The following is a 288358-nucleotide window of genomic DNA, read 5'->3' as shown; positions in this document are numbered from 1 at the left end:
TACAGTAGAAGATTCACTCAGGCATTGTTTTCTGCCACACAGGTGGTAGTTCCAAAATCTTATTGGTTTTGAAGTTTGCTATTGTATTCTGTCTGCCTGATATTCTCTATGTATTTCTGCTTAGATGAAATAATAATTTGGTTCTTGTTTTAACATTAACAACATTTGTTGCAGTTCAACAATTGTTCTGCTTCAAAGTGAATAATCTAATTCTTGAATATAAGACTCTAAAGTACACTCTATGCTCCACATTGGGAAGTATTTTGCAGGTAAACAGATCAGACTAATAAATACAAATATTCCTCTGCATAGGAATTTCAGTTAGACAAGAGGGATCCTTGTTTGTAAATGACAAAAAAATTCTGTATAAATATCAGCTATTAGAAAGTCAGTGGTCCCTAAAGAGGTAGTTAAAAGTGATATCAGTAATCAGTACTAGTTTTTATTTACTGGTGTATATTGCAAGATTGTAAAAAGACTTGTGAATTAAAACGTTTCATCATACAATACACAAATAAGATGACCTGTACCAAAAGTGTGATTACAGCCTAAAGCAAGAAAGAGCAGGTGAACAGAGCAGTCAGCTGGGAGGAAGCACCAGACAATACTGAGATACTCGTCATTAGTCTAATAAGCAATTGCTTTAACACAACAGCTACCCAACTATTGCCGAGAATTTTCATATGAAATGAGAAAAATGCCAAAGACATTTTCAACGAAGACTGTGAGGAAACCAATTGCGCAGCTGAACTCTGTAGAACAATGCAAAAAATAAGAGTATACTTCTTCTATCATTATCCATTTTATTTTTATAAGCATCATGGGAAACCAATTATGATGACAGCTGTGAAAAGTCTTCGTTAAAAATTGTACTGATTATCACTTGTTTCAGATTACCCATACGAGGAATATCTAGAAAGAAAAATAAACCTGATTCTACATGCACAGTACAGCCTAGTGTCTTGTTAATTCAAACAGATCTTTACAAAAAATAGAATTCCGTGAATAATCAAATGAAAACTATACTGATAAGAAACTAATAAACTACTTATAAAAAAATAATTTCTCTCCATAGAAGGATCTGGATTATTTTATGTTGTTTATTATATACATTGTTCTTCCCACCTAGTTAACTTTCAAAATACCTTCAGGACTTCATTGTTTAGTGCATGAACTTCTGTTTCTTCCCTGGTGGGGGTGGAGATTTCAATGGATGTCAGTGTATATATGTGAACATTTAGCACATTGCCCACAATCAGAATTCAGCATTGGAGTGCAATAACAGATGACTGAAAGAGGAAAGACATCTGTATATATTTGAAACCACAGCGATTATTTATCTTGGCATTTGTTCATAACTATTAGATTAAAAGTACCTCTTCCATAAAAAGCCAACTAATTTTTTTAAATAAATTGAAGGATTATTTATTAGATCCTTATCAAACTTTTAAAATGTATTATAAAGACAGCCAAAGTGCCTCTAACATTTAATTAAAAAACATGTATGTTTTTCTTAATCTTCTTTTATGAATGGTCTTTCATTTAGTGGGCTCATTTAAATATTACAAGAAATGACAGAGTTCTTTGTAGGGAAAGAATAATCAACTGAAAAATCACTTCTTAAACCACTTGGATTTCCCCTAGAAATCTTCTTAGTATGTCTTATTTTGACCACTTTGGGGTTTAGAGTTATCACATCTTGACAGAATTAACAGAGCTGAATTTTTATTATTTATAAGCAATCATAGCAAAATTTTCAGGCATATAATCAGAATGTGACTTGCTCTATAAAGACACTTAGATACCCTATATTGTCGTGTCATCATTAACAGATTTCTTTCTTCTTCATGACACATGTAGGAAACAGTGCTCTCACTGCTCTACATCTGAAAACTCAGGCCAAGGATAAACAGAGTGGCTGGGTAACATTACCTGAATGCCTCAATCAGAAAATGAACCCCGCTTTTCCAAGTTCGAAACCACAAGACTGTCCATCGTTCCTAAATAAATGGGCTTGCAATATGTATTTCCACATGCTTTGAGTTTGTACCACCCCAGATTCATTCACAGAGTATATGACATCTACAAAATAAACCAAAATCCTTACCACAATTTCTGTCTGATATGAAACTAACCTCTTTTTTTTTTTGGTATATAATATAGACCCTCAATCTTTCTTTCATATACTCACTCATTTTAAAACGTATCTTGTTCCACAGCAGAGATTATATGTAGTATGAGTTCAAGCCAGCTCTGTTTAAACTACACAGTATCTTTCAAACATATGAAATATATTTGATCAACTATCTGGGAAAAATGATTTTTCCATATGGATTAGTTTTCACATAAGGGAGTTTAGTGTTTCTATAGAGAACATAATATACTCAGACAAATATAATAGGTAAAGAGTTGCAAACCACAGAGTGGGACAAGCAGGTGTCCAGCTGGATTTTCGCATAGGAAGGTCTTGAAGGTCACTGATGGTGATGAGGTCTCAGAGATTCCCAAATCCTCATAAAGCTATTCCTTCTTTTCCCAGTACATTAATCTCCTACTGCTCTTGATAATCCAGTGACTCAGGAAGTAAGGCCTGTTTTTTCCCTTTTGTTTGTCAGAAGCAGACTAAATGACAACAATTTTCTGAATTACCATTTATTAGGGCAGAACAAGAGTATTCACAAAGGTCATCACCCAGAAGAATATTCATTCACTGATGTATCAATATTTGTCTTCCTGCTGTCAGACTAGAATCTCCAGAGAATAAAAAACATAATGCTAGTAAAATTTACAGCCAGGTATACTTTCCCCACTGTCCCTAAAAATGGGAGCACAGGCAATTTGATATCCTTGTCCAGCAGAGAACTGAGTGATGTCAGCCCGTTATAAAGGGAATACTTGATGGTCACTTCCTTCTGCTTTACATTTCCCACAAAGTGATGGCTTCCATCCAGATGAGTTGGTTATATTTCTCAGTTGTGTTTTATTCTCTCTTACCTTTCTTTCTGTTTATATGATTCAGTTTTGTTTATGACTCACAAGAATGATTTGCTTGTTTTTGTCCACCTGGAGTTCTCTTTGTAAATTATCCTTCACCTCCTGATGTCCTTAGCACCCTTCAGTTAAGGGTCATTTCCAGAAAAGAGAATGCAATCACTGCAGGGAATTGTCTGAGTGAGAAGATCCTGGAAATGCATAAAATAACCTTGTTTGATCTTTTTCTACTGTTATTTCTCATTCTTAATGCAGCAGATTTGGGACAGCTTGTGAAGATTAATGAACACTAAAGTTATTATGTTAATTGAGCATTGTAAATATTACTACTTTTTGAGTTCATAGAAGTAATATATTAAGAACACTCTACAGATCCACAGTGGTTTTCAGATAGCCCCCTCATTTAGCAACATAGCCAATTGGCAGGCTTTGATGTTTTCAGATTTAGCTTTTGGTAAATCTGCATCTGGTTTTTCACAGTAAAAATTGGCTGAGAGAAGGAACAGTGAATATATTTTCTCACATATAAGCAGATAATCCACATCCCTCCAGAAGTATTGCTCTTTGAAAGTAAGATGAGCAGATAGCCTATATCTCAAATCAACTGGGATGTGAGAAATCACAGGCAGGGACACTGTTGGGGAAGAGGGAGCAGGTCCAGGATATAAGAAACAGAAAGATACTGTGGTAAATATCTCATGCATTAGCTGAATATTCATGTAATTCACACTGTGTCTGTTAAGAAGTTCTGCTGTTAAGCAGCCCTAAATAGCTATGAATGAAAGTACAGCATCAGGTTAAAAAATACTTTCAACCTCAAACCAGAAAAGAGCTGAAGTGGAACAGATTGGCAACCAGATCCCTGTAAGTGAGGAAGTTTAACTGATGAGGGCCTTTACTTTGTGTTGGCAGGGCTCAAGAAAGATGTGCAAGAAGGTATTTTCTGTTTCAGAATAGTTATTCACTTCCATATTTTTTTACAAGGTAAGTATAGTAACTGCCTTCCACTTATGATAAAAATGAATTACAGATAGATTAGTTCACTTAGTTAAACAGTGGAAAAAATAATAAATTCTGTAACATATAGATTGGAGGTACATGCCTTTGCCCAAAACAATGGCATATAAATGACATCTTATGTCCTTGACTCTGGTTTTCTTAAGTTTGTGTGTTTATGAGGAAGAATCAGGGAAAAATCAAAGAAATAAAGGAACAGAAAAAGTAAAATAAGAAAAAAAATGTTTAAATATTCAGAATGTGGCTTTAAAATGTTATGAGAAACACTAACTGTCTGGAAATAAGTTGAATATTCAAGAAAAATTGTGATTGTGTTGTTCTTTCTAGTTATTTGACTCCTGTTCTGTTGAGGAAAACAAATCTTTAAACATTATTTGTGAATAATAATTACTTTGAAGGAGAAAAAGGAAAAAGAAAAAGAAAAAGAAAAAGAAAAAGAAAAAGAAAAAGAAAAAGAAAAAGAAAAAGAAAAAGAAAAAGAAAAAGAAAAAGAAAAAGAAAAAGAAAAAGAAAAAGAAAAAGAAAAAGAAAAAGAAAAAGAAAAAGAAAAAGAAAAAGAAAAAGAAAAAGAAAAAGAAAAAGAAAAAGAAAAAGAAAAAGAAAAAGAAAAAGAAAAAGAAAAAGAAAAAGAAAAAGAAAAGAAAAAGAAAAAGAAAAAGAAAAAGAAAAAGAAAAAGAAAAAGAAAAAGAAAAAGAAAAAGAAAAAGAAAAAGAAAAAGAAAAAGAAAAAGAAAAAGAAAAAGAAAAAGAAAAAGAAAAAGAAAAAGAAAAAGAAAAAGAAAAAGAAAAAGAAAAAGAAAAAGAAAAAGAAAAAGAAAAAGAAAAAGAAAAAGAAAAAGAAAAAGAAAAAGAAAAAAAAAAGAAAAAGAAAAAGAAAAAGAAAGAAAAAGAAAAAGAAAAAGAAAAAGAAAAAGAAAAAGAAAAAGAAAAAGAAAAAGAAAAAGAAAAAGAAAAAGAAAAAGAAAAAGAAAAAGAAAAAGAAAAAGAAAAAGAAAAAGAAAGGAAAAGAGAGTGTCTTTCTTCCTCCTTAAAATTTTTCTCCAAACAGAAAACATCCACAGAATCATGAGTTTGGTTAAATACTTGAAACAGGAAGGATAACAAAGTAGTGATTTTTGTTGTGTTGGTCATTATGGTCACTGTTGCTACTTGTACAGAACAGATAAAACATGCTGGTTGTATTACTGCTGGGTGACCTTGGGAGCATGCAGCACAACATGATACCTTTCACACAACAGAGCTCTCTCCTCCACCTAAGCGGGGCACAACCAGATTGCCTACTGAGAACAGCATCTTCTATCCCCCAGCCCATTCCTGTAAGTATGGAGAGCCCTAGCTGACATGAACCAAAATTGTAAGAGAGTGTGCATTAACAATTAGACATTGTGGAGAACTGTGAGCCAGAGTCTGAACCCAAACGCTGGGTCTCGTTCGCTTACTAGCACTGACTAGCAAAACCTCATGAGCAACTAAGACACTGCAACCCTCATTTTAGAGTGGATAGTTGACCCCATTCAAGAGAGTTGAAGGCTTTGAGGTCTGCTCTTGAAATGGTGACCACTCCAGTAGCCCAGATTGAGAGGACCGTCCTATGTCAAAAAAATTAAACTAAAGCCTGAACCTTGATGCAAGTGGTTTGTCTCCTTCAGAGGTCCTAGGCACTACAGAGCTGGCTTAAAAACTTGAGTAAGTAGCTCTTCCTGAAATGGAAATTTTAATATTCTACTGAATAAGCATTGTAAACACATTTTATTATGCAAGTAAGAAACAAGACCAAAGGTCATAACTAGTACTAATAAAATCTATCATATAAATATTTATTTACTTAGTTATATGTCCTTTATAGTCATCATTATTGCCCTGAACAAGTAGGGTATTTGCTGATGTAATATGAATTAAAGAGCATTGTATATACTTTTGTATCTATTTTGAAAAAATGTCACCCCTTATCACTGCCAAATCTTGCTCTCTTCTCTGGCTTGACCCGGCTGATGTTTATAGTAGTCTAGGTTATTAAAGGTGGAAAGAGTTTTGCTGTTATTTCCTTAAGAGTTGATCACTTATTTATAAATGGAAGGTTTTCTATAAGGCAATGGCACATAAGATCTGTTGAGATATTTTTAGCCTTAGGCAGGCTGCAGGGTGGATGATAGATTTGCCTCTTCAGATACGGTGTTGATGAAGTCTATCAACAAAGTCTCTAAGAATATGGACATCTTTCATCAGACATGATAGGCATGAGCCTAAAACAGTGACAGTGACTCAGACTTTCTTTAGCACTTCTTATACACCTTATTTTCTGGTATGCTGAATACTTGGAAAGAAGTTGGTATGTGTTTTGGCCATGTCTCAGTGGATGGTTGTTGCTGTCTGGGGATGTATTTCAGATGTGGTAACTGCTCTTTAAGAAGTGTATTTTTGTACTTCACTAATGTAGAGTTAGGCTCCAGGGTGGCTTGTGTTCAGATTGCATTGATAAAGCAAGAGAGGATTGTTTGCTCAGTCTCAGCTGAGCAGAAGTGTTATAGTAACTTGTGGAGGATTTTATCTTTATCTGATTGTGTTTTCTATTGAGGGTCCCTCTGGAGCAACAGAGGTGATGGCTGCATATTCTACAAGCAAATACAAAGCTCTCGAGAGGCAGCCACCTGGTAGGGCTTGAGTTTTGAACATGTTACATCTGCAGTACAGTAAAATACTTTACCACGTGCAAAACAAATGTACAGGAACAAGAAAATAAGTATCACAGAAATATGCAGTATGATTTGGAGAGAAACATTCAGATCTCGACATCTTAATAAAATATGTGAAAAGGGAAATATTCTTCACACCATGGCCTTAGACATCTAATTTAGGTGACTAAACGATACCCTAGGTGCTCTTCTCCACTCAGCAGAGCTCCCAGTCACCAGTTCACCACTTCAAGCACCTCATCTGCATAGTTCAGCTGAAATGGTGTGAATTCTTTACATTGTCTCAGGCCTTCACTCTGTATGAGAACTATGAGATATGGGATGAGGAATATGCTTTTAAAATTGTAGTGTCTCTTTCTCAGTGATAAACGTTTTGTTTTACAGACCTAAGTGAGAGAGGAACATGCTTGTGTCATGCACACACACTATTCTGTGAAAGCATTATTTTGCTAAGAACTACGCTTCTGTGGCAGGGGGTTGCTGTAAACTGGAACAGGTATGCATGCAGTAATTTCTTACTTAGACTGAGGCTTGGATACCTGAATGCCAGTTCATTCTTCGATGCAGATTCTCCTTTATTTGAAACAGCAGAGAACGATGCTTTTGGAGAAAGAATTTTTCAGAGGTTCATAAACAAACAGTGAAAGTTTTGCTTGGGATTTTTCATGAGATTGCCTTTCTAAGTGGTGTGTACTGGCCTTGTTATGTGGTTATCAGCTCTGGAATTACCACTGGTACCAAAACATCTAATGAATTCCCTTAACATGCCACATGCAAACAAAGATGGGTCAAGAGCTCATTCACAAGCACTCACTTGTTCCTTCAATGGGAGATGGCTGGGGAGACAGGGCAGCAGTCTCCTTATTAATCCTCACTGATTAAGCAGGATCCTTGCTCTTTTTAAAAAGTTCTTCTGTTAAGCTCTAAATAGCAATGTCAGGCCACACAGTGACAAGCAGAAATCTTTACTGACCATGGATTTGCTCTAGTATTTCACAGAGATTAGAAGGTTTTGGAATAGCTCTACTTCCTTGAGGCTGAAATGCCAAGCAACAAAAGGTCAGCAAACAGCAGCGTGATAAATCACAAACAGTGGTAATATTGCTACTTACAGGGTGACAGACACAACAGGGAAACCCTCTGTGCCAGCTGGCAGGAGCAGGTCACAGAGGAGGGAAAGCAACTAGGGAGTGGTAACTGAATCTGCCACATGTCCAAGGCAATAGAGATGAGATTTCTTCAGCTATAATCTTACTGACATGTTGAGGGCTGTACCAAGATCACATTTAGTACTGATCCTACAGAAGATTTGTATTTGCAGTGTGTTAATCTACCTACTCTGACCTACCCTTTGCCTTCATTTATCTACCTGGAGAAAAAGTCTCACAGAAGCATGAACAAACCTGACTATTGTAGAAGCAGAAGATTATTATTGTTTCAAAACACATTTGTCAGGAAAAAAAGATTCAAGCCCAAACTTACTAAGGTAAAATTCCACATTGATGTCAGCAGGTTTAGGGGCAGGACTGCAATAGGGTACAGGGCATCTTGGAAAAGCTTCCCAGTTGTTTTAAGGAGAAAGTAGAATTGTACAGGGAACTTTTGGTCAGCTTTTCCCAAGAAGTCTGGAGAACTTATTCCCACCTGGGGGAACTTGGTCCTACCAACTAATTCGGAGAACAGGAAAAAGGAAATTGCACACTGGCGCGGTTTATGCTAGACAATGGAGCAATCTCCTTATTGCTTAAACATGCAAGCTGCATACTTTTTACTCTACCTCTCTTTTGTTGTGGCACCTCCTCCCTCCCCAAAAAAGCTGAATAAACATGAAAGATAGCGGACATATTACACTTTACACAACAGAGAGCAGCTTTATAGGGCTTTGTTACATCTTGAAAAGATTAAGTGCACCTGCATGTGAAGAATCCCTATCCCTCTGAATAATCAAGCAAAAGCACCTCCGTTACTAGGGCACAGGCAAAAGACACGGTTGGGCTGCAGGTTCATAACAAAGCTTGTTTAACCAAGACTGGATTCTCTAATTTGTAAGGAGCAAGGCTGCCATCCAGCGGCTTTTCTCCAGTACAAAATTGAATATAACAGCAACATGGTTAGAGAAAACGTTCATGTTCTCTTGATTTAAATAGGGATCTGTTAATTTGCTAATTTCTTCTTTTAGTTTTTGTTTTATCCTTTAACCTAGATAACACACTAGCTGCAAACTACACTGAGAATATAAAGGTTACTAGCTTATTTTAAATAATCTCTACCTTTTGTTCTTGTTGGCTTGGATTTTATACATATGATTGATAATCATTCTGCCTACAAGAAACTGTAGATAAGCATAAAATATTTTTTTAAAATGCTTCATAGATGAAATAATAATGTTCCAATAATGTGTGCATCACATTTTAAAATAGAGCACATATTTATAAGCTTAATTCAAAGCTTGTGAGAATCAGTTCATCCTTCAGCAGGCTTGGAATCAGGCCCTGTTTGAATAAAAAGGAAATTTGAAGTTATGCAATCTGAAGGAAAATTATCATGCATATTACGTATACTCATCTCTAGGGACTAAAAGATCAACAGGTAGCATTAGAAGGAAATTTCCTGATCTTTATCCCCTTGCAGATCCCACTCAAACATAAATGTTTTTATCTACTAAAAAACTGGAGCTCAGGCTGGCAAATAAGGCAGAGGGGTAATCTTCTCCTGAGGCAAATCATATAAATTCCCTTTGCCTCCATTTCCCTCTGTCTAACACATGGATAATGCTCATCTAGCTTGAAGGCAAGATGTGAGATTCAATACACTGTGTATTACAAAGGATTTCAAGCTACTCAGAAACAAGAGAGTATTTGTGTACTTCTTGATACTGTTTACACAAGACATAAATCTATCAAAGGCTTGAAGAAGGCTGCATTGCTCAACTTCTTCCACTCTGCCTCTCTCCAGCTAATACTTCTTAGCAACCCTCCTGGCTCCAAGGGCACCGATGAAGATGGGGAACTGTCCTTTCTAAGTGTTGTTATTAAGTTCAAGCCCTCTTGTTTCAATAAACTCTCTAACAAGGATGAATCAATCTGTTTAGTTTAACCAAAAGAAAGAAAAGTCATACTTTCACCACAGTTCAGTGGCTCTTCACTGGGAGACAGAACTCAGTTAATGAAGAACTCTAGACTGCAGACGGAAAAATTTTAGTAAGAATCAGTTCTTAAGACGAAATGGGATGAATTCAGATGCAAACGAGGGCATGAATGCCAACAGCAAGAATACTTAAACAGCAAGTTAGCTGAAGTTGCGGTAGATTCAGAATCAGGGCAGATGTTTAAAGCAAATTTAGAAATTTTTCTGGAAATCATTAATTTGGAACATGAATTTACTGGTAGAAATCAGATAGCCTGTTTTACTCCACAGATCAAACTAGATTATCACAAGGTTTTCTCTGACCTTAGGATGCATTAATATATTAAGTGGTTTGCAAAAATTGTTTAATTGTTAGAAATACTTGTTAGGAACAGTAGAAATTGTTACAGTTGGTGAAAGGGAAGAAGAAAAACATTTGAAGTAAGTTTAAAAATGGGAACTATCTAGGGAACATCTGCTCACTTTTATTGGAAAATACTAGAATGTTCACGTTCAAAATGTCTCATATGTGAAATGTCAAAATATTTCAATCAATCAGTAATATATTTAGTAACACAATTAGGAATGGGGTTTTTTTGGGGGAAAAAAGTCCTAAAAATAGTTTTGACTTTTTCCTTTTATATTTCTTCTAGAGACCACAGAGTGTTTTGCCTTATTCTTTTTCTTCATACAAAGTTGCAATATTAAAACCCCCAGTATTTTCTGTTTATTGTGAGCGACATTTGTCTCCCATTTTCTCCACCTTCTGTACCAGCTGTTCAGATGGAAGAATCTGTTTAGAGAGTTAACACTAACTGAAATGAATGCAAGTTTGGATTTCAGGATATTGGGAGGATAGGCACTTTTTCTGGGTTTGGGTCATTCTCAGTGAATTAACCTTGCTTCACTTCGGACATCTAAAACTCAGACCCTTAAATACGAGGCGGTTACCCTCTAAGGTTGTTCAACTCATTTATCTTAGACGCTTATGCTAAAATGAGCTGAATCGCCCTCTGGAGGTGCTTATTTCTCTTATTTGACTATGTGAAGAGCCTAGTGTAATTAGCTCAGTTTTAGGTGTTTAAGTATTAGATGCCTAAGTTTTAGATGCCTAAGTCTGACAAATGAATTTTGCCTTCTGTTTCCAGCATAATCTAAACTAGGACCACCTACAAAGACCAAAAGTTTCTTTCTTTACTCAAGAGAAGACTCATGATTATTTTTAAATATTATAGTCTATTCTTATTCAGATCCATTCACAACGCTTACTAATGCTGTTTAAAAATACATTACAATTATTGAACATAAAAGCAAAGAAAGAAAAGCATTTTATGTCATCAGTTATTAATATCAGACTCCAGTCTATTTTACTTGAGATGGTAATCCTACTAATGAACTTGTTTGAGGTCATTCAAATAAAGGGCTTCCCAAAGGCCCTCATTTTTAGGAAAATTTAAGCCAGAAGAATGAAGCAGCTGTATTTTACACATACTCTCACATATCTGAAGTTTACTACTAAAGTCTTACCTAACAATTGCTGTAAAATCAGAAATGAATACCCTTGTTTATAGATCAGTAGTATCTATATAAGTTATGAAATACCAGCACTGCTCTTATTGTGAAACATAACTTACATCTTTAAATACAAAAACCTGTATAATAATGCATATTTTGCATCTATCCATATTTTAATTCATCACGCTACATTCATGTTACAGTTCCCTAACATTAACGAGTTATTTGAAACGTCACTTGAAAGATTATAAGGTTTATTCAGCGAATAACTCCACAGACACTTGCTCTCTATACTGATAACAAAAATAAAAAGAAAAAGCAGAAGATTAAAAAAAAAAAAAAAACCAAACTACAATCAATCCTGATCTCTGCACTGTAAGGAAGGTGCAAATGGCCTTCCTTACAAGAAAGCCACGATTACAATAATGATCTCATTTTCCTTCTAATATTTCATGAAGTGTCAAGCATTGTTAGATCTGTTTATTCTAGCTGGGCTCTGGAAACAGGAATATGCACCTGCGTAAGGACAGCTGCCCTAAAACAGACCCTGGTTTGGTAATATGCAGTGTTTCCTCATGGAAGCTTTTCGGTTCTGTGCAATGAGCAAAACTGATAACAGATACAGTCACACTTAGATAATATTTTTTTCAATTATTTTTTCCTTATTGTCCCATGACTTCTGTGCCTGATATGAGATAGTCTCAGCTGGAAATTATTGTAGTGAGCAAGAATACCCTCTAGTGGCAATCTGTAGCCCCAGATAGACCTATGCTTGTTTTTCATAGTCTTTTTTTCATTAAGCTTTATTTCTCAAATTGCAGACAGGGAACCTTTGGCTCTTTACAGGTATAGAGCTGTCGTAACTTACCTGTACATCCAAACTCATACAACAGCCTCTGCCTCTGTTCGGTGGCACTGCACAGCTAGGACTGTATCTCGTGCCTGTAGCACAATACCATGGCACCCATCGCCAATCATCTTCTCTGGGTATGTCTACTAACTGGGGTGATGAAACAAAGGATGCCCTGTGATATATCCTCCTATAGCTGGGAAGTACACTATCTAGTAGCTCTCTATGTTCAAGAGAACAGAGGCAATCTGGCTGCCAGCCAGGTTTACACCACGACACCCACTAAACAGTGCCTGTCCCTTTTGCAGCCTAGAACTATGCCTTCCCATCCACTATATGTCCTAATATTGCAGTTTCTTGCTGCATGACTTGACTCACTGCATGAAAGTTTGTACATTAGACAATTATATTTAAAGCATCTTATACCATTGCTGGTCACAGACTCCAAAGAATTACAGGTGTTGAACCTGAACAGACCTGCAGGGTTAGCCCAGTGAAGACATCAAATACTAAATCTGAAAGCCCATTAAATCTGTTGTAAATCTCAATATATAGCTGACATTTCCCTCAGAGTCTAGCTGGCAGAATCCTTCCTAGAAGAGACCTATGACCTATCAGGGAAAGAGCAGAGAGTCCTGAGAGGATGCTCCTCTCCTATTGGATTTCCAAGGGTTTGGGTACCTAACAGATTGCTGGTTCTATAGTGATCAGATGCCATGTCTCTCCCAGTCTGTAAGTACTCATACAGCGCTTGACACTGCAATGATCAAAATCTCCAGGTGTCTTAGAAGGAAATTCCATACATAAAAATAAGTTCATAGAAGAAACCACGTGGGGTAGCACATGTGAAACAATCTAAATGTGTTTGAAATGTAAAGCTATTCCAATACATGTAAGTGACAATAAAAGAACTATTTATCTTTGAGTAAAAAGAGCAGCTGTGAAAACATTGGCTTTTCTCAACAGGGGCTTCTTCCAGGTGAGCTCAAATATTATCCATAAGTGTATCAGAACCGAACATTTATTTTTTTGAGATTTACCAAGTAATTCCTGTGGTTATTATTTATTATTTTTAGACCTACTTGATTTTTTAGATTTTTTTTTTTTAAGGCTGAGAAATTTAAACTTCTGTTAATTTAAAAAGGAAAGCTCATGTTTGGGGTTTGCCTGTTTTTGTAAAAGGTTATGCAAAATATCTTAAGAAGAAATGCTATAAAAACATCATTGAAATATTTCTTTGAGCTTTTTACAAAAATCATTTTAAGTGCAATCAAATTGTAAATGTATGAAAAAGACAAGCTTTGTAAAGATGACATTCCATCCAGGTACTTTTCATTTAATACAAACTCATTTTCATGGAACAGGAGGTTTGAACAATTTTGCTCAATTTTGATATGTTCTTTTACAGTATTGTTTAGAAAGCCCAGCTGAAAACTGAACTGTACAAAGGGATATATCAGTTTACAGTAAATTATCATCCTTTTAAAACAAACCCACACACAATAATCCAACACACACAAAAAAAAAAATCCCTGGCAATCTGAATAGACATGTTATACAAAAGAGAAGAAGAAATGGCACAATCATTTACAAACAAGGCTTAAAAACAGTCCAGTTTGATTTTTCAGAACCTTTGAGCACACATAATTCCTACAGACATGAAATAGAAAAACGAATGCTCACACTTTTTGAAAATTAGCACTTAGGAGATTTGCCAAGTCCTTCACAAAATGTATGACTGAGTTGAAACTTGTCAGTATTCTGTATTTAGTCAAGTGTCCTAAAAAAATAGTATTACTCTATATAAAATAATTATTTACCTTACAGTTTGGCCTGATCCTGCTTTGTACACTGAGTAGTTGTTACTCCTTTGGCTTATATACTTGAGTTTATCCTTTTTTATTACCATGTGGTACCACATTATCTTTCCCTAATACTGTAGGCTACCTGTTCTGTTCCTTTCAAAAATTTTGTCTCAGTGGCCTGAAGAGTTTTACTTTTCTTTGTCCCTGTTTTCCAACCATACTGTGAAGAAGAGATGGAAAGTAACTGAATGCCACCTGTCTTTTGAATGTCTCCAAAGCTTTTATCTGTTCATCCAGATGGCTCAATTTGCATTGACAGTTTTTGTGGCCACTTCAATTAGCTTAAGCTGCTTCATGGTGCATCTAATTATTCTAGTATGCATTTAAAAAGAACCTTAAATTCAAGAGCAGATTTTAAATAAAAAAGCTGAAAGAAAAAAAAAAAAAAGCACAAAGAAATCCCATGCACAAAAAAACCAAAAAACCCCCATTCTCCCAAAAATGTTTAAATATGTGGTGATGAATTTCCAATCCTGTAGCTTAGTTAGAAGACTGTAATTTTTATATACATATATTAATCTTGCTGTGATATGGAAAGGATCATTCATCATTTTATTGTTTTTCTAACAGTTGTTTTTTCTTCTTTCTGTTAAATTGTAGCACATTCTGAAAATTAATATTACATATGGGCTATTATTATGTAAATATTCATATGGAGCAAATTTTGGTTTTGTGAATGTTAATGTAAATAGGTTAATTCTAGACCAGTTTTTGCTAATATAGGGGAGACTATTATTTAACTACAGTTATATATATTTGTTTCTTGAAGTCCAAGAAAAACAAACTATAAATTTTTAATCACATTTTGAGGATCAGTCTAATCCCAAATATTTCTATTAGATAAATTTTCCATGGAGGGGAAAACAGTCTTTTTGTTTCTTCTTATCTTAGAAAATAAATTAAGAAAAAAATTGGTATAGATCAGATTTATCTGGAAGACAATATTTCATTTTTAACATGATCCAAAATATATTTTTGGTGTGTCCTACATAATGAATTTGTTGTCAGCCTGACTATGTCCCATTTACACTTGCCAACATTGACTAATATGGCAATTGTTAAACTTTGTCAAACCGTGTCAAATCTACTGCATATGTGCAACTGATCTGTACCATGAGTCCATCACATCCTGGACACTTCAGATTTGCCACACATGCCAATTAACAAATTTTGTGAGGTATTTAGAGGTTTCTTCTGGAGATCTGATCTACCACCTGCAAGACATTCCTGCTCAGAATTTTAGCTTACCATGCAAATTGCTAGAGTTGGTATGTTGCCTCCCTGGTAATGTAACTTCAGTTTAACATTCCACAATCTATCCACTTTATTGCCCTATTTCAACTACAGCTCTCTACCTTTCTAGATTAAGTATATCTTAATTGTGGAAGTGCTACTTGAAGTTCTAATGAAGATATACAACTGGCTTTTGTATTCATAAGCAGTTGGAAAAAGAGAATGGAGAAATGTAGGTGGAGCAGAAATAAGAGATAATATAGTCAAGTTATTTCAACTTTATTCTGGTTTAAGCATTAAATTAAAAAAAAAAAAAAAAAAAAAAAAAGGCAGTTCAATAGTCTGACTTGTTATTTGATTTAGCCAAAATTTTTTTCCACTGCCTTAATCTACTTGTTCATGTTTGGTTTTTATCAGCCATGACTGTGCCTGGTTTTCACCCACATGAAATGAAAGAAGTTATAATAATGAACAGAAATTGTTTTAAAAAAACCCAGGGTGGGCAAAAATAATACCTTATATTTATAAAAGTAAGGAGTAAATAGCATGACTGGTATTCTCCCCCTCCATGATTCCAAAGCACATTTTACATGCTTTCAGTAAGACTGAGTCATGTTTTAGTTCGTGATGAATTTGATGGAGCTCCCTGACGTCTGATTTCCACTAGAAGGTGTCCTCTCCTTAGTGATGTCTATGTGACTATTGATGTATATGTCAATACTACTTATTTTATTTCTCCAGCTTCCAGTACAGAAATCAGATAAACACAGTGAATAAACTACCATTTTTCAGGAAGACACTAATGTGACTGTAATTAGATTAAGTAATACAGTTGTGCAATTTTACCAGAAGTCTGTTTTAAAGATCACATCTCCTTTTAGGTCTCAGTTTTAAAAGACTTGCCTTACTCTTTACAGAGTCCATCATAATTTTTTCCTTTCTTTTTCAGTTTATACATTTTTCTCTCTTCCAATCTGTTGAGTCTTTCAGTGTCAGACACACTTTGTATTATCAGTTTATTAATATGTAACAAAACAAGAATTAAGCACATGGCATCCTCAGAAAGAAGATTGGTCTGCACTGAACTTCAGGTTTTGGGTTCATTGACAAGCCATGCATAGCATCACTGTGTAAATGTGAACAAATCAGAAGATCTTACCTTCTTTTTCTGTTTGGAAATGGGGATTATAATATCATTTTCTACCAGCATAGAGTCACCATGACATTCACATGCAGAAATCCAGTGATTGTTAGGACAGCACAAATGACCATCTTGCCACTCACTGTCAGGTTTTATAATGTCTGTGCAGTGCCACTTCAGATTCATATGCAGCCAGTGGATGTTTGGAATAAATAAATAAAATAAATAAATGTTAAAGCAGTATACTACAGTTAATAAAAACAAGTCCCTACTTAACATATCAGAAAACAAAATATGTTCCCATAGGTTGACAGGCAAAAGAGTGACAGTTTTAATCTTTTTTTAATGTGCAAGCCTTTAGCACACAACAAAAGCAAAATAATGCAATTTGATTGAACTTGCAGTGAAAACAGGTTAAGCAAAGTTTCTAGATGTTTTGTTGCCATAGGCTAAGAACACAGAAAATTACACTGGTTCAATGCATGCTCAGAAACTTGTTGAGCAGTGGTAATGTGAACATGTGTCTGAGCCTTCTGTGCAATTATTTTATATCTCCTGTTGCTGATTGATTCTGACTAAGCAATTTTCCTTCCTGTTGTTTTGTCATGTGCAGCAGTAGATGTTAATTTTTCTGTTTTCTATGTTACATTTCTTATTCCTCAGACTTCTTCAAGGTTCACACTGGCCTTTTTCAAAATTTCTGTGTTTTTTAACAGTGTAATAGCCACAGCAACAGACTAAAGAAGGCCACCTCTTACATAGTTAAATTGGAAAAGATCCCAGAATAAAGAATATATTAAATAGAGCAGAAAAAAAGTCAGCATATGGATGCTATCAATGCAGAAGGAAAATAGGCAACTGCACTGTAGAAATTCCCACTCGGAAGAGGAACAAGGAAGCAGTGTTGTTTAGCTCACACTGCTGCCAATGCAAAGGGCCATCATGACCCATAAAGTAAACCCAAGAGGTGGAACATCGTCTCATAAAGGGAAACACAAATGTAAATTCAGTCTTCATTGTGATCAAATGTACATGAAGAATGTATTAAAAATTTAGAGAAGACCTCTCAGTGCTACCGTATGGAAGAGCACACAATCAGCATAAGATCCAGCTACTTCTCAAGGTTATTAGGCACCTTTAGTGACAGACATTCTCAATCTAGAAAGAATTTCTGGAGTCAACAGCTGGTAGGAAGGCAAAATTGTATTAATTTGGACTGGAAGAGAGACCTGTACACTTAAAAAACAATTAACCATCATTAACTAACATCTGACTAGCCATCATTAATCATATTTTAATAATACTAGTGCACTTTCATCTCTGTGGGGATCACACTGAGTTCATATAGGCTCCATATTGAATTTACTAGTGAAATATGTAACAATATCTGAAAAATCAGAGTAAATTGCATCTTTGAGATATAGCATTATGTCTTTAAGACTTGCATGGAGGAATGAATTAGGCATGAGCCCATAAAGATGGCAGACTCTACTCCAGTGAGCAAAGAGCCTGAATTTTCTATTAAAAAAACTGGGAAAGAAAATTGTCCAGAGAAAATAAATCAGAACAGCCTGTGAAGCTGATAGTTGAAGGAGGAAGACTTAATCTTTGATTATAGTTTACCTGGGTAGGTTAATTTGCAGCAGATTTAACTCATTATCATGTTACTCAAAAAACCCTACCCTTTGAACAAAATATTCTATTGAGCAAGAATGCAGAATGCCAAAAGATTATACAGGAGCTAATTCATGACTAACATCAAACCCTGAAAATTGTGTATTTTCTCCTAGACACTGGATTTTATAACTCAATGGCTTGTGTGTTCTTCATTCCATTCCTTTGCTTTCTGAAACACAGCCAGGGTGAGGACGTTTTGATAAAGATGAAGAAGGGAAGAAGCATGGTAATCGATGTCTAGTGAATCACAGTCCATTGCATAGATCCCCTCTCCTCTACTGAGTGTAAGTTCTTGACATGTCAGAGGGTTGGTGGAAGATAAAATTTTTGTCCTTTCCATATGCATTATAGCTTTTAGCCCAAATACTGAATTTAAGAGTGTGTGCTTCTGTTGCAGTATTCTTGTTTTACAACATAGGATTTCTTGTACCTTTGCTGAGAAAAAGAAGGGCATTAAAGGAATGTTTTGAAGTTGACTACATGTGTTAGATTAATAGACAGGGAATATACATATACGAGCCAGCATCTTTTTTTCACAACTTCATAACTAGCTTCTGATGTTAAGTAACACCTCAAAGTCTGCTGCTGATCAAATACTTCAGCAGCATCTTCAAAAAATGTGTCACACCATTTTCTTGAGGAAGATGAAATAAAAATCTCACTTTCTTAGTCACCAAAGAAGTAGAAGTGGTTTGTGTAAGTACAGAAATACTGCAGATCATAAAATAGTGGCAAAAAAAAAAAAGTTTTTAATGAACAAAACTAAATGCAATCTAGTAAGAATTCATCATATGGATTCTTACCTTGATGACTGCATTCTGTCTTTTCATTAATTGTTAGACTACAAAGGTCATCAGTTGCACTTCCCTGCAGTGAAAAACAACCATGGAGAGATATTAAGTCCAAAATGATTCATAAGCATATGCACACTGCCCCATCCTGCCTCATGGTATCCTATAATCCACAAATCATTCCTCTTGAGCAAGGACAAATCTGAAACAACTTATATGTTGTGCCAAAGATCAGGCATTAAATAAAAACTGAATACTTTCAAATTCAGTTTGATCAAATTATATAGACAATATACTTCAGTATTTAGTACTAAAAGACTTTAGTGTTAAGGAATGATTTTATTAAAATTTGAGCCGACATCATTTGCATTCTTATAATTTTCAGAAGCGTCATTGTACACAACACCTGCAAGTAAACAAACCAGCAAATCCCAACAGCATGTGGAATGGCTGAGTATTGAGTTATCTTGCTTGTTGGGAATAGAATATAAGTAGTATATGCATAGACTTAAAATAACACAACAATTTATATTATATTAATTCTGTCTATCAAATGCAGAGCAGTTTTAAACCTATTTTATTGTTAGCTAATTTTTCTTTGTTACAACACAAGTTAGCAGTTAGGACATGTCTGTACTAGTCTCTGTGCCTAAGAGAGATAATAATAATAATCCAAGTAGTCAAAGGTTCAGGTAAATAATTAAATTAGGACATTTTAATAGGTTACACAAATAGTGACTACTATACATCCTTTCTTCAACTGTTGTTAATGAACTGTGTGAAACTGTAATTTAACTCTTTTCCTGAACTTCATGCTACTCCATTTAACTTCATTGTTGCCACAGTTTCAAATAAATCAAGTATAGCAATATCAATTCCATACCAACTATGTAAAAATTCAGTTTCTGAGAACTTTTTTTAAACTTTAAAATTGATTTCTCTTATTCTAGAAATAACAACTTATTTTCCTGGAGATGTGTTTAAGTCCCTAGTTGAGTATTTCTTACTCTTTCTGGAATTGTGTAGGGAAATTCACTGTGGCTGCTTTGGCAATCTGATTTAAATAAACGCCAATCACTATTTGAGGAAGTTTATTTTGCCCACTTCCTTTCTGTCAGCTGGAAGTCAAGAAAGCCAACAGTTCTTTGAAAGATGAGATTTAGAAGCTGTTAAAGTTTAAATTGTTCTGGGTTCATAGTCTTTTATTATTTTGGACAAGAATGTTAATGATTTAAACATTCATATTAAAGCTGTAATAATGGTGCTCTCTGAAACATGGTGAAATTTTCAACTGAACATGTTATTCCGTTGTATAATGTAAAATGTACTAATGGAAAAAATATTTTCTTTTTATTTCATATATTTGTAAACATGTCTATAATTATAACATAGAGCATACTGCCCCAAATCTATTTTTATCAGACTAGTCAGTTAACAGGCTTAATTTGTTTGCTATAACTGGAGTTCTGACAACTGTTTCCCATTTTGATTCAAATAATTTCTTCCAAAATAACTCCTTAGGGAAAAACATGAAAAAATTGAAACAAGAATATTTTTAATAAAATCCTTCAAGATTTTGGAACCATTACTGGCTTTCTGAAAATCTCTTTTTTCTGTTTAATGACAAAGTGGTGGTATTAAATTTCTCTCTAATGTGACTTAAATATACATTCAGACACATTAAGATAAAATTTGGTATCTGTAATTGAAACTCCATGCATATGGATCACTGATCAAAGCATTACAAGGGTTTATTTGTCTTAATTCCTGTCCATGGACCACCTTTCTTCTATACACTGCATAGTTAACCTCTTTACAATACCAAAGTAAAAGATCTATTATGTTTTATTTTAATTTGATAAAATTTTACATTAGCATAAATTTATGGAGATGGTAGTATAGAAGTGGTCTCTATGTACAATATTCTTAACTGAATAATGTTTTCCCAAAGGTATTTGTCAATGAGGAAGTTTCATGTGGGTTTCAAATTTCCTAGGACGTGGCTCCAAAAGCTTTGGGATACAACCCTAATCCAACTGCTGAGATGAGAGGTTCTTTTTTCCCTACTTGCGGTACTGTAATATTCTGTGATGTAAAATATTTCCTCCCTTGTTTACTGTTAGACATCAGCCTGTTCTTTGCAGAGGCAGAAAAATAGAGTTTGGGTTTTTTTGTTTGGTTTGGTTTGGGTTTTTTAAGATTCTTAGTACAAATAGAGAATTGGCTTAGGTCACTGATTGGCCTTTTAGAGTAGGTCTCTTGTAGCTTACCACTAAGAGAGCAACATCTTTATTACCTTGTGGTTCATAAATATGATATCAGAGAAATCTTAGTACTAATAGAAGTGAGACAAACTTCAGACCAGAAGAGCCCATGACCATCAGCAGCTCTGGCTAGAAGCTATTAAATGTATGTCTGACCTTTATTGTCAAGCGAGTCTTTCAAATTAACTGTCAGCATTGGTCAGAGAGAAGTTCCTTCCATCAGGTGCTATTTCTCCTATAAAAGACTCTTCAGAGCAATAATAAAACCATTGAAGCTACAGACAGGCTTTCTGTTTGTTTGTGTGTTTTGGGTTTTTTTAACATCTTGAAGCTGTAATTGTAGAAGCCAACTAGTAAAACAGAGGAGGATTTTTTGCTTCTCAATGCCAGGGTTAAACATGATGTGGCTGATCTGTGAATTCAAACTTGAAGCCAGAGCATGGGCTGTAGCTCCTGCTAGCAGGGCTATGCAAAAAATCTAATGCTCGCAGTCACTCATCCTCTAGCCACAGTAATCATGGACAATGACAGCTTTTCAGAGGAGGTACTGACTGGGAAAGACCCTCTGTACCTCAGCAAGAAAGGGAAAAGGACCATCCTACTTTTTGTCTTTATCACCAAGGAAGCCTTTTAACTGGACTCAGAGATCTCAGCATCAGGTATGTCTCAGGAAGATGAACATACTTAAATTGTACAACCAATATCCAAATCAGATCTTGGCTTTCTGAGGGATGTTTTGGCCTTTTCTGCTAACACTTCCACAACCCCTCACATAGAATATTTAGTATAGATCATTTACCTTGCAAAAAATATCGAGGATAACAAAATTGATGAAAGACCAAAGCAGGCTATAGTGGGTAAAACTGTCAGAGACGTTTGGATATAAAGAAGTAACATGATACTTAACTGTACTTTAGCTCACAGAGAAACATCAAACAACATATGACTGAAGCAAAGACTCCTGAGCAGAACTAGGGAGGTGATATTAGTTTTAATATTCTTAAGGCTGAAGTTCAGTGAATGAAAAATTCAATGCAGTGTACAATGTGTTGATGTTATTGCTTGGAATCATGCAATAGTCTCACAGAAACACAGAAAACACTGATGGGGAACGAGGTTCACAGTTTCATATCAAGTGATACAACTGAGCAACTAGCCAAGAAAACTCATATTAAATTGGCTGATATCACTTGAATCCAGGGCTCTGAGGAGACAAAGAAAAAATATTTTAGGAACCATGAAAAACACTGATATAGCTCAAAGAATCCTCCAATGTGCTGAAGAAATGGAGGTAAGGGCAGTGTAAAGGCTTTATTCATTTTCAGAAATCATAATATTTCTGTTATTATCAAAATTAGTTATTTGAAAAATTATGTGCCATTAATAAATTTGATATAAGCAATATATACAGTGGCCATCCATCTTCTAGTTTATAGTGTTAAGAATTCTGGGAATGCTAGTGGAATCTCCTGAGGATGTCAGAAGGGAAAATCCAGTTACCATGAGGTTTCTTTCAGTAAGAAATCTTACACTCTTGTCCTTTATTTCTGCTTAACCTCAATAAATATACAGACAAAAAGGTTTTCCTGGAATTTTGCAAAACACTAAAAATGAACGTGTGCTTCTAAGCAGCTGGATTATTTAGAAGCCATATCTATGGCTATGTTTATGCCTTTTCAATGTCCCAGAGTTGCCAGTCTGTAGCCCACAGTCCAGCAGACTGTGACCCACCAGTGCAGCCTAACAAATATCTGCTTAGGAAGACTACTAACAGGATAGTTAATCATTGTAAGGATTTCTCTAGTGTTTTGAAGGATTAAGAAAAAAAAATTGGGAGTTTGTTTGGTGGTTTGTTTTGCTGTTGTTTTTTCCTTCTTCTCTCCTTCTCTCTTTAAATGTGATGTTCTAGTTTAAATAAAAATATCCTATGGTCTGTGTTAGGAAGAAGGATACACTATTACAATAAATCCTTCTGGTTTGATAATCTGTGTTTGTAGAAATAAAGTACAGCATTTAATGACGCAAACATTCACCTCTTTCTCTTGACATTTACAAACCTTTGATCAATTAGGTGATCCATTAATGCAGCCAAAAGGTGTTAATTTCTAAACATGTGCAGTTTAACTTCCTCTCTTATTATTCATCAAAATTCCATTTTGTTTCCTCCCAGTCAGCCCCTTTCCTTAATTCTGATTGAATCCTGCAGTGCTGTAAAAATGTTAACACAGAAAATACGTCATTGTGTGAGTAATATTTTGTAATCCATTGAAAGCATTTTATATGATCTATGTTTTTTTACACTTTATCTACAGCTTCATATGAAATGAAACTTACACACTAGAAGCATTAAACAGAAGAATGATAGACCATCTTCCTTCAAAAATTCTGTATTTAAAATTCTGGCTTAGGTGGTTGTTCCTAGGTTGTATTTATCTGTTACTGAAAAAGAAGGAGGAGGAGCAAGTTTGAATCTACCTGTTAACCAAAGTCTTTGAGATCTCTTTGTCCTGAACAGTAATAATCAGAGACACATGTAGGATAAAGGGCAATTTGTGACCAAGTGTTCAATAAAAAAAAGTAACTCAAAAAGATCAGCTTTCATGCTTCACCTCACTGAATGTGCAGACGTACCTTAAGCAGCCCTCAGTATAGTATATCCTGAAAATACCTTTTTTATGAGAGAAACAATAATCCCATATTTATTCTTTCCTGTCTTTCTTTTTGATCAGTTTTAGACAGGCTAAAATCACATTTCCTATGTTACAGTAAGCAAATCACTTAAGGGGTAAATAGTAGGCAATATTACCTAAAATTTTTTGACAGTGAGTGCAAGGTAAGTACCTCCTGCCTGAAACTTTACAAATCACTCCTTACATCTCTCCATACCTCTCTTAACTGTCAATAATATGGAGCACCAGCATGTTGCAAATACCTTGCACCAATCAATGAGTATTGCATGTGAACTAAAAAGAGAATTGTTTTTTCATTGTAACCATACTGTTTCTTTCAGTTCCCTGCCTGTAATAAAATTTTGTGACATAGTGGAATTTGCTGGCAATCCCCAAACGGTCTGGTCATCCTCTGATCTCCTGCAGTAGTTGGTTCCCTCACTCCCCTATAGTGCCAAGCAGCACAGCAGCAGGCATTGAGTTATTTCTTTGTGTTCATGCTTGCCAGGAATTTTTCCTAGGATACAATGTACTTTAAGAAAGCTTTTGATTTTTTCAGACAGTCTCTAAACATTCAGTTATAACTGTCTTGGGATGGTAACCAGATAGAAATGCAAATCCTATCTCCTATGATGATGGAGAGTCCATAGTAAGCAAAGGTTTAGATCAGCCAGAGTCCGGTTGATGAAGCAGAAACAGGAGGTCACTGAAACAGCCTCGCAGGCCACTTTGCCAAGAGGGGATTTGCTCAAACTACATTCATTGCTGGTGAGAGTCAGGGTTGTGAGTCACCATAGGAACAGATGACAAGTAGGGTGAATCAGTGAAGGTGCAAAAAGGTTCAAGCTCCCACAAGGTTCTACAGAAATGACTTCTTGAATAAAAAATGTGCAATGTCAGTAGTCATTTGAAATCCTCAGGTGAACAGGATCTTACCGCCTGGAGATACTGCCCTGAGCTAAAGAACTTGCTATTATGGAGAGACAGTATTTAACCACAGCACAGATGAAGATCCAATATTACTGGAGGCAGACTTGTTGTCCAGATAGTTTTTCTTTGTAGGTCTGTAAGGGCTCTTTTTCCTTGCCAGTCTTAGCCTGTAAGTAATAACTCTTCCTACTGAGTGTCTGTGTTTGAATATGCACAAAGCATGAGTATGTCACATTTGCTGGGGTGGTGGAGTGCTTTATTGTGCTTTGTCATGGAGATATATGTGACATGGCTGAATAGCACAACGTGTACTGAAGTTATTGCTGGTTCAACAAGATACTGCTTTAGAGCATTAGGCAACTATACAACATAAGCTGTGCACTGAAAACTCACTACAAAAAGGACATTGAACTACTCGAGCATGTCCAGAGAAGGGCAACGAAGCTGGTTAAGGGTCTGGAGCACATGTCGTAGGATGAGCGGCTGAGGGAACTGGGGGTGTTTAGTCTGGAGAAGAGGAGGCTGAGGGGAGACCTCATCGCCCTCTACAACTACCTGAAAGGAGATTGCAGAGAACCAAGTAATAAGTGATAGGACAAGAGGTAATGGCCTCAAGTTGCACCAGGGATGGTTTAGACTGGATATTAGGAAGTATTTCTTTCCAGAACGGGTTGTTAGGCGTTGGAATGGGCTGCCCAGGGAGGTGGTGGAGTCCCCATCCCTGGAGGTGTTTAGGAGTCGGGTTGACATAGTGCTTAGGGATATGGTGTAGTTGAGAACTGTCAATGTTAGGCTAATGGTTGGACTAGATGATCTTCAAGGTCTTTTCCAACCTAGATGATTCTGTGATTCTGTGATTCTGTGAATAGTCTAAGTGATTGGTCCATTGCGAAAGTGATCTTTTTCTGTCCTTTGACAGACACATGTCTTTTATCTAGCCCAGAAAGAAAGAGAAATAGTCACATTTACCTGGTACTGTCTGCCACGTCACTGTAAGAAGCAATCACAGGATTATCTTAATTATGGCAACGATATTTTTTTTTCTGCTATCATTACACCTGTCTGCTTTTTGTCTCTCAAGAATCATTGAAGGGCTTTTCTTTGTATGGTTGGGTTTTTTGTTGCTGTTTGTTGGGTTTTTTTTCTGTAGTTTGATCTAGCAGGAAATTTTTTTTTTCAAGATTGTTTCTAAGCAACTGGGTATTAAACTCCTCAGAGAAACAAGTTTGCATCACCAAGTCAAAATGCATAATGAAATCCTGCTTTCTCTTGAAACTACAGTGCAAAACAAACCAGCCTTGATACACTAATATTTTAGTTCAGACCCTGTTTGTCTTGAAGAGACAACCCTGATCTTCTTGCCTGTTAAAAATAGGGTAACAGCAAATGACATCAAAATAAACAGGCAGAAATGTCAAAAAAAAGACTTAGTCTGAGTGAGTCATGGAAATATGGTCACACTGTCCTGGCAGTCATCACCTTGCTTTTCTTATGGACCATCTAGAAACAGAGAAATCAGAACCATGATGGATTACCAGAGCAGCAGGGCACATAGCTAGCAACAACATCTTTGCAGATGTTCTTAACAAGACTACCAGTACATAACATGCAAGTATAAAGTGTACAGCTACAATTTCATTCAAATGTAATATATAGTCCATACATAACATTTATTATACATCACCAGGGTACATTAAAATGGATTAACTAAAATTTGTGCAAGTGGTTGTGACAGGGTCAACACAGTTTATAATAGAACCCACAAGCTATAATAGAACCCATAAGTTTAGAATAAGAGCATTTAAGAGTGCTTTTGATGCAGTTAATATTCCCTTTCATTACCATTCTTTCCTGTTTCCTGATACTGATTTACATCTTTAGTGACCTTCATTTGGTACAAGTCAGCTATTTCTTGCTGCAGCTGTCACTCTACAGGGGCTGTGTGTTGCACATCACAGATGTTGGATCACTTTTCCAAGTTATCTATACACAGCAACTTAATGTCATATCAGGCAGAGGAGGATACATGGAAATAGACTTCAGACTCAAAAAAGTCTGGATTTCTGTCACTCCACATAGCTGTCATGTTGATTTATCTGACTCTTTATTTCAGATACAGTGATTTTTCTGCTTGCAAAACCTTTCTTCATAAGGTAGCTCAGCTTGATAGCTCAGAAAACTGTTTGCACTGAAAAGGGCATAAGATGTTCTAACAAATCTTACAGTCACAGCAGGAAACAGTGAACTTCAAACTTTTAGCATTTGGCTTTGATTGAGGTGAGAATCAAAAAGCTTGGACAGATAACTGAACCAGTCTGACATCTTGAGCTAGTGATGTGAGGCTGAAGTCTCCATTTTCAAGCTTTCTGAAAATATTTTTGTCTCTTTCCTGTGTTCCTGGCAGAAAATTGCAAAAGAACAAGCTCTATTCATGCAAATGACAAGGGATCTGTGATTTCTTTGTTACAAAATATTGAGGCCAAAATATTACATGATTTAAAATAAGACTGGACATTTATAAACAAAGCAGATAAATTCAGACTGATCCCTCTAAAAATTAACCCTAGTGTTATTGTACATACCAAAGATTTATAAGAAAGGTAGATCTTCATCATAAATGATATAAACTATCCCTTTACAAAAAATGATTAGCTAGTGTTGGCAAAAGAGCCACTAGATAGTACCACTAGGTTATACTGGAAATCCTCTACTGCAATATTTCTTTGTTTTTTTCTCCAAAGTTGTTTATAAAGGTGATTGAGACAGTTTCCCACTACCTTTTTTATGTAAATTACACTAATTAATGGAGAGGGGGGTGGGAAGAAAAGTAAAGAGTTGAATAGAAAAGGATACATCAAATTCCCAAGGCCATGGAATATATGTCATATATTGATCTGAATGAGCATATGACAACAGAAACAAGATTTCAGAAAAGTACATAAAATTTAAATTCTAAATTTTATCATTTATGTGCCTCCTACTTTGTGATAATGAAGTCCCAAACAGTTGGATTAGAAATTGAATTTTTAAAATTCACAGGTGACACAGAAAGGGCAGGGGTAAACAAGGGAGCTCAGAATAATCAGTTTTGTCTTTCTCTAACCAGAGTCAGCAAAGAAACCAACTTTGTTGCCGTAAGATTAGAATCTCTCTGTGGGTTTGATGATAATTCAGGCGTAGACCATCATTTAGATTCTGTCCTCTGTTGAGATAGAGTTCACCGTGAGACTGTTTCTTACACCGTTTTCCACCTGAAGCTGCCGGGAGCACAGGGCTCTTTGTTCCACAGACAAGCCCCTGTGTGTAGCACCTCCGTGGAAAGCTGCAAACAGAAAACTGGCCACTGAGCCTCGTTTCTCTTTACTCATCTAGAGGCATCACCAAAGTATGTGTGTCTGTCCCTCATAGTGGCATGCAGACACTTTACATTGTTTACTTGGAAGAAAGCCAGTGATTATGATAAATGAAATATTCTTTTTCCAGAAAAATAGTCTTGAACTGGAAAGTATTCATAGATGCTGTAGAAATGAAGGTTGTAGACATACCTGGATGGAGAAACAACAGAGAAAAGTAGCCATACACAGTAGTCATTTCCTGCTAGATATTTTCTTTCCATTTTCTTTCTTCTTCTTTTTTGATTGTCAGCTCTATAATAAAAGTTCTGGTTGATTTAAAGAAGTAATTGGATTAATTTAAGGATATGAAGATCTGGGATGAATATCCAGAAAAGCTCCTGAGAGCAAACCGAATAATCTGCAAAGTCTCCCAAGGGAAGCTGTAGAAACTCTGTTACTTGGGACTCTTAAATTAAAAGGTACTCTAGGGAACAGTTTTGGGAGATGGGCTTGATAACTCACTAGGACTTTCCTATCATTAAGCCTGGAAAGGCAGTCATTATCACCAAGAGTAGGAACACGGTTCATTAAAGTTTATAATGAAAGCTGAAATACCTACCTATGTGACATGAATGCTGATGAAACCGAAAATAATATAAACACCACCAGACACTGAGGGAGTCTCAACTCTCCTTTAAAGAGTGGGGGAAGAATGGTGCAATATTAAGTTTTTTTCTTTTCACTGGCCCGTGTGGTTCTCGTACACCTCACGTACAGATTGACCTGAAGGTTTAAGCAGTTACATTCCATTCACCTTAGTAAGCACATGAGGCTGTATGTCCATATCATTACATTTCCATGCTCCTTAAAAAGATAAACATATTTTATATCAGGGATTTATAGCCAGCTCAGCATGTAGTAAGACACATTGCAAAATTATGCGAAGGAAAATAGAAAAAAAAAAAAGAGCAGTTATGACAGCAACTCAGTAAGTGAAAGTTGCAGAGTGGTCACTTATATCTTTAAATTTACAGGCCACACTTGTCTGCTCTGCCTTACCATTCCCTCTTCAGATTTAGGCTTTTTTATCCAGGACAACTGAAACTGGGGAGATTAACATCTGATGTCAGCTGACAAACAGTGGCAGGGTCCACTTCCAAGACAGAAGTCCTTTGTTTTGTCTACTCCAAAGCACTCTACAGTATTTCTGGACTAAAAAGGGTGGATAGGTCATTGATTTAGCATTCAGAAGAATACACCCAGTCAGGGCTTTTGTAAGACACCCCATAAATCATTTAAACATTGGTCCATAAAGACATTTAACAGTGTCATTTCTATATTTCAGACAGAAGTAACTGGCTAACACTCTGAAGAATCAAATACTAGTTTCCTTATGCCTAATTCTATACACAGAATGGGGATAGTAGTATTTCCCACCTCACGGTCTTAATCAAGATTAAGATATTTCAGCACTGTGTCCAGATCCATGAAGTCACTAAACTAGTTAGGATGTGTAGCACACACTGATACTAACACACCAGAGACTCTGACCCAGTGCCTTTAATTCTGCATTGAAAATTGTGATACCAGCCTCATTTAACTCAAGGAGAATTTTCCTTAGACACTGTCATGTACTTAACATACTACAGAAATATTAAGTAAGACTTAAAGAAGATTTAAAGCAAAAAATATTTCTTTTTGTATCAACAATTTAAAATTAAAAAATTATTAAAATGTCTTGTAATGAGTTAGTGAACCCTGAATCCTACACTAATTATAGCTACCTGCTGCTACAAATTCTTCAGTGTCCAGGTAATGTTTATAAAGTACCTAAAATCTACTTTTGATTTTAATAAAATTTCATTTTCCAACTTAATTGCATCAGGCAGGGTTAATCTGACAGTTAGAAAGACCTATGTGCTGTAATTTTATGTAGGGGATTTAATTAATCCTAGGGGATGGTGTTTTAATTAGCTATATAAGATTTACTTGAGTTGGAAATTCTTAAATTGACTGGTGCCAGAATCTGTATGACATTTGTGTTGTTATCAGCAAAGAAGGGCATGGTACATTTGAAGCAAATCCTCACTGAGATCTAAAGTAACCTGAAAATCTGTGCAATGCTGGTTCAATACCTGCCCCTTAAAAGGTCCGGTTACAAAAGGCTTTCCTAACTGGTGGGACTCACTTTAGTGAGGAGGCAAGAGAACAAGAGAAGGGAGATTTAGCACGTGAGTGCTTAACTGTTACCATGCCAGGTGGCACTCTCCAAGACAATCTCCAGACACAATTTAGGGTATAACTTGCACCAGGGACTATTTATAATATGGAAATAGTATTTATAATATAGAATGTAGTATGGAAAATGATGCTGCACTGGTTTTGGCTGAAGGGAACTCATCCATGGCCACAGACATGCACGGATGTGATCTGAGCCACACCACTTGCTCACAGAGCCAGGGAACAGAGCCTATTCTCCTTACTTACCACGATTGTAACCTCTAGCTGTGCTATCTGCCTCCTGTCTCCCCTTCACTGAGCCTGGGGAAAGGGCTGATGACAGTAAGAGCATGTTGCTGAGTGAACCTGGCTCTTGCAAGATCATGGCAAGAGAGGAGAGAAAACTGGCAGCAGCTGCAGCCCTGACTTCATTGCCTTCATCCTTTACTGGCAGACCAAGAGCGTAACTCCTCTCCGACAGTGTAAGGAACTGAAGGAGGTAATGCCTCAAACATTCATTGACACTGAAAACCTCAAGCACAAGTTGTGGCCTTTGTGATTAGTCTAAGGAATGTCACCCAAGGAAGTGGGAGCCTATTGAAGGATGCATCCCCCACTCCCTTGCAGTTGTATTGACAAACTCCTTAGATAAACCTCAAAGGGGGTAAACGTGGACTGAGTGAAACCAAATGTTTACCATCAAGCACAAGGACAGCTAATCACTGGCTCCATTGTGTAAGCCCTATACTATGTGGCTCCACTGTGTACACCAGACAGCATGTAGGCCTCACTAACGACTTCACAACTTCACCATTGAAGAGGTGATAAGAACTGGTAAGAGGCGATCATTTCAGCCCCAGAAGTCAGATGATTGCTCAAAAAGTGTCAAATCAGCAAAAATCTGTGGGAACAGAGGCAAAACCAAAGGTGGACGGAGTGAGTACGACTACCGATTCAATTGGAGGAGGGGTGGTGCACCCCATTTCTCCCTCAATGCATGTGCAGAACCCATGCTCCACCTTTTTCCTCATCTCCCATGGAAATGCGTTTGTGGAATACTTGCCTCTCCTTGTCCAGTATGCTAGTCAGATGATAAGATGAACCTAAAATGTGACAGAAAACTTCGCTCTGTGTGCACCCACCACCCAAGATTACCGGACCCGAGACAATGCTAGATCCAGGGGTGGTGATCCAGATTTCTTTGACCCTTTCCTTTCCTTTCCTTTCCTTTCCTTTCCTTTCCTTTCCTTTCCTTTCCTTTCCTTTCCTTTCCTTTCCTTTCCTTTCCTTTCCTTTCCTTTCCTTTCCTTTCCTTTCCTTTCCTTTCCTTTCCTTTCCTTTCCTTTCCTTTCCTTTCCTTTCCTTTCCTTTCCTTTCCTTTCCTTTCCTTTCCTTTCCTTTCCTTTCCTTTCCTTTCCTTTCCTTTCCTTTCCTTCTGATAGATTTGTAAGAGATCACATTCCTTATTATCCTTTTCCAAGTTTAAATTGTTTTCTACCGCAAGTAGTAAGTAACTGGTCATTTGGTGTTGTTTCACTTTAATTTAACCCAAAGGGATCACAGAACTGTTGTGACTCTCTGGGCTTCCGATCCGGGTCGTGACAGACAGCAGCACACTGCAGACTCGCAGACATCCCTCCCTGCCATAGCTCCTCCAAATGTGCCTGCAGGACCTTTCTATACCACCTTGGTTAGTCACTCCTTGTTTTCCTAATATCTCTCCAGTGTTGCAGCCATTGTTCCCTGAGCTCCCAGGAGCCTAACCCAAGTGCAGTCATCCCACATTACTCTTGGGAACTACTGACACCTAACCCATTACACAGCTCTTCAGCAAGGAACAAGGCACCTGGAAGTTATTAGTCAGTCATTTTTACTACCTTTCTGTCCAGATTGCTGGAAGGACTAGTAGTTCAGGTTTATTTGGATACAGTAAGGGGATTCTTGCACAGGTTTGCTAAAAGTTGGGTTTTTTAAAAAAATAAAGTTATTTAACAGTTCTGCCTCAAGCTAAATGAAATACTGTAAGCTATTAAACTTATCAGTGCACTTCTCTGCTGTTACCAGGTGTGTTTTGCAAGAGAAGCTTAACAACAAAACGTTTGGAGAATATTCATTAGACTCACAGCGACAGCCTTGACAACAAAAGCAACGTTTCTGCTCCAGACATTGAATTTTAAATCCAGCAATGCAAAAGGACATTTTTTTTAACTTATTATCCAAGTATTCCCCTGCTTAGTAAACATCCTTCTGTGGATTGTAAAGTCCTCTTTGAAAATGCTTTGTGCAATTGTAGAAATGAAATATATACAGAAGAACTTCAGAAACTCTGGACTGACAAAGAGACAAACTTTGCAGCTACATTAATTTCAGCTGCCATGATGGTAGATTTCATAGTCTAAGACTTGTATTTGATGGAGAGATTTTTAAGATCCAAGTATGTAGGAAGGATATTTGAGGTATAATACTTTTCTGCAGTAGATGCTAAGAAAGCACTGTGTTTCTTGTATGTCCTCTTTCAGAAAAAGTAGATCTTGACTGAAATATCAGAAAAGAACTCATGGGAAATGTTTGCAGACCCTTTTCCTTGATGACCTAGCTAATTTGTCTTTGAGTGATCACATTCTTCCTATGCAAAATTGCCCTGTAATTTAATTGGATTACATTACTGTTAATTTCCTTTCCTAAACATGGTATGTAATGCTGATGGCAGAGAGGAGATGTCACATTCACTATCCTTATATATACGGAAAGATACATAAACAACCTTCAAAGCAATGTGTGGTTCTATGGAGTGAAACGTATGTAATAAAAGACAGTGTTATGTCTTAATGTGATTCTCAGAAAATGTAACTTCCAGGAAATATGTCACTTTTTTAGCTGGAAGATCTTGGCTGACCTGGTAATGCCATTTCTGGAAATCCTGAAGTAAGTAAAACATGCAAGACTACAAATAATTCAGCGGCATTTGATGGTTTTGTGACAAAGTAGATAGGGCATGCATAATTCGCCTACTTCCTGCCAAATGTTAAGTCATACTGATGTTAGGTAAGATACAACAGTGGATTTTTTACTCATTGCTTCATAGGATTATTTCTGTACTTTATCTTTGTACAAGTTCCATGTGTATCTTTGTGGTAGACTTAGTTCTCGTGAAACACGTTGCAATGATCACAACAGACATTATTAGCAAATCCTGCTGCATCCAAACAGTTCTTGAGTTTTCTCATCTACAAACAAGCAAAGAGGTTTAGGAACATAGTTCTGTGATAAGTTCTCGTGTTTATACTGTATTTAGGATCTACACTCCCGAGCAGGACTCTTAAGTGTGCACGCAGTACATATAAATAATAATATGTATGTATTGTATGTTGGAACAGTATAATATGCACAATTGTGTGTTGGAACAGCCAAGGTGTCTCCATTACTGTCACTGATAGTAACCACTGCTAGATGCTTTTGTTGATACTATGAGAAAAGCTCCACAGTGAATAACATTTAATACTCTGGCTATGAAAAACTTTTCTTCCTGGTTTCCATTAGTTTTCTGAAGCTTTAAAGATGGTACACCACTTCTTCATTTACTTGTCTTTCATATTATCTCTTCTAAATAAATATTTGTATAATATGTTTTGACTTTATGAGTTGGATTTGTTCCACCATAACTTAGAAAGAATAATGCAAATGTTAAGATTTTGGAGAGGTATCTGAGAGGTATTCTGCTGTAGCTTGAGGCCTTATTTTTATTATTTAAAGGTTTTATTTCTTCCTATTTGCTTTGGAAGTTTCATATTGTTCTGTTATACAGAAAGGATAATGGTTTTTCTTATTATTATTGTTATTAAAAATAAATTTATGAGAAATTCTCAGCGTGAGGACAATCTTATTTACACTGCAATAAGGTTGCTACTGGTCTGGAATCCTAAGCTTCTGCTCTTGTAAAAAGCCTCTTTCTCCTAAGAGGAATCTTCCTTGTGGAAATACCGTCTGATCCATATCAAGCAAACAACCCTGAAGTAATCTTTCATTTATCAATACTTACCATCATACAGCCAACTGTAAGAATAGGTTAAAAAAAAAAAAAAAAAAAAAAAAAAGGTTATTTGTCTGAAAATCAGACCTCTGGGAGCTGTAAGAAAACCCTTTTTGTCGCAGAGCTGGAGTAACAGGTCAGGGTTATCAAAGAACCCTTCCCAAAAGCAGTGTCCTTCTCCCATACAGTAAGCAGCACAGCTGGCTGTGTGGCTATACCACTGGGTGTAGATGCACTTAAACTATTTACACTGATACTCCATGATGACAAGGCTGAAGCTGTTTCTCTCCAGATATTATTTAATATTATTATTACAATAAAAGATATGTGCTATTAAAAGCCTAGCTGAGGAGGCAGAGTGACCTGTAGCAACATGCTGGTGAAGATAATCAGCTTCTGTCTCCAGAGCCATAGTGGGTGGGGTAAGAGGCAGTAACTCTCAGTGCCATTTTGAATGGGACAGGGCAATACAGAGAACACGCTGCTCCTAGATCAGCATGGTCTTCATAGTCACCAAGCTGTGGTCACAGAGGAGGGGAAGCAGTAAAGGTAAAATACAATATCACAAGTCAACCAGGAAAGTGTTACTGTCTACCTGTTTGGTGTTTGACTCATGGCAGGAGCTAAAGTTGACCTCTTTCTGTGGAATATGAAAAACAAGAGAAAAACTGTCTGTAAAACAGTTGCATCATTGTGTTAGAGCAATAAATTATTTTCTGAGAGTAGGGTCTTTCAATAAGGCCAAATGCCAGGTGCTGCACTTGGGCCACAACAACCCCCAGCAGCGCTACAGGCTTGGGGAGGAATGGCTGGAGAGCTGCCAGTCAGAGAGGGACCTGCAGGTGTTGATTGACAGCCAGCTGAACATGAGCCAGCAGTGTGCCCAGGTGGCCAACAAGGCCAATGGTATCCTGGCTTGCATCAGAAATAGCGTGGCCAGCAGGGACAGGGAAGTGATCTTACCCCTGTACTCGGCACTGGTGAGGCCACACCTCGATGACTGTGTTCAGTTTTGGGCCCCTCACTACAAGAAGGACATTGAATTACTCGAGCGTGTCCAGAGAAGGGCAATGAAGCTGGTGCAGGGTCTGGAGCACATGTCATAGGAGGAGCAGCTGAGGGAACTGGGGTTGTTTAGTCTGGAGAAGAGGAGGCTGAGGGGACATCTCATCGCCCTCTACAACTACCTGAAAGGAGGTTGCAGAGAACTGGGGATGAGCCTCTTTAACCAAGTAATAAGTGATAGAACAAGAGGTAATGGCCCCAAGTTGCGCCATGGAAGGTTTAGACTGGATATTAGGAAGCATTTCTTTCCGGAATGGATTGTTAGGCGTTGGAATGGGCTGCCCAGGGCAGTGGTGGAGTCCCCGTCCCTGGAGGTGTTTAAGAGTAGAGTCAACATAGCGCTTAGGGATCTGGTGTAGTTGGGATCTGTCAGTGCTAGGTTAACAGTTGGACTAGATGATCTTCAAGGTCCTTTCCAACCTAGATGATTCTGTGATTCTGAAACAGCACTGGGTGTGGTACTGGTGCCTTCCTGAGTGAGTGTTCTTCCACCCAGCAGAGCCAGAGCAAGCAAGAATCACTGCACATTTAGGGAGGACACACAGGAGGTGGATTGCAAGAGGGGAGGGGAATTAGTTTTTTCTATGCAGAGGACTGATTTATACATGACAATGACAGAAACATCTTGATAATATCTGAACTCCAATCATAAACAAATGGAAAAGCCTGATCACGTATTTGTTCCTTTGAATATTTCATATACTTCAATGACCTGAATAGTTAGTGTTTACATAGTAAAACTCAGCCCCTTAAACATGTTTATGCTTCTGAAACATTTGAAGATTTCGGCGGAAGTGACCATGTCTGTTTTCAATAGGAGTCAAGACAGCATATGTGTATAACAAAATACCTTCAGGGGAAGCAGTCATGTGCTTTAATCTCACTGAATTGCTGCTGCTTAGACTTCCCTTTCTTATAATGGCCAGAAAGGTCCAGGAATTTAACATTAAAATGTCCCCACCTTGGTCAAGTTATTGGAGGCCTCTTCTCATTTTCCCTTCAATCTTCCTTTGCATAAGTGGGTTAGTCTCCCATGACTTTCTCTGTCCTGTCCTTGTCTTAACCATATAAGTAACATGGCTTGCCCAGCCTTTCAGAAGATCCTACCTAGGTGTCCAGCAGCTGAAGGGCTCTATGTTAGGGACCAGATATTTCAGGATATGGGGGCAGTGGCAGCTGTGGGTTTTGCTGAGCTACTCTCATCTGCGTCGTCAACATCAGCATCCTAAAATCAGATGGCATCTCTGCAGAAATCTCATGTTACTGGATTGTACTGACTTTTTGGGTGAACACGTGATGTAACCCACATCCTCTGAGAAGTTCACTCGGCTAACAAATACATCTTGTGAACTGGATGTGGTTCTTGTACCATCAGTTGGACCCTTTCAGCTTATGTTATTACTTGTGTTACTAGGCCTAATATTTCCAGTGATTTTGGTAGCATTAATATTATGAGTTATGTTTTCAGAAAGTGCTGAAAACTAGACCTCACAGTGAAAACTGCCCAAAAATTTAAAATAACTTTTAAAAATCTTTGATACAAAGAACAGGAAGGAAGGAACTGCTTCCAAAAGTTGGGTTATCACAGAGGCTAAAAATGAAACTAAATTAAGTTATTGCCTTTGTCAGGCCAACAAAAAGAAGGTTGCAGCAGACCTCCCAAGAGATTAACTGATGTTAGTGGAGGCAACCTCTCTTCTGTGGATATAATTAGTCAAATGGGGAGTCTTCTCATTGGAAAGGCCCAACACAGACAGATCTACATTGCTTGTATGGTAGAGTGGTAACTACATATGGATTTAATCTTACCGCCAAACTTAATGTGCATCTGTATCAGATGTTAATGTAATTTACCATATCAATTCAGAGTTCAGAGAAACAAGTTCCCCATGAAAACTTAATCTTCATCTCCATTCCCTTTATGTTTTATTTTCCCCCTTCCCCTTCAACGATTTTTATCTGCCTCAGATTTCAACACCTCTGTCAAGCAGTCTGAAATGTTTCAGGTTTAATATCATTTTACCTTTCAAATATAACTACAGAGGAGTGATGTATTTGGATTAGCTCACTAGGCTTGTCTGATCTATGTGATTGTAGCTTTGCAAGTATCCAGTTAGCCAACAACAATGCTAAATGAGGGAGGTAGTGAGTTTTTTATTGATCCAGACAGTTCTGCCTTTAAAAAAGATGTACACTCTTGCATGCAAACTTGTTCTGACACAGTCTTCTATCATCTTCTAAACTACACAAATGGGGGTACAGGCAGTCGGGAAAAATAAATTTATTTATTTATTTATTCAACTTGAGGACATTGACTCATTTGGTTGAAGGAAAGAACATGACTTGAAGATTTCCATAGAAAAGAACCAAATCCAAAAGCCTTTTATTAAAAAAAGATTTGAAAGTCTTCAGTTAATTTTTATTGAATGAGTTATATTTATACTTTGCTATATGCAGGAACTCAAGTTTCAGACTGCCAAGAACACAGGATGGGATCATGTGGTTATTGGCTGGTCTACCCTTCAGCATAACAAAGTAGTCATTGAAGCATTTACTTTTGAAATGGTTCAGTGTATCCACATTGACCAACACTGGTTAGTGTAAATGGCCTAGCCTGCCCACACACGCCACTCACAAAATTCCAGACACAGTTCCTCCCTTTCTATACTGTGCTTGATATTTTTCAGGATATTACATTTTTTTATAGCTTTTTAAGGAATGAAATACAAAAGAGGAGTGGTGTTCTATTTCTCTTAAGTGTTTGTAAAGAAATTCTGAAGATTCTATGCAAAAGCCTAAATAGTTTCTAAAGGCATCCAATACAGAAGAATATATTCTTACTTTTTTTTTCCCTGAGTTTGACAAGTGCTCAGACATTTGCTTTTGCTTTGAGAGATGGAGGTGCAGTTCTCTGCTTTGCTGCATGACCTTAGGCAAATCATTTAGCTGTGGTGAAAAATAAAAACACAACTATAAATATAAAACTAAAAGAATACAATGGCAATAAAATGAAGTGAGAATAATTATATCAAAGATTGTGATATAGCTATCACAGAAATATTATGGTAGTTACCAATATCTGTCATGTCGTATTTAAGACTATGTTATAAGCAAAAATAAACATTAGCACTGGGAAGCTATTTCAGTACTAATCTCTAAAAAATTACTGGTAATCAAATAAGTTGCATCTTTCAAGATTAAGTGCATCCAAAACAATTGAGTTCTTATGAAAGCTGCGTTGTACTTGATAGTTTGAATTACTATCTTTGTTACCTGTTGAAACAGCTGTTGAAAGGTAGTCACTGTGAGATCGCACAGTGAAAACTGGTTGATCTAATGTTGATATTTCTGTTTAATGCTGCTTTTCAAATGATTGAAAAGCTCTGCTGAGGCAGGCTTAAGACACTATAAGGCTCTTTCATTGAAATAATAATGCCTAGACTACTTAACACTGACAGAGAGCTTGAATGCATGTGAAGCGTTGGCATGTTCTGTAGCTGGACTCCAAGGATAGGATTCATCTCTCCAGATGTAGACATCTTCTTTTGAGTTAGTCCTGCTAAGCCACCTCCTGGTTAATCTCATGCTATAATAGTTTTCCACATCTTCTAGGCTTTTTCCCTCAGCACTTTTTGAGGAATAATTCCAGACTCAGACAAAAAGCCTACATTTTAGATACCTCAAGTGAAATTAATTAAATCCCATGCCCTACTTGTTTACAGATCAGGAAAGGACAATGGGAGCCTACCACCAATAAGTTTGTAACTGTCCTGCACAGAGCTGACAAAAATCACAGAGTTTATGTACTTGTGTTAGTAAAGTCTCACGTAAAAGACTTTGAGATGCTTTAACTAATGCTCTTGGGATACTCTAAGTGGCAGAAAAGTTACTAGAGAACAGCAGCAAAAAGTGGCTCTAAAAATGATTCTTGCTGCCTCTTGTGTATCTCATTTCAACATTGTGTGATAAGTCAGTGTTGCGACTCTAGTAGCACCTGTTTTATCTCAAGCTATCATAATACTTTGTGACAATGGATTCAGTTCATCGGGACTGAGAATATGCTTTCCTATTTTATCTGAAGCATCATGTATTTTAAATCACTGTTGTACTAGAGAAAAACCTACTAGGCAGCTGGAGCGGTCTCATGTAGCCTCTCCAGCTAAAGGACTGCCAAGTTAAGCAAGCAAACCAAGTCCATCCAATCTTACAACCATCAAGAGAGGCGCAGGGACTTCCTCTAACATGCCAGGAGGCTTCCTTCCAAGCTTTATCCAGATCTCTGGCCAACTGTAGCTATGTCAGCTGAGATATAAAGTGAAATTTCATTTCATCACCCTGACCAATTTTTGACCAAAATAGGTTCAACACTTTAAATAGTAGATCTTTGCTAGCCTTAAGGGTCCTTATTTTGTCTGAAATGAGTTAGTTCGGTTGGAAGTTCTGTGGAATGGATAAAAGGCTGAAGAGATAAGTGAGTGGGAACAGGCTGACAGGAGTATCTTTTCAGGCAGTGTGGGTGAAATTGAAAGAGAAAATAGGAGTAAGTTTTTATTGACTACTAGCTTCAGCAAACTCTCTGCAACTCTTTTCCACTAATTTTCAGCTAGATAGGGAAATCAGCAGTAGTTCTGGCAACATAAACTCTCAGGAGAATCCTTCAGGGAAAAAATGTATTGCAGCGTAATTCTGTTCTCACTGGGATCAGTGTCAGACTGCTACAGGACTGCAGGGATGTGTTAGGACGGGTTCGTTATGCAGATAGCTATTCCATTAACATGTTTAAAACATAACTCTCCTTGTAAAGGGAAACCCTGCTGAAGAAAATGTGGCAGTCTTCTGTACTTTCCAAATAATAAAGGATTTTCTCCATCTGTCCTGTGACTCCTTTCTACGTGCATTTTCAGTCCTTTCTAGAAATATGAAGAGAATAATTTTGGCTCATCTTAAAGTTAGCTAAGATCATCCCTTAAGGCTTTGAATGACCTTTGAAAATCTGTACCAAAGTACAAAGACAAGAAGAGTTCTGATTCTTGAAATAAGCGCAAACAAGGAAATCTTGATTTCTAATACAAACCTGTTCAGCAGCATATCCTTGGCAAGGAACTGTTTTGGGCATTTCCACTGAATTTCAGTTGAATTCCTTTTGACTGCATTTAGTGAGTTTTGGGACTGTGTTTGGTTTTAAATGAGTTGAATGCCACTTGGTTAATTCTGTAGGTGTTAAAAGAATACAAATAATGAAGAAAAATGATAATTACCTACCATCCTCTGGAAAGTTTCATGAATCTCATTTTGTTGAAAAAAAGCTGTAAATAAGTCTCTAAGAATATCAGCCATCATCCAGAATATGCCTGGGGACTGTGTTGTATGAGTAATATTTTCTACAAGCTTCAGTGTTTTAATAGCTGTTTTCTGTTTAACAGAACGCTGCTCCTCTGTCTTCAAAATTAATTCAGCTTTGACTAAGCCTGAGATTTTGCTCTTTGTGTATTGTCAGACTGAAACTGTACTTTATTTCCTACAATATTGACATTTAGACATTGTCATTTAGAATCAGAACTAGACTGTCATTTTCTTACTCCACTCATCTCTAAAATTAATCCCAGTCATAAAGTTCTGTGCATGCATAGAACTGTAACATTATTTCTTGATCCCATGGGTAAAAAGCTATACACAGACCCTCAGCATGTAACTCAGAATCAGCTTCTGAAAGACAAAAATATTGTCTGTAGCTACTTAAATAATTTTATTCTGGCTAGTAAGCCTATCAAGCACCTCTAGGTTGGTCTTGATCTGAATACCATTCTCAACCACAGCTCACTTCAATGTGGTTGAAAGGATAGATGGTATGCTTCAGTGCATAGTATTTCTTTCTCCCCACATCTGAATTTTAGAAACATTTGGTCTCCCACAAAGTGGCCATTCACCGGTCTGAAAGCTGATTCTGTTCTTACATTGCTATAATAACTCCTAAGCTATACGAGGGACCTGCAAAAGAAAATTATCCAGCTGGTCACGTTTCACTTGGAAATGTAGTCTCAACATTTTGTAGAGGATGCTGCATGTTTTGGAGGAAAATGTCTTGTTATTCTGGAAATTAAACTATTTTAAACTACTCTAGGCAATGTCAGTCTCCAAAAATGTTACTGTCAACATATGAAAACCAAGGCAATTTGTTCTGTACATAAATTCATGGCAGAGCTTCAGAGCAATTTATAAGGGAAGTAAACATCCTCCTCCCATACACTCTATCCTTCAACAGTCTTTTTAATTCACAAAGAGTTCTTTCAAGTTTTTTGCCACATAACCTTCTGTAAAGTGTCTCTGAAAATGTCTCCCTTCTCTTATCTCATAAGTCTATGGGTAAATTTAATGGATGGAAGAGCAGTTTTGTGTAATTTGGTTTTAGATATTTGTTTTGAGTCCCAACAGGTGTACACTTCTTTTTCATGTACTAATTAGGGGTTTTTTTTCAATTATTGGTACTGAATTTAATCTATTCCTCCAAAGCAATATAAGCAGTATGTTTCCTATCAGTTCTGGCTGCTACTTTGTGTGTCAATTCAAGAGACGTTTCATGGGGATGTCTATACAGAAAACCCTGACAAAAACTTGTGACATAAAAATATGTAAAATCAGATCTAATTTCTACCAAAATCTTCAGGCTACTGTGTTAACAGCTTCAATAATCACTTAACATTTATGCTTCGTTCTTACTAACACTAGTTAAGCTTCCATCATATAACCTCAATGAAAAGTCATCTAAGATTGATATAACTGTTACTCAGAAACACCTTTGGTGATTGAATCAATGCTTCTGTCAGGAGTTGGGTTCAGAACCTTCTTTGAGCAGGGGGTTGGACTAGATGATCTCTGGAGGAGTCTTACAACCTCTTCCAAGTTTCTGGAACAGTGAAAAGACTCATCAAATTGTATTGATTGTTAGAGCTAGAAATATAAAGGGAAAATTCACAATCAGTTGGATGTTTAATGGAGAATAAAATAAAAAATTAGCATCCTACTTTAACAAATATCATCATGTTGAAATATATACATGAAATTTCCTAACATTTTTCTACTGAGTTTTTTGCATATTTTAATTTAATTAAAAAAAAAAAAAAAAAAAAAGTAGTAATGGAGAAAACCAAACCCATGGCTATGACTTTTCATAATATAGGACTATTTTTAGTGCAGCATTATTCCTTTCTAGCAAAAAATCATTGTATTTATTGCTCTTAAAATCTTGACTTATGAAGAATAACATTTTAAATTGCTGATGTCAATTTTGAGTTCTTTTTTGCAACGTTGTTCTTCTGCAGCAAGATAACAATTAGAACAAATGACAAGAGAATTTAAAATATGTATAATTTTTTTTTTTAATTCTTTTTTTTGTGTATCTTAAGATGCCATTTCAACATACCTAATGTAGAAAGTAAGCCACAGACACATTAAATGAAAGCTGGACACTGTGTTCAGTCTCATAATCTGCTTCTCCCTTACAGATGAAGACAAAAGTGAGTGGAACCAGAAGTGTAAGAAACATTTAAGATTTAGGTGAGCTGAAACTGATGTGTAAATGTTTTTACCATTATTCTACTTACTGTCCCTTTGGTGAACATACTTTATTTCTGAAACGGTTTCTTTCAGTCACTTACTGAGCTAATGTGTTTAAGGGATAAAGAAACTTGTATTAACTCAAGTGGGTAATAAGGGCTGCTATGCTGGGATCCACTCCAAGAGCAGGTTGCAAAATTGCAAAGGTGTAGTCATGCGCTGAGAGAAGTGAAAGAAACCTGTCATGTCGGGGGGGCGTTTGAACAATTAAATGGGATCTTCAGAAAAATTATTGAATGATTCACTTCTTGATTCATCAGGTTCAAACTCAGAAAGGAAAATACATCAGTTTGAGTTGGGTCCTGACAAAGATATTTTCCTACATTTTTTAATCAAAATGGAAAATAAAATTAATTTCAGGTTCAGAAAACAAGTTAGAGAAATTCCCCACCATCCTGGGGAATTAACTTTATTTCCTTCTTTTCTAAAGATGTATTTCACTATTGAAGAGTTTGCCTTGTTATCACGTTATATTATCAGGGGTCTGTGTGGCCCTGCCTGAGCATGGGGTTTGGAGCAGGTGACCTCCAGAAGTCTCTTCCAACCTCAACCACTTCGTGATTCAGTGTTATGATACAGACCATTCTGCAGTGAACTGTTCTCCATCTCCCCTCTTCTCCTTTATGTGAATACTTATCTACTAATTTGTGGAAAACCTGAAAACTCTGAGTAGAATTAAGCCACCTAAACAGAAACCTCTAATTTAGTTATTCTAGGCTTCTACCTGCTTTTCCAGAAGGATGTGTTTCTTCTCTAAACTCTGTATCCAAATAATGGCTTCAACAGATGTCTTCGATGTGCTGTGAGATCACAAGTAGCCCTCAAAAGCTTAGTTACCCATCCTGGGTATCACTTCCATTGAGTCTGTCACCTCACTTTTTGTTTCCCCCAGTTCAGTCTGGATCTAAATAACTATTCAAGACAAACAAGTACAACAGGAGAGATTGAGGGCAACCTGTCATTAAATAGTTGACAGAATCAGAATCAGTTACTTGAATGTATCTGTTATTACTTTTTCTCTGGTCAAAAGTTAAAAATCAGTCATGAATGCAGTAGTTTTTTGATGACAGAGACAAGAGTGGAAGGATGGTTTAAAGCTCCAGGTGGTCTTCCTCTCTACTCTGTGTAAAAGCAACTGGTTTATATCCAGAATTCAACACCTACCTACATTAATTTTTGCTCTCCAGCAATGCTATTGCCTACCTTTCCAAATCTTACTCCAAACTGGAAGCACTCAAAGGTACTGAAAAATCATGTAATTTGCTTTTCTTACTTTAGAGCAAAAGGATGGGTAACATTTAACCGAAGTCTTCTGACAAGTGAAAATTTCTCTAGCATTTGATATGTTTTTGAAAAAAAAATATCTTTTTTTCTGGAAAAGGGTACTTAATAGCCTACAAGGGGATTCTCCACCTGGTATTATTTCTCATTTGCTGAGCATACTGTACAGCACATTGAAATCAGAAGAAGATTCATAATGACATCCCAGGATTAAGTCTCACTAATGTGTAACTTCAGTTATTTTAAATGTAAGTGTACCAACTAGCAACCTTATCACAAAAGATATTACATCGTGCCACACATTTGGCAGTGTCTGAAAACATTAAATATGCAATTTCATTGCAAAGAATCTGGACCTGTAATTTCTGTATTTAATTATTTTGCATTTTGTCAATTCCATAATTTAATTTTATACAAAATAAATAATCACAGTTTATATTGAGGAGAGTTGAGTCAGACCAGGCTACCATTAAAAAATGAACACACTGCTAGAACAAGTCTCTTATGTTATTTTTTTTTTGCCACATCATTCTGAGAGAATCCCTAGCTTTCAGCTTTCTTCTGCTTTTAACCTATCAGGACCGATTTCAGAGATGTACACAAGTGTAATCTGAAGAGCTATTGTTATTACACTACAAAATTAGTCTCCCCACATTATCAATGTAAAGCGAGACTGAAAATTACTCATATCATGTATATTTGTTCAAATGTACAAATACTTCATATTTCTACGATTCAAATTAATAGATCCACAGTAATTATAAACTAGTTTTGTGAAGTGGCATAGCTCTTTCAGGTTAATCATGTGAAGCTCTGTTTCACTTTCAAAGCACACTTATCCATGCCACATCCTACTCAGATACTGAAAAAAACCCTATACTCACAACAACATCTGATGTCAGTCAGGTGGCATTTGATGTATTAGTTCAGACTGTAATCATACTTACTCCTTAAAGCATAGTCTACTTTAAGAAGTCTGCTGAATAATTGCTGAATAACACAAATGTGAGGATATATAATAGACTGTATAGTGTAGGGATCCTGTTAGAGCTCCTGTGTTAAATGATGAAGACAATTCTATGGTTAGACCTCAATGAATAATAAGGGTACATCAAATATTCTATAAATTCAGTAGAGAGAAGTACCTAACTTTTTTTTTAAGGTAAATTAGTTTTCAACTTCCAATCATACCCCTATAAATCCTTACCATTTGAAAACTGACTTTCTTTTTCTCTTATATTGCTGAATTTTAGTTCACTTGTCACTCATTCCTTGAAAAAACGAATTAAAAATGAATTCTTTATTTCCTTTCCCTTCCTTTTCCTCAACACACTAAAAGATGTGTACTTTCATAAAAGAAATGACTTAGGCGAGTAGTCTGGGGAAAAGAAGGAAATCTCATTAACTAATGCATTAAAAAAAAAAAAAAAAAAAAAAAACCTCAACAAAAAAATACCCCAGACTTCTAAAAAGCTACTGCCAGAAGTGGAAGAAATTGCTTTTGCCTAAGGGTGGATTTACTGCTTAAGGCTTTTCTTCCTTCATCATTTCCTCTGCAAAGTGAAGATTATTTCACCATCAAAAGCAACACATAGTGTGTGATTTTCCTCTTGGCATTCTAGAATATAAATTTTACTACCTTCCTGAAAATGTTTATGTTTTTACTTGGCTGCTTCTTTTTTCTTAAAGTTCTGAAAAGTTTCTCAGTGGCATGGAGCTTCTTTCCTTGAGTTTTTATGCTATATAGGTAGCATAATAATAATATAAAATGTGTGAGCTTTCGTTATTTATGAAGAAGTTTTGATAATTAGTATTTTCTGGAGGTGCTCTGGAGTAAAATTATGGTCAAAGTACTCATGAAATTTAACTTTATTGTTCAACAAATAAAGTATGCTTTCTCTTTTCTATATTTGAAATAATGTCATTTTGAAATTATACATAAAATGAACTGTTTGGATTCATAATACTCCAGTGACTTGGTACGTAAACTAACTGGAACCATCAGACGTTATGGCATTAAGTCAGGCTGGGAAAGACTTAAGGACTAGATCCAAAACCAGGCTGGAGGCACAGGTATACTGCACACTAGCAGAGTTTTATGCATAGACCACCCCCTAACTCTGGAAGTGGTAATAAAACACCTTACTATGGTGTTACACTCACATAGATGCAACCATGTTGCTTTTGGGGTATGACCTAGGTGAAGTCCTTAGATTAGTTTCCATTGCAAAGCAATTTTAGGCTGCAGTGTGAAGTAATGAGAGGATGACTGTGATCCTTATTATTAAATAGGACACAGAAGTAGCATAAGAAGGAATAAATACATTTCACAGCTGGGTGCAACTAAAACTTTGAGATACCCAGTTAAACAACATTTAGAATGTACTCCTAATAATATAGTTTTTAATGTTTCTTGGGTTTTACTTACTGATACAGCTCCTCTGCTCCAATAAAACTTCCATGAACAGTTTGGTCAATGTAAAGGTCTATAAGGCCTGCAGATTTGGCCAAATTTGGCCAAATTTGGCCTAACCTGTCACAGAGTGGGATTTATCCTCCACCATAGAATTCCACACATGGATATTATTACCAAGACTGACCACGATCTCTTCTTAGTTAAAGGAGAGGAGTGGGGATCTCCAGGAAGGATTCAACTTTTATCCTAAAATAGACATGTAAAATTAGCCAGATATATTGCACTCTGGAGCTGTCTCTTTCTCTCTCTACCACCCTCTGGTCCTAAATTAAATTCTTGTCTACACAGATTCAGATTGGAAGCATGTTCTGGCACTTCTAGGTTGCATTTTATCTGATCTGTCTTGGATGTCTTCTTCAGAGTGAGATGAAGCATGCCCTACAAGTACCTACTTCACCCCATTGACTATAAACAAGATCTAAATGGCTCCTTCTGTAGGCAGCTACATTTGGCCAGATGATTCCCATACACTGTCTAACATAGACCACATAGCTGGAGGCAGAGTTAGATCATTTCAGAATAATGAATATCCCCAGTGCTTTATATATGCCCTGTGGGGCTATATATAACTAAGCATTTGTTGAAGCTGTTCTGATATATGTTAGCAGCCAAGTTGGCACTAAGTTCAAGGGAGAGAAGAGATATTCTAAATTACATTTCATATTTCTACTTCTGGCCAGTCCTGAGAACAGGTCACATTCATTGAATCCATACTTCATTATATATACATCTGAACTCAGGGTAAAGCTTTATCCAAACCCACATATTGTCACAGGATAAATTCAATGTTTTATGCCAGACCTAAATTTGATGACATTCCAGTCTGCAGAACACAAGGATGATTTTGTGCAAGTTTGGTCAAGTTAGATATGAAAGCCTAGACAGTATAGGCATAATATATGTTTGAGGTGCTTTGTGAGGTGAAGAGAAATTTTAGGGGAAATCAGACTCTTTTCACAAAATTGCCTGTAAAGACTACCAAAGACCATCTAGTCATTTGCTGCTTATTTTCATAATTTGGTAACACTAAACTGTTATAAGGAAGCTTGAGAGGATAATGTAATGACTCTCATTGGTTGTTTTGGGGGTTTTTTTGACTTCTCATCCCTTATTAACTTCATACATAGATCTCAAAGCAGCATAAAAGAGAGCAGTATCATCTTCATATTAGGCAGATAGAAAACAGAAGGCATTAGACTGTTTCCTAAGGATAACCAACAGGCCACTGGAAAATTCATAATTACAGAATCTGTTTTTTTAAGCTCTAGGCCAGGCTTCTTTACATGAAACAGCACCCCTTACATTGGAACTAATATAAAGTGTGTGCACATGCATTCAAGCATGTCTAAATCATCAGGATGTTGACATGACAGCATTTAATTTTCCAGACTAAATTATATTCCTTTTCCACTGCATGGTGTCTTAAGTGCTGGTAAAGAATATGTTCTCAGGCAATGAATTTGCTTTCAGTGATGTGGAGACTGAATATACTCCTGAAAAGTTGTATTAGTCACAAGGGCAAGCAGATCCCAATGTTGCTAGCTGGCCTGAGTTGTTGCTGAATTGTTCTGATCAGTGCTCAATACATTGCATGGCAGCATTCCATGCTGTAGGCTACATCCTGATTAATTTTTCCTTGATAATACATGTGTAGGCACAGATACAAAATAATATAGTGATGTGACTTGACTCCTCATTTTAGTTGGCACTGTTCAAAAGCACATAGAGAATGAAAACCCAGTTAAAATTAAGTGCTTAGAAATGAGTAGTTAATGAAGAAATAAATAGGATGCCAGCTGAGACCATACTCTGTTACAAACAGGTAGAAAGATGATTACTCTCTGAAGAATTAAATGATTCAGGTAAGAAATATAACATATGAATCCTGTGGTATGGTGGTAATAAACTCAGAAGATTACTTTGTAAAGGAACAGAACTTAAATAAATGTTCTGTATTTATTGGGCCCCAAAGCTTTGGACTTAACAGCTCAAGAGCTTTGTAGAGACTGCTGAACTAGTTAAAGAGAAGTTTGGAAAAGCATATTTAAAGAGCATTTAAAAAATGAGAGCTTTCGTATGCCAAGCATTACTCCAAGGAGACTTGGAAAGGTCAAGAAAAAGGCTCTGCAGAGAGGCCACCTTGCACTGTGGCTATTACACACTGCCCCCAGGTTCTGCCCCCAGTCCAGACACTGTCAAAGACAGCTCCACCAATTCTGGCGTAAGAACAAGGTGAACTGCTTTTGGATGGGGCTGTAATACTTCATTACTTCCATGACTTTCTCTTGTTTGAGATTCATTAAAGCAATCAGGAGATGGTAACTGTATGTCACTTGTCTGTACGTCCTGAAGGAGTCAAAAGAGAATGAACAGAGGATCCCTCTGTTCTCATATGCATTCCATGTTACAAGGCTGTCATTAAAAAGTCATTCTGTCTAAAGCAACTTAAGATACGGCTACACTGTCTTTAAAGTAGGCTTGCTTGCACTCAAGGTTTGATTTGAGATTTTAGAACTCAGTGGCTTGAATATCTTTAACCATACAGTCTAGACAACTAAGGCTTGACAGGAGACATGTTTGGCTTTCCCACAGTTAACATATAAACCCATAGATGGGCAATGGAGTAATGAGGAATTTGTACTTGAATGTGAGCTGTAAACTAACATGTAAATTTATATGCTAATACAGATATATTCTTACCTCTTCTTTATCACTTTTAAATTTATACATAATATCATTATGGAATAAAATTTTCAAAATCATAACTATTATACAGAAGTTCTAGATAGCAGAGTTAAAATGTGTTTATTCTATAGAAACCAAAATGTATTAAAAAATATATATTTTATGTCTTTGTATTGTAGAAACAATCTCTTCTGTCTAAACCAGAGAGCTTCCATCTGTCAGCTTTAGACAGACCTAAAATAGACACATGAATGTGTGGCATCTCGTTTTCTCCCTTATCAATGCCATCCTTAAGAGCCCATTTATCTGCATCTCTACTTTCTTTAACACTGTCTCCCATATACCGTGCTCTGCAAACCCATCCACAAAAGCGTCACCCTTTCTCCACTAAAGTTACTCAGCCATTTCTGCTGTCAAGCCTAATGTCTCCAATCGCTTCCCTTACTCAGCTATGCCACACACAAGTACCTGTGGAAAGGGTACATAATAGTATCAGTGTTTCTCCTGCCCGGTTCTCCACCCTCTTCTTAGTATTTCCTACTCTTCTTGATTTATGTTAGTCTTCTACATTCTAGGTTAAAGATTGTGTCATTTACAGTATTGCTGACCTCAGACACTCAAAAGGAATGTGTTAGTCCCTGAATAGTAATGAGCTTGGTTTTAAAAATATACATTTGCATGATCATGTTTATACATTTTATGTGCCCTCTGCAATTTTACATCAGACCTTACAGTTAACATTTTAACCATGAGGCCTAAGGTGTTTGTTTTTTTATATGAAAGCTGAGATTCCTATATACAAATATTACTCTAGCAGTTGACGGTTAGAGAAAATATCAGATATCCCAAAAGCTGTGATTAAATTGAAATACAGTATTTATTTGTGTTGGGGAGACATCTGTTTGAATACTGAAGTTTTACGGCACTGTTATTTATCCTCCAAGATACTAGAGCTCAAAGCTCTCCTTTTGGCTGAATTCTTTGTCTACTGATCAAGAGATGATAGATCCATAAAATATGAACCTCTGGTGAAGTTCTCTACCCTTTGAGGAAGAGGAACGAATCCCAAGACTATCACCCTTTCAAAGTTATTCTGTGCTTTGGCAATTATATATCAAAGTTCATGAAAGTGTTCACAGCAGTTTAGCAATCTTTCAACCCGTTTTTCTTTTCTTACCACATTCGGAACAAGAACTTGAAACTGGGTGTACAGAGAGTGAGAAAGGGGATTCCTAGCTAAGACTGAAAATTTTGTGATGCATGAAAATCCTGTGATGTAGATCTCTGAGGGAAGACTGAGAGGTGGACCTGGACCTTAGACATGGTATGAAAATACTTTTGTATCTGTCGAGAATGAGAGTAAATGGGAAAACAAATAGCTCACATGCCTAGTTCCCAATTAACATAATACTAACTAGTGGCAGGTGAGTTCTATTTTTTGTGATGTACCACCATTATATAGAGAAGATGTAGTACTGGAAATCTGGTACTCTGGTACTACCAAGAAGTTCATATCTGTTTTCCTGTCTTTCCTTTTTAATGCATGTGGGGGGAGGCAGGGAATCTAACACACTGTGTACCTGAAGCTGTCTAACTAAAAAGGGCAGCCTGGTAGATGTCATTGTAAGCAAATATATTTTATTAATTGCCCCCACCCATCCAAATGATATACATAAATGATTAAAATTTAAATTAAGATTTTTTCTTTCAAGTTTGTTAAACTAATCCCAAGTCTTTCAAATACTTATACCTATGATTAATATATGTACTAATACTGTCATTAATTTTAGTGCCAGTATGCTATGCAGAACATTAATACCTGCATGATTATGTAATTAACAGGTTATTATTTTATTAGGTACAAACAAATAAATATGAGAGGTCAAACCAAATGGGTAGATCTCAATTCTTGGTCAGAAAACTTACAGGAGAATCAGGTTTAATGTGATTGAAAATGTTCCAAATTTCATAAAATACATTTAGGACCTTGTGTTTAGGACCTTGTTGCATTTACTGCATTATGCAGCAAAGGACAGTGGGGGACATCTACATGGTGCAAAGTCTAAATATTTCCAAATAAAGATCAAAATGTACAATTGGTCAAAGTCCTCAAATTAACCCAAACTATCAAGTTGTGCAAAAACATTTGTTTGAGCACTCTAGATGCAGCTCTGGTATGAGAACGTACACACTGTCCTGCATCATGAACAGTGAAGAGATTCACAGTAGTAGAAAGAACATCTTTATGTATTTTTCAGAGAAGAATGGCTAGCTGATGTTTTCAATGATGATATGACAAAATGATTAGATTTAGTGGAGTAAAGTTACTTCCAGTATCTGGCAGTGGAATGCGATTTCAATTCAACAGCAGCAGTGCTCTTGTGAAATTTGACCAAAGGGTAGTACCTGAAAAAGATAAAGATCAAAGGATGGTGGGCTAGCCTGTGGGAAACATGTAGATAAAATTCCAAATCTGGATGAGCAGCATCCATTGCTCTCAGCTTTTTGGCCTCCTTTCATTCCATCCAAAATACAGCTGAAAAAATTTTCTATCTTGCTCTTTCCTTAGATATTAAGTTCAAGCTTCTCTTCCTCACTTTCAAAACACTTCACAGGTCCACTCCTGGTTGCACCACTGCCCTCCTCACCTCTTCCTGCTCTCTGCAGCCTGCCAGCTCTCCTTCTCTGACTGCTCTCTTTGTCTTCCAAATCCACTGAACATTTTGCACCTTTTTTACTATGCCACCCTGTAGCTCTGGAACAGCCTTCTGATTATTCCAGGCCAAACGCAGTTCCTCTGCTGCCCTCAAACCCTTTTTTAAAAATCCCTCACATTGATGTTTTGGTACATCAGGGAACAGACTTTCTTCCCTTGATTTGATGTATGGAGGGATAATTTCCACATGTAATTTCTGGCAGCCCACATCCACATGAGAAAGAAGAGGAGATAATAAACCAGATTTCATGAATGAAGGTATAAGGGGTTTCAGTACTTAGGAAGCCACTGCAACTCAGAAATGAAGGCAGCTACATGATTTTAAATATGTGGAGTTAAAACAAGCTGAAATGGTGTATGGACACTCTTACTCTGGTTCAGTTTTGATTTTATTTAATTCAAACCATAGCTTACTTTGAAGCCAGCATAAACCACTCTGATCAATATGAAGGTGACATATAACAGATTGTACAAATTAATAAATTACTCTTCAATAGCACTTTTCATCAGTGCATGTGAGAACACTACAGGGAAGACAGTAGGACTGATTCCACTTTGAAGAAGGGGAGACTGAAGTACAGAGGCTTGAGATCCACTTCCAAAGACACAACAATCAGTAGCAGAGAGGTAGAAATAAATCCAGGTCCTCTGAATTCCAGCTTTGAGGTCTATCCACTTACAGCATGTGACCAGCTGCCTGTTGTATCGTAGTTCCTAGCAAAGCTTTATAACTGTAGGAGGTAATGAGAGAACAAAATTCACTGGACAGACCACGAGGTCAGTTTTTCTATCTTTAGAAGATGTTTATGAACAGAGCCATAACATTCAGAACAGTTTTTTAAAGTAAAACACACAAAAGTTTTTGTCTTTTTTGTGTTTTTTTTTTTCACAACTAATAGAATTCACATTTTTGTTACATCTGGGTAAGTAAATCCCCTAAATGGGTTCCTTCCTCTAAGAATGAAAGAGAAGTCAGAAACATTTCCTCATAAAACATTAAAAATCAAATATCCTCATCTTCAAGGATGAAGAATCATTACGCCTGGTTAGTGGATCATGCCTATTGCTTTCTAGTTTTTCTGGCTGAGTTCAGTAGGAAAATAGAGTTGATTTGAACACTTTTGGAGTCATTAGGAAAAAAATCTGTTTGGAAAATGAGAAAATCAGGTAAAGCTTCACTCACTTGCATTCATTTATGAATTCCAGTAACACGGGCAGAAGACTGAAATAAAAGCATCCATTTTAGACAGCTATAAATAAATTGGAAATGCAGTCCTGCCAACAGAAAGAGCTCATGGGGCTCTTTATTTTTGCTTTGCCACTGAAGAGAAGCTCTTGCCTTTCACATATGCTTTACAAAGAAACTGTGTTCAGGCTATAATGTCAATATATATATTTGGAAAAGAAAACTTGCGGAAGACATATGAACAATTTCCTTTGTTTAATACAGAGGGTTGTGTTGGGATCTCCTAAGAGAATGTATTGGTGATTTGATTCAGAAAATGAATAAAAACATGACCTTTTGAGATCCAAAGGTTAATCTAACAAAACAGCATGCAGAGGAGATGTTATAACCACTCAGAAGCCCCACAGAATAACCTGAGGCAATAACTCCAAAACAGTGAAGAGAGTGGCCCAAGTAGGATAAAAACTTTTTATTTTTGATAAAATATACATTACTAGCTCGAATATAGACTTTAAATCAAGGTTACATATACTGTAAGCAAGTTGCATATAGATTCTGTGCTTAGGTCCCCCAGGTTCTCAGACACTCTGGGTGCAAAAACTAGCCATTCTGTAACTTTCAGGTTTTTTTACTGAATTTAAAAGGAAGATAAGTAATTCAGGCTACCTTGTGGTTTTTATTTTGATCTCAAAGACACAGTTATTAACTTTTTGCTGTTGAATGTTAGTTTGTAGCATATGAAATTTGTATCATAATTCACACAGAGCAGTGTGAAAAGTTCATGTAAAAAATACGCAAATCAGAGTGCAAGTACAACAGGTAAATACAGTGGATTTTAGCAAATCAGAGTGCAAGTACAACAGGTAAATACAGTGGATTTTTTTTAAACAAGTGTTAGTTAATTATCTTTTAATTAATATTTAACAATATTAAGAGTATGTGATTATGAAACATAGTAACACTGGTTTTGGTAGTGTGGTGATACCAGCTAGCAATCTTGTCCTCCTACACTATCAAGCAGAGATTATGAATGAGGATAGTATGCAGTTTCCTCACTTCTTAAAACTGTGATGGCATTTACTTATAGATGATTTATTTTTAGGGTGCTCAGAACATTTTCTTTGTGGCCATAGGTGAGTTTTTTGCACAGGTTTTCTACAGAGGTACATTCTGTTATTGTAGAATCCTTAAGTATTGATGGATCTGATTTATGCAGACAGAACAGAAATGATACATCATATTGGACTAAATAGGTGGTTTTAAAATTACTATAATATGATTTTGTGTTCTGAAATTTTCTGGATAAAAACTTAAAAACCTAGAGATTTGATGTGCAATCGAGGTTAAAAAAAAATCAAACCCTACAATTTTCTTCGTGTAGCACAAAAAATTATATAGATCCCATCCAGCAATCCCTTGCAACCTATTTTATTACCAAGAAAGACAGTAGTTTCCAGTCAATATTTTTTTGATAATGGTGCATTTTTTAGCCAGACTGCTTCCATCCCTGCATGAGTTACCTCCAGCTGGAAGAGTGCCACCTGCACTCCTCACTCTTCTTGCCCTTCTTCAGCCCTTGACTGGATACTTTTAAAAAGTGCCATTATAGACTGATGTCTATTAAAAAGAAAAACATTGGCAAAATTTTTAAATCTAAGTAGAGGAACAGATGTTTGCTCTCTGGAAAAGTTTAATCATTTGGGATTAGGTAAACCAATTATTTTGATTTTCAGTTTTGGCTTGACTGCAGTTCTTCATGAAACTCTGATTAGTTTTTCTATGTTATACTTCCATCACTAAAAGCTTTAGTTTGTGACAGGTGTTGACAGGAGTGTAAACATGAATATAGCCTGAAAGTGTCTCCTGTTATTTCTAGTAAATCTGTATTAGAGACCTGATTTCCTGACTTTTCCCTTTTTTTCTATTTTTCTTTTTTCTTTTTCTTTTTTCCTTTTTCTTTCTTTTTGTTTTTCTTTTTCTTTTTCTTTTTTTCTTTTTGTTCTTGTTCTTGATCTTGTTTTTTTTCTTGTCCTTTTTCTTCTTATTTTTTCTTTTTTTGTTCTTTTTCTTTCTTTTTTTTTCCTTTCTCTTTCTTTCTCTTTTGGTTCCTGGGTGGTTTGGTTTTTTTTTTACTTTTTATTTTTCTTTTTTCTGTTTCTTACTGAAAGTACAGAAAACATCACTGGCTGCTTTAAATCAGTCTCTTTAGATCAGTTTCTTTAAGAACAGTTTAAGACAGTACTAGTGAATGTAGATATAGAAATTTTATTAAGTACCTGAAATATGCAGTTTGACTTTCAGAATTCTCCATAGTAATTACTTATTTTTGAATGTCCAAGAATAGTAATGGAAATTATTTCTAGTAGCTTTCCCTGTCTGCAACATCATAGTGCATATCTAGACATACATAGACAAACTCGAATGAATGCTGAAGCTGAGAACTAAAGAGTCTTGAGAAAAAAAAGTACATCATTTTCTAGTTTAACTTAAATAAAAATATATACTAACCAGCATATAATAAGGGAATTTGACATAGGGTTTGAAAATACAAAAATAACGGTCTCTTTTTGTGTGCCCCGTATTACTTCTTCCTCAGCTGTGAGTGTCATGTAGTGCATTTGGGAGTAAGGCCACCTAAAAAGCTTGGACTTATTAAGAGCACATTTACTTCACAGAAATATTCCTGAAGAACTTGAGAAAATGGGATATGTTTTGCATTTGGAAGTGAAAAATAGCACCTAGTATGTAAAGTGGTTGCATGTTTATTGTTGACAAATCAAGGTAGACAGAGCACAGCTTTCCTGCCCCTTTGGAAACAGCTCATTTGCTGTGGTGTTGGACTTATAAAATGCACTCTGTTTCTCTCTCCACTCCTTCCTGGAGAGACACAAATCATGCTGGAGTGCAGTTCTTATGTCTAAGCAACGTTTAGGGTCATTAGCCTCCTCACTATATTTAACTGTCTCATCAACAGGAAAGGGGGAAAATGCATATGGCTGTTCCTTTTTTAATTAATTACCCAAGTGATTTAGTGCTTGTGGAAGAAAACCAGGCAGACAGAAGAGTGAATACCTCTGTTTACAAGCAAAAAAAAGGCTCCATGCAGCTCCAGGACCAATGCTGTGGAATGGTGTAGCTGGTCTTTCAACAATACAGATAACAGGGTTAAAAAGAGCTGGTGGAAACAGTAATTTCATCTATAACTTTACTATATCACTGAAAACCTGAACCCTTTTTCTGAGTTTAATTATAAAGTCTGTAGGTCTCTACTAGACTATCATTCTGTATGAAGCCCATAGCACATCTTTAAAACATTTATCAGTCTATCAGATTCAACTGAAATTGGTCAATGTATTCCAGAGTTATTTACAGGGCATATAGGCAGACAGATACACAGAGATATCTTTGCTACTTCCTTAGAAATCAGCCTAAAAACAGGAGCTGGAGTTCCTTATTTTCTCTTTTGTTGCAAGATAAGTTACCTATCTATCAAAAATATTTGAGTACATAGCAACCTTCATTATATCAGAAATGTGATGCTTGTGTTATCCTGAACAAGATGCCTTGTTTAAAGTTGTTTAAACTGTATGTGCTTGCTACCCATAGGAAAGAATGTGTTGCTTACCAGGAATGGTAGGCCACAAAACTGTTTCTCATTTCACATTGCAGGACCTGCAAATGCTTCTCATCACACCCAAGGCCACTTAGTAGGTATTGTTATCCATACAAGTGTTTCTCATCAAATACAAGGACAAATTGGATGCACCAGATAGGTCAGCCTGTTCTTCAAACCATCAACAGTAATTAGTAAGGAACTTCTAATCAGGAACTACTATCCTTGAAGAAGAGAAACATTGTGGGACATGGAACCTTGTAAAAACTGCTTTATGTAAATAAGCTTAAGACCCCTGCCTGAATACAGACCCTTTGAGCTTGTGCAGAAAGTTAACATGTTACTAATCAATCAGGGATAGAAGTGATAAACAACTAACCAGTAATCATTATAGAAAATATGTAATCACATAGTTTGGAGTGTATAAATACTTCGAAGTTCTTTGGTGTGGTGTGCTTGATTTGCGGATGCTTTCCATGTAGCAGCCTGCGCAGAATAAAGCAACATCTCCTCTCTAAACTAATTTCTGGTTTTGAGAGTCTTTATTTCAGGTAACACTTGGGGGAAAAGAGTAAAATATTTCTGAAGCTGTTGAGCATCTAATTTAAAATAAAGTCCCTGTTTAGCATCCACAGTGAAAGAAGAACTTAACCTACCAGTACTATCAAGATAATTGCCTGGGATTTAAAGTACAGTTATTGCTTTTAATTGTATAGATATTCCTATCTGCCATGTCTCTTTTGTCTTCTTATCCTGGGACTCCTGGGATAATATTTATTTCAGCTTTCAATAGGCTGTATAGCTTTGAAACAGATTACTATGCTTTTTCTGAAGTTATAGCAATAAATCATTTACACTAGCATTACACAAAAAACCTCAGCAAAAAGCTTTATGCTTTGGCAAATCAAACATCAGAGTGAGGGTCAAGAAATAAAGACATGTTAGAATGAAATCACTTGCTGTGTAACCTTAAGCAAGCTACTGACATTTGTTCCTCTCTAAAATGGGGATAATGACAAAGGATTTCTCTGTAAAGTGCATTGGGATGTACAGAATAAGTGCAATTTTTTTAAAAAAAAAAAGTAATGTATGATTATGAACTTATTTATTCAAGTAAATATAGTTTAATGTTCATAGAAAGTCATATAAGACATTATGAATAGAAGTTGGTCCCTTCTGAAACACTATTGCTATAGGCATATCCAGACTCAGCAAGATGGTTGAAAAAATAAAGTATCAAATACATGAAAGGTGTTACACTGAACAGTTTTGTGAAGGTTAAAAAGTTTTGGTCCTTCCAGTAAGTAAGAGAGGAGTTTAATAATCTGATATTATTACTTTTTAAACATGCGTTCCCTTGAAACTGTAAAGAATAACAGAAGTAGCCTGACTGGAGTAAGCTTTGATTATTCATACTGATAAATTGGAATAGATCTGAACTCTGTCTGAATGTGAGATGGAAGGCTAATCCTTTGCCATATGGTTTGGAAAAACTATTACCTTTACAGTCTCAGATGTTGGTCTCAAGCGATCATTATGGTTGTGCAATATCAAGTATCCCCTGTGGCTCGTTAATTAGTTTAGAGGTTAGAGAGATAACTGAACTGTTATTAAAACAAAAGACTTGAGAATTGCCCAAGTAACAGCAAAAAGAGAGATCTGGAAGGAATAAGAAATGCCTTCTGAAAGAATTGGTAATGAATCTAACAACTTGAGAACCATTAGAATCATGTCCTCTGCTAGGAAAACAAGTGGGAACAATTTTCCACAATTTGGCAAACAGTCATTAATTATACTGAAGAGACAGGAAATATAGAATAGACTTTTAACTTTATGTGGCTTATACTGTGGTAACTTAAGGATAAATTGTTTAAATAACTTTAAGAATTGGAACTTAATGAAATAGGGGAAAAATGGTTTGTGCTGGGGTCTCTGCTGACTTTTCAAGTAGACTTGCAGAAGAGAATATTAAAAGATTTTTTGACGTGTTAATTTCTTGACAGGTGACTATTAGAGGATTTTATATCTATATTATTAAGCACTCTCCATTTACTAATCTTTCTATTATATACAAATATAAAAGTGATTCCTGTGCATCATAAGCTACTAGACTGTCTTCAACAATGAACTGTGAGTAGTTATTATTCAGTGGAGTATCAAATACCAGAGATATTGCTTATAGGCTAAAATTTATTTTAACTTGATTCTATTTTAGGAGTAGAACTGAACTTCCACTCCAGGATGAAACTTTCCTCGCACTTGACTTCAAAGATTTTAGTTAGCAAAAAAATATTTTCCACTAATAAAGAGTAATAATTAATTATAGGAACAGTAATCTTTGCAACTGCCCTGGAAAGTAGCATTTAGTTTTAATGACACTTTAACATGTTTTGAAAGATGAAGAAGAGAAGGAAGCCTGAGGTGCAGGATAAATGCTTTCTTAGTGAGTTATTCCAAATAGGCTTCCTTGCAAGCCTGAAAACTAAGGTATTCACTAACCATTTTTCTTATCTATGAAGGTAAACATTATCCTAAATACTTGTAGCATTACGACTTTATACGATAACTGCAAAAAGTCTTCCAAACACCCCTAGAAAAACAAACCATAGAGCAGAAGACAATTTGAGGTAGGAATTCTTAAAACACACTCACAAAACATTCCATACATTTCAAGGATTATACGTGGAATTTATCTAGTACACATACAGAAAATTCTACAGCTGAGTCACAACAATACATGGTTTTCCCACTCAATGCCACACTGGTACATTTATTGATAATGTTTCCTTTAAATCATCAATCAGTAATTCAAATCTTTCTTTTAATTTTTATGTCCAGTGATTGTATCTTTACGATTATTTCATAGTAGTATCGATAATGATGCCAGTTTTATACTATCTTGATACAATGATCCAGGAAATAATTATTCTAGTGGCTAACATCCAGTATGTGCCATGAATATTACCATCTTATTACATTTTAACGAGGATTATTTCTAACATTTTATTTCTTCTCAGATATCTTTGAGAAAGGCAAAAGGATATGAAGGCCCTTGTAATCTTCCCATTATCATGACAGATAGCAGTGTGATCAGATTTGATTGTCAGACATGGGAGAGCATTTGAGGTTGCCTATCTTCTTTTCCTAATCAGATTAAGGACATCCTTGTCTCCATTTTTGTGAGTGTTGAAATAGGAGAGGTGTCCATAGAGGAAGCTTTGTACTTTCTAAGCATCACATCCACCTGCAACTCAGTTCTCATTGAATTAACCACCATTATGCCACCATTAGTGGCAAATAACTTGAACAGATTTTTCTTTAGAAAATGTCAAGCCAGATTTTTAAAAGTGTCTTGATAGCCAACTTCATTTTTAGATATTTAGAAATGATGGACTGTCCCATTTGGTGTCCATTTATTTTATTATTTATGTAAATAGTTTTTTCTACTTCCTAGTGCAGAGAAGCAAATCAGGAAGGCAGAACGAGGAGAAACAGTTAAAAAGAGATGATGTGACTCTCAGAAGTGTCAGTGAATGAATGAATCAGGAACTGCACAAAAATGTTTTTCTCTCGAACAAACTTCCTTGTGATTTGTTGCATCATCTTATTGCTAATGCAGCCCTCTCAGAAATGCCCAGTAAATTTGTAGGGCTACATGTTTACCCCAATTTGTAGCTGTAAACTCTATACTGGAATAGCAATAAGGCTGTGAACTGTGTACCAGGAGTAGGTCAACAAATTACATCCCACTCAATGTTAGTAGCTCTATAGTTGTTTGTTCCAAATAAGTGTAGGCACCTGAGACATTTAAATGCCAAGATTCCCAAATCTGTTTCTATAATCAGTGGAGAGATGCAAACACTTTCCATGGCAATTTAGACTGAATCTCTGGCAGGTCATTAAATCCACCTATTAGCTGTACTGCCTCTTTGAGGTGCCTGTTTCTTTTCCCTAAGCATGGATGAACCTAGGGTGGGTAAGCTGTTAAATGAGCACCAGCAGCTGGAGGAATTAATCCTGCCCTCAGTGTCCACAGAAGCTGTGTTCTGGGACTCTGAAGGTGGGACATGGTGAGGATGGGTAGCTGAAGTGTCCTATAGTATTCGGGTGGAGGACCTTCTTCCCATGTTTTTCCCACAACATGATAGCTCACTGAGGTAACTCTAGCCAAAATGACAACAGTGTGTAATATGGACATGATATATCTTCATCCAGGGAAGAAAATTCTTCCTATTTCATTGATGTCCGGATTTTCCTATTTTACTGATTTCCAGAGTTCCTGAAGACATTTGTCTTCAATGCTCTTGGCATTGGAGTTGTGCCTTCCATTGGAGTTGTGCCTTCCTATTCACCCAAGAAATTATTAGGACAATAAAATAATTACCAGATTGTATTTTCTTTTAATACTGTATATGTATTTTAATACTGTATATGTATTGTATATGGTAGATTCAAGGACATGTTGTTCTTAAAGGAAAATATGCCTACTGCTTGTTAGATCCCTAGTCTGCTGCAGCAGGGTATTTAAGCATGTGTGATTAGACAACCCAGTGGCAAGTGCATCAAGTATCAAGAAGCTGGGAGTAAATTTTTGACAAATTATTTTTATTTGATAAGAACAAAAGTAAATTTTAGAAGGTTTTGCAAACTGATTTTTCATTCTATGCATATTTGAATAATATAACAGGAAAATTCTGTCTGGATTGACCAGCTTCCAGTCTGTAAAATTTTGATAAATTTCAGGCTTTGAATGTCATCAATTTGTAATGGCAATTAATACAACTATTTGAAAGATGGAGAAAAATGATGAAATAACAGAAAAGACTAAGTTTATTTTGAAAGAAGAACTAATAATAGAGTCAGCTATTTCTGACACTTTATTCTACAAAGAATGGACTCACTGTTCTGATTCTCTGAACACAGGAAGATTTAAACAGAGTCATTCCTGTGTTCATGTTTCTATGCCTCCTTTTGAAGGCTCACTGCCTCTCTTTGATTAGAAAGTGGTACCTAAACAATGGGTTTTCTGTCAGACTCGTGATCCCAGTTTAGGCTTTGGAACTTCACCTGAAGTCAGGAACCTAGTAAGAACTTTAAAATATTCATGGCAATATTTGGTGTAATGAGCTTAATTTGCCACTGGAAATGTTTGGGAACTGTTGATCACTTCCTTAACTGTCACAGTCTGACCTGTGACATTTTTATACCATATTTGAAGATATGATTTTGATTGAAGCTGAGGTAAGAGACTATTTGGTACAGAATGAATTACATTTCAGGGAATTGTATAATACAAGCTTCAGTAAATGTGAGTTTACAATTAAACAATAAACTTGATTTTAAATCTCTTAGCTGTTAATAACTGTAAGGAGACATCTAACTCATGTAGCTAAATTTACCAGTAAAATGAAGTGTCACCAAGGTCTTTTTAAATCTTTGAACTATATTAACCATTACTTTGAACTATGTTAACCATTATTTGTATAAACTAAATGATGTGGCTTGTAGCACCACGCAAGAGAATTTCTGCTATCTTTATATAGAATGGAACAAGTTGAATGTAACCATGTAATTATTAGCTATGCAAATATGTGTGAACTTGATCCAAGGAGCAAACATTTCCAATGTTTGCACAACAAATAAACATCTGGTCTCCAAACTGGCTGAAGCCAGTTGAGAAAACATCCCCCTTTAACATTTTATTATTTTCTCCAAAATCCCCTGTAAATTTGGTTCATTACCTTCACAAAACACTCAGCTGAACCAACAGCTGCCACAAGCTGGAGTGTGCATGCACTTTAGAGGCAATTCACTGCTGGTGGCACTAAACAACAGTGTTTCTCCAGTGGCAAAAGGGAATAGGGAAGATTGCAGCACTAGTGGGCAGAGAAGACCAAAGGCCTTCAATTAGCAGAAGCGTATACATCCTCGGCTCTTTGAAGGCTGTAACAAATTGTATAAACTCAGCATTGAGGACTTGGCATTGCAGACTTGGCATTAGATGTATGCTGTCAAGTATGAAAGGTACAGGCATATGGTAAGCACTCAAATATCTGATGCTTGAGGGTATGGGAAGCAACTATGCAGAATTGGTAGCAGATGTTCCTTCAGGATGCATGTGTATTTAGGTCCTATGGAAAGGCCCACAGCCTTAATGACAACTACTAACATTTAAGATATGCAAGTTTCCATAAATTCTACCTCACCTGTAGAGCTTTCTGTGTAATCCAGCCATTTCCTCAACAACACAAGATAGTCTTGTCCGTTCTGTATAATGACAGCTACAGAAAAGGTCGCAAAGCTGATCTAATTCTCTAACCACTTAAAATCACGTTTCTTAATAAAAGAGTTGGCTGATGCAATTAAAATTGTCCATTTATATTTTTTTCTCTAAAACCTCAAATTAGTGACAAGGATCTTATGTCCATAATCTATTATATGTATAATGGTAAGCAATACATACAGAGCCGGGGAAATCCAAAAAACCAAAAGAGTTGATTGATACATATTTAAAATTATAGATAAGTAAAAGAATGATGGTAATTTCTAGTGATATAAAGGAAACTATTACACTGTTACTGGATAATGCAAAATTCATTAAAATAATTGGAAAGATCCCCAATTTACAATAAAATATTATTTATAAGATCAATATGAAAAAAAATCTGTAAAGTTTTAAAGAACAAGAATTATCTCTAATAACTGAATCATTTTATAATACAATAGTTATATTGAATATATTTTATATGAATTGTTTGATTTTTTACTTTCCATGAATATCCAAAACTTGTTATTGAGACTAAAATGAAAGCCTGCTATAATACCACTTTGTCCATTTAAAGATTAATGGACTTGAGTATAAATGACTGGTTACTGATCATGACCATAAATCATCCTGTCCAGCCTTTACAGTTGTTATAAAGCTGCCAGTATTTAGTAAAAAAAATATGACCTCTTTTAAAAATAGAAATACAATGTGTGAAATGAGAGGTTGCAAAGATTTGCAGCTGGAGGGAGAAAAAAATCAAAGTTCTTAGCATTGCAGTGTGCCATTTTTGTTACACTTTGACCAGAAAACTGTAGAAAAGGATCAGATGTGAAGGCTCTTATTTGGCAAAAATACATGCATTAATTTGCTTTTCCCTGGTATTAATTGCGAGCCAAATCCTACTCTGTCCAGCACATGAATGTTTATTCTTTGTCTGAACATGATAACCATGACATTTTATAATACTGAAGAAAGAGAGTGAAAGGAACCCAGTTCCCAGTGTTTCCTGATAAAAATGTCCATAATTGAGCTTGCAGGTGATAACATGCATTCTGTAACATGTAGTGTGTTTAGATAGCAGGTGTCTTGCTATTTCTTTACTTGCTGCATTTCCCCTTGCCTGATGAGAATTCACACACTTTGTACCTGAAAATGATCCTGTTCCTCCATGCAGTAGACCTTCCTGTCTAAATTCAGAGACTCTAATAAAAAAATCAAACAAAACAACCACCAAACCCCAGGATTTGGTATGTAGTTGTTGAGGTTTTCTTCTGTAAACACACAGCAGGATTGAATCCCTGCACTTCAGAGATTATTAAGAAACTAATATTTCTCCATGGACCTAATTGGCAACCATAAGAAAGAAAAACTACACAAGAAAGGGAATAATTTCTTCACCAAGATAAAAAATGTTATTCTGTAGTTCCTCTAAGAGAAAAACATTTAAAAAGGTTTGAGAACCTATAGCATTTTTGCTACATTCATTATTTTTTGAGATCTTTTCTTACATGTTAGTATGATGCACTCAGATCAGCAATTTCAGTCTTTGCAGAATCTGCCTATGACATAATGAAGAAGCAACACTATGAAAGTTTTAGTTTGGCACAAATAAGATGGTATTTTAACATATCTATTTAATGCCTAAGTAATACAGCCTTCATCTTTAAAATCATGAGTGGCAAGAAGAAGGTGAATACTGACTGTTGTTCACCTTCTCTTCCACTAAGAAAACTAGGGAACATCAAACATACTGAAAGAAAAAGGGAACAAACAAATAAACACAGGTGTTGCCTCTTTGTGCTGGGTTTGTGTGGTGGGATTTTTGGTAGCAGGGGAGAGGGCTACAGCAGTGGTCCCCTGTGAAAAGCTTATTGAAGCTCCCCTGGCTCCATGTCAGACCCACCGCTGGCCAAGGCTGAGCTAATTAACATTGGTGGCTGTGCCTCTGTCATAACGTATTTAAGAAGGGGAACCTGAGAGGGGGTTGGGATGTTGAGGAGGAGTTATGAGAAGGACACCTCTGTGAACACCAAGGAAAGAAGGAGGAGGAAGGGGGGAGGTGTGCTGGAGCAGAGACACTCCCCTGTATCCCGTAGTGAGACAGCAGAGCTGGCCCCTCTGCCACCATGGAGGTCACCGGGGGAGCAGAGGTTCACCTGCAGCCTGTGGAGGACCCCACACTGGAGCAGGCAGCTGTGCTACGCCGGAAAGAAGCAGCCCCCGCAGCTGTAATTCGGTACTGGAAGGACTGCAACACGTGGAGGTGACCCACGCCAGAGCATCTCGAGAGGAATGCAATGTGGGGAGGACTCACGGCAGAGAAATTTTGTGGAGGACTGTCTCTGGTGAGAGGAATGCCAGTGGAGTGGGAAGAATAATGCAGAAGAGTGCTTCCCCCCGACCTTGGAGGAAGAAGCAGCAGACTGACTGCAACCCCCATCCCCTGCCCCTGCACTGCTAGGGAAGATAGAAATATCAGGAACAAAAGCTGGGTCTGGGAAGAAGGGAGGAGTGGGGGGAGGTGTTTTAAGATATGGTAATTCTTCTCACTGTCCCATTCTGCCTGATAAGTGTTGGTTCTGTTAGTATTTGAATTAAAGTGATGTTCTTTTTTTTTCTTCCCCTAACAAGTCTATCTTTTGACTGTGGCCATTAAATTGATGAGAGACCCCTCTCTGTCCTTATCTCCATTCCTGAGCCTTTTGATTCATTTTTTGCCTTCCCAGCACTGGGGGGAAGGAGTGAGCAAACAGCTGCAACAGCTGTGTGGTGATCAGTTTCTCCCTGGGCTCAAACCATGACACTCAAATAGAAGTATGAAGGACCTAAGTTATGGATCTTCTTGCTTGTTGGTGGTAAATTCTGCATGAATACAGAGCAAGACTGAGAAAGTTCCTGGAAATGAAAACCATCAGGGACATAATTTTAATCTCTGGAAGACCAAGAATCAAACTGCTGAAAGTATTATAGGGTCGTATAATATTATTTTCACTCTCTTCTTATGTTTTCCTTAGACATTCACATCTAGACTCTATTGGAAACAATTTATTGGGCTAAATAGACTTTTGATCAGATGTAACACATCTGTTACATGCTTTAACAAGTTTCTCACTGAGTAGAAAATGCCTTAGTAAAACTTCTTTGAAATGATACATTTAAATATTATTAATCAAAATATTTAGCAAATATTTTCCAATAAAATTTAGACATTGAACCTGGCTTCAGTCTACAAAAGGTAAAAAAATCTTAAAAAGATGTCATAATGAAAAACTAGAAAACTGATTGTCCTACTGTGGTAAATTTGCAAAATCTGTAATTTCAACTGAGACCATAACAAGACCTTGAAAATATAAGAATAAAACCTAAAGTATAATGGAGAGATTGTTTTAGGAGAAAACTCTGTTCAATATTTCATAGATGTTTATCTGTTTGGGTATTTTACGCCTTCTGTACTGTATCCTCCCATATTAGTTTCTCCTTTGAAGTTCTGAGTTAAACAAACAAATGCAGAGGTCAGAGCAATGCATTTCCATTTCAGTCACACCTTTGGCTTTCAACAGTCGTCATTTCAATTTGTCCACAATTCATTGTCACGATCTGAATGAGATTCCTTTGGTCTTGCTCTGTGAGGCTAACTTTATTGTTGCAGTGTCAACAGCTATGAAGTCTAAGAAGTGTGATAAAAAAACCCAACAAGCAATTTTAAAAATAGTTATAGTCTATGACTAAGGGATTCACAGTAATTTGCATTGTTTTTCAGAGAAGCTTTTCAATACCCCCAGGAGAAGTTAATATTTGTAGGTTTTTACTTTAAAAAATTTTCAATGTTCATGGAAATATATTAACAGAATGAAACCTGGAACTACAATGATGCATTTTCATTATACCTCACAACTACATTTCTTGCTTTTTCCACTCCTAAATCTTTTCAGTAATTTAGCAATAGGCTGTGTTAGATATCTGAAGTGAACTATTGTTTCTTATTTGTATTGTTGATTTTTGGTTTGTATTTTGTCTCAGTGGTTATGGAAATCCATGGTTTCTTCCATTCAAACAGCCTACTACAAGCTCCTCTCTGTGTTAGTGACACAGCACCTTGCAGCCAGAGGGCCCTCTGTACATAAGTTAGGCAACAAGGATTTCTCTAATTCACCTTCTCTCTTCATCCCCCAGCTGCATGATGTGTTTCTGTGATTCCCCTCCATGGAAACAGAGCATATTATCTGCACTAAACCTAGCACACAATTTCCATAAGAATTAAATGTGAACTTTCAGCTGTAGAAACACAAATTGACTTAAAAATATATAATAACTAGGACTTTTCATCCCTGACTTTTTGGCAAGGATGTAAGTATAAAAATCACTATGTCACTTGTGTGTATTGGGTAGGAGACTTGGCCTGTTAGTCTGTGCACAGAGGAATTCAAATGACGTATTTGCTACCCTGTGCCTCACCCAGGTCTTTGTAGCAACAGTAGGTTTTTATCCTGGGGTGGACCACACAGGATTCACAACAAAATTTCCCTGTTTCATAACTGTTTCATCTTTCAGTACGAAGCCAAAGACTAAATGAAACTCCGTTTTAAATTAAATACTTCTTAATAAACTACACCTTTGTGAACGATTTGCTCGTGAGCCAGAACTCTGTACTTCTACAGTTTAGAATTAGTCCGGAAGGAGACGGAAAGGAGTGCAGTGTTGTGATTTATATAACAAGCAGTAGGAAAAGAAAGGAAGTTCAATAATTAGTCTGGTATAAACTCTATACAGTATAAGTAATGAACTAACATTTCTAACATTTTTCAGCTAGTTACTTTCCTGACTATTTTGGTCTTTGTATGTATAATTAATTCCCTTGGGATCAGTTAGGTATCTCTGGCACCCTACAAACATTAATGAATATATCCTTAAAACTGACCTTGAAGTTTAGAGGTGGGTGCTAAGGTGCAAAACAAAGGCAGTTGATACAGACTCAGGAAATCTGTGGCAGAGCTGAAAACTAAAGGGGGATCTTACACTTTTTTCATTTTTCTCTATTTTGTAGCCACATGGGATCAATTTTAATGATAGGAGAATTAAGAAAAGCTGTTTAAACAGCTTATAAATCATTAATATTTCCATCAAAAGGTTTCATAAGGTCATGCTGAATGAAGATTTAATTTACTGTAGCCACCCATTATACACCACATACTCTAACAGGGCATTATATCCTGTATGTACCACACCCTGTCACAGGCCACCATTACAGGTGTGGGCAGCACCCTTAAGTGTCAGAGCTGGTCCAAGCAATGATATGAGCCAGAGCTTCACCTGCATGAACTTGTCTGTTCCACTCTGTGAAGCAAAGAAGGATGAAAACGTGTCTTCATGAGAACATTGGGGATTTCTTCTGTGCAGCACAAAGTCAGCATAGACAGATCTGTATTTCTCCTTTCCCAAATAAAGGGAAATGTCCAATGGAAGGAATAAGAAGAGGTGACTGAGCAGATTTTAGTGATCTCCAGGTTTCTCAGATGAGACACTGGCAGACAGACCCTTTCTCTTCCACCTCAGTCTCTCCACTGAGGAGTATAACTTCCATGTCTTCACTTATCATACAATGGCTTCTGAGTGTTGTAGTTACAGTAACTTGCAATGATCAGTAAAAGAAGCTGAGCCTCAAAACATAATTATCTCAAAAGCTGTGCCATGTTCTTGAAGAGTGTTGTCTTAATATTAGGTAAAGGGACAATGTAATTCTAAATTTCTTATAGGAAAGATTTTGCTGCCTGGAAATTGAAATGGTTTAGCAAGTACAAACTCAGCAAATATATTGCTGACTTACTGAGTTAATCATCACACTTCAGATATACAATTCTCATGTTATGAATAACATCTTCATCAGTATGTCTTTTGTATCTACATTTTCTTAAAGGGACTGTGACTGACGTTCTTAGTTGATACATCTCTGGAAATAAGTTTTACTTTTTCTTTGATTCAAATAAAGAACACATCTAGTTAGATTACAGGTACTTTTACATCTTGAACATTGTTTGATAAGGTTGTTTGATTTTAAAAAAGGAAAAGAATACAAACTTACTCTGATTTGATATTGTAAATCTTCAATGTAAACATAGAAGACAAAAAAAAAAAAAAAAGGGGGGGTGGAATTTCCAATGTGCTGTGAGGCTAATGAAAGCTGATCTCTTATGGATTTGTGTTATTTAGTACCCAAACCTTCCTGCAGCAGTAACCATGGCAGGACACAGGCAACAATTGGGAAAGATTTAACATGTGCTGCTGATAATCCAGAAGTACACACACTCTTTGTTGCCATGTTGGCAGACCAGACATCTGTCTGACTGCAATATATAGTTCTGTGTGTCTGATCTATGAGTCTTATCAGTCTGAATTTGATCTGTCTTTCCCACAGCAGGATCGTTAATTCAAATTTCTTCCCAATAAGCAGATGGCTATTTTCACAAAACCTGTAGGAATGTAATGTTTTTTAGACTTTCTCCTTCTTTCGAATTTATTTGAAACATTCAAAGGTGATTAGGAAGAGAATTTGGATAGAGAGATTAAGAGATGGATAGGGAGGCAGCTAATGCAAATGTACATACCTTGTTTCCTGGGGAAATAGCAGCAGCTCAACAATGACAACAGAATTGTCAGTCATTAGTAAGATCAGAAAAATACCCAAACTTGTCCACTTCAGATCATATGGATGTATGGCATGTCACAGTAGGCAATTAGCAAGACAAACACCTAAAGACACTTGGGAAATAAGTGCAGTATACAGAATATAGAGTCAAAACATTCATACAATTAAATTGTCTTGCACTGCATAAATAAGAGTTCAAAATTCCTAAATGTTAGGAGTTTAATAGTAACATCAACACTGTGCCATCTTTGCCATGTAGATGGGTGGTGAGGGGGAAGGAAATCAGCCCCTCTAGGGAAGTAACTTCCAAGGATCAAGATAACAGTACTGGTTTGGTCTGTGCTGGATGTGTCTGGGTAATGAAGTTTTGATCTGTACAGATTCCTTAGAAAGAAAAATCAGTTAAAGGCAGTATTCTTCATCGTGCAGAGTCCCTAATGTAGAAAACTATGTAAAGGAAGGTGGGACACATTGCTGGTATACAAGCAGTTAACTTCCATACATTTTCTTCTTTCTGAGAAGCCCTAGGAAATCTCTGAAGTTGGAATAATTTGGAGAGATAATGTTTTTCCCATAGAAGGTAGTTTACTGATCTTGCATACTAAAACCAAGCTCTGTATAGTCACTGTAACCTGAGGCAACTAACCAGGAGTTCCTCAGCTTGCACTGTATGCATAAACTATTAGGTGGCCATGGGACAGAGGCTCCTAAGTCACACTAGTGAATTACCCATCTTATCATTAAGGTGACTACTGCCTTTAGGCCATTAAAATAACTTATACATTTTAAAAAATATGTCCTACTGCTATTCATTTAATTAAAAGTTTACTATATGTACCTTGATCTTTGTAGCTGATTCACATAGCACATTGCCCATGAACCTAGTCGTAAAAAGCTACTCTGTCCTTTCTACTCCTCTTTTTTTCTTTTGTTTTTACTTACACTTTAATGACTAATAAAAGATCTAGAATGAAGTTAGAATGTAAAGTCTAGCATATAATTCTCCCAACAGATCCTCTTTCTTCTATATTTGTTGGTCCTTTGCTTGCTGTCAGTCATTTCTTATTGTCTTGGTGGTTTCTGTATCTTATTAACTAAACACTGTAACTTATTATTGAAATCAGTTTTCGTATTTCGTTTGGTGAAATAAAATAGTTGGCAGGCATAATAAGTTTCATCTTGTCTTATGTTGAAAACTTCTGTCCATTTAAAATACTAGGTGTATTCAGTTAGCTAAAACCTGTGCTGCAGTAATATATTATCTTTCTAATAAAACACAGACTGGAATGTATGTATCTGTTTGTTGTGTTCACAGTTTCACAGTTGTCAAGAAACAGCATTTCTTCTTTAGTTTCCAGTCATAGACTTCTGGAGAATATTTCCAAAACTATAGATTCAATTGTTTTCTGCTGTTATTGCAATGAATGAAAATAGCTGATTTTGATTATACCACTTCTCTTTTGATCGAAAGATTCAAACCAGAAAATATTTTCAGATTCAAGGGTGTGGGAGGGTACATTCATCCTCATTATTCATTTTATAGCTCAGGCTAGTTGGTGAAATCAATTGGCCCTTTTTAAAAATAGCTTGGTAAAGTTCTATGCCTGTGAAAACCATGGATTAAACAGCAGCAAAAGATCTAACATAGTAAGCTATGAGCTTCTTGATGTGAAAAATAGCTTTGACAGAAGCTTTTTAATTCAAAATCAAAATGCCTGAAGTTTGGTAAGTCATACGATTTGATGTAAATAATCACATTTCTTCTTCAGAGGGATGGAACCCCTCTCCTATGAGGACAGGCTGAGAAACTTGGGGTTGTTCAACCTGGAGAAGAGAAGGCTCCAGGCAGATCTTATGGGCACAGACTTTTTAGTAGGGCCTGTAGCAATATGACAAGGCGTAATGGCTTTAAACTACAAAGGGGTAAATTCAAACTGGATATAAGGAAGAAATTCTTTATGATGAGGGTGGTGAGACACTGGAACAAGTTGCCCAGAGAGGCTGTAGATGCCCCATCATTGGAAGTGTTAAGGTCAGGTTGGATGAGGATCTGAGCAACCTGATCAAGTTGAAGATGTCCTGCTGTTGTGGTTTGAGCTGAGAGGGCAACTGAGCACCACCAGCCTTCCACTCTTTTCCCCCAGTGCTGGGAGGAAAAAATGCTCAGGAATGGAGATAAGGAGAGAGAGGAGTAGTTCACCCATTATGGTCACAGGCAAAAGATAGGCTCATTAGGGGAAGAAAAAAACCCCCATTTTTTCAATTCAAAACACTAATGACAACAACATTTAACAGAGAGAATAGGACAGTGAGAAGCGTTACCATATCTTAAAAACACGTCCCCCACCCTTCCCTTCTTCCCAGACTCAGCTTTTCTCCTGATTTCTCTACCTCCTCCCCACCAGCAGTGCAAGGGGGAAGGAGATGGGGGTGGGGTTATGGTCAGTCCCACCACTTCTTCCCCCTTGGGGGGAGGACTCCTTGCACTCTTCCCCTGATCCAGCATGGAGTCCCTCACACAGCAGACAGTCCTCCATGAACTTTCTCCAATGTGAGTCCTTCACATGGGCAGCAGCTCTTCCCAAGCTGCTCCGGCATCGGTCCCTCTTGCATGTTGTGGACCTCTCAATGCTGGGCTACAACAGCAGGGACTTCCCACAGGGTCTGGACTTCTTCGAGTGCAGCCACCTGCTCCAGTGTGGGGTTCTCCATGGGCTGCAGGTGGGCATCTGCTCCACCGTGGACGTCCATGGGTAGCAGAGAGGGTGGCTCTTCTGTTTCTCCACAGGTTACAGGGGAGTCTCTGCTCCAGTGCACCACCCCACCTCCTCCTCCTTTCTTCCACTGACGTCAGTGTTTGTGCAGTTGTCCTCCTCACAACTCCTCCCAACTCCAACTCTTGCTCACAGAATCCCCTTAAATACGTTATCGCAGAGGCACAGCCACAGTCACTAATTGGCCTGGCCTTGGTGCTTGGAGCTAGGGGAGCTTCGGGAAGCTTCTCACAGGGGCCACCGCTGTAGCCCCCTCCCCTGCTACCAAAAACCCCACCATGCAAACCCAGCAGAGGTACCCTAAAGACAAATCCATGCTGAAAAGGGCAGAAATTCTGATGTGAGCAGATTTCACCTTAAAGCATACTGGAAAGATGGTTGCTCAGATGAAGATCTTGAGAAATTTATTGTATGGGAATAAATCTGTTTTCCATGGCCTCATTTTCCCTGTGGTATTCTGTATTACATGGGATTGCTGAAATACAACAGAAGTATACAGGAGATCAGAATTAGTTGCCATTTATAATAATTTGAAAAACTGACCAGGTTTTAGCATCCTATTAGTTACTATAAATATTTGTACACTATGAGAGGAAAGAGCTCTGCTGGAGTGATGGATTAGAAAAGTTCCTGGTTTGTATTTCTTACCAAAGAGATTAATAATAGACTGCTGCTCAGCTGCATTTTTTAATTCAAAATTATCACAATTAAACATTATTAATTAGGAAATTCTTTCAAAATTCCTGACAAGTAGGGACCCAAGGAACACACAGTGTCTGTGCATGGTCAGTACTGGTAGCTGGCATTATATCTTTAAGGAATTCACCCAATGTAATACAGAGCAAGTTCTAGAATTTCCTGGATTTTCTGTCCTACAATTTCCCAAATGCTGGACTTTCAGCCCAACAGATGGTATCATATTTGACACCCAAACACAAAGACACATAAAAAAATTTTGGCTTAAATAAATACCCATTTTTAATAATTTCAAACATCCTGTGTCCTCATCATACAAAACATGTTTTTCCAGCTGAATTTCAGTCTTCATGACACATGCCAATGGTGTTCTACTTTCAAATCATTCACTGGATGTGATAATCAATGAGAATAAGCTCAACTTCCTTTGACTGTATTATATATGTGTTTTTTATTTGTATTTGACTTCTTAAAGCATCTCTATCAGCAGTTTTGTAGTGCCCTTGTATTTTAATGTAACTGAATTGACATGAATCCTACCAGCTGTGGGGAAGCAAAGGCTAACAGGGTAATAATAAATATCCTCTACATAAGCCATTATACGCAGTAATTAATATTTTCTGTTACATGCAAGGGGAAAAAATGTCCTAAGGGACAACTTAGGGTCCATTTTTTAGGGCCTTGCTCATCATTACAAATCAACTGCTGTGGATTCAGGTGCTGATGCCTTTTATATATCTGAATCCAGAATCTCACTCATAGACTTCGTGGGGAATGCTATGTTAAATCTTGATGTCTTTTTCTTTAATTAAAAGCTTTCATAATTGGCCATTCCAAGTTCTAGAGCTACCATTTACCAGATATGTCTTTAAGATATTTAAGATATCCTTCTAAACACTCTGCTTACTAAGATTGCAGAGTGGTGTTTCAAAATACAATTTCAGATAAATTTTTTGTGAGAAATAACATATATCTCATTATCAGTGTGGTTATCAGTTCAAATGTGTTCCTCTAAATTTGTTGGCTTTTTCCCGGTAGTTTTTTTTTTAGTAGATTGGAGGAACACATAGGAATTATTCCTTATGGTTGCTTGGAACGAAATACAGATTTGAGGGAAAGAAGCAAGCCCAGTAACAATTATTTTGTTATTTTTAATCTCAGAAAATATTTTCTCCTGTACTTTTTCTACTTTATGGAAATAATTTCCATCTATCATTAGTCTCTCACAAAAAGATGAATGAATCTACAACTGTTAAACCCTTTTAAAGAGATCAGCTCTCATCAGAGGTCAATCAGAGGTCAAACCAGACATTTTTTAAGCAACTGAATAGGAGAATATTCCATTATAGATGTCAAGATGAGATGTGAATAATGTCACAAAAGTTAAAGGTTAGGGGCTAATCCACTGAGAAGTCATTCATGGATCATATTTAAATTGCTTCAGACACTTTTAAAAAGTGTGTTCCCTCTTAAGATCTCTGTTGTCTCACAGGAGTTGCAGCTATATGTTTAAGGAGACTTCCCTTACTATCCATGTTAGCATTCAAAATGCTGAACTAGGCTTTTCCTAAAAATACAAGAAAGACCTTGTTAATTAATTAAAAACAATCTATCCAAAAGACGTTAGTTTAGTAAGACCAAAATTTTTTAAAAATCCATTTATTCTTTCTAGAAGATCTTCTAAATTAAAAAACAACCTCATTAAAACATGTACCTGAGGGAGCAGAATTCTGAGTGTTAATGTGGTGAAAAAATTCTAGTATAAGAAAGACTATTTGCTTATTCATAAACAGGTACTTTTAAAAAAACTGCTTTGAAGAATATATTTCAAGGGAAGATGTTGAGTCATATGTAATCTTTTTTTTCAAATGGAAGTTGCCAGAAGATCATATCAAACACTTGACAAAAATTTAATGAATTTAAGCTGTTCTTGGTTTAAGGGGAAAAAAATAGCAGTGCTTGTTTATGTGTAAGATACTGATGAAAAATAGCAGCATAGCAGACATTTCAGGACCAAGCCATGCCCTTAGATGTCTTTGCACTACTTACATGGAAGTTTTAGTGGGAAGAATGTAATTGTCCAAACTGGATTATGACCAAAATGCAATGAAACCACCTCAATATAATGTTATAGTTATTTCAAGAAAAAATATTAAGATTCAATGAATAAATGTAGATGTCTGTTGTAGATATATGATCTAGTCACCATTGTTCTGTTTATAGACAGTAGACCTATACAGACATACAATTTTCATCATAATATATGAAATTATATTAATTAAATCCAAGGTATCTACCCAAAGTAATGATAACCAGTTTGGGTAGAGATGATGGATTGTTTCAGTTGCCTTTCTACAGTCAAATCAAGCAGAGAAAGAAAGATTTCCTTTCTTCCTATAAACTTTGTACATGTGCCTTATTAAAAGATACTCAGAAGAAAGACTTAATGGAGAAAAGGAGGATTTAAATCCTAGTGAGTATCCTGTGTATCATAAAGACATTGGAAATTGTTGGGTTTGATCTGAACAAAAAAGAATATATCATTCTTAATTATTAATCATGTCCAGTCAGACAGATGTATGCTGATAGCTCGTATTTGAAATACATTTTTAGGAATACCTCCAATATTTGCATTTGGAAAAATAAAGAAAACACTTTGCTTATACTTTGTGTATTACCCTAATCTTTTAGGACTTAAAAAAGTTCTGTGAATCTATCCGCAGAGACAAGCTTTGAGGTTAAGTGCTAGAAAGACAAATAAATTGAACAAAATGCTTATGCAATAACAGCTCTGTGTATTTGATTTGGAAGGGAGGGTGAAGTGTCTATTTTCCCTTTGGGGAATTTTTGAACAGCTAACTTTCTAGTTATACTAATATTTGTGGCTGTCTAAAACCATACAGCTGGGTTTTTTGTTGCCTTTGAACTGTATTGTCAAACATAAGCTAAAAACTTTGTGATCCCTCATCTATTTTCATCTTCAGTCCCAAAATGTGTCATAGCAGTGTTAGTAATTGCTCTGATCTTCACAGTATCATGATACTTTATATTAATTGGGTAAAATACTTTTTGAAGAATCATCATTTATGACAGTTTTCAGCCCTTGTTCCTACAATGATAATCAAAGGTTGGAAAAGGCCTTTGGAGGTCATCAGGTCAGCCCCAATGCTCAAAGCAGGGCTAATTTTAAACTACACAGCTCAAGGTAACAATAAGATGTCCTCTCTGCCTTCTCTTTCTAAAAATGAACAAGTGCTATTCTCAGAGTTTCTACTCATCACATTCTCCAGCCCCCTAATCATCTTGGTGGCTTTCCCCTAGACTCACTCAAGTGAAATCAAGAAGAAAATAAACAAAATATTAACTTTTTCACTGTTTCTTAGATGTAAACTGATCGGGGAAGATTTCTTCATTACATAGATTTTAATTTCAATTAATTTCAATTTCATACTTTCTCCCTTGTTGGACATTTCAGTGCCACCATGAGATGGGAAGCAAAACGAACAAGCTGGTTCAGGTGAGATTCCTGCCCGCTACTGTGAACAAAAACACATTTCCTCACATGTTCCTTTGTGATTCCATGTATTTCTTGTAGTTTTTCACTTGGACTGCAACTCTTTGGGGTCAGGACTGTTTCATTCCCAGGACTGTTTCATTCTGCCTCAGCAGCATCTAGTATAATGAAGCCATGCTCTTGCAATACTGTTCCTGATGCTGTGGCACTGCTTTCCCTCCCGCTCATCCCTTGTTGCAGAGGTAGTATAATGCCTCAAAAATGTGTCCTCTCAGTCACAGTGTCTCCTCAAGCTCTCCTGGATTCCATGCTACACACTCCAAGTGCATTAACACACTCCCCAGCCTCAGCATACAATTAATAAAAGTCTACAATTCCTGCTATGAGCAATTACTGTATCTCTCTGCTAAAAATACGCTCTGTTCAGCTGGAGTACCCCACTCAGAGTTTATTAAGACTTGGCTCTGTTATCATATGTTTCCCAGCCAGGAACTATGAGAGTTATGACACAGGAGGAAAACTAAAAAAGCAGAACTGACATTGATTTCCATGTGTGCATGATCTTGCTCCAAAGACTAGTAACATAGCAACAAGGGTTGGATTTTTTTTTCTCTTTTTTCCCCCTATTTATATAGCGTTATTCATATTTTTTAAGACTATGGTTTAAGATGTATGCTTCCTTCAGGGCATCGTGCTTATATACAAAACAGAGGATGAGTTCACAATACCTTGTTCACAGTATTCACTTTCAAATGTATTATGCTTATGATAGTTAAACCCTGACGTAGCATCTGGTTTTGATGGAGTTTCTGCTTTTATTCACAAATGTCGTTGGTCTGACCAGGTCATCACGTGTGACTTCATCTGATATCAAACAGCATGGTTTAATTGGTTTATTTTACATCTGAACCTGAACATCTCCATTTCACTTTTTACAACACTCTTGTGTTGACTTTCTTCAGTAACATCAACCAAGAGTAAGCTGATTTTTAGAGATGCATTTTATTTCCACTCTCCACTCAGGTTCCCTTTTCATGTCAATACATTATTATCCTCTCTTAACCTTAGCAGTGGAGCAGAGCTACCAAGTTATGTATGAGCATTAAGACATGTAACATCATAATAGCAAAGTCTCAGCCAAATTTCTGGGTATGCCACTCCCTGGACACTTATGTACTCAGGATCTCATTACTGTGCTTATATACTCAGGTCTCATTAGCTGGTGCATGAGACTACTGTGCACTACAGAGGAGAATTTCCAGGTAGCTCCATACTCAAGAAGCTGAACAGTCAGAAATTATAAAGAAGCATATGGTGGTTTAACATTTACCCTTCTGACAGTTTGGCAGGTACCTGTCTCAGCTCACAATTCAAAGCTATGAAACCTCTCAAAGCTTTCTTTTTCCAAGAGGAAAAAGTAAAGATCAAATCCTTGAAAAGATATGATTTTCTTCTTATACTGTTTAGAGAACCTTCTGATAGTGAAGTTGAGGCTGAAATCCTCTATTAAAGGGAAAATGCTCCCATGTATGTCACCCAACTTCACTAACATCCCTAAACAGCTTCTACTGTGAAAAAGAGACAGGATGAAACAGAGCAAGAACCTAGTTACATATTGACCTAGTTATTTGTAGCAATTTTGGAAACTGCTTACAAGAAAAAGCTCCTGAAAGAAAAAAAACCACTAACTGTAAGTGCTCTATCAAACCATACTCAGTGATAATACTTCCTAGTATAAAATTTTAGTCTTTTTCCCTCAGACACAAAGTTTGACTCTTTCAGAATGAAGTAATTCAACAGAAGCTCAAGATATCAATCATACTCTTCCTGTCAATCTAAACTCTCTTGCTAGAGCAAGACTGCCTACTCACCCCTCCCTCTCAACCAAGCTTTTGGCAGGTTTTTATGAGGACCAGGTGATCTTCAAGCTATTATTTCATCCCCCGTCTCACATGTACAATTGGGAGGCAGCTGATTAGTTGCAGATGGAGCTGGTTTAAATTTTAAGAACTTTAAGAACTACCACCGTTTATAGTACCTAAAGCCAGATTTCAACAAAGTGCCAGGGCTCTGATCATTTGTTTGATCTCCAGATGTGCACATATTCAGAAATTGTTAATTTCATAGTTTTTAACTATCTCATAAAGCTTTCCTGAACTTGGACAGGGGCCAAACACCCATATAGCTTTCAGTTAGCTTAATTATGCCATGGTGACAAGAATCAGGAGGAAAAAAGATATAACAGACACTAGATTTGACTGTTACAGAACTTCAGGAATTTAAGTTGTCAAACAAGACTCTCAGCAGTAGGAATTGTTCTCATAATTCTCTCACTGCATCTTAGCAGAAATAAGAGGACATTTTGTGTTGCTATTATCAGTGAACCACTTTTAAAAGGAAAATTGAACCTATTAGAATTTGCAAGTATCAAATTTCTGTCTGTCCCCAGTGAGAAGGACTATATTAGGACTGCTTCAGACCTGTATATTTGACAGGTGGCATCTGTTATTTTGAAGAAACAAGCAAGTAGCAAAACTGATGAAACTTGAATACCTTGTTTCTTTTGAAACTTTTTGGGGTTTTTTTTTTGGCTAGAAATTGTGTTAATGCAGCCAGAGATTGTGCCATTTGCTATAAATTAACAATTATATTAATAGGATTCTCATATCTTTTTGATTTCTGGGAAACTACAACAGAAATACCTATGAACAAGAATATACTGATAAATTCAAACAGACATTTTAGTGTTCTAAATTATTTATTGATACCTAGGAAAGAACAGATAAATACACAGGTGGGTAATTTTTAATGTGAGCCTCTCAATGATTTACTAAGAACATCTGCCAGTGGTTTATAGTGTTCTGTTCAGTACTCAGGCCCTCATAAAGAAGTTGTCCTGAAGGAATGAGAGAACTGCTACAGAGCAGGCATGATGCATACAGTGCAATTCACATGCCAGTGCTGATAGAGAGATTAAGTTTCTCTCAATTACTGTCAAATACAAATGGACTTTTTTTTTTTTTCTTTTGGTCATGCCAAAGTTTAGTCAGAGGGTGAAAAATTCAGAGAAAGGATTCAGTGGAGATTTTGAGCTGCCATAAATTGTATATATCTTCATGAACACATGGATGAAAAGATTTTTATGAGCTAGTAAAACTTTCTTCAAGGATCTGTTGCTATTTCAGCAAGGTAACTTTAGTATAAGGTTTAGTTTGACTGTGTACGTGGTTCCACTTTGGCTGAACTTAAACTAAACTCATGAATGAATTTAGTCTAAGATGGAAATCAAGTAAGATTGCAATGCTAAGTATATGTGACGGAGGACAGTTCTTATCATAATAACTTGTGCGTACTAATGTGAATATACTAGAGGAGAAACGAGCCTTTGGTACATTCATGTGTCACCAAAGTCAGTCTTCATCCTGAAACACATGATCTTGCAGTGGATAATAGCTGTCACTTACCAGTATCTCCAAACAGGCCAAGTTATTAAAGCTAACTATGGGGGCAATGCTCCCTGAAATGCAGTTCCTTGATGGAGGAACTCAGGAATACAAGCTCTACCCAGTATGATGGCAGGCACTACAACAAAGCACTTAAATACCTCTGTAATTTAAAGCAAACAGCGAAGTCCCCCTGACTTCCAAGAGAGTTCTCCCACACCTTAAAGAAAGCCCATGTTTCACCACTTTGCTGTCCTGGGAAAGAATATACAAGTGTTACGTTCTGAATCTTTAAAAGAGAATTAAGCTTTTTTTTTTTTTTTTTTTCTTCCCTTCACTGTTATTCCTCTTTGGATGATTATTTGGACTGGGCAGCCCATTACAAATCCAAGTTGTTTGACTAATTTATTTGATATCTTGGTGCAACTAATATTCCTGTGCTGAAATCCTCAAAGGATGCTTCAGCAAATAATGTAGTTAGAATAACTGAAAGATCCCAAATCACTGCCATGAGTTTATTACTACTTAATGATTTCAATATCTTCCATTATTTTAGTCTGAGCAAAAGAACTTCTCTTGTCATCACTTGGCCTGGATACAAAATGAGGATTTTTATTCTATTACAGCAAATCTACTAATGCATCACTATTCTTTATTAAAACTACACACTAAGCAAAAGAATGCTTTTCTTGATGACTTATAAGACAGGACTGAATTCATCTCACTCTTCTGTGAAGTGAAATTGCCACACTAACATGAGTTAAAAACAGATAGATCTATTTTTATCATTACGTCAAGTAAATTTTGCTTGTTACAGACTGGGAATCTGAAATCTTCAAAACTGAAGATAAAGAATTTAAACAATTCTGGAAACCAGACCACTGAGATCGTCTGTGTAACTCTCTTTTGTGTGTTGCTTTAAAAGGTTGAGCTACCCCTGAACACCTTGAAAACATCAGGGAAACAAAGTAAAGAATAAATTATTCCACCCACCCACAAGATTCTTCTTCCCTCCTCCCTCAAAAACTCCTGCCCAAATCTCCCAAACAATAAAAAGGATCTGTGGAGGTGGAAGGTGGAAAATAAACTCCCAAATGGAAGCTGTTTGTTTAGTATATCTTTTGTCAGTTAAGCTTACAGCTATTTATTTGACTAAGAGGGAGCAAAGCTACAATGCTTATCTTCTCATAAGTGTTCTTCAGGAAGATATTCGAAGCAAAATCATTCACAGCTAACTGGGGATGAAAGGATGATATAAATAGGACATAGTGACTATGTTTTTGCTCTGTAAGATTCTGTGTATTCTAATTTGGTTTTGCTTAGTATCCACATGGCCTAATGTCTTCGGTTCTTCCACATTTTTTGACCACATTTGATGTCATCCTGAAAAAAAGAAAGGAATCTCAGGTATTATAGTCAGGATTGTGGAACAAAGGGAAAAATACAGTTTCAGTATGTATATGAACACTGACTAAAAATATTGCTACCTTGTACAAACAAACCAAAGCGAATAAAGTTTAAGCTCTGTATCAGCCCTGGACAGATATTTTTCTCTGCAGCAGGTGTAACATCTTAAAATTTTCTTTAACATTCTTGATAAGAAAGCCTTCAATAAGACAGGCCTCTCCAGCTCTAAAGCTGAAGTTAAATAAATAAAAAGCCATTTAGTGGTAGCTCTTAATGCATGTTGACATAGTAGGTAATGGCTTATTCCACATTAAGAAGCTAGTGAAAATCAATGTAACTATGATACATGATCTGGAAAATACACCTTTGACTTTCTACTGTATAACTTTGTATCATGAAATCCTGAGAAGCTCTTATCTGCCAATAAGTTAACAAAAAATTAACGAGATTGTTTTGACTTTAACACTTTGTCATCTATCTTTATTCTCTAGTTAGACTTTGAATCATCAAAGCACTTAATTAAAGCCCTAACTTTAAGCATAACAGTATTAAGTAGATATTTCAAAGTAAGCCAGCTTGTCATTGTGTTTTGTTCGGTTGGAGATGGATTATCAGGTAGCATGATGTGATATATCATGACCCTTCAGTTAAGGCACACAGTATGAGGCACCTGTACGTTTGCTGTAGTGGTGGTAAAAGCTGCCCAACACATTCTTTGCACCAGCTGCATCACCTGGCAGAAGTGCCCATAGATGGGGAGACAACTAACACTTTCTGCTTCAGCCAAGGTCTTCCTTCCACCCCTCCGTAGTTCCATCTAACTGATCTCTACCAGTATAACCACCAGGTTGAGACAACTCTCAACACCTTCCTTTTGGCCTGCCTACCCTGCAGTCAAAGGTGTCATTTCATGACATGTAGGCATATTGGGACTGGTATAAACCAGATACCCCATGAACTAATAGCCATGACCCTGTAAGCAGCACAAAATGGCAAAAGCATTGCATGGCTGAACAAATACTGCAGGTCTAAGGGCACAAGATTCCATGCCCTAGGTGTATGAAAAAATCAATTAGAGGTAGTTTTACATGTGTTTCAGTACACATCCAAGCCACAGAACAGACGTACCATAAGCAGACAGTATTGAAAAGAATTAGGGAGCAAACTACTCCCTAGAAATGACAAACATGAGCTGCAGTAATGAAAATCATGCTTAAATAAAACCAAGCTGTTGTGGGCCCAACCCAGCATCCTTTCTCTACAAATGGCCTGTGCCAAAGTCAGTGGGAGAGCTTGCCTTTACAAATATGGAAAGATCATGTCAATTCCTTCCAATAATAGTCATTATTCTTTAAAAATATGTAAGAAGTAATAAAAAAGCAAACAGTGTTTGAAAGCTAGTGTTACTTTTACCCCCACTGTAGGAAATTTGAATGTTGTCTATTTCTTCAAATAATAAAATTCATCATTTTTTCACTCTATAAAATAATTAAATCACTTGGTAAACGTTGATATTTGTTTTCTTTATTCTTGTTTCTGACCTGAAAATCTACAAGTCCATTGTTTAAAAAGCTCCACAACATTCTTTCACATATTATTCCATTACTGTGAATCCAGGCACAACAACTTTGTGTTATTTCAACAGTCAGTAAGACAGATACATGTATATGTCTGCCAGCATGTCAGGATACAGGTCCTGACCAGACTATCACAGATGAAGATGGAAGCATAACAAGTAGAGTGATCCCATTTCTCCAGGCCTTGAATATCACCCCTTATTTTCCATCCTTTAAAGAAGAATGGTTTCTGCTCCCTCATGCTTTTAATGGTCTCAATTATCTTTTGTTAATATATACCCAAAGTCTACTGAGTAGTTCAGACCTCTAAAGGTTTTCTAAAAGGGTCATTTTATTTAACTTTCCAATCCTTTCACATTCCTGTTCATGAAATGGTTAGGTCTAAATCCTGGACTGTTTCAAGTCATTGCCAAAATTTGCAATGAGTCACAGCTGGAGCTTCAACCTGTTTTTATATTTGATAAATATTTCATGAAAGACACTGTATTTAGCAAAATCTGAGATATTCTGACATGTTGGTACATACTTCTGGTCATCTATTTTGTTTTTCAATTTCTTTGTCTTCCAGAGGTGCAAAGCTGCTATTTTAAGCATGTGTTACAGCAGTTGAACCATATGCTGTACAAAATTTCTAGCACTAGCAAGTGTGTGTCAGCTTTGTCTCACCTGGATCCTTTCAGTCATGTTATATTTAGCAGTATAACTTCAAAGTATGACTGGAAACAAAAGATGTATACTACTGAAGTCTCATTCAGATTTGATTTTCTGTGAAATGCTGGCTGTGAAAATAGCTGGTTTCATTATCTGTCAATATACATGGACTGTGCATCATAATGTGTGTCCCATGCTAAAAGTCTTGAAACATAATTTATGCATAGATGACTATCAGAATGGTGTCTCCAGGAATGCTGAACAGGTATCTCTCAGATTGCATTTACCATTTTTTGCAGTCACAGACAAGACAAGGGAGCCAAATTTTACTGTTCACTTTTCCAGATTTCAAGAATAAGGAGAGAAATGAATGTAAATGTCATAATTTCATTTAAAAAACCCAGGTGAAGGCACAAAATATTGATAAAATGAATTTTTTAACCTGAACATTATACATTTGGAACATTATTTCCATAAAAAGCTATAAAAGAAGCAGAAAATATTTATACCCCAAAATTGCAGGACCCCTGCATCTTCCAATTTTTTTCTAAGCTGGTAATAGTTTATCCTTGAAATCTGTCAAGTTTGCCCCAGGTGTCTTCTGGATTTTGTTTGATCCTGAGGATCTGAGCTGAAGCACTTAGTTTGGGAACCAGAAACACGAGTGTCATATGAACTCAATATTTTCTGCTTCCTTTTTTTGTTATCTGGACCAAACAATCTAAAGGAGTGAAACACCTCAGGACTAAGTTTTACCCTAGAAAGGTTCTGCCTAGCTCACATAGTTACTATACTATACTAGCTCACTCCTAGTGCTTTATTTTCAGAAGAGCCAGTACGTATGGCTGTCATTACATTTATGCTTTCACTTATGCTGTTTTCCAGGTTTACAAATTCAGCTGTTATTGTCTGAGAAGTTTTAATAAAGTATTTTGGCCTGGTATATTTACAGCTATAAATGTTCTGATTTAGTATTATACTTAATAACAATATCTTAGGTGTTGTTATTGAACACAGTGAGAACAGAGAGGTTGATGTGGAGTACTGCATAAATTTAAACAGAATATGAAGGAAAATAAAGCTTCACTATTGGTTGACACCTTAATAATGGAATTTTCCTTTTTTTTTTTTTTTTTTTGTTTGTGAATCTGTTCCTCAATTAGTTTCTGCTTGCAGTCAATCTTCAACTGTTACTATAAGAATTTAAAAATATCTTTACACATGGACTATACATAATTCTTTGCCAATGAAGAATTACTGTAGTGTGTTTTCATGTAGATTATTGGGTGTTTTTGGCAGTTTTTCCCTTTTTGACATTTTTCCACTGCTTGTTGAATGTATCTGCTTTTTGACAACTACCATAACTTAGGTCCAAAGTGAAAAGATGCTCCAGCTATGAAACTTAGAAGAGAAAAAAAAAGACCTGGATTTTGTTATAATTCATTAACTTGTTCCAAACACCTCAAGTGTTGGTGGTTGGTAAATAAGCTCGGGTTCAGATTTGCTGTTGTATTAAATTAATCTTTCTCCTATTTTCTACATCCCCTTTTTGATGTTAATATATATTTTTAAACTACATAAACTCAAATATCACTCATAAAATATGATGCATATGTTCTTGTTGATCAAGGAGACATCATTGCTTAAAAGAGTTATGTTCAAAGATCTTTTGGAGAGTTCTTTAAGATTGTGTGGCTTTAATTAAGAAATGGATCATTGGCAGTGTATTTTCCAGTAACTTTCAAGAAATCTGAAAATGTTCAAGAAGATATACCAAATTCATGATAGAATCTGTATTTACACATTTCTCTTTCCAGAGCCTTAGATCTGGGGGGTCACTCCTATATCAATTATCTTCAGCACCATAAGCTTCAGTCTGATTGATAAACCTGATCACCTTCTATGACAAAGTAATCTCTCTGGTTGATGTGGAGTGAGTTGTGGACATTGGCTACCTGGGTTTCTCCAAGGCTTTTGGTACAGTTCCCCACAGACTCCTCCTAGAGAAATTGATATGTTACGGTCTAGACAAGTGGTCTGTGCAGTGGGTGGGGAACTGGCTGACAGGCCGCACCCAGAGGGTGGTGGTAAATAGCTCTTTTTCAAACTGTCAACCTGTCACAAGTGGGGTCCTGCAGGGATCGATATTGGGCCCAACATTGTTAAATATCTTCATAAGTGATCTGGATGATGGAATCAAGTGTGCCCTGGTGAAGTTTACTGACGATACCAAACTGAGTGGGCAACTGGACACTTTGGAAGGGAGAGCCAGCCTGCAGGAAGACCTGGATAGGCTGGAAGAGTGGGCTAACAAGAACCTTCTGAAGTTCAACAAGGACAAGTGTAAGGTCTTGCACCTGGGAAAACATAATCCAGGAGTGCAGCACAGGCTGGGATCTATCTGTCTGGGGAGCAGCTCTGTGGAAAGGGAACTGGGGTTCCTGGTGGACAACAAGCTCAATATGAGTGAACAGTGCGTTGCTGCAGCAAAGAAAACCAGAAGGATGCTGGGTTTTGTCAAAAAGGGCATCAACAGCAGAGTCATTGTCCCACTCTACTCAGCACTTTTCAGGCCTCACCTGGAATACTGTTTTCAGTTTTGGTGCCCACTACAAAAAAAAAGATGTGGATAGGCTGGAGAGTGTCCAGAGAAGGGTCACAAAGATGATCAAGGGACTGAGAAACCTGCCATATGAGGAAAGGCTGAGAGAACTGGGTTTGTTCAGCCTTGAGAAGGGGAGGCTTAGGGGAGACCTTATCACCATGTTCCAGTATTTAAAGGGTGGCTATGAAGAAGATGGAGACTACTTTTTTAAAAGTAGTCACATGGAGAAGATAAGGTAGAAGTTACTCCTGAGGAAATTCCAATTGGACACAAGAGGAAAATTTTTCACAATGAGAACAATCAGCCATTGCAATAATCTCCCCAGGGATGTGGTGGATTCCCCAACATTGGACACTTAAGATTCATCTGGACAGGGTGCTGGGCCATCCTGTCTAGACTGTGCTTTTGCCAAGAAAGTTTGGACCAATTGATTCTTGAGGTCTCTTCCAACCTGGTATTCTATGATTCTATGATAACTCCTTATTCTCAGACATAAACAGAGTAGGGTATTTGGCTGACACATATGCTTGACTCTTTTCATTAGTGATAGTATTTTGCTAGTTGGTTGATTATCGAGTATCAAGTATATGAAAGGAGATTTTGGTCTGCAATATTTAACCATATCACGAAGCTCTAGCAACAAAATCATAGCTTTTGCATTGCCTAAGGAGCTGAAGAATGCTTTGTCTTGGCAAATCCATGGACAGAAAAAGCTGGTAGACTCATCCCTCTCCAGGCTATGTGGTGAGGTATGGGTCAGCATCTTCTGGCAGTTCCTAGCTGTTGAGTGTTTCAGGGAACTTTTGTGGATAACTGGATATTTGCTTTGCCTGGATGTGGGGCTGAACACAGTTCAACAGAAATGTAAGAAAGGAGGCCATAGTTTGGATGCAGCTAGCACTATATCAGTCCTAATTTGGTAAGAAACTGGAGTTGTCTAGTTGTCTAATGTCTGTGATCAGGGATTTTCCCACTTCTCTGCTGCCATAAGACAGTAAATGTGTCATCATCTTCAGGTGAAACTTTGCATTCCTTATTTAAGTCTCATGAATTTGATAAAAATAAGAAATCAGAGTTCTTCAGTGCTTACAAAGGAACGTTTTCTGAGGGAACCAAGGGCATGAGCAAAGTAAAACATCAGATAATTTGTATCAGTTTGGTAGGAATGGCCAACAGTCAACAATCACAGCAACATAACAGAAAAGAAGAAGTAAAAGAAATGTTGAAGTGTTTTTTCTTGTCTCACATTTTGCATTTTGCAGCACCCTTTCTCCTTTTAACAATGTTTGTGGATCACTGTCAACACAACGGGCTTTTGGCTTTCTCATGGTAGAAGCATTGACTTCTGATCCCTCTCTAAAGTTTCTATTCTAATGTTACAGCATACCAGCTTTACATCCTTTTAGGACAACTGTGCAAGACAAAATTATCTTGTTCTGATAGCGGATGTGTCATATTATTGCTGAGAGGATTTCCAAGGATTTTGTCTCATTCAATACAATTAGCAGCATAGTTTTCAGCAGTTCTGAAAGAAGCATCAGATCCTAGATGCAGACACTCAAAGAATAATTCATGTTTGAAGGGACATTGGGAGCTCATCTAGTTCAAGTGTCTCCTCAAGGTGAGCACCAAATTCAGACCATGCTGCCTAGAGCTTGTTCAGTCATGTTCTGGAGACCTCTGAGAACAGAGATCCTGCAACTTCTTGGGTTGCCTGGTCCCTTGTGTAATTATTCTCATTGTGAATGTTTGTGGTTTGTTTTTTTTTTTTTTAAATCTCCATAATGATGTGGGTGGAGAGGGAGAGTGGGGCTTGTTAGAATAAAATGGGGCACATTATTCTGAATGTGGGTGTCTGCTACAGAAATACTGTGCTAGTGGGTCATTGTTTCAAGCTGTAAAGATTTAGGAATACTTTATTTTAAAATGTTAGAGGCTGCTGAATCCACTGGTTCAATGAAGATGAGGCTGATGTGACTCCATGTTCCAACATTCAACAAGACTGAGCATGAATGACTGTCCTTGGTTCTCGATGGGCTTCTCACCAGGGACAAAGGTCTCACCATTCTCCTTGGATATCCCCAAGGAAGTGGTTTTGGGTGCCCCATTCACATTATTTTACTGGGGTTTCTCAGCCTGACATTGCTCCCCTGCATGATGCTGGGCTTCTGTGTTTATGATGATTAGCTTTCAATAATATAATCTAACATGCATTTTGCAAGCATTTTTTTCCTCATATCATAGTTAATTGAATTTACAACATAATAATTACCCTTCATGGTCAACAGCAGAATATAAATGCACATTTTATCACAGACATTATGAAGGCTTGCTTTGCAGGGGTTTAAGAGCTGTTCCAAGCATATGTGACTATAGCCTTTATATTCAACAGTACATTGTTCTAGACTATTCTATTCTTTTAATTCCTATACTCTGCTTATGAATAGTAAGGTTTATTTAATCTTATTTACATGTAGTCATGCTGCAATATCTTCATGTTAAAGATCATTTTTTTCTTTGGACTTGACAGAAGACATAATGAGAATGATGGTGACTTTTGTTCTGTAAGATTTGCTCCATAATTTCTGGTTTATCCTTTGATAAACTCTAATGTTCTAAGGGGAAAATACTTACTTTTGTGCTTGAGTAATGGAATTTTTACCAACATATTAATCATCTGCCACTACAAGATCTTTTAGACTCATTTGACTGACAGTGTTGAATGACATAAAAATGACAGGGCCCAAGAATATTATTTGATAGTCTGCTAGGATGCCAGATTAAAAAATGAACAAACTTAATATGCTCCTGATAGTCAGTTACTCAGGAACTATGCTTCAACTTTTAAAACTATTTTGAACCTTGTGTACACTGAAGGTTTCATGTCCTGCTGATTTTCTGCTGTATCACTGTTACATGATGGCATCTGTTTCTGACCTTTGGGGTGATTAATTATATCATGTTAGGACACTCATCTTAAATAACTTTGTTAGGAGATTCATATCCATTGAAGGTCAGAGTGAGATTTATTTTATATTGACCATAGTTCAGAAAGTTAATATCAGAAACTGAACACAGAGTTAAGCTTTTTACATTTTTAGTTAATGCAGACTTTTTTAAAAAAAAAAAAAAAAAAAAAAAAAAAAAAAAAACAAAAAACCTAATTCTGAATCTTGAGGTTTTTTTAAAAAAATGCAAGGTTTGGTCTCATTTGAATACTGCAAAATAGTTATCTGAATTGTTTTTTGAAGAAGTCTCCCTCTGCTCCAAGATAAGATGGAATTTGGTAGCAAGGTAAATGGGCCACACAGGGGACTTAGTGACCCTAGAGTCTTCTTTCCAACTGCAGCTAAATCTTCAAATCATAAACCATACCATCTGCAGTAATGAGTTAATTTCCCACAGAGAAATCCTTCTTTCATTCCATAAAATTCAGTTTTATAAAATGCTATGAAGCCACTATGATTAAAATATGAGAGGGCTTGATTTTACTTCGTGTAAGAATGAAGGATATAATTTAATCTTTAGGCGATGAGATAGCTTCTAATTTTTTTATAGTTTTTTTTTTTTTTCCATATGAAATTGACATTTTCTTGTGATGGAGATGTTTCATGAGAACATATTGGTCTTAATAAAATCTGGAAAGGAGAAAAAATTGATTAGGTAGGTAATATGGGACTCTCCCTCAAGCCTGAAAGTAGGTTCACTGTCCTGTGATGTAGGTACAATGGTAGGGCCATCAGCCTGTACAGTGCAATCCACTAACATCAGCTCATTAGCTTTCTCTTTGTATTTCAGCATCTACTACAGATTTAATAAGCAGTAGACTTTCCAACATAGGTCATTTTGACATGGACTATAACATTAACATTTTCATTACACAGTGGTGTATAGAAACAGTGCATCACTATATGTTATTTTAAATATTTTATGAAGAATTTGTGCTTTGGAAACTTACTTTATTTTTCATTGTGTAGCAGTCAGTCTATGTATATCATACATGTTTTTCATTTACAATGTATATAGTTTCAGTGCACTTTTTGCCAGACCAAGAATTATAAACCAAGTAGCACCTCATAAATTTGAGAAACAGAAGATGTTGCAGAAGTCAGATGTTTTCTAGGGAGTATGTAGGAACTTCATTACATAATTCTCTTCTGTTCTTGAAAATATTTAAGAGGACACAATGGTTCTCATTTGTAATTGTGTCCCTTTTTTCTTGCAATAAACAGGTCAAAGTGACAAAATCTGGTAAGGTCTGCTAAAATGAGAATTTCCCTACTCAAGGGGATTCTATATTGATGTAGTGGCTGCAGTGTGCTCTAATAAAAACCTGCAACAGAGGCAGAGGAGAAGCTAAAAAAACGTTAGCACCTATAAACTGTTGGTCTAAAATATGAGCTGAAGCATATCAGTAAATAATTTCTGAGGAAGAGTGGATAATTAAGAATATAAAGAGAATAGGAATGTCCTCAGAGCAAAATAGGAATCAACAATTTTTGTCATGTTATGAAAAATTAAGGGATTCCCGAAGCAAAGAAATGGGTGAAAAAAATAAATACTAAAGCAACTGCCAATGGAAAAGCCTTGGAAAGCTATAGATAATTTAGAAGAGCAGGTGAATGTAGAAAAGAAAATTAATTAAATGCAGAATTGAAATTATACCTAGACACAGTATCAAAGAACAACATTTTCCCCATGTTTTAAGATTCAGCTGGGCAGGATGCTGGGCTATCTTGTCTAGACTGTGTTTTTGCCAAGAAAGGTTGGACCAGGTGATCCTTGAGGTCCCTTCCAACCTGGTATTCTATGATTCTGTGAAAGAACAAGTTAAGAGATAAGCAAGAAATAACCTTGGAGAGAGAGTGATTAAGCAGATAAAATTTGAGTCCACATGATTTTCCAATATACAACAGTATATGGACAGATTTGGAATGAACCAAGATGCTTCTTCTGAGTTTAAAGTAGTTCTCGCTTTTGAGAAGACTGAGATTAGTTTTTATCTGAGCAGTGCAGAAATGCCCTTGCCTCCAGTTGACACTGACTTGAATCCAATGATCTGAAATTTGGAAAAAGATGAATTATTGTGCAGGTCCCTTTTGTGGAATTTTTTCAGCTAGAGAAAATATTTACCATTCTATTCTTGCTTATCTTCCTTAATATTTCCCCTGGAGAGCTGGCAATAGCAACATTCCTAATTACCTTTGTTGGCCAAACAGTTGAAAGAGACAGGCTTGCCCAGGCTTAGAGAGCTGCAGAGAGGTGTGCAGAAACAGAATAAATTAAAAATACTGTTTTTCAAAGAGTTACAGCAAAAGTTGTGAAAATTGAATCAGCATTCAAAATTAGGCAGGGTTTGAAAGAAAAAAGGGTTGGGACCGACACTATAGTGAGATTAGTTAAAAAGTTTTATTTTCTATTTTCTCTGTAGAAAAGAACAGAGTTTTGGAGATGAAAGGTTTTTAATATTTCTATGTGTTTTCTCCCATCCTTAGTAATGAAGAATTCTCATCTGGTAAATTATGTATCAAAATTGCACATTCAAATAAAAGTATTAACCATCCCTGTGGTGATATTTCATAGTCAACATTTCCTCATGAAAAGGAGATAGCAAAGAACAAATGGGAAAACACAGATATGAGAACTACTATTATAGAGAATGGTTGAATGAGAATTTTAACCCAATAAAAATTTTCAAAAGTACATAATTTCTGTTTTAAGAAGATTTATAAGCCTTTAGCACTTTGACTACAGCTATGTAGCAGACTCTGAATGACACCTAAGCTCAGTCGAATGTTAAATTTTAATGAATTAGTGTCTATCACAAACTCGAGTTACTGACCCTTCACATGCTGTAGGCTCATGATGAACATGATGCTAGGTATGTTAAAAATATTTAAGTTAAAATGCCTCACCTCATATTTCTGAAAGTATTTGCATTGTTTTTCATCAGCACTGTTTGAGCCCTGTATCTGTAAAGCAGTGTAACACAGGACTTATCTTCTCTAAGGCACAGGACTTATCTTCTCTAAGGTTAGGCACTTCATCAGGGTCTGTCATTGAGCCATTCCAGGGCTGATTCATCCCCTTCTGAAACAGAAGTCTAAGATGAGTGAATTGAACCACCCGTTTTAATCTAGTGGTACCTTCTCCCTCACCTCCCAGTGCTTGGGGACCCTGGCCAATGATGATGAAAGTTCAGTGAGATTTATCTTACTCTGAAATGTTTACTGAATTCTTTGAATTATGTTTAACTGGGGGTTCTGGGAAAAATTAAAAAGATAACTTGTGGTTTCAGCACTCTGCCAGGTGTAAGTATAGGATAGTTCACCACCAGAGCTAGTGGCAGCAGACAGGACAGCTTGCTAGGCTCAGTGTGAAGCATCATCTGAAAAAGCACAGCAACTGCTTTGCACTTGTGGGGAGATCACACAGCCACTCTTTTCTAACTGGCTTTCCAGACCTTCTACCAGGCAGTGTCATCTAATGAGAACCAGTAAATGCAAGTAAATTCAAAGCAGTTCAAGGGACTAAGATAATGGTAATTTCTGTATTGTATGTTTGCTGAATGTATAAGTCTATGTTAAAATAAGATTATTAAAACAGTCTCTGACAATTAAGGAATTATTAAGGTTAAATTTACTTGTGCAAAGATAAATAACCATCTTGTGCACATATATGTGATACGCCCTTTGGCAGAAGAAAAATTAGTCATATATTTAAAGACCACAGCAGATATAAAATTAAAAAGAATGTTTCTTGTTTCCTAATTTTGAGAGTTCATAATTTACAGAAATTTTTGGATATGTAATAGTAACATTTCAAAACCCAGGCTGATTAATATAACAACATTACCACTCTCGTGGCCATTAACAAGTTTGAACTGTAGATTCATTGTTCAGACATGTCTACCAGCACAGGTAACCACCTATTAACTGTCTATAGTCACAGGTTGTTATTATGTGGGTGAGATAAATGAATACTCATACATTTTGCCACTGGGTTTCACTGCAGAAGATGATGAAGCACAAGTACAGAGCTCAAACCATGCATCTCATTTCTTCTGCAACCTTCTTATCTCTTCTAAGCTTGAAGTGGCACATTTCAGGTCCTGCTAATCCACTTTATCTTCTCCCAATTTTTATCCTCACCAGGGAGCTCCTTGCCTCTTTCTGTTACAGTCAGACTTCCCCTGTATGTAGGTGTGGTGGTTTTATTCCCACAGCTGGCTCTGCACCAAAGACAAAGGTCATGTTCCAAAATTTTTCCTACCATTTTGAATGCTTAAGGCAAGACCTTCTCAAAGAAAGGGACGATAAAAAATTAACATAGTCACATAGTGTTATTTTCAGACTTATTCTCATCCTGTTACAGATTTTCTTTTTGTTTCATTAATTTAGATATTTTGGTATGACTGAAACCTTCAGAGAAAAAGTACAACCTATGGCAGACTTGTGGAAGCTTACTCTAAAATACTAGTTTTGTCAAAACTGTAAACAGCTAAGTGCAAGGTTTCATGATGGGAATTACTGGGTGCTCTTAATAACAAGAAGTGATATACCACCCCTCAATGTTAAAGTATGTGAACTGCATTTATGCTTTGCAAGTAAACTTCCTGAAGTAGCTGTGAAACAAATCTGTTCTCATGCCAACCAGCCCATCTCTGCTTTCTTCAGTGCTGAAATTGCTCTGACAGGTTTCCAGTATCCATGTTTCCCTTTCACCTGACTTCCCAAAACACACTAATCTTGCAGCCAGGACTCTCTGGCCACACACGAGTTGAGATTTACTGCTGTGAGATTTTGATGCCAAGGCCAGGAATGTATTTTTTCACCAAGAATAACACATGGTATGTGGCAAGCTTCCTGTCTGGTCTCACTGCTTTTGCCATTTTGGACTGGCATAAGAGGATGCTGCAGAAAGGTTCTGTTCATGAGCTGTCTTTTGTCCTGCTGCCATTTTCCTTTGACTGACTTCAATCTGAAAAACTTGCTCTATTCTGAATGGTTTATTACCAACTGGAGCTTACAAAAATAGAGACTATTTTATGCAAGGAAAATACACTTATGCTTCCAATGTGCTCTTGATATACTTCATAAGTCAATAAGCAAGTCATGAAACTTTTAATTTGTTATTGTAAATTGCAAAATTGTTATGTATTTTAAAACTATTTTTAGAACAAGTAGATTCCTGTCACAAAAATTGCTACAGCTCTTTGTTTGCACATACCTAACATATAACAGGACAGCAGAGAACTGGGCTGAAAAATCCACCTGGTTGCTACTCTACCTTCTGGTTCCTAGATAACTTTAGGGAAGAAAAGATAATTTATCTTCAGGGTCACCCTGAATAAGTTAGAGCTTTAAACAAAATTTGATAATGTTGAATGGTCAAGCTGTGAGATTCGAGTGCTGCAGATGGTGTATCCCATGTTCAGTGTGTGATTTATCACATGATAATATTTGCAAATAGAAACATCTTTAGCTGGCAACAGTCCTTTATTTTTATCTCTGTGAGTGAGCCAAGAAAAGTAGGTATTATTTATTGAACTTCCTTTCTTCATATAGGAGAAGTAGTTTTAACAAAAAAGTCACTTATTATGAGACCCCCTTAGGCCTGATGAATTTACAATCATCTAAGATGAAAAAGAAAGAGGAAGAAACACTGTTATCTTATTTCAAGTGGTAGAGAGTTATGGGCTTAGACACATGGACAAGTTCCCACGGAGATAACAAGTTACTGAAGAGAAATCAACGTGTTGTAACTGTCCTTTTGTCTTCTCTTGGTTTGTGGCAAATGTGAAGTAATTCAAATAATCCTTATCCTCTTTCATCACATATTTTGTTGAGGACCAAAGAAATGTAAATCAATTCACACTTGTCACAGGCTAAGAGATTGAAGATAAACGCTGCTGCAGATCAGCTATACTGGGTAACTCATGGCACCGTGACTTTCCATGTGTCTGTGACTTGAGACCTAGATTGACTTTCTGTGCCAAACACTGAATCTACACTTCTTGAGCCTTACTCCCCTGTCTAACCTAAAGACAAAATCAATACCACTTTTATATTTTTTTCAATGCCAGCCATGACAAGAGTAACTCAAGAAAGCCTAGACCTAAGGTATGGCTGGCCTGACAGGGGAAAAGAAAAGATATCAAATGTATTGAAAGAACTAGATTTCTAGCCATCATTCAAAGCTTGGAAATTCAGATAAGCATCTAACATTTATTCAGTGAAAGTAAAATTAAAACTTTTGGAGGCTATCCATTTCTCCATCACTACTCATTATTATTATCAAGGTGTTATTCCGAACCACAATCCCTTAGTTGATGAGATTATGATTGTACCCAATATTGTATCTTGAGGACAAGAGAAAAATTCTAGCAATACGTCTTCATCAGTTGTTCAGTTTTAGTATGGTCATTGTGATTTTTAAATTGTTACTCCCACATCCCTTGTGTTTCTTTTTTGATTTGTGGAGAATAAGGCTTTGAGTTTATGGGGTTTTTTTCCTAAAATATCAGAATAGAGTTTGACACTGTGAAGAGAAACTGAGATCATTAATGCTCAGTCAGAACACCAGCATAATCAATTACAATTTTTCTTCTTTCAACACCTTACCAATTGTTTGGGCTCAGGAGAAAGAGGTCATCAGCTGTTAATTTCTGTAACATTTTGCCAGTGGTATATATATAGCCTTTGTGTTTCAGAAAAAAAAGGTGTTTTTTTAAAAAATGTAATAAGACAACTTTGATGAAAGGAAGTTCATAATTTATTCTTTCCTTACAAATGGCTCAGTGCCACTCAGTGAAAATCTTGCAGTCTGGTCCTTCTGGTTGCTTAAAAAATACAGGAGTGTTAAAATCCGAAATGTCCATGACTCCCGGACCAATCTGTGGTCCATTTCCTGCTGAAGTAGGCTCTGGAAGTATATGTAACAGCAGTAACTGTTCCTCATGAGGACTAAAAAGGAGCCAAAACAGACAGATCACTGACTACAAAAGGTTTATTGTGTAGTCTATTCACCACATTATCTGATTCAAGCTAAACTCAATGCCTGGAAATATCTCCATGAACTCTTTAAAAAAAAAAAATGTCTGGAAGAAAATTTGATAGTGTCTAAGAGAGAATATCATCTTCTTTGGGTGGATACAATGATTTATTTCAGCACTTGCTTGGTTGCTCTTCAGAACTTTCTTGACTTATTTAAGGCCCTTTCCTCTCTTCCCCAAACTCTCGTCCTCCAAACCACAGTCTTTTATGCATTTTAGTCTTTATGGTGGGTGAGATTTGTGTCATATTTGTTCTTGGTCACATATTTTCCCCTTTCAAGAAGATTAGGTGAGATGGAATCACCTGGGGGCAAAGAGAGAAAGTATCATAGACTTGAGGGAGTGACAGGCAAAACCTTGTAAATATGGGACTAGGGAAATGTGGCTCAGACATGATGAAGGTTCTGTAAAAAACAAGGACTGATCAGCCAAAGTTTAGATGAAACAAAACTTGAAACTCCATAAGGATTAGAGTGTGCACAAAGTTTATTACTTTTCAAAGATCATTGAGTTAATTACAACATCATATGAAACCAAAGTTCCAGCTGCAAGGATCCAGGGGAAAAGGGGAAGCTGGTGCATAAATATTTCTTATTTATTTTCTGTACTCCTTGGATAAAAAGAGTTCTAAAATATTCCTCTGTATAAAATGTACTCACAAATTCTGGTTTTCTTTCTCATAAAAATGTAATTTCATTGATTTTAAAAGCCTTGTGGTCTTCTTCAGGGAGCTCATTGTAAGGGAAAAGTCTAGATAGGTCTACTTCAAAGTAACTGTTAACTTTGAATCCTATCAATTCTTTTCAAAGAACAGTCATCTGAAGTCTGTGCACTATCACTTTTCTCTTTCTCTGTCTTTCTGTGTATATGTGTCTGTATGCATACATATATATCTCCTAGAATTACAACTATATGTTTGCATACATCTATATACACATGCTTATATACATGTAAACATATATGAAGAGATACGCTTAAGTTCTTATTAAGAGATATGCTTAAGAAATATACACTTAAGTACATCTATTACCTTATTCAACAGAAAATTATTTAAAGAAGTCTCATTTTAATTAACTTGTTATTTGTAAAACATTATTGAAAAATGTATTTCACATGTAAATACATATCATACTGATTTGGCAAGAACAAGTTAATTGATCCCAGTTGCAATGAATAGAATTGTTCTCCCACCATTTCACTCTTGCTTTTGGAGGTACCTTCTGGAGTTAAAATCGCACATGTGGCATAGACCTGTATTTCAGCAAATGAATTCTGTTAGCATAGTCATTAGGGTTAAATTTATGTGAACAGGAGACCAGGAGCAGTCTACTAGTCCCAGTGGATTCCTTCAGTTTGGATTCACAATTTGTGTAAGTTATGATAACAGTTTAATTAGTGCTTTAGACGTATAGTTTTCCACTTGGCAGATAGACTACAATAGCTCTTTCAGAAATTCTACTCATTATGTCTTATTAGTATCAGGCAAGACAATATAAATCTTATTTCACAAGAGATTTATCAGAACTCCTACTGAGAAGTGGTCCTTTTTCAAATGACCCTTATTTTCTTTTTATGTGTGTCAGACGGATATTTCTAGAATACAGTCTTCAATATAAAGTATAGTACATAACAGTATCTAAAAATGTCAATGTCTGAGAAAGTAGACATTATTTCTTTAAGCTAAAACTGCTTTGGGGAAAAACATAATGCTAATATCAGTATTTCACCAAATGACTGTATTAGAATTAAAATATTTTTAGTATGTATTTCCTAATCAAACTCTGAAAAATTCCAAATGGTTTAACTGTAATTCATTTTCATTCACATGTGAAGATGAACGTCTTGATTCTGGATAGGAATTTTTTTTTTCGGTCAAAAGAGTGTTTTTTGTTCCATTCAAAAGAGTTCTCAAAATTTTTTTTTAAACTCAAAATTCATTAATCACCAAAGCTTTACATGTCTGATCTCTTTTTAGAGAAGTGGCTTTTGATATTTTAATTGTCCTTGAATTAATATGTATTCATTTTGATTGGCTTTTATACAAATGCAGCATGTCTAATTAAATGTTGAGAAAGTATTAAAATTCTTAAGATATCTCTACCTTGTATAGTGAAAAAAGAAATTAGAAAATGCTATTAATTCTGATTCTGGTAGAGTTTGGGTATGAATAGTTGTCCTATAAGCACAAGTTTCCCATCCTGCAAAATTAGTTGGCTCCTTCCAAGCCACAGCCAGAGGGCAACCCAGCATGTAGCTGATGTTCAGTGTCGGGAATTTGAGCCTGAACTCAGAGCCATGACCTGGTAGAAATCCCACAGCTAGATCTGGAGTACAACCAGTTGGATCTGGAATAAACTGTACAAAGAATAATTTCAGTATAAGGTATGGTAATGGTTCATTTATCATAACTTTCTACACTGTTACTGTGTTTTTTGCTGCTGTAGATGACTGAATCTGAACAGCATTAACTATAGTGTGTATGCTGTCATGCCATTTGAATGGGTCTGTGTGAATAAGAAGCAAGTAACGGACCTCTGTGTTTCACATTGCATGGGCAGGAAAGTGCACGTGATTTTCCAAGTTCAGTCTGATACTTATTTTTAGGAACAAACATGGTTCCTATTGCACTGTAAGAGATTATGTATGTCTTAATTGTAGTTCACATTTTTAGTGTCAGAAAAACAATATATTTCTCTGTATGAAAACAAGAGAGGTAAGATGCCTTTGCTTACATCCACATGGGCCAATGACTCATGCTGTATTTTAGGAACAGGCCAATTTTCAGTCTTTGATCACTGTCAGCTAAATAATGATTTGCAAAGCCAAAAAAGAAAGAAAAGTGTGATTTTTTCATCTGTTAAAACAAAGTACAATTTACTTAGTAACAATGAAAAATAAATGCATGAAGAAAAATTCTGGTTACATACAACAAATTTAATTTGTAATAAAGCCTTTGAATGTATTTATGGTAAAGTACATGTAAGCCGATGCATTTCCCAGTTGCTCTGAACAGGGGATGAAAGCAAAATATGTGAAGTCCATGGACTGTTCATTTTACCTAAACACAGGTGATTTAAAACAAAGGTCTCAATGGCCTTATGTCTTGTATATCTTTTACTGTCAATTTGTTGTTAGCTTCTTCTTTGTTTAATTTGGTAGCCTTTTACTTTCCTGTTGCATATCTGCAGATCAATCTGAGTAAGTTCAAATACATTGCTCTCTGCAGCTTTTTCTAGATAGTCTTCAGTTACAAAACCTATCTTTCATATTTCTGTAATATGCTATGACAAAAGTAATAAAATATACAGGTAAAACAATTAAGTAATTCACCAAGCTTGGGTATTAATTTAATTTAGGTATTTTTATTTCCTACTTTTTTTTATTCTTGCAACCTGCAACCCAATGAATCATTTTGACTCTAATACAGCTTTATGTGAAAAATGCTTGTAATATATTTAAGTTTTTAGGCTTTATGAGGGAGATTTTTCTTTCTTTCAATTAAAAAAAAAAAAACAACAAAAAAAAACAAAACTGGAAGTTGCCTATTTTTAGTTTTTTCTTTGTTTTTTCTTTTTTCTAGATATGTTTTAGAACAAAGAAATTCAATGTGACTTCTGTTTAATTTTCTGTGTCAAAATTTGACCTAGATATTTTGGGTTACAGATGAGATGTCCTAGTCAAAGTGAAAACTGTTGCTTATTGGGATTTCATCAGGCACAATTTGGAAAGTCATAGATCATAGAATTATAGAATGGCTTGGGTTGGAAGGGACCTTAAAGGTCATCTAGTTCCAACCTCCCTGCTGTGGGCAGGGACACCTTCCACTAGAGCAGGTTGCTCAAAGCCCTGTCCAACCTGGCCTTGAACACTGTCAGGGAGGGGTCGTCCACAACCTCTCTGGGCAACCTGTTCCAGTGCCTCACTACCTTGATAGTGAAGAATTTATTCCTTCTGCCCAACCTAAATCTACTCTCTTGCAGTTTAAAACCATTGCCCCTTGTCCTGTCCGTGCAGGCCTTTGTAAAGGCCTCTCTGTCAGCCCTCTGACCAACAGTTGATACCCCAAGACCTGGCTAAATTCAATGCATGCACTTACAAGACACACATAGGTATTTTCCTTATTTAACAGAAAATGGACTTCCTTACCAACATCTAGAGGGCCAGAGGAGACCTGATTTATGATAAAACAGATCTGGTAACATTTGTGGGGTCGTACTTTCCAGTTTCAAAGCAAAACTCAGCTAAAAGCATGTCTTTGAAAAATGTCTCTTCAACTAAAAAATGGGTTACATTTGGAATTTATCCCAACATAATTGCACTGATTCTCTGCAGAAACCATCACTGTTCCACACCTTGGAGTTTTTCCTAGCCAGTCAGGTGAGATATGAATCATAAGTACTATCAACAGTAGTAGTAGAAAGTACAATAAAACACTCATCAGCTTGTAGAATGCATTGAACAGACTTTGGCATGTCTGTCTCCACAGTGACAGTTGCTCTGCAGGAAGAGAAATTAAGTGAATACTACTACCACCAGCAGTCTCTGTCTGAGCCTACATTAAAAGGCAGGAGCACTCCAGTCTTTGCTCCAGGTCTCATCCTGAGTGCCCTTAGGTTGTTACCTGGCTTTATACCCCTGCATTTCTGGATTTCTTTTCAAATGAAAGGAAGGGAAGAATCCAACACTTATTACAACACATACACTAATGGACACAACTTGGTGGCCCACTGCACAGTATAGCTGCCCCACAGATGGTTTGTTACACATATTGTTCAACGTGGCCTGAGGTTACTTGCGAGCAGTACTGGAGGTAGAAAGAAAATGGGCAATGTTTCCGCAGTGAGGTTTTTATGACTGTACAGAGCTCTGTTGACATTGGGGTTGGACTTGGGTGCAGAAATCTGGCTTATATGGGATCAAAGTTATATAGAGTTATAAAGAAAAGGTAAAATAACTTTTCCCTTGTTTTACTAGCTGCCTGCAACACCTGCTGATTCCATGAAAACTGAACTCAGAATGTCACCTTCTTTTAAATTACAAAGCCAAGAAGCAAACCATGCTTAGCAAAATATAAAAATAGAAATCTCTGCAGACAAGATACCATTACCCAATGTCTTGTTAGTAATTCATTTGTTTTAAAAGGAATTGCCAAGAACAAGTCACTGTTAATTGTATAGCAGGTTATATTTACTTTTCACAAGAATGTCAGATGGAACTGCATTTTCAAAACCCTTTTTATGAGTAAATCTCAAACTTTCCAGTCTTGTCTGAAAAGGGAAGTTAGTGTTCAGTAGGGTAGGATATGATTTAATGGAACACTAGTTATCCCACATTAACTCCCAATGTGAACAGTCCAGCTTTAGAAGTAGGTAGTGTGACAGATATTTCTATATTAGTTTTACACACAAAAACCTTCCTGTGAAGGCAAGGCCTCAGGAACCTTTTATTCAACAAACTCCTTCCATTTTTTTCAGCAAAACCTTATCTTCCTGTAACATTTTTATGTCTGTGTGACAGACTCAATTTGCTGGACCAGTTGCAAAGAAAGCCTTAACAAATAGGGCAGCATCTTAACTTTACATCTTGAAGGACAGGTATAGGGAATACAACACTCCCACGCCCCAGTAGATCCCAGCACGTGACTCTCAAAATTGTACATAGATGGGGGGAGCAAAGAAAACCATGCTCAAGGAATTACATATGCCACTGGAAGATCTTACCTATACCAACTATGGCAGCCTAGTTAATCCTCGGAGAGTTCCTACCCTTCCAGGAATAATCAGCTACTTTAATCGAGGAACTAAAGCAGTTATGGTTGCAGCATGGATGAGATGATAATGCCAGGAAGAAATGTTGCACTTATGTAATCTCTTTTATGTTTCAAATAAACAAATTCTTGCTTTTGCTCAGGAAATTCATTACAGTTGTGAATATCCCTCATCCTCTTTATCCTTTGTGTATCCTTAGGCATTATAAACATGCATTCATACGCCACTCATAGCAATTCTTTATTCCTTGAAGGAAACACTAGTGAAAGGCAGGTGTTGGGTTGCATACAATCATTGTACATGTACTAAGCAAGAAAATCAGCATGTAAATGTGTCTAAAAAAGTACCCTAAGTCCTTTGAATTTGAAGGTTATATTCACATATGAATATAGTTAGTATTACAGATGCAATGAAACCTCCCAAAACTAAAAAAACAATAAGAGTTTGACATTAATCTACAAAGTTTATGGTGACAAACTAGTCTTTTATATACAGATTTGCATAAATAGATCTCAAAGACCTTTTTGATTTTATCAGTGTCATTATGTCCTCTTGTCAGGGAAAATGGGACTCAATATTGATTCTTTTTCTCCAAAAATTGTCCCTCAGCAGAAGTGAAAACTGCATTAGCCTATGTGATAAGCTAGCAAACCATACCTATATCAGAAATTGAGAGTTTTGTGGTTGTAAACCGCCTATTCAATCACATCAAATCGTGGTTAAACTTTGTGGCCCCACATAGTCCTCTCCAGTAGCAACTTCATCTTTTCAGAGCATTCAACATTCACTTCTAATTTCTTTTCATCTTGCAGACCAGACTATTTTTTTTTTTTTTTTTTTTTTTTTTACAGGAGGAAGAAAGTGGGGCAAAGAAATCAGGACTTTTCTCCAAGCTAAAATAAAATTTTCAGGGAGAGACAGGATTACCTTTGAAGAGTCCTGGTTTCCTGGACTGTGCTCAGGACACTTTCTCACTTCCATTCCTTCAAATAATACAAATATAAGTGCTCATCTGTCTGCTCAGTATGTATTTTCTAGGTTTAAAGTCTATGGTGTCAACATCAGAGCATTGCTAATCTTTTTTCATTTTTTTATTTCAGCATTAAACTACAAGTCTTTGCAGTAATGCTTCAGGACAGAAGGAGTCCATGTAGTCCACTGCAGGCCTTCCCAGTAACATATCGCTAATGTTTTCATTGCTTCAAAGTCTAACACTTTTTGGATGATCACAGCTCTGGTTTCTGGTGCCATCTGAGATGACCCATTCTCCATGCTAATTACCCCTTTGCATTCTGCTGATTGTCATAGTGCCTGATCTTCTCTTGTTTGACCTTGTGACTGTCAGCATTAAAACTTCCAAATTTCTATGTAACTTTATCATATTTCTTAATTGTCTCTTTTCTCTTGAATGTTTACAGTGCACAGAAAAGCATGAAAAGGGGTTATACCCCTGAACCCTGTGCATTAAAGCCTGACACCCTGCACATAAACTTAAGATGGATGGAGATGAGAATCCAAGTTTCAGATTCTATACCTTGAGTTACTTGACAATGCCTAGTAAGAATTGCTATTCTACATTCCTCTGCTTAGGCAAGGAAATGTGCTTATCTTTTCCTCGGGTACAAGAAGCCACATACTAAAATTCAGAGTCCAACTTCATACTATATCTCTCATAGATTTTGAAGCAAATTTCTTTTGAGTGTGACAGGCTGATTGATAGAGCATTTCTTCCTAGGCAGTTGCACCTCAGCAGTGACCCTTTCAATTACAATAATACTCTAAGTTTAAGGCTCACACCTACATTTCACATTTCACTTCTAGTTCAGTGAAAGATAGTCATTACAATCAACCCAATATATGTTGTGATTTGAGACCCTCTAGTGTAACACCCTAGCAGGGCAGAACTGAAGCAATCAGGACAGCAACATTTAACAATTCATGGAAATTTCTCACTGAAGTCTGGTGTACCAGAGACCCCAAGAACAAAAGAGATCACAGAGATGATTTTAAGGATGGGGGGGCAACCTGTGATCTAGCTGCAGCTGTAGTGTGCAGATGCAACAAGGTGATTTGCACTCATGTTTTTAGCATTTTTCTTTCACACTGGTAGTTTGGGAGAACCTGTCTAAATTTAGAAACTTCAAGAACTCAGCAGAGCCCCATGTGAAAGTAAGTATCAGCCAACTACCTGCCCCTCATGAGGCATCTGCTCTTCTTCCCGTTGTGTTCCTACAAATACTATTGAAAAGGCTAGCATTGTCTCTCACATAGGCAAACACCAGGGACAATGTATTCTGCTACATCTTGCTTCTTTGTGAGGCCATGGCTTCTAGTCTGAATCAGGAGTTTACATCTCTTGTAGAGGCAGTGTCTCTGTGAGTGGCAGCAGACACAAATCACAAAAGTTTATATCCTAAAAAGTATTTTCTGCATTCACTTCCTGTTCATTTTTCCTAAACATTTAATATTTACTGTTCACTAAATATTAATAGCATAACTATTACTCAAACTTCTGTTTTGTTTTGGTATGTATTTTTAGAAGAAATAATTTATGCTGTGCCTACATACTGTCCCAAAATTATTATTTTTTCAAGACTTCTTGAATCCTTTCTCCCTAATTTTCAGTATCTTGCTTATCTGTTTTTTTATTTTAGAATATAAATACTACATAAGAGGCTCCCCTTTGTTTCAGTAGCCTTTCCTATCTTTTTCCTTACTTGTATCTCTAGAATTTTTGTGTGGTTCAGAAATTAACTTCAAGCACTATAGACTATCTTTTACTTTGGATACTTGGTAAACCTTCAGCACCAAGAAAATTAATGAAGCTCAAGGAAAAATAATATTCACTCAAATATGTATTTCTTGCGTCCATCCTGACTATCCTCATTCAACTCTTTCTCCTTCTAAATATGATCTGAAAAGAAAACCTGTGAGCTGAAAAAGAAGCACAGAACAGTTAGTCTAGTATTATGTCTCTGGTTTATAACTTTCAGTATTACCTTGCTGAGTTTTGTAACTGTTTTCTTGTTCCCTTGTTTGTAATCTGCAAATTGCAGAATTCTCTCCCAGTTGTGATCTTATCACTGAATAGTAGTGAGATGATTTTTCCAGCTTCTGTTTCTTTTTCCTGATTAACAGGTTCTTCATGTCCCAGAGGTTTGCGTGGTTTGTGGGTGCTGTGGAACAGTTTTCAGTTGATCATGCAGTTTTAAAAAATGTTCTCCTTTCATGGTTGGATTCAGCTTGGCTTCTAACATATCTTGCCAGTGCCTTCAAAGGCCACAATGAGCATGTTTAGATGGTATTTGTCATACATGTCTAGATGGCATTTACCTCTAAATGGCACAGATAGGCAAGCTCTGCCAGTGGACCTGTCCCTCCCTGTGCTCCAAGCCAGCACACAGCCATGCAAAATCCAGCAGGCCAAAAGGCAGGACGCATGAGCTCAAGATTGGGATAATTTAACTACACTCCTATGGCTCCCCTTTGACTGTGTGTATGGGCAGGACTCTCTTTGCCAGATTACAAAAGACTATATTAACAGAGTCTTTATGAACCTCGTCCTTGTTCTGCCTCCCTGCTCAAGACAGTAGTGAGTCTGTGATGCGATATGCAAACATTACTGATAGCTAACTTGTCCATGCATGACAGTGATTCCCATTAAAAATGTGGTGGTCCCTTCAATCTCTCAGGAAATTAGCTCTTAATATTGCCCTCTATAACATATTGACATTTCCCTTTCTTTGGAGACTTTGACTCCAATGCATTTGAATATCCCTTACATGCTGGTTAGCTTCCAGGCAATGTCCAGTCATTCTCCAGAGGTTAGACTGCACATGTATCTATTATTTCTTGACAAACAGTAAGTCTTTTAGCCACCTCTGACAAAACAGTAAATTGTGGATTCCTGACTTAAGGCTGCAAGTGTGTCCAGAGACTACTTTCCTGGTTTGTATCACATTCAGACAACCACAGTTTTAGTAGTAGTTAACTACGTGTCAGCTTTGAGGAGTCTGATTTGTGTCTTTCCTATAACATCTATTACATTTCTTACATTTTATTCAATGTGGTTGTGGCTATTGATCTTTCTTCTAACTGTGATGAGGTGTTAAAAATTAGTGGCTCCATATATCTCCACATTCTGTGCTCTACAGCAGTCATTTACCAGTAGGTGAGCCTGAGTGTTACTCATTTCAGTGAAAATGAAAAAGCCTTCTTCCACTCAACAGTAGCTGTGGATGGGGAATTCCACTCTTCCTTCACATTCTTTTTACTGGTTAAAAGGTTTGAGTTGGGTTTGACAGCCTGAAACCTCAATGACAGCCATTATTCCTGTTCTTCTCAGAGAAGCCATTTTGCACTGTAACTCAGTAGAGCACTTGGTGTGCATGCATGCTTTTTTAAAAAACTGTATAATCTGAGCATGATTCTCATTGCTGGTCTTTTATGCTGAGCCTGTTTCCACAGCATGCTTCTCAGTTGTTGCATAATGTAACTTTTCCCATCAATTTGTAAGCAGCTGAGGAGTCAGAGATGAATAAAGTGAGTTAAAGGCTGTTATATGTGATGTAAATAGATGTGAACTGGCAATTTAATATTGTCCTTCATTTTGCCATACTGTATAGGACTGTGAAAGCCGAATCTGGCAGCAACTATGCAGTGTTCACAACTAACAAGCAAGCCTTGAATTTAAACTTGACAATTTATGTGGGTGCAAGTGGATGCCTGTGAGTGAGATGAAATGATTTAGTCTAATGGCAGCACAGTCTCTCAATTTTAAGATTCAGATTTGTAACCACTGAAATACAAAGCAACATATGTTTCACCAATGGATTAATAAACTAAACTAAGGCTTAGCCAAAGATCTATATAAAATACTAGCAATATTCATACAGATATTCTCTGTTATAAATATTATTTGAATGATAAACTGAAACCACTGGTGAAAAATTAAAATGAGACCTGTATAGTTTTAAACTACTCTTAAAGTATAACATCCTGTTACTAGATGGTTTACAGATAAATTATTGGACTCAATAGAGGGGAAATTCTTTTGCCCGTGTTATACAGGAGGTCAGGTTTGATGATCAAATGGTCCCTTCTGGCCTTAAAAGCTATGAATCTACTCCTTTTCTATAATGTACACATAAAAGGTCAAATTTCCAAGGCTGGAATATTTCACTGAAGGACCAGAAGCTCTCTATGATGTCTTTAAAATAATTAAGGGGGTAAAAAAAGACATAAAATAAGGACAAGAGAAGGAATACAAACTAGACTAAACTAAGCAATTTCTATCTTTCACCCTACAGATGTTAAATATCAGAACATGCCATGTGCTTCCAGAAGTATTTATGTGGTAATGCTTAAAAACAACTCCAGCACACAGCTCAAGCTATTCTGTTTTGGAAGGGACATTTATGCATAATTTCTCACCTAACAAGAACCTGTTATTCTTTACTGGGAGAAAAATAATATTTTGTGAACTGAATGTGTACATGTCACCCCATGTAAATATGTAAACATAATTAAGGAGTTGCAGTGAGAAGTACCAGGATCAAAATAGCTACTAACTACCTGACAATATTACCACAGTCCTGGTATTAGCACCCACCCTCCCATACCATCCTGAGAGTGAAATATCCACAGAATAACATTTTCATTTTGGGAGTTTATACTCTAATCTCAGCAAGGATTTCAGTGTTTAGAGGAAGTCTCAATGAGGATCACACTTAAAAAAAGGGGTACATGCTTTTGAGGCACCTTTCAGATGTTGTTTCTAACTGTGCCTTATTTTATAAAGACATTATGCACTAGAAGTTATGTTCTTCTATTTTAAGTCTAAATAGTTATTTGGTGGCACCGTGGAAAAAAACCCCACTCAACTGCAAACAGTACAAGCCTATACCCTCTCAACAATCAGTACATAACTTACGTTCCTCTAAATATTTGCATTTCTCATAGATGACTTATCAAATGCAAACAGTAATGAACATTCCTTCTCCTCCATCTTGATGAGCTCAGCTTTTCTGCAAGATTCACTCCCTTGTAATTAGGGGTTTCTAAACTGTAATAAAAAATGGATATATTAAAATAATACACATTACATATTAATTCCCTCATCCATATGATCTTTATTTTGTGTCCCATTAACCTCCACCACCCAACAAGGTTTAATTTCTAATCCATGCAACTGTTTTCTGACTATCTGTGCCAGCAGGTAAGGCAAAAGTAGTAACGCATGATATTTGGAAGAAAAAATGCTGAGCTGGAGAGCACAGTGAGAGGTGGTTTATTTAACTGATGGTCTTGCATATAGCAGCTCTTATCAAAAGACAAGAGCAATCAGATTTTACAGCCTATGTTAGATCACTGTATCCATTATTGAAATTCAGCTACGTCTGGAGAAAGAGTAGAACAGCGTTGTGAACATACATCAAGATGACATAGAAGGTAGGAGAGTAATAAGAAATCTTCATACTAGTGAAAGAAATATAGGAGCAATTAGTTAAGTGAAATTTAGTCAATATCCAAAAATTATGGCTCTGTGTCACTTAAATCTAGCTTTCTTACACTTACATGTTACTCTCAGAATTTCTTTAATAATACTATATTGTACTTAATTTCGTATAACATACATTCTGTTCCTATACCTCATTATTGTTAATAGCAACTAATTACTGCAGATATCTTCCCTGGTATGAGCAGGTCACAGTTTTACTCACAGTGCAATGATTTGTGAAGTTTTTTTCAGGATTAATAGTTTCATTTTTAAATCTAAAAAATTGAAATTTTTGTGAACTGCTTATACTCGGAAAGCAGTCAGAAACAATGCTGTAAATCTCGTTTTCCAAGGTACCTGAGCTAAATCAATTGGGCTCATATTATGTAAAGTTTCAAAAATAAGATGAAGAATGAAACTTTTATTCTCTTTAAATAGAATCCTTATTTTAGAACTAGCTGTGATAACATCATAAAATTTCTTGCTGGGTCCCTTTCTGTAAAAAAAACAAAGCAGGTTTTATACAACTTCTCTTCCCTACATGCCACCCCCCCACACCCATACTTAGGAAAAGGAAATTCTTGACAGAAAGACTTCTCTGGCCATGACCATCTGGCTTTGTGTTCACTCCTAGGTGCTAATTGGCACGGGTGAAAGGAGGTGGTAATAAACACTTAGCCCAGTGTAGCCAGCCCTGTTTGATTGAAAAAGAAAATTCTTTGAACTTTACAAGATCTTCAACAAATAGAGCTTTTTAGGGTAACAAATGCCTAGATTTTTACCAATGTTAAGAACACATTAGTTGTGTCTATAGGGATATGGAAAAACATACAGGCCTGACTCCGTTATTGGTTTTATAGCAAAGGAAAAAGAATTTAAGTACTGGTACATTTTCAGCCATTACCATAGCTTTTGTTTTAACACTTGCTGCCCCAAAGGAACAGTTTTTGTGCTTGTAGCCTGCAAGCAGAATTATATTTCAGAGAACAGAGGCTTTAGTGTACCCTAGACCTTCAGACGATGCCCTGATTTCACTGGAAGTTTCTCAAATGTCATAGGGTTTAAGAGTAAGGTTGAAATGTGAAAAAGGAAAGTGAAAATCACAGTGTCACTCTGTACATGTGTTTTGTATATGAATTGTACAACATGGCAGTCATACTTAATGTATCTGCTCAATAGCACATTTCTTTCCCCACATTTGAAATTAATACCACTGGATTCAATAAATTAACTCCGGGCAGGGAACAACTGGCAGAATCCAACTTATATGGTTTTGACTTTGATATATTTTTTGGTTTTCTCCAAAAAATGTTGATATATAAGCTAGTTTGAAGGAAAGGTTCTAATTTTCAAGTTGGCAAAGTTTAAATACTCTTATTTATTGTATTTCTGCACCTCTTTAATTGGTTTTATTCAAGAAGTCACACGTATCTTTAAATATTTTTATTTTGCCTAACTTGAAAGCTAACCTGAGCCTCTGTAAGTATGAGTTCTACAGAATAAATTTTAAAATTCCCCAACCAAGTGTCTTCAGTAAGAGTAATAGATTGTCCTGAAAAATTGTACTATGGTCTTTTGAAACTGTTAGATAACAGAAATATTTTGTAGCAATATTTAGTACTGCTAAATACTATATCCAATAAAAATATTTTAGAACTTAACAAAAAAAGAAATATTGACTCATTTTGAGTGCTGATTATCTGTGGTTGTTGAGTTATCTTTGTTTAATAGATATCTTAGTATTTCAAATTAGAAGTCAAACTTTTACATGGAAAAACATAGGTGAGACAAAACTCACCTCTAGTTTCTGTTTGTAGCAATGATCTTTCCCCATGAGAGTTCAAGCCGTAAGCAAATTAATAGATGTAAATTTGAAATTTGTGACATTTTCCTTCTTTCAGTTCTTTTGCAAATTTCAGTCATTACAGGGACAGTATTTCATCAAATGTCTGTAAAACACAGCACAAGGACTACATCTTGGCTGGTAATTCTAGTTGCTATTGATATCAAGAAAAGAGCCTACAATTTTCATTTCTTATGTGATCCCAAACACCTAGAATTCTCAGCAACATCTTAGTTCTAGAAGATTAGAGAAAGAAAATAAATTTCTAAATTTATATATTTGCAAAGTGACACTGGCTAGTAAAGTTAGAATCTTAATACATTTCTTCAGCTTAAAGGTTTATAAAAGCTACTTCATCCATATTAAACTCTAAAGTGAAATAGATTTATGTGGGAGAGAACTTAATGTCAGTTTAACATCAGTACAGTACCCCAAAGGATCATAGTTCATGTCTCATTGAGCTTTTGCAGCACAGTCACAATCACCTACATGAGGAGATAAAAAAGATGCCATAATTCTAAATGAGAAAATACTTTATTCTGTTCTGCTTACCCTTTCCCTCTTACTTTCCTCTCCTTCCCCTTCCACCTCTTATAGAATACACTGCATCTTAAACATTCCCACAACAGATACAGATAGACATATTTTCCTAGCAATTACCTTGTTTATCAGTACTTGAAAAACTTAAAATTATGACTGGCCTTAGTTTTGCAATAAAAATGAACATGGTTTTTGCATTTCCTATTGAACCCTTGCTATAAAGGCTCAGTTCTGGCAGCTGGGAAGAGCACTATAACACTGATTATTTGGATAGTTACCACTGTGGTTGCCACATAAAATTTAAAGACCTCTATAGCAGAGTGTATGGACTTCTCCAACTTAAAGTATAACAATCAGCCTCCACTGTTCAGTTTTTAATACCTTTTTGTCTTCTGTGAAATGGGCAAAAAATGAGGACCCTTACCACCCAGTTTCTAGTAGCCTACTTTAGATTACCCTGTTACCAAAAGTATTCCAGGACAACTTTTTAAATAATTTTAGTTTACCAATAACAAGCAGGGTTACTGGAGGATGTTTAGCATATTTTCTTTCTCTCTTGCAGAGATCAATAGGAATATCTTATGGTAATGTGAAATGCATATTATGCATATTATGGTATAATGCTTTCCATTGAATTCATGGAAACAGGGTGCTCAGACTATCTCTGTCAAAAGTGCTGCTTTCAGTCTCGGTGTAATAATTTCTCTCGACTTCCTCGCCTGTTCCAAATTCCCTGCATAAATATGATCACATCTAAAGCTGTCAAATGGAGATGACAGCTGTACAGTTTAGGTAGGAAATGTTTTGCAAGTCCACTTATTACAGTGTAGAAAAAATCGTGTTATGTGTTTTTCCCAAAAAGGCCTTTCATTTAATGTCTGAAATTACTTGCTTTGTCTTTCTGAAATACAAGAAAAAAATGCACTCACTATTTCTCCTCATGTCTTCTCTCATTTTCTTTGAATGAATGTATTGAATCAATCCAATTCTTAGAGTGTGATTGAGGAAGTTCAATCAGATAGCTTTTAAGGTAGGAACAATTGGGGATTAACACTGACAAGCAGGAATCAGTGCCCAAAACCAAGAAGAGGGTCCAGATTAAGTAGGAACAAAGGGCACATTTTTTTGTCTGATGCAATGCAGCATTTCCTTCCCAGATCTGGAGCTTAATTTTTTTGTAATAGTTTTACAAATAATAAAGGAACAGGCCTTATTATATAATATTTATGGATCTTGGCTCTCTACTTACTTTCTTTTTTTTTTTTTTTTTTTAATTGAAGGATTATACTGGAACACAGTTAATATCTTCATGTGCCAAGAACTTTATCTAGTTGTTAGCTAATTTTATCAGTCAAGAACAACTTGAGTTAACCCAGTCAGTAAATCACAGTCTTAATGCTAAGCTGGTACTCTTAGAACAAACATTTAGCTTCTTAACTACTGAATAAAATGTTTTCAGTTGTCTAATAGCACAAGTAACCTTGACTATGATTATCACACTCATATGTCAACACTTTACTAACTTATTTGGCCGTAGTTTGTGAGCTAATGGTAGCATATAAAGATTTTACTTAATGCTTTTAGTAGAGAATTTAAATGGGACAAAACCAAGTCACCTAAATAAAAGAAAGTGGTTACATGGAGTGTTGCTGTAATGCTTTCCTACTGAAACCTTTTTTTCATGTCGAACGTAATCTAGCTGATGCTAAACAGGGACATTGGGGAGCCTTCCACAGGGAGTGGTTATACACTAGTTTGATGGGACTTAGAGCAAATTGCAAGTGTCACAAAACATTTTTATTCCTAGATTTTGAGGGAGCTTTTAGAGAAACAAAGAGTACTACAGCTGCTTGAGAAAGGAAATAAGAAAAATCTGGAATACCAATGTATGTACAAGGGGAAAAAATCTTCTGGCTTTCAACTGCCACAACACTGCTAACTTTGTGATTGATATTCAGTATGCATAGTCCTAAAAATAAATCAATGCATATTTTGAATGCTGTCTGTTTGGATACACTTCATTGTACATTTTTATGGTTTTTAAATCCTGATAGTGAATCTTGTGTTACGATTTTGCAATTATAATGTGATTCATAACTTTAAATTCATTAGGATTAATACCAGTAAAACCAGCTAAGATCCATATTCTGAATAACGTAAAAAAAAAAAATTTAAAAAGTTTACTCTGATGTAGAGATGTGCCTTGAGTACTGAATATTTTTTTTTCCTTTTTTCCATCTGACTTACAGTCTATTATTACATGTTGCTGGTAGCAACCTTAAAGCCAAAGAATGGCTTTGTATTCCCCAATCCCTTTGGAAGTTAAGCTCCTCAGAAGGATGGCTGACTGTTACATAAATCAGATTTTACATAAATCAGTCTTAATGAAAGACCCATTATAACTGTACTCTGTTTGGGGGTATGCTACCCATTAGGAAACAGCTTTTTCCAGCCACATGTAAGGAAGTGCCAGCCTATTCTCAGTGCCTCCACAACTGTTTCTAGGGCATCTGATAGTTATAATGCATGATGCTTGCCAAGTGCACCCAAGTGTCCTGGAAAGTAGCTATAGCAATGAAAGAATATGTCAGATAAGCCAAAGTCAACTGTCATTGCAAAGATCAGGAACGCCGCACTGGATAATGGTCACTGTTAGACACAGCAGAGCCTTAGCTGAAATCCTCTGTGGTGATTAAGTTAAAAAAAAATAGAAGTAGTTTTAAATATCGATTTATATCTCACGGACATCATCAAAAGGATTTAACATCCTGGAAAATACCTGGAGAATAGAAGGCCTGAGATCAACCTCTATGCATAAAACTCTGCCTCCAGCTTGGTAAGTATTCGCATGTTCCTTGAAGAGAACAAACATATGCTATATCAGATCCTGTTACAGGTCTCAGATGAGAATGTCATTCCTAAGTACCTTGAAGTATCATTAACTCATATAGTCTGATTTCCTGCATAATTCAGAGTATATATAATTCAGGTGTAATTCAATATAAAAAATAATCTAGTTTTTCCTGTATGGAAGCTAGTAACTCCATGTGACTAAAGCACAGCTTCCAAAATATGCCTAGCTTTATTTTGAGGATTTAGAAGTGGGGAATCCAACATGTCCTCTTAATCTGTAACATGATTGTGTTAAGAAAGAATAGGGACCTTAGTTTTATTTAAATTTTTCTGTCAAATTCGTTGTCATGGATTCCCATCATGCCTTCCACCACAAGATTAAAGTATCGTTGATATTTTTATTCTCATTTTGCAAAGGCTTAATAATAGCACTGGAAATCCTGTTGATAAACAGCCATAATTTATATGAATCTATCTTTTTGTCTTGGTTTCAGTCATTGCTTATGATGGTATTAAAGAAATACACAACCCTCACTGATATCTTAACTCTGGAAGTATCAGAGCACACATTGGAAGTCTCCCTACTCACATTAATAGAACTTGATTCATCTTTCATAGTATAAGTTGAATAACTGAAGGAATCATGCAGCCAACAGGACTCTTTTCAGGATCTGTATTTTCTAACATAAGATGTGTGCAATCATTGAATACCATTTCAGGCTCTGTTTATTTGGATTTTCTTAAAAACAGATGAATAACTTTAATTAGACTGAGCATCACCTGTGTCCAGGAATAGTCTCAGGGAAATAAATGGGACTGCTTGTGAACTAAGGATCTAATTTAGGTCAGGGTGACATGACATAGCTTGATACTTATTTTGCTGGTTTTAGCAGGCGATGTATTTTTGGACTGCTTTTTGGAAAGTCTAAAAATTTCTATCATCACAAAAAGATTGTGCAGTCTTTTTTTAAGACTGATCAACAGACCAAAACTGCCTAAGAATGTGAACTCACAATCAAGTAAAATCATTAATATTACCAAAATAAATGTAAAGATCTTTCTTGTCAACAATTAATTCATCCTATATCTTCTTCTGCTCTCTGAAATATCTCTTTCCTGAACTTGACAGAATAAGGAAATATCAGTGCATCTGGGCTATCAGAGAATGCACTGTAAATCAAAAAGCAGTTTTAAACTTCTGGATATAAGTAACATAGACAGGACTATCAGTTTCTGACTGACTTCCTCCTTGATATGAAAATATAGATTTCAAGTATCTTTCTATTCTGGCTGGTAATTCTCATGAAACAAGGAACCACAAATATTATCCTATGAAAAGTTACTCCATGCTTCCCATTACTTTTCTTGCATCTTTCTCTGAATTATCTGGTTCCCACTACTGCAGAGGGAAAAATTTTAGACTTGACAAGTGTGATTCACTGCATTAGGTGTTGTATTTTAGGAAGCATATTAGTCATTGACAGAAAATAAAAATGTTCATGATCTTGCACAGCCAATCTCTTGCATTTTCTAGAAAGTATTCCTTTGTAAGTTGAGGATTCTACTCAATCATTTTATCACTTTCTATATCTAGATGGACCAGAATCACATCACTGTATTCTCCAGGGGCACCAGTGTTATTCTATCTTTGTCTAACTCTTTCCTTAAAAGCTCACTTCTGTACCCAAACAAATGATCGGGCTGTCCTGAAGACCCAAGTATTCCAGCCATACTCTGAACATATTTTATTTCACTATGCATAATTTAAAAAACTGAAATTTATTTTCTAGAAGTCTAACAAGTGTCATTATAGAGTTTGGAGGTCCTATTACTTACCAGTTTTATGCACTATACTATTCACTATGCTAACTATACACAAACTTCTTCTTTTATTTTTCTGAGTAAACACCTATAATGTCTGTGCAAAGTAATTAGACCATTAGGTTAGGCTGCTGCTTCTAAGTCAAGAAGTGCTTATTCACTAAGGTAGGGAGAAAGACTTTGACAAATCAAGACTCCACTGCTTCTAAGTGCCCAGGAGTTACCAGCTGCAAACAGACATTCTTCCTCCTGCTTCCCTCTCTTGCCTGTTTATCAACTTTGCAAAGTTTCTGGGAGAACTGGTTGAGAAGGTGGGGGGCTGCAATCTACATTACAGAGGAAACACCCTCTCTATTGGCAAGAACTGCATGAAACCACCCTTCTTTTGTGTTTAAATTGCCAGCCCAAGCAGAGAGAGGGAAGGCAACAGGGCACTGCTGTTAGTATTTTATACAGCATGAAAAGCAAAGAAACAGTCATATTACATAATGCTGATAAAGCAGAATTGAGAAACAGAAAATGTTATGTCACTGAATAAATAGCATAGTGTCATTTATATAAAAAAAGAATAAAATATTCCATATAACTCTAAATACATTTTTAAAAATTTCCAATAGCTCAATAAAATATTGGACTATAATTTCACATAAATGTCAAGAGTTAACACATGTAGATCAAAAATCTGGAGCCCATCTGATCTAAAAGACATGGTCCAAAAAGACAGAAATGAAACTAAGCATTTTGCTTTTAAGGGTCTTTGACATGAAATTTTCTGCTTGCTTGCAAACTTGGGTTTTCAACTTTCTAAGCATGGAAATGATCAGAAATAAAAGAAAGCTATGTATTTTTTACTGTAAGCAGCACTAGTCCATAACCAAGTAAAACCTATTTTTGAACTTGTTTCGTAGTTTGTTTTTCAGATTTTTCTTCTCATTAACTTCATGTTTCATTCCAAGGTAGAAGGGTATCTACTTTGGCATAGTATAAGAAAAGAGAATGTACAGGACTATTACTGAACCACGTTTGCCACACATCCGGCTGCGCACCACAGATTGTGTGAAAAGAAGACAGCAACTTTGCCAAGAGGAGCTCTTGCTAGTTGAAGCTCAACAAGGCACTGTGATATCACACTGTCTTCAAAGCAAAGGAGCTCTCAAAAGTCACTGGGTCTGGCAGACAGGTGATTGTCCTTAGAAAAGAGCCCAGCACAAGGTAATTTGGAGAAATTAGTCCCCAACTGGTTGATTACTCTCTTTACATAAAAGACCTTCTCCTTCACATGTTGCAGTTTCCTGTACAAAGAGTGTATGATATATATTAGGAAACCTGTAAATATCATGTTACTTCAGATACATATTTTTTTAATTTGTTTCTTTTTTTTTTTCCTCATTTTTAAATGGAATTAGAGAGCACTATGGTCTACCTATGTAACCTGGAAAAAGCAGGTTTCATATCTGCAGAGGAAAAAATAGATTGTGAAAATACTTCTTTTTTTTTTTTTTTTTTTTTAATTGCAAGTAGAGCATTTGAAACCTGTGAAATTTTATCTGCAAGTCTAAAATTTGATGGGATTATTGGATAATGGGTCTGTATTTTGTCTCCTCACTGTTTAAATGCTTTCGAATTACTATCAATATCTAACATAACTTCAATGGATATTTATTAAAATCAGATTTTTAAAATGAAATAATTTATATTATTAGTTTATTACCTATCTACCTAGTGACAAACAGAATTAAGATTCCATGAAGTTTGCAACTAGAAGACTTGTGTTGTAAAGCCTAGACAGAAAGGATTACATGAATAAAAATTCATATGAGCAATGTTAAAACGTGTGCAATATTAAAGAAGTTAATGAATCCACTCATCTGGCTTACAATTTCTCATGAAATAATTTTAGATTTGAATCTTCAATGACAAAAGCTGAAGATCAGCTTTGAACTAAATGGTCTTGTAGAAAAAAAGTAGCAATATGAGGGAATCATTAAGAAAAATTAAAACATATGGTGATATAATTTATTCCAAATATGAGTAACTCTCAGCTAAAGGGTGAGAGTTTCCAATTTTGGAAAGTGTATTCTGTGACAAATCAAAAGCAATATCAGCAGTAAAAAAGTTGTATTAGTTTGACTCCAGTATTTAGATGTTTTATTTTTTTCTCTCTAGTTGTCAGAAAAAGTTTTTGCTTTCTATAGAAATTAATTAAAGAAAACCACACAAGTTCAGTATTGTGTTAAATGGATTATTACTATAATTGTTATTCTGGTATACCTACAGAATCGTAAACCTTGTATTATCCTTGTACTAAGAGTGAAAATTTAATAGAAAAATCTGCGTCAAAGTCAAATTTATTACATGATGTGTAAAGGACTGCAAGTGTAAAGAGGTACAGGTTGGTCTCATAAGTACGTCTTTCTTGGTTTATAACAGATGCTGGGAGAAGAAGGAGTAATACAATTTTATTTCAATACATTTAATATCTTGGATGCTCTGGAGATAACTGAGTGCAAAAGAAAATAAGAAAAATAACTTCTGTTTACTTTACATGCCAGAATTTAAGGTTGGGGCCTATAGTATCAGTCCACACTCAGTTGTATCATAAAAAATGTTCTGTCAAACAGTTGAAAAAAGACAGGAAGGAAGGAGAAAAAAATGACCTCAAGTCATTCAGATTGGCATAGGAAGCCAGTGAAGCAGAACCACATCACATTGACTTGTGGGACTTTGCCACAATTTGTCACTGCATTCTAGTGCAAACGTCATTGGTTTTGTACCATTATAAAAGCAGAAATCAATGCAAAAGAAAAAGTCTTTCAAATGAACAGTACTGACAGATGTAGTTATACAGAGATTTCTCCTGTAACATTTTCTTTGAAAGGAAAAGCAACATTTCTTCTTATTGAATGTGATGTTAGTTTTACCACCTCTAGCAAAAATAACACATTGTAACTTTATGGTTCACTTACAGTGCTACTACACTTTTTATGTTTTTGTGCAATATAAGAGTGATCTCTACTTTGATAATTAATAACATCTGCCTCCCTTACATGACAAATTATCTCTCTTAAACCCAAGTTGTTTCATTTCCACAAGTTTTTAATAAGATTTCTAGGAAAAGTTTTAAAATGTTTAAGTTGTGCAACTTTCTAAAGGGCTTCAAGCTTCTAGGAAAACAGATTATTTTAGGTTTTGATTCTGCAGTAACACAGTTTATTTACAATTCATCTTGTTTCTGTTGTGGATGTATAAGTACGGAATATATGGATAAGAAGAATTAGTCTACAGTGTGATGTATAAAGTATTTTGAAGTTTAAAACGTATGCAGTTTTATAAGATGATTGTTTATCCAAAACGTGTTTGTATTCCAGACTTGGTTTCTTTACACTCCATAAATATTCAAATAAATATCTTTGCTGTATAATTTTGACATGAAAACTAATACCTCTGGTTTTAATTATGGTGAACCTCAGATATGAAGAAATTAAGTGTCCTGAACAAATATCACAAAAGCAGAGCCAGGAACTGAGTCTGGATCCCCTGAATGCTAATTCTGTGTTTTTATTTGCTGAATTAATCCTTTAGGAAAGAAATTATGTGTTGCTGTTCAGTATCTTTCATTTGACATTCCTGCAGTTGTTCTTTTGGCTCCCAATAAAGCAGTCATGTGGCTTAGAAAGCCGCAAAAAGCTGCATATTCATTTCAGCAATTGTGAAAGGAAGCAGGTGGCTAGTTGTTATTAAAGTAAATTCCATTTTTCTGGACCTTGAAACTAACATTTATAGCCAGCTGATGAAATAAGAAAAAAGATATTCATGATTCATGGTGTTATGTAATGGCTGCCAATTGGAAGAAATAGGCTTGTAGTTAGGAATCATATCTTCTGTTGAATAATGTGATATATATTGTCAGTAATTTAGGGAGACTGACTGCATTCTTCATAAACGTGAGCAATTTAGGTAGATCTGAGCTCAACAATTTAGCTGCTTAAATACGTATAGACATCTAAACTATGCTATTAGAGCATAGACATTTAAACATCCTCTGCAGTAAATAGAGATGTACCTGTGGTATAGCCTAAGATAGATTTCTGAGACTTAACACTGGTAGTTGGCTAATATTAAGGTGAAAGAACTCTGTGCTTAGTGTTCAGGTAAGGCCTATTTAAGCCTCATGACATGTCAAGAACTCCAGAGGGGAGAGGAAGCCACAAGAGAGAGATGTCTTGTGACTGGTTGAAGCAAAGAGGTAAAAAATAAAAAGGACAAATAGAGTGACCTAAAACATGACTGACTTTGTATGTGTTACATTTAAGAGGTAGTTATTTTAAAAATAATTGCATCCCAGGCAAAGAAGACCGCTAAGCACTTATATTTATCCTCTAGGAATTGTGTTGTTGTTGATTGTTTATCTACCTGTTTGTGTTCTCTTTTGTTCCTTGGTTCTTCCTTTAACAAGGTTTGTTAAAGCTTTTTTTGTCGGTTTAGAAAATTAGGTCCTCGAGCAGCAGAAGTGTTTGTATAATTTTCCCAGGTTTCTGGATGGAGCCAGTGTTTTTGTAGCGGCCCCTATAAAATTTAAATCCAGATCTTGTTGCTGCCAGTCAAATTTTGGCAGAAGGAAACATTGTACCAATATCTCATGATCTTCACACCAAAGATTCAAAATCAGAAGCCTGTTCTCCAAAATAAAAACAAACTTAACAAATAAAATCCCTTTCCAATTTTTTTTTGTTTAAATTTGATAATTATTTAACTGTAGAAATTACCCATATGAAGAAACGTTATAGAAAGGGAAGAAAATGGTGGGGGAGGTCTGGGGGAGGTCTGGGGGAGGCTGAAATGCATGCCTAAAAGCAAGTTATCTGCAATGAAAGGGAAATAATTATTAATCAATCCAAACACTTCATATTTTATTTTTATTATCTTTTTATTATGATGGAATTGAATCCAAAATATCCAGTGAGGGTTGGAATCACATCCCACTATCTGGTGTTAATAAAAATATTATCTTTAATGGAAGGAACTCAGACATAAATGTTATATGTTATTTATAAGGTGAAAAGAAGTGAGGAATTTCAACCTAAAAAGAGTTGCCTTTTCAGGTATTGTCAATGCAGCATCACAAATGCTGCTATGAGTCCTTGCAGTAGACTAAAGACCAGGAAATTTAAATGAGCTTTTTGCTACTAAGAGGTTAATTAAATCTGGACGGCTGTAGAAACCCCCCAAGGATAAAGGGCAGCCTGAGTTAAGGAGATCAAAATTAAAACCAGTTTTCAAAACTGTTATTTTTTATTCTTTTTTAAATGCATTATATTCTCTATGTTCCAACTAACACAGAGTAAAATTACAAATTTATGAATACAGTTCCAAAGTTAATACAATCTACAGAATAAAACTTCTGATTCAAATTCACAACTTGCAGAGTACCAGGCATTTTAAGGATTTGTTCCAAGCCAAATCCAGTCCAGAACATTAGAAACTACAACAGCTTCATTTCTAGTTTTATTGTCCAGTGGTCAGCATGAAATATTTGGGCTGAGTTCCATTTTCAGCTAGGTCTAATAGCCTAAAATGACATGTGACATCTTGTTGTGGCCTCAGCAAAAAGCGCAAAGATAGGTTTGATTGTATAAAATCATGTGCTTCTTATGAACAAGATCAACAGTGGGGTTTTTTCCCTCATCAATACTGAGGTACACTTGAGCACCAAAATGCCCAGTCTCTCTGTGTGTGGTGTTGCTTCTAAAATTAAATGAAGATACTCAGACCCAAAAGCTGACAAAGCAATTCTTTTTTGAACTGATGGTTTCTCCCACTGCTGTGACTGTGGAGGAAAAGCTGAAGCGGTCTGTAGACATGAACCATCTGTGCCCATCCTTTCCATAGCTGTAGTCATTGGGACCTTCCTACTATAGTAGTTTCTGTATTTTTTTTCTAGCTCCTTTGAAGCCTTGTCTTACAGTTTTTCATTCACTTTTCTCACATCCTACCCTAAAAACACAGTCACCTGAAATGACATTTCTCAATTTCACTATGCAGCTATCTTCACGTCTTTGTGTTGGCTCTTAAATATACCTTGCAAACAGTTTTTGGTACCAAAGCGCTCTCTTTCCCTCCTTTGTCTAAAGGAATGTAGTTCCATTTCTGGAGAATTCTATTTGTATTTCTTGTTTCTTTCAAACAGGACAGCACTCTTCATAAATATTAATTTCCCACAAAAATGACTGAGGTGATGCTGGTGAATAATTGCTCAGTGAACATCTAAAATTACCATATGCGGAAAACATAGCTGCTTAATATATTTCTCAGATTGTAGGTTTTGGGGATCAAGGTTGTGGGTCTTCTATAGAAAATATAAAAGAATTTCATAATACCCTGAGACCATTAAAATCTGGAGGAAAATATTCAAAGAAATCTTTATCCTGAGACAAATTCTTAAGAATATCTGTGAAAATAACTAGTTCAATGACATAAGATTAGAATTAAGTCTTTCCAAAAGTTAAGTGCCAACGAAAGACATGTCTGAGTATAGGATTTTATTTTTAGGGAGATAGTTTAAAAATATTTTAAAAACAGGATATTAGCTGTGGAAAATTACTGGCCCTTGAACTGAAATAAATAAAATATGACCTTCAGTACAAAATAATTCCTCCCATCTTACAGCTATTCAAACAGTGAAGTCAATTGGTCATTTGTTGGGTGTTCAGCCCACAGAGAAATAAGCTCCCAGCTATGGTTGATCAAGATTTATGTATTTATAAATATATACTTTTAGCTGGCAGGCTTTCTTGATCAAGCACACCCCTTTTTTAGAAGAAAATGGCATATTTCCATAAAAGTGACAAGTAGTAGTAATCTTTCTCAGACAGGCTTCCATTCTGCTGAGTGTTTCAGCATGATGATCTGAACATGGGAACTGAGTGCCAGATCTGCTGAGGTCCTGTGAATAGTGCTATGTGAATAATTGTGTTTCAGTACTTTAAAAGTGAAAATTAAGTTTCATGCTGAATAGAATGTGAAATTCTTTTTCTCAAAAAAAAAAAAAAAAGCGTTTCTGTTGAAGGAAAGATTACATTTATTGTGGACCTCAGAGGAAAGGTCCAAGTAGATCTATGTCAGATAATCTTGCTTGAGGTGGGCATGCAAAGATTCTGGACGACAGGTCAACTTTATATACCGTCTCATTCAAAAAGAAAAAAAAAACACCAAACTTTAGATTCATGGGTTTAAAACAAATTGTGACATAGCTTAAAGTTGTATCTCTCACATCTGGACATCTAATCATTGCTCTATTGGATCTACACAGGTAAGATGCACACTCTTGCTTTAACAGTTTTATAAGCCTAATCACTTCCTTGCTATTTCTGTTAAAAGTAGTTGAATCTGAAACTATGCAATCAAGTCAATGAGAATTTGTCAGCAGCCAGGAGACAACAGTCATTTTGATCAGTTCCTATACCATTAACAAGACTTGACATCTATGCTATATGAGTTCCAGGAGTTTAATTTTGGATTAGTTGTAGTCTGATTCCCTGGACTGGTGCCCAGTAACAGTGGGAGCATGTCGGGTGCAATCCTGGAATGTATCTTCCAGTTCAGTTTCATCAGAAAGGAATCCAGTTTGCATCTTCTTCCACTGCTCTGCAATGTGAACCGAGGCGTGGTATGTGCATCAGAAAATTCACTCCAAAGTCGTAGTCCTTATCAGAACAAAAGGTTCATGTAGATAGATACACCCTTGATCTATGATCCTGTTTCTCCCCAGGCAAAGGGTTCGTGAAGTCAAAACAGGGTATAAGTTCTGCAGGCTATACTGTTTGCTTCCTTTTCTTCTATAACAAAAAAAATCATTACAATCTTTTGTTTGGATTCATAACAATAACTTTAATATAGGCTTCTGAAACTCAAACATCCTATGACCTTGAGACCAGAAATGACCTATGGTTATTGTTGATTATGGCACTAAGTATGAATTACGAAGGGGGCCAAATGAAGTCCCAAACATTTCAAAGAGGAAAACAGTAATTTAAGTTACACATAGTTTGGTTTGCTTCCATTGACACAGAAAAAGGACAGAAAAGTCCCTTGAATAAAGCTTATTCAAGAAACTTCGTAAGTGATACAGAGAAACTGTATAGATTACAAAGATTTGGTCAGAAACTGAAGAACAGCTAGAGCTGTGTGATGACAGAAGTGGGTAACCTAGCCTCTTAAATAATATTTATTTCCAGAAAAGTGAAGTAACTGCTAGGCACTGATTAGAATTTGTTCTCACAAAATAGCATCTGACTGTTAAAAGCTTGCACAGCATAAACAGAAATAGGCAATTGCCCAATTGCCTACAAGTGTGTCCTGCGAGAGGCAACAGACAATCCCCTTCACCTGCAGCTGGGATGGGAAGAAGCCTTTGAGCCTGAATGTTTCATATCTATCTATTCATGCACAGGGCAGAGGATGCAGGAACACTTTTTCCACAAAAGTTTCTGGATCCCATGATGACCCTGACCTTATGAAGCAGAGGAAGCTGATCCACTCATGTCAGCCTACAGTACAAGGAAAGACGTATAGGAAGGTTGTCAGTGGCAAGGAAAAGGGAGAGTGCTTATTCTAGTGGGAGCACTGAGTGCAGCCAAAGGCTGCCTCAGCAGGGAAGGTGGCGGGTATGGGGAGGAGGGAATGTCTCCCCTCTCACGGATGAAAAGGAGAAGAGAAACGTCCCTACCCTCACACCTCTCCCTCTAAAATCTCTTGGAGTCCATCTCAGTCTCCTTTCACTGAGCCAACTCAGGACTTTCTAATGTTTCATTTCCTCCCTGATTATTTTTCAGACTTTCAAACCAGCTCTCTCCAGTCCAGGAGACAGTTCACTCCAGGGATGCCTCTTGGCAGGTGGCAAAAAAGGCTGCACCAGCCTTCATCCTTCACAGTCCTTCAACACTATCTCTGTAGGCTTTGCTGCCTCAGAAAAGCTTAAACCCATCATAAATCACCCAATGGCATGCAATCACAGAACCTTAATTTTGTTTCATAAAAATGTGAAACTAGTGAACTGCCACACAACTCCCAGGTTATTATTAGACAGTTTGAAACTAATCACAGAATCACAGAATCATCTAGGTTGGAAAAGACCTTGAAGACCATCCAGTCCAACCATTAACCTAACACTGACAATTCTCAACTACACTGTATCTCTAAGCACTATGTCGACCCTACTCTTAAACACCTCCAGGGATGGGGACTCCACCAACTCCCTCAGCAGGCCATTCCAATGCCTAACAACCCGTTCTGTAAAGAAATGCTTCCTAATATCCAGTCTAAACCTTCCCTGGTGCAACTTGAGGCCATTACCTCTTGTCCTATCGCTTGCTACTTGGTTAAAGAGGCTCATCCCCAGCTCTCTGCATCCTCCTTTCAGGTAGTTGTAGAGGGCGATGAGGTCTCCCCTCAGCCAGACTAAACAGTTGTAGAGGACGATGAGGTCTCCCCTCTCCAGACTAAACAGCCCCAGTTCCCTCAGCTGCTCCTCATAAGACATGTGCTCCAGACCCTTCACCAGCTTCGTTGCCCTTCTCTGGACACGCTCGAGTAATTCAATGTCCTTTTTGTAGTGAGGGGCCCAAAACTGAACACAGTCATCGAGGTGCGGCCTCACCAGTGCCGAGTACAGGGGTAAGATCACTTCCCTGTCCCTGCTGGCCACGCTATTTCTGATGCAAGCCAGGATACCATTGGCCTTCTTGGCCACCTGGGCACACTGCTGGCTCATGTTCAGCCGGCTGTCAATCAACACCCCCAGGTCCCTCTCTGACTGGCAGCTCTCCAGCCACTCCTCCCCAAGCCTGTAGCGCTGCTGGGGGTTGTTGTGGCTGAAGTGCAGCGCCCGGCATTTGGCCTTATTGAAGCTCATACAGTTGGCCTTAGCCCATCGCTCCAGCCTGTCCAGGTCTCTCTGCAGAGCCTCCCTACCCTCGAGCAGATCAACACTCCCACCCAACTTGGTGTCATCTGTAAACTTACTGAGGGTGCACTCGATCCCCTTTATTATCCTAATAAAACACACAGGGTGATAATCACAACTTAGAAACTCAGGATCACAGTGAAACCTTTGGTCCCCGCTTTATGTAAGTGGATGTGACCAATCTGCAGCCAATAGCACATTAACCCTAAGCATTATGGACACAGGTCAGTTTGTGCCACCCTTGTACCTGTAAAGCATCCCCCAATCCGCTTGGTATTGGAGAGGTACCTGCAATCCCACTTCTACCCCTGGCCCCCTTTGCCTGCCCTTTCTCTGGAATCGGCTTTACCCGGTTTACCCTGTAAAACTTCAGTTTTCCACCACCTCAGAACTGATTTTTTTACTGTACAGATGCAAAAGATGTGATCTCTATCTGGAATCAGTTTCACAGAATTTATAATCTGTTTTGGGGGAATTCCTGAAACGGGAAAAACAAGTCTAATACTAAGGAATAGTTTGTTCTTTTCTAACACTCTTACTAGGAGCAGTATTTTTTTGTTTTATTTCCTATTTTTCTACTATTAAAATATTCAGGATTTTGAGCCCTGACCAGCAAATCACTTAACCGCGTGCTTAATTTGAAGCACATGAATGCCACTGTTTAAATCAGTGGGACTGTTTGTAGTCTGAAGGACAAGTCTGAAGCACTGCCTTGGATTACTGGAACAGAAGTGTATTTTATTTATTGTGTTTTCAGTTCTTACAAACAGTGCTGCAACTAACTTGGTGTAACCCCAAAAATTCAGTTTTGGGAATTTAACACATAAAATAGGGGTTTTTTTGAATGAATGTTTTTAGCGTATTCACATTTCTCACTTATAGAGTTATAATTTCAGGATATTTGGTGTTCCTAGCCGTCCCTATTAATAGAAATTGAATCAAGTCATTTTACACAACCAGAAAATGAGGCCATCCTGTTTCTTTTTGGTGATGCAATAATTTGGCTCTGAAACCTTAAGAAAATATAACTGAAGGAATAAGAGCTACACAGACTGCAGAAGTGATACACAGGAACCAAAATGAGAGGGTTCTGCATTTTACAGACCACTTTTGTATTCCAGGTGATTTAACAACTACTTAATATTTTAATTATTGTTATTTTTAAAATTTTATCATAGTAACTGCTACGGTAATTACGCTGAGCATCAACTAGCACAGCAACACCAGACTGTATAACTTGCTGTATTGTAAATCAGGGCTTCCCCCAGGCAGCCATAATTTGTATGTCCTTTTGTTGGTTTTTGCCTACTTTAACTTTTCTATTTTAGGGAATACACATGTGCTTTGTGTTAGAGCAGGGAAGTCATAGCAGACTAAACTACAGTCTGTGGTCACTCTGCCTCTTGGGTCATGCCCTCCTTTGGTGTTGGAGGAAGATGGTCACTTATATAAAAACAAATTATGATTCAGAGAATCCCTACAGAGAGATTAACCAGAGAAGTGTGGTTTTCACTGTGCCCTCACCAAGTGTACAAAGTCCCTATATAAATAGTCTTGTACTGGTCTAATTAATCAGCTCTCTAATCCTTGCCTTGCCCATTACATACAAAGTGGTTTTGTAAATTCAAAATAGACATGGTCCCGAGCCACAACATTTATGAGATCATGGCATCTAGGGATGGAAAACAACTGATACATCATCCGGTACACCTCCCCAGCAGGGCAGGGTAGCCTAGTTAAAAATGCCCCAAATAACATAGTTTTGACCACATCCCAAGTCAGCTAGTCCACTGTCCAATTCTTCCTGCTGTCACGATGATTTCCTTGATTTTTCTTGATATCTTGTTTCACAGCTCCAGCCTCTCACTTTGAATTCAGCTCAGCTATGGCAAGGGAGTGAAACTTCCTTGCCTGAGGACATCTTTCCACATTTGTACAGATAATTGCTCACCTCCTGTTTATGCTTCTATCTCATTGCTGTTCTTTTGAATTGGGGAAATTTGTGTATATGAAATTGCTGTATCAGCCAACAGAGCCTCAGGATTTGATTTTTTTTATGTTTTTCTCCCATCTGCCAATACTACTCCACTTTTGCTACACAGCTGTAAAACTGGATTTCTAAGTAGTTATTCCAATGACTGTAACCATTGATTTTGTTACCAGAACAATGTCAAATGACTATGAAGATGGCAGTATCTTAGCAAATGAGGGTAATAAAAATCCATCTTTAATAACGTTATAAATGATCTTAACAGGCAGACAACAGATTTCTCTGAGATAAAGTATCCACTTATCTAGTTGTAAAATAGACTGACACTCCTCTCTCATTTCCTCAAGGTTGTAATTTAAAGGATTAACTTAATGCTGTTTGATACCCTGTCCAGAGACTTCTCGAAAGCTGAAGTTGTTGGCTCTTCAATAAAGAAAATGTATTAAACATTGTAGTTTGGTTTTGGCTTTTTTTTTTTCCCCCTTAAATTAATGTGTTGGTGGTTCAAATAAATATCTGTCTAGACGGATGTCAAAAGTGAAATCCAATGATAAAGACTTTCTTCGTGATAATAATAAATCAGATGGGAAAAAAAAAAAAAAAGTGTTTATGATGTAAGGAACACCCAAGTTCTGAATGCAAATCCAGATCTTGTTGTTTTAAGTACCGCACAGCAAAGGGCAGTAAGTCAATGAGACAAGTTCTCTTACACAGAGATATTACTGGCTATCAGGCAGCATGGGTGCATATATGTGTGTGCATGTGCTAAAGCAATTAGAAATGTAGCAACACATTTTTTTTGTTTTCTCTGTTGAAAGAGATGATCTGGTTAATGCTGGGATTTATAAAGACCTTAAAGGAAATAGAGATTGTTCAGTGTCCACTACACTGGCATCCTCATTCCTTTGAGAAGTTTTGTACAGGATTTGAAAGGTTTGACATCTCCTGCACTTCCCAAAGCTGCCTATGGCTATAGTGAGATCAGCCACTGCTTATCAGGAATTGCTGCAAAATACTGGGAATTTATGCACTTCAGTACCCACTGTCACAGTACCTAAATGTTAGCTGCCTGACAACTATAAGGGATTCAAAGCAGGGTATATACCTATGAACATCTTTAAACCAAGGAGAGAATTAGTGCTTTAACCACGGTGACACAGAAGCTTATCAGCTAAGCTTCTTTCTCTATTGCAGTCGAATACAGGCAGCTCACTTCCAAGCATGCTCCATATTAAATGCCTCAAAGTGTGTCTTTATATTTCCTTTATCTTTCCTTCAGTTTTTTTTGGACTCATTTTGCTGTCACAAGAAATCTAATTCATTCCTGAAAGCAGATTACGTCCCACTGTTGCAAATAACAGCATATACTAGTTCTTTCTCTCTGCTTTTGGGATCTGTCATGGTGTATGTCTTCCACTAATAGGTGTAAGTGAAAATACAAACAAAGTATAACCCAGGACTTATGTCCAGACTGATGATGTCATTACCTTGCTCAAGAAAGAATGTGGAATCCATTAACGGGTAAAAAACTGGAACTGATTTTCAAATATTTTGCATCAAAACGCATTTGCAGTTTTAAAACCTGCAACTGATTTGTGGTCAAAATGGTTTATTTTTTACAAATGCTTTCCATTTCACCTTTAAGATGATAATTGCATTAAAAGATGGCTGTAGGCTTCAGACAGAGAATCCATAGGTTATATCTTCATGTGTCTGTTCAAGGAAAGTAAACTTTTTTTTATATGCCTCTGCCGATGGCTGAACCACTTCATTCTTGCATAGAGCTAAGAAGCAACTAAATGGCACCTTTAAGGTATAAAATATCATTCTATAAGCAGTGTTTTGTTTGTTGTTTTGTTTCTTGTTTAAATAGTAAAGTATCAAGAAACTGGAAGCAAAATCATTTAAAGGAAGATCTACACAGTATTCACATTGTTCATTTGAAATAAAAAAGGGCATCATTAACTTTTAATAAACTATATTCCTCATTCTGAGTTAATCAGAAATATCTGATCACCGTAATTACTTAATATTAGACTTTTGATCATTACATTTATATTTCCTGCTCAGTGACCAGTGGAAAATATGACATGCCATATTTCATCTTGATCTTCAACAAAAAATGAACTGTTGTGTATTTTTTTCTTTTGAGAGACTTCAGCAATTATTTAGTAGCAAAAATATCATCAAAAATACATTCCCCTAGAGAAATCAGTAATTTGATTTTCATCTATAACTAACCGTACAGATTGCTGTGACCCATGTACTAATCGTAAGTCAGGCACATGGAGTTGATTTCAGGAATAAGATACCCTGATATGTCATTTTTTTTAATGCAACCTATTAAAAAAAACCTCAAAGAGGTCTGCATTTGAAGAAAGAAACATTTATTTCACCTGGTTTTTATAGGTTAACCAAAGTATGCGATCTATGTCCCAAGTAGTATTGAAATTTACCTGTAATTAGCCATAGAAATTACTTTACTGCGAACAACAATGTTCCAAGGACAGTATGTTTCAATATTTACCTGTCAAAATCCAGTCTTTCTGGAATTAAGAGGAATGTAATTTAATTGAGAATTCTTTTTTCCCTCCAGAGCGTTAATTTACTGTGTAATTTTGTGGCTAGCTTGAAGTACATGTTCATGTTCAGTCAAACTCTTTTGCTTAATGAATATTGTCTAAATTTGATCTTGGATCAAAGAGAGAATGCATTGTGTATAAAACAAGAGAAATAACACTTCCCCGTCCTGGAGACATTACATATAAACACATCTAGTTTCACGCAGGGTTAGGATCCAACTTTTGCAGACAAAAGCAAAAGCCTAAAACATTTCTAATCTGAAAATTCCATATGAGGACTAAGTTTTATTATTATTTCCTGTTGTTTCCTTGTATCAAACAGGATCTGGCAACATTTTTCTGCTATGAGTTAGCGTATCCTCCCAAGGGTCTGTGGGGTCATCCATACGGTGGTTCTGCTCCTTTCGTTGAGAGATCCCGGAAGATTTTATTGAGTGATTAGTCACCTGTTGGATCAGTTTTTTCGTGTTCTTGTTGTGTCTTGTCAGCGCTCTTACTTAACGTGTCCACAGAATTTTTTATGGGTTGATTGGGAGTTATGAGGCTGCAGTACCTGCACCGCGTCGATGACAAGCAGTTTTGTGTTACAGTTTCTTCCAGTACTGCTGATGCAAGACAGCAGTTACCAGTTTGTAATAGAGACTGGAGCAGACAAGAATTCCCACCTCAAAGACAGAGATAAGACAGAGATAACAATTACATGATATATAGATTTTTCCTTCATCTACATCTGTTGTGAGGATTTCTGTATGATAGAATTTGAAAGCTGACGTGTCTATAAGAACTGCAATACCAGTGGATAAGTAGTGATATAAAAAAGTTTTACAGATGAATTACTGTAAGAGAAGTTCTTTTAAATGTCATTTAAAGCTTTGTCTAGTAAATAAATGAAGATATGATTACCTGTGCAATACAGCTACCACAGGATACAGTACTAATGCTGGTACAGGCATCATTAACTTCAGCGAAGGTCACACAGCTGCTTGTGGGGTTGCACACCTTCTTTTGATCTGCAAGCATAGTCCAGTAAAGAAAGAGAGAATTCCTGCTGTGGCTCAGTGTATCGTCATGAGAAAAAGGAGGCAGTCTTGTAACTTTTAAACCCGGTTTTAAGTTATGGTTATGGCAATTCTTAGACCACCCCAGCTCTAAATTTTCTAAACACTTCATTTTGCTTTATATTTATAATGTTTAGAATTTGTTCCTGGTGCTAGTAGCTGCAGATCTACTTATTTATATCATGCTCCTGCATTTACATTTCACTCTATCAGTTAAACTTAAACCAGTTCACACAGTATGTCAGAAGTATTTTGTGTTAGTGTTTAGATTTACAGGCTCAATGACTTCATTAGAATTGTTCTGGATCTGCAGCAACTGTAGCAAATCAAACTAGCGTTCACAGACTTTACATAGCAATTCACAATTAATTTGTAGTTCTTTTAATGGACTTTACATAACAACAATCTTATTTTTTTCCTTTTCTATCAAGAAAACCTGTCGTCTTCATCTTTAGGACAGTGTAATTATAGGGATTCTACCGCAGCAATCAAAAACAGGGTTTGCATTTGAATTTTCAAATATTCTTTATTTACAGGTTCCAGGCATGATTTTTTATTTATCTGTCAGCATTTACTTAAGCGGAGATTTTACTACTTAAAGAAACTCAGAGATCTGTTGTATTTGCTTTATTAACAAAAAATAAGGAGTAAACCCACCTTGTTTACTCTTCAGAGACCCAGCACTGTACTACATGCAGGCTCCACAGCCCTGGGGCATCTGTGTTTGTACTCATCTGACTGAATCCTAATATTTGAACATCTTTGTTGTCATCCTACCTATTGTTTAAAATCCTTTAGGAAGATGTCTCTCAAAACATCCCTTGAGGCAAGACTGTATGCCTATTTAATTGAAAAGATGCTGAGGCAAAGAGCTTGACTGCCTTGCCTGAGGCCACATGTTTCTCTTTACTTGAAATTGTGTGTACCTTTCCACTACTTGCTTTGCATCAAAACTTGTTGTGTAAGGGTATAAGGCTTGTGATCTTTGTAGAGCAATTTAAGAAAAATAAAGTGAGGATTCACCCTGTGAGAACATTATCATTTCTTAGGAAAAAACTCAGTCTCCTGAATATACCGATATGTGAATTTTTCCCTTTCTCTTTCATTCTGTTAAGTCTCTTTCCAGTGCAGGCATCCTTCCTCGTGCTCAGCAGCCGTTCACAGCTTTTCCATGACTGCACTTCTTGCTGAGAGCCAAAGCCTTAACATTGAGCGGCAGATCTAGCTTCTGCTTTGGTGCCTTTGCTCTACAGCCCTTCCCTCCAAAGGCAGGGGAAGAAGCCTGAGGCACCCACACAGCCCACCCTGCTTGAGAATCAGATTTCAGACAAAAAAGCTTTGTCCTTGGGCACAAATATGAAAATCAGCTTGTTCGGGTATTTCTGACTCTACTGGAGCTCCAGCTCTGGGTCATGTTGTGTTTGTAGGGAGCCAAGGAGCTGCATACGGCTAGGGATGTGTGGGGTTAGAAGTGCGTGTGAGTACATGTAAGCTCAGGTTGGCGGGGAATTGCCCTTATTTGTATGTATGTCTTGTTCAAATAGACCTGCTGCACCCTACCTCTAATCTAAGTACTAAACAAGGCCCATAGTTTCCAGCAGCTCCCTTGTTCCTTCCACTCCCAGTTCCCTTTCCCCAACTGGGAAATGAAACCAGAAATTTAAAGTAAAAGTTGGGGAAATTCTTTGAACTTGTGTCACTAAATTTTTGGTACCACCTCAGGATACCTAAAGTCTAATTTTTCAGTCTGTTGAGCATCTACAATCTTAGCTGCAGCCTGGGAAAATTAATAAATAGCACCCTACTACAGCTTGGAGAGGAGTTCTAGAGAGAGGGAGGATTCTGGGGTTTACACTAATGTTTGCTTTATTCACTGAATATGGTTTTAGTTTTCATACTGTGAGCTCAAATTTGGGATTTTGTCCTTTTTGAAAACACATACATTAAATTCGAGGGAGTGTTAATTTTTCCATATCAGAATCCTTCAAAGGAAAACATTTTGCTTGAACTATCTCAGAATTGGAAATTATTAAATTTTGCAGGCTTATGTTGAGAAATAATGAGTCTTTGAGAATTCTATTAATTGTTTTTTGAGAAAAAATGCAAATATTTCGATAAGAACTCACAGCATCACATCCAAAGACAAATTAAAATTTTCAGAGAGCCTTCACTAACCTCAGCAGGCACCAAATCATGCTCATTTACAGCAGGTTATAATGGTCAAACATAGCACATTTGTATGCCTCAGTACAACAAAAGGTGCCAATAATCATAAACTACAATAAAGATGCCAGTTATTGGGTAGATGATAAACTCATCCATGCTGAGGTCAGTGCTTGGAGGCAAAGCCTATATTGCCTTCTCCTCTGCTGACAAGGTCTCAAGTACACATGCTGAGCTACTGCCAGACAGCTGGCACATCAGCATAAAATTCAGTGCAACCTGCAGTTGTGGGCAAGAAATGGAGCAAATAGCTGTGTGATTTAGCTCTTGCTCCTGTGGTTTAACTGCTGTTGGCACAGTTTCCAGCTGATTTAAAGCAAGCCCAGGTATGTGTACGTGATCTGCTATTGGAGAACTAACAGGTAGCCATGACCTCTTCCCCACTCCTGATTATACAGCCTCCAGGAGTCCTTGGGCACTGTCATGATTTACTTCTGTCTTTTCACCAAAGTTGCATTTTTTTTCTCTCCTAGTAGTTCATATTTTCTATTCTTCTTGAACAGATCTGTCTTCTCACATCCATGTATCCTGCTATTACAAACATTAGCATTTCACTATATTATTGTACTGGGTTCTTTTCAGTTTGCTGGCATACAGAAATTTCTTATTAAATCCTTCTCTCCAGATATCATTATCTTTTGTTGCCTAACACATTTTTTTGAGTGCATTATTGTCATATATTAATTTTCATTTTCCTTTCTTTGTAATTCTTTTTCTGTATAAAACAATAAAAAATATAAAGATCCAACATGATTTTAATGCTCCAACCCATTAAAAAACGTGCAATTGTTAATGACTAAAATGCACCTCACAAAATTCTAAATAATTCTATGCATGAGATCTTAATTACAGAGAACTTTATTCCTTAATTAATGTATTCCAGACATAGATCTACAGTCTTCATTTATAAAAATTTAGTTCTTGCCATGGGTATATTTTTAAGTTACAAATTATGTGAAAAAGAGATTAAGTTTTCTGGTATTTGTTAGTTGCAATATAAGAGGTAGCTGCTTGACACTTGTAAATCTAATACTGTTTATCATGCTATCACAGCTCTCTGCTCAGCCTTTTTAATTTTTTTTTAAATACTGTCCAAGCCTAAAAGCATTTAGTCAGATGAGTAATTTTACTGACATGTATAGATAACCTAAGATTCCAGATTTACAGGCATTTAAAATGTAATGGGGAGAAGCCACACTAGAAAAAAAAAAAAAAATCACAAAAGCCAAACATTTTCCTTTAAAGTAAGAAAGGATATGCAACTGGAATCTTTATTCTGATCCACTTAGTAGCATGCTGTTTAATGACTCCAAGTGATAAAGTACGTAAATAGTTAATTCAAGGGCTAATCCTCCTCTAAAACTGAGCTGGGAACAAAAGCTGAAATGACTTTTTTAAAGGGAGGGACAGGAGGAATTCTGACCCTTCTCCCGACACTTTACAATGTGAAACCACGAGGCAATTGAGGAATCAGTGCACGGCACGTGGATTAAAACGCTTCCTAGAAGCAGCTAGTACTGTACATTGCCTCAACCCTCCCTGAACTTTCTCAGTAAATACTGCAGCCTGACAGCCCGGCTTCCCCGCTGGGTGGATCCTGCAACTCCAGGAGGGAATGGCACTTCTTGTTTTTAATTAGCAAAGGTGAAAGGTGAATTAAAACTAGCTGTTTGGCAAGTCAGAGCAAGGGGCTGAGTTCTGAAGAGCACCAAGGAGGAGGGTGCTTTCTTCTTTTTTTTTTTTTTTTTTCCCTCCCTCCTTCTCTGAATGAATTGCCTTGCAGGAGGGACTGAAAATACAGCTTCTTCCTGAATCCACTGGCAGAATTACTAAAGAGAGCTCAAGACACAACACTGCAGAGTAACGCCTTGGAATGTCCTCGCACTTTATAAACAATTGTCCTAGGGAGGGAATATTTTTTCATGACATTTGCACAGCTTGACAAATGTCTAACTGAGGCTGTGTGCTTCTCTGATGAACACTGAATTTCCCATAGAGATACCCTACAAACTGACCAAAGAGAGAGATCTAACTGCACTGGGAAAGTAGAAGTGGAACTTGGAGCCTTAAAACAACCCACCAAAACAACAAACGAACAGAAGCAGTGAAGTGGAGAGCACAAGAATTTGATCTTGGGCAGGATGGCATCTGCCCAGGACCTTTTAATCCTGGCACTATATGTCTTGTTACTAGAGTTACCGACTGGATGTCATGCAACAGATACGAGGCAGCCAAGGTTACGTCTGTCACATAAAGGTAGGTCAGTGTGTCAGGCTTTTAAAGACTTTATGCTAATGCAAGTTCATTGACCTCACTGAAAGTATTGCATTAGGGTTAAATTCTGGTCCTTTGACAGAGTAAAATATTCCTGTTCAGAAATCTTGTGAATTATTTCCTTGTACTAAACTGCATCCATAATTAAGTTTACTGAATTCAGGAAGATTTAAAGCACTTCCAGTGATGATTTTAGGTTACTGAAATATGCTTCTACCTGAAAGTGTGTTAAATGTGCTTGTCATTCTGTCTTATCTTCCATGCTGTAAGAAGGATGTCTGGTTTCTAATAAGAGGAAAATAAATGGAGAAGATAACCTGAAATTATTGCTGAATAAATATACTCTTATGCATCAAGTAATCCTTAAACAATTAAATGTCTGTTTCACTTTTAGAATTCTATCTGTCTACAAATATAGCTAAGGCAAAAAGACTGAATTCCTGTGCAACCATATGATTCATTTTCTAAACTAGCAAGTGTCATCACACTATAATTAAAATGACTAACTGCCAATGTTAAGTCTGCTTGCAGTTTGAGTTACCCAAAGAAAAAAATGTTATTTTTTCTGACGTGTATGTAAAGTACTTATAACTTTGTTTTGTTTTGTTTTAACTTATTTAAGTTTCAGTTTACCTGAAGCCTGAACCATTCTTCCTTAGCTCCTTCAGAATATTTCCTTGTTCAGTTCTGGATTGCATGTGATTTAAACTCTTCCCTATGATTTGGTTTTAATCCTGTGTATATATAAAAGTACCTGTGCACAACCATGACATTTCAGTTCTCTGCAGCAGTACATACTTTTGTAGATTACCTACTTAGAAATACATGACAGGCAGTTATTGCAGTAGGAGTGAAAAAATGTAAGTGTGCAAGATAAATTGATGATTGGCCGATCAGTAATGTTTTGATATTACCTCTTATGCAAAGATGAAAACGCCTTTTTGCTGACATAGTTGGGAATGAGAAAATGCTAATTTACTCAAGAACATTTCTGTGGTTATGAAAGTGATAACTAAACTGCATCAGTGTGAAATGCATTAGAATACCTATTTTAAGTATGGCTAAGATTTAAGAATTAGCATCAGCTACAGTTCCACGTGTAGACAGCTGTAGTCTAAACAAGGTTTAATTGTGTTTTATATAGCAAGCTAAGTTACTAATTATAAAGAAAAGAGAAGCTGAATAGGATAATTGGTCTCAATGTCTTGCTAGGAAGGTATAAGAAATGGAGTTTGCTTTTATAGGGCAGTGAAACACATTTTAAAGAAATAAAGTTTTGTCATGGAAAACTGTCTTGTAAGTAGTTAATTGCTCTCAATGAAATAAATTATATCATCCCTTTTAATATATAAACCACTTCTTTTTTAGCCTATGGTTTCAGAGTACAGTAGGAATGAGTGATAAATGCTGATTATATAATCCTTTCAGATCTCTTATTGTTGAAAATGTGCATTTGAACATTGATTTATTTCTAGGTATAATTACTATCTATTATTGATATTTGTTTGCATGTGATGGGGTAAGAGAGGTGAGAAAAGCGCAGTAAATGAGACAAACAGACGTACGTTATGTTGGTTCAGGACTCTGGCTTAGCTGCCAGTTTTGGCAAGCTCCCCACTATAGTGCTGCGACTATTATCTGCTTCTGTGCTCACTTGTAGAAGTAATTGTTTTTCTGCCGGTTGGAATCAGTGTACATTTCACTGCATACTACTTCCATTTTCAGCAAGGAGCCAGTAATTTAGCCATAACACATCATAACTCTGATATGTTCAAGGAGATGATAAAACATCAATTTCTCAGAGGGCCAAGCCTGCTGTCAATTTGCTCAGATTCAATGACACAGAAAGAGCTGTCCCAAGTAAATTCTCTACCATGAACACTCATCACCATCTTATATTTCACCTTGGACAATACCTTCTCTCATTTTTCACACTTACAAAATGTGACTGATTTTACAATCTGTGTTGCAGTCAGTGGGTGCCTGACCACATATCCCAAGCCAAAGGTTAGAAATGGCATACCTGCCTGCATCCTGGGAACAGCTATTGCAATCCTCCCAGCCAAAAGAATGTAGCAACCAAGCATGAAGACAATGAGTAAATGTCGTTGCTGTATTCACTAATCAAACAGGAACAGCAGGAGGGTCCCTCATCTTAATTGCATTACTGCAGAGAAAGGCTGCTGTGGGTACCAGCTAGACACAGGGTAGTTACAAAAAGGTGGTCGTACACCCTCTTTACAAAGCTGCCCCAGCCTGTCCGTGAGTTGCCGTGTGGTACAGACGATGAAGCCCATATGTATAAATTTTCAGTGTGGAGTAGCTGTAAATTCAGTTAAAAATTTCATTGCAAAGACTCTGAAACATGAAAGTAAGCATGCCTGCTGATTGCCTCTCTTTGTAACTGTGGATGCTGCTGGTTAATTGGGATTCAGGCCAGTGCAAGATAGGCTAGTGCTGACTGGTAAGCTAAAAGCTTCTGTTATGAGTATGATGAGGTTTATGGACATGAGATTTTTTTTTGTTATGGAAGAAGTATTTAAAACTAGTCTGTTTTAAAATCTTGTTACTTTAAGGAGCCAAGAGAAGGCTTCCACAAATTAGAAACAGACTCTGATTTTGATAAATTCACAAATTATCTTTTTTTTCTTTAAAAGGGTTGCTCAGTGGAAATATACTGAACTGGCAGTGAATGAGAACTTTTTGCTCTGACAGCAAACCAAGCTTCACCTGCAGTGCACACATGCCTCCAAACCCACTGCAAACAAGATCAGGTCCTAACCCTTGTGCAGAGGGGTCACCTGATGGATAGGAATACCACAATCCCCTTGCCAATTAAGGAATATATTGTGCAACTCCTGTTTGATTCTATCGACATTTACTCAGCTTCAGTGGGAGTTAATGCAAGTGCTGCATTCCTGAACTACTGTTAAACCTGTCAAGTTAATGCAAACTCTAATGGTGATTTTTGGTAAGGTAGAGGATGTTTTTTATTTACAGTAAACACAAAGAATTTTACCATTCCTTTATATGGGGTTAGAATTAATCCTATAACCACCTAACAGTCAGTTTATGGTTCTAACTTCATTTTTAGTAAGCTGAACTGTATTTATATCCAGGACTTGAAGGTGTTTTCCTCAGACCGTCAGCTTGTGTCTATCAGAAAATTTACACTGCAATTAGTACCACGTGTGGTATCAGTGGTATGGTTGCACTAAAGGTCAGTGTTTGATGATGACCAGTGAAGATCTTCCTTGAGGTAATAATGTACTCCAATAGCTTCATGTTGATTTGTAGAGAAAAAAAACGTATTATAGCTTGTTCAGTATTAAAAAGAAATAAATTTCTATGTTATTAAGTTATAGGTTGACAACTACATTTAAAACTCGTTAGCTCATTTTACATACAGTACAGGCTCTGACTAATGAGGTGTTAATGGAAGCCAAGCTTCAGCCCCTGTTCTTTATAGGCTGATGGTTAAATTCTTTCCCAGTATGCCACAGTTCAAGTTCTCGCAATGGGAAATATATAATTAAGGTGAAATAAGCACACACTGCATAGTAAAAAGAAACTATTTACATTACAGATTGAAATGGATTGGGTTTCCAGAGGACAGGAGGGATGTATTTATATAAGCCTAACAGAGCTACACTAGAAGCATGTAGGCCTGAAGAGACCATGAAGGATGTAATTGTATAATTCAAGCATTACTCATGGTTTGCAGTGTATTTCTAACTGAGGTTTTTTTGTCATAGTTTGTGAATATGGTAAAGAGCAAAGGTAACATAGTATGAAAATTAGATATTTGGCCCTTACAGTGGTCTGTACAATTTTGTTGCTGCAATGGGATCTTGTATAGTTGGTTATGTGAAGCGATTTGAGGATCTTGAGGGATCCGTTTTCCATTTTACCTATTTGCATTGCTTTTCAGTGATTTGAGGGATTTTGGCATCACCTGATCTCAGGTTGTGTAGCTATGCACTGGACACTGTTCTTGTCTGGAAAAGATACGATTAAGTAGCACTTGTGCCTGACTTACCCACCGACATGTCTCCCTTTTACCTGCTGTGGGAACTGCTTGCTACTTTCTATAGTAGAGTCAAGCTGCAGCAGACAGAAGGAGCAGACTGAATTTAGAAGGAAATAATCTGGATTAGAAAATTTATTCGCCAAGCATAAATATTTCAAACAATAGCAGCAGACGGCTAAGGAAGGGAGAGCTGAAATGTTGCAGAAGAAAAGTGATACTCTCCATGTTCATATACAGATTTTAATATATAGAATGTGTAATTTGAAACATTTAATGTGTAAGAATTCGTTTGTTAGGGCTGGCTAATCATTTTTGAGGGCTGCTGAAGTCTGTTCCAGCAGAAAAAAAATGTTTCATTGGCATTTGTAGGAGCCAGACTTTAGGCATATCCACTTTAACTTTCTTAATAATTGTAATACAGAATTAGTTTTAATTAACACTAAGCATTTCATCATGCTTATCCATGATATCTTACTGCGTCTGTTCTCTAGCTAGGTGGCAGCAAAATTTACTCAGGGACTAATGACTAAATTGAGTAACAAAAATGTAGAGAGTTTTTAGGCAGGCATTTGTGAATTAAGTAGGTAAATATATTTAATGCAAGTATAGTATTTTCAATTAGTAATCACCTGGCCATATAAATCATGGCTAATTAATGACCAGCCACATAACCCATAACTGAATCATGACTGATTCAATTTCATGCATGAAAATGTTTTCTATTTTTAACAGCTTTCACTGTAATAGAATTTTGATTTTGAATTACTAGGAAAGATTAGTTTTCCTACCGAGGCAAATTTAAATTTGAGAAAGATGTTAGTTCATGCTAGATATAAATCACCTTGAATTTGTACCAGAATAAGGATTTAGCTTGTGGTCTATGCTTACATATAGTCCAGAGAAGTCTGTAGAGAAAAACACAGATGATTATGTGTATGTGTATACACACACATATATAGGTATCTATAAAATATATGTTTATATATGTAACATTGAAATTTGGATTTTTCTTACAGTCAATTAAAGAGTAGTATAATTCTGAGGGCTTAGGAACTAAAGACCTGTATTACCCTGTATTATGGCTCCAGGTCTAAATGTGTTTGGATGTAAGGGCTGATAAACAGAATTATAAGTGTTTGGAAAAAACGTGATAAGCAGTCTCTTCTTACCCAAATTCTCAAGGCCACATAGAACTCAATGTCATCTTAGAAATGTCTTAGGGAAAGATATACAAATATCTCTGAACCACTTGTGGGGTAGAAAGGAGAGCTTTCACATCCCTTCTCCCACTGGACAGCCAACTGATTTTTTACTAACAATTAGGACAAGTTTTACATTTATTATTCAGCCGTATCACAAGAGGTGACTGGCAGCAAGTTCAGGAGTGTTTCCAAGTAATCCTAGAGGGACTTGCTCACCAAGACAAGAATTTTTTGGCAGAGAATCCATGCTAGTTCATTTCATAACTGCGTTTTGTTGACAAAGGCTTCTGTAAGTATTGCTGTAGCAGAACTCTGAAGCGATAAGCGCCACCACCAGGGATGCAAGAAGCAGACTGTTTGCTGCGTAACATCAATCACTTTCCTGCTTTTCTGTTAAAGAACTGAGTACCATCTGAAGGTGCAAGACCAGAATATCCTGCATGCTGCTGCTTCTATGCAGCTACCTCCCTGCTTTCAAAGCGATAACACCATCTGCTATTTTAAACTCTTCATCAGATATTGTACTCATCATTATTTCACTGAAAGCAAGTGTTATATTTTACTTAAATGAAAGCAGGATTAATGCTGTTTGTATCATTTACAGGATGCTGTACAAGGATAAGCATCTGTGTCAGGTCTTTTGAGAAACTTTTGGTCAATAAATATTCTGGAAGTGTGCAATGGGAATACTAAATATTATTAAAACTGCCGCCCTGGTTTTCTTCATGTAGTTAGGCAAATACGATGAAGTTACTGATGCAGCCAGCATTAATTAGGAAAATCTTCAGTTCTTAAAGAAATTCATAGCCTGCAGGGATAAAGATAATAATCTTTGTTTTACAAAAAAAAAAGGCCTCTTGAGTATACTATTTTAAAAGTTTTGCGTTGGTTAGTTAATGTTTGGCAATTTAATAATCGGTCAAAGATTCACGATTAAACATGAAAGAAAATGTTAAAAGAGAAACAGAATGAAAAAATTGCATTATAAAAAATCTGTAGTTTAGTTATAATTCCAAACTCCTGTAAAGAAAGGATGTAAATAACTTTGAAGAAATAGTATTTAAGAAGTTTTTAGAATAAACTTCATCTTTAAATTAAAGAAAAATGTAAATTGTCACCACCAAGATTCAGTTTCAGGAACTGAATGAGCTTGCTACATACATTAAAACAAATAAAACCATCATGATTCTCTCAGAGCATATTCAAAAATAAATGTTACCAACCTATTGTTTCCTCACTTTTACCATCTCACATTGGCAAATTCTTTTTTCCCTTGATCATGGTTCTTTGATCATCCTCAAGGCTACAAATTCTTACTTTGGAACCGAGATTTCACCTTGTTAATGCATTCAACTGAAGGCTCACTTCACTGAAGGATGACTTCACTGTGTTTCTCCTCTAAACATCTTCTGTTAGTTTTGATGAAGCTATAAATTGATATTCTTTCACTCATGCTGCATCGCTTTGGCAAACTGTTTTATATCAGACTAAAGACATTTCTTTTTCCCTTTCAAAACAATGTAAAGCAGGAATGTATCATTACATATTCGGTTTTATCTTATCCTGTGATGACTTTCATGCTTATAAAAATCACCTAAGCAAAAGTGTTTTGAGGCTGTGGGGAGTTTTTTTAACAACACTACAAACACTGTTTTTTCTCAGGGTTTCTCAGTGACATTTCTTGATGCTAGACCTTTTCAGAGGATTGGTAAATTGCAGCACACTACAATGAGGCATCTGGATGATGCTCTAGGTGAATATATCTTAGTGATTTATCTTTGTTCCTCTTCTAGTCTACTCTCATTTTACCTGTAATTTGCAGGACCTCTGGATTGCAAAGGTTCCTTTTACAGTTTCTGTGCAAGTATGTACAGGAGGTCTGTAACCACAAAGATGTCAACAAAGTAATGCCTGCCAAACATCTTGGCCCAGGCATGACACCCGGATTGTGTGTGTAGCCAATAGCTTCAAAACTTGGATCACTCCTGTAGCTGTAAAATAACTTTTGATGGAATAAAAGTTGAATCTCATCTTTAAATTGCCTTTTATTAGTCTCAGGTGAAAGCAGATAATTGGTAGTTGTTTATGTCATCTTGCTACCCTGTCTCAATATAGTGCTGGGTATGCTTTATTACCTCCTCTGGCAATCAGAATCTGCTCAACTCTTATTAAATGTCAGTGAGAGTCTTCCCATTGCATATAATGACCTAAGATTTGTCCTTGAATGCAGTGCAGTGTCTCAGACTGAAACTTCATTTGCTTGGTGAAAGTGTAATCCATTTACCTCATACAATTCACAGTACAAAATCAGTGAAGTTTAACAGGAAAGAGCAATACTCTCTGCTGTCTTGTCTCTTTGTCTCCCATGGAGAAACTTGGTGCCATAGCACTTTTTGTGACTTACCTGCCTGTTACTGGTTGACTCCTGGCACTTAGATCTGCAGTATCAAGGAATGGATCAAAACCTGAAGTTTTCAATACTTCTGCAGGTTAAAAACTCAACTCAAAGGAAACCCTGTAATAGTCTAATGGCAAAGACTAATTTGTCATAGACATGAAACATCTAGCTTCTAAAATTATATTACATTCTTAGTTGAATTTGCTTGATAGGAGCTTTCATATCAGAAATCTAGTTGTGAAGGATATCTTTCCAGTCAAGGAAGGTTGTATGACAGAAATGAGGTTTTTGTATTTTGTGTGATCTATTACAATATAGTTCAAAGGATCCTTATGAATATTAAATGTCAAAATACAGAAGAAAAAAAAAAAAAAAGACCAAAAATCTCGTTAATGAAAAAACAAAAAAGACCAAATTCAACCAAAGAAGGACTGTTAGCCAAAAACTGGAGAAAGAAAAAAAAAAAAAGTCACTGACAACTTCTCATATTGCTTTGGCCTGAGCAGAAGATGTTAATTATTTATAAGAATTTGATGACAGGCAATATATAGTCCTCTTCAGACTGTGATTTGGCAGCAGCAGTTAAGGAAAAAAAAAAGTTTATGATCCTTGTGAAATCATGTTGCTAACATTTCTACTTCATCAGTACTGAAGAATTTCAGGTTTTAGGAAATTCACTCATTCAGTGCAGCATGTGAAGTTTATCCTCTGTTTCTATTTCTTTAAATCCCCAAAAATATATGTACATACAATTTTAAAAGGTTCTCAACTGGATCTCTCTAGTATGATGATGGGGGTTTTTTTTTGCAAACTATTTCCAAAATAATTCTCTAAACCGAGGAACCAATGCTTGGAAGACAGACATTCAGTGAAAGAAAACTTCACTCCTCCTAACATCCTTAATGTATCTATTCTCTACTTTTTCTGTGTTTATTTTTATCTAAAGGATTCCTGACTTCATACTGTGAAGCAATTGAAGCTTCTGTGGGGAGTCAAACAATGGGCTTTTTACTGTTGCTAAGTTTGCTTTATAGGCGTTTTCTTACAACACATTTGTTTAATAGGCCTAGTAAAATGGTGAATGCAGCTGTAAATATATCTTTTATTTGTTGATGTGCAATAAACATCACAGGGATGTTGGGCTTTTCTTATTCTCATCTTCCTGACACTGCTGAAAGGAAATTGTACAAAATGAATGAAAAGTGCCTTAAACTGATTGCAGAAAACAACAGTCCCCGTGTACCTAAGGGTCAGTACCTTGTTTCTCTTTTAACAGATGGTTTCTCCCAGCAGTGTTACTAAACTTAATAATAGTAAAATAAGAGGTTGCTTGATGTGAGGGAGTTATTTCAGATAGCACTATTCACTGGGGTCATCACTGAAGGTCATTTTTCAGACAGAAAGCTAAAGGTTAGCAAGTGTTGCTCAATTGCATGAGCTCCTGCAACTCTTTATTTATGATTAAGCTAAATGCTTTCTCGTGGGTGTGTGGTAAAAGCCAAGAATAAAGGAAAATAAACCCATTCCTTTATGTATTAAATATTTCATCTCAGTTGATTGAGAATGGTATGATGCAAAGCTTGAAAATATGTGTTGTCTGGGAGCCCAGAAAGACGTAAGCTGTCTTAAGGGATCTTGTTCTTATTAATGTTGTTGCTGAAAAAATGTCTTGTCTTTATGTGCCTGTGCTTATCTTAGGCATGGCCATGTCCTTCTGCATATTTTCAGGTTACACAAGCATCTGGGATAGTAGTAATTTCTAAACACACTATTGAGGAGTTCTTAAAGTATTCAGCAGGTTGAACATTTATTATAGCTCAGAACCAGATTGTAAACAGTCCCAAGCTCTTTACTGATTCCACAGTATTCCTTGTTGAGTGACTGCAGCTTCTGTTGGTCAACACACAAACACTGCAATGGGTTATTTCATTTCTAAAATACTTGAATTCTTGTAAATAAAATACTTCACATTTAGAAGCTAGAATAAACAGTTACAGTAAAAAGTGGTTCTCCAACAACACCTTTGAATGCAGCACATTGGCCTTAAACTCTACTGCTAAGTATATGAAATCTTTAATGTAAAAATAGAACAGAGGCCTTACTTCACTGTTACTAAGGACAATAGTAAACCTGGCACATACTTCTGTAGCTAAAGAGTGGATGGGTTCTTGTTCCTGACTTTACTTTCTGAAACAGGTGATCCATTTTGTTGTTCCACTTGGCCTGGAAGCTTATTTCTGTCGCTCCTGAGTACAGAAGGAGAATAGTGGTCAGCTTAAACCAGAGGCCTAGCTTACACTCAGATAAAAATAGTTGAGATGGATTTGTGATGAAAAGTCTATGATGTTACACATCCAAGGATGAAACCCTTTAATTGAGAATGACTTACTGCAGAGCTTACAAGCTGCAACACTATTGCCTTGATGAAGTATAAGTGAAAATATTTTTACTAAGTGTGTCTTTGATCTAATAATGGTCTAGAACATGAGGATGAAGATGTAATCACTTGAGCAGTGACTTGAGCAATGTAGGTGGCTACCATAGCTGCTGGACACAACCATCTCTGGACCACAGTAACGACTCAGAGGTGTTCTGCATCTGCTTCAGTGCACAATATGCTGACTTTGTTTAAGCACGATATGCTGATTTAGATTAAGCATGATATGCTGATTTAGGTTAAGCAGCTTTCAGAACAGTTTAAAGTGATGCGCTATCATATTGAAATAGGTGAGCCTCTCACAGCTACCTGCCGGAGCTCAGCTACAGTCTGGCCAAGAAGCATTAATAAACAGAGGTTATATACAAGCTGTTTAAGTTCTTTCTGCTGCACACAAAGCGACCTTACAGACCATGTCCTAAAACTTTGATTCTATAAATACTTGATAATGTGTGTACATTTAATCAGACAAATTACTCCATTGATTAAAAGTTAAGTGGAGGTTTGTTTGCAAGATCGAAGTCTGAAGCACAGAATTTTTGTGTCCATCCCTGCAGCATGATTGATTAAAACCAGTCATGACAAAAGTTGTTCTATTTTCCCTATACCCAGGCATTACAAAGCAACATGAAACTCTGACAGTTTTGATTTATGTGTATAATATCACTTTCAATTTTATTCTTTGGTTAAAACACTTATAAAAAGGCTTGAGACTTACAACTTGCCATGCTCCTTTTGTATAAGGAAAATGGTATTTTCAGAAAATTTCTTTAAGGATTTTCTAGAGCACTGTAATATGTGTTGTCATTTAGAATTGTGAAATAGATGTTACAAGTGTTATATGTGGTCTCTGTAATTTTCTTGACACGGAACCCCTTGCTTTGTTAGAAAACACAACAAATTACTTCATAATATCAGGTTAATGGTTTGGATTTTTTTTTTTGTGGTTTCACATTTAGTTCTTTAATGTGTAATAGTACTAAAACCCCTGAGCTGTAAAATTAGATCTCTGGGCTTTTGGAAACTCCTTGTACTCTTAATTTAAAAGTAAAAGTAAAACAAAAAAAATTACAGCACGGAGATTTGAAAATAAAAATACTGATGTTTATACATTCTTGTGAAACAGCTCCTGAAGTGTGCTGTGAATTTGATAGCAGCATAGAAATGCTCTACCTTGGGATTGTTGAATTGTAACAGACATATTGACATGTACTGATACCTGATATTATTGCCTGGGAATGTTGCAGAACCCATGGGAAATACCTGAGAGTTAGAGTTGTCGTGTCTCAGCATGTTTTATATTTTAAATGGTGTAAACTATAAATTAACAGGAAGAAAGTAGATTTCTAATCTATGACAAAAAAGGTGCTTAAGAAGTTTTCTGAATTAGTTATACATTATATGCATGATTGCAGTCCTGCTACAACCTTGTTGGTGGGGTTTGGCTCCTGTGTTTAACTGTTCACAACATGGTAAGTTTCTACAGATGTGGATTTCTGTGCAAACTCTGTCTCAGTCGTTTTGCTTTTTAAGTGTTTGGTCCTTCAGTCTGTAAAGTTTGGTCTTGCCAGACATTGTAATTTTGATGGCAGAGGTTAGCTGTTACTGCACCCACCTGAGTCCCATACTTACAGTTGTAACTGCATTACAGTAGCACAGGATAATAATGTGTTTCTGTTGGCATCTTGGAGTTCTGCAGTTGCTTTCACAGGGATTGTAATAATGCTGATACTACTTAGTCACTACAGGATTGTTTACAGACTTTTAAAAATGCATCTGAGAGCACTAAAGAGTGGAGGTAGACCCTGAGAGCAGCTTGCGTAATTGGATTAGAAAGCCTTCAGGCTGACTTTAACGTTGTTGAATGGACAAGACTTGTTTTTAACTGATCAGTTCCTAACCTAAACAGATTTTTACCCTTGTTAAAGACCTTACACCTGCTGAAAATGTAGATGGTGAACCTCAATAAAGACCTCACAACTGCTGGTAGCTATCTTAGATGGTGAAGTCCAGAGATCTGATGTGATGCTTATAGAAGCTGTATAGTACCTGTAAAACATGTCTGTGTGCAATTTTAAACCAAATCCTTTTATAATTAAAATACTTCTTCTGGGAAATTAGTCCTTTCTTTCATTGAAAGTTTTTCTGCTGATCTGATTGTATCACCAGTAATGTGTTAAGAATCTATTAGATTTGAGAAATCTGGATGCACTTTGAAGTTTTATGAAAAACTTTCAACAAGCTTATGGGATCCTCAAGTATTTAAGGCTTGCTAAACCTCATAAATTTTTTTTCCCAGTAGAATTATCTAACATAAATGTGAGAATAAAACTTCTTTCCAACTACCTATTGTTTTGCCTAGTGAGACTGAAATATCTTTGAGCACATGGCACTGGCAATAAGAAACGTTAACAAAGACATGCCTCACTAGGATGCAATTGTTAAAGTGGAAAATAAACATGAAAAGTGAAAGAAATGTGTTATAGTCTCCTATATGCTTATATCTCATGTCCCTTGGGCTTCCTCTGTTCTTTCCCCAGGTGAAATAGTCTGAGATCATCTCTTTATCACTAGCTTTTTTAGTATCTCCACTTCTTAACAAATCAGTTAATCCTTTCAAACTCATACTCACCTTTCCTCATCCCTAATGTTTTCCTACTGCAGCACACATAAGGGCTGGCACTAAAGTCTCCCTTATAGCAACTATCTCCCTCTCATGTAATCTTCAACAGTATTCCTGGAATTCCTTATATTCATTAGCCACATTTTTTGCTCCCTAGGTCGACAAAAAGTAGCAGAGGTATGATTGTTTCTGCATGTGCTAATTGACCAGTTGCCTGCTAACTGGATTAATTGTATAATGACTTTGTTCTCCCTTTTGGTTAAGGAACTAATGGAGTATTTCCATTTCTTAACCACTGATTTTCATGGAACATGGGAAAACTTTATGGTTTTTAGACTGCCCTTACTCCTAACCCTTTTCCCAAGAAATTTGAAATTTGTCAGAGGGATCTCACGTGTCTTAGGAAACAAACTGATAAATGGATTGTGTCACCAATGATCAGTGATCAAGAAAGCCTCATTTTCTTAGGAAATTAGAACATTGTTTTCATCACAAGAGAATCAAATAATCTTTACTATGATAGATTGTCATGCTCTTTTAGTCCTTCAAACTGATATGTCTGTAGTGAAATCAGATAATCTACTGTCAATTCAGTGGCAATGCAATTATCTTTTCCAATAGTTCCTATGGAAATTCCAATCTTCTGTGTTGCAGGCAGCTGTTCCTATGAAGTCCAGCTGATCACCAAGCACAATTTAGGCTGAAGATATTTTCTTATTACATGAATTAGGCATTAGGTCTGTGTCTATAAGGATTACAAGGATTAAAATAAATAAATACGTAAGGTTTGGTTCTTAATTTTTTGTCCTTTACCAATAATTGGGGACAGTGTGATAAATGACTCTTTGAAGGAGATTTTCTGTGATACCCCCTGCTTTCATACCTTCCCTGTAGGATTTTGACATGATTTTATTCCTAGGGAAATCTTGGAGACTTAGAGAGAAAGCAAGAAGCCAATGAGTGAAGAAGAATGCCTGGGTCAGTACAGTGCTAAAGGAAAAGAACATCTGGCAGAAGAAAACACATGAGGTCTATATGAGTGTGGAGGAAGAAATAGTCCTTACTAGAAGAACATACAGACTGGCAATTTTAGAGAAGACCAGATAGCTAGCCTGGTGAGACAAGGCTTTAGCTAACCTAAACCAATCCCACTATATCAGTATCAGCTAGTTTTCAACAAAATACTTGGTAGTATGAACAGTTAAAAAACCAGAAAAGCTTATCAGTCTAGCAACTGACAATTGTGTAGACAAACAAGATTAAAAATAAAATCTATGGATATCCAAATATATTCTAATTTAGGAGTAATAACAAAAAAGCATTCTCTGTTTACTTTGTATTATCTTAGTGTCACTCAGCTCTGAGTGATAAACTATTAATAAATTGGTTTATGTTGTGCTAACAAGCAGTTTTATCAGTAACCTCCAAAGTACTTAAGTACAGCAGCATTTTATTTAAAGTGCTTTGAGATACTGTCAGATAAATTAACCTTTTTCCTTTCATTGATTGTACTGTAAATGCATTCCAAAGATTCTAGTGTGCTGATGAAACCAAATTTCTCCTTAAGCTGCTGCCATTTATTCTTTGGTAATGTTTATATAGATACTGTTAATTTAACTTCAATTTTGCAGGTAGTTTAGGAATGTTAAAACATTTCTCTCAGTTGCCAGAAACTGTAGCAACACTTTTACAGAGAAGATGACAGGTGTTGCCTTTCTAGTCTCCACAAGAATGCTTATCTTGCTAGCAGGTAAGTATTTAATTCAAAAATTCCATATGAACTGTCAGCAATACTGAGACTTCCATATTAATAAACTAAGCAACAATATTTTTCTTTGAAGTCCTAGGTTCTGAAATCTAAACATTTTAAGAATATAAGCATTAGTTTTTTTAGATTATAGTGTTCAGCATTGCAAAGAATTCTTGGGAAGACAAACTCCAAACATTGGAAAAAATGGACAGTGAATAGAAAGGGTTTTGCATTTATTTCTTGAAATACTACATGTTGTTTTGGAAAGTCTGATTCCCCATTTTAAGAATGCCCAAGTTTGGCAAAATTGCTTTTTGATGAAAGTCAATAAGTACTAATAGCTCCTTAATATATTATCAGTGAGTGTAAGTGATACTTTTTCTCTAGGACAGAGGCTTATCATTATTACTTGAAAAAAGTATGTCCTGCATGTGGTGAAGAACAACTTCAAGGAAATGTTCAGTTGCTCATTTATTTCAGGGTAGCCCAGGTGACACACATCCTTCTGCAGACTGTTTTTCTGGTTTTGAGTTTGACTACTCATTCTACAGATTACATTGTAGCTTTCACGGCCTGCAGCAAATATAAATTATAGCAACTTCACAGAATCATTTTAATTTGGGGCCAAAATTACTTTGATTCCGAGACACCCAGTTATCACAAGTCAGTTGATGCATGTTAAGTTGTTGTCTCACCGTAATATGGCCATACATCAAATCCGCATCAGTTCATGCATCATGGTTAGTTCTCTTCTATTGGCCTCAGTGGGTTGTTTCTTTTTTTAATATGCAAAAAACTCATCTCTTGCTACTTTGCATTGTGGGGTTTTTTTTAAATTAATTTTCCTGATTCTTCAAGGTCCAGAAAAATATGTATGGTTGGTATCATGTGTTTATGTATCTTCCAGATGGTAATACAAAGATTTAAATTAACTTTAAATTATTTTTAGTCCTTTTAATTTTATTTTTGTATATGTTTTGCTTTTGGTTTAGAATCTCTTCTGAAGTTTCATATCATAAGGTTGATTTTTCTCATTTCTTTTTCTTTTTTATTATTATTCCTCATCTAAGAGAGCCAAATTTAATTCTGATGTGGTCACTGTTACTTAATGTGTCCAGTATAACTACTTTTTAAATTTTCTAGTAACATTTCCTTTGATATGTTCCAAAACATGCAATTCCAAGAAGGGATCATTTAACATGCAAAACAGAACTTCTTTAAATGTTTTTATTATGCCAGATAATCAGTTTACAAAAGAGATGTCCAAGACATTTTCTAATGTAATATTATTCTTCTGTGTGGCCTCATAGATCTCAGCCAAGACCATGTCATTAAGATTCTCTCTAGTAGAAGTAGTACCATATCTTTATGGTACACTCCATGTTCTCTACAGACATCAGTTTAGGAAATAAATACATTTCACATATTTCAGAATATATTTACTTTGTTTCAACAGTTGTATTTATTATGTACAGGTTCTTGTTTATAGACTATAGCAGTGTTTCTACCTATTCTTTTATGGTATATGTCTCTTCCTCAGTTTTGGGAGGGACTGGATGAAGGAAAACATAACATTATAAACAGAGAAGTTTCTGTCCTGTCTGATTTTCTTGAGTGGACCTTCCTTTTATTATATTTGAATATGAATTTGAGAATACAGAAACCACTAAATTCTCATCTCAAGATAGAGGATTTAATATTGTTAAACCAGTTTAGTGCAAAAGAAATCAGTTTATTCCAATGAGTTATATTTCACTTGCATGTGCTTAAAATTTCTAGAAACTATCACTTTTTATTTAGAGTGATTTTTATTTAAAGTCTATATAAGGAGCAGGTTTACAAAAATGAGTTGTTTTGTTATTGGAAGATACTGGATTGTTGACAATGTAATGACTGAAGCACAGCACTGAAGCAGTATCATATCAGTATTCCTGGTAGTCTGACTGACAGAATCTATCGGTATTACAAGACATTTTCATTCTCTACAGTATTAAACATTTTGTTCCCCTGTAGAGGTTTTTAAGGAAGATTACGAAGGATAAAGAGTTGTGGTGAACGGAGTTAAATCCAGTTGGTGGCTGGTCATGAGTGGTGTCCCCCAGGGCTCAGTTTTGGGGCCACTCCTATTTAACATCTTTATTGATGATCTAGATAAGGGGATCGAGTGCACCCTCAGTGAGTTTGCAGATGGCACCAAGTTGGGTGGGAGTGTTGATCTGCTCGAGGGTAGGGAGGCTCTGCAGAGAGACCTGGACAGGCTGGAGCTATGGGCTAGGGCCAACTGTATGAGCTTCAATAAAGCCAAATGCCGGGCGCTGCACTTGGGCCACAACAACCCCCAGCAGCACTACAGGCTTGGGGAGGAGTGGCTGGAGAGCTGCCAGTCAGAGAGGAACCTGGGGGTGTTGATTGACAGCCGGCTGAACATGAGCCAGCAGTGTGCCCAGGTGGCCAAGAAGGCCAGTGGTATCCTGGCTTGTATCAGAAATAGCGTGGCCAGCAGGGACAGGGAAGGGATCTTACCCCTGTGCTCGGCACTGGTGAGGCCGCACCTCGATGACTGTGTTCAGTTTTGGGCCCCTCACTACAAGAAGGACATTGAATTACTCGAGCATGTCCAGAGAAGGGCAACGAAGCTGGTGAAGGGTCTGGAGCACATGTCATACAAGGAGCAGCTGAGGGAACTGGGGCTGTTTAGTCTGGAGAAGAGGAGGCTGAGAGGAAGTTGCAGAGAGCTGGGGATGAGTCTCTTTAACCAAGTAACAAGTGATAGGACAAGAGGTAATGGCCTCAAGTTGCACCAGGGAAGGTTTAGACTGGGTATTAGGAAGCATTTCTTTACTTAATGGGTTGTTAGGCATTGGAATGGGCTGCTGAGGGAGGTGGTGGAGTCCCTATCCCTGGAGGTGTTTGAGTCGGGTCAACGTAGCGCTGAGGGATATGGTGTAGTTGGGATCTGTCAGTGTTAGGTTAATGGTTGGACTGGATGATCTTCAAGGACCTTTCCAACCTAGATGATTCTGTGATTCTGTGATAATTAAGTTGCTCTTAAATAGAGCTTGATTAGTTTAGAAAAATATTTATGTAACTGAACAGTAGAAATAGTAGAAATAAGTAATTTTGGGTTTATTAGTCTTTGCACAGTTTATTTTTTAGTATATATGCACAGCTTATGTTTTGATATATATGCAGCGCTACAGGCTTGGGGAAGAGTGACTGGAAGGCTGCCCAGCGGAAAAAGATCCACCACTAAATCATGTCCCTAAGTACCACATCTACACATCTTTTAAATACCTCCAGGGATGGTGACTCAACCATTTCCCTGAGTAGCCTGTTCCAATGCTTGATAACCCCTTTGGTGAAGGCATTTTTCCTAATATCAAGATCAGCAGTAGTTTTAATGCTATTAACCTAGTTAGATAAGGAGGACCCCTACAAATTTTCTGACAAATTATCTATTATTGAAAGCTTTTAATCTGAGAATAGAACATGTTTGTTAGTAGTGGAATTGCCTAAATTTTGGCTCCCAAATCTGTCAACTTTTTTTAGAAATGAGCTTTATTTTTCTTTTTGTCCTTTAAACTTCCACTGCAACCTGAAAAAAGTGTAAAGAATTTCAGTAGCATTAAGCTGTGTGTTAACTCTGAGACATGGAAAAACACCAACTGAATTCTTAGTTAAAATGATTAAGCTTTTGATTTAAGACAAATGTAAAGTCTCAATCTGCAATAAATTCCTGGGAAAAATTTATATGGCTAAATTAATAAACTATATTTCAGATGTACTGTTCAGGTTATCCAGAGTTTTACAACAGATGAAAATTTTTTTCTGCCCTTGGATAATCTGGAAAGAGAGTGACATAATCGAACAGAACAATAGATCATTCATGACTACTGAATAAGTGGCATGTTTTTGTTTTCCCAAGCTAAGCATTGTTAAATTGAATAACCTTTTGTGTCTGTTTCTGTGTTAAAAGCCTACATTCCTTTGGATATGGATTTTATAATGATGACTGATGATATAAGAATATGTGGGATTTGTTCTGAGCTGTAAAAATTGGTACATAATGAATTCAGAAATATCTGATGAATAATGCATTGTATTCTGTGTAATTTCAAGATTAACTTGTCTTTCAGTTGATGACCAGATAGTTCTAGAAAAATATTCTACAGGAAAAGGGGAAGAGAAAGGACAAGGCCTCCCTATTTACTTATACATCACATTTGGATTAATTTTTGTATGCATTAAGGTCAGCTGAAAAAGATTTGAGCTATATATCACATGTTGAAGCTCAAGTTCAGCATATCCTCTGAACATGTGTTTGGGATTTCTGTGAACATATCCTCTGACTTTTTAGTGCTTCAGTTGGCTGAGGGTCTTCTGATCTTTTCCAAATTTTGAGGGAACTTGTGTTTTTGTAAGCTTAATTAGTTTTGTTTTCACTGCATCCTCACTGCAAAATCAGGACAGAACTAGCTCACGTACCACAGCCCAAGCTGGGCTTTTCATTTTCTTTGAAGTAGTCCTAAAGTTAGCCTCAGCTTTCTTGTATGAATGAGAACTGAGTATAAGCCCAAATTAAAAGTGTAGCGAAGATGTGTGATCCTTTCAAACATTACTTCTTTCTTTCTGTTCATAGCTAAATAAATCTCCTAAGGTATTAGAAGTATGCTGATGATATTACACTGTTTGGGAAGTAAAGCTGAGTTTTGGCCCTGGCAGTTACTAATCATATTCAAGCAGAGTATTCCCTTCTGATTCATAAAATGGTGTGACTAAGTAATTTTTCAGGGTTTTTGTGAATCCACACCCAGTTTCTGGTTGTTTATGATTCTCAAGTCTTTTCCATATTAGCTGTCCCTACATCCCTATAGTTACATGCACTTAGGATCTGTGGTTGCGCCTATACAAGAAAAGAAATAGTCTGTGAGCATCCTCTGAAACAATTTGGGGGGGCCAGGAGGAAAGGAAAGGGAGAAAGGCATTCTCTGCCCTGACCTCCCCCTGGCTCCCCCCCAAAAAAAACCCCAAACCACCAAACCCCAAAACCACCAATACCAACCACATCTGAAAAACCACTGGAGTTTCATTCGGGATGGTACAGATTAATGTGTTGAAATTGGGTAAGGCCGTGCCACTGTGACACATTTCCTCTGGCATGGTTTCTTAAAATTACCTCAGCGGGCTTTGTGCCTATATGTACTCCTGCATGCTACAACCAGAATCATGATAGATTATTCACATTTTGGTGTGAGAATCCACAGCTGTCTCATTATTTATAGGGTCCAGATCATCACAGCAGAAAGTCAGAGAGCAGCAACTGAAGAGTTTAATCCAAACTGATAGATCAATATCAGTCTAATTTTGACCTCTAGTTAGTTGTATTTTACATGCTGTCTTATATTACAGAGTTAGAGACGCATACCCACTGAAAAAATGGGAGGTCTTTCTAATCTTTCAAATCAGTAGTCAGTGGGACAGATGGGTTATCTTCCTCAGTAGGACACTTAATCCAACTAAAATGTTAATTGTCAGTCTGTGAGATCACAATCCTACATTTGAGGTGGAAATGTAACATCTGAGACCTGCGGAAAAGATCTCATGGCTGAGAGCTTGTTGCTTTTTCCAACTGTTTCAGCATTAGAAGATGCAGCCTCTTTGTTTTCCTTGCCTACATTCTAGGAAAATCATAAACACCCTCTACAACTAAAATGTAGGAAGTAACTGACTTTAGTCATTAGCAAAGATTCGTAGAATGGAACCCTCCAAAACTTTCTTGAAATTAAAACAAAAAGAAAAAACAACAAAGTTGTGATATATTAAAGATTTAGATAATTTATCTAAATATCTCTGCTATTTCCCTTGTGCCTTGTTTTTACCCTTGTAGCTATAACAAGGATCAGAAATGGAAGCGTAACGATATTCTAAAGGAAGATATAGAATTACAAAAAAATCCCTCCGTTATGATTTCCTTTGTATATTTATCCCGTCTTAAATCAGGGCAATAACTGAATTTCTTACATTGCTAGTTGTGCACTTGGGAATACAGTTTGAGGAAAGAAATCATAGGACAAATTGGCTATTTGGAACTGCTGGAATGGAAACCAATGTGGCCTTTCCACATCTACAATTGGTCATTTCAGGCTGGCATGCATAAGCACATTGAAAACAGATTTGAACGGAAAAACTGTGTTGCATTATACTGCATTATGCTTTGATAGAATCTGACACAACATTAAATGCCAAGTTCTCACTTGACATGATAAATACAATTTATCAAAATAGGTTTTTTTGACTGCCTCACATTTGATAAGGCGATGTGGGTTTCTCTTTACATTAAATATTGTGATATTATTGTTCTACTTATTATTATTATTTTAAATAATAGCAATAGATGCATAAAATTTTCCATCTGGTCCCAGACAGATGCAATGTAGATGAAGCAGAATGTGTGTATATTCATGTATCTGTACATTTTTTCTCCTTACCAATACACAGCTCAGCCTATGGAAAATAACCATGAGCAACAATGAGGTAGATATCATGAATATTTTTACACGTAATCTTGCAAAAGTTATACCTTTTCTCAGATAAAAACATAAATTTTGGTATAAGTTAGTACTGCTTCTTTCTGAAAGACATAATAATAAATACAGATATAAAATAATCTTATCATAAAAACTATTCTCACTTTTCAGTTATGTGAATGATCTTTAGAGACAAAGTCCATATACTCATAGGTCCTGATTTGAATACCATGTCATTTATTATTTGGTTGTGTTTTCATAATTTCATAATTAATTAAATATAATATTTGCTGTCTTTATTAAATATTGTATTTTGCAATGTCTTATTCTGATAGTTACAAAGCATGATAGCTGTTTTTGTGTTCTTCCCCATAAGTAGCTTTATAAATTGCTTATTGATTTTGTGACTGTATCAAGAGATATATTGTATTTGTAATCCTTGTATAGGTAAATACAGTATTTCAATACCATATCTCAGTGTTTAAAGAAGGCTTCCTTGTCATTTTAATACCACTTGAAGTTCTAAAGCCAGGTTCCTTAATCCTATGGGACTGTCTGGAAAATAGATGAACTGTTATAATATGAAGTTTAGCATATCTTAGCTGAGTAACCTTTGTAGTTCACCCTGGCAGGAAGAGCCATTAACCACTTTGTCCTTCTCCCATCAGTAAATCCAGACTTTCAAAAGATGCTGCAGACCACTCTGCAGCTTAAGCAACAAGTCTCATGTTTCCAATTTTCTCTTCAAGACTTCAATTTTAAGTAGCCTGCGGGACACTGAAATCTTGCACGGAGTGTAACAATTGCTGTTCACTACATGTAATTGAGAAGCAGAGATCCCCAGTGTTTCAGCTTACTAGGGAGTAGATCCATGGAGTATTGCCAGTTTCCTGGACTATTAATTAAGTCGAGGATAGAGTTTTCTGCTTCACTGTGGATCAGTTAGAAAGTTTATCATTCCTGCAGATCCAAAAAAACACATCTGTCCACATCTCATGGAGCAATATTCTTTTCACCCTATATATTGAAATAACATATGTCTTTCACCAGCAGGAAGTCCTGTTGTTCTCCTGCAGTGATAAGTAGCTGCACTTATTCAGAGAGAACGTGATGTTCACAGTTAAAATAGGCTGTCCAGTTTTCTTTTCTCCTGCTCAGCGTATTCAGCTGACTAGCTGAATTCTCTTTTAACAAAAGGAATTGTAATGCCTGCAATCTCCAACACAGTCATTCAGAAGTGGGGCCTCCAGAGCAGAAAGTCAATATCAATATTGGAAGAGTTTGCTTAGGATATTGCACAACCCAGTTTGCAGCAGCAATTGTTTCAATAAGAGTATGTCTTGTCTCAACCTGTACATCTTACAGTGATTGATTGTAAAAAGATCTTTGGGCAAGTGTGCAATAATAACCCCTGAGCAAATTTTGTCCACACCTGGCTGTTTCTATAACCTCTTTACATAAGAGAAACCTGAAGAGTCTGAGACAAATTGTATGATCTGGCTTAACTATTTAAGTATTAGTGTAAACACAGTTTCACAACTGTGGTAAATCAATGTAAAGTTTGTAACAGTACAGTACAGTAGGAATCAGGACTGATGATGACAATGATGATAATTTTATTCTTTAATGAAAGCTATTATGTAAAATGAGTCTAGTCTACACCTGGCATTTCAATCGTCATACTTCAAACACCTCTTTTCCTGGAGTGACTACAAACTTATTCATGATACAAATATTTCAACAACACCATACTTTTCTTCTCTCTGAAAGAACAGTTTTCCAATTTGAGATGCTGAGTAATCCAGGAATTAAAATTTTCCTTGCTGTGTTACATGTGCATAAATTTCTACTTACACTTTCTCTGTTCATGCCAGGTACTGGGGTTTCCCAGTATTCAATTTGAATATAATCAGATTAACTACCATTGCCACTCAGTGCAAATTACATTGCATCTGATTTGCAAATCCATTGCAATTTACATTCCCATTGAATGTGAATTGATGTGAATCTACATTGATTTCACTGTTTTACATCAGTGCAGGTGCTGTATACATATTGCTTCCTTAGACTTGCAGAGATGTGCTGGGCCAGCCCACATGTGTGGTGATGGATGATAATTAAGTGGAAGACCATTTCCCAAATATAAACAAAACCATTACAGTATTTTGTTTTAAAAAGAAGATATTCAAATCATATTCAACTAAATTAGAGCATAGCAGATATTTTTTCTGTATCAAATTGAGCATAGTTCTTATCAAAAATGCCCATCATCCTAGCAAAGATGAGGCTTTTACAAGACCAGTTTGAAAAAAACCCAGTTGGAAACATGCTCCCAGTCAGATTAATTCTTCTGCAGATTGAATTCCTAGAGCAACTTCGTCACTTTCTCTTTAACTACAAAACAGATGTAAAAAGGAAGGGCTGCAATAAAGCAAGTCATCCTCCATGTGTTTCCATGGATGAATAAATTTTTTTTTTTTGACCCCAGCAAAGCATGTGTCTAGCCAGAAAGTTGGTAGGGAACAGGGTGGTAGGCATATGGTACTGCAACTCTGGATTAGCTAAATAGGTTTGAACAAGGTTTTGCAAGAGCTAGTGGAGGCCTTTGCTCTGTCTGGGACCTGCTGTATCTCACCAGGAGCAACCTCTCCTAAAGGCTGGCATCTGCTTGACATTTTCAAACACATTTGTACTGAGGCAATCATCACACTTGGCTACCAAGTGCTTGTCATTTCCACTCAGTCTTTGTCCTCTCTCATGAATCCAACAGGTAATGATTTATTCACTAAGTTTGCTAATAACTTGAGTCAGTAAAGATAAACTCTTCATTGTGTTAGGAATTGCACAAACACATTAAAAAAAAAAAATAGAGAAGAGAAAGGATTGTAAACTCACCTGTATCCCAGTTTAGATGGAAGTACCTGAACATCAATTAGGAAATCCTGCTATGCAGCTGGAAGATTGTTTTCACAGCTACTGGAGCCAAATTAAAGGCACAAAATTTAAAAGCCTCATAACCTTGTCTTTTCAGTTGTCTCAGTGGATATTCATGCATAATTTTGCATGGCTGTCTGTGTCTAGATAAATGTTGAAAACTGACCTCACTGATTGATATATGTGGAAATATATGTCTGTTCAGCTGCATACTGTTAATTAGTCTTTGTTATCTAGTATGAGGCTCTCATTGTATGTGTTGGATAAATAGTGTTATATATATCCATGTATACTATATATATAGGCTAAATAACATTAAGGTTTTCTTAATAAACATATATGTCTAAATACAAATATTTATCTAGCAGTGCCTATAATACAGCATTTCCTATGAGAATATCTCTATTGAAATAGTACAGCCTGTACTGTGCACACAGGATCAGGGTAGATCGTTATAATGTTCTCTTACATCCTTCAGATTTCTGGGACACTTCTTATTTGGCATAATTCAGTCCAGCTCTGTTGAATGCATAGACATGTACAGGCTTAGTACAATTTCACTGTCAATAGATTCCTAATTTATAAAGGCAGTTCTGATATGCTTTAATCATTAATGTTCAGTTTTCATCTATATGCTTTTTTTTTTAATTGGACTTTGAACAAGCATATGAAATATATAATTTTAGCTGCTACTGCATGCCTGAATTTAAAAAGAAAGAAAAAAATGTAGGAAGTTTTATCCTGTTTAACCACAGCATATTTTTTCCATCCTCAGGGAAAAAAATAATTCTGGTTGAAAAGGATACTCTGTTATGTATAGCATAATGTTTTCTCTGACTTTAATGGATTTCACTGTTTTAGAAAGCACTGGAAATGGAAAACTTTAGACACTAACAACTAAAATCACATCACCTTGCTTTTATTAAAAGCAAAAAAAGTTAGAAAAGAGAGCAGAGAGAAGCATACATTCAGCAATGTTCCTTTCTTTGAAAAGAAAGAGACTTCCAGAATATATTTTCTTTAGAAACATATGTAAGTATGCTTAATTAACATACTCCAAGATATTTAATAATGAGCACTTACTTTTAAATTGAGAGAAGCAGCTGTCACTTTAATAATTTGGATAAATCTAGGGACTCTGCATGCACTGAATTTTCGTAGAGCATTAATGTGACTTGATATTTGATAAAACAACTGAAGAACTTTCTGGGATCCATCCAGATAGGTTTTAACGTTTTTAGCACCATTCCCAATTATGTTCTAAATTAAAGTCTTACATATATAGATACATAACTGCAAGTACAATGTTTAAGATGCCATGTCTGGAATTTTATAGAATTTTAACAAGAGATTCCACCCAATCCATTTGCACTACTGATAACTGTGTTAGCAGAGTCATCTCTACTGCTTTACTGCTTCATAAAAAGTAAATACTAATGGGAATTGATTTTGCAATTATTTGTGGAAAGGATTTTTTGATGGAACTACCTGGGAAGTAGAATTCTTTACAGAAATTTTTTACTTCATAAAAAATAAAAAAGGTATTTTCCACAAAGAAACTGAATCAGCATGTTTCTTTTCAGGCAAATGAAACCTGAAAACAAAATATTCTGTTCTTTAACTTAACCATTTTAGTTTGAGTTAAACACTAGACGACTACTCCTATTGGTGACTTGTATTTTTAAAGAAGTTTCTGTTTAAATGCTCAGATTCTTGTTTGGCTCGAGTACATGATAACTAAATACAATATAACCATAAATAAGTGACTCTGTGTGTGTGATTTTATTACTGAAACATTCATGTTAGCTGACATTTTCAATGAAGGCTGTGGGATTTCAGTGACCAAGTCCTTATCTAATCCACTTAAATCCCTTTGAAAATCCTACCGTTAACTATTGAATTCTCCTAATGAATAATTCCTGAAAGTACTCATGTACTTCTGAACTGACATATAATGTAGCCCTTTGAAATACACTTGTCTTTGAGGAGAACAACTTTCAAGTGATATTTGTTAACTATTTAAATAAACTAGTTGAATTTTTGTTATTGTAAATAGAATTCTAACTTTTGGCTACACATGTAGCAGTTTAACAACATAATTATCTTCTGAGAAAAGTATACAAAAATTATTGTAAGAAAAGTATGAATTATTAAAAGCTATAAAAATGACTGCTTATATCTGGCAATATAATCTAGCACAGCTTCTATTTATCATGCTTTATATATATTTTAAATTATATTTTAAATTATGTATCACTTTTGTATCAAATATTCATAGAGACCGATTTAAAGCACAACCAAATGCTTTTCTAAGGTTAGTTGAATTACAATAGTCTGACATATCTAGATGATATTTAAGGTCCCTTTCAACACAAACCATTCTATATTTCTGCATGTCTTCAGTTATTAACAGTTTAGCCTTCCAGTACTTAAAGCGGGCCTACAGGAAAGATGGGGAGGGACTTTTATCAGGGAGTGTAGTGATAGGATGAGGGGTAACGGTTTTAAACTGAAAGAGGGTAGATTTAGATTAAATATTAGGAAGAAATTCTTTACTGTGATGGTGGTGAGGCACTGGAACAGGTTGCCCAGAGAAGTTGTGGCTGCCCCCTCCCTGTCAGTGTTCAAGGCCAGGTTGGACAGGGCTTTGAGCAACCTGGTCTACTGGAAGGTGTCCCTGCCCATGGCTGGGGGGTTGGAACTAGATGACCTTTAAGGTCCTTTCCAACACAATCCATTCTATGATTATTATTGCCTTTATCTATTGTGGATGTAAATGAGATTAAGGTGACCTTTGTACAAACCTGTAGCAAGATTCTTCTGTTCCCAGGGAGCACATCTTGGCTTTTGTCTGAAAATATCTGGAGTATTAAACTCAGTTTTGGTTGCATATCCATATACTGCCTGTTCTTGCTGTAAAAATATGTATTAGAGCAATTTACTACTGTTCTGGCAATATCCATAGGATTTAATGAAATGGCTCTCATTTTTGTAATCTTGTAATCTAGTAAAACCTAAGTTTAAAATGTTATTCTTCTGAGCATTTAATTCAGTTTTTATATGCATAGGTCAAATTCTTTACTTATATTGGTTTATTTATACTGAAAATAATGGAGTCTGCAGAATATACCGCTGCACAGACATAAATGATACTGTATGTGATTTACACAGACAAAACAGGGTTCACAATCTAGTTTATAATTGCACAGCACAGAAGGCCAAACACAATCACATGTATGGATGACTGCAGTTTCTTGGAGACGACCATTTGTCATCATCCACATTGACCTTTGAGCCATTCATTTTTAACAAGATATATCCTGTTTTCTCTTTACCTTCATAATCAGATCTGTAAAGTTACTTTTTCTGTTTGAAAAAGCATGTGGGGACCCCACGTTCAGTGAGCAACTAATTGATTCCTAATACATTTCTTGCTACCAAGAAACACAGTCTAATTTTGGAAGCAATTCATAATCTGATCTCAGAAACCTCTAATCATGGTGTTATTGTTGGGTGGTCAAAACCACATATTGTTTCTTAGTATTTAACTGAACTGGGTTTAATTTCTATGGAAACCAGAATGATACAGAAGCAAAGCTAGCAGGTTATTCACTCAGTGTGAACATAGCTAATTATAACATTTCTAAGAGAAGTTGTCATATTCTTGCTTGGTTCTCAAATATAACACCCTTTTTTGTAAATAAGAATCTCATGTTTTAATTTTATTTCACTGTTTGCAACAGAATCGTGGATTGGCAGGGACTCTAGAAACTTATGTTTTTAGCATCAGTCTGTATACTGATCTGATAATTCCGTATTCTTACATTTTACCCTTCAGTTCTCTTCATATTTATGTGATGTCTTGTAAAGCAAAAGATACTCCAAATTCAAAAAAGAAAGGGAAACATTCTCCAGAGGTGAGAAGAGGATCTGTCTACCCACTATTCATTTTTTATTTTTCTTTTGATCTTTTAACATAGTCAGTCCACTGTGATTTATGAAAGTGGGAATACGTGTATTGTTTTGCTAGAGAATTCAATCTTATCTTATGAGACCTAGACTTTACCTGAGGGCTTGGTTTTGTATTGTCAGAAACTCTTCACAACATGTTAACGAGTGTGGTGAGTTGTTCATACTAGTGAAGGAATTCTTGTCAAAATTTTGACATATATATTTTTTTATATACTAACTCTATGCCTGTGGTAACCACTGTTTTCAGTGAGATCCCTAAATACATTTAAGCTTAGCCCTGGAGTCAAATGGTTCCATGCAAGGTCTTGGACTTAGGAGTTCTCCTTGTCTTCAACACTTTTAAAACATTTATTTAGAGAACTACTAGAGAATCAATGAGTATGTTGGAAAAGATTACCAACACTCAACATTGGAAAGATCACCAACATATAATTTCTCTTCTATTGATGTTCTCTCTAGTTGTTGCAGCATTCTAGCTACTAATTCCATTTAGTTTTTGAGATCTTTGTGTTCCTTAGAACTACAAAGTTCCATTTTCAGAGCAGACACAATAAAATAGTTTTCATCTTCTCACTTACTGATAAAAGTTCCTGCTCCTGAAAGTGTTATCATTAATAAATAACTGAGAGTGCAATTCTTCTTATGTATTCATTACTGTTTGGTGTTCTAAGGAAAACAGGTACTCCATTCAGTCCACTGTACGTATACTCTGCTGAAGTTTTTTAACTTTTCATGCTCAGACAGAACACTTCCATTACTTTTTCCTAACATTTTTATGCTGCTGTGAGCTCTGACTTGGGTCTTTTCTTGCTCTTGAGTCTTTGACTTTACTTTGGGACTTTAACTTCAGTACCTGGCCATTAACTACTGGAGAGTACTTCACCAGGTGACCATCATTGCTAAATATTCACACAGCTCCAGTGAGCAAAGCTAGAATTATTGAGATGAATATGAGAAGCCAGGTTAAAGATACACAATGATCAGAAAAGATGAGAAAAAAAAAAAAAAAGACAAGAAATTAGAATAATCCAGACTTCTAGCCATTAAAACGTGACCTGGATACCTACCATATAATCCACTGAACACTCATGTGAATTACTCTCCTCAGTGAAATAGGTATGCTAATTCACCAGATTCAGGTACTATCTTGAATATCTCTTGTATATCAATTAATTTAAAATATAAAAAGCTTTTCAAAGCTAAAACAGGGTCCTATTTTTCTTTTTTTTTTTTTTTTTTTTTAATTTTAGGGAGGGTTATTTTAAATATTGGTTTCACGGGACATTGTAGCACTCTTTAGTTAGGAACATGGAAAATAGAGAAGGGAATAAGACTTGTCTACTAATTGGAAAATATCTCGAGTTCCATTGCTCAACTCTGAAAGAAACACAGCCTATTAAAAAGCAACATGAGATTAAAAGATGTAAAAAAATGAAGTGATTTAGACTTTATTATTTGCTGTGGTGAAAAGCTAATTGGAATGGAAATAAAGTTGGTATGAGAAGTGAAGATATAAAATGAAAGTTTAAAATTATACAAAAATAGCCTTATTCAGCAAGAGAAAAAACTGAAATTTTGATGTCCAAATGATAGAGATGCTTACAGTTGGAACTAAAATCTAATATTTCATAGCACTATACTGTGGATATTATTTGAGTGGCAGTGCAAATTAAATTGATTTAAATTATACTTAGCTATTAATTTCTGTATCACAAGTATTTGTATTTTGACTTTACTTTTCCCTTCGAGATCCCAGAGCACTTTAGAAGATGTACAACACTCATTAAATATATGGTGCTCATTTAATCAGCCATCTGCCTGGTTTACTCATTTGGAAAGCCAACATGTGTCTTCTGCATTTACATAATTTTTAGTGCCCTCTTCAAGACAGAGGTCAAAACAACAACATGCTTGTGCGTGACAACTGTGAAAAGTCAGTCAGTTTAAGCTACCCGTGTTAGTGCCACATGTGAAATATTATTATTAGCCTCTTGTCTAATTTATAGAGGCAAGTGACAAGAACTTGAGAATCTTATATCCCAGTCCCCTTCCCTCTCTAACTAAACCACTTTTGCAGTGCAGCAAATTCTCCCCCCACATTGCCCCTACCCCATGGAGCTCTCCAAGCTCCAGTAACTCTCAGGCATACTTAGTTAAGCTTGTATGTTTCTTATTATAGAAATATTTTCTATCAGAGGATATGAATTCATTGAAACAGAGCCATTTCTAATTTGCAAAGTATACAGGCTTTGCCAGTGAAGGCATCTTTAAGAAATACATTAAAAATATTGAATAGAGATATTTTGTGTTGTCTCTGCCCAGTTCCAAGAGCTATAATTTAAAAACAATTTAGCTGATGGCCTTCAAATTTAATTTGATTTTTAAGTCACAAAGTGTTATTTAAAAAAACAAAACAAAACAAAACAAATACATAATCTTTTCTTTACAAGTTATTTCATCAGCAATTTTACATAAAAATGGACATGAATCACAGAATCACAGAATCGTCTAGGTTGGAAAGGACCTTGAAGATCATCTAGTCCAACTATTAACGGAGCACTGACAGATCCCAACTACACTATATCCCTCAGCGCCATGTCAACCCGCCTCTTGACCACCTCCAGGGATGGGAACTCCACCGCCTCCCTGGGCAGCCCATTCCAACACATAACAACCCGTTCTGGAAAGAAATGCTTCCTAATATCCAGTCTAAACCATCCCTGGCGCAACTTGAGGCCATTACCTCTTGTCCTATCACTTATTACTTGGTTGAAGAGGCTCATCCCCAGCTCTCTGCAACCTCCTTTCAGGTAGTTGTAGAGGGCGATGAGGTCTCCCCTCAGCCTCCTCTTCTCCAGACTAAACAACCCCAGTTCCCTCAGCCGCTCCTCATAAGACATGTGCTCCAGACCCTTCACCAGCTTCGTTGCCCTTCTCTGGACACGCTTGAGTCATTCAGTGTCCTTTTTGTAGTGAGGGGCCCAAAACTGAACACAGTCATCAAGGTGTGGCCTCACCAGTGCTGAGCACAGGGGTAAGATCACTTCCCTGTCCCTGCTGGCCACACTATTTCTGATACAAGCCAGGATACCACTGGCCTTCTTGGCCACCTGGGCACACTGCTGGCTCATGTTCAGCCGGCTGTCAATCAACACCCGCAGGTCCCTCTCTGACTGGCAGCTCTCCAGCCACTCCTCCCCAAGCCTGTAGCACTGCTGGGGGTTGTTGTGGCCCAAGTGCAGCACCCGGTATTTGGCCTTATTGAAGCTCATACAGTTGGCCTTAGCCCATCGCTCCAGCCTGTCCAGGTCTCTCTGCAGAGCCTCCCTACCCTTGAGCAGATCAACACTCCCACCCAACTTGGTGCCATCTGCAAAATATGAAAAATATTTGGGAAGGTTATATTCCACTTGTTGATTTATTTATTTATTTATTTAGCTTATTTCCTCATCAATTTCACATAATAATCATAAAGAATTTACTGTTGGGGAGAGATGGACTGTGGAAAATTTTATCATAAGGGGCATAATCTTGGAAAGCAACTGGTCAGAAAGTAATAAAGTGGAAATATTCTGCAGTAAGGAGCACTAACATTAAGTAAATATAAGATTAATTTTATTTTGTTCTATCTATCATCTTTTTCATGAACAAATGCCTCACTAGGGCCAGCAACCACTAGAAGCTTGATTTTAGAAGGTATTTATACATATATGAGACAATATGGGAAAAATGGAGAAGTTAAACCCTGTCTGAATCAAACAAAACTGGAATAAATTAATGTACACTGCTATCTCCCCAATGTGAGATATGAGAAAATGAACCAGAAAAAAGAGAAGACATCTCAAGATACTGGCTGAGTCAATAAAAATTCTGGTGCTCCAGTACCTGAGACTCTTGTCCTCTGCAATGAAGACTAAGGACCTATGTTAGCACACAGTCACCTTTTACATGTGTAAGTTATGTACCTCAGTAGACTGAAAACAGCCACCACTCTGTCAAATATGCTATTTAAAGTCGGAAACAAATTCAGGAATTGCACTCTTCTAGTCAATAGGAAAAAAAGGGCAACATTATAGTCCCAGTCCTCAGGCAACTAATGGCTTCGGATGTCTTCAGGTTAGGGCTATGAACCTTTTCTTTTTTAAAGACAATCATCCTTTAAAAGTAATCATCCTTTTTATTTTTTAAAGGTAATCAATCTACTTTTGAAATAAGAGAAGATGTCTCAATTTTACTCACTTGACATAGCTTTATTCCCACCTAACTTAATAGGTAGAGCATTTTTGATTTGAGATGTAAGAAGTCTGAACTCAGCTTCCTCCCTTGGCTGATGACATTTCAACCTTTTATCCTACACCTCTAATGGAGACTTTTGATATTGTGTTGGGAACCCTTGCCTTTCCTCCCACTGCAGCTATCACTTTTATAAAAAAGTTTGAGCTGTTAAAGAGAGGATACAAGTGAAAGTAAGGCTCTCGTATGGTAAACTGAAAGCTACAGCAATGCCCTGGCTAAGGAAATTCTGGATATCCAGAATGTTAAGTCCTCCACATATTTAGATAGTTGTCTGCATACCAACTTTGAGGATTTCAAACTAAATTTCTAACTATTGTTTTAACTGTTATCATCACTGCGGAATTTTATTACACAGCTAGTAAAAACTCCATGTGTCATCTGTACTGTAGCACTGAATTTAGCTTTCTCTGAGACTGCTGTAACCTGCCTTACTTTTGACATAATTTCCTATTTTAAATCCCCAGTCATTTAAAAGTGTGAAAGAATGTTAATGTATTATTAAGTTGTTCTAATAGGTTAATCTCAGAGGCTTAAAAATCAGCATTTGCAGTGAAAATATGAGTCTGGGAGAGGCAGATCCTACTTATCTGCTAACTGATTCAGACTGGGGATTTGGTGATTCAGAAGTTCAATTTTAATTCCTTTGAAGACTTTTCAGCTTTCACAGGACTGTTCTGGAAAAGACAGTTTGCTTTTGCTGACAAATGAGAAAAAACAACAATGGATAAATGCATTAAATAAAACAATGTCTGGACACTAAATTTTTATTTGGTCCAGATCCCTGTTAGCCAATGTCAGTCCCTGGGAGACTTGCTGCCAGTAGCTAGTGATACTTGTTTATTTTTATATCAGAAGTGTTTTTACTTCTTGAATCACTGAAACCCATGTGCAGTTTAGAGTTTCTTCTGTGCTCTCTATCTTGGGTCTTAATGAGAATCATTAGATTAAGAATAAGAGCTAAATGCCCACATGAAAGGCTAAAAACAGGACAACCCACAACTGCTTTATATTCCTTCCTGAAGTTCCCAGACTGGCAGGCCTACCTTGAGCGCTGAGCTGGCTCTGCTGCCTGCCCAGCCCAGGTAACAAGGTGCAGACAGAGAATTAACACTGTCTTTGGCTCAGTTCCTCCACTTGCTGGCCAATGTAGCTGAGCTGGCATGGGCGTGGGACAGTAATTTATTTCTACAAGAGACCATAAGCAAAGGGAAAGGCTGTGGGAGCAAGGAGGAAACAAGGGAGGAATTATGACTCCAAGGGATGTCTGTGAGTCATAGTGTTTTCCTGGGCTACCCAGGAGTTACACACAGGTTCCTACTTGGAGTGAATGTAAAGGCAGAATCTCATTCAACAGCAAAGTGAGCACTGAGAACTTGAGTTTAGAAGTGTGGGTTTGCAAAGAGTGACTTCTTAACGATGTTTGTGGTTCTGTGTACTGTCAGCTTGATTGAGGGCATCTGAAGTAACTCTGATGAAGTCATTAGCGAATCTGAGATCATAATTCTGCTTCATTCCTTTCATTGTGTTCATGATGAATGTCACAGTGAGAAGTACAACTAGAACTGTACGCATTACAATAGAAATATAAAGACATGGTTTCTCACTCTAGAAGGTTTACAACCTCACTGATGGACACCTGCCAGCTGAAACTGAGTTTTAAACACCCATTTAGTGACAGTGCAGCTGGGTGTTTCCTAGGAGCAGGAATAATTTTTTTCTACAGCTTCACTCTACTTTGGTGGAGACTTTCAAGTGTCCCTGTATTTCTGGGTATGTTGAAATGCATTCATGCTTAAATGTTCTAATAGGGCTAAAATGATAACTTTTCTGTGAATATATCTACAGAACAAATACACAGTTACCCATGATAAATTCCTTCAGTGCAATATTAATCCATTCCTCCTTAGAATGGCAATTATGCTTAACAAGCGTTCTGAATAAGGAGGCTCATATGAATCAGTTCATACAACTACAAAAGACCAGTGGCAGCCTTTTTCTTTGCCTTACTGAATAGCTGCCTTGGTAAAAGAAGCAAAATATGGAATAGTTTGTGCCTCCCATTTCCAGTGTCTTATTCTCATAGTCTGAAAAACAGCTTATTCTTTCTATACACTTGATTTTCTGCTTTCACATCAAGATAGGGGAAAGGCACTTTAGCCCTTGCTTTCTCTTGCTATAATCACAGTCTGAGCAGCCCAGCTAAGAACTGGACCTAGCAGACTTTCAATCATTAAAACTTTAGTGTTTGCTGGAAGAATCTCCATAAAAGTCCCTAAAGCTTCAGTAGTGATTCTAATAAAATAGGAGGAATGTGTATCCTTGAATTGATACAATACAGCATTAGGTAATAATTTGGTGCTCTTGAAGTTCAGTGAGAACTTCACCAGCACCAACTCAGGCACTGGGCTCCAGGTGCACATTTAAAATAAAAACCCTTGGCATTAGATAAAGGTGAAGTAGTTGGCAGCTTAATTTTCCTCTGATCTTACATTCTTCTGGTAGAGTAAGATGGAGATAACAGTGCTAAGATGAAGATAACAGTGTGCATTTCTGTTTATGTTTTTATATGTGTATTGATGTAGTGTGTATGAGTATATATATACACACATTTTTAATGTGTGTCTTTATACATATATACATGGATATACATGTATATATGCATAGTATTTACACACTTTTGGTTTATAAAGTTTCATTCAGTTTAAATATACATCTTTTATGAACACCCTTGCAGTAATTGTTCCTGTGCTGTGGGTTAGCACTGTACCATATTTGCTCAGAGTTATAATTCTGTGCACAATTTGTATGGAGTTTTTCATTCACTAATTACTGTATAATGGGTATTCAGTATTTAGTTACCTTTCCTAACTAGTTTTTTATAAATGTGTATTTTTATCAATCGCGTGTTTGTATTTAACTAAAGAAAGAAGCAACTAATGTGGCAAAATTCTTAGTCACACATAGAACAGAAATCCAAAATCAGTTATTTCTTTATGTACATTATTTAAAGTATATATGTTTCCCATATCTTTAAGTATCAGAACTTCATAGCAAGAAATTTACATTTCTGTAAGGAAGTTTTCCCTTAAAACATGGTTCTGTTCCCAAGCACTGAGGTTTCAGCCAGTTTAGCTGTTTGAGTGGCCATACTCCTCCAAGGGAGAAAATTCCTCTTTTGGGGGAACAGGAAGGACAATACATGCATTCATAGTCTAAAGTCTGTGCAGCATGCTTCAACATTCAGCTTCCTTAAGAAAGTAGAAAGACGCTTCTGTTTGTGGTATAAATACACATGAAAATGTTTCCATAAAAGAAAGCTTTCCACCCTGCCTGAAACTAGAACAGATGTAATTCCATTTATTAGGAACAGTTTCTGAAACTCTTTTGTGCTATGATTTACTTGGACAAAATTGCCAAGTTTACACTTTTCATTTCCATTAATGCAAAGATATATTTTCATCAACCTTCAAGGTATGAAAAGGAAGAAATCTGTAATTACACTTTTTATTTTTCTTTCTTTTGGTGTAAGAAAGAAGCTGATGCACACTGACACTAATGAGAGAAAAACATCAAGAGTTATTCCTTAGCAAACCTTGACATAATCTTTTCATTTTATCCCTGTGTTTTGCTGTAGTCAGATATCAGCTGTAGTCAGTTCGCATAAGTCAGTGGCCCAGTAGCATGGGCTACACATGCCAGTGCTGCAAGCTATTAAAACTTTTGAAAAACCTTTGTTTCGAGGAATTTTAATTATGGCTCACAAGGTCATTCATGTTGAGACTTTATATCATGGGCCAAACTTCAGATCTTTGTGAATGAGGCAAGAGGTTAGTATGTGTAACTTTATCCCCACTATAGAGTTCATATGCTGCTGATTATAAGCTTGTAAACAAATCCTTCATATCTCTCCTGTCTGAAACAGCCTTATAAGAAGTTTATTTTTTAGAAAAATAAGAACAGGTGACAAGGACAAATTGTCCTGAAGTATGTGCAAGAAAGCTAAACCCCCAATTTCTGATTAAAAAAGAGACTATAATTAGAAATATCAGGTATCTTTAGACTATGCTGAGTGTACTTAGGTCATGTCACAGTTTTGCTGTCAAGGAACACTGTTGCTTGGCTTCAGCGAGACATAGGATGACTTTCCTTTTAATTTTTCTCAGCATCTGTTTTTTTCTCTTTTCCCTCTTTCTCCATGTGGACAATTTTTTTAGACTAGCCTTGAATTGAAAGCACTGCATCAAACGCCTTGCTCACCAATTTATAAACTCCTTAATGTATTTCGCTGTTTGAATGAGCAAAATGTTTATGAATGCTAAGACAAAGCATATAAAATTTTAATCCAGGTTCTCCTTTGGATATTATTAACTTGCATGCAGTAGAAATCATAATGATGTTTCTGCTATTTGTCCTACCCTTTATACTTTACAGACATTCATGTGTAAAGTCTGTGCAGCAATACTGGATCTACATTGTATGGTGCTTTTTGACTTGAAAAGGCATAGTTCTTTTTTTCTTTCTTTTCTTGAAAAGAACCATTCTGGCTCATCTGCCTCTCTCACTTTATTTGACATATATGACTTGTCTTATGCCTTAAGAATTAATTTGGCTCACTTGTGTAATTTGCTCTTTTAGCCTGCTTTTATCATTTTTGCTTCAGAGAGTGTTTATGTCTTCAGCTGAGACTAAATTGTATTAATTAGGAAAATATCTAATGGCATCTTGCCCATCACCATGCCTGATTGGCCATGTAAAGTTAAAAAAAAAAGTGATGTTTCTCTTGAATTCATAGGAAGTCCTTCCAAAAATGCCAGCATTGAGTAATTTATCTTTTTTAAACACCAGCAATATAGTAGTCAAAGACAGAATAAAACAGATTTGGATTGGAAATTATGTAGACCTGTAGACCTTTTTTTTTTTTTTTTAATAACGAGAATAATTAATTGTTGGAAGAATTTTCTAGCCAAAGTGAGGGAGCAGCTAGAGCTGAGTGTCTTTCCAAATCATGTACTTGAACTCATCAGGAAGTTATTAGGTTTGATGCAGAAATTACTTAATTAAATTTTATGCCCTCTGTAATGAAAGAGGGCAAACTAAATAGTCATAATAATCCTTTTTGGTCCTCACTTGCAGGTGAAATTGTGGCCAAGTGAACCAAGGGCCTAACTCCTATTGTTTTCAGTAAGAAAATTCTTTCATCCAATAAACTTATGAACAGAACTTTCACTTATGTTAGGTGAAGACAGAAGCAGAAAGTATTTTAGGTAATTTACTTTTAATCTATTGTGTTATGTAATCAAGTGTTATGAAGGAGAATGGGATATGGATAAAATGATATGCAACTACTTATGTTTTTGCTATGGCAATAAGAAATTATATTCTTAATTCTACTTTGTCCCAAAGGATTTGGAAGTGCTTTGTAAACTGATAAACCAAGTTCATAATTTCAGTCAGTAATTCACTAAAGCTGTCCCGATGGTATAAATACTTTGTTTGGCTATTTTGATAGCTTTGTGCACTGCTAGTTTTGTCGTAGTGATAGCACCATGTTATATTAGTAATTGGAAAATGGATTGTTGCCTGATAGGTAAAAGGAAAAATTTGGCTTATAAGAGTTTTACTCATAGACTTTTTTTTTTTTTAATCATATGAATTTGATATGAAATGAAAGCCATTCAGTGTAGAATGTGGAGTATGACAACAGTAGTTGTGAAACAGCTCAGAGAAGCCCCAGAATTTATTTGCATATCTTCTGCTGATCTGTTACTTTCAGCAACAATTCTGGATCTGGGGCAGTTCTGCACCTACATAGAATGAACTTGAAACTGAAACAGAGGCATCCCAGTAGGAACTGTAGAAGCTTTAATATTGAGGCAACAACTCAATTTTTATGTGATTGCAGCAAGGTGTCTCCAGAAGCTTCAGATAAACCACATGTTCCTGCTGACAGTAACAGCCTCTACTTAGATTTTTTCAGTTTGGCTCTAATTTTCCCACCTTATGGAACTGTTTTTCTTGGTATCAATATTCTGTTTTCAACTATGATTAATGATTTGGGAGGATTCAGTTTAGACTCAGAGCATTTTTGCACAACTGGAAAGGTATCTGTTTCTCAGGCTGTATGGTAAAAGTTCACAGAGTCATAAATCAGTAATAATTTAAAAAAAAAAAAAGGCCTGTTTGAAAGAATAGAATAGAATAGAATAGAATAGAATAGAATAGAATAGAATAGAATAGAATAGAATAGAATAGAATAGAATAGAATAGAATAGAATCCAGTTGGAAGTGACCTACAATGATCATCTAGTCCAACTGCCTGACCACTTCAGGACTGACCAAAAGTAACTAAGTGTTGACATCTTTATAGCCAAATATTTTGTAATTCATTTGACCATTAGTTTTGTTCTCACTGAATTAATTACAGAAGCCCTTAGGTACGGTGTTAAAGTGTTAGCTATGTACTGAATTAATGCACAATTGTCCTCTGAGGAGATGGACTCAGTGATGTAAAAGGTTTTATTATTATTATGTGCCTTTACCAAGGGACAAAAAAAAAAAAAAAGTATTCCCTTTATCACATTGAGAAAACAGCTGAATGTCCCTGTGGAAATTTAGCATCTTCTCATCTGCCTTTTCTCAGCTCATTATGACTAATACAACTTTCAATGAGCTTTCTAAGACTTAATATTGGGCTATAGTATTTCTATATTGAATATTATAATAGTGTGTGTGTGTTTATATATCTACACACACGTCATATATATTATGTGCCAAGGAGCAGGTCTTAATCCTCTTCTAGTCAATTACAGAACTTTTTGACTTCCCTGAGACACAAGTTTGCACTATATTTTTAGCTCCTTCATATAATGTAGTAGAGAGACTCATGCAATTTAGAATCTAAAGAGGGTCAGTCTGCTGTTGTGACCCCTAATTGCTTCTGTCTTAAAACATTTCAGTATTTCTAAGACGTGTAATTTTTTCTTTTCAGTGCACATGAAAAGGGATAATGTTAGCATTTTGCAGTTAATTGAATTACTTTCCACTTGTGAAAATGCTGACAGGATTTCCGACCACTGGAAGAAGTGCCCTGACTGTTAGATGTGATTGGCAGCCCAGACATAACTTATAAATTGCAGCTGAAATGAAAGCATTTTCTCTTTACTCATATATATCCTTCATGGCAAACTGTTCAGCAATATTTCTAAGCTATTATTTCAGTGAATTGATTTTCAACAGCAATTAATGACCAATTTGTTAGATAATGTTCTCAGTCAAATCACAGATGAGTCAGGATCTGCTTCAGTAATGGACAAGAGTTTAGTGGACTTCTGATCATAAGTCATAACTGTTGGTTTTTAAATACTGTAGATAATTTTTTCTTTGTCGAATGTACACCATCTGCAATACCACTATTATCAAAAGACTGTGCCCTGTGCATTTCATCTAAACTAAAAATATGAAAAAAAGAAAGCTTGTTCAATAAGAAAAGTGCCATTTTCAGCATGCTGGAGAAAATAACTTCCCATATTAAAACCATTATTTTTTACAATGTTAGTTAAAGATAATAGTAAAAATTTGCCAGTAGCTGTCATGGAAACAAGGACAATAGTATAATAAGAAAGTCATTTGGAAAATAAAGCATGCCAAAAGCAATTATGAAACACACAGAAGAAGGCGGCATACTTTAAAATATGGTTAACTAAGACTTATAGTCGTCACACCTAACTTAGAGTCCAGTTGGCTCAGATTTTCTCTATAGTTTATGGAAAGAAAGAGACACTTCTAAAGGTAATTCATGTCATAAGTGAGCTGAATTTCCGTCTCCAAGTGGCTATCTTTTGTGGTTAAGCATACAGAGATGTAGGATCCCTCTGTACCTGTTTAAACTGGACATCTAATTTTTACACAGCTAACAAAGGACATGGGCCTCTTAACTCACCATCTGATGATATTAGCATGAGTTTATTACTAAAAAATGTATGAGAACAGAGAAGAAACTAGGAAGGGTGAAAATGCCACTATGGCAAATCAGTGATTTAATCCCGTTATGGATTTTGCAGACATGCACATGAACCCTATATTAAAACCTAGTAGAATAGGTAATAGCCACATACTGGAGTCGTATTAAAATTCTTAAAATGACATAAAAAGGAGGAAACTTAAAGAATAGGAGAAAAATTTGAAGAGTGTAAAGACAAGTAATCACCTAAAGAAGTAAAAGATACACTTCAGTATTATGAGCAAGAATATTTATTTTTCCTTTATTTCATTTTTTTTAATCCTGTACAGGTAGAATAGCAATATTTAGTCTTCTGTATATCAACCAATGGTGAGGGCTTTCTTAAATAAAGATGTGTCTGGGCCAGTTGGTGCAACCAACTGCAGGAACAGAGGGTCTGACTGGGGCCATCCTGAACTCTCATGAGCAATAGTTTTCATGGTTTGCAGAAGGAGATTTCTCTATCTATTCATTGTCCAGCTCTCTGTAGGGGCGAAATTTCTTCTCAAGCCAACTGATGTCTCCTTGTTGACTTCCCCAGAGGAATAATGGGAGACTGATATATCTCCCAAAATTTGGAAAACACGGATGGGGTTGAGTTGCCATAACCCTTGCCTTGACATAGTATGGAATATTGGTTGAAATACCTTAGATATCCAGGAGATCGGTTTATGTTTTAGCAGTGAACATCCAAAATATCATTACAGTTGAATTTTAACTGAAAAATAGTGGCCTAGAGGTGTAAAAAGAATTATTAAATCACATTAATCTATGTACAGTTAAATGTAGTCAATGCACATGCTGTTCAAATTTGTTTGGTTGTTTTTTTTTTTTTAAATAGAACCTCAATTATCTTCAAATACAAGCTAATAAGAGATTTGAGGATTAAAAGTTATTAAGGATAATTAAGAGAAAGAACCATGTTGATATGTAATTTAAACCTCCCTTGGTATCATGAAAACTGATAAGATTTTTTTGTACTGTTTTAATCAAATTTGCTTTTGCACTCTGCTTCAGTTTAATTAATATTTTTTTTTTTTTTTCAGTTTCTCGGCTTCTAGAATGATAATTAAACATACACGGTGCTTCACCCCTTTAGAAAGTCAAAACATTGCATTCCTTTGAGAGAAATCTCAATTATTAAAGATCCATTTGCAGTCCAATAGGTAGCTTGTTCTTAAGACATAAAGTCAAGCGTTTGTTAAATATCTTACAGGGTTATTTTGCAATATCCACTTTAACTAGCAAATAGTTGCCAGGTATATAGTGTAATTGCTTTTGTCATTTTAGTGCCTACAAGCCAAAAAAAGTAAATATTTTTATAAACGTTTCTTTGTTATGTCTGTATTTAATTAAATTTAGGGATATGATTTTCCCCATCATCATGTGCTTCTGATTACAGTGATACCTGCATTAGCCTGTATTTTGGAGGATTTAAGTCTTAAATATTCGCCATCTGTTAATAAAAGAGATTATCTCACTGCATTTTGGAATAGGTATAGACTAATTAGAACCAATTTTTTTTTTTTTTTTTTTCTTTCTCATAAAGGAACTCTTCAACGTAGGAGTTACACAGTCAGAAATGTATCTTCTGGCTGAGTGCAGTTTTATTGGATCATTACTTAATCCATCGAAGATGTTGATTATATCTTTTAATAACTGAAATAGTTGAGACAAAAAAAAAAAAAAAAGATTGATTTAATGATATGGCAGTTTTAGTACAAAGCAGGCATTTTAAATCTAACATGTTGCCTGAAAGGGGAGAAATTGCCTGAAGGCTATGGAGAAAGCATTATGGTATTTTGGTGACATATTTCCTTACTGCTACATCAGCACAGTTTACAGCTGGTTGCTTTTGTTTGTGCTTGCAGAGTGTTCTAAGGATTATGAGATTATTTGTGTTGAATAAAATAAAATAAAGTGAAACTTGAGATTTCTCTACAAACTTTGTATTGCTAAAATTATATAGATGTATTCCTATGAGTATCTCTATACCAGTAATTAGTGGACTCCACTGCCTCAATGATACTAGTTTTGAGATGAATATCATGATATAAAAAGACTGTGCGAAGCAGCTCCAGAACAAGCTTTCTATATGAAGTAAATGCATTCTGACAGGAAGAACAAGAAAATATCCATTTAAATTTGATAAGGAATTTACAGAGATAATTTGTAATTACTACTTTTTGTCAGACCTACAAAAGTTATAAAGAATTAAGTCCACTCAAAAACTCCCTCTAAAATGTTACTAGATGGCCAGATAAATTTTATGAATTTATCAGAAGAATCTCTTTGGTGAGTTTAAACTAATGAGGTGTTTGGTGCAAAATGGCTAGTACATAGAAGTGAGCTCTTGTAGAGTGAAATGACATTGGCCATAAATCCACTAAGAGTTACCATGATACCATAAATACAGATTTACTTTGGTTCAAAAAAGAAATGAAATAAATTTATTTCAGGAAGCACCAGTTCAAAAAAAAGGAATGGTTGGAACTGATATTTTAACTTTCTTTGTATAATAATCCTAAACAGTCTACATTAAGAGCCCATAACATCTTAGATGAGAATGAGTGTGGTGTTGGTTTTGGTGCTTGCTTGTTTCTTAAGATACCATGTTCATGAATTTATTTTTCCAAGGCAGGTTTCATTATTTTAAAGCATGCACAGACATATAAACTGCATCAGTACAGAATATACAGTTTCATCTGGACTTTTCTCATAGACCATTTATATGGTTTAATCAGGCTAAGTGAAAGAAAAGTCTTGTGAAATCCTCCAGTTGATTCAGAAGTGATGGTTCTCATTCTGAATTATGTGAGAACATTTTTATAGGTTGCCTATTATATGAAGCCTTGGCAAACTGTAATCCAAGGTCATAAGGGCTTCATGAATTTGTGTGATCTGTTCCTCTTTGATATTAGGTTTTCCACAGGTGTTGGGGGAGACTGGAGTTTTAACCAATTATTTTCCATAATCAGCCAAACTTCTAACAGTTTTAATAATGTCCCCTTTGCTGTCTGTGGACCAGATATGGGCAGACCTTAAGGCACTATGTGATTTCATCAGGAACTGTGTCTGTCAGATGAATGTCACTATTCAGTGTGACAGGCTTAACTTTGGCCTCAGTGATTTCTTTTACCCCTAGTAACTTCTGAACCAAGAGAATGTTATTTCATTTACTCTGATGAGATTTGAGATGCTGAAGGTGATCTGAAGAGCCAGCAACAATTGGACTTTTAAGATTACAACATAAAGTCATCAGACATGTTAGTTTTGTTCGCTAATGTATTGTTGATCTGAATATTGTGTCATGGGAATTTTGAAATATACTCTATAGAAGATGATCTGTAATAGTCTTTCAAATACTTCCTTGGAAGACTATCCCATAATCAGAGCAAAAGCTAAGACATACTGAACAAAAAAGCTTTCAGCCCAGCTTTAGCCAAGAGACTGTCCCTCTTCATATTGTTTTCTTGGATAAAAAACTTCAAACAAAACTGAAGACTGAAATCATGAATGTTAAATTTTGTTTCCTAAAACTCTGGTTCTAGTTCCAGCACACTGATATTTATTATTTTACTTCAAACTCCGTGTTTTGAGACCTTTTGATCTACTGATAACCTGTTAAACTTAAGCTAACTTGAAGGAAAACATGAAAGTAAAACATTATTCTTAGACAGATTCTGCCAAATATTTTAACAGAGTAACTGAAAGGGTTCTGGAAATTTTGCTTTAAAAGGCACAGGAGATAGTACTGCAGCTCGAACTATGCATGAATAGGTGATAATAGTCATTAAGGTAAAACTTGAAGTTTAATCTATATCTAACAGGAGAACATACTTTTGTTTACTTATCACAGAATGATACTGGAAATGTTTCAGATGCTTTATAGCTTTTTTATATGTTGGCTTGATAATGTAAGTAATCTGAGAGGATGAGAGAGAAAAACTAATGTGCTAACAGACAGTCCTCCAGAGAAAAAATACCAAAAACATGGTCTGTGTACCAAGATGACAATAGTTCTATCAATGGGTTGTGAGCAGATTCTGAAATCCAAAGATATTAAAGACAGATGGTCCAACACTGTTAGATAAAGAGGCTTTAAAAGTCAGTTTTTAACTTTGGAACTGCAAGTGAATTGGATGGATGGGGTAATGAAATCTATCACATCAATAATGTGCTTATAAATAGGACTACCAAATTCTTGTGCCAACAGCTATACTTGAGCTTGTCATATAGGCATCCTTTGTAACCAGTGAAGAGAAATAAGCACTTCGAGAGTATAATTCATCTAAGCAATGCTGGACTTATATGTTGAACAACTATCTTCCTAGAACAACTCACTTCTCTGTTGTAGAGAGATTAGAGAGCTAGAACATATCTACATGTCAAACTTCTGAAGCTGGATGTCCTACCTTTAATGTCAGATTTTGTAAACTGTTTGGCAAATATCTGCATCTTTAGGAAAAAAAAAAAAAGGTTTCTAAGCTTAAATGGTTTTAGTCTGTGATGCAAAGACTATGCCATTAACCTGTCTTCTGAATGAGGTTCTGAGATTTTATTTGAGAAGTGCTATGAATGAAAGTATTCTATAAATGCAAAAGCGAAAGCAGAGGCCCATCTTCTGACTTCTTTGGCTGTGCAAGTATTGCCAAATGCCTGCTCCCCTAGGTGCCTTAACAACGACCCTAGAGTTTTTTAATGTACTTGACTGAAAACAATTGAAATTGCAAGTGAATTGCAATTTCTACAAAACCTTGAGTTACCACTGCAATTTCTGATTGCAATTTCCCTGGCACTTAGTGAGGTTTTGAAAAGTACTTTAGTTGCAATTAATAGAAATAATGGTGTATCTGTAATTTCCTTTGGCCTAAAACCAAAATTGATTCTGATTGACATATAATCTAATAGCATTCTCATGAATGTTAACTGCTACTTTTTTCTTTTTTCCTTTTTAAATGAAGTAAATAGGGTTGAATGTGTTTAATAGTGCAAGACATGAAGCATGCAATTGTTTGGCTAGCAAGTAAATAGTAACTGGCAAACTCTGTAGACAATCTGGAGCTCAGATATTTGGACCTTCCTGGTGGACCCAGAGTCTACAGTGAAGACTGAACAGCATAGGGAACTATTCTTGCAGTTGAGTGGGTGGTTCTCTGCAGTTCAGAGCTAAGACAAATAACTAGCAAAGGCAGGAAAATATTTACTGCCACTACCCACTACACATGCTGCCACCATACATAATGTACTGGCATTGTGGCTGAAAATAACTTTCCTCACTCAAAGACTATCACAGTATCTTATTCTTCATCAATAATACAAGATGTTTGTAGACCAAACAGCATGGAAACAACATCGTATATAACATCATAACCACATATGGGTCACTGCATTCATTGTAGGAGTTAGAGCATATATTCGTCTTACCTATATTAAGGCACCTGTAATGTTTAAATTAATGTTATGGTTTTGTTAAGCTACTCATGCAGTCAGTGAAAAAGGATGGGCCTTTCCAGAGAGCAATGCTGATCTTAAGTAGGCTAAATTACTCTTTGGAGGGACATATTTTGCTCCATTAACTATTAGGTGATTTAGTTATTCGGTATGTAGCTTGGCTGCCTCTGATAAATTCTTACTTGGGGTGGACAGACCCTGAATCCACATGACTCAAAAAATTATCGAGGAGAGTACAAAGGACATGAGAAAACAGCCAGGATCTGGAGGGCTGAATTGGTCTCCTATATTCAGGCTATTGAAGAGAAGCGGTCAGAAAAAATTGCTTTTCTTTTTTTTCCCTTGAGATTCCTCTGAAATTCAATCCAATATTAGTGCTGAATATGACAACCTTCAGCCAGTTAAACATGCCATGTTTAACCTAAAGCACTTGATTTGTCCTAGTAACTGATTTATTGAGTTTTATCATTAAACAACTAGTCTTCTCTTATAGGAGGTCATATGTGAAATAATGTGTAGTTTCTAATCTATAGAAACAACCCTATTCAATATTCAGCCTATCTTCATTGCCATCTCTTCTGATGGAAAAGATATCTCAGTGGACATAGCAAATCAAACAATTACGTTTAGCCATTCTGGTTGTTTCTTCTCACCTTTTAGAATGAGATCCAGTCTGGCTCAGCCATATATACGTTGGCCTTTAGGAGCCTATAACTCATTTAAATTCCAAATAATATATCAGTAATTAGTGTGTTCAATTCATCAAGAAATGTCATCGGATCCTATACCTCATACCCTGAAAGGTATGTGAAATCTTAAGAAAGTAAAAATTGTCCTGGGAAGCAGAAACTAAAACCTTGGAGTCTTCCCTCCAAAACAATGAACTAACTGTTAGGCTCAGGTCAAATGCATGTTGGGTCATTTGCCTGCACAAGCCTTCTCCATCTTCGCTTGATGTACCTTTTTAAGATAACTGAATTGCACGCTGCCTCATAAAAGAAGTTCACACTGATTTCACTGAAGTCTCCTAAAGAGTGGTTGAAGATAGATAAGGATGGCTTAATCAAATTAAGGAAAGTTAAGAGCTGAATTTTAGGTGAGTCCTCATTTTATATATATATATTATGAAGTTATATATATATATATTCTGAAGTTATAGAGTAGTTTTGATAAAGCCCTCTGCTAAAGGTTCCAAATCATATACTCTGGAACATCTGACTAGCTGTTACAGTTACTGACATTTAAGGACTTTGTGGTCTTCACTTTAAAGCACAAGTATATATTTATGTATTTACACCCGTGAGCTATACCATCAAAGGCATCTTTGTAAGCTACAATTTTTAGTAAAAATAAATTAAAATTGTTCTGAATGCTACTGAAATAACAAACCGGGGCTATCCATCTGGAATTCATTTTACTTCATATTACGGGCTTTGTGGCACTGCTGTCCAATTTGACATCGAAAAGCACAAAAAATAACATTGACATAAGGATATAGTTATGTTTATACGTACAGAAGCAGATTCTTTTTCTGTTATTTTCATAGTAGTATCCTTAGAATTGGCACCCTCAGCTGGCTTTCAGAAAAAAATATCTGTAGCAAGGATGTTAAAATGCAGCAGCAAAAGCCTATGAAATGAAGAAGCTGTCAGTTCAGCTACTGTTCTTAGTCAAGTACTTCCGTTGTACCCAACGGGAGGCTGGGAGGCTGGAACTGGGAGACATGCTTTTCCAGACATGCTTTAAGCAAAAAGGTAGAATATATGTCTGCTGTCTGCATCAGTGCTTTTTTACTTAGGGTCCATTAAGTCATGCCCATGGAAGTCAGTAAGGGAATTTTTCTTTAATATGCCTAGTCTGTCTCCATCAAAGCAGAATAAAATCTGTTTTTTCTCTTCTATTTCCTGATGCCATATTCAATACGCTTATATAATACAAACTTTTTTAAAACCTTTAGGAAGCTTAGCCTCCACAGTGGCTGCAGCTGTAAGATCTTTAGGTGTCTGAAAGAAAGAACATAAAGGAGAAGGCAATTAGAGCACTCTTCAGTAAGGACTGAGCAGAATTCAGGGATGATCTAAATATAACCCAAAGCTAAATGAAAATTTGCTTTCAATAATGGTAGTAATATCAAATATGCGAATGAAAGATTATTAATAACAATAAATTTATACAGGGGAAGTGTCTTTATTTGATTTAGGAAAAAAAAAATACATAAGTAGTTTGATAACCTCAAGTCAGAAAATACAGTCTTCTTCAACCCAAACTAAAGGCTTATCCAGCTACCTAAAAGTACAGCTCCCAGTTGATACAAGAGAGAAAAGATGTATCTCATTTAATTCCAGGTATATGTGTGTGTATATATATATATAGGTACATATGTATGAAATGATTTACTCTTCACATATTCTTATGTCTTCCTACTGATTATTTGGAACCTAAAAGGCTAATTTACACTAAATGCCTACGTTATGTTTCGCTAAATTTAAGTGGCATATCTTTTCAACTTAAAGTAAAAAAACAGTTCTTAAAACATGGAATTAAATCGACAGTGAGATGACACTGGAGACAGCTTCATCAAAGATAAATGCACTTACTGTACAAATTTATTGTTATTTGATATATGATTCATTTCTTCAGACAGATGAAATGTAGTAGAGCAAATGTGTCTAGACTTCACTAAAATATTTAATATAGTGCTATAAGATGCTATTAGTCAGCTAAAGGGTTAGGGTTGGACAAGTATTAGCACACACCTTATAAAATAAATAAAGGAGAGTAACTGGGCTTGAAGAAGGGTGCTTTTTTTTTAATTCCAGAAGGATTATTAGTGGAATGCATCTTATTTAATAGACTCATTTATGGGCTTGGCATAAAAACAAGCAGTGTGGTAATGAAATTAACAGATAATGCACAAAATAGATGACCTTAAGAAAAAGTGTTAGACTGAAATAAATTAAATGAAATTTTAATAGTACTGAATGTTTGGTTGTGAACATAAAAGTCCATAACAAATGACTCTGTTAAAAGCTGCAGCCAAGATTTGTGGGACCCACAGGGAAGGAGGAAACAGAAGTCTAAGGGCTGATCCCAGAGAGATTATTAACTAGGAAGTGGGATTGGCCACGAAATGAAAAAGGGGCTCCTAAAATATATTAAGCAAAGTATTTCCAATGGAATTGGGAAATACTGTTATATGAGGCATGAGTAAGACTGCTGACAGATGCCAGCCCAACACCAGTGAGGCTGCTGAGCACTACTTCCCATATCAAGCCTTAAGGCAAGCTTCGTTATTACCTACCAGGACTGAGCCCATGGACTGGGACTCCAAGGAGAAGGTAGAAATTTTGTGTGGTGCTGTAAGACTTCTCCAGATTCCTACTTCTGATGACAGAACGCACAGCAAAGCTCTGTGAACACATGGAGTCCCTGCTGCAGCTCAGGAGCCAGAGTTACTGACTTTTATTCAGGAAAAAAGCTAAAGCAGCATGATCTGAAAGAAGTCTCAGGTTGGTGGTGTGTATGGCTCATGGAGCACAGTACAAGTGCGTGACGCAGTGTCCTCTCCTTTCCTTCCACACAGATGATCTCCCACTCATCCCAGCTTATGCCATAGAAAAATCCTGTTTGAGTTGTGTAGTACAAGACAGTAGTAAGCAGCCACAAAACTGTAAATTTAGTAATATGACCTCAGCTAAAAATCATAAACAGTAAAAGAAAATGAATGTTGGGGGACAAAGAAACTATTTTTGTACAAATGTATCCAGGAATAAGGCAAGGAGGAAAGGGAAACAGCAAATGTATTCTCTTACAACATTGTTTTCCCTAAATAGACTTTGTTTCAGAGTTTTCTGTGTGACATCAGCAGCTCTTATAAATGCAACAGAATGAACATGCCACTAAAGTGTGACCAGAATGGAATACAGCCACATTTATGCTGATAGAACATATTTCCATGCAAACAATGGTTAGGTATAAACAGCAGGGAGTCCATTATATGTTTATCTAGTCTGTCAGTTACTGTGCACTAATGAGCAGCAGATGAGATAGATTATCTGTATTCTTTTTTTTCTTGTTTTTAATCTCTCTCTTGTTTTGTTTTTTTTTTTTTTTTTTCTTTTTTCTGTTCTCTATGGCTTTGTATTTAATGTCTGGCCTCTAAAGAGACTTCTGTATAATTTACCTGGTTTTAAGTGTAATAAGTTTTAAGTGTCTTAACATACGCTTTCCTAAATATCTACAATTTCTCTTCTGCTTTATAAAATTGCATGAATGCATTCTCAAGGGGAAATATTAGTATAAATTAAAGGAGTGTGTATAGCAACCTTAGGTCAGCATTTTTTTTCCCCTTTTGTTTGCACTTCAAAGTTTAATACAATGAAGTGTGGGTGAAGATGATAAAACGTAAACAGACCTCTTCAGAATATTATCTTGTTTATATTTTTAATATTGTATTTTTGTACTTAATTTCATTTATATCTTTTTCCTGGGAGAATGATCTTCAAATATATTAAAGTAAAAGAGAGAAACACCAATTTTAGGTTTTTAGATTATTTACACCTTTCCCTGAGAGGTATAACAATTTTTCAGCCTTCTGACAAGCTTCAGTGATGAGATGGGACTGTTGCAACATATGCAAACATTTTTATTTGTCAAATTATACTTACTATTTTTATAAAGTTCTAATCCAAGAACATTAAACAATGCACAAAATAAGAATTTTTAAATTCTTCATTTAGAAAGAAAGTAAATGCTACATTAACATGTCAGATCCATACAAATATATGTATTTATTTTCTACAAAGAAAAAATATTTGAAAAAAAGAAACTTGGATATGTGTTTATGCCTTTATATCAGAGCTTCTTTTAAACATGAGAATGCGCCCAGAGGTCAGTGACAGAGTTTTACATCACAAATAGTTGTATTTTCAAAGAAAATTAGGTGCCTGAAAATGGATCAAAGTGATTTTCCAACCTAGCCAGATTAGAAATAATGGAACTTGATTGCCTAGTGTCTATAGATACTCTTGAAAACTTTAGTAAACTCTCGATTTTGAAACAATTTTGAAAAATCTTATCATGCTCTGTGTTTTTCAACAAAAACTGTGTTACCAAGCATTGATTATAAGCATGATGCTTTATTAATTTAAATGGGTTCATAAGCTCATTGTTTAAGGTTTTATATTGCTGGTGTTTGAATCATTTTATGTTTTATGCTTTGATACTGCTAATGAAAATTTGTTCTAGTGGCACATTATTCATAACACTAGTAAACTGAGAAAAAGGCAAATATTTTCTTGAAGAGGAGTATTCAAACTTTAATCTGCTGAAAGTGTGCAGTGGGAATATTTGTATTTTATTAATAGTTAAAAATATTGAAGACTATAACATCTTGGAGCTGATATTTAGCCCAGATTAGTAATGTCATGTTTTTCTTACTTAAGATTAATTACCATGGCTTTTGTCTTAATCTTATCTGAATGAATTTAAATGTGATCTAGTTATCAAGGACCTAATTAAATGTATCACTCAACAGAGAGTTGGGAAAGATTTTATATTCTCAAGTACTGTGATTAAGTGAATATGAAGATGAATATACAGTATTGTTTAAAATTATATCCACATCATAAAGTGGAAGCACATTAGAAGGATTATGTGCTTTCAGCAACCTATAAGACTGTTTCACTTATACAACCAAATGTACTAAGAGAGTTAGCTATGAGCTATTAATGTTATTGAGATTAGAACTAATTCATGAGTGATAATAGCAATCCATTTTCATTGTTCTACATGTGTATTATATACCAGAAGACACTGTATCAGCACATGTACTGTGTCACCTGGTCAGTATTAGAATTATTCATAGTTCCAGAAGCATCAGATTTTTGTCAGGGACAGCAGAAAAATACCAGTCAAAATAAGCAAATGATTTGACTTAAAACTACTCTTACATTCTCATTTTAGTAATAGAAAAATATTGTGGAATACTTAGCTAAATGGACTTGAGGCAGTAAAAAACCTATCTGTAATCCTCTCATGGGGCTAATTAACTCTTTTGTCTTACTTTGATGTGGTTTTGTAATTTTGATTGTTTAATTTTGATTATGCAATTGAGTATGTCTACATCATAGAGTGGAAAATGTAGCAGTATGCCTACAGCAAAATGTGAGTGAGGATATATTTGCACCACAAGGTTGATCTCATAGCGCAGTCAAGCTTATTATTCATTTCTTAAATGAGAAAAGTTGGCTTTTGCAAACAAGTTGGTGATTTATCACATAGTTGAAGTGAGAAGCCAAAGGTTGGCAGAGGCATATGAAAATGAAACTCGTTCATGCTTTAGTTAAGAGGTTGGCAGAATTATACTATTATGGTTTATAATACAGATTATATTAATATACAGAAAAAAGGGAAAAGCTTGAAATTCTAAATAATGTATTCATAATCACAGTAATCATTTGTAGATTAATCCTTAAGGAGACATAGTATACATCTCTTTCCCTACACTGAGTAGTGTATCTGAAGCTCTACTCTAAGCAGGAATCCCCACATCAGGAGTATATAACCCTAACAGTTCTGAATGTGGGGGGTACTGGTGATAGAAGGAAAAAACATTGAAATAAAATTCTGACTACAACCTTTAGATTCTGTTCTTGGCTCTAGAACAAGTCACAGTTGCTAAGTTACTTATAAAAAATAACATATTTTCCATGCAACTGTACTGTTTTTCCTAGGGACCAGAGTTTGTGCCTATGCACAATATCATATGCTTTATGAATCTATACCTACTGTAGAACACGTGTTTATCTGGTGAGGAGACCGTGCTGGGTAAAAGTGACCTATATTATTTCACTGTCTTCAACGTAATTACAATCTCCATGATTTGAAGCTATTATTTCATATATTGTCACTGTGAACTAGCCTGTTTTGTTAAATCCTAGAACCTTTCCCATGATACAGATTTCTTGGGGGCTGAACATGCCCTTAGAATGAGATTTGGAGTAATTCAAATAAAAGACATTTCTTAATTTTGCATTCCATACTCAAGTGCTTCCTGGATTAAACCAGATTATTATTGAGCTATGTGATCAGCCTAAGTATGTCAAAGCAGCTTCTAACTAGATTTTAATTAACAGATTAGAGATACGGTTTTCTTAATCTGTTGTTGATTGTAACTGGTTACTACTGCCCATTAACATTACTGTGGTAACATTACTTGTGCTCATTATTGCTCCTTGGCTGTGATGCAGCAAGTGAATATTTCCCTACTATTTCTTCAAACTCAAAGACAAAGAATTGGGCCCTTTATTGTACACAACAGAAGACAACAGAAACTCTTCTCACTTAGGTGTCTCACCTCTGCTGTGATATATCAGTTAAATAATAATTATTCTATTCTGGAATAGAACAGACATGCAATAAAAGAAGAAATTATCCAAATTGAAACAACTTTAGGAGGGATAGATTTAGTAGAAATTACATATAATTTTAAAAAGCAAATCCAGAGCACAAGCACCCACTGAAACATTGACCTGTGAGTATCCCTAGTATTTAAATTTTTTATGTTCTTCTTGGCAACTGTGAAAACTACCACTCTTTTGAAAAATAATTGGGCATGGTTCAGGAGACAGTAAAGTAAGGACCATTCTACATAGGTGGGTTGGATGATGTTATGTTACTTGGAGATAAAGACACTGGAACAGTTTAGATTTATGGGTGTATGCCATGTGGCCTCTGAGCCATAAAATGGTTTTATTTAGTAATACATATGCAGCCAAGGAAACCATAGTCTTTCACAGTAACAGGGCCTCTTACAGCATTAATACTTTTCAAATAGAAGAGGTGGTTGTAGTTTCACAGCTGTACAGGTTGTCTTGTAATTGCATCAGCTACAGCACTTTGTTATTGATGTTATTTGTTATCTTATTTGAGAATGAGTGGCTAAATGCAATTTCAATAATGCTGCCAGGTACCTAATATAATTAATTAGTTTTCTTCAATAATAAGACTGCTAATACAGAGTTGTTCACTGTGGTTACTTTTTAGTACAAATGAATTTTAATTCAGTCTCTGAAAACTATCTTTTAGTTTGTTCATTTATGTTTCATAATTGAATGGAATTCAGAATAGAGAAAACGTTATTCAGAGTGACTTTCCTCCATACATTTTTGTTAAATATCACAGAATTTTTTGCCAAGATGATCAAAGTCATCCTTGATTCCAGATATTTCAATTTATTATGCTGTAGTTTCCTGCATTCATCAGCATGCAGCAGAAATAACACCATTTTGAACTTGTTGATCACATGAAAACATTTGTCAAGCTGACATTTTGGCTACTTCACAAAAATGCATAAAGTCCATCAACAGTGCATAAAAAGGTATAAAGTCAAGCTCTTCTTATGCCATTTTGAGATATTAATGGGGTATAGCCTAGTTTGATAAATCTGTGCATTCGTAGTATCTCATACTTGACATTCGTAGCAAGTTGCTTCTTTTATGAGAATTTTTCTTATAACATTTATATACAAAAGGGAATTACTCATCCTCCCAGTTAATCACCTTTTTTGTCACTTACCCACCAAAACCCCTTGGCTTTACACAGAGTGTTTCCACTAAACACTCTTGTTGCCATAATATTTGGTTTCTCCACCACACATTCAGTTTTCATCTCTTGGCAAAACTACTTTTTGTTCTACAGCTTCTATGGAGTGTAATGTTAACAAAGTAGTTGAACAGAAAAAGCCATTGTTAGTCTGTGTTCCATTTCATGTGTAATGAAAACAATTTGAATTTGAGATGACACACATGCGCTAATGGTGTTCGTGCAAGGGAAAAAAATAAATAAAGCCAAGCATCAGCAGTGCTGGAATCATATACTTTGTGTCTGACAAACAACTTCAGTGTTCAGTGACAGAGTATATGGCTTGAGTATATGCCTGGAAGCAATAAAGAGTGAAAAAAAAGTGAGTTAAACTACTGTGAGAGTATCCATTTACGCAGAAGCCAAATGGTTACCTTTAAACCATTATTTTACTTCTTCATTCCAATTTTGGATAATCTCACAGAAAAAAAAAATATGCTCACAGAGAAGTGCAGAAGAGGCAAAAGAACCAGTAAAGGCCTGTGCCCACCTCTGAAACTCTCACCAAGGATTCTTCAGACTTTGACTCTGCTCCTATTGCAGCATTGCAAGTCATGCTCTTTGCATGTGTGGTGGTTTAGCCCCTGCCGGGGTCTGAGACCACGCGGCCGCTGCCCCTCCCCCACAAAGGGAGTGAAATACAAAGCCCCAAGACTGAAATAAGGAAAGGTTTAGTACAACAATGCAATAGCAACACAACAAACAACAGCAATAACAATAACAGTAATAGTGATAGCAATTAACAGAGCAAAATAGCTACCACATACAGCAGTGAGAGGAGCAGATGTACAAAACCACGAGTGCACCGCTCTCCCGCGCCAGGAAAAATGTGACCTGCCAGGATGTGACGTCCAGTCCGCATGGTATCTGAATAACCCGGCTAGAGCTCCCCCCCACTGCTGGGGAAACTTAACCCTATCCTGGTTAAACCAGGACAGCATGCTAACAGCTATCTCTGGTGTTGGCACACAGGGCAGAACAGAGAAGTTGCTGCATGGTGTGCAGTGGGTCACATTCATATAATGAAAGAAAGAGAGCTAAGAATTTTTCAAAATCTGTTATAAAACTGAACTGAGAAAATTAATATGTGGCTCACTAACTGTTTCAGAGGGAAAGAAGAGATCTTTACAGAAACACTAAGCAAATTAACTGTTTTAAGTTTCACAAGAAAAGACATTAAACACTGTTGTGGGGGAGCAACAGATTATTTGTAACTATGAAGTGAGTTCATTAAAAATCTGCTATTGAATCTGTCTCTTGAAACATGTGCCATTGTATCTGTAAGTGAGGATGCTTGTTAGTAATAATAATTATTGCTCACAGCACTAATAATTGATGCTTTCCCAGTAGTCAGTGCATGTTCTTTTTAAGACATAGAAAGCTTTAGTCTCAGTCATCTTCTTCTTGCCTTATTCCCCTTGTTTTTTCAAAGGCAACTTCCTTCTCCCTGCCTTGAAGCTCAGAGGCTTATATCTTTTGAACTTGTAGGTGAATAAAATACTTGGCAAGCAACCTGCCAACCATAGATCAGCTTCCAATTTCAAGGTAGACTTTTAAATAAGCTGGAATACTTTTCAGAGTTTGTTAGCTCACCAAGTCTAAATGGCAGATTTCTATGCACTGAGCACTGTGTAGACCTGTCTAATTATCTAGCACAGCAACCCTCTTGTTGCCATATAATTCATTGATTTTCTGGGCAGTGCTGCTGGTGCCCGTTTAACATATTTCTGCTACTTAATGTCTTAAATAAACATTGCCAAATCTCTCTCTTTTTTTTTAAATGCTTTTCCCTCAAGTCAGCACAAAACTGGAGATTCTCAGCAGCTCTGAAAGTAAAACCTACTACCCCTCCAAATATAGACTGAAGTAACAAAATATGAAGATCAGTTTTTAAATGCTGGGGGTTTTTCCTACTCTGAAATGCAGCTCAGGTGCCACTGTCCACACCATTAGCAACGATGTAATTCGTTGGGCACACATAATTAAGAAAACCTCAACAAGCTCCTTTTGACAGTAACAGAGAAGACACCTTACTGAAGCTACAGCAGTGCATATTTTAATGACATTATTGCATTTTTATTTAAAATTAGTCTCCTCTTAACATGCCACACTTAACCTCTAGGTACAATACAGTGTACAAGAGTTCTAAGATAGTCACACATTAAAGGTGTGCAGTTAGGCATAAAGCCAAAGCTAAGTGCTCGTAGCTCCTGTGGAGAAGAATATCTTCCAAGGAATGCAAATATTTATATTCAGAAGGTATCCTTAGTAGCAAGTGATTCAGCCTTTAACATTCTCCAATTCTTCAGAAGGAAAGAGATTATTTTACAATGTTAATGAATCACTAGTATTCTATTTCTGTTGATTTGTATACATGAGTAAATGAATAAGCACTCTAGAACCACCATCTTTCCTGGTTTATAATATGTTAAACAGCATTAAAGTGATACTTACAAATCCTCGAGTTTGACGTGGATTTCCTGTTAGCTAGTTTGTGCTAAAAAATGTGTAATGTGTATAGATCTCTTTGTTGTTCACTATTCGCCATTTTGAAAAGTGATAAATAAAACAAAAAAGCAAATCCCAGTTTTCACACTTGTTACCAATGGTGGAAACAACCAAAAAATGTACTTTCTCTCAACAGTTCAAAAATTTAGTTAGATTGAGGTTTGATGGTCATCAATAAGCTTCCAGATGTCTCCAGCCTCTTCTGTGTGAGTTTTGTTTCTGTCAGAAACAAACTTTGCACATAACTAGTCATAATTTTATGACTAGTTGATTATGTGAAAATTAATTTATGAAAGGAACAAACACTAATATATTGTGTAACTAAGGACTGCCTAACCTAAGTAGTCAAATGTATGTGTCAAAGCATGGAGTCAGCTTAAAAATCAGAAGCACTGACACAGAAGTATTTTGAACCTAATGAAATGAAATTGGATTGTTTATTTTTCAATTTCTTTTGGCTTCATGGACTTCATGGTTCTGTCACACATTCAGCATATTCTCCACAATCACAAGAGAAACTTGCAGTTTAAAAACATTGGTTTCTCATGTACACTCAACACTCTAGTTGGAAGGACTTTTATGAAAGTCACTGCTGTACAGTGAGTACAACAACTTATAAGACTCTTCTATCATAAAGTTCATAAAATTAGGAAAGTCTAGTTTTATGGAAAAAATAAGACAGCCTTTATGTCACTTAACAGATTGTCACTAGGCTCTGGATACAGAAAAATGGGAGATATAACCATTTTTTTTTTTTAAAAAAAAAAAAAGGTTAAACACATTTTTTGTTTATTTGAGGAGTTTTTGCATTATAAAATTTCCATTAGCCCCTTCTAAGAATGAAAATATGGATGTCCTATATCTGGCTGATTGTCTGAAGAACAGCTGTAAAACAACAGAAATATTCTGATTTGAAAATAAACCAAAGTATTGACACATCAAAAATATATTATTTTTCTAATCCATATGTATTAGAAATGTATTGAAATACCATGGAGTAAAACATTAAAATTCTATTACACCATGAGTCACAACATAATGCTATGCATTAATATAAATATTTACGTTAATTCTCTGACTAGAAATACTTCAAAGTTAAAAGTAATTTTTAATATAAGTGCACTCCTGTGCATCTTTCTTGTACTGAATGATAAGTCCAGGTTCCTCAAGGAATTAGAGGTATTTAACACGAGTGAGGATAAGAATAGGTGAAAAACAATGTTATTATTGCAGAAAACGTATTTCACAATACTGCTGATAGTGCTATTCAACAATTGCTTCTACTGAACCATTACTTAAATTTGCAAGATATTGTTCACAATTAACAGCACAAAGAAAAATCCTGTACATCTACAAGAGCTTTCCAATTAATAAGAAAATATATAAAGCAGGCATTGTCTTTCTCTTAGTTCTCTATGTCATTTCTAATAAAGATTGAGTAATAGAAATTCATGCTAAAACTAATCTTTACAATAAGAAGGGTCTATAGTGCAGGAAAAATTATAAACTCTTTTGGTCTGGCTGTTTTTCAATCAAAGGACATATCGGTTACTGTATATTACTGCAACATTCCAAGCATTAAATTAAATTATAGACAATGGAATCAAGTACAGTTTACATCTGGGGGGCATTAAAAAATGAGGCACGTTCAGCAGTTTATTTATTCCCAGTAGAAATATCCCTGCTGAAATAGTGCTCTTAAAACATTCTTTCCTACCGGACTTGGCTGTTTCAAATGCATTCCTCAGGCAATATACATATTTAGTTTTTAAATGTGACACGTAGAAATCAACCTTGATTTTCTTGGATGGCTTGACTTTCTTTAGTTATGCTATGGTTTAGGTAACCTTATCACTCCCAAGTTCTAACCCTGCTACTGGACTTATGCAAACAGCCTGAAGCATGATTATCCTACAAAGCTACAAATAAGCACCAAAGGTCCACCTGTGTTAGTGCGTTTGGAAGGCTTCTGCCACTTGTTACAAATGATTAATATGTAAGGAGAGGCCAAATACTGTGGAGACGGAACCTGCAATCTTTAGTTTAAACACATGGATCTGTACCATCTGAGCTGAAAATTACACCGTTAGTTCAGTATCATTAGAGCTCGCTGCAGTCATAAAAGAAAGGGCTGCAAAAATTACTGGTGGCACTGGATATGCATTTTTTAATTTATCTTAAAGTTGTTCGGTAAATCAAAATTATTTCGGATTTCAATAGTAGGCATCAAATCTTCTTGTTCCTAACAATGGAAAATTCTTTCTGTAATTTAGATCAGAGGACTGTATAAATCAATCAGAAAAAGAAACGTGGTGCATCAAGGGCCAGATTCTGCATAGGTATAAAGAAGTGAAACTTCATTTATGCTGGTGGAATTAAGCTAACTGAAATGAGCTTCATTCCTAGATGACTGGCCCTTAGACTCTGTTTCAGCAGTGCAAGGCTACTTTCAATTTATAATGCTATCTTCTGAACAGTGTTCGTGCCATCTTCTTTGGCTGCTATGGTCTTTCACCTGGAGACACTTAGACTGCATGGCACATTTGAAATTGAATCCCTACTGTCCATTTCAAGATTTGTTACACTACACTCTAACCACATATTTTACTATTCTTTTTTCTTTTTTTCTTTCCCAAAAAAGACTCATTGGATCTCAAGAAAAAAATGCCAGTACCTGCACAGAGTTTGTAGCTTGATGTGAGATTTAGTGTTTAGAACTCGGTTGAGTTCTGTGACTAAAAGCCCAGGTTGGGTGGTATCGGAAGACAAATGAAGGTGATTAAGCATAAATTAATCCAAATTTCCTAGAACTCTTGTGTAATAAAACTTCTGAATGTTTATTGTAATATTCTGGAGACTTGCTCTACTTGTTTTTTCATTTAAAGCTCTCTGACATAAGAATGTAAAAAGGAGGCAAATATTTAACATGAAGGGATTCCTTAGATGTCTAGTACAACATACTTGAACTAGAGGATGGTATTTCAAGACACAAAATTTGTGTTAAAGGGATGATGCTTATATTTTTGGTATAAATGCAAGAATAGGGGCAGCTGGACTTAGTGGAAGCCACAGCTGCCTTGACAATGTCAAGGCACCTATGCAAACACCATGGCTTCTAGTTTTCAGCACAGACAGCATCTATATTGCTGTCTTACTGTAACAGCACATGTAAATCCTTATCATAGTAAAACATCAACAGATACACAGTGAAAATAAATCCTTTTAAAGGACTTGCCTTCTGATCTTTATAACCCTTCTAAAAAAAGCAAGAAAGCAAGCAGTGCAAATTCCACTGTTGAACTGGGCTATGAATTACCAACATCCTAAATTTTATAAGGAAGAAAAAGTAATTGTTTTCAACAGCTATTTAGCATTTTTAAAAGCTATTCAGATAATGATGATTCTGTGGACAAAAGAACCGATAACCACAGAGAAAACAATTATTGCCAAATGGCATTAATAACAGCACCAGGCTAGACTTGCAGAGAAAATGTGTAGATATAAATCAGCTCTGTGACAATTTTTAGAGATGATCTTTATTTTCTGTAGTGGTGTCACTGAGACTAGTTTAAAAGGGGAAAAAAAAAAAAAAAGAAATAAGTTGCAACAGGAAAAAAAGAAAAAAGATGGACTGCTGCTTGCTTTCATCAAATTTACATTTGACCCATAATCTTTTGAAAATATAGATCCTCATTATAGCTATCATATTTATACCTTTATTATTAATTTATTGATACCATTTTTACTAGCGTAGTTTGAGATGTCAAGCAGCCTTGCTTATAAAATGAGACCTTTGTGTGAAATAATATTTTATATATGCATATAAACATAAATACACACATGCACACAAACATATTCTGTGGATCACAGAATATTTTCCTCAGATGCCTGTACTCCCAAGGAGATGGATGTAAATATTCTTTTTTATCTTACTGTTACGTAGAAATATTTTACTTGGAAAGGTGACACATCCAAACAATGATCTGGTATCAATATCCTGTGCATATAGAAATTTTGTTCTTTAGTGTAAATTTTATTGCAGAAAATGAAGATGGGGAAATAACCTGGAAGACAGCTAATCCTTTTCCAACTAGTGCATGGCTATTAACTAGAGCAGATTGTCAAATGCTTCCTCCTATCTTTTTTTAATTGGCTCATCTAATAGCAGTTCTGGTGCTTGCCTTTGCAGATTATTCTGAAGCTAATAGATCTGACTGTCACATTATTTGTATCCTTATTGTTAAATGACCCAACACAATTACTTGTCTTGTCCTTGCAGTATTTGCTGTTTTCTTTCTTTCCTATTACTGTATTTTTCCCCTTTTTTCTTCTTTCAAAAGCAAGTACAGACAGTTGTACTGTGTTATAACAACTTTATTTTCCATTGCTTCCAACAGTGGAAAATGGGGAGAGAATGTTTTCTACTCATCTTACACTCAACTTGAACAAGTTTTGAGATTACAAAAGATGCAATGAAGACTGTTTTTGTTTGGTTTTCTTGTGATACAAATATAACACACATCATGGCCCATTTGGTCTCTTAGTGCCAGCCATCCACTGGTACATAAGAGTTGTTTATGCAACAGTTAGATTGAGAAATATATCCCTCTGTGAGAGAGCCTGTTGAAATCATAAACTGTTTATATAGATGATATTTATGTGAATAAAGCTGGCATAAATAAACTAGATATATTGCCTTTACATCTACACAAATGAGCATTTTCTAATGCTTTTCCTGCTTTTTGCTTTTCTCTATAAAGAAAGCTGTCCCACTGCCTTCAGACCAGACACTATTTTATAATATTCTACAAAGGTCAGAATAGAATAAAATATTCCCAATTCTTTAATTCTGAAAAAGAAAAAAATTCCTTGAATTTCAGTTAAACTTATATAGTAAGTGGCAGAACTTCTTAAGTGTAACATTTTCCTGTAAGGTATTAATGAAATATAATATAAACAATTAAATAGCTTTCAGTTAAATAATAAATGTTTAGGACCTATTAATTCCTAGGTGTACCCTCTTGTGACAGTTTGATTAATCTATTATTCTGTGACAAACTATTTCATACAGTTCATTCTGTCCCTTTTACATGTTTTCCATAGTATCAGGAATGGAGAATTGTATCCTGATGGATAAATGCTGGTGCAGCACGTATTACAAAATTAACTTGTCCTCCGATAGTCCCATGCTCATAAATAATGTGCAGAATATAAATTTCTGTTTCTATTGTATTCTAAAAAAAACATTGCTGTCAGATTCAGTAATATGGTACTTGGGATATATAGTTCTAATATATCTTCAAATTTTTCACATTTATATTGAAGATAATTTTGGAAATAACCTTCATATCTCAAAAGTCAATATTTAGAAATTGTCTTGTAACCCCATAAAAGTTTCCTGAATGTTGTCTTCTATGTGTCTTTTTTTCTCTACCTCTTTCCATCTCTACGTACTGCTATGAAAAATCCATAGCAGTTAAACCAGTTAAATAGTCTTTCTTCAAAAGCTCTTTTAGTTTTAGAGGTAGATAAATTTTATTAAAGACTAAAACTTTTATATAAAGAATAGCAGTAGGTGCTTTAAAAGTATCCAGAAGTTCTTTGCTAGCTATATGGATCCTGGGTTTGGTTTTGGTGAGGTTTTTTTCCTCTATGAAACATTATGAAATGATGGAAATTTTTTTTCATTGATTAATATTTTCTCAAAAAAGAGAGAATATTTATGTGTTTTAAATTAAGTCTTCTATTTTGTTCAAGAACACTTCATTTTGAAATGTTAGTTGACTTACAATAAAGAGATGGCATTGCTTTAATCCAAATAAAATATGTAAAACTAGCAAAATAGTTCCATCATGTCAATGTGAACATAGAAGGCTTTTTCAATGTTTGAAAATGTTCTGTATAAGATTTTATTCCAGTTTGGGATGGAAACATATTTCAAAGTCTTTAAAAATTCTTTTAGTGACAGAAAAATGTTCCCTCCCAGTTCTAATACCTCATGTGTATTCTGCTCCCATTTTTTTCTGAGGGCAAACTCTCATCACAGCATAGTAGCCTTGTGAGTCACCCATTCCACCTACATTCAAAATATGAAGTGTCCAACAGTTACATACAGACTTGCCGAATGACCATTGCAAATCATGTAGAGCTAAATACAAACCCTGGAGAGTTTTGTGAAGACTGAAATCATAATTTTCTCATTTTCCCCATCTTCATAATGGAAAATTTTTCCTTCTGCTTTCTTTTTTGGCTGTGCTTTCCAGTTAGATCGCAAATTCCTAGGCACAAGGATCGTCCAGGGCTGTATATTTTTGCAGTGCTGAGCAGTACATAATATAGTGATGAATGGTGTCTCTCAAGGGACTGGGACCAATACTATTTGATATCTTCATCAACAACATAGATGGCGGGATTGAGTGCACCCTCAGCAAATTTGTGGATGACACTGAGTTGAGTGGTGCAGTTGATATACATGAGGGACAGGATGCCATCCAGAGGAACCTTGACAAGCTGGAGGAGCAGGCCCATGCAAACCTCATGAGGTCCAACAAGGCCAAGTGCAAGGTCCTGCACATGGTCAGGGAAGTCTCTGATATTAATACAGACTGGGGGATGAATGGATTGAGAGCATCCCTGTGGAGAAGGACTTGGGGTTTGGGATACTGGTGGATGAAAAATTAGACATGAGCTGGCAATGTATACTTGCAGCCCAGAAAGACAATCATAGCCTGGGCTGCATGAAAATAAGTGTGGCCAGCAGGTCAAGGGAGGTGATTCTCCAATTTTACTTCACTCTCATGAGACCCCACCTGGAGTACTGAGTCCAGCCCTGGGGCCCCCAACATAAGAAGGACATAGACCTGGTTGAGCCAGTCCAGAGGAGGGCCACAAAAATAACCAAAGGGCTAGAACACCTCTCCTATGAGGACAGGCTGAGACAGTTGGGGTTCTTCAGTCTGAAGAAGAGAAGGATCTGGGGAGACATTATAGCAGCATTCCAGTACTTAAAGGGGGCTTATAAGAAAGACAGAGGAAGACTTTTTACCAGGGCCTGTAGCAAAATGACAAGGAGTAATTATTTTAAACTGAAAGTGGGTTTATTTAGAATAGATATAAAGAAAAATTTTTTTATGATGAGGGTGCTGAGACACTGGAACAGGTTGCCCAGAGAAGTTGTGGATGCCCCCTCCCTGGAGGTGTTCAAGGCCAAGTTGGACGGGGCTTTGAGCAGCTTTGTCTAGTGAAAGATGTCCCTGCTTATGGCAAGAGGGTTGGACTAGATGATCTTTAAGGTGCCTTCCAACCCAAACCTCTCTATGATTCTATGATCTGATCTCTAGAGCACTATGGTCTTCTTCCCAACATTCTAGTATACAGAAATGAATCCGTTTTATCAACACAATCCATTATAAGTCTATAATTCTAAACAACAGTAGCCCTTGTGAGAAATAAAGGTTATTAATGAAATTATCTCGTTCTACCTACCGTAAAGTCAGCTATAAGAAGAAAAGACAGGTTGACCCCAAAACATCTGAAGGTAAGCACCAATACTAAACCAAGATGAAGGTGAATTTCTAAAGGTACAGTGAAGAAAAAACTAATGGAGGAACATCCCATAAGTGTATGGTGTTGATGTATACTATGCAAAATGAATCAGGACAGAGTCATACTGAGATAATGTTTCATTTTGAAGGGGGAAGTGGTGTAGGGTTTTTTATGGTTACCATCAGGTCAAATGAGGATATAGAGATGTTACTTGTAATTTAGGGAGATTGTTTCTCCCGCCTATGTGTAGATTTCTCTGCAGTCTGACAAGGCTTTTATTACCTTTGCGTATTTTTCTAAAAGCATCTGAAGGGTTTAGGAGCACAAATTACAGCAGAAATTCAGTAGGGTCTATTGTCTGACCCTGTTAGATGCTCAGATTTACCATGAGAAAAGATAATGTTTATGAAAAATGTACAATAAACTTCTAAACAAGCACTAGGATTTCCCCCATGTCTTGCAAAATCTGCCAGAAACAAATGAAGAGGGGGGCAGGAAGGAGGGGGAGGATGGGTGAAGATATCTGTGAAGGTTTAAGGATAATATGCAATGGTGCATAATACAATTCATGATAGTTATGTGACCATTAATAGCTGACTAATATTGACTTGTTCTCCAGTTATACTACTTAAGATCAACTCTGTTGAGTTCTACAGACTCAAAAGTCAAGTGGTAGAAGCATGTCTCTGGTTTTGACTGCTAATATTTGCAAAGTGTTATTGAGTCTGAAAGGTTTCAAATATATCCTGAGTTATTCAAATAAAGCTTTTTTCTCTCTCTTTCTTCCAAGGCATTTAACTTAACCAGCATTTTACAGATAATTAGGCATACTGGGGGAGAAACAGTAGAGACAACAAAGATCCTTAAAGACAGTTATTTCTATGTAGTGCCCTTCATTGAAGTGCTTAAAATTGCAAACGTGGACAAAGTACAACCTTAGCTTATGTATAGAATGAATTTTGTGGTGGAATTCATCTACATTTAACTATGTATCTAAAACTTAATAGACTTCCTTAAAACTTGGAATATAGAAATGACTACTTTGAGATTATACGTATTTAGATTCTTTTATAAAGGAATTTTAAAATGCCATTTTGAAATGCCTTTTTATCTTGTTCTGATAGCAAAGAACTGTGTAAATATCTGAAACTAGACACCTGACTTTCACCAAAACAAAAGCTGAATATGACATATCCCATCTACAATATAAGAGCTTGACTTCATTCATAAAAATCTATCTCATAATAAAAAAGATAACATAATTAAAACAAAGTCAAGAAACAGACCTTTGATGTATTCAGTTTTCATTAATATCTAAAAGTATTTGGGACATATAAAGAAAACCAGGATCAAATCACAGATGCATTAGTGCTAGATAACTCAAACTAGGTAGGTCTTCTGAAGACACTGATGTTTAATAGCTGAATACTTGACTTCTTTCTGTGAATTAAATCTTTCCAGAGGATCTATTTTGTTCAATTAAAGAGAACAGACTTTGAGTAACAGTGTACTCATTTCAACATAAATCCATTCACTGCTGTTTAGAGTTCCTGTTCTCAGTAAAACTTCGGTTTATTTCAGTGTGTGAGGAGTAGCAAATATTTCCAAACTCACCTATGGAATATTATCTCAAACTCTGCATCTGCTGTGAAAAATTGACTGGGCAGAAAAAACTACCTTGAAAGTTTCCTTTCATCTTTTCAGCTATTTCCATCTTAATTTTCCCTCTGCCTTTTGCTTTTCTTACAATGCCTCCTTTCTCCACCGTTCTGTTTTTTATCATGATGATGATTCCAGATAGCCTTACGTATACTGTCAATCACATGCCATCCTGCCCAAGAGCATATGTCCCTGAAAACCACACGGGATAACTCATTTTTATCCATCTTTTTCAAAGGAAATTAAATTTAACAGTCATTTTGAATAGCATAAAACCCTGACTTCTGGCATCTTCGTTTTAAATGAAAGCACCAGATTCTCTTTCTGTCAAAACACTGGATCTTTCCGTAGGAAGAATTCTACCCTTCCCAGATTGGTGTTGTAATAAGCATGTAGTAAGTGGTACACCTTAATAAATCAAGTCCTCAAGAGACTGGACTGTCTGTGTTTCATCAGAAGAGGCCTGTGATTATCTGAACCATATGTATCTTCTAAAACTTGAGTTTTATAAATCGATTCTTTCACTTGTTAACACTATTAAGATATTAAATATAATCTAAAACATTTTCTGAGAGCATAATTTAAAGGGGACATTTCTTTGTACGCTTATTTCATTAGAAATATATTGGATGGAGTAGATAATGTGCTCATGGATGCTTGTGTCATCCTTAGACTGGAATAATTTCATATCATAAATTTCCAATTTATATTTCTGCTGTAATGTTTTTATAGACAAACACATTTCTGAACCTTTCTATTATATATTCTAGATTTAGAAAAAAAAATCTAACATTAAAAATATTTCTGTTATCCACAATATCATTATCACTTATTATCACATACTCAAAATGCTTTATTAAAGAGATAAGGATCATTAGGGTTTGAAGTCACTAGAGAATTGTAGGCAGCCGCATTACACTGGTTTAATGTTGCTCACATGAATAAACATCTACCCTACCTTGGACTTAGACCTAGGGTAACAGCAATTATATTATGTCATTTTTCATAAGCAATAAATATGGTTTAATATTTACTACTGCAACCACATTTTTGAACTGCATTGTCAGAGAACACTTTGGGGATGTGTGTAGCTTTTCTGAGAGAAATCACATTGGAAAGCTAAACAAATTTTTCCTATAATAGAGTTGCTGTTATAAAGAGTATGTCAACTTGACCATAGCAAATTTATTTGAATGCATGCCAAAATCTGCTAACATCGCAATGAATTAAAAAAAAAGATCCATCACTCGGCAAGCAATATCCAACTAAAAGGAAAATTATATGGAATAAGTATAGTAAACTTAATTTGAAATATTTGAAAATAAATGTTGACTGAATTATTATTATTAAATATTAAATATTATCATTAAAAGCATATTCTGAATGTGTGGAAGAAATTATCCTTTAAATAAAAGTGTAAGATTAGAATTATGAAGATTTCCTCTCATTCTGAGTTGATTCCTGTCCGTTGTTTTGCAGGTTCATAAAAAATATAGAAGGAAAACTATTATTCATATACTGTTTCACATATATTTCATTTATATTGGTGTGATTATCTAGCTGAAAGTTAATGAATTTAACTGGGAAAAATGACAGATGAGTTCTGGATTAGGCGTTATATCAGAAGCCATAGTAGCTTACTACTGCTGTAATGAAAGTCAACAGTAAGATCCAGAAATTGACAGGGTCACCTATATTACTGTCGGAACATGATGATCAGGGGGCTGGAGCATCTGAGGACAGGCTGAGAGAGTTGGAGTTGTTCAGCCTGAGGAAGAGAAGGCTCTGGGGAGACCTTATAGCAGCCTTCCAGTACTTAAAGGGGACCTACAGGAGAGATGGAGAGGGACTTTATCAGGGAGTGTAGTGATAGGACAAGGGGTAATGGTTTTAAGATGAAAGAGGGTAGATTTAGATTAGACATAAGGAAGAAATTCTTTACTGTGAGGGTGGTAAGACATTGGAACAGGTTGCCCAGAGAGTTTTATATGCCCCGTCCCTGGCAGTGTTCAAAGCCAGGTTGGACGGGGCTTTGAGCAACCTGATCTAGTGGAAGGTGTCCCTGCCCATGGCAGGGGTTTGGACCTAGATGATTTTTAAGGTCTCTTCCAACCCAAAGCATTCTATGATTCTGTTCTATGATTCTATGAAAATAAATAGCACTTCAACATACACTACTGTTAAGCAGCTACTGTAAATGTTTTCAGCTGATTTACAAAGAAGCTTTCTTCTAATACTGTAAATTCAGTATTAGAATTTACAGTACATCTGAAGTCTGTAAATTCAGAGTTATTACTAGGTAGGTTTGATTAAATACCAAAAGTACAAAGGTTTTGTTACACTGCATTGAATTTATTTTTAAAAATTTCTAACATTAAATTGAATATCAGATAATTTTCATTGGACTGGCATGTACCTCTAGAAATTGATCTTAACATTACAGTAAACTCAACTTGTATGAAGATTATGTGTGTCTAGCTTTAATTTGATGTATACTGTGATGTTTCCAGCAAGAACTAGAAACATTTGAAATACTATGTAAGCATACACTTTGGGTTTTTTAGTAGTATGTAGCATATCAATACTATATGCCCTGGTAGATTTGTAATGTTTATATTTCTGTTGTTTAGTAATTAAAACCAGATGACTTATAGTGGGACTGAGTATGTTCTTTGCCAGCAGGGAAGCAAAACTAGATATTTGCTAGCTGTGACAGAGTATATATATGGCACAGTATATATGTGACATATAATAATGTGAAATGGAAATATTAAGTATTAGGACATGAGCTAACATGAGTAGCTGTTGTAAAGACTTTCAAGTTCCACTGAAATTTTTCTGTCATAAAATGAGTAGAATTAAAAGAAACAAAAATATAACCTATGATTTATTACATGTTCCACTTATAGGTTTTTCCAATATTCTTAGGGAAAAAAAAGAGAGAGTTTTGTACTGCATACAGATTGAAAACATTCTTGTCTCCCCAAACCATACCTTTTAATTTCAGAAACTTTTGCCCCTGTAATTTAAAAAAACTCATAGGGAAAGTTCTTTGAAGTTTTCACTGTAATTTAAACTTCATCACTAGAGCCACACATTTGGAAGAAGAGCACCAAACAAGTAAAATTATTCATGGACTTTGCTGCATCAGCTCGCTTCATGAAGCCAATTACATTCTCCAAATATAGCTAGATAGCCAAATGCACCTGCTGTTAAGAGCAGAGGTTGAATCATGTGAGAGTAGTTATGGACTAATGGGTTTTTGCTTGTCATTACTAGAGTTTGCTTTCTGTCTCCTACCCTGCCAAGTTTCTGAGGCATCTGCCTGGCAGCCACACAGATAAAACTTCAAGCAGTGAAAGTTCATATTTCAGTCTCCCTCGCGGGCTTTTAAGTTTATCTCCTACTGATTCATGTTCCCCAAATAAGATACTAAAATATCTTAAGAACTGTGTTTTAAAAGTATAGTGGCAACTTTCAGCGTTACTACTACCAAGTTTTTTTAGTTAGTTTGCTATTTGCAATTAATTATGCCTTTAAAGTTCTTGGCTCAGATTTTGCTAGCAAACCTCACGTAGCAGCAATGACTCCTGCCATCTCTGGCCGGTTTACACTGTCCAATTTTCTACTGCTCAACTGGTTCAGTTGCTCACTGGTTCATCTGAATTAATGTATCCTTCCACTACCTGGCAATCACTATCATGACCCTATAAATTTTTTTGCAGCAATATAGATGCCTGATGACTGTTAGAGCAAGAAAGTAAAACTTGCTAATGCGTTAGCTCATATTCAGCAGCATAGGTTTTTTGGGGGGTGAGTTTTTATCTCTATTTTTTTTTCCTAGGGAAGAAAACTTCTGCCTTCTGTTACCAATTTTATATGGAATATTGTCAGTTAGAGGTCTTAACCTTGTCAGAAAGATCCAACTACTTGTAAGATTATATTTTTGTCCTTGTGATGGATGACTCTTTAGAGTACCTTTGAATAGTTATATGCCTTAAAGTACTGGTGGTTTAAAACTGAAAGACACTTGCAATGCCTTACTACTAACCTGTATTTTTTAGACTGTCACAGATATTTCAATCTCTTCCCCATGTCTTCTTTTTGGTTTTCCTCCTTTTTGTTTCTGTCCCTTTCTTGTCACATGTCAACAGATTTTGGTTATCACTGTCAGCTATATAGCAAAAAGCCAAATTAACTAAAATTACATAAGGCTCACCAAATTCTTATAAAACTTGTTTCACTGTAATGTTTACATTCCAGGACTATGGTGATAATGGAAACATAAAATGTCATTCAGGTGTTCACATTACCTAGACTTTATATCTGTGGCCTTTTACATTATTGATGAAGACAGAAGGCAACCCTAGTCATTACCTCTTCCTGTAAAGCAGCACTGAAATGTCCACCTTGTGTACTCAATGTGCCCAAAGTGCCAGACTCATTTGTCAGTGCTCTGCATCTGGAAAACATCTTTGCTGGAAGAATGTTCTGCAGCATGAAGTAGTGTGGGAGGTGAGACTATATTTCTGTAGAATTTAAAAGAGGAACCAAAGATTTTTATGAGGGCAAAAAAGGGCAAAGGCAATAGACTTGTGCAGTTGTGATGATGTAATGCTATGAAAAACAGAGCAGAGCAACAGCAGCTTTGTCACTCCCTAAGGGAAAAAAAATAAATCTTTAGTGATATTTGTCTACATTCAAGGTTCAAAGTTATATCTTACTCACTACGTGCTTAATTTGTGAGAACCTGTTTTAAATGAAATCCCACTATACTCTGGCTGTTGTAGAGCAGCAACAAGCGTTTTGCATTTAATGTCCTAAGCATATGCTGGTTATCAAACATCTGTATTTTAGAAATATAAAAGTAACATAACGAAAGGGTGACTGCAGTAATTTTTTTTTTTTTCTTTGTAATAGAAGAAGTGACAGATAAACCTTCAGATTTGATCTTGGTATTTAAAACATCAAGAAATAAGATTTGTTCTCTTTTGAAATGTAATCTAGCAGTCCAGACTTGCTTTAAGGCTTTAACAGGTAAGTGAAGGGCCACGTAGGAATATGTAAATATTGAAGCAGTCTTTCCTTTGTTGATTAAAACAGTGTTTGTACTGTAATGGTGTGGGTTTAGTTATGGTGTTGAGCTTTCAGATTAAAATGGCACAATACTATAGTACAAAAGATGAATACCTTTTTCTCAAATTTGGGGATCAGTACATCAAGGCTACTTGAAACTCTGTTTTTACCAAAAGATGGGAATGGGTCTTTTCTCTTGCGTGTTGAGCACTAGCAATATATTCTCCCTGAAAAATTCATCCTCTTTCTCTTGCTTTTTATTTCCATACACAAGATATTTGTAGAGGAAGGACTTTTTGTCACAAAAATCTATGGAAACTCATTAAAAAGAAGGATTTTACTCAGCTGAAATCTTTAGCTATTCCCAGGTGAGAGAGGAGATGAGGGTTTCCAGTCCGTGTGCTAGAACAGTGTATATACTCTATCCACTAACTGTTTAATATAAAATGCAGACTGTTTTGAGCACTAGAGCCAGAACTTCTTTCCCAGAAAAGCAATTTCGCTACTAAATTAGAGTCATTCTACTGCTTGTTCACTCTTCCTGAAGCTTGAATATTTTGTTGCAGAGCCCCAACAGGAAATGGAGAAAGCATCCATCCTTCCCTACCAATTTTGTAACTAATAGCTTGTGATTAGACCTCTTTATGGAGAGAGAATGATCTGGGTTTCAATCCATTTAATTGAACTCATGTCTGCTGTTTCTCAGGTGACTGATTTAGCCCCTAGAATATTTTAAAAACTTTAAGCAGCACTGCATTTCCTCTTGCCAGGTTCTTGAAGAAAATTTAAGTTGCACCTGATCTTGTAAGTGTGCTAGATGTGCTCATCATAAATGTAGCTGTTAAATCCTAGTATTAGGTAGAAGAACAACCTCTTTTTGAGTTATACTCATGATCTAGAAACTGAACTTTTCAAATTAAGGGTGTAGGCATCAGCAGGAACGCAACTCTTGACACCTTGAGGAGACTATAGTCGCAAGGTGACCCTTGCAAATATAAACTTCTTCAAGGTAACTAAGGGTAGATTTTGAGGAAAGTTGCTTTAAGCTTTGAATTTAAGTGTCTCACTCCCCATTGTGCCTTGATTTCAGTGACTGAGGGTATCTCAACACTGCAAAGTACAACGATCCATGAACTAACAGTTCACTAAATGAGTGTGAAGGCTGTGCTACTAGTAGCTGCAGCAGCTCAAGTCTGAAAGCAGTACAGCTGCATCCATGTAGTGCTATATCGAAGCCTACCAGCTTTGCTGAAGGGGCATAGCACTACATGACTGGAGTTCTACTGCTTCAAAGCCTGGGTCATTTAAACCAAGCCAGATCATGGTGAGATTCACTTGCCTAGGCATGGCACTATTTTAGACTCCCAGATATCCCACCCATTCTCCTGACATTCAGAAGGTGCTGTATCCTATTTGCCTACACTCTCCTAATATAGCAGTTATTCTACAGTGTCCAGAAACCCTAGCACCTTTTGAAGGAACTACATAATACTAGTACATTTGTGTTTCAGTAACGAAATTGGTCCCCAGGTCCCACTGCTTGGTGTTTTCCAGCCCTTCCAGATGTCAGGTTCACTTCTATGCTTTTCCCTAAGCCCACGGCAAAAACATGCCTATATAGCTTTGCTGGAGGTAGTCCTAGAAATATGTCTTTTTACAAGTTTGATCTTGAAAGGTGTTTAATATTCTCAACCTTCATTTAAGACAATGAGAGCTGCAGGTGTACTTGTCAGGACTGAGTCTTATATGAGTAGTTACGAGTGTAGATGATCAGGTAGATGACTGTTCATTGTGCCTTGTGTTCTCATTGAGACCACATCAGTGATATCTCTGATCTATGTAAAGAAACACTGTCTCATTTATGAAAAATTTGCCTTCAGGACAACATGGAAATAAATCAGGGGAAGCTACCACAGTATCCTTTTGTGACTTGTATATAACTAGAATTTAAAATGTAATTCTTTTGACTCCAAGACTGACTCAAAAATAAAATATATTGGATGTTTTATATTCTTGAAAATAAAAAGTGGCTTTATTTAGGACAAGAAGAATATTTCTAGTTCTGCTTTCATTCCGTTTCTAATCTGATCACAGACAAGCAATGTTCTTCTGAAACAGCAATCTGATGGATTTTCTTGGTGAGAGAATGCCATGCAGTTCTGTGCTGAGTGTATCGCTGTCAAAGAATGTATATATGTTCACTGACCAGTATGCAAAACTTAGACAAAAAAGACTCGTTCTGCTCATTGTGATGCTCTTCTCTATGACTTAGTTTTCACATTAGTTAAGTGAAGCCAATCACACCCAGGTACAAAGTGTTTTGATCTCTACTGTTAAAAAATGTTATAGAAAGCCTAGATATTAACATTATTCTGCAAAGCTATGTAATCAATAGATTCTTTCTGAACATAGCTCAGGAAAGAAATCAGTTCTGAGGATGAATTTCTAGTATGACTCCTTTGATAGAAATTTTATCATCTAGGGAAACAGCTTTCAGAAACTAGTTGGTTTCAGCTTCTGTAGACTTGAATCATACCTAGTTAACAAATGGAACAAAACATATTTATGTTATTATTAAATTCCTTTATCATCACCCACACAATATAATCATTTAAAAGAAAAAGAAATTGTGGCAATTTGTTGGATTAAAATAATATCCTCATTGAATGCTGAATTTCTTGCTTTGTCTCAAAATATTTGTTCTCTTTTCTATACTTTAGGATATAAGTAAGGTATCTCATGAGGAAAATTTGCCCTGCTAAATCTTTTTGTGGGTGAGGTAAATTCAGATTCAAATATAGAATTCAAGCCTCATTGGTTTGGAACACCCTTTTCTCAAGGAACACAGGACAAATTTTTAATATTGATTATGAATTTTGGTGGGTTTTAATATTTTTATTAATATTTATATATTTTTATAGATTTATTTTTATTTATTTATTTATATCTATATATATGTTTTATATATATAGATATATATTTTTATTAATATAATATATTTATTAATATTTTTAATATTTGAGTACATTGTGAGGCTGCATTCTCAAGTTAAAGATATACATCAGTTTCTGAAAATAACAGCATATATGGATGGCATATATGGCATCCCAAGGGGACGCCATAGTGATAGAGCTGTGTGAGGACTTTCTCTGACATGTAGGACCAGTCCCCTTGCAGAAGACCATCTGTGTCCTCTGTGTGGCTGACAAGGTGCTGCATGGACAAACTGCTGGTGTGGCACACAAGCTGGAGCCTCCACCCCAAACTGGATGGGAGCCCATTTGATGTCTTCACTAGCTCTGGGACAATCCTACTTCTCCCAACATCAGCTACTGGACCACATCCAAACAGTTGGACAAATTATGCTTAGGGATAGCTGTGAGGATAAGCTGAAAGGAATTTAGTTGCTTTTACCAAGAGTGATTTTTGTTTCTTTAAAATAAAACAACTCACCACAGTATAGACATAGGAACAGAGTTCTTCTCCCCTACTCCCAGCTCTGCTGTTTTGGAGACCGTCCTGAAGTACTCTTTGTAATGACTTCTGATGGTTCCTGACAGCAAAATGGTTTTCAGCTCCCCTGGCCTGCTGTGAGCCAGGCTGTGCTCTGCACCATCTGCTCAAGAGTGCAGAAAGACTCCCGTGCTTTCCTCTCTCCTCCTTCCTGAGGCCTGATTCCAAATTTCTGCAACATTACCTGGGATGAATTTCCCTTTCTCTGTGGAAGTGACTTCAGCCTGGATTATGTGCAGCTAAACCCCAGCTTCCCTTATCTGGTCAGCATATTTCTTGACAAAAGCAGTAATCACTTGGAGAATTATGGATATGCTTTTTACAGATTTCATACTGTTCTCACTGAATTTAGAGGCAATATTTTCAGTAAACTGAGTGGAGATAGAGCTGGGCTTAAAACAAGCAACCCCATCCCCCCAAAAAAGAAAAACCAGAACAATGCTGTATGCATAGTAAAAACCTGCAGTTTGACATGCCTGAGGGAAAGACAAGGAGACAATTTCCAGTAATTTGCTTTCAATTTCCATCAGTTCATTCATCTTTCCCCATTTGCAGTTAATGTCCTAAGCAGTGTATTTTCTCTTTTCAGAAAATATTAAGGAGAAAACTTATTTTCCCCCATCCCACTGAGCACAAACATTAGGATGTAAAGATTCATACACAAACCTCTTGGAGAGCTGGCTCATTTTGAAAATTGTTCACAGGTGTTTTGTGTCTCTTACTCAAAGATTATATGATTAGCATTTTAACGTCCCACAACTTCTTGTCTAGTTCCCTAGGAAGATATGAAAATGAAGCCATGAAAGCTAAGCTGTTTGGTATTTATCACGCACACTGTTTGTATTTCAGAGCTCTGGGATTTAAACAGGACGTCAGTCTTTCATAGCCCATTTGGATATCTTGGTCTTCATATAATGCTGCTGGATGAGTATCAAGAGCGACTGTTCGTGGGAGGAAGAGACCTCTTGTATTCCCTCAGTTTGGATCGAATCAGCGACAACTACAGAGAGGTGGAGTAAAAAGCTATATATTAGTCACTTCATGTCATAATGTGTAGCACAGAGTATCAGAGTTTGCGTGCCTGGAAATGAGATAATGGAGTTTTTGTAGATGTCTTGTGCAAAAACTTTAAGGTCATGTTTATATTTAAGAAAACCACACTAATTAACACTTCTTCCCCAGTAATAACCCATACAGGTCACTCTAGGTGAAGAGATCTGAAGGTCATATATAGCTATTTCTCACTTTTTTTCAATATGTTTACAGATGTTTAGAACATCTCACACTTTGTGCATACCTGATATCTACATCTCTGCTATATTGTCAAGGAATAGTTTCTCCCTGGTATTTGTGGGGCACTTTTCCACAGCAGAAGAGAAGATGTAAAAAGAAAAAAAAAGAAATAAAAAAAATAATTAGCACATAAACTATAAGAGGTTTTCAGTAGCAGCGTAAACCATGCAGCTAATTTTTAACCTTCTTTAGAAACTGGATTTTTCACTACTTTGAACCAGAAGTGCTATTAAGTAGTGACTGAAGGTGGCTTTTGAATTCTACTCAATGGTCTGTGGGAGAAAGGTGGTTTAAGTCTAATCCTACCAGAAAGTTCAGTACGTTGTGGAAACCACAACTGATTGGCAAACTGGACATTGAAGTGGAGAGGCTGGAGTTTGAGCTGATGTGAGCCTTGGCTTCTTTGCTCACTTCTGCCCTTGTGTGAGAGACTGAAAGAGTTAATGCCTCAAACATTGTGTCTGCAGGTGAGCTGCAGGTGAGTGGGGGGTGCAGGCAGCAGGGCAGCAGCTCTCGCCTGGCACAGGGGGGGTGCTGGAGGGAGCACAGTTCCGTGTTACTGGGCAAAAAAACTTGCCGTTTATGTGGGGAAGGGGCTTCGCAACCACCCCCCAGTGGCACCTGTGCAGGTCGAGAGTTATAAAAGCTGAACAGATGTTTGAGAGCCATATAAATCCTCAAGGGTTGTGACAGAGCGTACCAAGTAATTAGCATATGAAGCGAGTCTAGAGGTGGGGACTAGGACCCAAACCCCACCCCTCCCTCACCTCTCATGTGAATGAGCCCAGGAAGGCCTGCCCTTTCCCTCACCTTGCATGTAAATGACTACAAGAGGATCTGCCCCCTCCTGCCTCGCCATGCAAACAAGCCAACATATTTAAGGAACAGTGAGCCACATCTCGGTGTGCACCCAACACCATCGCTGACAAGACCAGGAACTGAACCAGAGATGTTGCTGGAACACAGGGTGGTGGTTCATATCTCTCCTCTACCTCTATTTTTCTATCTTTCTCTCTCTCCCCCTTTCTTATATGTTACGGGCTGATCAGCCCTTTTCTAAATAACAGGGTTTACTGTCCAATGTTGAAAACTGTTTACAGAGCTGTATAGGGTTTAATAAGCTTTATGAAGGTTTAATTGGCATCTGTTAAAATATAGATTCTGCCATTAATAAATTTTTCAATCAATCATTTGGTGCTATGTCACCTTAATTTAGCCCAAGTGTATCTCAAACATTGAATATCGGAGTGGGATGTTCAGGACGTCCCTCTCTGGCAATAATTGGCCTACCTATTAAGGCACCCCTAGCCCCTCTAATCTTTGAGGACCAGCTAGAATACAAGGGGATTCATCTCTTACCAGATTAATATGTCACCTTGAATGCAACACCTTGACAGTTAGGATTGGAATTATAGGGTGGTAAAGGAAGCTGGTAGGAGCATTACTCCTGCATCACCCGTCTTGACTGTGGATAAACAGTGTCTTGAACTCTTTCAGTGTTTTCCTTATCTACTTTTTAAAATTTTCCCAATGTGCTTTGAGATATTTTCATTCATTCTCAAATTAATACATGAATGAAAAAGTGAGTAATAAAATAAAGCCCCTCTGGAGAAATATGATTTTTGTTGATGCCCATACTGCACTGACCACTGATGTTTCAAATTCTTTTCTTTCTGCCCTCTTGTTGTAAGTGAATATCACTATTTTCATACCAACACTCCGGTCAACTTTACCATAAACAGCCTTGCTTATCTCCAAGTATAATTAGCAAGTTTCACTACTGTGAACAGATTCAATATGCTTTATCTTTTTTATAAACTGTTTGGGAAAGGCAGTCCTAGATACAGGGAGATGAATATACTCAGGGAGGCCATCTGAGAATTTATCTACATTTTAAAAAGTAAAATATTTTTTTAACTCCTCAGAGAGCAATGTTACATACTGAGCTTTTTTCCTTCACAGTGAGATATGACTTAACTCTTTTTCCATTTGATAAAAATTATTAATATCCTGTGACAAGATATTAGAGCTCAGGGATATGAAAACATTTAGGAAGCAGTAGTTTCTATAAAATAAGCTTTTTACCCCCTCTCTTCTTCCCCATTTTATGCTTCTGTCCAACCACCATTGTCCCATCTGGACACACTCTTGAATTCGTTCCTTCTTGTTGTTTTTAGATGGAAGATCAGCCATTTACTCTGAAACCATACTCTGTCTTGAGACCTGTGTGCAGAGTATGACAAATTAATGGAAGCTCTTCTTGCTTGCTTGCCTGCTTGTATGATGTGCAAAAGATGAGAAACTGGAATAAATGGAGCTTGACCTAGCGTGTTTAGAAACATGACCTCACTGGGACTCCCTTGAATACAAATGTCATGATCCTTTCCTCTTTTCCCAGTGTTCACACAGTGCAGATCTCGTTCAGTGATAGCTAGGGAAAACTTGATTGTCCTACAGCACTATCAGCAAAAATGTAGAACGAGACATTTCTGTTATATGAGAGCTTAATTACTGAGATACACTGGGAGAAGATCCTGGAATTGAGAGACTGATTGATTCATTATTACCAAAGTTCTTCATTAATCTGACGTTAACTGTGTGTTGGTTAGCCTTTGACCTTTTCTTTCCGACTGAATACTTTAGCTTAATTAGTCTAAAACGCCAGTTATAATCTAGTGAAAGTATAGGAGTGGAGGCAAATTGCTGGGTTTTATTCTGTCTCTGGTAACCAGGATGAGTCACTAGCTGAAAAAGAGATGTTTCATGAAGTTGGTAGTTTGGGGCAGATTCATATAGATCTTTTTCACCTTCTGTGTTCTAGAAAACAGTTTATGTGTTTTAATTCATTGCCATCCCTTCCTTCACAATTTGGTACATAAATATGTTTTCTAAAAACCAAACTAAACCCCATTCCCAAATAGAGATGTATCCCTTCTGCTGTAAAATGACCTAGTAATTCAGTTCTACTAAGCATATTAGAAGTCCCCCAAAAAAACAGAATGCTGAATAGACATAAAGTGCTTTTGCATTGAGACCTATTGACTGCCAAAATACTCCAGCATTTCCAAAAAACCTCAAGTTGTGATGCATATGAGGTATGCATCCTATAAATCTGCATTTAATAGACTACATTTTTTCTTAAGGTTCAATTCTCTTCAGCTCTCAAATACAAAGCAGCACTCTGAAGGGTAGATTATAGATTTTTCTTAGCTATTAGCTAATTAAGCTATTAGCTGTTTATGTATATATATCTACAAACATTATTTTAAGCATATATTATCCTGACCCCTTTTTATATCCAGTAAAGAAAAGATACGTACAAAATGGGAAAAATCTTTCAGGGAAGAAAAATACTACTGAATCCAGTGATTCAAGCTGAGCTCTCAACTGTGTCATTGAGCTTCCATGTCATCTTGGACAAAGACAGTCTCACTTCTCCATTGGTCAAGTTGTATTTCCATTGCCTATTTTCCTCTTTTTTTTTTGGTACTCTTTGTATCTCTCCTTTCATATAATACACACAGAAATTTTCTTGCTTAGATTATTTAACATATCTTACCATAGGTTTTTGAAACAAAGTTACTCATGCTCCTTGGTTTCTATATGAATACCCTAACACTAACAGTAGCAAGAATGAGGGACAATATGAAATGTGGATATTTACAGATTATTACAGCCATAGAAGTACTTGAAACCTTGTGTAAAGACAAATCTTCAGAGGTACCTTCTTTGTGACCTTTTCTTTCCCTAAGATCTCATTCCCTCAGACAGCACCAAAGTTTTGGAATTAAACTTTACATATATTTGGGTTTGATCCAAAGTCTTTAAGCCTTGTAATAATTTTACACACTGATAGAGAACTTTCTTTGATATTTTGTGCCAAATTTATTTAAAAAAGCATTTCAGTTCATTGTAATTAGTGTCAGACCAGACCTTTGTTGACAGCAAACTTGAACCAATGCCAGTAGTTCATCACCACTGATCTAACAGCTCATAGAGAAGGATGACCTTTGTTTTTACTTTTCATCTCTTGGTGGAGTTAAAAAAAACTGCACTTCCTGTTTGTCCACAAACTTCTTACAAATACTCTTTCTTCCAAGCTTCTGCTTCAAAGGGCTCATGAAGACCTTGCTCTGAAAAGAAGCCTTCCTACTTCTGTAAATAGGCTTGTGCAGGCAGATTTCAGTGTGCTGTTTCTGATCTAGTACAAGGTAGCTCCAGATTAGGGTTTATGTCTCAGTTGTAATACAACTATAGAGCTCTCATAATATATCCTGCCTCTAGTGAAGCTAGCTGTATTTCCATTCCAGAGCTGGCTGAACACAAGTCTGCAAGAGCAGGGCTTGCTTGTATCTCCTTGGAATACTGTGTAGGAACGTACATATATCCAAACTGAAATAAGAAGCACACAGTTTAGCAGTGAGTTGGATTATCCATTGGAATTACCTCCCAAGAGGTAATGGCTATGTATTTGTTGATAAATAGATATAATATCCAGTCATAACCAGATATTTCTGCAGAATTTTTGTTTCAGCCAAACAGAAGTTATGTGTTAATTAAGCACTATTTATTGACTTAAACTAGGGATGGGATAGTTGAATTCCTTAATTGCTCAGTCATATACTAGTGTTAAGACTAGCTCACAAAGTAGTTTATTTCGGTCTGAAGTGTTATAAAGCTCATATAATTTCTTGAAATTAGTTTTCATTAGATGTGCCATCGTGTTTTTTGAGGTTAGTTACTTAATAGGAAAACTGTTTGGAGACACTAATTAACATTCCAGCTCCAATTAAAGTTTTTCCCACATCTGAATTGCCTCAGTAGCCATTGTCTGTACTGCCTTATAATTACATTTTTCCCATGAGAAGTATATTTAAAAGTAGCTTTCCCCTGTCTTTTAAATACAATGTTAAAATTATATCATCCAGGTCTCAAGGATGACAATATTATGGTGTAAGATGAAAAATATCACTAAACAAGCAATTTAAAAATTCATTTCATAATAACCTGCAGGGGTGAAAAGTTTTTAAAAATTATGTCCAAGACAATAATTATGTCAAGCATGCAACCCAATGAAGTATATGTTAGTATGATGTTATTCCAGTCTAGATGCACAGGAAAATTTCCCAACGATAGTTATTGACAGCTTGCCAAAAGATTGTAATCCTGGCAAAGAATCAATTCAAAATTAAAGTTGGTAGTTGTCATAACTCTAAAGCATAAACATCAGGAAAAATAATATGTGTCAGGTTAAAGGCTACTATTACAGCTGATTAATATCTGGATTTCCATGCAGTGCAAACATATCCTATGTTATGCTAGTTAAGTAAAACAGCAATAATTACACAAATATAATTAATTACGGTAAGTACACCGTGATAAAGTATTGAGCTATTACTATAGATTTCTTTGCAAATGATCATAACAGACCAAGCAGCTCTTCTCAGTTGTTTTAACTGAGCTAAGAAATCCTCATGAAAATTTCAAGATTAAAAACAATAAAATACTCTTATGTTTTGCAGAACATTTTTTTACTATACAGATTTTTGACTACTGTGCTTAGACCCAAGATGCATACAAAATCAAATTTTGAAATTTGGTATGATAGCAAAATCTGATATGCAGAGGTTTTTTCAGTCTCTAGTCTAAAATAATTTTGAAGAGATTAAAATTTTAATGATCATTTATGTTAAGACTCATAAGCCTCGTAAGAGTTATGAGTCTTAAAAAATAATTTCTGGAGAGAAAACCTTCTTCAGAAGACTCATATGTAGCACTAAAGTCATAATTCAGACCCATTACTTCTGGCAAATAACATGGACTTGCCTTAGGGGTAGGTAATTTACTATGAGCATCTACACGTCTGCACAACCTGCAGAAAAGATACAGAGATGTTTGTCTTTCTTACACCTTCTGTTAGACATCTTTTGCTAAGATAAGCCATTGTAAGTATCCCAATAGGGAATACACATATGGCTGAACCAACACAGAACCTGGGCTTCATTTGGAGAAGAATTTGTGCAGGAATCACTTTGGAAAGCAATACCTGGCAGCAGTGATACATAAAGGGACAGAAAGTAGCCCAGATGAACTTGTGGCTCCGACACTGGTGTTACCAGCAGGGCTTTGGATTTTTCAATCACGGGTTAGTATACAGGACACCAGGTCTTTTGGCAACAGATGGGATGCACCTGTCCCAGTGAGGGAAAAGGCTCTTGGGGCAGGAGTTAGCTGGGCTCATTGAGAGAGCTTTAAACTAGATTTGAAGGGGAAAGGGGACAAAACTAGAACTCCCAAATATAAGCCCCAGGAAAGATTACCAGAGTTTGTGGGATGCTGTGCCAGCAACGACCCTCACCCTGCCATCTCAGTGGAGGCAAGGGATGGAGACATGCAGCACAACAAAGATGCAAGGGATATTGATGGATCAGTAACCATGGTAACACTTGTGAAAGGTCAGGCTGGACTTAGGACCTCTACATGCAAAAGGTGCTGGGGACATCAACCCATCTGAAGTGCATCTATACCGATGCACACAGCATGGGTAACAAAGAGGAAGAGCTTGAAGCCATGATGAAACACGAAAATTATGATGTAGTGGCTATCACAGAAACACGGTGAGATGTCTCCCATGACTGGAGTGCACCAATTGATGGCTACAAGCTCTTTAGGAGGGATAGACAAGGAAGGAGAGGTGGTGGGGTGGTGTTGTATGTTAAGGACTGTTATGATTGCTTTGAGTACAAGCGTAGTGAAGACAGGGTGGAGTGTGTTTGTGTTAGAATCAGGGGGAAGGCCAACAGGGCAGATGTTGCAGTGGGAGTCTATTATGGGCGACCCAACCAGGACAGAGAGGTGGATGAAATATTCTATAGGCACTTAGGAGAAATCTCATGACCGCTTGCCCTTGATCTTGTGGGAGACTTCCCAGACATCTGCTGGAAATACAACACAGCAGTGTGGGACTAGTCCTGGAGATTCCTGGAATGTTTGGAAGATAATTTCCTGATGCAGCTGGTGAGTGAACCGACCAGAGATGGTGCCCTGCCGGACCTCCTTTTCATGAACAGATAAAGACTGGTGGAAGGTGTGGTGGTTGGAGGCCAACTAGGACACAGCGATCATGAAATAATAGAGTTCTCTATTCTTAGAGAGACCAGGAGAGGGGAGAGCAGAACTGCTATCCTGGACTTCCAAAGGGCTGACTTTGATTTGTTTAGGCACCTGCTTGACAGAATCCCTTGGGAGACAGGCCTGAAGGCTGTAGGGGTCCAGGAAGGCTGGACACTCTTTAAGAAGGAGGTATTAATGGCACAGGAGCAGGCTGTCCCCAGGTGCTGTAAGAGAAGCTGGCAACAGAGAAGGCCACCCTGGCTGAACAGGGAGCTTTGGCTGCAACTCAGGGAGAAAAGGAGAGTTTACTGCCTTTGGAAGAAGGGGCTAGCTTACAAAGATGCTGTGAGGCTATGCAGGGTGGAAATCAGGAGGTCTAAAGCCCAGCTAGAAACTAATCTGGCTTCAGCAGTCAAAGATAACAAGAAATGTTTCTATAAGTATGTCAACAGCAAAAGAAAGACCAGGGAGAGCCTCCATCCTCTGCTAGATGTGTGAGAAAACATGGCAACGAGCGATGAGGAAAAGGCTGTGGTGCTCAATGCCTTCTTTGCCTCAGTCTTTAATAACAAGACTAGTTGTACTGAGGGAATCCAGCCTCCTCAGCCAGAAAACAGAGACTGGGAGAATGAGCCCCCCACAATCCAGGAGGAGATAGTCAGTGACCTACTGCATCACATAGACACACACAAGTCTATGGGACTGGATGAGATACACCCGAGGGTGCTGAAGGAGCTGGCTGGGGTGCTCACCAAGCCGCTTTCCATCATTTACCAGCAGTCCTGGCTGACCAGGGAGATCCCAACAGATTGGAAATTGGCCAATGTGACGCCCATATATAAGAAGGGTCGGAAGGATGATCCGGGAAATTACAGGCCTGTCAGCTTGACTTCGGTGCCCAGGAAGCTGATGGAGCAGCTCATCCTGAGTACCATCATACAACACATGCGGGACAACCAGATGGTCAGGCCCAGTCAGCATGGGTTTATGAAAGGCAGGTCCTGCTTGACAAACCTGATCTCCTTCTACTACAGGGCGACCTGCTTATTGGATGAGGGAAAGGCTGTGGATGTTGTCTACCTTGACTTCAGTAAGGCCTTTGACACCATTTCCCACAGCATTCTCCTGGTGAAACTGGCTGCTTGTGGCTTGGATGGGCACACGCTTCACTGGGTAAAAAACTGCCTGGATGGCCGGGCCCAAAGAGTTGTGGTGAACGGAGTTAAATCCGGTTGGCGGCTGGTCACGAGTGTGTCCCCCAGGGCTCGGTTTTGGGGCCAATCCTGTTTAACATCTTTACTGATGATCTAGACAAGGGGATCGAGTGCACCCTCAGTAAGTTTGCAGATGACACCAAGTTGGGTGGGAGTGTTGATCTGCTCGAGGGTAGGGAGGCTCTGCAGAGAGATCTGGACAGGCTAGAGCGATGGGCTAAGGCCAACTGCATGAGCTTCAATAAGGCCAAATGCTGGGTGCTGCACTTGGGCCACAACAACCCCCAGCAGCGCTACAGGCTTGGGGAGGAGTGGCTGGAGAGCTGCCAGTCAGAGAGGGACCTGGGGGTGTTAACTGACAGCCAGCTGAACATGAGCCAGCAGTGTGCCCAGGTGGCCAAGAAGGCCAATGGCATCCTGGCTTGTATCAGAAATAGCGTAGCGAGCAGGGACGGGGAAGTGATCCTACCCCTGTACTTGGCACTGGTGAGGCCACACCTCGATTCCTGTGTTCAGTTTTGGGCCCCTCACTACAAAAAGGACATTGAATGACTCAAGCGTGTCCAGGGAAGGGCAACGAAGCTGGTGCAGGGTCTAGAGCACATGTCGTAGGAGGAGCGGCTGAGGGGACTGGGGTTGTTTAGCCTGGAGAGGAGAACGCTGAGGGAAGACCTCATTGCCCTCTACAACTACCTGAAAGGAGGTTGCAGAGAACTGGGGATGAGTCTCTTTAACCAAGTAATAAGCAATAGGACAAGAGGTAATGGCCTCAAGTTGCACCAAGGAAGGTTTAGACTAGATATTAGGAAGCATTTCTTTCCAGAACGGGTTGTTAGGCGTTGGAATGGGCTGCCCAGGGAGGAAGTGGAGTCCCCATCCCTGGAGGTGTTCAAGAGGCAGGTTGACATAGCGCTGAGGGATATGGTGTAGTTGGGAACTGTCAGTGTTAGGTTAATGGTTGGACTAAATGATCTTCAAGGTCTTTTCCAACCTAGATGATTCTGTGATTCTGTGATTCTGTTGTGACTGCCCCATCATTGAAAGTGTTCAAGGTCAGTCTGGATGGGGTTTTGAGCAACCTGATATAGTGAAAGTTGTCCCTGTGTATGGCAGCGGGTTGTACTCAATGATCTTTAAAGGTCCCATCTAACCCAAACTCTTCTATGACTCTATGGTTCATTCTATAATTCTATGTTAAGGACCAGATTCTTGTTGCTTACATTGAAGTTGCTTTTCAGAATTCCATACAAAGCAGGGGCATTGGGTTACCTCTTTGGTTTTTTTTCCCCTTAATTCTGTGTATGCATTTAATTCAGTATGTCTTAAGTGAAAAATGTGCATATATAGTGTTTTCAATAGCACTGGGACTAAGTATCCAAATACAAAAAAATTACCTACACACAGTGTATTTAATATTAGGTTACAGAGACAATGTTTTATTCCCTCTGTGGTCTCTCTGTTCCTAACAGCCACCTACACCTGATATGAGCAAAAACCCCAATTTTAGGCTGCTAGGTAGAACATTTCTTCTGGCAGTGGAACTGTGGCTTCAAACGTTTAGGCTCAGGAGATCCTAGAGTTCATATCTCCTAACTTCTAGGCTTTTGAATTAAGGAGAGGTTGTTGCCTATTCAATTTTTGACCAGAGAATAAAGTAAATGACTGTGGACCCTGAGTTTTTCACTGAATGAAAAAGGAATGGTATGACCAGAGTGACTGGATGAGTGCCCTCATGGGAGCTCAGCAGAGGTCAGGTACCTCACCCAACTACACAGCAGCAATGCAGAGACTAGATGAGAGTTACTTCTGATCATACATAGATGACTATAAGACCATCTGATTGAAAACAAATGTTCTGATTCATTTTAGGTTCCTTGCAGGATTTAGATGGTGTCTGAACATAGGTGGTCTGATTTGGGCACTGAGACCTAAACACTAACAGGCTGCTGAGGTTGACAAGAATAACATATAGTTGACCTCCTGCTTTTAAGCACTAGGCCTCTAGGATTTATAATTTATCCCCACTTTTCTTGCAATTTACTTTTCTTATAATTTATCTCCAGATTTTCTTGGGTTAGAATTATTTCAAGAAAACAAAGTTAATTCAATTACAAGAAAGGAATAAAAAAGCCTAGCAGAAGAATTTAATTTTGAAATGTTTTCCAGATACAAAAATAATTTGTGATTGGACTAATGACAAAAATGTCTTCATGATGACATCCTTTTTTTGATACTTATTGGTTTTCAGCCAACCCTGATATCACTGAAGTGATTTCTGTGTTTTTGTTTTCACTTTTAAAAGTTCTAAGAAATGAAGTAATCATTCCAGTCTGCTCAGTCATTGTTTAACATTGTTTTCATCCAGCTAAATCATGCATCTGGAATGAAATGTAAATTTTATACAGTAGGTAGCTGCAAAAAAAATCTCACTTGTATAATTTGGCTTCACTTCTAGTAATTGACTGTGAAGAGCAGATCCTAGTCCCACGAGGTTGATTGCTGACCCTCATTAACTTCACTGTAAAATTTTTTCTTTCCTAAGTGTCACTTAAAGCAGAAAGTCAGTAGTTCAAAATTAGTATTCTGTGTTGAAAGTCACTGACAATTTAGCAGAGATGCTTCTACTGAATTTATATAAAATGTTCTATACATTAACTTCCTTTAACTTCTGTTGACTAGTATTAAGTTTGCTGAGTTACCCTAAGCAAAGCAGTTATGTTTCAAGCAAAAATATATCTTACGTTATTATAAACTTTTATATATATTTAAAATTAAAACTGGAATATTTTACTTGAAAACTTTTCAAATAGTAACAGAAACTTGATTAAACTTTATAACATACAATAAAAAGTGTATATATAGTATGATGAGTCAAGTAAAGACAAGTGTAAAGTCTTGCACCTGGGATGACATAACCAAAGAACCCAGTACAGACTGGGATCTGTGTGGCTGGGGAGTGGCCTTGCTGAAAGGGACCTGGGTGTCCTGGTCAACAACAAGCTGAACGTGAGCTAGCAGTGCATCACTGCAGCAACAAAGGCAAATTGGATCCTGGGCTGCATCTGCAGGGGCGTTAGTAGCAGAGACAGAGATGTGATCATGCCACTCTACTCAGCGCTTGTCAGGCCGCACCTGGAGTACTGTGTCCAGTTCTGGTCCCCACAGTTCAAGGAGGATGTGGACAGACTAGTGAGGGTCTAAAGGAGGGCCACAAAGATGATCAAAGGGCCGAAGAACCTGCCTTACAAGGGATGACTGAAGGAGTTAGGTCTCTTCTCCCTGAAGAAGAGAAGGGGGAACTCATCACAGTGTTCCACTACTTAAAAGGCAGCTATGAAGAGGACAGAGGCTCTCTCTTCACAAGAAGTCACATGGAGAAGACAAGGGACAATGTGTACAAGTTGCACCAGGAGTTAATAAATTTTTTACCGTGAGAACAATCAATCACTGAAACAACCTCCCCATGGACATGCTGGAGTCTCTGTCACTGGAAGTTTTAAACATGTGGTAGGACAGGATGCTAGATAATCTCATCTAGAATCCCTTTCCCACAAAAGATTGAATGAGATGATTTTTTGAAGTCCCTTTCAACCTGGGCTGTTTTATGATTCTATAATTCTGTTCTGAGTTTTTCACATGAAAAGTAATGGAAAAGCTGAGTTGACATAATCAGACCACAAATTAAATGATTTTCTCTGTTTGTTTTTTTCTTTTCCTCAGATCCATTGGCCTAGCACACCTCTGCAGACAGAAGAATGCATAATTAAAGGAAGAGATGCTGTAAGTATCATTAATTGCAAATCAAATATACTTTAATTATACCAGTGGCTGGTCCAAAAAAAGGATTCAGGCATCCCTAAACTTCAGAGAGATCAAAACACAGATATAATTCTAAGTGTTGCAGCTGAAAAGCATGTAACTACTGTGACCACAATAAGTTATTAGTTTAATTGCTTTTCAAACCAGCTCATAACAGGCAATGAACAATTTGGTCATCTGAACTTTTTCCTAATTCTTCTTCTCATGATATCAAAGAAGGTACGTTAATAATTCTCCTTTCCCATTTCTATTTCCTTTTCTTTTCATACACATAGGATACCTTCTCCATTCAAACTTTTTCACATTCTAATTTATCTTTAAAAATCACATTCTCTAATTACTTTTAAAAAAGCAATTAAATTATTAGTAATTATAAAATACACTCTAAATTGTTTTGTCCTGTAGGTTTTATGGTATATTAATTAAAAATATTCTGTTCTAATGATCCCTGAAACTCTTCTGTACTTGTGATCCAGTGTTTTGACAGTAATCAGTTCCCAGGGAAAGACCTGAAAGCTCACTGACATCCAGAAGCTGATATCATTGGCACCAGCAGATGAAAGTTCTTCTGGATGGGAGCTCTCTTAATTTTGCAGTGAACCAAGCTCATTATCTGCACCTCATAAACACACAGCAAGTACAACACCTAATAAATCCAACAGCTGAGAGAGCTCACGCTGTACCAAAGGATTTTAAAATTATGATAGTTTTACAGCAACTGTGACAGGAACATAGGACATAGAAGGGCACATACAAGGTTTTCCCACAAACACAGCAAACAGGCAGCCTTGATGATAACCACAGCATATTCCCAGTGAAGATTAGGAATCTATAAAGATTTCAGTTGAAGTACAAACATGAGAACTGTTCACGTCAAGGGAATCGGTGAACCAGATTGGAAAATAATAATAATAACAAAAAAAGAACATGATATTTTACTCCTTACACTCACATGGCCCAAAACTGATCCTTTTTGAGGTATATTAAAAGTTCGTTGCATTTTTGTGGGGTTTTGTACCCTTGAGAATTTCAGGTGGCCTTGGTTGAAAATGGTGTTTTCCTACATTATCCAAATTTTGTGGTCATATTAAATGTATCCAAAACCTAAATTTTTTGAGCTTTATTTAATACTACCTCTCAACATAGGTTGTTATTAGTTAAAGCTCTGTCATCTTTCCTTCACCACTACATGACGAGATTTATTTTCTGATACTTTGACAATATTCTTTGGGCTACATAAATACAGAAATAGGTGCTGTTGTTCCAATGTAATATAAAGGTTTCCCCCTCAGACTTATGAGTTTCCCTAAAATTAAAATTCTTTTACAATCCAGTCTGTTAGTATAAGTCTTCAAATTTGCATTGTAATGAATGTGATCATTTAAAGAACATCATATGTTTCCCACATCTCTCTGTACTGTGAAAGTTTGTTGTCTCTATTTTTTTAAAAGAAAACCACAGAATTTTTAAATAAGCACAAGACTCCAGAACTGGAGTCTTTAAGAAAAATATATTAAAATTGTAAAAGCTGGAAATAATGCAATACCAAACAATATTCTGATCCTCACATGAGACCTAATTATATATGGGACTATGTGAATGAGTAAGAGTAATTAATTCCAGGGAAACCATAGTAATTTTCATTAGCATGCTCAGTATTCAGTAAGCTAAATTGCTCAACCTGAAATGAATCTAAATTAGAATCAAAACTTTCCTATTACTTTCCTTTTTACTGTCATTGTTTGTATCCATAACCAATATTGACTTAATGGCATAATGTCTTAAAATCAACCCTTTGCCATTTCTAAGTGCTATTTTTCATAGTGTAAGGTCTCAGAAAAAAAATTACTCATTAGGCCACTTTTACAAGCTTTTACAACCTTTAAAAGCTATCAGTTTGTCTTGCAGCAGTAAAACTGAAAGTACTGTAGTCATAAACACAGTTTCAGAGAGTTTGTAACAGCCTTAATAGGACAGTTAGAAAAGCCTTGTCTTAAAAACATATGCTTCATCCTAAACTCAGGCCACACTTTTCTGATCCAGGTCAAGCCAAGGAAAAAGTCCTTCTGCTCTTGTCCAGTGTGCCAGGAAACACACCTGTTAACCTGTGGTGTGAGAGCTTTTGATCCTTTCAATTATTTTATCAGAGTTGGAAATCACTCAGATATAGAAATAAAATTCTGTAGTAATGACTAACTCCTTCGCACTGAGAAGTTTCAGATGAATAAAATTCCACAGATCTATTAATATGTCTGTGGAGCCTCCTAAAGACAATCACCACATTTAATAAATTAATATAGTAGAAAGAAATCTTATTTGTTCCTTTGGCTAATGCATCTTTTCCTTGTTATGTGTACAGGATATTATTAGTGGGGCCAGCAGCAATGCTTGGTTGCCTGACATTTCCCAGAATAGCACCTTTTTTATTTGTTTATAAATGATAAAATCTAGCCATTTGGAATGACTTTTTTCTATATTTGGTATCTGCCTCATCCTGTTTTTTCTGCAGAAACTTTCAGGCATTTCTATGAAGGCACACAGGAGAAAAAAATGTGTGATTTTTGCTCATTAAAAAAAAATCCTAAGATGTCTCTTCCTCCACAGTGTTGTTGAGACAAAGATGAAAAGCTGCAGGCATATGCGGATAAAAAAGGAAATCAAGGAGTAAAGACCAGACCACCACTGAGAGAGAACAGAGGGGATAAGTCAGGAAGGTCATACCTGGAGGGGAGGGAGAATGAGGACCAGCATCTGTGCCCAGTAAAGCATCTATTTTAAAACTGCAAAACATTATAAAATTCCTATGTATTACATTCTGCTACCACCAGTCAGCAAATGTTTGTGAAATGCATATACAAAGTGGGCACCTCTGTCTTTGTGTACTGATCCATGTATAGAGGATCACATCCCACTAATCTCAAATCTTTCTTCTCTCAATTTGTCTGACAATTTAAGCAGCAGGTTTTTTTCAGTGGGTCTAAAAATTTTTGTTCAGGTGAGAGACCATGTGGATGCCATGTGAAGGAAGACCTTTATTTTTTTCATTTACTTTAAAAAAATAAATAAATTTGTTAGGAATTAAGAAGATTAAGGAATATTGCAAGGTTGATTTGTCCTTTGCATATACAGAATTTTTAATTACATGAGAGATTACCTGCCTGTGTAGATTACCTGCTTCTTTCAATTAGCATGATATATCTTCAAGGTGAATGGTTAAAGAGTTTCATGTATCAAAGGAGAATTTTTCCTTAGGAACCTTATTTATCTGTTGTAGCAGTTGGAAGACTTGCACTGAATGACACAACGGTTTGAAGAAGGAAGAAAGATGGTTTAGTTTTGAACCTAATGTGGACTTGTGAGAGCTGAATTCTGCCCATGGCCCTGCCCCAAATTCATCCTCTGTGACATTAAATTCTTACAGATGGTTAAAAAGACCCAGGATTGTTCTCATATAAATATGGCAGTCTGAAAACTAGAGTAGTCATCAGTGAAGGACAGCAAATTTTCAAAAAGGAAATTCCTCCACTCTGTTTTACACATTCATTTTAGATAGAATTAATTGTCTTTTGGAGATGTCTGGCCTTCTTCGTTGATTATTGAAAAAGTCTAGGAGAATAGCATAAATTACATGTCTAAAATTTAGAATAGCTAAAGTTAGCTAAGATTAATCCCATTATAATTGTCTTCTTAAACTTGGTGTCACTGTCTTAAAAGCCAGGGTCCGAGTTGCAGAAATGTTGAGCAATGAATGGAATTGAACAGGAATTTTGCTCCAAGCATAGAAATCATTGCAAAATGTTAAATACTCTGTAAAACTAAGTCCCAGGAGTCCCAAAATCAATGGATACTTTTATCTCACTGTCTCAATTCCAAGTTTGGCACAGGAAGGATGATGACCCCACATCTCAAAGGGATGTTTGAAAAATTTTTAATTGTAAAATTTATGAAGCTGTAAATACACTAATGAGTCCCAGAGTACTGCCCCAGGGGCAATGAATAATTTCTTCTTCAAAGGAGGGTTTGAACAGTGGGAACAGATAAAGCATGAGGCTATACAATATAAAAAAATATTAATTAGCAATTAATTATACAAGAAATTAGTGGTGCAGTGGTCTTATGGAAAAAATGTAAGGAAAAAGGGTTTTTTTCTTGAGATATTTATCTTGAGAGAAGCCATTTGCTGACTATTCACGTCTCGTGCTCTGAGTCTAATATCTAGTAGATCTAATAATGCTTAGTAAAACAAATATTTAGATTTGTAGAATATCTCTGAGAATAAAGAAGCACAAAAGTGTGGTTTATAACTTAATAACTCCTAACTGGTTAAGCATCTAAAATAAATAGTGATAAATCAGTGCTCTAAACTTGCTTTTTTCGTGTCAAAATGTCCATCCATTAAATTGGTGAGATTGAGGTACTAGCATGAAGTGGGAGAAGTAAGATGTTATATTTAACAGAACAGAAAATTTCAATATGCAGAATATCACCTAAGGGTGATTTTTAAAAAATGCTAATATTTTGCTATGTTTATTTTTTATGTAAACAAGGACGAATGTGCAAATTACATCCGTGTCCTTCACCGATACAACAGAACGCATCTTCTGGCTTGTGGAACAGGAGCTTTTGATCCGCTCTGTACTTTTGTTAGAGCTGGACATCCTTCAGAGGTAAGAAATGTGTTATACAGCAGTGATTCTTTTGGTCTGGATTCTAGCAAAGACTCTATGGTTAAAAATAAATATTTAAGTTCAAGTGGTCAGAGTTCTCATACAAACCGTACAGGAGGTATTTTCCCTGATGAAATGTAATGCTGGTCTAAAATTCAGTTTGTGACTAAAGGAACTCACTAATGACTGAAGGTATATTTTGGAGAATTATGCAAAGAACTCAAAGTCATTTTCATCTTAGTATTTTATTAGTAGATAAGCTGATATAGCAATTCTTATAAAAAATTATTAAATATTTTTTGGTTTTTAGCTAAATGTTTGATTTGTTTTGCTTTGGGTTTTTTATGAAATAATATACCATATTACAAAATGCACATTAGTTATATGGGAGATTAAATACCTTAATAATTCTTTGCTAAATTCAGCTTCTTAGTGTTGATCACACTCAGCAAGTGTGTGTTAGCTCCTTAATGACACTCAGCTACAGCGGAGTGAAATTGTACTGCAGAGAAGGCCTACGGACAGGAGTGAGATTTTCAAGGTGATTGCAATTACGAGTCCACACTTAGATGCAGGTTCAATTCTGTGGATATTATTTATAAAATAATACAGAGTGAACCATAAAGACCAACCTTACTTATGACCATGAGAAAAAATAAAGCTTCAAAATAGGTAAAGTCACAAGTGCTTTCCTCTCCATTTCCAGATATTTCCAAATATTTGTCAAAACCTTTAAGCTACATCATAAATAGTCAGTTGATGTGTATGTGTATATATATATATAAAAACCCCATAGAAATGTTGTGTTTAATGTTTTATGCAGCTGAACTTGGATAAATTGGAAAAACTCCTATATCCTAGAAAATTAAAGCTAAATTTTGAATTATGTTTGGATTCTTTTGGTCTAATGGTCAGAACAACAGGAAAACAGAGGACAGGGGCTGGACCTGACTTAAAATAAGCATTTGGCTAAAATAAATAATAATTCCAGATATGAAGTTTTTTAAAGTGGACTCATATAAATCAACTAAGATATTTACTTCAGTAAAATTTTTTTGAATAAACTTCTCCAAGTACTAGAACCACATCACCAGAAACAATCTCCAAGGATCCAATCCGTGCCGTGCTCCAACTGCAATCAAGATCAGAAGCATCTCAGAAGTTAAGACCCCAACACAGCACTTACATTTGAAATTATTTCAATTGCAGAAACACACTGTCTTCTGAAATTGAGGAACTAAATAATTAGCAATTTTAAAATAAGGCAACTTCACATATCTTCTTTGCTCCTCTTGTGAACCTCCTGTCAGGCTTCCTGGTACAGTTTGAAGGAAGAAATGTCTGTATATTTAGGAACACTATTTAAGAAAGCATAAGCAACAGGCTAATAAAAATAGAAACCAAACAAATAAAATATGAGAAACAAGACTCATATATAAGAATGCGTGGCCCATGATTGTCTCCTTATGTATCACTGTCCTTCCTTCCCTTCTTTTTGTTTATTATTCTCCCTTGTCAAACTGATGTTCTAAAATTTTACCCACACTGAAGTCATGGGAAAATTACCGTTTTTCTGTTTGTGTAGACCAACAGGAAATATATTTGCTATACTAATAAGTAGCTATATTAGTTTTCATTATCTGAAAAGCTGACCATCAGGATTAAAAAAGACAGGTGCCATGTGTATGTTAGGTTAAAAATAGTACATGGTATGTGACTGAGTGGTCAAATCATAATCTTGCTTTCTTTGACTGATAAGGATGTCGTGTAACTGTAGGAAGTGAAGGGACAAGATCCTTCCTCAGAAAATTGCAGATCAGTGTCTCTTTGCTGATCACTCTGGTCAGAGTATCCTGATCCAATGGCTTCCAATTACTGTCCCCTATTTCTCCACCTCAGTTCTCTGTCATGGAAATGAGAGTAACAAATGAAACAGTCTTAAAAATATAATGATACTATTCCATTTCTAAACAGGACCCAAACACCTTTATTAAAAAACTGGCAAAACTGAGAGTTTTAATTTGAAGGGTAAATGCTGGTTTATAATATGCAGTTAAATGCAGTTCATAATATGCACCTGGCTGAAAGGAACATTTTTTAGATATTGTTGACTATTTTTATTAAATAAATTGACTTCAATATAAGTAAAATCTAACTGATCTGCAAACTAAGTTGCTTCTGAACAGAATCTCTTTAAGTAGCACAAGGTGTACTTGAGGCTTATGTACATTTGAACAATGATACGTTGCAGATATGTTGAGGTGTAAAGGGTGGGAGGTAAAAAGGGAGCCCTTATAGCAGACTTCTGTGTACCTAGATACCTAGCTAATGCAGCATATGAAGCTAGATTCACTCTTCCATACGGAACTATGAATCAGCATGGTCAACACAGAGGAAATAATTGCTCTGTAGTCAGGGACCTTAACCATGGGTTTCAATAGCGCTTCCTGAGGTGATGGCCAAGGGAAGATGTGACTTTCTCAGTAAAAACTGCAGGGTTCTTAAAGTACAACTGTATATAAATACAAATTAGAGATACAGGTGTTTAAGAACATGATAGAATAGCAGGACTATATTTTCTATAACCTTATCTCTCACAATTTACTGAGCAGAGAAACAATCTGTCAGAAAAAAACATCCAGTTGAGGCTCTTGTTCTTGGTGCTCACTAGTCCCATGCTGCAGGAAAATTTATTTCGTTGTTAGCTTGCAACAAAAGTTTACATAAAGTCATCCATTTCTGAATAGTCATTTGGTAAGAAAATGAATCATTACCATTTTTCCTTTGAACAGAGAGAATATCCCAAAGCCATGATCATAATCATACAGTATGGCATCCTGATCTACTATTTAGCATGTTTTTGTGAGGTGCAATCCAGCTTATGAAAAAGACCGTTCTGCCCCCTGTATAAAGTCTTACATTCTTATGCAACTACAAATACATGCTTTCTTAACAAAACCGGGTTTGAGCTGTGTCTTTCAGAACAGTGAACTCTTGTCAACAAATAGTAAATCCAAAAGTAGATTTTTGTCTCCAAAAACAAGCAGAATTTGATTGCCTCATTGGCAGATCATTACTCCAATGGAACTGAAAATCAGAACCTCTGAGTTTCTCAAAAAAAACCAATAAAAATGCCCATTCCCCTAAACAGTCTCCCTAGAAAATATTAATTTACTATGTAGTCATTGAAATGTGCTTTGAAATCTTTCACAATCAAATTGTACAATGATACAATATATGTTTAAAAGCTTTTTTCATGCTTATCATGGTTAATAGAAATTTAATGAAACCATGTATTTTGACTTAATATAAATAATGATATTTGAATACGTTGATCATATAAAATAACAAGCAATAAATATTGGATTTATTAAATTCTGCCTCAAACTTGTGTTGTACCACCAGAGCCCAAGCAAATATATTTTTCTAAATCAAATTATTTATACATTCTATGATACACTATATATCCATTTGAAGGATTACATATATAACGGTTTGCTGCAGTTATTCTATTGTAATATTGGTTTAATTGATACTGCTTTGCAATTCCAGGCTGTTCACTTTTTAGTAAAGCTGTGCCAGATATTACCTTTCTAAAAATATACAAGTATAGTCACTGACAGCAACATGCAGATTTTTATCTTTTTCTCTCTTTCTAATTACTTTGACTCTGATGAATGTTGCTTTCCCAAGTTTAAACATTTCAGCAAATTACCCAATATTTTTCTGCCATTTAGAAATAAATTACAAATTGGGAAAAATAGGAGTGCTGACTTTGCAGACAGAAAAACTATTGGTGTTTGCAAAAGAACATATTACAATATCTTGTCCAAAAAGCCATAAGCAAATTAATTGCCAGCCAGTGAGTTCATTATCATTGATTTCATGACATGCTTCCAAATGTCAAAAATCCATGCAGGTCAGAAAAAGGTGGGTTCCTCCAGTTTCTATTTATCTGTCATCCAGAAATGAAGGGGATTTCATTGCATTAAAATCAACATTTTTTTTTTTCTGAAGAAAGCAAGAGTCAGAGACCCTCCGCCTCAGATTTCCCATGATGAATTGAATATGCATCCTTCCCTTGTGCTCTCTGAGAAAAAGTCTCAGATAAGACTTCAAACCAAATACAGAAGATGAAGAAAAGTGCAGAAAAAAACCCCTACTCTTCTTCCATTCTCTCCAAATTGATGTTTGTCCCTTCTGTTGCCTTTTATGCCAAGAAGGTGTTGGGGGAAGGGGGAAAGCATCTGCATTCAGTCTCTTCCTTTTGCATTTATATAAACTTCTCGGTTTTGGTGGAAGAAAATGAGTACTGGAAGAAGTGCTTTCTGTCTCAGTTTATGTTTCTCCACATCTAGCTGCTACTAAAATAGTATTCCACTACTGTACTATATAGCTCAAAATACCCTAGGTGAATTATGATGAACGTTATATAAATCAGATGAGTTATCTGCAGTCAGGCAATGATTTGATCGTAATGAGTTATCTACTTAGCAGAGCAACAGGTTTTAGGGGTGCTCCAGAGGCCTTCCAATGATCCGAACTGCCTTATTAACTAACTCACAAAGTACCTTTAACAAGTCCAGATGGGAGTTACGCCAAATATGTCTAAAGAGATTACTCTGCTTCCATAGGACCTGCAAAATGAATGAATATTCCAAAAGAAAACAATATGCAGAAATAATATCCTAAATTCTTGCAAAGTATATGTTGACAAGATAGAGCTGATTCCTGGAGAGGAAGGCATCTCTGCATGACAAAAGCTGTTGATGGAATGGAAGTTGTGAAAAAGAGCAGTGCATGAGGAATTTTTCTTCCAAAACACACTGTAAATTTTGAATATGTACACTGAGCTGGCAAAGTACCATTTTCAATGCCTCGTTTAACTCAGTAAACTTCCTGCAGCTGTACTTCTCCACCTCAGAAGGCTGATGGACTAAGTTACCCTTTCCACAAAATGCACTGGTGGTTTCTAGGAGTCTCCCCTAGGTGTTCCTAATCTGATGTATTCCTTATTATGCTATTTTCTCTTCAACTAGCCAGATGAGATTCAGGGAACAACAGCTCTAAATTCTAAGTCTTTAAGGCCTGTTAGAAAGGAATTGCCTTTAGTGAAGCAGCAGGTGTATTTGTTTGCTTGGAGGACAGTTCAGGCAAATTGGAATTTCTTCTTTCGAATCTGTGTTGACCTTAATATTTCATTGGATGTGGGGAGGGGCACTTTTTTTACTTACTCTGTGATTCAAAGCAAAAACAGGATAAGGTTCAACTGTGCAATAAGCTTTCCAGTTGCCTCTCTACACCAAACAAATGTAGACAACATGATCTCCTCAGCTCTTGCTTTATTGAAGTGAATTGACATGGAAGTTAGGAGAGAATGTTCCAGTCATACCTCAGTTTAATTTTTACATGACATAATTTTTTTGCTTTTGACAAGTATTTGGTAATGTCATCATTCTTTCTGCTTTGTTAAAAACCAAAATTGTATACATATTTATATCTATTATTTTAAGATATTGTTTCTGACATATTTTTATAAATCAAAACAAACAATCATCTGCCCAATTACTCCCTCCCTATTACCTCATCTCCGCTGTCAGTTTGCAGAGGATTAAGGAGGAGGAACATCTGGTTTCACTGACCAAACAGAAGTGGGTGTTGGTCAGTCCTTCATTAGACAGAATGTGTGACAAATTCTTGCCCTGAAAATATTTGCTCAGAGACAGTGTTCCTCGGCATGGTTAAAAATCCACCAGTTAGAATGTCATCCACTAAATCTTAGCAGGTTTTTCAACTCACTCTATTTATGGAATTAAATTCGCAGTCCTAAATACTATGAAATTACTTATTTATTGCAGTCATCTGCATCTATGATGTTTAAACCAATATCAAGTGTTCATATATATGAAGTGATGCCAAGTAAGAAACACAATATCATAGAATCTTTTACCAGAGGGGTTCATTAGATCATCTAGCCCACATCACAGGCTGTCAAATTTTATTAAAACATCCAAAAGCCCCAAATTTCAGTTGGGTTAAAGCATTTCAGGTTTTGAAAGTTGAATATGCATACGTTTCAAGAGAGATTAAAATGGTACCTAAGCTCATAATAGGCAGGAAATTAATTAGGTGAAGATTACCCCTATGTTCACAGAATACAACAAAGGTGCCATGCTGCAAAAGAGAAAAAGAAAAAGCTGAAGATCCACTTCAACCCTAACCTGAAGAAGTATTTCTTACTGAACCTATGGCTTCTCTATGAAAATGAGAAAGTACTAGCCAAGCAACACATGAAAAAGATTTTCTGCACTAGCTCAAATAACAATCCAACCTCTGCAACTGGCCAATCTCTGAACCTTCCAGACAAAAACATCCTTTTGTGAAACAGGGTGCAAAAGTTCCTTCCAAAACAATGCATATGGTTATGTGAGCAATTAAAATACATGAGTTTTGGCTATAATAGTTAACTTATAACAGCTGTATATGTGAAGCTCAGTGAGGATAATGAAGAAAGGGCAGTTCTGTCCTTCCCATGCTTTGCTAGGAAGGGATAATGGGTATTGCATAAATAGAATCAAAGGCCAGAAGGAGCTGTGAGAACTTTTTATGTGGTCAGTCACACACACTGCATGGATAATTTTTCCCAGGTATTGAATTAAAACTTTTTCAGGAAAATATGTATTGCCATTTCAAAGAATTCAGGCAATGGTAACACCACTATGTCTCTGGTGAGCTGTCCTAATATTTAATTACTTTCAATGTTAGGAAATAGCCACTTACTCAAGGTTAAATTTATCTAACTTCAACTTCCTGTCATTTAACCTTGATATGCTTTTGATAACCAAGCTGAAAAGTTCCCCACTATCTTTTCCATATCTTTTCCACAAAGATCAAGCCACCTCTTCACTTTTTTTTGATAAGCTGAATAAATATAGCTCCTTAAACCTCCTATCACAAGGATTCCTCAATCATATTTGTGTCCTTCCTGTGAACTCTCTGCAGTATTTTCACATGTTTTGGAAGTGCAGACACTAGAACCAGACATGCTATTTGATGGTGTGTATACAGACAAGGTCACTTCCCTACCTCTATTTGAGATTCCTCTTTTCATAGACTCAAGTGCTGCATTCTTGGCACAGCATCACAATGAGAAAATTCATTTTAGCATTTTACACTTGACCCAAAGTTCTTCTCTTGAGCACAAAGTTATCCCAGTTTACACACTTAGTTGAGGCACCTAATTATCAGTCTTATATGACAAGGTCAGTTAAGAGATTTCTAGAGATGCCTGTCTCTGTCAGCTGTAACAAGGCACCTAGGATGTCCGAGATCCTAAATGAGGCACCTCAATCTAATACTTGAAAGTAGTCTGAACAAGGATCTGAACCTCCACCTTCTACGGCATTCTGATGTACTTCAGCTATAAACTGTGTTCCCTATTTCAGAATATAACACTTTGGATACGGTTGTATTAAAATCTACTTTGTTAGCTTCTGACCTTTAACTCAGTATTCAGAGCGTTCCATAACCTGAATGCACCCAGACCTCTCATTAACCTTTTCTCTTCATTATTTATGCCTCTCCAGTCTTTTTCTAAACTTCACTAAGAAAGAAATCATATGATTGTTTAAATCTCTGTTAAATTAAAAAAAATCATCTTTCTATCAAAAGCAAAATTTAGGGAAACGTTCAGTAAAGGCAGATTCCTTGATGCATACCTAATAACTATACTTTGATATATGTCAGAAGTTTATATTTCTTAATAATTCTACAATGCTTATTGTTTCACCAAGTAGCTATGTACTAAGTGAAATGCCCTAGAGAAAGCCAAGTATTCTGTATCAGCACAGTTGTTCTTATCGGTCATTCTTACACATTGTAACAGAAAACAGGTTTGTTTGACAGTACTCTCCATCCATAAAATGAGGTGAATGACATTCATTCTGAATACGATCTAAATATGGCCATACATGAAGTTTAAGTTCAATTTGGCATATTGGTAGAGGATGTGAATTGATCAGCCATATGAAATGAATTTTCCATCATATTAGACTTGCCCTTTATAAGATTAAAGACAGATGGTCAGGGGAAATAAATCAATACAGAGGAATAATACTGTTATCTCAAAGAGAAATATTCCACCTGTGTGGTAATTTGATGGGGTTAGGTAAAATATTACAGCTTCATCATAATGATTTTTAGATTCTGCCACCTTTATTTATGAGACAAAGTATTTTTCTAAGTGAGGGCACCTCATGAAGTCTGTGGCATTGTTTGAGGACTGGAGTTACTGCTCAATAGGGTGTTAGTTGTCATAATTAAAACCAGCAAAACCTGAACAATGACAGGGTTTAGTTAATATTTTCACAGGTTTATAAAATGCACCCTATATATTGTACAATTCTTCTATAATTTATGACTAATAATTATTCTTACTTGACTGAGATCTATCCAGGAAAATTATTCCAGATAAAAAAGTGAACTAAAAAGAAGTATTATTTGCAGTTCATGTGTGTCAAGAGGCAGTGGATCCACTCCTCTGCCCTTTCTTCCAGAATGGCTTACTTTGGCATGCCCTGTTGAAGCTCTGCAAAAGGACTGTTGGCTATCTAAGGCTCCACACTATGTAAACAGACAGAACTTCCCCAGAGTATCTGATTTCCTTCTGAAATCCATTCTCAGTTGAATGTAGCTGCTGTCCTCTCCATGTCCAATGCATCTGTTGCTCCATCCATCACCAAAACCTAGACTGTAAGCTCAAACCATAGAGCTGTATCTGTCCTTTTTTTTTTTTTTTTTTATGACCTTTGTCACAGTTGTTATGATAGCAAACATTAGATGAGAGGACTTTTATTTGGTATTTGCTCTGATGTGACCCTCACAATCTCAACACAAGTCTAACCTGTCAAAATCAAGGAAAAGGGAAAGTCTTGGCTAACAAGGCTCTGTGTAAAGGCTGTGCACTTCTCCACAGAAATCCCTTTATTTTTGTATAGCAATTTTGTACTATCTTTAGCTTCTCCTTCACCTGATCATAAGACTATATCTCCACATACAGCTATTCAAACTTTTTCATTTTAGAGACCCTTTATGCAGTTCCTGGAACTTTGATATATACTATCTATCACACTAGTGCAGTATAATCATAATTTATTTTTCTAATGCGCCTATTCTATGTCATAGGACCCTAATGAGTTTATGTGTCCAGTTTAAGGTCATGCAAAAGTATGTGTCCTAAAATTCTGACCAGTTCAGCCACTTCAGCTTAAACATTCTGAACTGCTAAAGATAAATGCCTGTTTCTATATGCAGGGTAGCTGGGTTTCTTTTCCTTTTGCCAGAGTATTTCACGCACTTTAAATGAGGGAAATATATTATTTCTGTTACTTTAAGCTAGATATTTTGACACAAGTCAGAAATTGCTAATCCTTTAGCAAACTCAGACAGCAGTCTGACATAGCTCCAGATTTTAAACATGTTTTCAGATTGGAGCCCAATATGTCTTAATCATTTAACTGTGGAATAAAATGCATAGACCTGAAAAATACATCTGAATTTTTAGGGAGGATTTAATGTCTGTAATATTTTATGCACTCTCATCCCATAGGACGATTGATCTTTTCAGTATGTCACTGGATAGTAAAGAGGATTGAAAACAGATCCTCAGAAGAAATACTACCTCCCAAATAATCTTAATTATGTCAAGTAGCAGAGACCTAAATATTTCAGCCAGTTCTTTGAGGACTCTATTCCTAATATTGTATCCCCATTTGGCTTGGAAAATAAAGTTGAGTGAACATGGAAGGTGTAATTTTAAAAGTTAGTAATCCTCTGAAAACAAGCAGAGCAATATTTTGCCAGTGCTTAGAACCTTTTGAAAGTTAGTGTTTGGATTTTTTAAAGAAGATATTACATCATGAAATGAAAAGTTTTTCACTGTTGGAGCATCCTTGTGTTACTCACTCATATATCTGCATGCCTGTGTTATGTTGACTTAAATAGGCCAGTAGGTTGCAATAGGAACCTATTAGTGTTATTATAAGGATTTGGAGCACAGGTTCCTTTATATAAGCTCCGTGATACTAATTCATCTTCTGTTGGGTTTAGATTTTTAGTTTCTTTATTGAGTTAGTTGGATTTATATCAGTTAGTCACCTACCTAATATTTGGGTCTATAGTTATCAGATGCTAGTAATACACATTTTTCTTAGCACCAAAATTTAGTCTGCTTAACTACAAAAGACTATATGATATGAGATGTTTTCTTCAGGCCTGACCCAGTATGTTATTTTCTGTTGTTATGCAAAGACAAAATATTTTACTGCACATCTCTCTTACCACGTGCCTTCTTGATGAAGCAAGTGTACAGCTTAAGACAGGTCGTGGAGTTTAGAGTTCATTTTGGAGACTTATATTTGAATTATATTTTCTGCTGATTTACAGATGTGTTCTGTGATTTTTCAGATTTTTTTTTAATGGGCAAGTCAAGGTTCATCCTTCCTAAAAGTCTCTGCATAGTGTATTCAGTGAGTCTTTGTATGTCAAAATAAAAATATAAGGATAAGTGAGTATACAAGAAAGAAGAAAAGAAGTACAAAAAAATGTTTTGGGAATATGCAGAACAAAAGAATATTTGAAAAAAGTGTCATGTGAGTTTATACTAAAAACATTATAGTGCAAAAGACAATGAAAATCAAGATGTGATTTATTCTGTACATCGCACTTCACTTTCTATTGTGGTCACAAAATTTATCTTGATTCACTCAGTATTCAATTTCTCACATGAGAAAAAATATCCAGTTACACCAGTGAAATGCTCTACAAATCTCATATTTAATTCATTTGGAAATAAGTTCATTTGTTCCTCATGTTAGACTGTGCAAGTGTGCATGGGTACCTAAGGATGTGCAAAATGCTGGACTTTAAAGGTGCAATGTTAAGATTAAACCAGACTTAAAAATTATTTGACTAAATGGGAAAGTACATACAGGCAATAAATGTTTTCTTTGTTTAGAAATAGCATACCTGCTATGTTAAATATTTTTAAATTTTATTTTCTGCAGAATAAAATCTGTTACTGTCTTGGGGATTTAATAAATTACATTCATTTTCATGGCACTAAAGACCATCAATAATGCTGCAACTGTGTCCCACTGTGTACCTAGCTTGGTGAAGTTTTTAAATCACAGGTTTTTTTGTTTTGTTGCTTTGGCTTTAAGATAGTATTAAGAAAAAAATATGGAGTACATGGAACCAGTGAATCCAAGAGCAGTATCCCCTCTTTTGAGACAAAAGTCTCAGAGTCATTCTCATAAAGAACAAGGGTAAAATTGCAGCGGACTTCAATGGAAGTTCTCTGTGAGAGGTTGTAACCCTGCAAGTGAAAATTAACCTCACAGCTTTTGTACAGAGGTTTGAGAAAAGCTTCTGAACATGCTGTCTTCAGAGTAGGGATGAGAACGCGCCCTTGGCAGTCCTCTCCCTCCCATACCCTCTCCATTTGCAGTTCTCCCTCTTGCTCTGGGCTTCAGTTTCCAACTCTGATGACCATTGAAAGCCCACTTTACCAGGTCACTCATTCAGCCAGTCCATTGGGATGTCCTTTCCCTGTGGAGTCAGTGTGTCCCATCCCTTCCCAACAGTCTTCTTCCTCAAACAGGGCACTATGGTCAAATAAGGTGAATCTTTGATGTCTACACTCCCTTTTTTTGATGCTTTAGGAATTACTTGAACAGAAAAAAGGGTGCTTCATATGACACTATGTGGTGGTTTGACCTTGGCTAAATGCCAGGTACCCACCAAGTCGCTCTATCACTTCCCCCCCTTTCCCCCTTTTTTTCTCAACAGGGCAAAGAGGGGAAAAAAAATAAGATGGGGAAAAAAAATAATATAGGAAAAAAAAAAAACCCAAACAACCCTTGTGGGTAAAACAAAAGCAGTTTTAATATAAGCAAAGCTAAACAAAGGTCCACATGCGGAAGCAAAAAAAAAAAAAAAAAAAAAGAAAACAGATTTATTCTCTACTTCCCATGAACAGGCGATGTCGGGCCTTCTCAGGAAGCAGGGCTCCAATATGCATAGTGGTTGCCTCGGAGGACCAAGGGTGACCCCACCCCCTTCCTCCTTTCTCCCAGCTTTATACTGAGCAGACATCATATGGTATGGAATATCCCTTTGGTCAGTTCGGGTCAGCTGTCCTGGTTGTGTCCCCTTCCAAGATCTTGCCCACCCTGTCCCACTGCAGGGGGGAAATGCTGGAAAGAGCCTTGGTGCTGTGTAAGCACTACTCAGCAGTAGCCACAGCACCAGTGTGCTATCAACACCCTGCCAGCTCCAACATAAAACACAGCACCATGAGGGCTGCTACAGGGGAAAACCAATTCTGGCTCAGCCAGACCCAGTACACACTAGCACCACATGGCTTTATTAAGGTTTTTAAAATAACATTTCTCATAGTTTTGCACGAACAATGCATCTCTATTTTACGCTTTCTCATTCAATGCACTTTGCATATGAACCTTCTTATTTATAGTTCTCTTTAAAAAATTCTCAAATATATGACCCCTAGTAAACGAAATGCAACAAACAGCTCTTGTTTGTAATGTCATTCTTACTCTGAGGCTGAATACCTATGAGATCATTAACACTAAGAATTAATTTTGTACATTGAATTGCAGTAATAGTAGTATAGCCAGTGTTAAAAACTATATTCACAAAAAATCTGCAGTCTCTCCCCACAATAAACAATATTTACTATCCTGCAATATAAGTAACATGGACTCCTTACAAAAAAAACCCCAAACAACAAAAGCCAAAAAAACCAAAACTCCAACACCCCCCCAAACAACCAAAAAAGGTACCAACCACAAAAATGTACAGGTCTCCTGGAGAGCAGACCTTGGCAATACTGTTGGAGCATATGGGTACAGAGTTAAGTACATAATTAAAGGTTCTGAAATGGTTTAATTTTCCTTTTAAAAAATGCCAGTATGATATATTTTACTTTTTTGTTACCTGGAAAACAATAAAAATATAAAGCGAAAAAAATATCCTCTTACAGAAAATCAAATTATTTTTTGTTATAAAAATAAAATCATAGGAAAACCCAACCAAAGCCTCTATATTTTTAAGTCGCCGGTTTAGTAAAAGATACAGCCACTGTATTAACATGGAGAATAGGCTTAGGTACTTTGCTGAATAAGAATGAAAGTGAACATATGTTTTAAATTAATACATGCATAAATGCTGTCTTGAACCAGAGCAAAGCAGCACTTGGCATTAGAGAAAGTAGTTTTCTGCAGCAACAGTTAAATGCAGTCTTTAAATTTTAATGGCTCTGATTGACCTTTTCTTTCATTATTATTTATAGTCTACATTATTCTTCATTGTCTAAAATTATCAATTCATATCAAGTTAATGGTAAAATGCTTGATGCCCTTGAAAATATCTTCTATTTCTTCTTAAACAACATTATTATTTTAATAATAGTTGAAAGTGTATTACGTTTCCTGAATCATAGGCATCATAAATCAAACCCAGAAACCCATTTCTTTTCTCAAACTACATGTAGAAGTTTGTAATTCCACTCCCAACCCTCCATATGTGTTTTTGTATAATTTTTACCTTCACTAAGAAGTGCCCGTAAAATGGATTGCGATGTTGACTTGCTGTGTAGGATAATCTGTGAGGAAACTGTCAGTTTTCTTCTGACACTTCTCAAGGGATTCCAATGTCACAAACAGCAAGGATGGTTAGAATTATGGTATTAGCCTTCAAAGCTGATTATTAATGTGTAACACTTACTTAATTTAAATCCCATGGAAGCTGACACATCCAACACCTGATCTTCAGTTACTTGCCCCATGATGGGAATAATTTATTGCAACCATGGAATATTTGGTATGCTGTCCTAAAAGGTGAAGGTGGAAAATGTCTCTTGGAGGAGTCATTACTTACATTTTCAGTGACTTTTCAGACAGTTACATGCATCTGCAAGCATTTATGAGATACACATCCTGCTTTATATCAAAGCTGGTGAGATCCACTTAAAAACTTCTCCAAGTTGCACTGAAATCCAAATTTTTGTCTATCTTCAGTATTAGCATTAGATCATATATTTAAAGTACAATCCTTATTCAGAAATTTCATCTGCTAAAATGTAGATAACAAAAGGATAGAATGCATACTGCTTAACTTTTTAATTCCATGGTCATATAATTAGGTGTTTTAAACACGTTCATGTCATGAATGTTAGAAGAGAAGGGTTTATCTTTACCATTGTTTTTATTCTGATTCTCAGGAGAATGGTTAAGTACATTGATAGCTATTTCACTGTGATACTATAATTTGGTGTACAGTGACACAAAATCATTTCACATCGTCTGAAAGACTCCCATACCAGCCAAGCCTCCCTGGTCTGAATAACAGTGACATTTTATCCTACAGCACAAAAAATTTAAATTTCTGTTCCTTATTTGGGATGAAATATGAGCCGTACACTATAAACCATGAAATATGAATAATGCAACCTCAAGTATTGTGTCAAAATAATTTTGTTTCCACACCTGATCATGTTATCTCAGTATGTTTTTTTCTGTAATCAGTTTTAAATTTGGGTTTTTTTCCTTTCATAGACAAGTCTATTTTTTTTTACTGTGAGGAAAAGTGAACAGAAAGCATTAAGACTAGAAAATTGTATTAAATTTTAACTCTCAATTTATGTCTCCACTTACTTCTACATCTTTCTCTCTAAAAATCGGGGTTTTTTTTCTTTATTGAACTGATTCATTGACAAATAGTTCAGTTGAGATCCCAGAAGAGAAACTTTTTCATGAGTAGCTTTATTTCTAAAACCCGATTAGAGAATAAATAGCAGTCAGATTGTTTTTAGAAATACTTCCTTTACATCATAATTTATGACAGTTATGACTCCTTAGTTCTTTTGTGCAGTTTCAGAAGGTTTTTCTTTCCTTTCCTGAGCTCACCTTACTCTTTTTCTTCTACTGTTGACCCAAAATGTTATGGTATTTAGTTTTGAAAAATAACTGATATGTGATCTTTGAAAAGTACGGAATGGGGCTGAGATTTCCACACACAGAGAAATATTTCTTCATTGTTTGACATTTACTCAACAGCAGACGGGGAATAGTTACTACTGATGTGCAATTGAAGCTGATACAGCAGAAAATAAAATTCCTGCATCACCAGTCTCTACCGAGGATGAATATTTTCTGTTGCATCAGCTTTACATCAGGCACTAACAGGCCAGGGTTAGGCCAACACAGGAGCTTGTGGAGAGGTGAGATTCTGAATGCCTTGTTATCTTGTGAGTTTTAGGACTATTACTTAAATTTTATATGGTTTTTGTTTGCTATTTTAAATTTGGGGTGGCTTTTTCACTATAAGTAGGTGTGAAACAGATGTCTCATTTTTTCAAAACTGCATTCTGAGTTACATCCAATTTTTATAGAAGCTCTCTAACTAATGGGAATCTTAATTTTTGATTAGAAGTTGCAGCAAAATGTCATCAGCTTGGCTGATCTGAGGATTAAGGAGTAAATAGTGTTTTGAACAGGAGGGACTTGTGACAAATTCAAGATTAACTGTTTTAAATGAAATGTATAGAAATATTCAATTATTCATCAAGTGGGACCTAACAGCTCTACAACTCTCCCACTTTCCTTGTATCTTTTTTCTTTCTGTCCTTTTAAAAAATTATTTATTATTATTATTATTATATTACCGGTTTTCCATCCCATGCAGTGATCAGTATATGTTCTGCTGCTTTGCCCTTGTCTTTTTATGTCTTTTACAGGAGAGCATAACTGTCACCAGTGGAGCTGCTTGAAGAGAACATTAGTTTTGCTTTGGGGGCAATTGTACTTGCTTGGGAAGAGAGAGGTTGTAGGGTGGGATGGGTTGACATAGGTGAGTGATCTGAAGGAGAGTGGGAATACAGCACCGCAGAGAGCAGACATATAATCAGGTTTCTGTATCTCTCAAACACAAAACTTTCTAGGGACTGAGCTGCATACACTACAGCCCCCCAAAATTACATGAATGTAACCAACGGAAGAGAAAACAAACCTGTTATAATGACATACGGACTAAAAGGTCTATATATAGTTAAATAAGGACTACCAGGACACTATTTTGACCAGTCTAGATATATCAAGCTTTTTTCTGTGTGAATACTGAGTTATTGTATTAAATACTTGAAAAATCAACTCTAATAAAACCTGATTTTTATGGTTTAAAAGCCTCTTGGACCTCTTTGAGAATACTTGCTGTAAGGAAGAGATCCAGGCAGATCCTCCTCAAAATACTGGGGAATCTAGGGTCCTGTCACATGTAATTCCGTGCTTCACAAAACATTTGCTTTAGTATATTAGCAGTGTGAAACTGAGATTAGTTTACTGAGCAGGTAGCTTGCATTTATCCTGTATGATGATATAGTCTGCATTTCAGTGGACATTTCAGTAAACCTGTGACACAGAACTGGAACTGCTAGACTATCAAAACATTTACTAGTCACACACTTTATGGCTGGGTGGCATATTTTTTATGAAACTTTCACAGCTTTCTCTCTATTTGCCTTTATATTATCCCCCATCTCCGTGTTCTGTGGCATACTTTCATGTTAATATATAAACTAAAAAAATATTGTGCACTCACTTGATATTTTAATCAGATATTAATGGGCTCTTTTGAGAAAGCTGGGACAAACATAGCATTAACGGAAAATGAAAATTTAAATTGTAAATTCTTTCTCAGCCTTTAAAGCCTTATACAGACAAATGAAACTGAGTTGCCAATATTCTTTTTATACTGATATTCTGTTAAATCCACTGCAGAAATCACATCTGCTCTGAAAACCATAACTGCAGATTCATTCCTAAACATACTTTTATGAAGAAGATATATAAACATGTCAAAGCTACCAAAAGAAGATAACACAGAATGATATATTTAACAACTACTGGCAAAAATGTTTAAAGAGGGAAAACACATTCCATAGCTAGATATCTATTAAATGTTCAGATAATTTGAAGAAAAGATAGCGGAATCTTCACTCCCCACTCCCACAGAAATGAAATAAGTGCAATTTTATTGCATGTTTTACTGATACTTTTGGGGCAGTGCATACACAAAGGTGATTTGTAGAAACCGAGAGAATTTTTACTACTACATCAGTGAGTAACCATAATTGTGTTTCCTCCCGAATGAAGTCAATCCATTACAAAGGTATAACAAAGTTAAAGCTCATCTCTAAGGACTTGTTTTCTTTGCCTGTAGGGTTTACGCTGGTTTCTGTGATTTTTTTTTTTTTTAAAGGATCATCTGTTTCAACTGGAATCGCACAAATTTGAGAGAGGACGAGGCAGGTGCCCTTTTGACCCCAGTTCTTCCTTCACCTCCATCTTAATTGGTAATGATCTTTATGTCACAAGCTTCACGGTCCTGTCAATCTGTCATTCTGAGTCTCTTTCTTCAGCACACTGAAGTGTTGTCAGTCTTCCATTGCAGCCTTCCACACGTCAGACTTAATCCTCATGGTGCTGCCCACATTAATATTACATCCCAGGCAGCATTAACTCCAGCAAGGGGGTCTCACTGAAGTGAGTAGATGTTATATGACACGTGCCATCCTGAAGCAGTAATTGATTGCTGTGTAATTTTCAAAACAATAATTTCCTGCTTTCCTTCAGAGCAAAGCAATGTCTAGCTTAGTCTTTTACACCACTGAGACAAATACACATAATTTACAATTTTTCATCTACTGAGATGTAATCTGAGTAACAAGCATCTTGTAAAAGTGTGAATTTAACTGTGTTTATAACAAGCATTTATTGTTTATATAAATTATAGCTTTTGAGATGAAAATAGATTTTTTTCAATGCTGCCTTCTTACAAAACTATCCAAAACTGGTGATTTTCTGTTAGGAGAGTTGATCTTATACTCGACAGTTACAAAAATAGAATTTAGTCTAAGTCCTGCAGTGCCAGAAAGCTGTGCTGAGGTAGTGCTCCTCTGTGCCTTGTTGGTAAGTATATCACTGTAGGGCTGGGACCTTTGAAGTTGTAGTATAGTGAACCATATGTTTTTTCCTCTATAATGTTTTCCTGAAAACATTTTGTGAGATCAAGCGAACACAGTCTTGGCAATATTATAGTACATTGACTAAAAATAGACTGGAACAGCAGGTAAAGGGTGAAAGCTAGATGCACTTGGGGAGTAACACAATGATTTTCCTTTTTTAGAAAACATTTTTAGAAAACTAGGCATTCAAAAGGAATAGTCATTAAAAGAAAGAGCTAAAAAATAGAGGCTGAAGATCAAATAAATTTTCAACTTTTCAGGGATAAAAAGAGGATTTTAGGGCCCTTTGATATTTACATTTGACTTCATATCTTAAAATCAGACGGCTAAAATCTCTGTTTATTAATTACTATGATATAGCTCACCCATGGTGGTGAGGAAGTATTGATCATGAGTGACAGATGTATTTTTACGTGCTAGGTTTATCTAAATCTTTCAAATTGAAGCAATTCATCAAAATATTGTTCATTCCTATTAAAAAAAAAAATACAGCTCAAATTCTTAAGAGTTAGTGGGTTAAGAAGTCATGAAGGAATAAGAAAAAAATGCTGTATTTTGACTGACCTCCCAAAATCCATGAAGCACAGATTGTTACGCTTTTCTTCCACCCTTATTTCTAAATTGTTTCTACAGTTTCTAACAGATTCCAGTCTTAGCTCAGCCAGGGAACAAAGACTCATCCCATGGAATTTGCTGTAGGCCTGAAACCTCATGGTCTAATCTTGAAGTCCTTCTCAACCTCAGACAGAACTAAGTAAATAAATTAACCTGATCATGTTCCTACTGTGAGATCAATGTGAATTTTATTTGCTTAAATGGAAGCCAGATTGTCCCACTAAGCACTTCAAGACTAATGGTTAGTCCTTGCATTTCTTGCCTTGGATCATGGGAGGTCCTATGGATCCTCACAGTTTTATCTGAAAGAGAAACCCATTAAATAAGCCCTTCCCTAATAAGTGTTGATCAAAGTCGTAGACATCCACTGACAAAGACTTATAAAGTCAATCTCAAAAAGCCAATAATTCTGTAATGTTGCAAGATTAACAGGAGAAAATAATACATTTTTATCAAATACAACAGCAAAAAACAGACAAACTTTCACCCCTTCATCAAAACTAATATGACCTGAGAAAGGTATTTAGAGGCTGTTTTTCTAGGCCTCCATTGGGAATTCTTTGATTTCAAGTGATCATAGAATGATATTTTAAAAGCATAACAAAATTCTTCAAAGAGTTTATTATTTTATTTATGCTTTTGTGGTTTTTTATAATATTGGCATTCAACACTTCCAATACTTAGGAAAAATATTTTAAAGAAGTTTTTAGTTCCATGTATTCTACTAACTTCTACTAACCAGAGACTCACAGCTGACAATAAACAGAGTTAGTGCTGCTCCTTAGACTCTAGAGTGAATATCCTTTATCTCTTTAGGTATGCATTTGAAAAGGGTAGAAGACATAGATGCAAACATAGTGAATAGTAAAAAATGTTTTAATTGATCTTTGAAAGTGAGACTGAGACTTCTAATGCCAAGTGCACTGTGAAGGAAGGGATGCTCCTTAATTCAGCTGAGCCGTGATTCCAGCTCATGGCAGCCATGACCCTATGACAGGAGATCACAACTTGTCAACTACACCATGCACCCTCCAGGACTGGTCTTCCAGTCTTTCCTCCAATGCTTGGAGGCTTCCTTCTTCATGCACTCCAATTTTCTTAGAAAGTGAAATCTGCTCCTGGTATGGGGTCAGCGTGCCCTTGGAGGCTGCACCCCAGAGTTGCCTCCACTCTCCCAGTGCAGGTTCAGCCAATGTGCGTGTCCCTGAAAAGGTTTTATGCAAACCTGTTAACAGAGGCTTTCATATCCCAGCATCCTCTTCTTCCTAACTAAACAAGTCAAAACCTTCTTCCACCTCTGCAATTCACATTAACCCAGCAGCCATCAGTGCTACTGACTAACAGTGAGGATTAGACTAAGAAGGAAACTTCACATGCCTCTGATAAAAGTTTAAAAGCTTTTAAAATCTTCATCTTGAAAGATCATTTGCACCATCACTAATTAGAACCAGATCTAGCTAGATTAATTTAGGAAGAAAGAGAATCTTCTGTTCTGTATCTCTTCATGTATTTCAACACATCAGTTAAAATACCCACTTCAAGAAAACAATAGTTCGTGACTTGGCTTTAAAACTAAGTATCCATGCTGTTGTAAGTTTTATTACAGGTTATCTGACCCAGTGGTAAAGTAGCTTGTGATGAATTCCTCAATTTATGAATAATTAACTTTTAGAAATTTATTGTCATATTCAGGAAACAGAATAGATGTTAGATGGCAAACAGGCTGAATAAAATATATATGTTTAAAGAAAATGCATATAAAACTTCTGGACTTCTATTTCTAATGAACTCTCCCATCTGCTTTCAATAGCCAAAACTATTTTTGATATCAGATCATGCACACTGATTAACGTAGACCACACTAATTCTTGAAAGCTGAGAAATTAGTTTGTGTCTGTGTTTTGTTACCTGCAATATATCACGAGCAAATGGTGAAAAACCTAAACTACATTTGAATATTTTTTTCTATCCAGGGAATCCATTCCAATAATATTTTCTGGTTTTACAGTTTTAAAATGGTTTCATGTATTTGTGTCTTTTCTTTTACTCTACACAATGAACAAAAATAAATACATTTTCTCTCAAAACAGAAGACAGAATACTTGAGGGACAGAAAATACAAATATACAGAGGAAGTTTACCAGCTAAGCAATAGCGAATTTCTTTTGTATTTTGTTTTTTTCCTACTGTGAAAAGTATCACTTGTTAAAATTGTGCATTGGTATTCTGATTTTAGTTGTCATGTAAGTAATAACTGGTGGACAGTGAAAGAAATGCATGAAAGGTGCTGTTTATGTTCTACTCATTATGTTCTACGCCTTTATTCATAACACAGCTAGTCCACTTTGCAGAAAGTGATATAATGGGAATTTTATACAAAGGGACTACTGATTAATAATAGCTTATGTTTGCATTACCTTCCAATTTGAAGCAGGCACACAAAACATGCCAATAACAAATGAAGGAAACCCACTTCTAAGGTGGAAGCAGCCTATTTATAGAAATTCCCTGTAGTTTGAAGTTTTTAAAATTAAATCACATTCTTCAATCTGTTTTACCTTAAGGGTCGTCATCTAGGAATTCTTGTTTTAGAAGAAAAAGTTTGTATTTTTTTTTATTAATAACTTGCTCTGAGAAAAGGACAAAAAATAAAGCTATCATTTAAATGGTCCCAACTGAACTTTGATACATTTCTCTGCTTGAAAAGAATGCTAACTAAAAAGCATGCATGTATCACTTGAGCTAAAACTGGTTTTTGAGGTCCATGGTATTTTATTTTTTTTTTAAATAAGGAAAGAAGAAAACTTTTATTCTTGTTTTAGAAGGATTAACCAGACTGGATTAAAACTTAAATTTTAGCAAGTAATTTGTCAAATACACATGAAGCTGAGGTTAGACTGGAAATGGGGAGGAGTGGTGAAGGTCTATGAAATCGCTCAGTTGATTTTCACTGGAAGATACTGATTTATCAGTGTGAGATGAAACAGTACAAAACCCTGCAACCAAGACAGGAGAAAGTTGATATGTAGTAGTAGCTACAGAATAGAAGATAAAAGAGTAGAAATCTTGCCAGGACTTTTCAAATCTCAACCTCAAGTTGTCTCTAAATCTAGAATTGTCAGCACCTGTATAAACCTAGCAGCATTCAAAATTTGTAACATGGATTTAAAGGATGTGCAAAAGACTATTGAAGAGGAAAAGAGAAGATCCTCTTAATGTCAAAAGTGCAAAATATCTCAGAATTATGTTGAATGTTCTAGTGTTGAGATCTTTGCCAGTCATACTTATCATCGGTATTGTCTCATTGCTTTCCTTAGGTGAGGTGACCTGTTTGCTCATTTGTCTTATGCTTAGTGTAGTAACACTTCAGGGTAAAAATCAGATTTAATTGTATCTGTACAATATTTTTCATGGAACAATATCCATGAAAGACTGGAACTTCCATTTTCTCCCCCCTAGGATCTCACAGATAAAATCAGTGATAACTTCCTCAGTATATGGTAGAATGCCATACCAGCAGGTTAGTTACCTATACTAACATTTTATACCTATGTCAAACAAAAGGAATAGGCTTCCTGTCCAAAATTCTGAACATCTGGACTTATGAATGTCAATCCTGATCACTAGCAATTCGTGAAGAGTCATTTACCCCACATGGATGCATTTTCCAAGATTCACTACAGTGTTGATAAAAGTGTCACGTTTTGTATTACACGTCACCATAATTTAAAAACAAACCAAAACCAAACAAAACCAAAAAACCCCAGTCAATCTGAGATATTTTTCCAATGGAATTCTCAAAGGGGGATTTATGACTAATGTAACTGATTAATTAGGGTTATGAATTTTGTTTGGAACCTTATTCAGGCACTGGCAAAATCTGTTGTTTAAGCAGCTCTGTGTTGTTTCAAAAATAAAGCTCTGTATTCATTTGGAGTAACCTTAACTTCTACTGATGCTATAATTTATAATTATTTTTCATTTCACTTGACAATACTTTACACTAAATCCTGACCATGTATTCTAGAAGGCAATATCTATTCTTTATATAATGAAGCCTAAGGCAAAATTATGCTCAGCTCCGAATCAGCAAAGGTTTCTGAACCAGTCTCAGCTGCCAAACTATAAGAATCATTATTCAGAATCATTATTCAGTTTTATGGTACCATTCAATTCATATATATCTGTTAAGAGAAACAAAATTCACACTTTGAGGGAGACCAACAAGCAAAATTCTTGCTTCTGCTATAATCCTTTATAAATGCCAGCAAATGTTATTTGAATGGATCAGTCACGTTTATTTTGATTAGGGGGTAGGCAGCTGTGTCACTGAAACCTCCACTCAGAGAAGCCATGAACTGGAAATAATTTATTTCCCTCTTCTCGTGCAGTTTAATTCCTGTCATTTTCTAACGTTAGGATGCCACCTAGTGACAATAACTCTCTGCTTCTTAAATTGCACCTGAAAAATGTTTAATCTAAATCCACAAAGTTATGAAATATATTATTTTTAATGCTTGGTCAGTTAAGGGGAATTGCACACATGCATAACTAAAAGGTAGAATTATTGCTGAAATTTCATTAAAGTAAAATATGTCCAAAATCACAATTTTAGATGGGTCAGATGATAGAGATAGGCTGGATTTTTGAACATATGTATGATCCAGTTGTACCCAACTGCATACAGATTTTCAACAGTTACTGTAAATCAATGTATAATATCCAATATTTTCCTATGCTTGCTTGATTTGTGAATGACATATAAATTCTTTGAAAATGGGACCAAATTTCTGTTCCCATGAATTTTTCAGGAATTATGCATCATCAGTTGTGCAGGATGGATGAGATCTCAGATTGTGTCCCTACTCTGGTGAATATTTTAAGGATAGGAAAACGAGTTATTGCTGGACCAGAGAAAAATAGGCTCTTTTCTCTGTCCACTGAACACCTAAACACCTCAGCCAGCAAGTTATACCTAAACTGTAGTTATTTCAGGTAAAGTGGAACAGCTCCAGTAGGCTGACTGGAAAACCCCCTTAGCCTAATAAAACATTTCTAAGGTAGCAGGTACTGCTTCTTATCTCTCCAGCTGGGGCCATAACTGCCTCCAGCCCTCCAGTATTTTCAGTACACATTTCACTAACAAATCTTTTCCAGCCATGTTTTGCACAGAGCCAAATCTGATAACTATGCTTAGGAAACACTCCCCTGTTTGAGGTCCAATCTGTGGATTCAAGGATGGTTTAGGTTTGAGCTGTATCCATGCAGTGTAGCCCAAATCAGTGGTTTGGTGCACTAACACTATTCTTTTTCTTAGCACTGCATCCTCTGAATCCTGCTGCTGCATTTTCATCCCATTTTCTGGCTCCTGTTATTTCTGGGTCCTCATAAACCCAACATGTCCCTTCCAGTTCTGGGACCAAGCAATTTGCTGCTTCTCATTAGCAAGACCAGGGCACATCTGGAAGCACGCAGAAGCAAATCATTGGTCAGAGTCTGTGCTGGTGAAAATTTAGGTGTCGACAAAGGGTAGATGTTTCTAGGGCCAGGCACTAACTGAATGACATTGAGATCTTTGAACTTAGGTGCCTTACGTGACAGATGTTATTCTGGCAGATGTTATTAGATGTTAATTTAATGGCTTCATGTTTTGTGTGTGAATCTACCATGAAGTCATTCATGAATGAATGAAATTTAAAATTCTTGTCCTCATGCTGTTCCAACTGTAAATGTTGCAGTGCTGGTAGGAACAATGTCCATATACTCTTTAGGCTATATGTATTTTACTGACTTGCCTTCTTACCTAATTTTGAGCAAAAACTAATAAGCCATGTTTAAAATGCAGTTCTTGTCATATGCAATGAAATTAATAAGTAAGTAGAGCAGTACCAAATTGGTTTTTTTTGTTTTTTTGTTTTTTAATACATGGTCTGCAGGTGGTGAACTTTTTACTGGTCTCTACAGTGACTACTGGGGAAGAGATGCAGCTCTGTTTCGCACCATGAATCGCATGGCCCATCTCCGAACTGAACCTGATAGTGAGCGCCTGTTGAAAGGTATGGGAAGGAGAGGAAGGAAGAACCAGAGGTGTTTTGGATGACTAGATGATTTCTGTTGAACCAGGAATTAAAAGGCTATTGTAGATGCATGTGTATATCTATTTGGAGATGAATTTGTTTAAACTATCTTTTTCCATGAAATTTTGCATGAACCCCCTGTCAAGATGAACAAATTGAGGTCTTTATTTAGGTTATATATTGGATTTAACAAGTGGAACTTTTAAATCCTTCATTTTTCATTTTTAAAATCTCTTAATTTATACTCTGAATATTCTACACTATTTCATGATATGCCAGATATAATTAAAATAATATTTTTAAATTATCCATTTAATTCATGAAAGCTTCTAACTAGAACACAGTACTCTTTTTTTCTAGATGAGATCATTTAGTTTTTATGTTGCAGTAAAACAACTCAATCTTTGCCAAATTATGTAGTAAAGAGATGTCATGCAATAACGCAAGATAATAAACGTATGATGATCATACAGTTAAATGAAATGAAAAATTAAAGCATGTAATTTTAAAGAAGAAAATGAAAATATTCCACAAGAAAAATATTGAGAAAAATCATATGCTGGGAAATTTAAGAATTGTTTCGTAGTCTTCAATGTGAAATGTAAGGTGGATGTACACAACATGTAAGTGAAGTTTATCTTCTCTCTGGAAGGTTTCATTATTTTAAATATAGATTCTTTAAATTATAGCCTCAAGCTTTTCGTTTGCTTTTCATTTTGTCTATACTTGAAATTTAAATTTGCAGAAATTGAATATTTTTAAATGTATATTTAAAACACTTTAGAAAATTACCAAGTGCTGTATCAATGTCTTAAAATGCAATGACTGCTTTCATGGAGAACAAAAAGTTAGAAAATACTTACATTACCCACTGCTTCTTAAGAAATCATACTAGCTGTATGAATGACATTCTCATTTAAAGAACTTATAAAAACTTTGCTACAAATCAGTGAGATGAAATCATTCACAGATCTGCTTGGTGTGGGGTTAAAAGGTATGCAGGCATGGTCTGAAGTCTGAACTTAGGTTTCAGCTTCACAGTAAAATATCAAAACAGGAAAAATTTAGGAGGTTTACATTTCATGACAAATATACACAATGCATCTTCTATCTATGAGGATATATGTTCATATAGCATGTATTAGCTGAACCACCAGAGCTTTTTCTTGATCTGAAAGGCTGCTTGTCCAAAGTTGACATTCCTACACCTGGTTTGTATGAGATCAGAGACTGTTATGTGAATATCAGTGCCAGGTTTTAGCCTAATCCAAATTAAAATATATAAACCCCAGAGAACAGGACTAGAAAAAGGTCTTTTTCTTGCACACATAGAAAGGAATATTGATTTCTGAATTGGAGCTATAAAAATAGCTTGACATTAATGTATTCCATATGTTCTATAGATACCCACCCACAAAAAGATTTTTTTCCTATTTCTATCACCCTATTCCCCTGAGGTAGCTCTCTGACTGACAGATCCCTGATTCTTTAATTTTATTTTTTTCTTTGTTACCAGCTGATTTTAAGGATTGAAAAAATAAGAGAATGTTTTAATAAGCTTGAATCCAATTGACTTTTGTTTTCTTTTAAAGAACCAAAATTCGTTGGCTCATACATGATTCCTGACAATGAAGACCACGATGATAACAAAGTATATTTCTTCTTTACTGAAAAAGCATTAGAGGCCGAAACAAGCACTCATGCCATATATACTAGAGTTGGACGCGTATGTGCGGTAAGATCCTTTTTCTGATTCCCCAGCTAAATGAAAAAAAAGCATGCTCCTTTCTTTGGTCCTTCTCCCCCAGGCAAATATGGCATCTGTTAATGTATGTGAGAGTAAGTTATAGGTCTGAATGAAAACCCTACATCTAAATAGCCTCAAGCATTAGAAAATTCAAAAGCAATCCGAAATCTGGGCTTGAAGCCAAATTTTGCTGAGAGAGGAGGGCTAAGTTCAGAAGTTTGTTATTCAACTCCATCTCTATTTGTGCTGATATGTGGTAACAGTAACATCAGTTGCCCACAGGACTCTTTTACCATCCATATTCTCAATTCAGATCAAGGCTACACCATCCTTATTATTTGCTGTAGGTCCAGGTCCTCTTGAAGCTCTCATAGCTGACATAAACTGATGTGCCCTCACATTCCTGGTGGCAGGAGCAGCCCAGCCACCAGTCGTCTTTGATGTTCCCTCTTGCCTTCCTATTCTGTCAATAAAAAACAGACTTAAGTCACCTGCATTTCTGCAGGGTCAGTGACTATCGTATCAAAGAGTTGGATAGGACAAGAGGCAATAGACACAGATTGGATCACATGAAATCCCATCTAAATGAACTTCTAGGGTAGTTGAACACTGACACAGGTTGCCCAGAGTCTTCATCCTTGGAGATATTCAAAACCTGACTGGACATAGGCCTGAGCACTTTGCTGAGCAACTTGCATAAAGAAACTTACTTTCAGCAGGGCAGTTGGACATAGATGATCTCCAGAGGTCCCTGCCAAATTCAACTATTTGTGATTCTGTAACTTGAAAATCTTTTTCTGGTGCATGAATGATAGGAGGGGTGCAATGTCAACCATCTATATATAGACTGCTTCATAGATAGTAGCTAATTAACATTTTCATTTCATCATTCCTCTTCTTCTCAACAGCAACTAAGGAAAATTATGCAGATAGGAAACTAGAACAAAGGATTGAATTGTCTAGTAAGTTATTACCACAACCAGGTATATGGTTTACCAGAAGGAGCAGAAAAGTCACAAGGAAAGACCTCGCTTCCCTCCACTGCCCTGCACAATTATCCATATCTCACTCAGGCCATGCTCCTGGTGTGTTGATCCCATCTCTCTTTGCCTCCCTGGCCTCCCCTCCACCAGAAGGAGATCTTAGGCAGTTGCTGGAGAGGAGCACTGTTAACATATAATTGCCCAGATTGAGTTGTCCATAACAATTGATGAAGTTTGGGTGAATTCCTTTTCTGTTAATTGAACTATGGTAAGGCTGATGAGAGGAGCTCTCCCATTCTCATTGGGAATACATCTGCTTGATTAAAGGAAGGAATGAGAAGTTTATTTCTTAGCATCTGATTTTGTTTCTGAAAAAAATTGCATTCCCCCTTCTAACTGTAGGGCATATATTCCTAAAATTATTGGGAAAAGAGAAAGATGTAAGTTAAAAATCTTCTGTCATCTCAATATATGGTATATGTCACATATGCTTACCAGCATACTACCTATTAAAATTTCTTAAGGACTACTCCTGTATAACTTAAAACACCTGAAGTATGCAAAGTATCTAATTGAAACCTAAGACATTAATGTTCACAAAGCTAGTTGGCTTTATGAATTCAAGCCTGTGTCAAGATCTGAAGTAGAATTCTTTGGCCTGCGTTCTGGTAGATGTTTGAATAGATTATTTTAATAGTTTGCTCTAGACTGAAATATATCCACCTGAATGTCTTATCTCTAGCCATGAGTTAAACCAAAATCCCACAGACCTTTCTCTTCCACTTATCTAAAACTTCACATCCTTTATCATCTGGGCATTAGCTTCACAGCTGTATGCTATAATTCAGATTTGATTTAATGAATACAAAAAATTGCTAGCTAGTGATTCAAGAACTGGCTTTTTTTCCCCAGCTTTTACGTTTTTATCTGAGCTGTAACAGGTTTTGTAACACAGAAGAACCTTCTCTGTATATTTCTATTTTTTTGAGGAAATCGGTTCATTTCAGTAGTTCAGAATTAAGTTATGAGAGGAGTTTTGCAAGCCTAATACAGAGCCTGCAACAGTCAGTTACACAGTCTACCTGAATATGAGACCATAGCTTTGAGGATACTACCCAAAGGTTACAGAATCTGATTACTAAGCAGTAGTAAATGCCCCCTTTTCTTGACAGTCCGACAGTTGCAATAGCAAGAAAAAGATGAACTACACATAGCAAAGCAGGAATTATTTAAAGTTGTTGAGAAACTGTTAGAACACCATGTAGACGCTTGCCTGAGACTTGCCACAGCTGTACCAGGCTCTATAACCTAATTCAGGGCTTCAGTTTCCAAATGTGTTGATGTAACCTTGCATTGAGCTCCTAAAGCAAAGCTAAACTTTGCTAACATATTCAGTACATCCAGTTAACAAAAATGAGAAATAGCAAAGATTTGCAACAGCTCGATAGTTAAAACTATCCATGTATGCATGTATGAAATAAAAAATTCTTATAAACCCACAGCTCTTAATGAGACCTGGACTTAATCAGTGCAATCCTGCTTGAAAACTGACTTCAGACAAATAATACTATTAATAGACATGTGGCTTGGAAATGCATGCTTTTGACATTAAAAGATACAATGAGAGTCTAATTCAGCTGAGATGTTTGTGCTTCTAGACTTACTCATTCAAATTACCATTAGCATTTGTTTCCTTCTATGCAGAATGATATGGGAGGCCAACGAATGCTCGTGAATAAATGGAGCACTTTCCTCAAAACCAGGCTCATTTGCTCAGTGCCTGGGAGAAATGGAATTGATACGCATTTTGATGAATTAGGTAAATATCCTAGACTGCAACAAACTTAAAAACATCATATAAAACATATACTTTCATGATAACACATCTTACTGTCAAATATTGTACTTGTATTCATTAACAGGGAGTGGTTTAGTTTTTTGTTTCCAGTGTATATGAAGTTCTATACATATGGAGTTGACTATCATCAATTATGCCTTTACTTATTTCATTGTTTTTCAAGATTGCTTTTAAAATCTGCATAAAATTAAATAGCATGTATGAGTAAAATAAGATTACACTTCTAACAAACAATGAAGATTCTCTTTTGGGACTGAGAAAAGTAGTTTTCTACCAATAACATTGCTTTTAAATTTTACAGAGGATGTGTTTTTGCTGCAAACTCGTGATAACAAAAATCCAGTGATATTTGGCCTCTTCAACACCACAAGGTAAACAACTGGAAGAAATAATAGCAGCAATAGAGGAATGTTTGAACAGCCTATTGAAGAGATAGAAGCTGCATGATAAATATCCCTTAACAAATATATAGTAAACAGTTTAATCCCTGTTCTATTCACAGTGGGCTTCCTTGTTAATGTAAAAACTGCTCTACACACTCAAGGGCTTGAAGTCTCATTCAGTGATCCAATATATCTGGATCATAATTAATTAAATGTTTCTCTGCTTGAAAACTTCCTAGTGTCAAAGTATGTGCACTCCTGCATGCTTATAAGAGAAGCCTATCAGAGCCACCTCTCTTCCTTTAAGAGCTCCACTGTAACTCAAGTTTAAGTAGATAGCAGCTTAAATTCCTACTAACTTCTCAGTGAAGCCTAAAACACCAGATGTGATGTTGCTGGTGGCCTCCTTTTCCACTGCACCTCGGTCAGGTGCAAGAACACAGTACCTGTTCCTTGGACATCCAATTGTTACTTTAGGATGTAACTGGTAGAGAAGAGTGACTGTTCTTTTGCCACTATTTCACTCTCCTGATTTATTTTTTTGGAATAAAGCAAGGCAGATCTGGTTCTCTAGGGATACAGGAACCTAGCATTTTCTACTAGCTCCCTATGCCAGTAGAGAAAGGTGGGCACCTAATTAAAATTATCTGGATCACCTTCTAGAGTCTTCAGAGATAATTTTATTGTAGAAAGCACTGATGCTTCCTTAAAAAATAATGAACTGCTTCTCCAGAACTAAGTGAAAGATGGGGAGGTACTCTATCAGGGAGTATAGTGATAGGACGAGGGGTAACAGTTTTAAACTGAAAGAGGGTAGATTTAGATTAGATATAAGGAAGGGTGGTGAGACAATGGAACAGGTTGCCCAGAGAAGCTGTGGCTGCCCCCTCCCTGGCAGTGTTCACGGCCAGGTTGGACGGGGCTTTGAGCAACCTGGTCTAGTGGAAGGTGTCCCTGCCCATGGCAGGGGGGCTGGAACTAGATGACCTTTAAGGTCCCTTTCAACCCAAACCATTCTGTTCTATGAATAAAATTTAGAAGTAAAAAAGATACTGTTATGTGGATTGGTCTACATAGAGTGATCTTGATGATCTAACTAATCACAACCAACATTCCCACTCAATATACAAAGAGTCCTGTTCATTTCAGTCAGCATTGGATGATTCTCACCTTTCCAAAGTAATAAAAGAAAAAAGAGAAGAAAAATGGTTAGCTGTTTAAGTCACTAATCAAAGACATATAAGACCTGAGTTCAGTGTTCACCATCTTTAAATTTTGGAATAACAACAGGGAGCGTCCTCAGAGAAATGTTATAAAAATAAATACATTAAAGACTTTGTAATGAACATTGGACACAGCAGTTGTAAGAAAAGCATATAGGAAAAAATAAGTATTTTTTTCTCCCTCAATACTGTTGAAATGTGACTTATTTTTAATTGCACAATAATACCAGTATTATATATACATAATGTAACATATTACTTTAACAATGTATTTGAATTTTACTTCATAGCAATATATTTAGAGGATATGCTATATGTGTTTACCACATGGCAAGTGTCCGAGCAGCTTTCAATGGACCATATGCTCATAAAGAAGGACCTGAATACCACTGGGCTCTATACGAAGGAAAAGTACCTTATCCTAGACCTGGTTCAGTAAGTGCAATCTATTTTCCATTGCTTTGCTATGTACATGAATTTGAGAAGAAAAAGCAGAGTGCTGCTAATGTACAAATCTTCCTGACTTTACAGGCCAGTATATATTTATTTGAATATATACATACTCTAACATTTCTGGAACAGTGTGGAATGGCTTAACAATAAGTTTAATCAAGTACTAGAACCATACATTTCCCAAAAGAAAATAGTGGAATTAATTATATAACATTTTTCAAAATCCTGTTGGGACTTGCATTTAACAACCTTGTGTTAAGGTCCTAAGGTCCCAAAGTTAGGACCCCAAGCAGTAATAGGGCTAGAAGGTGGGTCAGATGCTGCGTTCAGAAGCAGTAAGTGCATTACCTGGGAAGGAACCTCACTTTCTATTGAACCTAGAATACCTGTTCTTCTAAATTTGGCTGCTGACATATCTTATTTTCAGCTGAACCTTGATAACTTCAATCTAATTACCAAAGAATAAATGAAAAATCAAATTTTTTAAAGTGCATTGAGTGATCTATGAGGTTTTTTTCTGATGGAACTTTCTGGAGAACAGATTGTCCCTACTGACTTGACTTGAGAAAATAAAGCCAAGATGAACTAAAAACATGTCCCTATATTTACATTTAAAAAAGTATTTAAGATGCAATGTTTTCCAATGTAAATAAGCTTATTACTGGAAAAAGCAAGCCTATACCAGGCAATTCACTTTTCTTCTATTGCCCACTGAAGGCATTTTAAAAGTGTTAAAGGAAGAAAAATCATGAGATGATCCACTATTTCAAGATCAGGTGGTTCTGGTTCCTTTTTTACATCTCTTTTTCAAAAAGGATCAAATTTCTGTAGCTCAGATCAGAACACAAGTTAGAAATGAGACACTGATTTTTAACAAAAGTAATTAATCAGAATAAACAGGTTTGTAGTTTAGGAGTAAATTCTCCATCACTTGAGGTCCTTCTCTCAAGGCTGTTTTTTTCTAACAGCAATGGTCTAGCATCCTCACTATTCACTGGCTTGCTTGCAGACACCACAGAGTAAGATTTTATTACCTTCAAATCAGGTTCCTGAGCTTATTAACATTCTTGTTCTGTACCCTTTACAAAGAATATAGAAATATTGAAACAATGTTGCAAAGAACCAAACTGAGCAAAATCACTCATGCTTTTTTGCTATTTTTAACACAAGTTTCTTCACAAACCTCTTTTTTTTTTTTTTTTTTTTTTTTTTTCCTCCAATGGACATTAAGTGAAGAAAAGAAACAAGACATATTTTGAAAATACAATTAATCTGGAAGCTATTGTAGCATACTCTGCGACTATACTGGTGTTGTCATGTAGACAGTTGTTCCTGCCTAGCACTTAGATTTTTCATTTGGTAAATAGAAATTCTGGAGGAAATCACAAGCTCATTACTTAGAGACAGGTAACTAATTTCTGCAATGAATTCCTATTTCTGTGTTGATTTCTCAAAGGCATCACAAATAATCTTCATCTCAAACCCTTTTCCTGTTTCACTCTCTCTTCAGGTGTCTCTGAAGTTTGTATCCCTGTAGTATCTTAGCCTGGGACTTTCACATTTCAGCTAGGGGAGGGGGGAGGACATTCCAGCCTGGAGGGTGAGATCTGTCCCACTTTCACCGCCTGCCAGCGCAGCTTGAGGGTGCCCTTTGCATTGAGGGGGTTCATCAGCATCTTGCAGAAGGGGCACAGCCAGGGCCTCCCTCACCTTCCCCTTCCTGCTGCAAGTCAGGAGGAGCCCCACAGCAGGCAATGCCAGGCCAACCCAGAGAAGCATCACATCCAGGATTTCTTCTTTGCCCTGTACCTTCTGGAAATAGAACTAACCCACCCATGGCAGCTGTCATCTGTTGCAAAGCTGCTTTTATTTACACTCGCTGAAGGTCTGCCCCTTATCATGTCAGCATTGTGCAGATTTTTGACTCCGTGAGATGCAAAGACATTTCTAATAGCTGTTTGTATAAAACCCCCCACAGTTTTCACACTTCACCTCTTTATCTTCTCACAGGCTAGGGACTCTCTCTCTTGAGCTTAACGATGGAATAAACAGTTGCTGGAGCATTACTTTCAGTGTTGTTTTTCCTTTGCTAACTGAATCAATATTCTCTTTTATACTAAGAGCAATCATTTGCAGAAATAAACATTGCATACAATTCATTTATCACTGGATCACAGGAATGAGAGGTGAAAAGGCCTATTAGCTTATCTAGTCCATGCCAGTACAGCCTTTCTCCCTGTAGTAAGATTCTGAATTCTGGTCCTCTCTCATTTTAAATTAATGTTTTCCTCTGCTTCTCTTGGGGCTAGGGACATAAGTCAAAATGCAGGAGTGGATGCTCCAAAAAAGAGATTATCTAGAATTTAAACATTATGAATATGATTTGACCATCTTGGCCAATAAGCTACCACCGTAGCAGTGCTGACATCAATACCAAATGGTTTTTTTGGTTTGTTTGATGTATATCCAAGTCATTGGTATAGATTCAAGATAGAAAATCAGATAAAGAAATTATCACATTTTGAGCAAAATGGTTGAATTCAAAGGAATTATTGGTTTCCTGCTTGACATTTTGTATAGCAAATTTAGAGTTTTTGCAGTTTTACCAAATAATAAGACAGTACCATGCATGGTCCAAGTTCTTTAAGTTGTATTCATTTTTTCATTTCCAGGCAGTAGAACACCTCACATCTGTTATTTGGACTAACATGAAACACAGGCATGAATTCAGTATTAATGACTACAGTCATTACATTGATATCTCCTAGCACTGTAGATTAAATAGTGGTTTTCTGGCAAGAAGGAGAGAACACTGAGCCAGCACTTCAGCAAAGTTGACAATGATTTACAGAAAGGCTGCCCTGTTTAACTCACCTTCGATGCTTCTCTGCCTTGGCTCTGAATGGCCACATTTTGGTCAGACTGGATTGTAACCTCCCCAACAGGCAAGGCATAGGAGCTGAAACAGGTATAAAAGAAGAGTGCAAATGATATCCGCAAAGTCATGGAACAAGTTTGTTGAGGAACTGGGCCTTTCCTGGGTGTTAATCAATTTAGTCATGTTTGTCTCTGTAAGTTGCAGAGCACATCAGAGGCTGAAGTAGCTGGCTCTACCAGCTAACATAGGATTAATCAATTAATTTTTGACTGTTTATTTAGGGCACAGTTTAGAGGTCTTTTCAACGCTTTTCCAGTAGCATGAAGAGAAAGCATGTCTCAGGCTGTAGCCCACAGTGTTAGGTTTCATGTTGCAAAGAAAAGGTCAGCATATTGGTAAACTGAATCCCAACACCGTTCCATTACAGGAGTGACAAGACCTTTCCATTACAGAGTGACAAGAGGCCAGAAGTAGCCTACTATTAAGCATCTCTTACAGTCAGCACTCTTTGATCTTAGCTATTGAATGGTAAAGATGGAGTCTATAAGTAATGAGAGTAGAGCTGAAAGCTAAATAAACAGAAAACCACTAAGACTCACACAGGTTCTGACAGACTCTGCAATCCGCTGCTCTCTACAGTCTGCTTGAAGCACTGCTTCTGCATAATCTCTGCTCTTGTTTTGCTGATTCTTTTAGTGCATTTAGACTGTGATGCTTCTGGGAATGACATCAGTTACCTCAAAAATGGTGTTGATAGACTTCAGAGATGGCTGCATCTACTGTTTCCTTTTTAGACTACTTGATTTTATTTAATTAAAAATGATAAGCCTGTGAAGGATTATTTTTATTAAATCTCTGCAGGACTAGAACTTTGTAAAAGAAACCTGGCAATGCCTATTCACTTGATATGCTGTGCAGTGCATAGAAAGCAGAGGCTTAGCCTGTCTTCATGCTCCAGCTCAGTCTCTTTATTGCAAACAGCCAGTGAAATTCCATCACTAGGTTGATTAGACAATTACTTTAAAGTCAACACTGAACAAATACTTTCCTGTAGCTAAGCCCAACAAGTGGAAACAAACATTGCCCCACTTGACAAGTGCAGGAGTTTGTTATTGTCAATTACAGCTGACCACAAGTTTAAAATTACTGTTTCCACAAAACATAAAGAGTATTTTATTTCATTTTATTGATTGAAAAATCCAATTTAAATAGGGAAAGGCTGCTACTGTGGCTTTGCTTGAAATGCTTCTTAAAACCACACTATCTTATGAATATTTGGAGAAAGTAAATGGCTGCCGAGACATTTCCAGCTTGATCATAAATGGTTTCAATTAGACATCATGAAGCAAATTGGAAATGTAGAATCTATGTTCAGTTAGGGAACACTATATCCTTCACAAAGCATCCTAAAATTAACTTCTCTGTTTAACGCATTAAATTATCCCTAATTGCACATTTGACCAAAGGAGTAAGCCTCTTTTAATCAATCACTGACATAAAGTCTATTTGCTTTGCAAAACAGTAGATTGATCGATGCAAACATTGGTATTTCAAGCTAGACTGTGATACATAATACTGTCATTGTGAGTTAGGAATTAGAATCAAATGTAATACTGTTAGAATGCCTGAGATCAGGAATTAGTGTTGCTGCTGGCATAATTTTAAAGTGTGCTCAGTTTCTTATGTTAATACATTTTGCAATCAAAAGTAATAAGACTAGGGATTGATTTCAAGCATTAATATTCTGCTGACTTTACATGGCTGTGTCTCTACTGGAATAGGAAACCCCTTCTCCTAACTATGTCAGTGGCCATTTTGGTTACATCTTCAATATGAATTTGGGGAAGACATAAGCACTATGGGTTTTTTTTTTTTTCAAAATCTGTCACTATTTATTCTGCTCTTAGTATGCCAGGAGCTCCCTCTTTCTGAACATGACAATGTCAAGGCTCTCTTTCTTGGTTTCTCATGATTAATAATCCACACATGCATAGGGTTCACTGTCCCAGTTCCTACTGTGGTCTTCTGTGCTTGTTTTTATGCCAGATTTTCTATAGACTTGTCATTATCCCTGAAAATAAGACCTGTCTCTGACAATTTATTTGTCAAACTATCAGGATAATCTGTGTTTCGTGTTTTTGCAGTGTGCCAGCAAGGTGAATGGCGGTCTTTACACTACCACTAAAGACTATCCTGATGATGCTGTCCATTTTGCCAGGAGTCATCCACTGATGTATCAGCCCATCAAGCCTGTTCATAAGAGACCAATACTAGTTAAAACAGATGGAAAGTACAATCTTAAACAAATAGCAGTGGACAGAGTGGAAGCTGAAGATGGGCAATATGATGTCTTGTTCATTGGCACAGGTAAATAACAGAAATCAAGGAAGACGATTTAATAGGGTTTTTTTACCTCAAGAATGAATGAAACTGTGTATAGTCCAAAAATAAAAAATCGATACAACATTCCTTTTTAATGATCATTCTTTGCATGACTGTGCCAATCTTCACCTTACAGAGGAGGTTAGTCATTCTAGACATGTGCTTCACTGTGCTGATAACATCATATAGAAAAATTATGGTAGGGAAACATTTAAATACTAGGAAGAGAAACTTAAGTATAGGATTCCATTTTTTTTCTTTCTCTCCTAAAAATAACCTTAAATTAAATTCCTGAACAGCTGGCCTGATTTTTAAAACTTCAGAACACAATCATGTATCTGAGCATAGTTCTGAGCTGAAAGCTAGAGACCTCAGAGAAACAAAGGTGGTATGATTTTCAAAAATACAAGTTCAAGTTACTGACTTTATTCCTGGTTTACTTTCCACAATTCTTGATACCACAAGTCTAGCTGATACTGTTAGAAAGAAACTACTGGCTTCCAGCTTTGGGTTACAACACAGTTCAAGGAAGGAAGGAGGAAATACCCAAGTTTCTTAAAAATAAAACTGTTAGAAGTTTTCTGCCAAGTTTTCTTGTCTTTCTTTTGTGCCATTTTCATAAGATACAGAGAGCTTGTTTAAAGAGCATTTTAAAACATTTACCAAACAAACATGATTAAGGTAAAACATATCATAGACCTGCCCTAACTCTAAGGAACTGCAGAAAAAACCACATTCTAATGGTATTTGAAAAATAAGAAAACTTAAGAAAATAAGAGAGCCTGGAACTAGACAAGACTTTAGTTACATCTAATCTATCTGGACAAAATCCAAGGAGTCATACATTCACGTTTTATCAATGTAACAACAGGAATTGTATCACAAATCATTTTGGCCATTTTGTTTAGGAAAGCAGCTGCAGTGAATTATTTTTTACTAATGAAATTCCTCTGATAAGAACATTTCAGTGTTGAGAACATTCAAAAGAAACATTTTTGTAGAATAGCAAAGACTTATTTATATTAGTGCTCTTTTCTAAGCTTTTAAATGGCCTGGGTATTGTCTCAGTATTGGACTTAGTGTGGCCTATAAACGTTGTGCCATGTGTCACTTACATCTGCACAGCAGATTTTATAATGGTGTCTAGATTTTTCATAGTTTCCACTTGCACTTGTGACTGAGATATTGTATCAAATACTCTTGTACACAAGTCCTCTGTTCAGCAAAGTTAAATCCAAGGGGAATTGAGTGTGTACTTTAGAGCTGTGCGAGGCTGGCACCCAACAGCTGCTTAGTCTTCTCAAGATGTCTAATCTCAGGTGACAAGAAATTCCAGCATAGGAATTTGGGCTTTAGAAAATCTAAAATGAACCCTGCAATCTCTGCTCTGGCAAAGCTTCCACCAAAAAACTCACTGCTTTTCTTGGCAATATAATGTTAGAAAGGGTTAATCTTTTTTTATCCGAGTCCAACACCTGCTGTGTAAAATAAGTAAACAGGGTCTTACAGGCAAGCAGAAGTTTCCTTAGGGTAGCAGTGCAGGTCAGAAAGGTCCATCAAAGGCAAAGTCTGAACATCAGGGTTAACTTTCACATGTCTGTCAGCATGATTTGAAGAGGGACTTACCTATGAAAATCAGAGTTCAGAATGCAATATCTTTTTACTGTTCTGTCACAAAATGGATGCCTTTGATTACATATTCTCTTTGAGAAGTGGAGTATGACCCCAGTTTAATGGTTCCTCTTTATGTTTGCCCCTTTGATCTTTTTCTGAACATTTTTCCCAGTGCTTGTCTGCTTAATATTTCCCCTGTAAATCAAAGGTGACTGAAAGTAACAGAAGAAAGGAAGTGATATTTGCCATTGTTGATGACAGATTTTCAGATTAAGGAAAGCAAGACTATTCTAATAATAGTCAGCATGACAAAGCTGAAGTGGTGGAGGACCAGATGCTATTTGCATGTTTTAATTTCCTGCAAGAGTTGTAATGACAGAGAGGCTGATAAATCTAAACTCCAATGTGCCTTAGAAATTTTGAATGTGCAGCTTTTTTTGGTTCATCTTCCTTTGATTAACACCTTCAGCTCAACAGCAGTTCAGTATTTCCCTAGAGGAGGGCAAGAACTTCGGACAATGAACCCCTGAAGGTTTTTCTACTCTTGCTTGGAGGAATGAAGCTGCTGCCAGCAATTAAGGATAGTTAGTAGTATCCTAAGTAGTGTAAACACTCAGACCCTATAATTAAAGCTACTTTACACTCCCTTGCCTTGATGGGCTCAACTCCTGCCTACTCTCATTGCTTTTTCTGAAATATGATTACCTTCTCTGATACTTTTGCAGCTCACTAAGGGGTTATGACCCAGAGTTTGAAAAATACAAGTCAATTAATCATATAGCTCAGGGATGTCTCAGCTGACTCTTATTTGCCAGGGACAGATTGTCATATGTGTTTATTTTCTAAGAGTAAGAATCCTCATCAATAACAACAATACTCAACTACCTGTACATATTTATAAATTTCTATCCATTATCAGTTTGAAGAAGTCATTTAATGTACTTGAAGGCCATATAAATGTTTCCACCAATTATAACCCTTAGTTTTGTTTTGCTTTTTTCTTTTTAAATTTATTCCCAGATAATGGAATTGTGCTGAAAGTCATTACCATTTACAACCAAGAGACAGAATCAATGGAAGAAGTGATTCTTGAAGAGCTGCAAGTATTGAAGGTGAACTGTGCTGTATATGAAACATATATCAAGTCTTGAATTTTCTGCAGAATTAAAATGTCTAAAAAATCTGAGGATAGTCAAATATATAATAGTTGTGTGCAAGAAATTTTCTAATGATCTAGTTATTTTATGACAGGAACTCTTCATTTTCAACTTAAGCTTTTCTTAGGTGGAGTTATAGTCCAAGTACTGAAGCATGTTGCAGCAAACCAGAACTAATGTCTTTCTGTTTACGTGCTTGGAGATTGTAGTGTGACTTTCAGTTAGAAACTTACTGCATTTTATTTAATTTTCTCTCATGTCCAATTAGGTATTTAAAAGAGTATAACTACACGCACAAAAATGTGCCTACTACAATCTTAGAAGCTTAAATGAGGTCCAGATAAAAAAAGCCCAATCCTCAGAAAAAGTGAATCATTTAATCTGTCTGTACAGTGGGTAAACCTGAGTGGTAGTGAGGCAAAACTCCATTCTGTTTAAGAATAACCCATGGCTAAAGCTCGGTATTTGGTATGTGGCAAAGTTAATATAATGACATTAGTGAGTATTCACATCATTCATGCTAACCACATAAAGTAGAAGGCTAACCTACTTGCAACCATAGGGAAAATCTAACATCCAGATTTAGATATTTAAATCTGGTACCTGAATTTAGGCAGTGTAACTATTGACTTGTTGCTTGGGGAGGAAATCACAGAAATTGCCCTCTTGATAAAGCTGGTTTTCAATAGACCTGTTAGGGACTATGTTTTGTCATTGCTCTAGGAAATCTGAACAGAGGGCAGAGAGGACAGTGGTAAAAGAAGGAATTTCTGCTATTTTTATCTTATCTTCAATGAATGTTTTGTTATAAAGAACACTTCACTTATCACTCTCAAGTACGACAAAAGGGATTCAGTGGTGGCAAGAGCTAATGTCATGTTTGACAGGGAAATTGTAGTGTTCCTGTGGCTTCGATAATCCTGAATTAAGTGTTGGTTGGTTGTTTTTAAATAAACTCTTCTAAAGCAGTACTTCTGAAAGACACAATTTCCTCACATCTTTTTGTAGCATCAGAAGTAAAAGAAAGTCAAAATATCTAGCAAATCTGAATATAATCAACATCAACAAAACATCACCACTATTTTACCTTATTTATTGTCATAGGAAGAAAGTTTTTTTTTTTCTAAGCAAGTAAATATTTCCTATTTTCTAGGTACCAGTTCCTATTCTTTCTTTGGAAATCTCTTCAAAAAGGGTAAGTATATGACAAGTTTGAAATGTGAAGATTGTGACTTAAATGTAACGAAGCTATAAACTACACAGAGATAGATAGATGCATAGATAGACAGATGGATGTACATCATCTATAATGAGATGTATGGTTATATGCTCTGTTTCTTTATAAGGTATTTCTGTTTTTCAATTCTAATGTTAAATCTCCTTAGTTCATGCTATCATTCATACCCAAGCAACTAAAAACCAATCTGTTTCATGAGTTACTGGCATAGTAATCACAGTAGGGATTAGTTTCATGGATATGGCAACTCACAGAAAACTTCCTTGTTGATAAATGCAGACAGACCAGCCCCATGGGGATATCAGTGCAAGAAGAGCTTTGCTGGCTCTCCCACATATTCAGTTGCCCATGAAAGGCAGGGCTGTTTGGATCTGACTCCCTTTCAAGTTTCTGTTAGTTTCTGCTAAAATAAACACCCAATTTATTGCTCTTGTAGGTAGATTCTCATATGTACCATATCATAGGTATCCATACCATATCACCATAGCATCTCAGGTTGAAGCCATTATTAGCATCCCAGGATAGTTGTATCTTAATATATCTTAGACATCTGACGCAATATAGGTGCCCATAAATATAGTGAAACACAAGTAACAAAGAATGAAAAGTGCACTAATAGGAGACGTGAGTGTGCCCCAAAAGGTCATTTTAGTCTTGGTGTCCAATCAACTTACATTATTTCTGCAGATAATGCAGAAGGACAAACTCCTCTGATGGTGTTTCAGAGGATGATCTTAGGTGTAAGTATTCTGAATTATTTCCTGGATCGAAGTATTTTTTTCCAATGGACTGTGAAGACAGCTCTGGATTGTCTAATACTGCACCTAAGTTATTATTTGGAGAAAGAGTCCAGTGTCCTTTCAGATATTTGTTTTACCTTTAGCTCTCAGTGAAGTGTCATAGTAAAAGGGAAGAGTAGAAAGGAGATACTGTATAAAAAGTGAAGTAGTCCTCCTCCATTACATCTAGCTCCCAAGAGGAGTCCTAACTCTACTAATTCAAGAAGTATCTGGAAAATGTGGAGAGAATTGTAAAAAAGCTGCCAAAGAAATCCAGCAGTTGAAGAACAAACTTTCTTGTGAGAAGCAAAAGTAGCTTAATGTTTTCAAGATATGAGAGAAAAGACAGAGAGAACAGCATAGCCAAATATAAACTTTTACCCAGCTAAGTGACTTTGAACATTGATGGCAAAGCAATATCAAGATTAAATAACCAAGTTCAGCTTGTTGAATGTAGATAAACGTAATCTTGAAATAGGATGCAGTTTTCTGGTACTGAGGACAATTAAATGTTGGAATATATGTTAGGGATGGGGTTGGCATGAAGTCATTTTGTCTTTAAAATGAGATCTGTAAGCAGAAGTGTAACTTAGTTGAGTTGATGTGAAAAGAAGTTACCAAAACACTCAAACATTTTGGCTGGTCTCTTTTGACCTTGGAGTTTGTGAGCCTGTGGAGACCTCCTTGCTAGCTTTGTCTCAATATCCTTGTAACACTAACCAGTCTTCGCTAAGTCAGTGGTACAATAAAATCTCATGTTTCAGGGCTGAGCTAGTTATCTGCAAAGGCTGGGAAGGAATGTTCTTCTTTGATGTTTGGTTGGCTAGATATCGATGCTTTTTGCCCTCCTCTGATGAACCAAGACTTAGTGTAGTCTTTACCCCTGTTAAAAGATGAAAGAGAAAAATACCATCTCATATGTCTCATTGAAAGTGTTGTTCATGTCTTTGGGGACAATCAGACTGCAGTCTTTGCAGACAAGAAAAGAATTCCCCTCAAACAAGGATCCTAGGTTTCTTCTTCATTCCAGTTGGCAGGTTGAGTTCCTGCTACTATCATCTGGTTTATCTCAGCTGAAAAAGTCTTCAAGCACTGCTTTTACCAGCCTCTCCTAGTCTCTTCCCCTGGCATTTCTAAGAGTAAAGTTTTTGTGACCTAAACAGCTATAGGAGGTGTAATTAGGATCAAAAATGAACTATCTGGATTAAATGTCTTGGTTTATGATAGGCAAACCAGACTAAATAAGATGCCTGATTTTCCAGCTTTAAGAATTTTTAAAAATCAGATTTTGAAAGCTTGGTCCAAAAGTGGGAATTATGGACTAAGTTTGGCCATTAGGATAAGCACGGTTTAAGTGTTCATTAGGAATAGGAGTCCTTTTTCTGACAAGTAAAACCATGGATGTGAGCTCTGCATAAGCAGTTCCTATTACAATGCACACAGCATATATCTGTTTTCACTCCATTTACATACACCAGCAACGAGATTTTTTATCAAATCCCCGTAAATTCAATCTATTATTCTCTTCTGAATTTATTATGCCAGCAACTCATGAATCAGATTGATATCTCACTTGATTTGAAAAGGACATTTATGTGAACTCAGAAGATTCAAACAGTCCTAACATTAATGCTGAAAAAAACCCAAACCGTACGAATAAATATTAAAGTAGATTGTGACCAGTTAATTTGTAAGGAAGGACTGCACAGCACCAGGAAAAAAAAAAAAAAAAACTGTCTAAAAAAATCTATCTACTTTCATGCACTGAGGGATTATACAAATCATAGTCTACTGTGTATATGTGACCATATTGCAGGTAGTCACATCAAGAGTTAAATTTACTTGATAACTTCCATTTTAAGATTGAGGTTGCTTAAAACTTTTGTTTAAAGTCTTTCATGTCAAGTTTTTTTTGCAGATCAGTTAAGTGACAGAGAATTGTAAAGAGGGAGGCATTGGGAACTATCTTGAGGAAGAAAAAGAAACTTAAGCCCCTGCCTATTCAAACACAAAGTTTACAAAGCTGAAACTTCAGAAGCCAGGAAATGCCAAAATAAACTTCTTCGGTTTAGTTTCTTTATGTTCCTCTGTGCTCATGCAGAAGAGTTTAGCCTGTAATCAGATATTTTCCTACAGAGTAACTCTGCCTCCCTCAGGGCACAGGCTGGATGCGCAACTGGCAAGCAATGATAAAGCTAACATTTTTTAATAACTACATTAGTAACAGAAGTTTTAGCGGATGTTCTAGGTATTTAATCATACGTGGGGTATTTTTTTCCAGCAACAGCTCTACATTGGATCTGAGTCAGTCATAGCACAAGTGAAGTTCCACCAATGTGACATGTATGGCACCGCCTGCGCGGACTGCTGCCTCGCTCGAGATCCATACTGCGCTTGGGATGGGATCTCCTGCTCCCGATACTATCCCACAGGAATGCAGGCAAAGAGGTGAGAACTGCTGCTTTCTGTGATATGATTTTGGCAAAATAGCTACTACTACAGAGTTCCTACTACAATACAAAGTACTTCATATCTCCCCTTCATAAAAATAACTGAGCAGTAAGAAGATATGTCAGCTGCTAATTTATTAGCACAACCTTAGGGGATTTCAAAGGACACAAATTAACAGGATGGCATAAACTGCGGTACCAGGAATATTTTTATGAATGAAGAAAGTCATTGAGTAATTCTTCACAGTAAGTTTTAAGCGAACTTCAATTTCCTTATACATCTTTTGGTGTGCAGAGGAAAGATTGTTTACAGCATTAGAGGCCTATTTTGGTAGTATTATACAGCAATTACATCACACTGCAATAACATATACAATAGAATTTCCAAAAAAAAAGCAAAGAAATATGTGTGTTTAATAGCCAAATACCTTCACCAGACAAAATGAAACCAGAGTATCTGCAAAGGCTAAGGTTAGGCTGTCTCGTCCCACGTGGTGGGTTACGAGGGGGGTGAATCTTTTGAATTCCCTGAGAGCATGCGTGCTGGTGGAAGAGCCGCCGCAGGGCGGGCCGAGTCACCACAATGGCTCAGAGGAACAATTGTGCTGGTGACTTTATTAACCGACCACTTCAGTAAGTGAATGGAGACAATTTGGCAACAATCAACTGATAACCGTCTGGAGAATGAATAAAGGCCCTTTGGCAATGAGACTATTCTCCTAATAACCCATCGATGAACAACCCGATCACAATTTAATTCCTACAAAACTTATATACATTAATATATGTAAGAGAAAGAGAGCAGAAAGAGGAAAGAAAAAGAGAAGGAGGGGATAGGAAAAGGGGATTTCTGTCACAGAGTAGCCAGCATGGTCCATAGATTGTGGGTCAACAAAGACACACATGGGGTATTGCCTTTATATAGCCTTTCCTATGCATGCACAGTAGGTTGTTCCAGAAGGTTCTCATTTTTTCAGGCTTGTACCTGCAGTTAGGCAAGTTCTGTCTCTGGGCAACAACAGGAGGGAGGGGGAGAGAAACAGCCCTCTGCCCCACCTCCGCAGGGCTCGCTCAGCTCCCCCCGCCCAGGGCGTCCCACTGGAGTTGTTTGAGACATCCTCTTCACAAATAGTTTCTTGTTTATGAAGAGTTCATGACATAGGCTTAGGCTTTCTCCAGTGAATTTATAAAGACAAGTTACTCTAGAGGCCAGTTCAAAGCATGAACCTAATTTAAGTAGTTTAATTCTTCCCTTGGGAAGACTTCTCCTCTCTATCATCATTCACTTATTCATGGCTCTTGGACTTCACTCTTTTATGCAGTAATTTCCTATACACCTGTCCCCTTCCCTCTCAAACCCAGTTTCTCCAGTTCAGCTACACAAATACTTGGTCAAGCATCTAGAACATGCATATTTTAATCGAGACCTTTTCACAAGACTTTGAGTCCGTTTTGCCACTAAAAGAGAGTAATTTCTACCCTTAGTCAGCAAAACTTTGGTAATGAATAGTTCAAATCCTTTCCATGGCTTTTTTATTATTACTGTTTCTGCAAGTATATACTTACATATATTACACCTACACAGACTGCAAGGATTAGAATGAATTGAATAACTTCTGGAGACAGTTTTGAAAACCAGTGGAGATGAATCAGTCAAAACCAAGTCACGGTATCCCAAATTGATTATTGTTTCTTAAGGAAAAACAGGATTTTGTTTTTCTTGTCCTGCACACCTTATATTTCCATGAACCCAGATGCACTCAAACAAATGTACTGCTGACTATAGTCAGGCACAACAGACATTTCTCTGGGTTTTTCTAAAAGATAATAAACAGAGAAAGCATTGGGTAACACAACTTTTTTTGGGTGGGGCACATTAAAATGTAAAAATGAGAAATACAGGCAGTGACTCAGCATAATTAAGAATCTCTTGGATTTACTACACTGAGGCATAAGTTAAACCAAGTAAGAAATCTGCACCACTTTTGCAAGCAGGATTGGATATTCTTCTCATGCCTCTTGCAAGCAGACGTAAGGGAGGAAGTGGGCTTTGGTTGTCTGCTCAATGTGAGAAGAGTCTGGCTAAACTTTTTAGGCCCCAGATTAAGAAAGATGAGCAGATATATAGTGGGCCAGGGAGATTAATTTCCCACAGTATAAGTAGAAATTGGATTATCGTAATTATAAAGCATATGGGTTACTCATCTAATGATGTAAAAGTCATTTGGGGAAGGTGGGGGTTAAAAAATTTCCCAGCAGCCTGGTAGGACTGTATCAGCATTTACGTTGTTCTGCAGGTTACTTGTTGTCTGAGAAAAGATAAGAGAAACTCACTCAGTCTTGAACTCTGTTGTACATTTTTAGCATATTTCTCATCTAAGACAATTTCCAGAGTAGCAGCCTTTAAGTCCCCTGACACATGCATTTATCCAGGGTTGAGTGATATGGGCAGCACCCCAGGCACCTTCCTGTGCCTTACTGCCCCAACATTCAGCAGGTCAGTCTCTAAAAGAAGAAAATACTGCTGTTATCACCCTCCTTCTCTTAAGATAAGCACTGCATCAGTGGAGAAGGGATTTGCACTCAGTTGAATGTTCTTGAAGTCTGCAAAACTTGTTTTACATATAAGAGTTTGAGGAACAGCCAGCAAGAACTAATAATGTTGAGAGGGATGGATGGCATTTGCTTTGTTCACTCTAGCTCATAGCTGAAGCTCAGAGAATTTTAAATTTATGAGCTTCCACTAACTGTGTGGTACGTGGAGATGCAGGGAGAGCTACTCAGGACATGTGTATGGAAGTTTTTTTAAGATGCCTCCCACTGGGTTCCAGACAGAGACCACTGCTGGAAAAGGCAGATCTCAGTAGACAACATGGAGTTTTCCGATACCAAGTGACCCTGAGCAGGTAATAACCCTGTCATGGCTGCCTTGGGCTCCACATAGAATTAACACCACGTTCTGGAGCGTACACGTTTTGATTTGACCTTGTCTCAGGGCCCCATATTTCTGCTCAGGCTGTACTGGGTAGTACAGGTAACGTGAGTACAAGGGGCATTGGAGAGCACTTTTTCCCCCTGTTCCTGGCAGCCCTCACTTCATCAGGACTTATGGAGCTGTGCCTTACATTACAGTGCACTTGAGCTGGCTTTAATACCACCTCTATCTGCTCGAAGGTGTCCCTCATACAGTACATTTAGGTGGGTTTTTGACTTGTAAGAGCAGCCTTGCTAGTGCAGTAAGAGCACTGCTAAGAGCTCTTTTTAATTCCACTTATACTGGTGGAGAGTTGAACTGAAGCAGGGATGTACAATGTGTCCTCCCCACTTTGATTCAAATTCTCTCTGCTTTAGATCCTAATGCCTTCAGGGTATGACAAGTGTTTAGAGAAACATGAAATAGCAAAACTGTAAACTCAGGCATGTACAGGATATAGAAAGAACTGCAACATAAATACAAAAACCCTCTGCTTGGCAGCTGGTACTAATGTGTTGAATTTTGAAAGTCTATATTATAATTCCTTGCAAATGCATAGCTTGAATTGTTAATTAAATATAGGATTTAATTAAGGACAAATAAAAACCAAACCCAAAATCCCATATCTTGATGCTGGTGGTACATCATGCTACAATGTCATCGTAGTTACAGGTGTATGTCTTCTGCATACTGCAAATTCTTAAGATGCTAGATGGAAATTATATTGCATTAAACTTCTATGAAGTATGCTTGAGAAAGCAGAGAGGTCCAGGACTTAAATAAATGCTTCAGTTCACTATTACCTCTGCAATCTGATTTAGGCAGGTTCAATTTTTATCTAAACAAGCACTAAATTCTACAAGTAAGATTCTTTGCTGTGCCAGCTCACCATCCAGGCTGAAAAAGGACTGAAGTAATTTTAAAATTTCTTTCAGCTTGGGTAGGTCTGGTAACCTGTGATTACTTAGCTACTTTTAAGAAGCTGACAGTTGCCCTCCTGCCTTCTCTCTCTCTGCCCTTTTCTCCAGCACTTTGCCTCATCTATCCCTGGGAAATAATAAAGAAACATGAGGATGTTGGTGATGATGATGATGACAACTGTATTGCTTTCTTGCAGATCATTATTACTAAGTTCCTGAAAGCACAGAGTTACAGACTGAAATCTAAATTCATGAAGTTATAGATTACAAAAGACACTTCCATATATTCAGTACATTTGCTAGTTACTGAAAATTGTTCCTTATAGTAGTTTATCTCAGGAATTGTCTGGTACTCTATTATTCATGGAATTCTGAATGAAATTATTTCTAAGAAAAAATAACAAATACCAGCTTTATGTCGATATTTGTGAAATAAGTTTATCTCCCAGCATCTCCCTCTCTTTCATCTCCTCTCCCCATTTTTCTCTTCTTTTCAGAAAAGTAGCAAGGGAAGGCACTGGTAAATGTATTCACACACCCAGTCTGCACACTCACAACACTGTTTCTTTTTCCTGAATGGTTCTAACAACTGGAGAAATATCCTACCTTACAGGACTAGGATTGTTTTAGCTCTACAATGTTCTCCAGGAACTGAAGAATAAATAGTACATGCCTGCTAACTGTACTGTTCCTGCTAGATAGGATTGATGGGCCTGACAGCAGGGGGGTTTTCTTGTTTGTTTTTTTCAAGGCTAATGTCTATTATATTTATGTATATTTGTGCAAGAGAATGTCTCTTCTGAATAATCTGTATACACAGATATGCAAAGCTGGTGGCAGCATTATTCAGCACTGACACTTTGCAGAGTTATCAGTAATCACGGCTACAGCATCTATACATTCTTTGAGAACTCCCAGGGCATGATAAAGCCCTGTTGCTATCTCAGATTCTCAGTTTTTGTTTAATAATATGCATGTATTTTTTAGTGCTTCTGCCTCAAAGGCCCAACTGAATTTACAGATTCTCCTGAAACAACAATGGCAAAACATTGGTTCTGATCTGAATATCACTAAAGGTTAAAGCTGTCCTCTTGGTCCACCAGCACGACTGGATCAGAAATCAATACGGGTGACAGAACTCAGAAAACAGTGACTGTCTACTGCCAGTTTAGAAATATGATGAGTAATATCCATGGGCAAGATCTTTAAATAGTTTCTGTAAATCCAATCTGTGCCAAATAAAAGTTCTGTCTTTTGTGTTCACATAACAGTGGAGAAAAGTATTATTTAAGAGTAAATGCAAAGAATAACAAAACTGCTTGGCTTTGCTTGTTTCTATCATATGATTTACAGTGTACGCATACCTGCTGTGTAAGATTTGCTGTGTTGCATAATTTTGTTAATCTGTTATGTATGGCATTGGTAATACCGTGTAGAATTACTCTTTATGCAAATACAGAAAAGGTATTCTTAGTATAACTAAGTTTCAGGATGTGGGAAATACTACATCTGGCAAGATATGACATTCCAATAGGCTCTTTCATTTCCCTAGTAAACAATCTTAATTTTATTTATTAGGACACTCAGAGAAAAAAATTGCCATATAAAAGCACAATTCTTTTGGGAATGCACCATACAATTATGGTTTTTGTTATTTTTCTGTAAATGTATATGAAAAACCCAAAGCCCAAAACTCACAACAAATTTTCTCTGAAAAGCAATTGCATTATTTCCAGGCCACAGCCAGGACTCCCAGGTGCTGACCACAGTTCTGCCACTAGCTCCTTTTCTAGGCATGGGCAAGTCACAAGTCACAAATGTGTCTGTTTCCCTATTGAGAAAAATGAGCTTAACAACTGTCTGCTACACAGATGTTATAGAATAAAGCATTTGCTCTGCAGTTTGAGATTCCCAAGTGAAAAAAAATTACATGACAGTGAAGGATAAAAGAACTACCATTCACATACATAGCAAACTGTTCTAAACTAAAAAAAGGAAAATTTCCTTGGTTTCCAGAGAGAAAGAACCTAAAGACAGGCTAAAGGACCTTTTGACTCTTCCTAACACTGAATGTTGCCCAGCTGGTTCAGAGGATCTTGTTTTAGTATTTATAATGTCAGTCTAGTTGTGTATAACTGGACATGTAGTTGTGCCTCTCCCTCAGACAAGTGTGTTTCCAGAGAGAAAACACTTCTCACAACAATACTAAATTTTTAGGAATCAAGATTTATCTTCTTATGTTTTTAATGAATTAATTATGTAATTAATGAATTAATAGCATAAACCCAACAATCTGTAAGCTAAACACGTTATCTCAAATAATTCCATTTTTTTCTCCTCCAGACGTTTCCGCAGACAAGATGTTCGACACGGAAATGCAGCGCAGCAGTGCTTTGGCCAGCAGTTCATTGGTAATCTACGCTTTTACAAATTGCTAGCAAATGCCTGGAGCAGAGAGTACAGACTTTGCCATTAGTATGAGCCAGACCATGATCTCACCTGCATTTTTTTACTGGCATATTCCTATAATAAGTTATAAGAGTCATGAAGATGAGCCCATGTCATGACTTTCTTTTGACGACAGATCAGGTGCATCGCATAGCGTTCATGTAGTCCTGCAGCCTTGTCATTCAGACTAAGGTTTTGGCTAATGCATCTCAAGGGCTTCCAACAGAAACACAAGTGAAAGATGGGACAGGGATAAGAAACAACAGGGCTGCATCCTGAAACGAATGTGAAATGCTGCCAAGACACAGCCAGAATTGAAGGAACTCCATAGCACAGACAAGGGCCATGACATGTCAGAACACAAATGTGTATTTATGAACATTATCAAGATCTGTCCTAAAAAAAAGATAGATTACTGGGTCTAATGCTGTTGTCCGAACCTTGGAAAGTGATGGTTTCAAACACTGGTATTAGGAATGGCAAAACAGACAGAAAACAGTTGCCTGGATATCCTCAGTACTTTTCAGGATAATACCCAATACATTTATAGAAGAAAAACTTCAAATATAAAAGGTTCTTTTAGATAGATTGCCAGAGAAAAGATATTTTAGATATTAAATATTAGATACATATTTTACCAGAGAAAGCTTGATTAAAACTGAAGTCCATTGGAGGATATAGTAGATTTTGGAAAAGTATATTCCAATATGAAATAGTAATTATACAGTAAGTTTGAAATACAACAGAGAAATCACAATTATAGGAAATCCTGTATTTTTTAGGGTATAAAACTGTTTCATCTCAATAATATTTCTCAGTACTATGGAATAAGATTATTTCATTAATATGGCAAGTGGTCTCTTCCGATGTAACATCTAGCTTATCTCCAGATAACATCTAGCTTATCCTCCAGATGTTTTGTTGGATGGAAAAGCAGAATGGAGTTTTGATAAAATTCATTTGCCCTGTTTTTATTAGAAACCTTGGGTCAAAACTATACATTCATTTTACGTGTGTATAATATGTATATATAATATTTTTTAGGGTATTTATAGTCTTTAAGAGTTTCATTCTACAAAAGTCTATGTGCTCTCATTTTTATCCCTACAAATATTTAATTATTTATTATATTTAAGCATTTATGGAATCATCCTCTTTCACTGAGTGAAAATTAAATAGATTAACTATTCATAAGAACAAGGCACAAGTAATTAGCAGTGTGAAAGGCTGAGATCTGTTTCTCTCTGTATAATCTTAGCTGTATAATCATGGCACAGTTTGGTCCATTTATCTTATGGCCGGATCCTGTGAGCATCTGAGATGATGGGAAAATTCACTTAGCAGGTCATACCTTCACCAGACATTACTCTTCAGTCACTATCTGGTTGGATATGAATTAAACTTCACTCTTAAAATATACCCTGAATACAGAGTGTAACAAATATTGGCAATAACACATATTTTTCAAACATATGGTTTCCTTCCAGGTGAAGTCCTGGAGAAGACTGAAGAGCGACTTGTTTATGGAATAGAGTACAACAGCACCCTTCTGGAGTGCACCCCTAGGACCTTACAAGCAAAAGTAATCTGGTTTGTCCAACGAGCACATGAAACTAAGAAGGAAGAGGTAAAAATTCTTACATACTACCCTTTTAACTAAAAGAGCCCGCTGTTAGGAATATTACATCTTCACTGAAAGGCCTGTCATCGGTTGCTGAACTGTACATAGGTGTGAGAAAAAATCATTATGTTCATCTGCTCTCTTCAATTAATAGACCTGAGAATTTCATCTGGTGTTTGCATTCAGTATCTTGAATGCAGATGTTAGAAATGCAGTGAAACCTGGTTTAAGATCTCAAAACAAAAGAGAATCCAACACTTCTCTTAGTATGTTATTACAGAGGTGAAAAGTGTACATATTACTCTCAATAGTAGTCTAGCTTAACATCTACTCATTGTTGCAGCTTCACACATTGCATTACAGAACCTCCTGAAAATGGCTGTTGGTGGATTCTCTGCCTCTCTTACATATATTTCACTGTTATGAAAGTGCTTCATAAGTGTTATTATATTTATATCTCAATACCTCTCTGATACACATCAGTGTAGCTATCCCCACTTAGTATGTGGAAGGACATAGGGAGAAAAGCCTCAGACTACTAAAGGATAACCTAGGCTTTAGTGCAAGCATGAGACCCCCAGCTAAGCCACAGACATAGAATCATAGAATGGTTTGTGTTGGAAGTGACCTTAAAGATCACTTAGTTCCAACCTCCCTACCACAGGGACACCTTCCACTAGACCAGGTTGCTCAAAGCCCCGTCCAACCTTCCAGGGAGGGCGCATCCACACCTTCTCTGGGCAACCTGTTCCAGTGCTTCACCACCCTCACAGTAAAGAATTTCTTCCTAACATCTAATCTAAATCTACCCTCTTTCAGTTTAAAACCCCTCGTCCTGTCACTACACTTCCTGATAAAGAGTCTCACCCCATCTTTCCTGTAAGCTCCCTTTAAGTGCTGCAAGGCTACTGTGAGGTCGCCCTGGAGCCTCCTCTTCTTCAGGCTGAACAACCCCAACTCTCTCAGCCTGTCCTCTAAGGGAGGTGCTCCAGCCCCCTGATCATCTTCATGGCCTCCTCTAGCCCCACTCAAGCAGGTTCATATTTTTGTTACACTGGGGGCCCCAGAGCTGGGCACAGTACTCCAGGTGGAGTCTCACGAGAGTGGAGTAGAGGGGGAGAATCACGTCCCTCGTGATTTTCTTGTTGCATGGTTCATGGGCATGGGTCCAATTGGCACCAGGATGCAGTTGGCTTTCTGGGCTGCAGATGCACTTTGCTGGGTCATGTTGAGCTTCTTGTCAACCAACACCCCCAAGTCCTTCTCCACTGGGCTGCTCTCAATCCACTCATTGACGAGACTGTATCTGTGTGTGGGATTGCCTTGAGCCATGTGCAGGACCCTGCACTTGGCCTTGTTGAACTTCATGAGATTTGTACAGGCCTACCTCTTAAGACTGTCGAGGTCCCCCTGGATGGCATTTCTTCCCTCCAGTGTGTTGACTGCATCACACAGCTTGGTGTCATTGGCAAACTTGCTGAGGGTGCACTCAATCCTACGGTCCATGTCACCAACAAAGATGTTAAACAGCGCTGGTCCCAACACAAAGCCCTGTGGAATGCCACTCGTCACTGCTCTCCACTTGGACATCGAGCATCTGACTGCAACTCTTTGAGTGTGACCATCCAGCCAATTCCTTATCCAGTGAGTGGTCCACCCACCAAATCCATGTCTCTCCAATTTAGAGATAAGTATGTCATGGAGGACTGTGTCAAATGCTTTGCCCAAGTCCAGGTAGATGACATCAGTTTCTCTTCCCTTGTCCACCAACGCTGTAACACTGTCGTAGAAGGCCACTGAATTTGTGAGGCACAATTTGCCCTTAGTGAAGCCATGTTGGTTGTCACCAATCACCTCCTTATTTGCCCTAGTTTCCATAGTTTCCAGGAGGATCCACTCCATGATCTTGCCAGGCACAAAGATGAGACTGACTGGCCTGTTGTTCCCAAGTTCTTCCTTTCTTCTCTTTTTAAAAATGGGGATCTGCAGATCTCTGGAGTGGGACTCATCTGATAGAAAATGTGGGGAGATCTACCTAGGTGTTAATCAGTGTGGGCTGCCTTTGAAGTCAGACTAGATGGTGTTGCAGTTATAGCCAGTAGTATCACCTCATGCTGAACTAGACAGTATCATTTGGTCAGGTAAATAATGACTGGTAAACCACTGAATACAAAAGTAACCAAGGATGCTACACTCTTCTTTAAATATCTAAAATTAAGCAAGATGAATGCCATTCCCACTTCAGGCATATTTTTGCCTGAAGTTTTGTCCAAGTTCCAAATATCTGCATAATTTTTGAAACTTGGTATTTCCTCATGTATTTAGCTGGAAGATCCCTATCTATGCATAATCATTCTTACAACAGAACTATTAATCAGGTGTTTCAAAGAAGGTAATAAACTGTGAGGTGGGGAGGATGTCCTAATATATACACATCCCATTAGACCAAATAACTCAGATACTGGACACCAGGAGTGTAAATTTGAACAAACTCTAACCCTCCAGTATGTCTTTATATTACTAGAATGAACCTGACCTTGAACAATTCCAATGATGGGGCAACCACAACCTCTCTGGGCAACCTGTGCCAGTGTCTCACCACTCTCATCGTAAAAAATTTCTTCTTTTTGTCCAATATAAATCTACTGTCTTTCAGTTTAAAACCATTTCCTTCTGTCCTATCACTACAGGCCCTGGTAAAAACTCTCTCTCTGTCTTTTTTATAAGCTCCCTTTATACATTGAAGGGCCACAATAAGGTCTCCCCAGAACCTTCTCTTCTCCAGGCTGAACAACTCCAACTGTCTCAGCCTTTCTTCATAAGAGAAGTGTTCCATCCCTCTGGTCATTTTCAATGCCCTCCTCTAGTCCCACTCTAACAGGTCCATGTCCTTCTTGTACTGGGGACCCCACAGCTGCATGTGGTACTCCAGGTGGAGTCTCATGAGAGCAGAGTAGCATGGGAGAATCACCTCCCTCAATCTGCTGGCCACGCTTCTTGTTATGCAGCCCAGGATATGACTGGGTTTTTGGGCTGCAAGTGGACATGGCCAGCTCTCATCTGATTTTTCATCCACCAGTATCCCCAAGTTCTTCTCTTCAGGGGTGCTCTCAATACATTCGTTACCCAGTACTTCTCTTCTGTTTAATATTCAGCACCTTACTGTTAAATAAAAAGATGAGGACTCCATTCTCCTGGGCACTTCTGCTGTCTGGATTAGACAGTTCAGTGCTCCCTACTTGCCAGCATCTGTGAATGCCTTGTAGTTAATAGCCTAGCTCTCAGGAGCTGTAGGGGGAACTCAAACACCAAACTTGGAACTGAGGCTTTAAGAATGCAGTGGTCCTGCAGTTAGATATACAAATACCTATGAGTGTCACCCCAAAAACATTTGTAAATGTGTAAGAGAATTCACAGGGACACTTACTGCAGGTCAGCTGGCATTATGTTCATTTGTTTTCTATCCAGTAGTTTATTTACATGTTTCAACCTTATTTCCCTTTGTGATTTAGCTACAAGTGACTAACCCATGCTGCAAAAACAGGAAACTATCTGTTCCACTATATGTTCTTCCATGCTTGCCAGATTCTCTGGACTGCTTTCCTTTCACAGCTCAATCTCTTGTTACTTCAAGTAAATATTTTTGTTACTTAAAAACTGTGAATTAAAGGATTGTGGATCTCTAATCTTCCTCTCAAAATGTAATATTACATTCATGGAAGTACAGTTCAGAAGTAATTACACTGATTTAATGTAATAGTAAAGGCCTGTGTTCTATAACTGCATCAATTTGTTTTTCAGGTGAAGACAGATGACAGAATAATCAAAATGGACCTTGGCCTCTTATTCCTGAAGCTGCATCGGCTGGATGCAGGGACCTATTTTTGTCAGACAGTGGAACACAGCATTGTTCACACTGTCAGGAAAATCACCCTGGAAATAGTTGAGGAAGAACGCGTAGATGAAATGTTCAATAAAGACTATGAGGAGGATATGCCTCACAAAATGCCATGCCCAATGCAGAGCAGTATACCTCAAGCATCAAAGCCTTGGTACAAGGAATTTCTTCAACTAATAGGTTACAGCAACTTTCAGAGGGTGGAAGAATACTGTGAAAAAGTGTGGTGTACAGATAAGAAGAGAAAAAAGCTGAAAATGTCTCCATCCAAGTGGAAATATGCCAACCCTCAGGAGAAGAAATCAAGGATCAGGCCAGAGCATTACCGATTGCCCAGGAACATAGCTGACTCTTGATGGACAAAATCTATCCACTGTTTGTGGGTGAAATCTTATTTGGACTTAAGTAAGAGGGAGAAATCAGTCTTGGTTTTGGTAAATGACACAGGTTTATCTATATAAAATATTGGGACTGAAAACGAAAATGCTATGGTAAGTTATACTGTACACTCATGATGACTGTTTAGAAGCATTTTAAACAAAATCTTCTTAACTATCTGATTCTAAATAGGTCAATGCAAATCAGAGTTTTGCATTAGGGAGGACGTGACAATCTTCAGACTTTGAGTGCTTGAATCAGTTTCCTGTGTGGACCATGCTTGCGCTGTATATTGTTGCACATGATGACATATTTATCAAATTCAAATAGCTAAGTATTCAGAAGTGGATGAAAAATATAACACACATCTTTTCTTCGGTTCACAAATTTCTCATGTTTCTGAAAGCGGCACGTCTTAAGATCTTTCCTTTTGATTGTGACCTGTCTGGGTTTATCACTGAGAACAATGAGTCGTGTTAATACAATGTAGTGCTATTTCTAAAGGTAATGAATGGAAATCTTATTTACTTCCCACCATTTTTTGTCTTATCAGTCATTTATGAAGCACAGTGTGCTCTCACAGCTAAATCATATTGCCTAGTAACTTGATGTAAGTCAAATGCATGCTGAGAACACAAACAGAATGAAATTCTTCAACTTATCTATATAAAAAGTTGGAATAATGGTTTAGATAGAAAACGAGTTTATATTGTCTCTAGTAATGGACATTGCCTTAGTAATGACACGAATTAATGGAGTGCCCTCTTGTGGCAAAACAGCAAAATCCGATATTATCATTTGTTTTCTGAAGAAATGTGTATAGCGAAGAAGTATTACCCAGATCCACAGCTGGTTTGTTTTCAGCACACACTTCTAGTCTCCATGTGCTAATTCCACAGATTTAGAAAGCAGTGTTGGAAGTCATTTATACTGGAAAGACAACATTTAAAGTAAGTAATGCTTGGTGTTGTTAACATGCTTTTAGGGTAAAATGCAGTCATAAAAAGTTAGGGTGTAGATTAAAAACAAGAACAGCATTATGCAGCTGTGTTTCTACAGCTTCAGGGTCTTCCCCAAGTAAATCTTTTCCTGATATGTGATCACTGGTCAAAAGGAGTGCTTTGCTGCTCTTGTGAGTGATACCAGGAGAGGAGATCAAAAAACTGAGTTGCTTACAATCTAGGTCTTTCAAGACTTACTTTAAAAAAAAAAAAAAATAAAAATTAAAAAAAAAAAATCTTTCTTTAAATACAGGAAACCAGATTCAGAAAATGCAGGAAAACTAGCATTTCATTACTTGAGAAATCTGATATTACAGTTTTAGTTGGACTTTTTTTTACATTGGAAGTTAAAAAAAAAAAAAAAAGAGAGAGGAAATTTATAAACACAAGTAAGTCCCAAATGAGTTAACTCCTCAAATGAGAACATGATGCCAGTAGGGGAAATAGCCAAGCTGATACAGATTTTGATGCCACCAAGAAATTATACAAGAGATTCACCAGCCACAAAGAGGTTCATGCTGAGCTTCAATTTCTAATGAAGAAACAGAATTTAGACTTAATGGGAATTAACAGCCTGGATGACAGAGATTTGCTAGGTTTGCTGTGTTAACAAATGCAGCAATCAGAGCTAACCCAGTGTTTGCCAAACAGGCTGTGTGTGAGAGGATCTGGCAGTTGCTGGCAGGACCAGCGAGCTTCGCTTTGCTCCTCTAGGAACAGGCTGTCCCAGGGTTTGAAAAGAGCCCATGGGCACACTGTCAGCAGCTGGAGATGAGGAAAACTGGGTTTCACCTTGAGTCACTATAACAGCAGATAAATCTTTCTGTCAGCCAGTTGTGTTAAGCAAATCAATTTATCTGAGGGTTTGCACTTCATTTAGCTAGAAAGCCTGTCTAAGAGATGGGACTGGACACTGTGCACAGTCTTGTATGAATTCATGCAGTTGCTAACTTTGATCTGATACAGGAGACTGGATAAATTCAATTTTCCATGACAGTTTAATGGGCCTTAGTGGCAGTTAGGATCCTCTGTTTGTTTACAGTTATATGGAAAGTGCTAGCACTGAAGGCTGTGGAAGAGAGAACATACATAGAACAAGCATTCCTGATTTATACTTAATCCTCTATACAATCCTCACTGGCATCCTTGATGGAAAACTGTTAAAACACCATTGAAATAATTTTCTGATGCATTATGGAGTCCACTTACTTTCAATGGTAATGGAAGTTATATTTTACGTTTTCTGATTCATTTGCTAGTATCTAGTGCCAAATGTACAATTAATGGATTATTAGAAAGGAATAACAGCATCTCAGCCTCATGGAACAAATATAACTTTGTGTCTCATTCTCTGAGATTTCAGGTGGAAATCATGTGATGTGCATATCAGGATTCCTGATTTAATACTAGAGTGTGTATTTTTAGCTCCCCATCCCTTTAGTGGTTACATGTGGAGAATTGCATTAAATTTTTATTTACCTTTTAAAATTTAAATTTCTAGCTCATGCCTTGCTACTTTCATGGTTGCAATGCCTGTGAGAATTCAGAATTACAAGGTCTTGTTCAAAGAGTGCTATGACATCTATGGAAGAAGAGAAAGAGTGATGTATTTTGGAAGGATACGCACAAATGTGCTCGTACACAGACAATGTTATTTAAAATGCTTCTTTGTATATTTGGGGGCATTGTCTGCTTTTTTTCATTATGAGTTTGATGTATTTTGTATGTGCATGAAGTGGTCAAATTATAAATATAATTAAGAAACATATTTGACTGAAATAATCTGTATTATTTATCATAATTTATTTTTACAAGACAATATGATTATGTGCAGATCACTAGTCACACATTGTTATTTACAGATGCCCTTCACTGTGCACTGGGCAGAGATCTCAGATCAAGACAGGGGGATGTTAGTATACGGTTGCCAAGTGGGAAACTGGCACAGGGTAATGAGTTGATTTAGTATGTTAATGTCAGGTAGATTTAGGAGAGCTATGATTAGAGCATTGTCCGCTTCATGAATGCATTTTGAGAGTGGAACATGGTCACTTAAACCCAGAAGATTTTAACTGATGGAAATTCACTGAGAAACAACAAATTGGATAAAGCTTTGAACTCTGTCCTGCTGCCTGATGAGAGACAGCCAGATCGCTTGGACTAAACACTTACTTTGCTTTACTCTTGCTCTTTTGTTGTCAAGAGATTATTCTCACCTCGTACAAACTACTGTGCTCTCAGATTCTGTTGGGACATCAAGCCAGGAAAGTGCTAGCCTGCTGTGAAATTCCTGGTTTGTATATCTCAAAATAAGCTTTTAGGATCTACACAACTTTTCTGTAGCATGAAACAGATCTCTTTATGTGGGCAAGAGGGAAAAATAATTGCCCTACATCCAGTTACCTGAATAGCAGAGTTACAGAAACACAGAATCATCTAGGTTGGAAAAGACCTTGAAGATCATCCAGTCCAACCATCAACCT

The 288358-nt window shown here is 36.5% G+C and overlaps 1 protein-coding gene across 1 annotated transcript; it reads left to right on the top strand.

Annotated features, from left to right (window-relative positions):
• Positions 1-135299: 135299 nt before the first annotated feature.
• Positions 135300-287641, top strand: SEMA3E (semaphorin 3E). The gene is made up of 17 exons (XM_074825498.1): positions 135300-136009; positions 211443-211603; positions 223934-223993; positions 228580-228699; positions 246034-246127; positions 253351-253470; positions 255084-255226; positions 257926-258040; positions 258381-258450; positions 259976-260120; positions 265161-265383; positions 268033-268124; positions 269323-269364; positions 272467-272633; positions 278873-278940; positions 280465-280604; positions 284400-287641. The coding sequence occupies exons 1-17, from the start codon at positions 135895-135897 to the stop codon at positions 284850-284852; spliced, it is 2328 nt and encodes a 775-aa protein (XP_074681599.1). The 5' UTR covers positions 135300-135894; the 3' UTR covers positions 284853-287641.
• Positions 287642-288358: the final 717 nt, after the last annotated feature.

The sequence above is a fragment of the Strix aluco genome, chromosome 5 (assembly GCF_031877795.1).
Source record: "Strix aluco isolate bStrAlu1 chromosome 5, bStrAlu1.hap1, whole genome shotgun sequence".
Lineage (NCBI taxonomy): Eukaryota > Metazoa > Chordata > Aves > Strigiformes > Strigidae > Strix > Strix aluco.
The sequence above is the reverse complement of the archived record's forward strand: the minus strand, read 5'-3'. Positions and strand labels throughout refer to the sequence as shown.

Excerpts from the sequence above, each read along its gene's own strand:
- SEMA3E (XM_074825498.1), top strand. The coding sequence starts at position 135,895 with ATGGCATCTGCCCAGGACCTTTTAATCCTGGCACTATATGTCTTGTTA. Across the intron at positions 258,451-259,975 it reads GGCCTCTTCAACACCACAAG|CAATATATTTAGAGGATATG; the intron begins GTAAACAACTGG and ends TTTACTTCATAG. Across the intron at positions 265,384-268,032 it reads TGTCTTGTTCATTGGCACAG|ATAATGGAATTGTGCTGAAA; the intron begins GTAAATAACAGA and ends ATTTATTCCCAG.